A 288358-nucleotide genomic window follows, 5' to 3' on the forward strand; every position below is an offset into this window, starting at 1 on the left:
GATTCTGGGTAAGGAACCGTTGGGGGATCCACCCAAGCCATACCTCCCTGGATGCCCCCGGGTGTCTAGTTTTCAGAAATGTGTGGGTGTGGTAGTTTTCCCTATGTGATGGCTGCGCTAGGGCCCTAAATCCACAGGTAGTCATATTGCTAAAAACAACTCTGTGCCTACTTGACTTTCTGCCACCCGGGGGGGGCATCGGGGGGGAGGGGAGTGCCCCGATATGCCCCCAAGGGGGGCAGAAACACTGCCCCACACATAAAAAAGGCCAGCGTAATCGTTGGCGTCCAGTGGGCTTTTTGCCCCCCAAGGGGAGCAGATTGAGGGCTACTGCCCCTCTCTGCCCCCCCGGGAGGGCAGAAAGTTCACTAGATGCCAGGGATTTTTTTGGGCAAATTTTATTTAGGATGGGGGCTGTTCAAAACGGACATGCCAATGCCCCCACCCTAATTAAAATTTGCCTAAAAAATCCCTGGCGTCTAGTGGGCTTTTTGCCACCCGGAGGGGCAGATTGGGGACTACTGCCCCATCTGTCCCCCAGGGGCGCAGGAAGGCTGTAATTTTTGCAGGGAGGGGGTGGGGGCATGGGCATGGCCGTTTTGGGCAACCCCCACCCTAATTAAAATTTTCCCCAAAAAACTCCCTGGCGTCTATTGGGTTTTTTTGCCCCTCGGTGGGGCAGATTGGGGGCTAATGCCCCCATCTGCCCGTCAGGGGGGGCAGAAAGTCCACAAGACACCAGGGAGTTTTTTGGGCAAATTTTAATTAGGATGGGGGCTGCCCAAAACGGGCATGCCAATGCCCCCACCCTAATTAAAATTTGGCTAAAAAATCCCTGGTGTCTACTGGGCTTTTTGCCCCCGGGGGGGGCAGATTTGGGGCTAATGCCCCCATCTGGGCAGCCCCCACCACAAATTACAAGAAAAAAATTAATCCCTGGCGTATAGTGGGCTTTCTGCCCCCCGGGGGGGGGCAGATTAGGGCCTACTGCCCCCAACTGCCCCCCAGGGGGGGCAGAAAGGCTGTAATTTATGCGGGGTGGGGGCATGGACATGCCCTTTATGGGCAGCCCCCACCCTAAAAAATGATGTGCGCTAAGTAAATATCCCTGGTGTCTAGTGGGCTTTTGCCCCCCCCCCCCGGGGGGCAGATTGGGGGCTACTGCCCCCATCTGCCCCCCAGGGGGAACAAAAAGACTAAATGACACTAAAAATATTTGGGGGGAGCAAAAGCCCTTGCCTAAGTGGCCGCTCCCCCCTCCCTGGTGTCTAGTGGGGCGATCCCCAAGCAGGGATCAACTGGGGAGGGGTACCATTGGAAAGGGGAGTTTCTCCCCTTTCCAATGATACCTCTCCCGTCTTTCTACGTGCCTGGGGGGCTGAGATAGCCCCCTGAGCACATACAAAGTGAAACTGAATTGAGCCTAAAGGCTCATTTCAGTTTCGTTTTCTGTGCAATGAAGACAGCGCGACCTGCGCGCTGATCTTCATTGCAGAGAAACCAGGGAGGGGGCCTCGGGAGCTGGGGAAGCTCTTCCCCAGCTCCCAAGGTCAAAGGCATGAAATAGAAATCCCTCTGCTGTCTGCAGCAGAGGAATTTCGTGCCCCTGGCCTCATGACGGAATGGTTCCGTCATGAGCACAGGGGCACCGATGCTCATGACGGAACCATTCCGACATGAGCATCGAAGGGGTTAAGAAAAGTTTTCCCTTTGGATGAATCAAGCTTTAATCATTTCTCATTCATACATAACCCACTGTGGACCACATACTTTACACGGACAATTGATAATTGAAGCACTTATAGATCAACCACGCTTTCATAAAAATGTCAATATTTTTTAATCAATATTACAAATACATCCATATACGATACCCATGTGAGTTCAATCACATTTAAAATCATCAAAATTCATGTACAATCAAAAAGCATTAACTGAATTAAAACATATACTACAGGAAAAAAAAATTCAACATATAAAAGGAATATAAAGAAAGACGCGGACGGTTTTTTGGGCAAATTTTATTTAGGATGGGGGCTGTTCAAAACGGACATGCCAATGCCCCCACCCTAATTAAAATTTGCCTAAAAAATCCCTGGCGTCTAGTGGGATTTTTGCCACCCGGAGGGGCAGATTGGGGACTACTGCCCCATCTGTCCCCCAGGGGCGCAGGAAGGCTGTAATTTTTGCAGGGAGGGGGTGGGGGCATGGGCATGGCCGTTTTGGGCAACCCCCACCCTAATTAAAATTTTCCCCAAAAAACTCCCTGGCGTCTAGTGGGCTTTTTGCCCCCCCCCCGGTGGGGCAGATTGGGGGCTAATGCCCCCATCTGCCCCCCAGGGGAGGCAGAAAGTCCACTAGGCGCCAGAGAGTTTTATGGGTAAATTTTAATTAGGGTGTGGGTTGCCTAAAACGGGCATTCCAATGCCCCCACCCTAATTAAAATTTTCCCCGAAAAATCTCTGGAGTCTAGTAGGCTTTTTGCCTACCGGGGGGGCAGATTGGGGGCTACTGCCCTGTCTGTCCCCCATGGGGGGCAGGAAGGCTGTAACTTTTGCAGGGAGGGGGTGGGGGCATGGGCATGTCAGTTTTGGCCAACCCCCAAACTAATTAAAATTTGCCCCAAAATAATCCCTGGCGTCTAGTGGGCTTTTTACCCCTCCAACAGGGCAGATTGGGGGCTGATGCCCCCATCTGACCCCCAGAGGAGGCAGAAAGTCCACTAGACGCCAGGGAGTTTTTGGGGCAAATTTTAATTAGGGTGGGGGCTACCCAAAACGGGTATGCAAATGCCCCCACCCTAATTAAAATTTGCTTAAAAAAATCCCTGGCGTCTAGTGGGCATTTGCCCCCCGGAGGGGCAGATTGGGGACTACTGCCCCATCTGTCCCCCGGGGAGGCAGGAAGGCTGTAATTTTTGCGGGGAGGGGGTGGGGGCATGGGCATGGCCGTTTTGGGCAACCCCCACCCTAATTAAAATTTTCCCCAAAAAACTCCCTGGCGTCTAGTGGGCTTTTTGTGCCCCCGGTGGGGCAGATTGGGGGCTAATGCCCCCATCTGCCCGCCAGGGGAGGCAGAAAGTCCACTTGGCGCCAGAGAGTTTTTTGGGTAAATTTTAATTAGGGTGGGGGTTGCCCAAAACGGGCATGCCAATGCCCCCACCCTAATTAAAATTTCCCCCGAAAAATCTCTGGCATCTAGTAGGCTTTTTGCCCCCCGGGGGGGCAGATTGGGGGCTAATGCCCCATCTGTCCCCCACAGGGGGCAGGAAGGCTGTAACTTTTGCAGGGAGGGGGTGGGGGCATAGGCATGTCAGTTTTGGCCAACCACCAACCTAATTAAAATTTGCCCCAAAATAATCCCTGGCGTCTAGTGGGCTTTTTACCCCTCCAACAGGGCAGATTGGGGGCTGATGCCCCCATATGCCCCCCAGAGATGGCAGAAAGTCCACTAGACGCCAGGGAGTTTTTGGGACAAATTTTAATTAGGGTGGGGGCTGCCCAAAACGGGTATGCCAATGCCCCCACCCTAATTAAAATTTGCCCCAAAAAATCCCTGGCGCCTACTGGGCATTTTGCCCCCCGGGGTGGCAGACTGGGGGCTACTGTCCCATCTACCCCCCAGGGGGGCAGGAAGGCTGTAATTTTTGTGGGGGTGGGGGCATTGACATGCCCTTTTTGGGACCCCCACCCTAATACAAATTTGCCCCCAAAAAATCCCTGGCATCTAGTGGGCTTTTTGCCCCCCCAGTGGGGCAGATGGCGGCTAAAGCCCCCATCTGCCCCCAGGAGGAGCAGAAAGTCCATTAGATGCCAGGGAGGTTTTTGGGCAAATTTTTATTAGGTTGGGGGCTGCCCAAAACGGGCATGCCAATGTCCCCACCCTAATTAAAGTTTGCCTAAAAAATCCCTGGCGTCTAGTGGGCTTTTTGCCCCCCTGGTGGGGCAGATTGGGGGCTACTGCCCCATCTGCCCCACAGGGGAGCAGGAAGGCTGTTACTTTTGCGGGGGAGGTGGGTGGGGGCATGGGCATGCCCGTTTTGGGAGCCCCCACCCTAATTCAAATTTGCCCCCAAAAAACTCCCTGGTGTCTATTGGGTTTTTTTGCCCCTCGGCGGGGCAGATTGGGGGCTAATGCCCCCATCTGCCCGTCAGGGGGGGGCAGAAAGTCCACAAGACACCAGGGAGTTTTTTGGGCAAATTTTAATTAGGGTGGGGGCTGCCCAAAACGGGCATGCCAATGCCCCCACCCTAATTAAAATTTGGCTAAAAAATCCCTGGTGTCTACTGGGCTTTTTGCCCCCCGGGGGGGGGGGCAGATTTGGGGCTAATGCCCCCATCTGGGCAGCCCCCACCACAAATTACAAGAAAAAAATTAATCCCTGGCGTATAGTGGGCTTTCTGCCCCCCGGGGGGGGGGGCAGATTAGGGCCTACTGCCCCCAACTGCCCCCCAGGGGGGGCAGAAAGGCTGTAATTTATGCGGGGTGGGGGCATGGACATGCCCTTTATGGGCAGCCCCCACCCTAAAAAATGATGTGCGCTAAGTAAATATCCCTGGTGTCTAGTGGGCTTTTGCCCCCCCCGGGGGGGCAGATTGGGGGCTACTGCCCCCATCTGCCCCCCAGGGGGAGCAAAAAGACTAAATTACACTAAAAATATTTGGGGGGAGCAAAAGCCCTTGCCTAAGGGGCCGCTCCCCCCTCCCTGGTGTCTAGTGGGGCGATCCCCAAGCAGGGATCAACTGGGGAGGGGTACCATTGGAAAGGGGAGATTCTCCCCTTTCCAATGATACCTCTCCCGTCTTTCTACATGCCTGGGGGGCTGAGATAGCCCCCTGAGCACATACAAAGTGAAACTGAATTGAGCCTAAAGGCTCATTTCAGTTTCGTTTTCTGTGCAATGAAGACAGCGCGACCTGCGCGCTGATCTTCATTGCAGAGAAACCAGGGAGGGGGCCTCGGGAGCTGGGGAAGCTCTTCCCCAGCTCCCAAGGTCAAAGGCATGAAATAGAAATCCCTCTGCTGTCTGTGAGCAGAGGAATTTCGTGCCCCTGGCCTCATGACGGAATGGTTCCGTCATGAGCACCGGGGCACCGATGCTCATGACGGAACCATTCCGACATGAGCATCGAAGGGGTTAAGAAAAGTTTTCCCTTTGGATGAATCAAGCTTTAATCATTTCTCATTCATACATAACCCACTGTGGACCACATACTTTACACGGACAATTGATAATTGAAGCACTTATAGATCAACCACGCTTTCATAAAAATGTCAATATTTTTTAATCAATATTACAAATACATCCATATACGATACCCATGTGAGTTCAATCACATTTAAAATCATCAAAATTCATGTACAATCAAAAAGCATTAACTGAATTAAAACATATACTACAGGAAAAAAAAATTCAACATATAAAAGGAATATAAAGAAAGACGCGGACGGTTTTTTGGGCAAATTTTATTTAGGATGGGGGCTGTTCAAAACGGACATGCCAATGCCCCCACCCTAATTAAAATTTGCCTAAAAAATCCCTGGCGTCTAGTGGGATTTTTGCCACCCGGAGGGGCAGATTGGGGACTACTGCCCCATCTGTCCCCCAGGGGCGCAGGAAGGCTGTAATTTTTGCAGGGAGGGGGTGGGGGCATGGGCATGGCCGTTTTGGGCAACCCCCACCCTAATTAAAATTTTCCCCAAAAAACTCCCTGGCGTCTATTGGGTTTTTTTGCCCCTCGGCGGGGCAGATTGGGGGCTAATGCCCCCATCTGCCCGTCAGGGGGGGCAGAAAGTCCACAAGACACCAGGGAGTTTTTTGGGCAAATTTTAATTAGGATGGGGGCTGCCCAAAACGGGCATGCCAATGCCCCCACCCTAATTAAAATTTGGCTAAAAAATCCCTGGTGTCTACTGGGCTTTTTGCCCCCCGGGGGGGGGCAGATTTGGGGCTAATGCCCCCATCTGGGCAGCCCCCACCACAAATTACAAGAAAAAAATTAATCCCTGGCGTATAGTGGGCTTTCTGCCCCCCGGGGGGGGGCAGATTAGGGCCTACTGCCCCCAACTGCCCCCCAGGGGGGGCAGAAAGGCTGTAATTTATGCGGGGTGGGGGCATGGACATGCCCTTTATGGGCAGCCCCCACCCTAAAAAATGATGTGCGCTAAGTAAATATCCCTGGTGTCTAGTGGGCTTTTGCCCCCCCCCCCGGGGGGCAGATTGGGGGCTACTGCCCCCATCTGCCCCCCAGGGGGAACAAAAAGACTAAATGACACTAAAAATATTTGGGGGGAGCAAAAGCCCTTGCCTAAGTGGCCGCTCCCCCCTCCCTGGTGTCTAGTGGGGCGATCCCCAAGCAGGGATCAACTGGGGAGGGGTACCATTGGAAAGGGGAGTTTCTCCCCTTTCCAATGATACCTCTCCCGTCTTTCTACGTGCCTGGGGGGCTGAGATAGCCCCCTGAGCACATACAAAGTGAAACTGAATTGAGCCTAAAGGCTCATTTCAGTTTCGTTTTCTGTGCAATGAAGACAGCGCGACCTGCGCGCTGATCTTCATTGCAGAGAAACCAGGGAGGGGGCCTCGGGAGCTGGGGAAGCTCTTCCCCAGCTCCCAAGGTCAAAGGCATGAAATAGAAATCCCTCTGCTGTCTGCAGCAGAGGAATTTCGTGCCCCTGGCCTCATGACGGAATGGTTCCGTCATGAGCACAGGGGCACCGATGCTCATGACGGAACCATTCCGACATGAGCATCGAAGGGGTTAAGAAAAGTTTTCCCTTTGGATGAATCAAGCTTTAATCATTTCTCATTCATACATAACCCACTGTGGACCACATACTTTACACGGACAATTGATAATTGAAGCACTTATAGATCAACCACGCTTTCATAAAAATGTCAATATTTTTTAATCAATATTACAAATACATCCATATACGATACCCATGTGAGTTCAATCACATTTAAAATCATCAAAATTCATGTACAATCAAAAAGCATTAACTGAATTAAAACATATACTACAGGAAAAAAAAATTCAACATATAAAAGGAATATAAAGAAAGACGCGGACGGTTTTTTGGGCAAATTTTATTTAGGATGGGGGCTGTTCAAAACGGACATGCCAATGCCCCCACCCTAATTAAAATTTGCCTAAAAAATCCCTGGCGTCTAGTGGGATTTTTGCCACCCGGAGGGGCAGATTGGGGACTACTGCCCCATCTGTCCCCCAGGGGCGCAGGAAGGCTGTAATTTTTGCAGGGAGGGGGTGGGGGCATGGGCATGGCCGTTTTGGGCAACCCCCACCCTAATTAAAATTTTCCCCAAAAAACTCCCTGGCGTCTAGTGGGCTTTTTGCCCCCCCCCGGTGGGGCAGATTGGGGGCTAATGCCCCCATCTGCCCCCCAGGGGAGGCAGAAAGTCCACTAGGCGCCAGAGAGTTTTATGGGTAAATTTTAATTAGGGTGTGGGTTGCCTAAAACGGGCATTCCAATGCCCCCACCCTAATTAAAATTTTCCCCGAAAAATCTCTGGAGTCTAGTAGGCTTTTTGCCTACCGGGGGGGCAGATTGGGGGCTACTGCCCTGTCTGTCCCCCATGGGGGGCAGGAAGGCTGTAACTTTTGCAGGGAGGGGGTGGGGGCATGGGCATGTCAGTTTTGGCCAACCCCCAAACTAATTAAAATTTGCCCCAAAATAATCCCTGGCGTCTAGTGGGCTTTTTACCCCTCCAACAGGGCAGATTGGGGGCTGATGCCCCCATCTGACCCCCAGAGGAGGCAGAAAGTCCACTAGACGCCAGGGAGTTTTTGGGGCAAATTTTAATTAGGGTGGGGGCTACCCAAAACGGGTATGCAAATGCCCCCACCCTAATTAAAATTTGCTTAAAAAAATCCCTGGCGTCTAGTGGGCATTTGCCCCCCGGAGGGGCAGATTGGGGACTACTGCCCCATCTGTCCCCCGGGGAGGCAGGAAGGCTGTAATTTTTGCGGGGAGGGGGTGGGGGCATGGGCATGGCCGTTTTGGGCAACCCCCACCCTAATTAAAATTTTCCCCAAAAAACTCCCTGGCGTCTAGTGGGCTTTTTGTGCCCCCGGTGGGGCAGATTGGGGGCTAATGCCCCCATCTGCCCGCCAGGGGAGGCAGAAAGTCCACTTGGCGCCAGAGAGTTTTTTGGGTAAATTTTAATTAGGGTGGGGGTTGCCCAAAACGGGCATGCCAATGCCCCCACCCTAATTAAAATTTCCCCCGAAAAATCTCTGGCATCTAGTAGGCTTTTTGCCCCCCGGGGGGGCAGATTGGGGGCTAATGCCCCATCTGTCCCCCACAGGGGGCAGGAAGGCTGTAACTTTTGCAGGGAGGGGGTGGGGGCATAGGCATGTCAGTTTTGGCCAACCACCAACCTAATTAAAATTTGCCCCAAAATAATCCCTGGCGTCTAGTGGGCTTTTTACCCCTCCAACAGGGCAGATTGGGGGCTGATGCCCCCATATGCCCCCCAGAGATGGCAGAAAGTCCACTAGACGCCAGGGAGTTTTTGGGACAAATTTTAATTAGGGTGGGGGCTGCCCAAAACGGGTATGCCAATGCCCCCACCCTAATTAAAATTTGCCCCAAAAAATCCCTGGCGCCTACTGGGCATTTTGCCCCCCGGGGTGGCAGACTGGGGGCTACTGTCCCATCTACCCCCCAGGGGGGCAGGAAGGCTGTAATTTTTGTGGGGGTGGGGGCATTGACATGCCCTTTTTGGGGCCCCCACCCTAATACAAATTTGCCCCCAAAAAATCCCTGGCATCTAGTGGGCTTTTTGCCCCCCCAGTGGGGCAGATGGCGGCTAAAGCCCCCATCTGCCCCCAGGAGGAGCAGAAAGTCCATTAGATGCCAGGGAGGTTTTTGGGCAAATTTTTATTAGGTTGGGGGCTGCCCAAAACGGGCATGCCAATGTCCCCACCCTAATTAAAGTTTGCCTAAAAAATCCCTGGCGTCTAGTGGGCTTTTTGCCCCCCTGGTGGGGCAGATTGGGGGCTACTGCCCCATCTGCCCCACAGGGGAGCAGGAAGGCTGTTACTTTTGCGGGGGAGGTGGGTGGGGGCATGGGCATGCCCGTTTTGGGAGCCCCCACCCTAATTCAAATTTGCCCCCAAAAAACTCCCTGGTGTCTATTGGGTTTTTTTGCCCCTCGGCGGGGCAGATTGGGGGCTAATGCCCCCATCTGCCCGTCAGGGGGGGGCAGAAAGTCCACAAGACACCAGGGAGTTTTTTGGGCAAATTTTAATTAGGGTGGGGGCTGCCCAAAACGGGCATGCCAATGCCCCCACCCTAATTAAAATTTGGCTAAAAAATCCCTGGTGTCTACTGGGCTTTTTGCCCCCCGGGGGGGGGGGCAGATTTGGGGCTAATGCCCCCATCTGGGCAGCCCCCACCACAAATTACAAGAAAAAAATTAATCCCTGGCGTATAGTGGGCTTTCTGCCCCCCGGGGGGGGGGCAGATTAGGGCCTACTGCCCCCAACTGCCCCCCAGGGGGGGCAGAAAGGCTGTAATTTATGCGGGGTGGGGGCATGGACATGCCCTTTATGGGCAGCCCCCACCCTAAAAAATGATGTGCGCTAAGTAAATATCCCTGGTGTCTAGTGGGCTTTTGCCCCCCCCGGGGGGGCAGATTGGGGGCTACTGCCCCCATCTGCCCCCCAGGGGGAGCAAAAAGACTAAATTACACTAAAAATATTTGGGGGGAGCAAAAGCCCTTGCCTAAGGGGCCGCTCCCCCCTCCCTGGTGTCTAGTGGGGCGATCCCCAAGCAGGGATCAACTGGGGAGGGGTACCATTGGAAAGGGGAGATTCTCCCCTTTCCAATGATACCTCTCCCGTCTTTCTACATGCCTGGGGGGCTGAGATAGCCCCCTGAGCACATACAAAGTGAAACTGAATTGAGCCTAAAGGCTCATTTCAGTTTCGTTTTCTGTGCAATGAAGACAGCGCGACCTGCGCGCTGATCTTCATTGCAGAGAAACCAGGGAGGGGGCCTCGGGAGCTGGGGAAGCTCTTCCCCAGCTCCCAAGGTCAAAGGCATGAAATAGAAATCCCTCTGCTGTCTGTGAGCAGAGGAATTTCGTGCCCCTGGCCTCATGACGGAATGGTTCCGTCATGAGCACCGGGGCACCGATGCTCATGACGGAACCATTCCGACATGAGCATCGAAGGGGTTAAGAAAAGTTTTCCCTTTGGATGAATCAAGCTTTAATCATTTCTCATTCATACATAACCCACTGTGGACCACATACTTTACACGGACAATTGATAATTGAAGCACTTATAGATCAACCACGCTTTCATAAAAATGTCAATATTTTTTAATCAATATTACAAATACATCCATATACGATACCCATGTGAGTTCAATCACATTTAAAATCATCAAAATTCATGTACAATCAAAAAGCATTAACTGAATTAAAACATATACTACAGGAAAAAAAAATTCAACATATAAAAGGAATATAAAGAAAGACGCGGACGGTAGACGCGGCGAACAGTTTGGAAGAGCTTGCCTCGTCGGATAAATAACCACGAGTAAGTGAGCCAACTGAAAAGACCCACCCTTGATACGTCTTATCGTTAAAGGACTGGAAGACGTGATCTAAAATAATTAAACTGCAGTGCGGTTTAAGTTTTGAACTATACGCACAGGCTGCACAGGAAGTGACCTACTGTGAAATTGACACCGATTTTCTGGTACCTATACACAGATTGAAACCATAAGGCCAGTTTGTGATGTGGTCTTTTTAATATTGAGGAAGACAAAAAACATTGTCCTGAAGAAGGTGGTCTTAATTGATATTACACCATCGAAACGCGTCGACGCCTACATATGCGATTAAATTTGGTGAAGTCAGCAAACAGTTTGAGACAGGGAATTTAGGCCCATGCTTGATGCTGCCTATACAAATGTCCAAATTAACGCTGTAAATGACATAGTGTATTGTCTCTTCTTTTGTATTCTTCCTCGTTTTTATATCTTTCTTTATATTTCTTTTATATGTTGAAATTTTTTTTCCTGCAGTATATGTTTTAATTCAGTTAATGCTTTTTGATTGTACATGAATTTTGATGATTTTAAATGTGATTGAACTCACATGAGTATCGTATATGGATGTATTTGTAATATTGATTAAAAAATATTGACATTTTTATGAAAGCGTGGTTGATCTATAAGTGCTTCAATTATCAATTGTCCGTGTAAAGTATGTGGTCCACAGTGGGTTATGTATGAATGAGAAATGAGTAAAGCTTGATTCATCCAAAGGGAAAACTTTTCTTAACTTCTCTGGCTCTAAAGCAGTTCTGCTGACCTGGGTCTCTGGCTCTAGAGCATCTCTGCTGACCTGGGTCTCTGGTTCTAGAGCAGCTCTGCTGACCTGCTTCTTAGGCTCTAGAGCAGCTCTGCTGACCTGGTTCTCTGGCTCTACAACGGCTCTGCTGACCTAGTTTCTCCGGCTCTAGAGCAGCTCTGCTGACCTGGTTCTCTGCACTCACAATGCACGCACCGACTTCGCGAAAATATATTTAAAAATAATATATGTTTATTATAAGTACAGATGTATTATTTTTATGAATATCTTAGATAATCTCTTGCCCTAATATGTATTAAAGACACATACATATCATTTTGGAACATACATTTTTTTTGCGGGAGTCGCGCACTCAGCGCGCACCAGCACATATATGACGTCACGCGGGACCAGCCACTGCGCAAGCATCTCATAGTGTAATGCGCATGTGTCGCAAATGCACGGGAGCAGGAGTCGCGGACAGGTCGCATACCAATCACGCACATCACGTAATATTAAATGTATATGATGTAACTGAAAAACACGCAGCCCTCGCACACCGTACGTGGATCCTTCACGACTTTTCTAAAGTGGCGGCTAGAATCCGCGCAACCTCTGTGATGTGTAGGCTTTGAGTGCGCGACTCCGGAAAAAAAATTGGATTTTTTTTAAAGAAATGATATAAATATATTAAAATAAAAAATGAAAACAAAAAAATTAATCAACATTTCAGTTTGAATTTTTTTTTTGTGTGCAATTTTCAGACAAATATATAATGTTATTTAATGAATAAAATATTTATAAATAAACAGTTTAAAAAACTGTAGAAAATCAGTACAAAAAAATAGGTATAACTACTATCACACTTAAAAATTAGCATTTAAAAAAGCTTTGAAATTCACTAAAAAAAACATAGGTTTCAGAGACGTTATAGTTAGAAATTAGCATTTAAAAAGGCTCAGAAATTCACAGAAAAACCATAGGTTTCAGGGGTGTTATAGTTAGCTGGCCATTTCACTCGTACAAAACCATAGAAATTCCTCCGTTATAGTTAGTTCTGCTAACTATAACTCGCGCGCCCGCAATGCACTGCTGATGATGTCACATATTGCATCATTCATGACATGGTCAGTGACATCACTGATGACATCACTGATGACATCTCAAATGACATCACTGATGACATTACTGATACCATCATCCACGTGACAATCTGATACACCTCATCATACACTAGTATAACCTTTCATCACTCACTGTAAAATACAGAGTACCATATTTGAAACCATTGACACACCAATACCGGTTACTACATACCCACTCACTGATTCCTAAGTCTACACACACAACTACCCATTCAACAACAGAATCATTTATATATGCAGTCACTAATTAATAGAACTCTATCTAATGCACTCATACACATATATAGACATTGACACATCAGCAGTCATCTTAGTGGGTTATGCAGTCATCCTACCCACTCATGAAAAAAATTAATCACAGCTACATTTACTCACTTACACAATTATCCAACAAAACCTCATTTATTCAAACACATAGTAACTCATAGATAATATGTTAAACAATCACCATTACAATTATACACTCATTGATATAGTTACTCTCACAATCACTGACTCTTACACATACCTATTTATATACACCAACTCTCACATACAATGCCTTTTATTTTTTTACTTTGTTGAAGATGTACAACTAAAACATATATTCGCTCACCAACACACAAATAAATACACTCAGTCACCCACACAACTGTTTCCACATGCACTCTTAAACCTATACACCTAGTCAATTAACCATTCACACATCTATGCATAGAGTTACACACACCCCATTCAACCACACACAAACTCAGTGTCCCATACAAATACTCACCCAACTAATCAATAACTAATATACACACTCCTGTAGTTAGTGACCAACTGATGCAGCATATTATACAACAACAGAGACAGTGATGCACACATTCACATAGTTTAGTTACTAATCCGTGTATTAAGTGAGACACTTTTAATTACTCACTTAAACAGACAGTCAGACAGCTACTAAATCCTCCATCCAGACAGTTATATATCCACTCAATGTTCAATACAGATTGGTATAAATATAATATATATTTAAATTTCAAACAAAACCACATTCACTGGATGATGTAATCAGTGATGTCATCAGTGATGTCATTTGAGATGTCATTAGTGATGTCACTGACCATGTCATGAATGATGCAATATGTGACATCATCAGCAGCGCATTGCGGGTGCGTGAGTTATAGTTAGCAGAACCAACTATAACGGAGGAATTTCTATGGTTTTGTACGAGTGAAATGGCCAGCTAACTATAACACCCCTGAAACCTATAGTTTTTCTGTGATATATATATACGCATACACATACACCCACATGCATGCAGGCCCCCTCCCTGAGCCTTGCACATGCCATGGAGACCTGCTGGATTCCTCAGATATTACATCACTTATGACATGTTCTATGACATCATTGGCATCACATGACTGCAACATCTGAAATGCCATCATTGATGAAAACAAGTGGCAAGGGTGCAAGTTATAGTTACTTTAGGGCAGAAACAGTATGTTTGACTAACATTTTCACCTAACTATAAGGTCCCTTTAACCTTTGTTCTTTCATTGTATTTTGAAAGTTTTTCAATGTAAAGTAACATATTATTGTATTTCCTAACCATAATGTCACTATAATATTTTACATATATATATATGAATATATAACGTCACATATTACATCACTCATGACATGTTCAGTGACATCACTTGTCTGCAGCCTCCTCACCGTCAACCAATGCCTTGCAGTAAACGGTCTGTGAAAAGTCACCTCGTATCAATGCGTTTACCTGCCTTATCCCTATGTGACCTCGGTTGAAAAACAAGCTCTGGGGATGAACCAGTCCTGATTAAAGTAAATCCACTTGAGCCAAGTCCAAAATTCAGCAGGCCGTGGTTATCAGTATGATGAAATATAGTAGTGAAAGGCCAACATATTCTGATGCATCTAATCATCTAGCCAGAGGAGGGGGTGATGTTCCAAAAACAGCTCGCTCATGGAAGCTGCGTTCAGTGTTCCGTGTCTGACAGTTCAAGTTGAAATGCAAATTGTTTGCTTCCACTGCTGACCTTGGGACATGCCGTTCTCTTGCTCACTCAATTGAACCATAAGGGGGATTAGCCTTAGAGTGCCGACTAGTGTTGTTGCCAAATTACTACAAATTACCCTTTTCAGTGTATGGAGAGCACTCCACACCACTGAACTCTACCCCACTCGATGCCTCTGCACTCTACGCCAGTCTATACCTCTGCACTCTACCCTGCACACTCCACTCTACCCTGAACCATTCCACTCTATGCCACTTCACTCTACTTCGAAACAGTATATCCTGCAACACTGCACTATACGCCACAGCAATCTACCCTGCACCATTCCACTTTAGGCCTCTGTATTCTATGGCACTCTACTCTACATCACTGCATGTTACCCCAATGCAATCTACACCCATTTACTCAAAACAAATGCACTCTACGCCACTGCGCTCTAAGCCAATCTAGTCTGCACCACTGTACTTTACGCCACCTCACTCTAGGTCACTCTGACACTACACTTGATGATACTCCGCTCTATGATGCTCTATTCTATTAAACTCTACTCCACTCTATCACACTCTACACCACTCTAAAACACTACTCCAAAACACTACTCCACTCTACAACACTCTACGCAACTCCCTCTATGCCACTGCATGCCACTTTACTCCACTTCATTCTATGACATACTACTCCACTCTACGCTTCTCCACTCCACTCTATGACAGTCTATGCCATCCCGCTCTACGCCACTTGACTCTATAACACTCTACTCTACTCGATTCTGCCCTCCTACACTACTCCACTCTATGCCACTCCACTCTACGACAATATACTCCACTCTTTGCCACGCTACTCTACAACAATCTACTCCACTTTACACAACACCCTCTATGCCACTTCACTCTCCTCTACACCACTCTATGACACTCTACTCCACTCTATGCTACTCAACTCTACTCCACCCTACGCCCTTCCACTCTGAGACACTCTACTCACTCCATGCCACTCCATGACACTGCACTTCAATCCACACCACTCAGCTCTACTCTACACTACTCGAACCCATTCCATAACACTCCACTCTATGACACTCCATGCAACTCTCCTTCACCCCGCAAACTTTTAGCCATGCTGAACAGCTACACTGGAGTGTAACTTGGCTAAAACATATTGGAGAAGCCAATAGCTCTTGCATAGGCAAGACCTATTGGCTTTTCCAATGTTTGTTAGTCTATGGTTAACAGAGGAAGGATTCACATGGGAGCAATGTCAAGACAGTGCGTGGTTTGAGGAGAGATACCACTTGTTATGTTATGTTCAGTATATTTTAAAAACCAATCCTATGCCCAGAATGCTTCTTGACACTTACGGAGGACCAGCATGTGCCTTTGCTAGTTGTTATAACCTAACTAGCAAGGACTGAATAGCACAATTTCAATTGTTTTTTAAAACATTCAGAAAAAAAGCGGACCGGTCACTACACAGGAAAAGTTTACCATCCACAGTTCCCTAAAGCGGGGGTCTTAAAGAAGCGGGGAGTTGGAAGCCTATAATTGCAGGGTTTTTTTGTGGGATTTTTTTCAGTTTTATATAGCATGAACTAGACCTGAAGGTATTAAAGTGGTTTACATGAGAACCAGTTACACAACACAAGGGAACTTTCATTTTTGCCCTTTTTAGGCATGGGGAGATTAAATGATTTGCTCAGAATTACAGGATGTTGAGCCATGTGGAGACACAAGCCTGGTTTCACAATTTCAAAATCAGCAGGTCTCGCAGTTACGCCACATCCTCTCCCTGGTTGGGAGAGTAGGAAGGGAGCTCTGTTCCAGGGAACTGTAGTTTGCACATAAAGCCTGACATATTACTGTGCACATGGCTTGAAAATTTCGGGGCATGAACCCCAAGTTCAAATGAACTACAGGTTCAAAGTCCCACCAAGTACAGTGTACAAGCAACTTGAAGCAATTCAAGAGCGGATCAATTTGCTTACTCACTTATGCCTTCTACCCATCTTAAGCTATAGGCCATCAACCAGGACTCTCCAGCCATCTCCGTTTTTTGTTTTTTTTCAAACCAGGTGTAGCCCATGTCTTTGCAGTTAGCCTTCAGACCTCGGCAGCAAGTCTTTCTTGGCCTTCCTCTTTTCCTTTTTTGGAGGGTTCCAGGTCAGGGCTTGCCTGATGGTGTTTGATGCAGGCTTGCAAAGGGTGTGACCTATCCAGCCCCAGAACATTTTTACGATTTCTTCATTGGCAAGGAGTTGGGAAATCTGCTGCCATAGGTTGTTGCTGTAGGTGTTTGGCCAGTGGATTTGGCGGATTTTCCTCAGACAGGTGTTGATGAAGTTCTTGACTTTGTGGACCTCCAGTTCAGTCCAGTCCAGGCCCAGAGCGGGTCAGCCCTCAGCCCAATATGCCAAGCTACCTCTTCTATGAGATTCCAGCAGAAAAAAGGGTTGACTTAAAGCTCTGTCATCCAAGCTGAACGTGCATACCACGGAAGCAGTTTGAGCTGCTCACCTACTCCTGGAAAGATGACTGATGGTTGTTCTGATAGGTGATTTCTTGCTAGAGGCATGGCTCTATTGGTACGACTCCCTTCTACCCCACCACCCAGCAACTGTCAAGTGTGCTAAGAAGCAACGGACACCATACTTTGCCACACAGATATGTGTCCATCAGCAGTTCACTGTAGAGCAGTGTTTTAGGCAATGCACTTTCTAAGTACATATGTGATATATGTTTGTCTGCATCCACCTTAACCTCAGTCAATGCCATCCCACGAATAGCCACTTGGTGGCAGTGTTGCACCATTGTTTGTCTACTTTATTCCCCTGTGTCCTCAGCTGATAAACTCACTTGGTACAAGCGTTGGACATGAGGGAATCCGCCAGAGCAAGTCCAAACCTCAACTGGCAGAGCAGCAGGGCTGGACTGGTCTTTAGCATGTGAGAGCTGCGTCCACGTCCATAGCTCCACCGTGTAGAGGTAGCAGGAGCAGCCTGCAGCAGTCTTCTTCCGACGTGGCTCCAAAGTCTAGTTCATTAGGAATTAAACCTGTGATTTTCAGGTTGCAATCACGTCTGTGTGCTAGAAGCATCAAGCCTTTGGTCATTATCCACAGAAATTTGGAACATAGTTTTACAAGCACTGGCAAAGCCAATAGGTCTTGCCTATGCATGAGCTATTGGCTTTGGCAATGTGTTTTAGCCATGTTGTACACCAGTGTGACTGCTGTTCACCATGGCTAAAGTTAATGGGGTAGGGTGGAGTGCGATAGATGGGGGTTGAATGGAGTGGGGTAGATTGGGGTTCAGTGGGATAGACTAGGGTAGATTGTAGTGGGGTACATTTTAGTGGGGTACATTGAAGTGGAGTAGAGCAGGGTAGATTAGAATTGTGTGGGGTAGATTGGAGCGGATTAAATAAGCAAGAGCTGGATGGTGAAGCTTACCCCTGTGTCGGAGTCCGATTACTGTAGTAGGAGTCGGGAGTGGTTGGAATATATATATATATATATATATATATAGTGCAGCAAACGATTTCGGGTAAGAAATCACACGGACACCCAGGAGATTTGCAGTTCAGAATGGTTTAATGACTGCAAACACAACGCGTTTCGGCTTTCGCCTTATATATAAATATTATCTACTGGCGGTCGCCAGTAGATAGTTATAGTTAGGACCGTGTTTCCATAGGAAATCCGCAACATTCTATTTGGAATAACTTTGGCGCCGGTTGACGAATCCTCGCGAAATTTTCAAAATAGGTGGGGCGCTCCGCTCCGCTCCTACCCTGAAAGTCTCGGGGGGATTCGTCAAGCGGGGGCTGAGAAAAAAGGGGGGTCCCAAAACGCGTTTTCCCCATGCAATTTTCCATAGGGACCTTTAGTCCAAGGTACAGCCCGAACGGCTGAACAGAATTACTTGAAATTTGGCAGAGAGGTAGTCCTCAGCTCAGGGAAGTGCCTTTTGCAGGTCTGGTGTCAATCTGTTCAGTAGTTCCTGAGAAAATCAAAAGTAAAATCATATATATATGTGGGCGGAGCCTAACCACACATCTCATCCTGAGATCTGATTGGCTGTCAGCACTTCATCCAAGAAGTGTTGGCAGCCATCTTGGGACCAATATACATGATAGCACCTCATTAAAAAGCATTGCAGTTAATAGAAGGTTTTAAGACTTTAGTTACATTATAAATCATTTGTTGATGGTACCATACTCATTTTAGGAATTGTGGTATGTTCTAAGGTGATTTCACCATGTGAAAAAGCCTTCTGCTGGGATATCATGATTGAGAGAAAAATATTTTCTCATGCTTTTCCCACAGAGGTTTGGAAGGTGATCTATAATCTAAACTGAGAGTTTATTTTCTGTAAATTCACATTATCTTTCTCAGTCATGTGAGAATGAAGTCTGACATTCTCAGTAAAACATGTACATCCAACAAGGGCAGAGACTGTCAATTGATTCCTTTGTGTTCTACTGCAGCTTCCCAGAGTGTTCCAAAGAACAACTAGAGCGCTAACAGTCCTACTTATGATAAACGTATGGCACACCTGAAGCCATCTTGCTTGGATTAAAGTGGTAGCTCTTAAAACATTTAATTTAAAAAGGAACAAAATGAGGGGGTTCATTTTTCCATAACAAGTATGATTAGTGCTGCAGAAAGAAAAACTAGGGCACATTTTGACTTCTGAAATCCTCTTTTATTTCATTAAAAAATTCTGACATGCAGACTGAAACATGCACTTTCAATACCAGCAGCAGTTTTCCCTGGTGATCAGTAGCTTTACTACAGTGATCTAATGAGCAAAAAGAGTGCTAACATTCTGAATTTATGGCAAATGTGTGACACATCTGAATGCCTTCTTGATGGAATCAAAGTAAAAAACTGAAAGTATTTCCTACTGAGGAGACTGCAGTAAATGAGGAAATTAGGAAACTTCATAACAAATAAGTCTCCCAAGATGGCCACCAGAGACAAAAGAGCCCAAATGTAGCCCAAATATCACCCAGATGTAGCCCAAATATAGCCCAATGACAGAAGTGTGCAAAACACTTATTATTTTGTGTTTTTGCAGTGTTATATAGTGCAGACTTGTCAGGTATTGGAGTGCTTTACATGAGCATTGGTTACATCACACAAGAACAAATTCATTTTGGTTGTAGACATGGGGAGACTAAGTGATTTGACCAGAATCACAGAATGTCGAGCTGAAGCAGAAACTCCAACCTGGTTCCCCAGTTGCAAAGTCTGCAGTTCTGGAAGTAACACCACATCCTCTCCCCTAAGTGCAACATTTAATCAAGTGGTCAACTGGATAAAAAAAATAAAGATAACAAATAATTTAAAAGTGCTTTGTCGCTATTTGAAAACTCAGAAAATATGTCCTTATTTTAGTCTTTTAGAGCACTAACCATAATTTTGATGCCAATAAGACCCTCTCATATATGTAATTTCTAAAGGAAATGCTCTAGGTATTACAGTTTTGATTACATCAAGATGACGTTAGGCGTTCCACACTTTTGTAATAAATATAGAATGTTAGCAATCTAGTTGTTCATTAGGATACTGTTGAGAGGCAGAGGCCAGTGGCACGGACTCTGAAAATTGAAGGCAGGTTGGAGGGTGCAAAGGCAACAATTTAACCACACTGAGCAGGCAGGAAGGGCCGTGGCAGCACAACAGACTATGGAGGGCAGTGGAAAGGGAGGCAGGGGCAACAAACCAACAATACAGGACTTGCAAGAGAGGCTGTGGCAATGTAATAGACCATTGTGGGCAGAAGGAAGAGGCAATGGTAGTACAACCATACATGCCAACAGACCCGATTCAGCCAGGAAACGTCCAATGTTTTTAAGCTCAAATTGGCTTTATTTGATCTGTCTCCTGTCTACAATCTCCTCTTTTTCAATGTAACTCAAAGGGGAAAATCAATACCCCAGTTTTTTTTCAAAATCTCCCTATTACCAAGTTCAAAATGTTCGCAAGTATGGTACATTGGATCATGGAAGGAAATGGGGTAGGGACATGGACTTGGATAACAGAGGACAGGAGGGTCATGGAGAGGTGCACCAAACTGACCCTGCAGGGCAGGCATCAGGGTTTGCAGCAGCACAATACACCACACAGGGCATGCGGGACGGGAGTGCAGCACAACAATCCATAGAAAGCAAGAGGGAGGGGACAGGACCATGCACATGGACAACAGATAACAGAGGGGCAAGAGGCAATGGTAGCTAGCTGACCATAATGGACAGACAGGAGAGAAAGCTGCAGCATAACAGACCATAAAGGGCAGGAGGGACAGATCAGGGGCATTACAATGGAACAGACAAGCCAGGAGAGAGGGAGTAGGGGTCTGCACATGTAAACAGAGGGCTGGGGGCAAGGGGGCAGGGCAGGAGCAGCAAGATAGCCATGGAGGTCAGGCAGGATGGGCACTAGAAGCAAGACACACCATGAAGAGCAACAGTGAGACTGTGATGGCATACACACAGACCATGGAGGGAAGGTGGGAGGGGGTCAGGGGCAGCTAACTGACCACCACACAGGGAAGGTGGGAGGGGCCATGGCAGCACAGAAGACCATGCATGGCAAGTGGGAGGGTTAGTGGCAGCACAATGGCTATGATGGGCAAGAAGGAGGGTGCAGGGGCATGCACAAAGGACGATGGAGGATAGAAGGGAGGGTCAGGACCTGTGCACAGACAAGAAAGTTCAGGGGAAGGGGCCTCACAACAGACCGCACGGGGCAGGCAGGAGGAGCAGTTGCAGCACAACAGACCAGGGAGGGCAGAAGGGTGTGGCAGTACAATGGACCATGTAGGACAGGAGGAAGAGGATAGGGGAATGGCATGAGGACAGGCAGGGTGGAGGTGGCAGGGACAGGTTAGAGTCATCTGACAATGCTAGGCAGGTGGGAGGGGAGTGGCAGCTCAACAGAACACTCAGAGTAGATAGGAGTGGCAGGTCCATGGAACATGGTGGGCAAAAAGGATGGAGCAGGGGCATGCACAAAGACATCGGAGGGCAGGGGGAAGGAGAATAGGGGCAGCAAGCTAAGCACAGAGTTTAAGCTGGAGGTCAATGATGGGGCATAGAATTGGGCAATGGAGGGCAGGAAGAGGGGACTGGTACATCATACTAAATTGAGGGCAGTGGCAGCACATCAGACCATGCATGGCAGGAGGGAGGAGGCTAGTTCATGGATTCACACAACAGAGGATAGGGAGGAGGGGGATGGGGCAGCAAGCTAACTGTTCAGGGAAGGCCGGGCAATTAGGAACTTTATTTTTTTTTAAACGTGTGTCTGTGCGAACTACTTAAAATATGAACAAGTATGCAGCATAATCTCACTTTTATTCAGGAAGAAGAGGACGTTTGTGACTGTGACTCCGGGCTCACTTGGCAGAAACACCCCCTGACCCTCCACCCCCTATCGCAAAATGTAATGCCCGTGAAAAGGGTAGGTGAACACAGTGTTATATAGAACATAGTCCTGAGAGCACGATTGAAAATGAAAACTAGATATAGTGTATGGTATAAACTATGCACCAAAAAGTGTGATATAAGATGAACCGGGCGTGAAATATAATATGCAATACATTGTGCGCAATGACAGATTCATTGGAGAGCGCGAGATAGCACAGGCACTAGCGCGTGCTATGCGATGTGCGCCTTGGAGTGTAATATGCACAGGGCAGTGTTGTGTAACCTAACTAGTTTCTAAAGTTGTAATATAAAATATGTGCTGGGGAGTGTAACGTTGCATATGCACTGTGACAAAGATATGGATCCCAGATTGTAATATGTATGGCATAGCACTGTGCGTTATAACATAGGCATCGAGGAAGGCACGTTAGATGGGGCAATATAACCCGTGCGAAGACAAGTGTGGCATGACATATTCACGGGGTGGTGTTACAGTGCACATGGGCTAGAGAGTGTCATAGCATATGCACTAGCTGGTGGAATACAACACAGAGGTGTGTGGCACTCGGCAGGCAATGGTGGGTGTAACACAGCATTGGGCTCTGCCAGGAGCGCGCTGTGACTCTCAAGTGATGTTCGTCCCCTTTCCAGAGAGTAAAATAAAAAGTATTACACATCCGGCAGTGGATGTGTGTTTTATTAACCGTGAGGGGGGTTTCTTACATAGTTTTGGTCGAATTTTTATTGAATCCCCTTTGAATGGCTTGGTGTGCATGTGTATTAAATGTGCCCGTCAATAGCTACCCATGTTTGCATAAATAAACGACAAGGGTGTCTACCGGGATTAGGCACGGAAGGGCATCAGACATGTCAGAGCTTCACTAGTGGTGTAAATACATTCCACGTGGATTCATTGTATGCATAGTCGCCTTTTAATGAATATCACTCAGATCGTCATGGTGATAGGCACGTACGGTTTGTCCAGCATGTCCTAGGTGTGTCTATAAATATATATTTTTTTAAAATAATAAAAAACAGTGGCCGGCCCGCGGGATTGGGGTCAAAAAAATATAATTAGGAGACAGGCCCTGGGGGATGGGGTCATCAGGGCCAATAAATTAGAATAAGAAGGGGAGCCACACAGCCCCCCTTCTTAAAAAATTTAAATAAATAAAAGACTGGCATCGTGCCGGAGGCCACGCCCCCTCCTTGCAGCACTCTGCAAACGCGCCCCCTGGCGAGTTGTAAGTTGGGGAATTAATTCCTCTTCAATACTGAGGGTCCCTGAGGGCCAACTAGCCCAACAGGCATCTCCAGTATGCGCCAGGGAGCTGCGCTGCAGACAGGTGATCTGAGGCCAAGCCCCTTTTTACACCTCTCTGCAACGCAGCTCTGTGGCGCTTACTGGAGGTACTTAGTGGTCTAGTTTGACCCTAGGGACCCTTAGGATTTAAGGGGACTTAATCTCTCAACTTAGAACAGCCACAGGGCGCGTTTACACAGTGGTGAAGGGAGGGGACGGGGCCTGAGGTGACGTGTGCAAACACGCACTATGGCACGTTTTAAATTGGGGATATAATTTCCCTTCAATACTGAGGGCCCCTGGGGGCTAACTAGCCCACCAAGTGCTTCCAGTAAGCGCCACTGAGCTGCATTGCAGAGAGGTGGTCAAGGCTGTGCCACTTTTTACACCTCTCTGTAACGCAGCTCTGTGGCACTTACTGGAGGTACCTAGTGGGCTAGTTGGACCCTAGGGACCCTCAGGATTCAAATTAACTTAATCTCCCAACTAAAAACGGACACAGGGCGTGCGGGGCCTGAGTTAACGTGTGCAAAAACGCCCTGTGGCCTGTTTTAAGAGGAAGTTTTAATCCCCCTGCCCTATTATATACTAGGGGCTTACAGAGGAGGTCATGCTAATCACAGGGGGACCCCAACGCATAATGTTCCCTAGTGTATGTAGGTGTTTTCACTGTATTCTAAGTGTCTTTTAACATAGCACTGGCTCTAGGACTGGTTAGTCAGACTCAGTTACCACCAGTATCTGTCTGAAAAAGTTGAGGGTACAGGATGATTTTGCAACAAGGATTCTTTCTGCTATTCTTTTTGTTCTTTCTGCACGTTGTCCTTCTTCCTGCACTTTTCTTCGTCTTTGAGGACTTCTGTTGCTTCTTTCTGCACTTTTTCTTTCTGTGCATTTTTTCTTCTTTCTTCACATGTCCTATCTCTGTAGGCATAGTTAGAAATTAGCATTTAAAAAACCTTTGAAATTCACAGAAAAAACCATAGGTTTCAGGCACGTTATAGTTAGGAATTAGCATTTAAAAAACCTCAGAAATTCACTGAAAAAACCATAGGTTTCAGGGGTGTTATAGTTAGCTGGACTTTTCACTTGTACAAAACCATTGAAATTCCCCCGTGATAGTTAGTTCAGCTAACTATAACTCGCGCGACTGCCACTCTATCACAAGGATGATGTCATGAGTGATGTCACTGACCATGTCATGAGTTTTTTAAGTGAATTTGTAAGGTTTCTAAAATGCTAATTTATGTATGTATTATTATATATTTTATATATTTATTTTACAATAAACTACCTATGTATATAGTTATAGATTGATTGTATCCTGTAATATGGAATGGCTCATTTAAAATGTTTGTTTGTTTTTTAAGGGTTTTTTACCGTTTTTTCACACTTCGGGGTCCTTCAGGGACCCCCTGACAAAGGCTAGGGGGTCAGGAACTCTCTACCCTGCCCCCTTTTCACGTTCTCCACCTTTCTTTTTCACTGTCACACAAAAAATGGCGGCCGACACTTCCTGATTTTGACCGATTCGAATGTTGACTGACATGTAACCACCAGAATTACGCTCGCGCACGTTATGGTGCGCGCACCGTGCGCGCACGGTGCGCGCTTATAGATATTTATGTACCTTTAACTGCAATTTTCTCAGGAACTACTGAACAGATTGACACTATATATGCAAAAGGCACATGCCTGACCTGAGGACTACCTCTTTGCCAAATTTCAAGTAATTCTGTTCAGCCGTCCGGGCTGTACCTTCGACTAAAGGTCCTATGGGAAAATGCATGGGGAAAACGCGTTTTGGGACCCCCCTTTTTTCTCAGCCCCCGCTTGACGAATCACCCCGAGACTTTCAGGGTAGGAGCTGAGCGGAGCGCCCCATTAGTTTTGAAAATTTCGCGAGGATTCGTCAGCCGGCGCCAAAGTTATTCAAAATAGAATTTTCAGATTTCCTATGGGAACCCGGTCCTAACTATAACTATCTACTGGCGACCGCCAGTAGATAATATTACCTACTGGCGGTCGCCAGTAGGTAGTTATAGTTAGGACCCCTTTTCCATAGGAAATCCGCAACATTCTATTTTGAATAACTTTGGCGCCGGTCGACGAATCCTCGTGAATTTCTCAAAATAGGTGGGGCGCTACGCTCCGCTCCTACCCTGAAAGTCTCGGGGGGATTCGTCAAGCGGGGGCTGAGATAAAAGGGGGGTCCCAAAACACGTTTTTCCCATGCATTTTTCCATAGGACCTTTAGACAGGGCTACAGCCCGAACGGCTGAACAGAATTACTTGAAATTTGGCAGAGAGGTAGTCCTCAGGTCAAGGAAGTGCCTTTTGTAGGTTTGGTGTAAATCTGTTCAGTAGATTCTGAGAAAATAGCCTTTAAATCAATATATATATCTGAGCCAGCTTACGGTACGCTTACCGTAAGCTTACCGTACGCGTACGGTGGCGTGCGCGAGCGCGATTCTGATTGGCTCTTAGATCTTAGTAAACATTCGAATCGGCCGAAACCAGGAAGCGGCGGCCGCCATTTTCTCTCTCGCACTGAGAGTTAGGTTGTTAAATAAAACCAATACACATGTAAAGGAGCTGTTTTGACAGCTCACACACACATAGCCATGTTGAGGGAGTCCCCCAAGACCCCCCAAGGTCAAAAATGCCATTTTTATTTTTTCGCTAATTTCGCCGATTACGCTTACCGTACGCGTACGGTAAAAAATGTAAAAAAAAAAACACTATCCACACTCTCCCCACCCCCTGTGCTTTTGGTGGCCGCAGGCCCTCAAATGTGCAGGGCTTATCAGTGGTGTGAAAAACCACAATATTTTTAACAAAAATAATAAAAGAAAAAATTATCCACACTCTCTCCACCCCGTGTGCAAATGGTGCCCGATGGGCATCATTTGTGCATGGCTTATAAGCACCGTAAGCACAGTAAGCACCGCGTGCTTACTGTGCGCGCACGCCACGAATGGCGTAAAGTAACTTAGCATTTAAAAAACCGTACAAATTCACTGAAAAAACCATAGGTTTCACACACGTTATAGTTAGGAATTAGCATTTAAAAAACCTTGCAAATTCACTGAAAAAACCATAGGTTTCACACATGTTATAGTTAGCGGAAATTTTACTGATAAAAAACCAGTGAAATTCCCCCGTTATAGTTAGTGCAGGCAACTATAACTCACGCGACCGCAATCTTCTGCTGATGACATATGTGTCTTTATGAAAAAAAAATATTTGTAATATATGTATAGCTAAAAATGTATGGAAGAAGACATGGGCAAATAAGTGTCTAAATACAGTATTAGCATCAGCAGAGGATTGCGGTCGCGTGAGTTATAGTTGCCTGCACTAACTATAACGGGGGAATTTCACTGGTTTTTTTATCAGTAAAATTTCCGCTAACTATAACATGTGTGAAACCTGTGGTTTTTTCAGTGAATATATATATATATATGTATATAGTGCCTTATGCTCAAAAGAGGCTAGCCGCAGAACAGTTTTCTGCACAGCAATGTCACCAGTCCCCCCCTAGATTGGAGTGGAGTAGAGTGGGGTAGATTGGAGTGGGGCAAATTGGATTGGAGTAGAGTGGGGTAGATTGGAGTTATGTGGGGTAGATTGGAGTGGGGTGCCGTGTAGTAGATTGGATTGGGGTAGATTGGGGTGGAGCAGGGTAGACTCAAGTATATTTGAGTGTAGTGGGGTAGATAGTAGTGAATTGGGGATAGATTGGTGTGGGGTAGATTGATAGATTTGAGTGGGGTGGGGTAGATTGGAGTGGCGTGGGTTATAAGAGGCTAGTCGCAGAACAGTTTTTTGCACAGCAATGTCACCAGTCACCCCCCCCCCCTTTCCCCCCCTTGATAGACAGTGAAAGCCCTTGCAGAGACGAGGGACTGTTCGCAAGAAACTCAAAATACACCCTCCTCGTGAATATAAATGAAGCAGTAACCTAGCACAGGCCTCACTCTCAGCACTTGCAGCTATTCATAATATGTCCGCAAATCAATTCTCAGCATTAATGTGGTGGGCAGAGTGGTGTTTTTAGCAAACAATCTTTTTGGGTTGCAAGGGATCTAAACTTATTTCGCTTTGCAAATGAGGACTGGAGTCTGATCACAGTGAAATGCAAACCCCTGTACTGTGGCCAGCCCCTTAGAGCATATGTTAACTATCAGGGGCCTCTCCTCCTAGCTTGCATTTTCCTTACACCTAGTGGAAGTTTTTCAATTGATAACACTTTTTATTAGCGTCGCATTTTTTTGTACATTTCAGTAGTGATTCACAAAAAAGGTTTCAGTACACGCATTCACTAACTTTGCCATGTAAGGCTCATTTTGTTACTGTACACTCCTTTGTATATTGTGAAATGAGAGACTGCATTAGCTATGTCGTTTAAACTGAACCTAAGGAATAGGGCGCCCAAAGGCCTCCGTGTCAGGGGACACCATCTTCCCATTCCTAGACTTTGCTTTTATATATCAGTGCCTTCTAGGAGATTTAGTCTTGGCTCGTTTTAATTGAGCCAATCTGGCCAATACACCTGATAACAATGATATGTAAAAGATAAGTCCAGGAAAAGGACAAATGTGGTTCAGGTGACATGGAGACACCTTGCCATCCTACATATGAATGCAAAATCTTCTATACATCTGTACCTAAGTCAGCGGTAGTTTTTAATTCTGGCCCATTCCCCTCAAATAATTTCAAGCATAACCGTCTGCGCATGCGCCCTGAGTCATGTCAAGCTCCCGCCACATGAAGGGGCATATTTACAAGGCGGCGATAGAAAATTATTGCCGCTCTTGCGGCCGTTTTCGGCCGAAAAGCGGCGATAATTTTATCGTCTAATTAGCAAGGTCACGCTAATGCGTGAAACCTTGCATTAGCGCACCTATTCTTAACGCCCAGCTTTGCATCTCTAATGAGATGCAAAGTGGGTGTTCCTGACGTGACAGGAGAAATGTCGCTAAGCGACATTTCTCCTATCATCAAGCCCCATGCTATGAAGCATAGCGGCAGGAAAAGTAGCGATAACCGCTGTTTTCGCTACTTTCCTTACGCCTGCTTCAGGACTGACTTAGCCATGATATCCTATGGAAGGTGGATATCATGGCTAATTTGTGAGTTCCTATCAACAAGCTAACGCCAAATTTCGTGAGATTATTCCTGGGTTTCCAGCGATAATCTCATGTTAGGCAGTTAGCGCTAGGATTTTTATCGCTTTTGAGATAAGCGTTGCTAATAGCACGCTATATCAGCGATAAAAATCCACGCTAGCCGGCGATAATTATCCTAGCGCTAAGTGCGTTTAGCGATAATTATCGCCGGTTGTTGCTGATATGCCCCTAGAAGAGTTGAAGTGTATTTCGTATGTGCACAGCACGCAGTCAGGGCCCAGCAGGGCCTTTGTCCTCAGACAAGGTCACTGATTCCAGCCCCTGAGATGGGGAGAAACCCAGTGAGAGGACGGAGAAAGAGACCACATCTGGTCTTGGCGCCTTCATTCTTAGTCGAGTGAGTAGTAGGTTGATCAATGGTCTTCACACTATGGTCGTGCGCGGATGCAAACTCACTCGACCAACTGAACCAAATACACTTTTTATCTTGGACTTGTTCTGCAGACAGCGTGGCCAGGGTTTTAAGTGGGCCGGGTCCCGCCCACTGCTGAGCACCGGCAGTTCTAAAAAAGCAGTTGCTGAGACGGGCCTCTGCCAGGCTCTCCATTTTTGCTCTCACCCTTGGGGTGGAAAAAAAAAAGCTTAACTCTGCAGCAGTACCACCCTTCACTGCCTCTGAGGTAGCTGCAAAGAGACTCGCTATATAGGGGCATATTATCAAGCACGGCGTTAAAATTATCGTCGTTTTAGCAGCAGAAAACTGCCTCTAAAGCGGCGATAATGGGCTTGATAATATGCCCTAGAGAATTCCAATAGAAGCCCATGTTCTGGTGTCAACATGGGCCTCAATTGGAATTCTCACCGGCATATTATCAAGCACATTATCGCCACTTTAGCGGCAGTTTTCTGCCGCTAAAGCGGAGATAATTTTAACGCCGTTCCTTGATAATATGCCCCATAGTTCTTTCACTGCCTTATTATTTCAGAACTGAAACATGTTCAACATGCTGTACTGCGAAGCCATAGTTGTTGAATATTTTATCATATACAACTAGCAACCATTAGCAAAGCCGATAGCCCTTACTTTTTTGTAGGTATAATGTTACTTGTATTATATATCTTTATGCAATGACAGAAGCAGCAAAATACCAGTCGGGAGGCACGCTAGGCTAAACACAGATTTTTCGCATGCGTATTTTTAAGCCACGCCCCTAATCAAATCGGCCACGCCCCATTTGATAGACCCCTTAGGTTTTCCATTCCAATTAAAGCCCTGAGGGTAGCGCATTTTTTTCATACCTCTTTACTGGTGCGCGCTCCTCGCCCAGTCCTCTTTCCAACGACTCTGATCTAATCTCCGCCTAGATTCTCAGTGAACCGTTCATAGCTGGTTACGGGAGATGTTTGTTTTTAGCGAAGAAAACGCTCTGGTTTGGCGCAGAGTGCAGACCCCCTCCCTCCCGTCTTATTTGCTTTCTGACTTTTTGTCGTGGTGGAAGCCAGCTGCTGATAAAGGAAAAGGAAAACAAGACTGCACAAGGTTAGGGGGGGCTTTACAAAAACGACTCTTGCTGTGACTGCGCCTCGGGCGAGGTGAAACCAAGTTTGGCACCCTTGCTGCCGACGGCGCATAAAATGAAGCAACAGGAAAGCACTTTCTGCTCGCAGGTCAGTCCTTGTCTGATATCGGAGCAGTGACTAACCTCTCTGAATACAAACATCACCTGAATCACCCTCAGTTAGCCTGCTTCATGCTGGTGCCAAATTGTTGGCAAGGAGGAGGAATGGAAGGCGGGACGTTAAGGAGTGTTAAACTCTGGCGCCTACAGCATGTAGAAAACAAGCACTGGCAAGGCCACATTTCTCTCCTACGAGAGAGCTATTGGTTTCGTCATTTTTTTAGCCATGTGTAGCAGGACTGAAAGTAAAAGAAACAAGCATTGGCATAGCCAATAGGTCTCGCCTTTGGGACCTTATAAGTGTTTAGCCATGCAACAGTTGCATAACTAAATACTTATAAGGTCCCAAAAGTGAGACCTATTGGCTATGCCAAGCGGCCGCGTATCCGCGAAAGTGATTGCAATCGCGATCAAACATCAAAGCGGCCATGCTGGCGCGAAAGTGAAAGTAATTGCGGTCAAGCCCGGCGTGCGCGCCCGCCCACATGCACTGTAGCTCTAGGCTGGCCGGGTAGCACTTTTTGGAGCCCTCTCAAAAAGTCTCGCCAGACCAGCGCATGCGCTGGGTCAGGCGAGACCTAAAAAAATAAGGGGCATACTATCAAGCACGGCGTTAAAATTATCGCCGCTTTAGTGACAGAAAACTGCCGCTAAAGCGGCGATAATGGGTTTGATAATATGTCGCAGATAACTCCAATAGAATCCCATGTTCACACCAGAACATGGGCCTCTATGGAAATGCTAAAGCGGCGATAATTTTAACGTCTTTTCTTGATAATATGCCCTATAGATTCCAGCGGTGACCATATCATAGCAAATTTTAGGTTTCGCCTTAGCACGAATGTTCTGTCAACTAAATCTTTTGTCAACAAAAAAAAGTTTTAAAAAGCACTTGGACCCTTCCCCCCCCCTTTATTTGCCATTACTTACTATTGGTTGGCTTCCATATAACTCTCGTTTTCTTGCATCCTACTGGTCTCTGACTCTTGCTCTCCTACTTCTTGCTGGGTCTTCAAGTGATTGTCCCTGCTGTGGAGCATGGACCAAGAACAGTCACCTCTTTGAGACCAGTATCCTTGTACTAGCCACATGCTCTTGTACTGGCTGGCCACATGCTCCTGCAGGTACATTAAAAATGTCTTTCCAGTCCCTCCCAGCTCTCCCCGTCCATGCTCTTGTCCCCCACCCCTGCCTGCTCTCCATTGTGTTGCTGTTCCCTCCTGTCTTCTCCCACCTCTCTCATGTTGCTTGCCTCTGCATTCCCCTGCCGTCCATTATGTTGCTAGTACCTCCCTCCTCAACGATACCACCCTTGTGTTGCTGGCACCCCCACCACTACCCCACCCTCCATGGTGTTGCTGCTCCCTCCCTCCAACCCCACACCTCCGTCATGTTGCTTTGTCCACTGCCTCCTCACTGTGCCTGTTGTGTTGCTGACCCCTCATACCCCCCCAAAAAACATTAAACAAAGCCAAATAGCTCTTGCAGACACAAGTGCTATTTGGCTTTGTTTAATGTTTTTTAGACATATTGGACAGCAGTGTGGGCTGCTGGGCAATATGACTTAAAGAAAAAAAGCAATATGGCGCAGTCAACAATGACATGTCATAGCGCTTTTGTTTAATTTAAGCCATGTTGTACAGCAACCTGTGCTGCTGTGCAGCATATCCAAAAAACATTAACAAAGTCAATAGCTCTCACATAGACAAAACTGATCAGCTTTGCCAATGCTTGTTTCATTGCTTGTGCAAGACAAAACAGAGTGAATCAGGGCATTTGGTAAAGGCAACACAGGCAAGGAAGGGTTTGATAAAAAGAGATATTACACAGGCACCACTCGGTGTATCATAGCACTTTTTTTGTGTATTGAGGTATGGGAGGCAACAGGGAGCAAGGAGAGGCAGGAAGGCTAGGAGGCACAACAGGGACGTGGGGTGAGGAGGCAATAAGGAGGGCGGAAGGAGTGTAGCATGAGGCAACACAGGGAGGGAGGGGACAGGATGCAACAAGGAGGGGGCCAGGGCACCTCTGTGGCAACAGGAGCAAAGAATGGTAGGAAGGGGATGCTAGGAGCAAGCATATGGACAACGGAGGGAGAGGTTGGTGGCAAGCTAATGATAGAAGGTGGGAGAGATGGGCTGAAGGCACACAGACGGGCAGCAGAGTTGGTGGGTAGTAGGAACTTAGAGGCAGGTAAGTACACAAGGGAGATAGTCTAAAAAGAAGCACTCTTATAGAGACAAATAAAAAAGTAGCACCTAACAAAATGAGCTGTGAAAGGACACAAGTAATGCATCCATGATTCAGAAGAGAGACAAACACACAACGAGGAAGGAAGGCTAAGGTAACTGACCACTAAGAAGCAAGGAAATGAGAGTGACAATGAAGCCAACCAAAGGTAGCAATGGGTGGCAACTGAGCCCAAAGTGAGAGGATTTATGCAACGATCATGCTGGCTACTCGGGGTGTTCTGTACGGTGTTTTTTTTTTCTAGCACAAAACAAAGTGTAAATGTCTGTAAATTAAATGTGCAGATATTTAGATTATGGAAAGTGCAAATGAAGCACATTTTTTGGTAATTCTCTAGGTGTGGTGGAGACAAATAATTTAATACGATCAAAGCAAATCAATACACTATGTGATGACATTTCTACACGTTAGTGTTTGTGCGTCGTATACTTTCATCAGTAAAACTGTATGTCTGGGCAAATGTAATGGTCATTTCAATTGAAGATCTGTTGTATGTAATGGCAGTGCACTACCACACTATGCATAATCCACTTTACCCCACTCCATTTTACTCTGCACCACTCCACACCACTCTGCTTTACTCTGCACCACTCCACACTGCACCACTGCACACTACGCCACTCACTTTACTCCTTACCACTCCACTCTAAGTCACTTCACACAACACCTCTCTCTTCTATACCACTTTACTCTTTGCCAAGGCACTCATTCCCACACTGCTTTACTATGCACCATAGCACTCTTCGCCATGGCACTCTACACCAATCCACTCTAATCTACTCTGCCTCACTGCACTCTACAACACGCTTCGCCACTTCACTCTACTCTGAAAAATCTCCTCTATGCCACTCTATTCCAGTCTGCGCCATTACACTCGACACCACTGCGATCTATCCTGAGTCACTCCATTCCACTCTACCCCACTGCACTATACGCCACTCTATTCTACGCCGCTGCACTCTTTGCTGCTGCACCCTACGCCACTTTACTCTGCACCGCTGCACACTCCGCTTCTGAAATATACACCACTCTGCTCTGTGCCACTGCACTTTACTCTGCACCACCATATGCCTCTCTACTCTACACCACTGCACTCTATGCCACTACAATCTATTCTGCACCACTCAACTCTACGCCTCTCTACTCCACTCTGTGCCAATTAACTCTATGCCACTTTACTCTGCATTACCCCACTCTAAACTACATTAATCTATTCTGCACCACTGCACTCAACACCACTGAACTCTACACCACTCAACCGTATTCCACTGTACTCTATGCTACTCAACTCTACTCCTCTGCACTCTCCCTTGCAACACTCCACTCTACCCGGCACCACTCCAATGTATGCCACTTCACTCTACTCAATCTACTCTATGCTACTGCACTCTATGCCACTCTACTCCACGCCACGTCATTCTACTCTACGCCATTCCACGCCACTGCTCTATGCTCTGCACCACTCTATTCTAATAACTGCACTCTACGCCAATGGGCTCTGCACTACTTTACTCAAAACCAATACACTCTACGCCAATCTACTCTGCACCATTGTGCTTTATGCCATGTCACTGTAGTTCACTCTACTGTACTCCACTCTACAACACTCCACTTGACGACACTACACTCCACGACACTACATTCTACGACACTCCACTCTATGACACCCTACTCCACTCTGTCACTCCACTCTACAACATTCTATGCCACTCTGACACTATTCCTACACAACTCCCTCTACACCACTCCATGCCGCTTTACTCCATTCTATTCTGACACACTACTCTCTGCCATTCCCCTCTCCTACACTACTCTACTCTGTGCCTGCTCTCCACCCAGCTGTCTCAGACAGCTCGGGTTGGAGAGGTGTAAAGTGTGCATGACAGCTGGACAAAGTGACATGCACACTCTGAACTGGAGTAAGCACGAGACTCCCCAGCTGCAGCCAGCAGCAGTGGCCTATGGGAGAGGAGTTGGCCTAATGGCTAGGGCGGTCGACCTCGAATTTGGGGAACCGGGTTCGAGTCTCAGCAATGACACCGAACATCGTGTGATTCTGGGCAAATCACTTAATCTCCCCGTGCCTAACAAAACAAGCATTTGCAATGCATCGGTCTCGCCTTTGGGACTTTAAATGTATTTAGCAATGCAGCATATTAGCATGGGTGCTGAAACATCTACTTATTCTTTAATATGGAGGGAAAGTAAGCACAAAACTACTTGACACACCTGGTATGGGAACATATGGAGAGAAATAAGGTCTGCGAATGTGTGTGTGTAAGTGAAAACCGAGAAAATGGAGAGACAGAGAAGGAAGGAGAAAGAAGGGTGCGCGTTTGTGTGTGAGTGAGAAAGTGTGTGACAGAGAGAAAGCAATAACGAAGGAAAAATAGAGATAGTGTGAGAGTGTGTGTGACAGAGAGAGAAAGCAATAGTGAAAGAGATATAGATGTAGTGTGTGTGTGTTTGTGGAGAGAGAGAAGGGGGTAGAGGCTATGCAGCACATAGGAAGGGACAGACAAGATCCGAAGTCGGACAGCTTCGACGGCTCTTCCTTAAAATGAAATGTTTTTCAGAAAGGTGCAATAGAGAGATGAGCTGCATTGTTGGTGAGTGGTAGTGAGGGAATTCTTGGAAAAGGAGGAAATGGGGCGCCAGAAAAGACAGTTGTAACATGTGCGACCAGTGCTATGGCCCTTGGCTGGGAGTGTTAGCCCCCCCCCAAGAAGTTCTAGTCTAGTTGCGCACCTGGTCTTAGTCATGGGTGCCCCTCAACTCGTGCTTGATAAACCAGTTTAAACCCGGGATTAGATGAAAGGAAGCGGACCTATAGCGGTTCCAATAAGCTGTGGATGCTTTGAAGATTGCTAGTTTTGTGACAGTACAACATTGTGGCTGTTTTCACACACAATATGCTGTTGTCTCTTCACTCTTCGAAAATTCCTTTGCCTTCCTCTGCTGAAAGGCGACTGCAGTGCTTTAAACCATCTACCTTTTGTCTCATGACCTTAACTTTCAACCTGGGAGAATATTATTTGTCGTCTCACAGTGGGTCTGAGCGACGGCAGAGAATGGGAAGTGAAATGTGCGCGGGAAGAAGAGAGGAGAGGGCGCCGCTGGAGGATGTAGTGCTGAAAGGCGCATTGTCAGTCATTGGGAAGTGTCACCATTTCAGAACCACACAATGCCACGTTGTCGCAGCCTCCATCTGCGAGCCGAAGACCGCAAGGCACCTCTGCACCTCACGAAGAAAAGAACCATATCCCAGCCATTAAGTCTTGCCCTAAGAGCAGACACCTACGGTCTCGTTTACAATGAGGCCTCATAGGAGCAGGAGGAGGCGTGACGCGCGTGAACTGCTCTGCACGCCATTGGCTGGATACAGTGACCTCTGGTGTCTCGCCCTCGGGTTACACAGGGCTTACAGAGATGTTACAGTGTCCCCCTCAGCGGGGTAAAAGGTCGAGGTGCAGTGGTCTGAGACGGCTTATAAGGTCTCGCTGAGACAGCGCAAGCTGTCTCTTTGAGACATTTTGTAAGTGGGTTTTCAAAAGTGCTACCCACATGGTTTTGCTGGCCTCGAGCTTGCGTGCACGATGGCGTGCACGTGCACAGCTGCTCCTCTGCTCCTTGCATTCCCCCCTCCCTTTTCACCCAGCCCTTTGATGCCCTGCTCGCATCTCCCTCCTCCCTTCTCCTCCTCTTTTTTCGTCACTTGTATTCAGGCTCCTCGCATTCCCCCCTCCCTTCTCGCCCAGCCCTTCTTGTTTTTACTGCACTTCGACCTCTGGGTAAACATCACAAATCATTTAACGCGGTGTGTCAAAACAAACAGCTCCTTGCTCAATCCAATGAAAAACAAACCAGTAATATGCGCATTTCAAAAGTCCCCGATAAGAAACAATTTGCTTGCAGTTTGTTCTCAAGATGACAGCGTCTGATTGTAATAAAAAGGATCACAAGAAACAGATTTTTTTCGAAATATGGCTTCAAACCTAAGGCGACGCCGAGAGATAGGTTGCCATACTCCGGAAAGTCGAATCCCTCTGTCCGGTGCTGGCGCGCCCAGGGCATCTGTGGGGGCAGGACAGGGACGAACAACTCCTGTGTAGCTGTTTGCCATTTCTGGTGCCTGTTTTGCCACCCTGCTTACGTAATCAGTCTAAGTTAGGGATTGATGGTCATAATGTCTTTAATATTTGCTACTTTGCGTAACTTTTTGATTTTAAGGAGAGGATGTGGCCTAACGGCTAGAGCAGTCGACTTCGATCCTGGGGAACAGGATTAAGTCTCGGCAGGGACGCTCAACGTCATGTGATTCTGCGCAAATCATTAAACCTTCCGTGGCTAACAAAATGAATGTGTCCGTCTGGAACACAACTGGTGCTTATGTAAAGCGCTCAAATACCTTCAGGTCGAGTTCCAATTATATAAAACTCACCCCCCCCCTCCAAAAACAAAATTGCATGATCTTAAGTTAAAATGGCATATTCTCTGACCCAAAGGTCATTGCTGTCACTTCCTGTGTATCCAACAGGGTTCGAACGGCACGTGGTGCTGCTTCCGTAGATTGTATGAAAAAACAAAAAGTATAGTTACAAAATTAAAAGACGATAGTAAAAAAATGATATAAAAGTAGTGTGTTTTCAGAGTGGAATACAAAAATATAGTGATGATTAATAAAACAAATTCTACCACATTTAGTGCTGGACCGTTGTTTAACCCTTAACCTGTGCCACTGGCATGATGCGCTTTTGCGGCCCTGCGTTTCCCACATAATTATGGATTTTCCACATTTGCCACATAATCCATCATCTGCTGCATAATCTGCAGATTTCACCATAAAAAAACTCATTTTGGAACAGCCTCTTATGCTGTGCCTACACCCTCAGCATCCCAAGCAGGCAAACTTCTACAGTAAATAAATGGTCATTCAATCAGGCATACTAATGTCGATAAAACGTCTTGCTGCCGGGGACATAGGGTTTACTCAGTCTCCTGGCAGGTGCCACCACCAACTCACCAGGCACCTTCATGAGTCCACATTTTTCCATCGAGCTGAGTCACACAGTCCAGTTTGTACACTCTGCTTCCTTCATGAAAGGCTTGCCAGTTCAGCGTCTCAGGGAAAACAAAACCAACATGCTCACAAACCCCTCCCCTTTCAAAGCAAACAAATACTTTCTAATTAAGTTTGGGAATAAGATGCCTTTCATTCATGACTCCTGCTCTGCATTTCCAGAAATTTAATTTGTTAGTGTGTTTATGTATATTTTGGGTCCAACCAGAATTAATTAAAATTCAGTAGTTTAAAAAATATATGCCGTTGTTATAAATAATTATTTTAAAGTTCTTCTTTAACCCCTTCAGTGCCCGCCCCTTTCCCCGCCCAGTGCCGGCCGTTGCATTAGCGGGCGGGGTCTATGACGAGCTGGACTCGTCATGGGCACAGCGCCACCGCGGCCCATGACGAGTCCAGCTCGTCATGGGCACTGAAGGGGTTAAATAACTGCTCACCCATTTATTTAAGGCGATTTGGAGGCAATATATGGCTTTTTTGTTTACGTTGTCCCCACTCACCCAAATCCTATTACGTGCCTTCCCTGGGCCAGTTTGTTGTCCCCCTCCCACACGCACTCCTGACGTTTTATTCGCACCCTCCCAACTGTGAAGCATTGGCCGCTTCATAGCGCTTGATTCTTTAGGTCTCGCCTGAGCCAGCGTATGCGTTGCTCGGCGAGACATTTAGTAAGCGGGTTTTTAAAGTCCTACCAAAGGCTTTTGCCGGCCACCAGCTTGCCGTTACGCGCACAATGACGAGCAGAGGCGCCATATGGCTTTCTTCTCTCGTCATGGTATGTGCACATCGCACACCACTCGCCAGCCTACTTTCACTTTTTCCATCGCGCGCGCACCTCTCACATCCACTTTTTGCTTGCGCTTCTTGTTTACCTTTAAGCACGAGGCGCGCACGCTTGTGTTTAACTTGTTGTTTGAGCACGCTATCAACTTAGGCAATTTAAATTAGCAGCAACCTATTGTGGGAATAAAAAGCAAACACCCCCAGAAAGGCCATGGCACGCGGGCTATCAATATGTACATTCGTTAGCTAACAAGCAATTAATGCTGTGAATGAAGACTCTTCCCATTCTATTCTCGTTCCCCGGGCTGCATCTCAAACTGTGAGTGACCTTAGCAGCTTCCATCCCTCCTCCGGGCCGAGGTGGTAGATTTTTTTAAATACTGCCTTCATATTTCATCCCTCCAATGTGCCCCTGACTGAGGCGAAGCCATTCAAACACTGGCTCCATTATAATGCGTTTAGCATCAGCAAGAAGTCCGTGGGGATATCATGCTGATGGTAGCTTCCGTGCAAGACGCTTTTATTGTAAAAGCGTAACTTCTTGGTTTGTTTTATTCACCTCTAAAGATTTTCACATCCTTGCAAGTTGACTGTGTGATGAGCAAAGCTTCAAGACTTAACATAGTTACACAAAGCGGACATTTTTGAACTGTCCGAGGGGAAGGCTTGCATTTTCAGTGAGGTACAGCTGCCGCAAGACAGAAAACTCAGTTTCCATGTCTACCCTCCTTAAAGTGAAATGACATTTGTGGGATATGCTCGGCGTGAAAAAGATAACGATGGGACCTTCGGGGAACGGAGGCAGATTTAACTCGGTGTGGCCATCGCGTTTATCAGTGCTGGAATCGGAGTTCAAAGAAATAGCTTGTCACAAATACTTAAGAGTTTTGCACACTGCTGGCACACCCTTGAGACACGACCTCAGACTGGATGCCGACTGAACTAATCATTAACCCTCCTCTGATGCGGGATATTACTGATGTCTTCATTTTGGAATGCTACACATTACACCGGGATGTACCACGGGGTCGGCGGTAGGGGGTGAATTTATTTTAGTTATCTGTTTCGTATTGTTTATTGCCACCCAAATTGACTTCTTCTAATGATTAGAAGCTGTGGCATTTTTTTAAACCTTAAGGTTCTTTTGCCATTTATTTGCATTGTACTAAGTCCCACCAGCCTTGTGGTGAAGGTGGGTGTATGTGTTTCTTTACAAAATCAAACAAGTATTGGCATAACCAATAGGTCTCGCCTTTGGGACCTTATAAGTGTTTAGCCATGCACCAGTTGTTGTTGCACCAAAGAAATTGTGCGGCATAAATAAATACTTATAAGGTCCCAAAAGCGAGACCTATTGGCTATGCCAATGCTTGTTAAGAGCACAGGCGCATCGAGTCTTAGAGGAGGTGGTAGTGCAGTCAAGCTTGTGTTTGGCAGTTCCAAGTAGTGAGTGCAGACAAGAAAGTAATTAACAGAAATGCACATGGTCGTGAAATGCCATGCTTCAATCGCATTTCTTTATTTCTGGCTGGCATGGCCAGTAATATTGGGTCTGTACGCGTAACCCTTTAGTGTCACAGTCAGAGGAGCTAAACGATGTGCTGGCAGACACAGAGGAGAGCGCACACGCATTTAGTGAGGCTCTTAAAAACATATGATAATGTCAGCTTTTTGGCATTACTGTGTTGACGATCACGCCCTCAGTTTTATATTATTTTAGTTTGTTCCAGTGAAATACTTTGAGTTTTCCACCTGTGCTGCTGGGTTGAGAATTGGAATCTCTTCAGATGCAACAGATTCTGCTGGGAAATGGAAAAGACACCCCGTGACAAGCTACAAGCCCCTCGGTCATTTGCTACAAGGCACAAAATATTTGCTAGGTTTGCACCTCCTGTAAAGAATTCACACGGCCTCGTACTATTTTTCTACTGCAATGTAACGCAGATATTTTCCCCGTTTTCTTAATACGCCCTATAAATAATGTGGAGTTTGTTTATGAATCAGTCTGTTTGTAATAGCTACCCAGAATTAGGCAAAACACGTTTAATATTATTATGCACCAGATTCAATTTTAAGAAACCTTACTTTTCAGTTGAGATACTGAGGCCCAAGTATAAAAAGCGCTCGACATTGCCTTGTCCTCCCCTTGACCCCGTGCGCCTCTGAGCTCCTTGCCTGCTTCACAGCTGTTGTGAAGACTTTTCTTATCTGCTTGTTAAATAAACAGTACAGTAAGGGATGGTCCCAGTAAGCACTATTTGCACAGGAAAATAATACAAAGAGAAACTAACAAAACATCAAAAGACAATACATACAAAGATTTAACTGAGTAGTGTTATTTAATCACACCCTCATTTTCACAATAGTTATACAGAATACACTTATTATTCTTAACAATGTGCCCAGAAAGAAAGGACAGGGGTAGGGGGGGAAAAGGTGAACTGTGTGAGGATATAGTGTTGTGGAAGGACAAAAGAATTGGTGCAATTCAATGATTTAGATTCAACGTACAGGGTGGGCTTATTTATTGAGCCACTGTAACATAAGAAATTACATAGTTAACATTTGGCCATGCTGTTTGGTAAAACACAGTACAGAAATATCTGTTGTTTTAAAGCTGGAGTAAGGAAAAGTGTCGACGTTTCGACCCCAATGATGTGTAGGTAAATGTCCACCTTACAGGGGGGTCTTCCTCGGGACTGTGTAGAGGGATTTGGGCACCTAAGGTACTATTAAAAATGTGTTAGGGATAATAGTCTCCACAGAGACAGAGAGACTTAAAAACATAAAACTAATGGGAAAACGAGTTCCTCTAATTTACCCTAAAGGACCAAATCATGAAGAAAACAGGCACTGTGGCTCATTGAAAGGAGAGCATGGTAACTGCATCTGCAAAAGTAAGATGTTGTTTGTGCATAAGTCTCTGGTATGAATGTACAATGGGTAACATACCTAAAATTAACCAGGCATTATCTAGAGTAATAACACTAGATACATTTATATTCGTAAGAAACAATCTATCATGCATGGTAAATGGACAACACACTTATAATTAAACAGGTATTATCTAAGGTAGGGGCAATTAATACACTTACACTTATCAGAAACAATCTGAACATGTGCCATCAGGGCCATATAAGTCATAACAGCCATGACCATCAGCTGAGGCCAATGTATAAAAAATATACTAATAACAACCGAGGATCAAAATACACCAACCAGAATTTCACATGACCATGTCACAACCCAAAAATCTATCAGTGGTGGAGATATGCCACCTCACATTAAGTCAAACATAGGTACCCAAGTTACCTGGTCTAATCCCAAAACATGTGTCCCACGAGGGCACTCAATCTGGGAAAAGAGGGAAATTGTATGTAAAGAACTGCCGCGATGCGCGGTGCCAAAAAGCCATGATTACAAAGAAACAAACTCACCGCTCCTCGGTGGTCTGGACTGAGTCAAGGAATAAATACGCCGTATGCGACCTGACCTGAAAAAATAACCGCATGCTTCACGTCACAAAACAAAACTAGCATATGCTGTTAAAGAATTTAGCCAAGTCTAACCAAAATAAGGAATACATCGCTCTATGTTCTTACCGCTAAAGAGCTGGCTGTTCACCGGAACGGGAAAATCGGGAGACAAGCAGCTCTCCCGGCTTGTGTTGATGAAGTGGTGCGAGTACTACGTCACCATGTAGGCGTTAGGCTAAAGGGAGCTGCATGCTGGGAACGCCATCATTGCGTGGCCATCAGGGGCACAAAAATAAACGATGGACTAAATGTGTTATAAATAAATCGGGCACTAAGGTTTATTAGAAAGCCGGGAAAGAACAGTAAAATGACTTGTTATATGTGTATGCAGAAATACCACTAAGTGTTTCAAACAAGAGCATTAAAGCTCTAAAATATTTAAAGGGCCATGCCCAGACCCTTACTCATCAATATTAGTGCATAAATGGACTCATGAAATGGGTATGTGAGGGTAACATTAGTGAGTTCAAAACGAGAAAAAGATCGTGGGGAAACATGATAGCTCTAAATAAACAAGCAGATAAGAAAAGTCTTCATGACAGCTGTGAATCAGGCGAGCCCGTCCAGCAAAAAGCCAAAGGGAGGCAACTAAAAACCCTCCTTTCCATTGGGAAGCCAGCGTTTACCATAAACGCTGACGCTACCCAATGGAAAGGAGGGGCGGGGCTTGAGTCCCTTTCTCAAAAGTAACTTGTTTACTATAAGTCTCGAGGCGAGGAGCGCATGCGCGATCCAACGCCAGCCGAGACCTAAAAATGAATGGTGCTCGTGCAAAGCGCTCTGATACCCTCGGGTCAAGTTCACGCTACATAAAACTCCATTAAAAAAAAAAACGGCTCTGGTTGGGAGCAGTAAAAAGTAACAAAGGTAATAAAGCAATTTTATAAGCACATCTTTTTTCACCTTTGCTGCACTTGCAGCAGGGGAGGCAACACTCCTCCGTCCTAATGGAGAGCCTGTCGCCCCTTGAGTTGCATTATAACACTCACAGCTCCCTGTTCAGCAATTAGCGACCCTCTTTCAGAGCTCCCCACCCCTTCAGAGGCCCTCCACTCACAAAGAGCAGACACAGGAGCTTTCTTCCTCCTGTCCTTTGATGGACTGCTGTCCTTTGACGGACTGACTCCAACCTTTGGCCCCCATCTTGTCCAGTGGTTAAATCCTAATGTTAACTAAATCCTAATTTAAGCCCTAACTGCCCTAACGCGTTGCTGAGGCTTCAGCTCACTGCATCTGCGGCCTGCCCCAATGCCAGCGGAGGCTTGTCTTATCTCTGGTGCACTGCCAGAGATCCATAGGCTATGTTTCACGGGCCATGAAGCTTTGACATCCTCCTCCAACTTACCAACAGGACTGTGCATCGATGCGAGCCATCACTGATAACGCTACAACACACACATGGATGAAAAGGACTGACCAGGACTGACCAACCCACGGAAGTCTGAGGGGGAATTAACAGTGGCGGCTGGTGGAACTTGAAAGGGGTGAGGCTGGTGGAACTTGAAAGGGGTGAGGCGCCTCCTGTATGCTTTCAACATGTGGGAGCATTTCACTTTAGTACATCCGTTAATATCACAATAGTGAGTGCCATTTATTAACAGTTATATTAAACGCCTATCAATATAGTGGCGTAGAGTACTAAAGTGAAATACTCCTGCAGGTTAAAAGCATACAAGAGACAAGGACACTTTTAAATATGTCACTTCAGGATGCATGCATCGGAACTCACATTTTTAAAAGTGCGCTCTTGTATACCTTTAACTTGTGGGAGAGCTTCACTTTAGTACATCAGTTTATATCACTATATTGAGAGACAGTTTTAATAAATGCCTCTCAATATAGCGATATAACATGATGCACTAAAGTAAAACACCACACATGATTAAAAAGCACACAATGGGAACACTTTTAAATACATGAGTTTGGGACGTGTGCTTTGCTGTGCCAGCCTACGGTTTGTTTTTATTGTTTAAAAAACTGTAAAACGAACCACAGGCTCGCAGGCATGATTGAAGGCCTCTAACCCCTGTTCCACATAACTGGCAAAATCCTGCTCTGGAACACGCATGTGGCCCGCAACAGGGTGTGCTGCTTCTGTTCCTGTCGAGGGTGGGAGGCTTGAGAGTGCCATGGGTGCAAAAGCATGCATGTGGCTCGAGGTCAGAGAATCTCGTGACTCTGTGACCTTGAGTCACATGCCTGCAATCCTTCCACAGGCTGCAAGCAACACCTTTACCTAACACCTCACAGGTGACGAGTTGGGAAAGGGTGTGGCTTGCAGCCTGGGAAAGTGATTGACCAACAGTTCCGGGAATACAGGGCTTATGCCCTGGACGCACGGGACTGCTTGTAATATGACAATGCTGGCATCATGAATAGGAGGTCTTTTCAGACCCCCAAATACTGCAGGCCCGGGCTGGCACTAGGCAAGCTCTTAGCCTGCAAAGGGATTTTTAGGTCTCGCCTGGCTATCGCGTAAGCGATCGCACAGCGAGACTCTAGTTAGGGGCTCCCAAAAGTGCTCCCAAAAGCGGATTGCATGGGGAGCACGCGCACAATCACGTGCATCGTGCCGCCATGCAATCCGTTTGTCATCGTACTTCAAAGGGTCCGCTCCCCCGCCTGGAATGCGCTCCCCCGCCCCCGCCAAGCGCGCGCGCCGCGCTCCGCCGGGCTTGTCTTGTTTTTCTTATCTCATCCCACAAATCATTCGCTCCGAGCGCCGTATCACTTCCCTTTCATTTTCTTGCTTGACAATTTTCACCAAAATATGCTTCTGTCACTTTGATTTCATCCCATTGTAACACAGTTTAACAAGTGTTAAACATGTCTGCCGTGTCATGCAAAACCGTAGCTCGCAGTCTGAGTAAGGAACGTTGTAGTGTAAAAATACTCTTGCACGCTTACAGCTCCGGAAAAGGAGCATTTGTTTGCCTCTGAGCACAGAATGAAGACTAACATCCTCATCATGGTGAAAACTGTTGTCATGTTCATTCAGTGCAATGCTTATTGCAGTCGGATATGCATTCATGAGGACTCAGGCAGGGGCTCTTCCAGAGGATCTCTCAGAATGCTGAGTGATGTCGTGCATTGATTTCGCCCTTTCAAGGCTAGCGTGTCTGTCCACTCACGCATGTTCAAGCTGTCAGAAAGCATTGACTGCCTGGGTTGCACCCTGAATGTTAAAACATTTTGAGATATGCAGGCTACAGCTGCGGGTCGGTTTTCCGTTCCTCCTTGGCTGTCGTTCGCAGTATGTCAGGCGCGGTTGTGTCAGTTGTGCATCCGTGTGTGCTTGTGCAGAGCAGTTTGAAAAGTTTTTTGGCCCACCAGTGGGGAGGGTGGTTGGGGTTGTGATGGTTTTGCTACAGTTGGCGGTTGGCGCTTTTCCCACCCCTCTTCTTCCCATGCCTCCTGCCTCCCTCCCATAGGTGCTTTATTCCTGCTTCTTCTTGTTTACACTTCTAACTAAAAACGTTTTGAAGGCTCTATGTTTAATAGCAGTCCCAATTTTTACTTTTTTAAAACAGCACTCGCCCTTTGGAGCATGAAAAATTATTTTAAATATAGTAACATATTTGCTAGCCTTTGTCTGCAGCTTATGTGATAATTGGTTGATTCCCTGCCGCAACACCCCTTTTGCCGTCTCTGTAGTTAGGCAGTCCCATTGCCGAGACCGATTGGCTAAGCCTATGCTCGTTATTAGATTGTGTGCGCTTTACTTCCTCTTCATCTGTTTGTCCCTCCTCTGAAGCATGGACGCTTTACTTGCAGCTTTCACTGCTCACTTTTGAAATACTGTTTTCGTTTTACTTAAGCACTCCATAGGGCGGGTGTTAGGCGGCGATTTTCGCCAAAAAAACAACTACATGTATCGACTCTTTGGATGTTATTGTGAGCTTCCCTTGTTCCAAGTTGGCTCGAGCCAACTCTTTTGTCAAAAGTGCTTGTTTCTCCCAAACAAATAGTGTTTCAAAAAGGTTACAGGCCATGTGTGGGATTTGTTTTTGTAGGTTTGCACTGAGCACGGGGTTCCTGGGGTTTCCAGCATAATGTAAAAACAGTTTAGTGCATAACAAATTGTGCTTTATACACTTGCATTCATTATGAACAGCGCACCACAACACTCAATAAACATTTGATGCTGCTCGTAACACAACCAGACAATGCAATGGTGAAGACTTTATTTGCTTCACAACTAACGTTATTCAGAAATCATTTGATGTCATAATTATGTAATACTCGACTGGTGCTTTGAACATATTGGTACTTAGGATTCGCTCAAACTGCAGTAATTATTGCACTGTTTATGCTCTATGACTTAGAGTATCCCTCTTTGATTAATGCAGTGAGTAGATGAGGTAAGTAGGTGCATTTGTTTATTTCAAAAGTGTTGTCTGCATTTAAAAACAAGCACTGTCAAAGCCAGTAGGTCTGACCTTCAAAAATGTGCGGTTTATTTCTTTTTCGCAAACCTATGCAAACAAATGACGAACACATGAAAATTATAAACAAGCATTGGCACAGCCAATAGGTCTCGCCTTTGGGACCTTGTAAGTGTTTAGCCATGCAACAGTTGTTGTTGCACCAAAGAAATTGTGCGGCATAAATAAATACTTATAAGGTCCCAAAAGCGAGACCTATTGGCTATGCCAATGCTTGTTCTTTAAAATGCTGAGGGGCATATTCTCACTAGAGCATGTGTCCCACTCGAAAGTATCTGCTGCCTGACTCTCGTCGAAAGGCAGCCATGCACTTAAGCAGCACCCCACAGGCTTAAACCCCTCATTTAATTAAAAAAAAATTATGTGGATGGTAATTGCTCTTTGCAATTACCATCCACATAACTGGAAAAACGATGTGGCGTCCTCTACAGGCAGACGCTGCTGGGGGGAAAATAACAGCATGGACGTGAAGTGAGATGCACAAAAAAAAAAGAAGGGCATAATCTAGTTGACAATGGCTGCTGCCTCTGTACGGGGGTGGTGGTGTGGGGGCAGGAGGGGGGAGCCATGAAAAAAATAAAAAATAAACATACGTTCTTCGCCGCCGCAAATCTCTCTTCCGTCCTTGCTTTCTGCTACCAGAAGCACCCGGGCACCCGTACTCTCCCAGCCAATCACAATGCTGCAGGAGCAGCAGCGTGATTTGTCTGAGGAGCCTGTTTGGCCGCTCAGGCAGTACCTGGGAGGCTGGGCATGTTCTCCACAGGGCTGTGCAACACAGCCCAGTGGAGAACAGGCCAAGTGTGCATGACTGTTTGGCCGGTCCCAGAGGGCCAGCCAAGCCATCATGCACACTTAGGGAGGGATTGCATACCACTCCTGCTCCCTCTGACAGTGGCGAGGCCAGCCCCACCCCACCTGTCCTGGCTGGAGTCCCGCAAAGAAAAATAAAATAATAACTTATTATTATTATCATTTTATTTTTATTTTGCACTGCTCAACGAGCAGTGGGGTGGTGCTCCTCCGCCGTAGTGGATGAGCGGCCACTGCTAGTTGAACAATCTAAAAGACCTGTTGGTCCCACTTGATAGAGTGCCAATGGTGTAGATAATGCTAAAGTTACTCCCTACTGGGCCCATATGGGTGACTCAGCGGAAGCTAAAAGGGCTTGGCGGCAGCGGGTGACGAGGATGGAAACTGATGATGCTGTTGGTGGCCTCTTTCCCTATCACTGCCATTGCGCTAAGAGAAGGCTGAACTGGCTGAATGGACGTGTGCGGTTTATCTCAGAAGATAGGCATGGTCCCTTGAATATCTAATGCAATTTTATTTCTTTTGGTGGGAGTGGCCAGCAAGGAAACGCAATCCCAAAAATCAAGCCGTAGCTTTGCGCTTGTAAAACATTCTAGGGCAGAATGTGCCTTGTCAAGTAATCATGCCCCTCAAAATGGCACATCCCTCAGTGAAGCTTGGACATTAACGGAAAACCTTGTGGCATGCATCCAAGTATGGGCCGGATGACAACAGTGGTGCCCATTGCCAGAGCAATGCAATCAGTGGTATTCGGGCTGGACTTCAAACATTACTTTGACAAATCCTGGTCATCCTACATCATCTTTGCAAATAAGTTTTGGAAATTCTCACAGACAAAGCTAGAAAAATCTTGCTCACCATGTCCCATCGGGCATGATTGTACTGACCCAAGAGGCACATTGCATTTAAGAATCAGAGCGCCAGGCTACCCCATGAGCAAACTCTTTTTCTCATAGTAAATACTTTTAAAAAATTATTTGTTCGGTGGAGCAGAGGGGAAAGTATTTAGTATGACTGCTCAAAGAGGCCTGAACTGTAAGGCTTTCTGGAGCACGATGCTGTATCAGGAAAGCTGGGTCTCCTGGGGCAAGTCTGTGCTGTCTAGCAGGCAGGCGGCTCACAAGTGGGGTCAAGCAAGGTTTGTTGCAGGCTTCTGTAGAAATTTAACTCAAGTATTCACTGAATGGCAACAAGGGCTCAAAAGTGGAAGTCCCAGGCTGCAAGATGTCTGTAAAAAGTTTGGTCTTAGTCTCCTCTATAGGCAGCTTGAAGTCTAGCACCTCTGCATAACACCACTACAGAAGAAACACCCCCTTTTGTAGGGGACCCTACGGGCAAATCCACATCTGTCTCAGGATAAGAGTCCAAGCCACTGGTGGTGTTCAGGTCAAGATGTAAGTGAGGATCAGTGTAACCACCTGCCCAGTGTATCACTCCTTTCTCCTCATCACTTGCCTCGTGTATCACTCCTTTCTCCTCACCACCTGCCCCGTGAATCACTCCTTTCTCCTCACCACCTGCCCCGTGTATCACTCCTTTCTCCTCAGGAGTTATTGCAGGACTTTCATAATCTACACTGGCACTTGAAGGGACTCACTAAATGAGGAATCTTGGGTCAAAAGTATTAAATGAAAAATAAATATCCTCATTGGTAGGAAAAAACTAAGAAAGCAGTGCTAAGTGGTATCCACAGCAGAAATCTCAAATTTCCCGATTTAATACTTCAGTAGCTCCTCCAATCCAGTTGTCTTTTCTTTGCATTGAAGCAATTATAGTTTTACATTTATAATAGGCTAAACAGGCATACAAGTACCAGAATGCAAAGAAACAATCTAGACCAGATAACATACTGATGCATGAATCCGGAATCATGACAACTCTTGTTCAAGCGTACAAAATGTTTGGAAAAGAGCTTCTTTTATTCTGTCTCCTTCAACACAGAATGTTAAAAGTATTGTTTCAGTAAACCAAGCAAGGGGGATGCAGATACCCAAATTGTTCCATGTGAGTTGTGAATAGCTGAAGAAGTCTTGAGTTTTCTTTGCATTTTGGGTCCCAAATTTCTGCATTTATCATAGGGACAAGAACTACAAGCACAGGACTTAATGAAAAACCCGTGGCTGACAAAAGTCAACGTGAGCTCGTCATGGCTCGTATCCTGTCTCTATGAGTTAGTTTCAGTTTCAGAGATTATTTCATGAGTTCAAAAAGTCTTGAGGCACTCCTTATCTGAAGAGTTCATTGGGATTCTGCAAACTGCTAATCTGATGTGTTCAAGATGATTGAAAAACTGATATACCTGATGAGTTCAGAAGACTTCAATGGTCTGTTGATTTCACGAGTTTAAGAGGATGAGACACTTTGCTGATTGGCCGAATTCAGAAGAATGTGGCCGTCCATTGATCTGAACAGTTTAATATGTTCAGTGTTCCTCCGATTTGATGAGCGCAGGATAATTTCTTGTACTATTAAACTACTGATTTCAGATAAATTAACGTTTTTTTGATTGGGCAAATATGCAAAGAATGTGTTGTTTAATTATTTGTAAGTAAATCAAGGAGGTCAGAACCAATAAACAGTTTATGGATATGAACATTTCAGATAAGTAATAAATCTAGTAATTTGATGAGCAGAGGCGATTCAAGTCTATTCAGTAGGCAATTTCACAAAAAACTGTCTGTCTGTTTGATGAGCTCTGATGAATTAGCACCCTTTTCTATTTCGAGTTCAGACATATCAATTGATTGAAATAATCAGAATAATTTAGACATTTGATTTGATGAGCTCAAGCTAATTTTGAATGGACAGTTAATGTGGTGAGTTCATGAATATTTGACCGTCTATTGATCTAGGTTCAGGATAAATCAATGATCTATTGATTGAAGGAGTTTATGTGAATCAACAATCTAGTCCTTTAGCAAATTCACAAGACTTGATCACTTAGGGAATTCACAAGCTTTAACAACACGCTTTGACAAGTTCAGACCAATCAATGGTCGTTTAATTTAAGGCATTAATCTTGATTTTTTTTAAACCTGCTTTACATGCTCAGGATGAATTGATGCTTTCTGATTCAACGTGTTCATGGCAACTTAGCAGTCAATCAATTTGAAGCTTACCAATGATTTCGTGTTTTTTTTTGGGGGGGGGGGCACTGTCACATCAACTTTCAAAGCAACTCACATTAACCATGACTGTTTATTGATCACTTGCTTTGTATTCCAGAAATATGTCCATCACAAGGAAGCTTGTTGTTGTCATTTGCAAGTTTTAGATAGACGCACTTTGGACAGCACGCACAAGATGTTTCACTTCTGATAGATCTTTACACATGCGGTAATTACACTTTTTGGAGATTATTGTACTACACTGAGGTAACCTTTGGTGTTCAGGTTTGGCTCTTATAGTAGATCAACTGTGGTTTTAGAAGCAGTTACTATTGTGTATTTATTTGGGTTTGTGTTGAATCTCCTCTCATCACCCTACACGCACTTTGGTCATGCAGTTAAGTTCCTCCACACATTATTGTTTTGGTCCTATGCCCTGGCCCTGTTTGTGCCTATTCATTTTTATTGTTTTCCAAGCAAAGTGTGAACTAGCAAATGCTATAGCTCATTGTATGATGTTGATGTTTTCAGAGTTCCCCTGACAAAAGGCCATTGTAGAGCCCGAAAGCATTGGGAGAATTCGTTCACACTGCAGCATCTTTGTTATTATTCACTTTGAATATTCCTATGAACTTTACAGCATCTGCAAATATTTGGAAATAAAGCAGATTGAGCTACATCTTCACTTCACCGCTTGGATTTATGATTGGAAGCAGAGATTTATCTGTTGTTGTTGGGATCTCTCAGGGGTGTTCTCGTGCGCATTCTGTTCTGTGTGTTCCTTGCATGGAACACAGAATGCGTAGCTCCGGCAGTTGCTGCCGGGGAAGCTGTGATACTGGACAGGAATAAAGAAGCTCTACAAACTTACCTGCTGTTGCCTACTTTTCAGTGGCAACGAGTTGTCCAGTCTCCTGCCTCCCTCATTGCATGTTGCTGGACGTGGTTGTTCTCCACTTCGAGGCGACTTCTGGGATCACAACGTTTCGTGAACCCAGTGAAATTGATTCCCAAGTCTTCGGTGTCTTCCATCTGCCCTCTACGGACTGTGCGTGTCTTTCCTGAAAGCTCGTGAATCCTGGTGAGATTATTTTAATTACCTGAATTTCTCGCTTTTTCGCCATTTCCTTGTTGTGGTGCGTGAGGTACTTGACTGTTGAAATCGGCGTGCGTCACCTTGACAACCGGTGCGCGTCACGCTGTGGGGGATTTCATTGTTGTGACTACCGGCGCGCGTCACACTATCTTGCCCTCATGTTTTCTCATCGTTAGACGCATGCGCACACTTCTCTTCCAAGACTAGTGTGCTGCACAGCTTTCTTCAAACTGTGTTTGCCTGACCACGCCAGCACGCAACGTGAATGCCATATTTGTGGTAGATCTCATATGATTTTGCCAGCATCTGTTATTACTGCTAAGTGGTGATTCAACGGTGACACGCACACCTGCACTATTTCACTTGCATTCTACAATATTGTTGCTACGGTGACACGCACACCACGCGTGTCATCAAGGTTTATCAACTTTGTTCACAGTGACATGCTCAAGTTGATCATTTTCTGGTTGGGACTTTTTTATTTTATTTTATTTAATTTATTGAATATACTATCACGTATTGCTGAAAAACGCCCGAGTATCTTCACCACCTTATCCACAGAACCATCATTACTGCGGCTCCGGTCCCTTCTGAGTCAGTGTACAGCTATCCTTTTCCCGCAAGCACTATCCAGGCTATTTTTATTGATTCAGGCTTGCACTTTAACTGTCCTGATGATGATCCTATTATTGTTTTTAAAGGATCGAAACGTCGTCGACTAATGTAAACAGTTTGCACATTAATCGCACATGATAAAAAAAGTGCAGTTACTGTTTCTCTAAGCTTGTTAGAAATTGTGCTCAATATTCCACAAGCTACCCCGTCTTGCCTGAAATGTTTTTGTTCTAAATGTATTTGTCATGTGTTCATGTAGGATGCAGGATTGTGTCCCATGTAATTGCTACGTTTGTATTTTTGTTCTTTGACATTTTGGATTTATTAAATTGATTGTCCGGCTGGAAACTCGCATTATAGTACTGATTCAAGTCTATAATTATCCTATTTACTTACCTATTACATTTAAGGACCACTGTTCTAATACTAAACTGTTATCCAAGGTCCTTATCTACCTTCTGGGTTCCCTTGTTTTTGTAAAAGTATGTTTGCGCAATCGCCGGATTGCAAGGGAGAAATTCCCTATTCTCCACCTTGTGAGTGGGCCACTCCTGCCTCTGTTTGTCTCTATTCTCCTTTTACTTCCACCTAATTCCTGTCCCAATACACCGTTTAACACAACTGCTATGTCAGACCACGCACCTCTTTACTCTGACGAATATATTAAGAAAATACTCGAGGGTCCTTCCCTTTTTACTGACTCACTTGACACACCTACTAACACAAATATATCCCTCTCCAATCAACTAGAGAAGTGTAAGAAAAAGCAGGTTCACCTTCATCTGATGATCAGCATGCTAACTGAATATTTAAAAGCTGATATAATTCCGGTTAGACTGCAAGTAAGGAACATACCAAGTGACTTATTGGGGCAGCAACTTGCCCACGCACGGCCACCAAATGGATCATGTAATTGCACCACCTCCCTTTTTACAGTCACCTGGTACTCCTCCTGTTATTTGGCAACAGTGGAAGGAGACATTCGAGGCCTACATTGAGGCGATAGATGGAGACACTTTCACCTCGAAAATGAAAAAAGCTTTACTTGTTTATAATTTGGGTGCTGAGGGGAGGAATATTTTAAAGACTTTACCCCTCGAACTTGTGAGAACATGTATTAGTGGAGGTGATGATGGTGATTCGCTAATTGTTGATGACTATGCTTCACTTGTTAAAACCTTGGACAAAAGATTTAATCCCAAGCGAAATATAGTATTGGAGCGTCACAAATTTTTGCAACGTGCGCAGGTTCCTGGCGAATCGATAGACGATTTTGTTGCTGCTCTCAGAATCTTAGCTGTCACTTGCAATTATAGGGAGTTCAGGGATGAGATAATCCGTGATCAGCTAATTGAACGCACATGCAACAAGGAGATTCAAGAGAAACTTTTATCTTCTGAGGTTCCTGACTTAGAGACTGCTCTCATCTCAGCGAGAAGTTCAATACATTCTCAATTTTGCATGAAAGAGTTGTGTGTCTGCGCCATCTGCGCCATCCAATGAAATCAAATTAGTTAGCACAAAACCTACTACCAAACCCACCAAGGGAACCAACACGAATGTCACGGAAAGAAGAGGGGATCGAAGTACACGAACCCGCACCAGTCTAAACGTCTCAAAGAAATTTTTTAAAACAGCAACCAAGGTGCAAGAGAGCCTGGGACACAATCCCCTATGTCCCAAAACTAGGTAAACCAGGAGGAGATCAACTGGATACACTAGAAACATACAGCAAGAAGTGGCCCTGCACACTTGTAAATATTTGATATTTAACAACCCACAAATAGGTACAGTTATCATGAAATTGTATGCTTATACAAAAGAAATAACGTTATTTAGTTGGAGTTGGTTTTTTCATCTTTATTCATTTATGCAACCGCCAACGCGTTTCGTCCAAACATGGACTTCTTCAGGGCTACAAAAATACATAAGAAAAATGCTATTTACGAACAATATACACATACATTAAAAACAGTTTATACAAATATATACAATGTCTTTTTGGATTTGTTATAAATTTCTTTTCTTAAGCATACAAAAATAAGTACACAGCACTGTAAACCAAGTGTACATATACCATCCCAAAAGGGATCGTATATATGAAAGACAATAATATAGAAGAGAGCAATGGAGGAGCAAATTTCTAACGAAAGATCTTTTTAAGAAAGACACAATATATTAGCTTAAGTCATAAAAGAGCAGTTAAGTGCCTCCTCAAGAACCAAATTTAAAAGCACACATACCTCAACAATACTCTTTTATCTCTATTATCAGATGTTCATGGTAGAACATATTTAACACAGTCCGTTAATGAGCGAAAATATTCAGACATCGTCCATCTTATATTTCTTTTGAGGCAGTAAGTGAGTCCTGGAGAGGTATAAAGATTGACGATGCAAAGATAAGGAATATATATACAACAGTCCTGTATTGTACAAAAAATATATATATATCAAAGTTCTATTACATGGGAATAAGATTCATCTAAATGATGCATACATATATTATAACTCAAGTAACTGGCATTTATTTTTGCCTCCATGAGTGAAAATTATTTACGTTTTCTCATTTTGTACGGTATAATAGATACATGTAACGTACAGAGTCAAGTAAATATTCCTACCTGATTATGGGTATTTTATTAATATTGCCACAACTAAGTCTGTACGAATTCATTTACTACAGTCATTACAAACTAATAAAAAATGACTATAGGTAGTGCCTAAGCGAACATATTCTCATTAATATTAAATTAGAATCTAAGAAGGTATGTATGTAATGCTTTTCAATTTTAAGAAAAAGGATTGCACCGAGAAGATATTGTTTTTAAGCGATAAAGTATTTCCGCTTCACTATGTATGCACATACATTGTGCCATAGCAAAGCCTGTACTAGCGATATTATGGAGTAGCCATTTTGAAATGGTTTAGAGCTCCCAATAAGTAGAGCCCGAACTCGCATATTCCTAATAATATCTTAGTCCGATTCAAGTTAAGGCAAGAAAATTGTAATTGGGAAAAACCCATAAAACAAATCTCACGATAACTTTCTGCAAAAGAAGAAGAGTTCCAAAATAACACTTACGGTCTCGGTATCCTTCCGTCTCACGCGCCCGTCCGATTCGGTTAGTGGGTTGACAAGTCTGTTTTCAGGCCGTATATTTATACGTAGTATAATTGATAGATTGGTTAGTATAATTATACAATTAATCTAATTAATGCCTCTATTTCGCGCCATGAAAATATAGACAAAGTAAAAAGCCAGGAAAAGACGCAAAAATACGCGCCATTTTGGAACGGGTTAGTGAAATAGAGTAAGAACCTATTTGTAGATTTATGAAAGAGCCAAGTTATATAATCTATCTAATACCGAAATGTTAGCCAAGTAGGTGTTACAGATTTTGATTTAATAGTGGCTATAGTGCATAACCAAATGAATTTAGTATTAATTAACGAATCGATATTTAATCAGTCCAGTACTTGTAAAGTATATTTAGTCGCCATCTTGTAATGGTGCTAAAAAGAGTGAAGGACAAAACCAGTAAAGGACATAAACATACGCGTCATTTTGAAATGGGTTAAAGATATATTAGGGCACCATCTTGTAAAGGTGCAGGTTACGCAAAAAAGTAAAGGACAAAACCAGTAAAGGACCTAAACAAACGCGTCATTTTAAAACGGGTTAGGTGCATAGGAAAAGAACCATATATAAAATAAATATATAGGCGATCAACCATATGATCTGGCAAGTGTAAAGTTATTTAACACGAATGTGCCTCGTATTTCTCCACCTGCACTTAGTTTGCCTAAATCCAAACCTGAAGGACAAGACCTTTCTTGTTACCATTGTGGAAGTAGATCTCATTTGGGCAATTTTAAGTTTTGTTTTGCCATAGATCAAACTTGCTTCAAGTGTGGGAAGAAAGGACATTCGGCACGCATGTGCAAGGCTACAGTGCCTCACAAGGGACCATTGCAAACTGTGAAAGCTATTGAAGAGGACTGTGTCGACTATGGGGGAAGATAATGAAAGTTATGAATTATTAATGTTGCCTTCTTCCTCTGTTCAATCAGATGGTGTAGTAGAAATTGCTTCCATTATAGAACCTCATAGAAGGAAATCACCTGCATGTGCCATAAGTTTGAACGGCAAGAACATAATGTTTCTTGCTGATTCTGGTTCTCCTTTTACTCTCATTAATGCCAAGGATTTTGAGGGATTGGGTGACATTTCTGTTGACCAGTCCAACATAAAGATCTTTGCTTATGGTGGTAAAAGAGTTGAGGTTCTTGGCAAATTTATGAGCAACATGGAATTCAAAGTGGATTTTGCACGAGGGACTATATTCATTGTAAAGGAAGGTGTAAATTTGTTGGGTTGGGAAGAACAGGGTGAGCTTGGAATCATTCTTGATCCCAATCATCCTGATATGGTCTTATCGAAACACAAAGCTAAACAATTTTCTTCTAGCCTCCCTGCTGTTACCTCTGTGCACACAGTTACAGCCAGGTCGTCATCTAATGGTGATTGGAGCTCAAGGGTTTTCAGCACCGCATCGTTCTTAAGGAGGGTGCAAGGGCTGTTGCACATGAAGTGCGCAGAGTACTGCTTAGCATGCGTAGAGAACTTAGACAGGAACTTGAGCGGTTGTGTACCATGGGAGTAATTGAGCCCATTGAGGGGTCTGAATGGTTGTCACCCATTGTTTTGGCGCGCAAGGCAGACAAATCTCTTAGAATGTGTGTGGACTTGCGCGACCTTAATGCTTGCATATGGGTGGACCACCAACCCTTGCCCAACATCAATGAGATGTTGTCAACTTTGGAGGGTGCAAAATATTTCTCCTCACTTGACATATCTTCTGCTTACCATCAAGTCGAATTGTGCAAGGACTCGAGACACCTCACATCCTTTGTGACTCCTGCGGGGCGTTTTGTTACTTACGCATGCCGTTTGGTTTAGCGTCGGCTTCTGCAGTGTTCCAGCGTCCTATGGGGAACCTGTTGAAGAACACTGCAGGGGTCGTGTTTTTCCAAGACGACATCCTGATTCATGGAAAAACTGTCTTATTAGAGTACATTGCCAGAGTCAGGCAAGTATTGGAGATTGTTAAATCTAGCGGGTTAACATTAAGGAAGAACAAATGCACATTTCTTCAAGATGGTGTAGACTATCTGGGTCCCCATATTTCCGCAAGTGGTGTGGAACCCAAGATTAAGCTCCTTGATACCATCCAAAATGCAACCGAACTGCAGAATAAGGACCATCTGCGTTCTTTTCTTGGGCTGGTTGAGTACTACTCTAAATTTGTGGCCAATTTCTCTGACAGGACGGTGTGTTTGCGTGGTCTTCTAAAAAAGAATGCAAAGCACGTATGGTCAGACCAGTGTGCTTGTGATTTCAAGTTATTGAAAGAGGCAATTATTCAGGCACGTCCACTCAAATTATTTAATATTAATGATTGCTGCATTGTTACTACTTATGCAAGCAATGTGGGTCTCAGGGCTGTTCTTATGCAGAAAAGATCTGACAATAGGGAGGAGATCATTTGTTTTGCTTCTAGAGCCCTCCAGGGTGCCGAGGGCACCTACTCTACAATTGAAAAGGAAGCCTTGGCTTTATGTTGGGGTGTACAGTATTTTCGAAACTTTTTATGGGCAATGATTTTATTCTCAGGACTGACTATAAACCATTGGTAGATCTTTTTACCACCAAGGGTGGTGGAAGGGCCACCCCTCGCATTGCCAAATAGCAGTACAGACTTAATGAATTCAATTACCGTCTGGAGTATGTGGCTGGTGTGAAAAATCGCGTAGCCAATTGCCTGTCTAGGTTACCCCTTTCTGACTCTGTCTTTGAGCCTGAGGGTGAGCATTTGGAATTGGTGTGTGCTGTTAGTACGGTAGCTGATACTGGAGCTGCTTTGTTGGAAGTTGATTGGAAGCTGGCTCTGTCTGAGGACGTTGAGATCAGCAAGGTGATGGATTTTGTCGCTCACGGCTGTCCCTATAATACTGTGATTACTTCTGAACTAATTCCTGTTAGGAGGGATTGTGACGAGTTGTCTCTTGTTGATGGGATTCTGCGTAGAGGTGGATTACTGGTTATTTCTGTGACCTTACTTAAAAAGGTTTTAGATCTGTCCCACAAAGGTCATCTGGGCATCCGTACCATGAAGCGGAGGGTTAGTGAAGATTTCTGGTGGCCGGGTGTTGATAGGTCCATTGAACACTGTGTTCGTGATTGTGGTGCATGTGTTTTGAGTGACAAAACTCAAGTGACCTATCCATCTTCCATCAGTCCCATTCCTGTCAAGGACTCACCTTGGTGCAAGTTGGCTTTTGATGTGGCTGGTCCGTTTCGTGGTCCGGGCAGTTCTCCCAAATCCGCTTTGGTATTGATTGACTATTTGTCCAAATGGCCAGAAGTTAGGTTTGTGGATGGAATCAATTCTGCCACTGTCATCAATTTCTTCAAAGATGTTTTTCTTCGCGAAGGGTTTTTGGAAGAATTGTTGACTGATAACGTCACACTGTTGGTGTTTGTAGAGATGCAGGAATTCCTCAAGGTACATGGCATTAAACATATTTTCACCTCCCTTTCTCATCCCCGTAGTAATGGTCTGGTTGAACGCCTGAACCATGTGATCAAGGATCAATTACAGTTGGCCTCCATTAATGGCTTGCACTGGAAGGTGGTGATTTCTGACATGTTGTGGGCAATGAGAATTACCCCTCATGCAAGTACTGGTATGTCTGCTTTCACCTTGCTTAGGGGTAGGGTGGCTGGTTCCAAGCTGAATAAAGACTGGATGTCAAGGAAGGAGGTGGATCTGCAGAAGCTGGGCAGAGTGGTGGACGACAGGGCTGCTGCCCAAGCCAAGTATGCATCTGATTGTGTCAGAGTGTCTCTGGTATGTCAAGGATACTGGGTGAGGATAAAGAAACCTGTGCTTGTTCGTAAGGGATCCTCTCGGTTTCTTGTTCCTGTTAGAGTCAGAGAAGTGAGAGACCATGTTGTTGTACTGGAGAATGGGAAAATCTGGAACAAGTGTGCTGTCTCAGTAGTGCCGGAGTCAAAAGTTGAGTTTGTGAGAGGTACATTTGGGGTAGACACTTCTTGAACGACTTTGCCTCCTGTGGTGGTGAGTCCGATGATTCCTGTATCTACCAAGGACACTGTTCCCCGACAAAGCCTTCCTAGAACTAGGGCTCCTCCCACCAAATTCCAGGATTATATTAGATTTTAGTTTTGCTTTCTCTCTTTTGTTTTCCTTTGTTAGATAAGTTTCTATTCTTTGTTTTTATGTGAAGGGAAGGGGTGGGTTGGGATCTCTCGGGGTTTTCTCGTGCGCATTCTGTTCTGTGTGTTCCTACCATGGAACACAGAATGCGTAGCTTCGGCAGTTGCTGCCGGGGAAGCTGTGATACTGGACAGGAATAAAGAAGCTCTACAAACTTACCTGCTCTCGCCTTTTTTCAGTTGTCTTATCCATGAACTGATTGACTCATCAAAAAGCGTTGAATATTGTGTTTCTAACGTGTGTATACTTCCATAGAACATTACAGTAGTCCACTTAGTACATACTTCCTGGTTTCTTTTTTCCTTTTAGATAAGGTGGCTGGAAGAGCCCCCAACAAGGTGCACACTTGATTTTGATTAGTGTTCAAAATTGTGATTAGGTTGATTATTATTTGTTGAAGCGAGTGCATTTCAGCTGTATATATTGTGTTTTGCATCACAAGGAAGCAGCATTTAAAGCTAAATCATAGGAACACATTTAGAAGCCTTCTCGAACCCTGATTAACTGTGGAGGTCCTCCTTCAGTGCACGCATTGCCCAACTGCACAGATAACCTGGAATGTGGCCAAACTGTGAAGACTTCATTCAGAGATACCAGTTCAAATATTGCCACACTGTAGGGCCATTCCTGAGCACTGCCTGGATCGTACACTTCACTCGCCAACGATTACGTCTTCCCATCGAGTAGAGCACTTCTAGTTTTTCTCACAGAGGCGTGCAAGCATTGCCGACCCATAAAGACATAATTGAGTTTTGAACAGTTTGAAAAATATCCTTATGCGCTGCGCAACTGAACAGCCTTCACCAGAGATCGACCACCAACCACACCTTCCACCTGGTTCACAGTTATTCATTTGTAAGACCAATTTCTAGACTTCACCTGGTACCTCTCCCACACTCTACACCCTTCCGCCAGAGAACACGTGCAAAATGACCAGGCTTGCCACTCTTTTTTTTAAAGTGCAGTTACATGCATCACAACCAGTGCTGTTAGACAAATAACACAAATGTCCTCATCTGTAAAACTTTAACTTGGAGTCTTTTGAACAATTATTCTTTGATTCACCACCACCCATTCTTTGCACACCTGCCCTTCAATCTTCAGGATTAGTCTTAGGCCTAACCACCTCATTGATTGTCTCATCACTCACCATAACAAATCCTCCCCTCTCACCCACGCTGTAGGATGTGCCATTCCTTCTACAATGTCAATTCCTTCCCTCAGAGAAGGATATTTTGCTGGGAGCTTTTTCTGCACTCTTGAGTTATTAGTGCAGCGCACCAGTTGGTCTCCTATAAGGAGTCTGTAATATCCCAAAAACACAGGTGCAAGAAAGACTTTTCAGTGTTGCAACACACCTTCATACTTTCTCTGAAGTGACTTGTACTCTGGTGAAATATGTGGATCTATAAACCTACATTGATCTTTGATACAAAATTGTTCTCTTGTGTTCTTACTGACATCTCAAATATGTCATAAGATTCACCATTACCAAGTCGAATAGGTAGTCATTCAAGCCCTCATGGATATTACACCCATCAATGCCTAGGTTATGGAGTAGTACAGCTTACTTCCTGGCCGGTGAAAATGGTTCCCCATCAAATGCTATCAAACTGTTTTTTAAATCTTTCAAGGGTAGCAACGGTTCTCCGGCTTCTGACCAAAATAATGTTTTTGGAGACATACTTGCTGCTACCATGTGCGTGCAGGAAAAAAACCTGAAACAAAATTTGGATATAATAAATATAATAAATTAACTTTAATCTCCTCACACTGTGGCTGCTCCTTGATCGTTGCTGAACCTAGCTTCAGGCACCCGCTGTTGCTGCTCCATTATGGTTGCTGAACGCAGAATAAAACGCATGCTATTTGTCTTAGTCTGTGGTCATACACTCTTGCAACTGATGCTTCTCTAAGGCTGCTGACACAGGGTGAGGGCCGTGGTTATGTGACCTTGAATTTTATACGGGTTTACGGATTCCAACCAGTGCGTCCCTGTCACAAGATGCTTGTAGGTTACTCCTCTATGGTCTTGTGGGTTTTAGGGTTTTAAAGATTCTTTTAATGAATGTAACGCAGACAGCACGAGCCTGGCGCATCGGCTGAGAAGGAAAACTTGTATATAAATGTACGTTGTAATACTGTTAACATCACAGTTTTTAAATTCTCAGATGTAGTTTGAGGTATAGATGAAGGTTCAAAATGTCCAAAGTAGATATTTTGCTGGCCGATCAGCAGGTATCACTCCTTACGATGGATCGAGGATTTGGTGGTGCTAAATTGTCCCACATCTGACATGGCTGCATGTCGCCATTGTTGAATCCTGTCTCCCAAGACCTCTGATGTTTTCCCTGGTTTCAAGGGTTTTGTACTGTACAGGAGCATCACCAAGACACAGGTCAGGCAGAAATCTGTAGTCAAATGAAAAAGAATGCCACAGTGACAACCTCACCCTACCCCCCCCCCAATCAGTGTGAGCATCCCACAGTCCCTCCCGCCGTTCTATTCTACCATCAATTATGGATACCCTGACATTTTGTGTTGTTAGAACGGCCGTAGTTTATTCACATCATCAGCTGGTGCCCTTGAGTGTCCCTGTTGTGAGGCATCCCAAGGACCTAGTTTGGGCAATTGTCCTTTCATGTCCTCGAGTGAATATATGTTTTGTTGCACCTTGTAGCTACCCACCCCTTGGCTTTTCTGCAGCTGTGATGCGAGAGTTACCTGGTGTGGGTTGGTGGGATCAGCTTCACAACAGCCCCCAAACACTACAAAGGAATGCCACCTGCTTCGTTAGGTCGCCGTTTTGGCCATCTTCATGACCACCCCCTCTCCCTGATTGGGGGTTTCAGATATCAACTTGTTTGGGCCACTTCTCTGCCACCTTGTGTTTTGGCATGCTCTTTTAGCACCATCCTCTGCCGTGCCCATCGGGTGGCACCCACGATGGGGGTTAGATGCAATTCCTCTAGGGACAGCTGCACCTCCTGTTCTGGCAGGACAACCTTCCAGCTATGCGAGCATCCCACTGGCCCTCCAGCCATTCCATTCACTAATCAATAATGGACACCGAGACCTTTGTGGTGTTAGAACGGCTGCAGTTTATTCACATTGTCAGCTGGTACATAAGTTATCACAATTGCATCGGTCATTAATATGTTAAGCTATGTACAGCATGCAGTTCACAATTGGTCCACAGTATAATCTTATTTTGCTTGCATATCAAAACAGAACACGCATAATCCGCAATGTATTATCCTGTAAATCAAAAATCTCTTGACTGGGTGTCATAAATCACTGTTTGTCAGCTGCTAGGACAGTCCACCTTATTATTGGCACAGCGAGCTGCGGCTTCAAGGCTTCTCTTGTTACTGAATGTCTGGCATTCTTGGTCCCAATGGCCATGCCTGGGCTGCAAGTGTCATGTCCACCCAGCGCTGTCCATTCCTTACCCCTTTTACGTGCCCTCAAGGGTCCCTGTCGTGAGGCATCCCAGGGATCATGTCTGGGCAATTGTCCTTTATGTTTTCTTTGTTTGCCCTCGAGTGTCCATGCCATGAGGCATCCCAAGGACCTCGTTTGGGCAATTGTCCTTTTATGTCCTCGAGGAAATATATGTTTTGTTGCACCTTGTAGGTACCCACCATGCTGGAGGTGGTTTTTCGATCTCTGATAGCTCCCCCCAAACTAAGAGAAAATCAGCAACTCTAACGCCCCCACAATGTTTAGGAGCAACATATCAGTCCCTACGCTAGACAGGTGGACCTTGTCGCCTGCATAGTAGCCCGGCATCCTTAGGTTGATGAGGCCATGTCTCACATACTCCCAAACCATGATCCTGCATAACTTGCTCATTGTTATGTTCAGCTTCCTCCTTGATTCCTCCAAATCTCCCTGGCACACCGCACCCCGCCACTCCTATCGTGCAATGATCACTGACTAGAGTATGTCGGCTGAGTGCACCAACCTTGACAGGGTTGTCAAATCCGCGTGAATGGCTTCCAACAGGGCTCTCCGCGCCACTTCCGCGAGGTCGTTGCCCCGCAAATGGACCACCACTGCATCGGGGTTTGCGTGTGCCCTCTGCGCCTTCCATGCTGCAAAGAGCAGCTGTTCCTATTTCAAGCCTGGCTTGCTCAGCCATATAACTTTGGTGTTGAGTAGCCATATGTCGCCATACCTCTCCCTGGCACTGGCCTACCATTGTGCCCTTGTGCTGTAAGAATGTCCCACTATCCACACTGTCCGTTCCATTGCTCTGTCGCCTGTGGTGAAAGATTAGCCCTGTATTATTATGAGGATGGCCTAATGTACCTTTTAAATGCTGAGGATTTCCCCCTCCCTATGCGCCTAATCCCTTTGTCTGGAATCCTTAAAAAGTTTCAAGTTAACACAATACATACATCAAAGAATATTAATCAAAAACGAAAAAATCACAAACCTAAAAGAAAACAAAGACATTAAAAAATACAGAATATAAAAAATATAAAGAAGGAAAGTAAGAACCCATGTATAAGTAAATACAATTCATAGAAAATGTATTAACAAGGATAAATAATGAAACCCTGAAACATATAAGACAATGGCGCTCAACACGGTACACAAACAACAAAATAAACAATACAGTGTGTAGTCAAACAAGTGGCTGAGGAGAAAATATATTAAAAAATAAGAAGTTCAGGAGAAAACTGAAACAACACAAAGCAAACAATGCGTCCTCTTCAATTTCAGCCACATATATGCGCTGACGGCGTTTCGACCATAATAGAACTAAATGGTCATCATCAGGACAGGACAATGATTATATGAGCATCCAAAACAGTTCAGTAAAACATCTATTCATGTAGTAGACCCAACTAAAAGTACAACAATCGTATGGAATCCACCAGATGACTGACTCAGGAGTATTACCCTGGCTCAGGTTTTCAGGGCTGCCCCTGTTGTTGATAACTAATCCCTTTGTCTGCAGCGCCATGTGCCGCCATTGTGGTGCCTGCCCAGATGTGGAAGGAAAGTGACACAAAGCACGCTGGCAGGAGACCCACCTTTGCCATGGTCTGGCACATCACCGCTGTGAATTGGAGCCTGCTAAGGTAGATGCCGTCCTCATGTATAAATAGAGGGACGGCACTTCCTGCCCTGACCTGCATGTAACTGCGGGCTAAGCAGACTGGGCAGTGCTCACTTGCCGCGAGGAACTCCAGTTGTGTGTGCTTCCCTTTCCCTTCCTGGTCAGTTTTTGACCTTCTCAGGTACACTATCAAATACATGTCAACTAGGTCCTTCACCCGTAGGCAACCCGGGCCTGGATTGGTCCCTGCTGGTGCCACCAGTTCACTCACCCTGAATGCTACAAAGAATGCCATGAAAATACTGCTTTGAACAAATGTGTCTCCTCGAGGATCCATATATGCCCGGGTGGGTCAATAAGATTGCCTTCATCCTTTCAAAGTCGATTGGTAGTCTGGTGTTGAGGTTCTTCAGTTGCATTCTTCCCCAGTTCTTCACAGAGGCCCCCAAACAATCCAAATGAATGCCACCCACTTCCTTTCGTCGCCCGTTTGGCCACGGCCCTCTCCCTGATTGGAGGGTTCAAATATCAACTTGTTTGGGCCTCCTCTCTGCCCCTTGTTTTTTTCCTTGTTCGCACTTTTGGAGCTCAGATTCCTCCAGTGGGACAAGGCTGCAGGATTAGATAAAGATGGCTCCACGAGGTTGGATACCTTCTCTGCAAGGTCCAGGTAAACTAGATGTATTATTGCGGAAAAGCTCCAAATGAGAGAAACCTGAATCTTCAGCGCCGAGGCAACACACTTTAGTCAGAGCGTACTGCCAGAGGAACACAAACAGCTCCCCACACCCAGGCCTTTGTCAACTGCTCTGAGAGCAGTTTTCATACCTCATTCAGGGTGCAACACTCAGAGGGCTGCAGCTGAAGGCTAATGCAAAGTAGTTTCCAAAGCCTTTAGGCAAGGAAAAAAGGAAAAGGCAACTTTCTGAACTTACCTTTTCCTTAATATTTATTAAACATCCGACATTACTAGTGAATTTTGCCTTTAATAAATATTTCAAAGAGTCCAAGAATGAAATTCCCAGCTGTTTCCTAGTTGGAGATAGCATTTGAAATGTAATATTGCATCCCAGTGTTTTCCTATGGAACATCCAGGCTTGCTACAGTGAAACTAGCTTTTGAGGCCTTTTCACTGTAAGGACGTTTAACATTACATTTCTATGTGTCCTGTTTTTAAATACCATGCACCCTGCCTTGTGGGAAGTAAGGCTCACATAGGGGTCCTTATTACTATTTAAAAATAAAGTGTTATCCTTGCAAAAGAGGTTATTTTGACAGTTTGAATTATAGTATTTAAACTGCTGCATTTAAGCTAAAATGGTAGACCTGAAGCCTTATTTTACACTGTCACTGTAGCGAATGGCAAAATGGCTGCTGCAGTCCACTTGTTACATTTAATGTACAAGCCCTGGGTACACTTCATACCATATACTAGGGGCTTATAAGTAAGTAAAATATGCCATTTAGTGGTTTACCCATTTCATCATTTGAAAGGAGGAGCACAATCACTTTAACACTGCTTAGCAGGGATAAAGTGCACAGAGTTTTGCAACTAGCATAAACATATTGGGCACAAATGTGTAGGTACACCACAGAAAAGATGGTAATTTCCAACAGCAACACTGGTGGAACCACTTTAGTATCATAAACGAGTACGGTGATGTATTGGTTTTACAAAAGCCATTGTAGAAATTGCTTTTATTTTGAATGATGCCAATTTCTAGGTGGGCCTTGAAATGTTTTTCTCTGCTAAATATCAATAAAATGTGTGTTATATTAGAAAAACAAGAGAGAACTGTGGTGGTGTGATTTCCATTGTCATAGGCAGAGTACTTCGCTGCATAGATCTATGTTGCTGTGGCTGATCAGATGGATTTTTGAAAGGTCCCAATTTACTTGGCTTCTGGCATTAAGTAGCACCCAGTGAATTGAACAATATATCAATAATGTTCTTTAACCGCAAATAAGGGGCTTGTGTGAAAATGATGAATGCCCCATAAAAGAACATCATAATATCGATGCCATGACTGCAGGAGTATTCCTTCTGCTTTATGGCCCTGAACGTCTTGGGGGATCAGCACTCTCTATAGTCAGACCAATGATATGCCAGGGAGAGGCTCCCTAAAGAAACATGTGGTCACTGATGAGAAGTCCATTTTGTGCCAGTAGGTGAGGGTCTGTTCAAGAGAACTGGGAATGTACTGGGCAAACTGTGTGAGGGACCTGGGTTTGTATGATGCCTGGAGGATCTGGAATCCGGGCAACCAAGGGGTACATGCACCCGACAGCAGACCACAGATCACTTTCTCACACAGATGTGTTGCTACTTCCGGCACCCAAGCTACAGAGGGGCATTTCGACCATGCTCCTGTCACGATTCACTTTGGTGAAGAGATGACGGGAGAGACAACAATGGGGTACCTCAATGCTGGTTTTCTCTCTGATGCTCCCCCATTCCTGCTTGGTCACTTGTAGGCATTTTTAGAGATTACTCAGGGGACAGTAGAATTGCTTGGCACACTGTGGGAGGCTTGCACAGCCAATAGGAAAATTGCCTAGTCTTACATCAGGGGCAAACCGAGAGAGAAATATGCTCAGATCACAGACCTTGAGACCACTATTCTTAAATTAGAACATAGTAACCAGGGACTCCTAACACAGTAAGTGAGCTGCCACCTAGCGGTGGATGGGGCCTCCTCACGCCAGTGGTTCTTGGACTAGGCCCGTCAGTGTTGGTATGTGTCGGCAAGATAAGCATATGAATGGGGAGATAACTCGAGCAAACTCCTCCACTGGTTAGCCCATCATAGACATGGAATCCATAGTAGTTCCACATATTATTTTGGGGTTCGGAACGGTAACGACGATGGCACCGAAGATAGCCTCCGCCTTTGCTGAATACTATGGTTCTATGTATGCTGAGAGTAGATGACCGGCACAAGAGGGTTAATCTCTGTTCATCGTGGACCTACTAATGACCAGCCTGTTTCTGAACGAGACAATCTAGATGAACCCCTAACACTGGAGGAAACAGGTGACGCGCTCACTGATGTTAACCCTGGTATGATCCCAGGACTGGATGCGTTTTCATTTGAATACTATTGTAAACCCCACCCAGTTATCCTACTACCTATGATGGAAATGTACCTGGAGTTCATCGCCAAGGGTCAGTTCCCCCCAGAAATAGACCTGGCATCTCTAGTGGCAGGCCTCTGGACCAATGTGCCTGCGAAATGCCTCCTCTTCATACTGAACTGCCAGGTACACCCAGACCAGTGTGGCTTCATTCCTCATCGAAGCGAAAGACACTGTATCCAAAGGGTCCATTTGGCGTTGGCTTTGTTTCAGTACCTTCAATGCTCTACAGGCACTTTGAAAAAGCCTGTGACACTGGATTGGGCATTCCTGGAGGTGGTGCCCCTGGCCTTCCTGGAGGTGGCGCTCCTCAAAATTGGATCTGGATTTCGTTTTAGATCATGTTTGCATTCTCTACGAAACACTACAGGCCCAAGTGCAGGTAAAGGGGGAATGTCTTCCAGATTCCCAATCTGTCGGGGAACCAGACAGGTGTGCCCAGTCTCCTTGTTCCTTCTAGCTTTGGCCATGGAGCTGCTGGCGGTATTGGTGCACTCTGGCACCCAGGTCTGGGAGTTTAACTGGGGAGTGGTGACGAAGGACAGACTAGCCTTCACTTCCTGTACCACAGACTGCAGAGGTCATGAAAACCTCGAGTACCTGGATCTTGAACCTTCAACTGCTCCACCGAAGGGCTGAGGGAGATATAGATAAATGGATCAAACTGTCCCTCACCCTCCTGGACAGGGTGGCATTATATAAGATGATGATCCTTCCGTAATTGCTATACATACTTCGGAACATCGCATTTCTTATGGCCAAACAAGCCTCCCAGAATTGCATTCGGCAAATGCGTATCGTCTACATACAATGGTGGGCTTGCCCTGGCCGACCTACACCTCTATTACTGGGTGACAAAGACTTTAGTGGTGAATGACTGGCTGGGGAGGTCCCTGCAATCAGGAGGGAGATAGCATTATTCAACCCAGACAACATCATGGGTATCTGTTCTGCTTGGGTTTTCGGATCAGATAGAACCCGCTCAGCAGAGCCTCTCTAACCCAAACCAGAACGTTACCCCCTCCCTAGGGCCTATTCACACCTAAATAACCACATATATGTACCACCTAAGGACAGGGAATTCCTACTATATATACCAAGACCTACAAGTCACAGCCTCGCGGTCCCAAACGGACCCAGGACTTCCTGCCCAGACGGCAGCCACAGACTTCCTGCCCAGACGGCAGTCACAGCCTCGCGGTCCCAAATGGACCCAGGACTTCCTGCCCAGACGGCAGCCACAGCCTCGCGGTCCCAAATGGACCCAGGACTTCCTGCCCAGACGGCAGCCACAGCCTCGCGGTCCCAAACGGACCCAGGACTTCCTGCCCAGACGGCAGCCACAGCCTCGCGGTCCCAAACGGACCCAGGACTTCCTGCCCAGACGGCAGCCACAGCCTCGCGGTCCCAAACGGACCCAGGACTTCCTGCCCAGACGGCAGCCTTAGACAAGTCACAGCCTCGCGGTCCCAAACGGACCCAGGACTTCCTGCCCAGACGGCAGCCACAGACTTCCTGCCCAGACGGCAGTCACAGCCTCGCGGTCCCAAACGGACCCAGGACTTCCTGCCCAGACGGCAGCCTTAACACGAGTTCATCCTATAATTACCACGACATACAACAAGGGAATCAGTGTTACTATATATCAGATCACACAAAGACAGCTAGTTGAGCACAACTTGTTCCCCAGTTCGAAGGGCTCCTTTCTCCCTTATTCAGTTACCACCTACCTGATCAGGATTAACATCTGTCCATGTCAAGTCACAGCTGACTAGAAGAATAGGTTACCCTCTTACACAAGAACACGTAGCACATATTGCTTTACTACTTTATTTAGTTATTACATACACACTCACGGAACATAATACATATCACATAACCTGCAAAGAAAAGTGAAAGATTGAGTTGTACACTCTAATAGTAAGGGGTTGACATCACCTTGGTCGTATGTAGCCTGCACTCAATGGTCATCTAGGTTCCCTTCTCGTCTGCGCCTCGGCTTCGCCTGGAAGTCACACCTCCGCAATCACGGGTTTACTCCCGTCTCCCTCTCCGAGTCACTGGGACCTCTTCCTCATCGGCTACTCTCTTCTCTTTGGAATATCTATTTCTCGGTTTTTCTCCACCTCCAAGTTTGTCATCTGTCTTCCCTGGAATAAGTAGCAGCTTTACTACTAATGGCCAGGTGCCGCCCATGGACTAGAAGCAAGTGCCAGTATCTGCCTCAAACTTTTACTAATATAGACGTGCATTTCCTCATGGAAAATTCCAGCCCGTAACCTGCCGCCCACCAAATTCTTGTACCTCCCCGTGCCAAGGACACGTTCCCAGCCGGCCGGCCTGATGTAGTGTCTTCGGCATGAAGAAAAATACAATCCTTCGATAAGGGCCGGCCTGAACCGGTTCTCTCCAAGCGAATAACACCTCCTAACTAAAACACTGCCTATGACCTAGAAACATCCCGAGCTGCCAGAGCAGGAGGAAAGATGGAGTCTCTCCCGTTTAAGGCCTACCAGGCCTGAATTCAGCACGGCTCCATGAAATACCCTCACTACAGAACAGATTACCCCTAATGCTAACGAATCTATCCCCTAGGATGTATATGCAAACCCTGATCTATGGGGAAGAACACAGGATCATGTCGAAGTGCCTAATAAATAGGCTCTATACACTACTCTAACCCTTAGACTTGAATGGGAAGAGACTGAAGTCACCTAAATCACCCTTCAACACAATAAGACCGGAAAAATCGAGCAGTACATTTCACCCTTGACTTCAGTCTATTATACATTCATTAAATGGAGCTAACATCTGTGGAAGAATAATATGAAACAAAGCTAACTGATCTATGTCTAGTACCAAGTGTGCAGAATTGAAATAATGAAGGAATACACTGAATAAAGCAACAGATAGAAATCAAAACAACAACAGCAATCAAAATACCACCTAATATTTGGCGTAGCACGTGTATATCAGGTAACCAATTAAAGAGCCAGTCAAACCAGCCCTGGTCAATGTGTTTTCTAACTTCTTCTGTTAAGTCACGCAACTTGTCGATGTGAGCACGAATGGATTGTGTATGGTCAGACAAGTTAAAACAACAGAGACCTTCGAAGTCCGAGCAATCATGTCCATGTTTAAGCAAAAGATAATCAATAGCTGCTCTATTTTGCAAAATGGCCCTACGTTCACCCTGGGCGTCTAATAGCATGTCAGACAAAATTGTAGAAGTATGATTAATAGATTTCACCATCCAGCAGGCCATTTTCCCAATAGATTTGGCATTATAAACCGCCAAAGCAGGAACACCAATAATTGAAACAGCTAAGCTAAGGTATTCAGACTTGGAATATAAATGCAAAGATGGGTCACAATCCTCCTGTAACATTACAGTATCTCGAAGCACACGAGAGTTGGCATTCGGATGCGATGCGAACATCAACAAACTGAGTCTCGTAATGGCACAAGGGCCTCCGGAAATGTTTGCAGGGACAAATGGCCAGGAAGTATTACCACATGAGAAAAGCCATCCGGCAGGTAGTAACATCGTGCGATAGTGACTGGGGGTAACTACCAAACTATTACAAGTCATATTGTTCTGAACTGAAACACATGTGGTCGGTGTCCTTTGAAAGCACAAAGTCCGTTCGTGAGTTGTAAACAAAGTGGCGCCTTTTAGTTTTAGGCGCAGACATTCAGAGATCGCACTAGGATTACACGTAAGAAAGAAGCACAAATCACCTTGTGTGATATTATAAGTAAGTATTTGGGACTGGATGGGGGGTTGCTCGTTCGGCAATTCAATACATAGGGGGCAATATACATGGGTAGCAAAATCACCCAGGAGAATATTGGGACGGGCCTTCGAGACATTAAAAATATGAGTTAAAGTTTCCAATGAGGCGGGGACAGCAACCAGGCAGGTCGCCAGAATATCATGTACAGATCTCATCGGTGTCAAACAGAAGTGAGGGGCGTCAGTCACCCTCTTAGCAAGTGCGGTCCAAAAGTTCGATGATGAATCCCATGCGGCGAAGGAACGCAACACTCGGGTTCCCAGTTCATCCCGGGTTGATAGGATCCCTCCTTTCTCGTCGTACCAGTCCGAAAACAGTCCGGCTCCGACACATCCTGCAGCAACAATCCAAAGAATGATCTGAAAGAGAACCAAATACAGGCATTAATCATTCTCGTAAATAACATTTATCAGCCGGGACCGCTTCCCAGCTATCTTTCCCTGGTCTCATAACCAAAATGGTATTATCCTGACCGGTGGCAATGACCTCTGCTTGTTCAGGGGGATTCTTAGGCGACTGCACCCAAACTCTGGCCCCAGGATTATCCGTGGAGCCAAAACCTTTCTGGCCACGTACAGTTAGCAACGTTGGAGCAGTGCCTTTCATTAATACACCACTGAAAACAGGCATTATGAGTAATTGAGCCACTCGGTCAGTGCGATGTATCAGTAAGTCAACCTCACTGCTATTCAGCAGGAGCACCTTAATCTCTCCCTGATAATCACTGTCGATAATTCCTCCAAGCACCTGAATGCCTTTTACAGCCAGCCCCGATCTAGGGGCGATCAATCCGAAATTTCCAGGTGGTATCTGAACACCAACACCTGTCTCTATGATGACTCGATCTCTACTTTTTATAACAATGTCATCCATAGCATGCAAGTCTAAACCTGCCGACCCTGGGGTCGCTCTACATGGAGCCAAAGCTCCGGGAGTAATTTCCCAATACATCACAGTTTCTCTGATTTCATTAGGCATAGCCTCAGCATTCGGGGGAAACAAACGCATGAGTGGAGATTCAGCATTTAAAAAAGGACGATTATTCAAAATCAATAGTGCTTGGGGCAAAAAGTCTCGCCAATTTTTATACTTGTCATCCGTTAACTTACGCAGCTGGTCCTTTAGCAGGCCATTCAATCTCTCCACCAGGCCCGAGGCCTGTGGGTAGTAGGGGATATGGAATATCCATTCAATATTGTTTTCCGCACAGAACTCCTGTACCAATCTTCCACGAAAATGGGATGCATTATCAGATTTAATTTGGAATGGCACACCATAGTACATCATAATTAATTCTAATGTTTTAATGGTATTCAATTGGGTAGCTTGCTTACAGGGAAGGGCTACCAGCAGGCCACTGTATGTATCAACAATAGTGCAAACATATTGACAATTCCTACTCATGGGAAGTGGACCAATGTAATCTATCTGCCAAATTTGAGCGGGCAATTTGCCGCGATGTAAATGACCTTTAACAATTTGGGGCACCTTACGCCGTCTGATATGCTGACAAACGGGGCAGTGTAAAATAACATTTTTGATTAAATCTAAGGGAATATAAATTCCTCGATCAGCAGCCCACCTGCTAGTGGCCTTCTCTCCAAAATGTCCTGCCTTCTGGTGTGCCCATTTCGCCAATCCCGCAATATCAGAATCTTGCCTGTCCACCACTGCCTCAGCAATTTTAGACTTCTCATCTGCAATGTTATGAAAAAATTTGTCAAGAGAATCTATCGGGGTGTGAGCGTCCACATGGAAGATTGTAACAGTACTCTGTGGGAGCATCTCCCAAATTTCTTGCCATAACTCTTTTCCCCATAATTCTTTGGAATGTAACTTCCAATTATGGGAATGCCAAGTTGGCAACCAAACAGCCAGTCCATTGGCAGTAGACCAAGAATCAGTGAAAATATGACATGTACCAGGTAACTCTTGTTTCAAAACTTGGTAAACAGCGTAAAGCTCGGCAAATTGGCTGCTTTTACCTTCACCAGTTGTGCTCAACAATTTCTGTGTGACCGGATTATAGGACACCGCCTTCCAGTGCCGTGTCATCCCTATAAACCTCGCTGAACCATCAGTGAACCAAACATGGTTTCTTTCCGCTGCGGACAAATCATCAAAAGGCTTACCCCACTTGACAGGAGACTCCTGTGCTAAAGGTACGGAACATTCACTCTCAGTCTCAGTCGATGGCACTCGCGCCACCTACTCATGTAAAGAAGCAACTCCTTTCGGGCCCACACGTGCCCTGTCTTGTATGTACCATTTCCATTTAATCACACTCGCCTCTTGAGCGTGTCCAATTCGGTGAGTTTTCGGCGAACTCAGAACCCACTGCATGATAGGAATTTCCGGACGCAGAACTATATCATGTTCCAAAGTCAATTGCTCGGTATCCACCAGAGCCCAATAACAAGCAAGTAACTGTTTCTCAAAGGGTGTGTAACGTTCACCAGCATCAGGTAACTTTTTGGTCCAAAAACCTAACGGTACTTTACTCCTGCCTTGTTTCTGCCACAAACTCCAATTTGCATAAAGGCCCTGTACAGACACATTCAAATCCACGTCACCATCACGTACAGGCCATAAATCCAGAGCATGTTGAATTGCCTCTTTTGCCAGACTAAACGCATCTTGCTGTGGTTTATCCCATTCAAATACATTCTTTTTACGCGTGACCCGGTACAAGGGGGCCAATATTTGACTCAAATGAGGAATATGCTGGCGCCAAAAGCCAAACAGACCAATGAAGCTCTGGGCTTCTTTCCTATTTCTAGGAACTGCAAAATCAAGAATCTTCTGTTTAACCTGAGGGATAACTTCACGGTGCCCTTCATGCCAATTAATACCCAAAAATTTTACAGCCTGGGACGGACCTTGCAATTTATCTGGGTTGATTTCCCAACCTTTCTCACGCAGGCACTCAATGACTCTGTCTAATTGGGTCTGAACTTCCTCTTGTGTTTCGCCTTGGATCAAAACATCATCAATATAATGACATATCTGAATTTGGGGATGAACCGGTACCTCAGCCAAATGCTCTGCCACCAGCCGGTGACATATCGTAGGACTATGCACATAGCCCTGGGGAAGACTTCTAAACGTCATCTGACGCCCGTTCCACGTAAAACTGAATTGTTCCTGACACTCTGGGGCAATCGGAATTGAAAAGAAAGCATTAGCAATATCAATGGACGCGTACCATGTACCTGGATGCTTTTGGATTCTCTCAATAAGTGTAATAACATCCGGTACTGCAACAGTCAAAGAGGGTGTGTGCTTGTTCAATTCTCGATAATCAACGGTCATGCGCCAAGAGTTATCACTCTTACGCACCGGCCAAACAGGATTATTCCAAGCAGAAGTAACTGGGGTTATGACTCCTGCATCCACTAACTCCTGAATAGTGGTACTAATCTCCTCATGACCACCTGGAATACGATACTGCTTCTGACAAACCACTTTTGTCGCATGGGGAACTTGTATGGGGGGCATTCTTAAACGACCAACCCGTATAGGTCTGGACGATATATAATGCGTTGTTCCAAATTGGTAACATCCGTCATCTAGATGCAAAGTCATTCCTCTCAAAATATCAATCCCAATTATGAATTCTAGAAGTGGCACTACTAGTACAGAATACTCTTTTCTGGGAATTCTACCTATTCTCATTTCAAGCAAAGTTTGAACTGCAGGGGTTTCTTTTCCACCTAATCCGGTAATAGTAAAAGGCTGACCTGTAAACTTCTTTGATTTTCCATGAATAAGAGTGGCCTCCGCTCCTGTATCTACCAATGCTCGGGCCCTTTGGATATTACGATGTCTCCAATAAATATCAATATCTACATAGGGTCTATTATCTCTGTGAGCCCATCTGTGTACCGGAGCTTGACCTATTTCCTAGTCATTCTTACTGCATTCTGTGTACCAGGATAAATCAGGATAAAGACTCTCACGTTTCTTAGGTATCGGTACCTCCTGTTCATATCCATTCCCAGTACGGAACGGATTCGTATCTTCTGCATTGTACTGCGGGTTACGATCGACCAAACTGTGACGATCCTCTCTCCTCCTCACCTCAGGGGATTGATCCCTATCATCTCTACGTCTGCTGTAAACATAGTCAGTTCTCCCCCTTTCTCTTTCCCCCTCTCTCTCCCTGTCTCTCTCTCGACGGGGGGACACATCACGTGCAGAACGTCGATCATCACGACGAACAGAGCGCCCACGGCGGTCGTCATCACCGCTACCGTCAGAACCACCACGATCACACTCAGTGGTCCGAACACGCCGGGCACCCTCCTTTCGATCCAAGCCACGTTTGCGAAACAACTCCCACAAACGAGCGGTAGTCTCACCATCAATGTCCTCCCTCCGCACACCATCAGCCAGAAGACCAGAAAAAATATCACGTCTAGTAAGTTTATTTTCACCAGGAGTACGAGTGTCAGGCCGGGACTGACGTTCAGGTTTAAACCACTCACCCAACTCACCGAGTTGGCGCACCGATTCCAAAACCGTAGATAATACGTTACCAGTCTGATTAATCAATAAAGTCATCATGACCTGCTTATAGGCAACAGGGGAAGATCGAATGATACGGTTCCGCACAGAAGATGTCAATGAACCATCAAGCAACCTGTCAGCAGTACCCAGAAAAATTGCCGTTTTCATCACCTCCTCTTTGAGACGTTGAGCAGCATCACGCAAAGTATACCACGGCTTGTCATTCACAGGCCAGTCAGATTCAGTAGGATATTTTAGATTACAACCCTCAGTCGCCAATTGGAGTAAAGAAATCTGACCAACACCATTATAGTTACGAAAATGATCCTGCACAGTAGAATCCAAACTCAAGGAACAGAACTTTAAACAATCGCCAGTATCCAACATAATACCAGCAGCGCCCAGTTCATAAAGGCGCACCATCCATGTGAGCAAGGACTCACCAGCTCGCTGCCGAAATCGCTGCAAAATATCACTAATTTCCTGCTGAGTAAAGTCTTCTAAACAGTCCAAAGAAATACCCTGCGGAGCATTGGGAGACTGCTGCAACTTCCGACGGAAAACTGGATGCGCAGAAACCGCGGGACGAGCATCACAAGGAGCCTGATCAGTACTCGTAGAGGGACAATCAGTGTAAGAAGCATTGATCCCACTCGAAGAACGAGCGTAATCACGGGGTGCACCATCAAAGGTGCGAGAAGCAGACTTACAATCATGGCGGGAGCGAGAAGACTCGCGCTTGGCAGACTCCTCACCCGAGGAACAAGAATCAGTCGAGTTCCAGATATTACCATCCCATTCATCAGGATTCCAATCCAGCCCGGCTGTCGCCACGACCAGACGCACCTTTCGCGTCGAAACCCGACCGCGCCTGTTCTTGTATTTATAACGAGCAATTCGCACAGCCGCCCGTTCGGCAATAGTTTGGTAAGTCTCAAGTTTATCAGCAAGCAACTTATTTTGACACCGCAACAAAGTATGAGAATTCTGAATCTCAACAAAGTGCGCTTCCACATCTTTAAGAGATATCTGTAGCTTCAACAGTCTCTCATGCAGAATCCTGTATGCAGACAAAAGAATCCAACCTCTGCGCCCCAAAATGGGAATCTCCTCACCCTTCGATACGGGTGCCTTCTGCAAACAAGCAATCACATCAGCCGGCTCTGCCAGCTCCAAAGAAGAATTCCAATTCTCACTCAAACCAGTAGAATCAGCCCACTCACGGGCCAAGGCTTCATAAGGCGTTGAATCCCATCCGGGAATATCAACGGGCAACTTAAAAGTAGATTTAGACCTTCTAGAAAACATCGTGAAAAAGGAAAAAGAAGAAAAGAAGAGAAAGAAAAGAAGGAAGAAAAATAAAAACTATACACACAAATATACAAAAATAAAATGCAAACAAAACCACGCACGCGCCGAAAGCAAACACAAGACAACCACAACGCACACAGGTTTCGTAAACGGTTCGTGACGCCAAATGTTCTGCTTGGGTTTTCGGATCAGATAGAACCCGCTCAGCAGAGCCTCTCTAACCCAAACCAGAACGTTACCCCCTCCCTAGGGCCTATTCACACCTAAATAACCACATATATGTACCACCTAAGGACAGGGAATTCCTACTATATATACCAAGACCTACAAGTCACAGCCTCGCGGTCCCAAACGGACCCAGGACTTCCTGCCCAGACGGCAGCCACAGACTTCCTGCCCAGACGGCAGTCACAGCCTCGCGGTCCCAAATGGACCCAGGACTTCCTGCCCAGACGGCAGCCACAGCCTCGCGGTCCCAAATGGACCCAGGACTTCCTGCCCAGACGGCAGCCACAGCCTCGCGGTCCCAAACGGACCCAGGACTTCCTGCCCAGACGGCAGCCACAGCCTCGCGGTCCCAAACGGACCCAGGACTTCCTGCCCAGACGGCAGCCACAGCCTCGCGGTCCCAAACGGACCCAGGACTTCCTGCCCAGACGGCAGCCTTAGACAAGTCACAGCCTCGCGGTCCCAAACGGACCCAGGACTTCCTGCCCAGACGGCAGCCACAGACTTCCTGCCCAGACGGCAGTCACAGCCTCGCGGTCCCAAACGGACCCAGGACTTCCTGCCCAGACGGCAGCCTTAACACAAGTTCATCCTATAATTACCACGACATACAACAAGGGAATCAGTGTTACTATATATCAGATCACACAAAGACAGCTAGTTGAGCACAACTTGTTCCCCAGTTCGAAGGGCTCCTTTCTCCCTTATTCAGTTACCACCTACCTGATCAGGATTAACATCTGTCCATGTCAAGTCACAGCTGACTAGAAGAATAGGTTACCCTCTTACACAAGAACACGTAGCACATATTGCTTTACTACTTTATTTAGTTATTACATACACACTCACGGAACATAATACATATCACATAACCTGCAAAGAAAAGTGAAAGATTGAGTTGTACACTCTAATAGTAAGGGGTTGACATCACCTTGGTTGTATGTAGCCTGCACTCAATGGTCATCTAGGTTCCCTTCTCGTCTGCGCCTCGGCTTCGCCTGGAAGTCACACCTCCGCAATCACGGGTTTACTCCCGTCTCCCTCTCCGAGTCACTGGGACCTCTTCCTCATCGGCTACTCTCTTCTCTTTGGAATATCTATTTCTCGGTTTTTCTCCACCTCCAAGTTTGTCATCTGTCTTCCCTGGAATAAGTAGCAGCTTTACTACTAACGGCCAGGTGCCGCCCATGGACTAGAAGCAAGTGCCAGTATCTGCCTCAAACTTTTACTAATATAGACGTGCATTTCCTCATGGAAAATTCCAGCCCGTAACCTGCCGCCCACCAAATTCTTGTACCTCCCCGTGCCAAGGACACGTTCCCAGCCGGCCGGCCTGATGTAGTGTCTTCGGCATGAAGAAAAATACAATCCTTCGATAAGGGCCGGCCTGAACCGGTTCTCTCCAAGCGAATAACACCTCCTAACTAAAACACTGCCTATGACCTAGAAACATCCCGAGCTGCCAGAGCAGGAGGAAAGATGGAGTCTCTCCCGTTTAAGGCCTACCAGGCCTGAATTCAGCACGGCTCCATGAAATACCCTCACTACAGAACAGATTACCCCTAATGCTAACGAATCTATCCCCTAGGATGTATATGCAAACCCTGATCTATGGGGAAGAACACAGGATCATGTCGAAGTGCCTAATAAATAGGCTCTATACACTACTCTAACCCTTAGACTTGAATGGGAAGAGACTGAAGTCACCTAAATCACCCTTCAACACAATAAGACCGGAAAAATCGAGCAGTACAGTATCCTTTATGGCGCACCTATTCCCCCGGGTTGGTTCCTGAGATAACCATGGCAGTGTTTCTAGGCATGGAGATCAGTGCTGCGAAGGACTGGCCGGGACTGAAGAATGACACTTGAGACTCCCCTCTGGATGGGCCGATGGCCGGAGCAAGTGGCGCAATTAGAGAGATTTGGGAATGGAACTGGATAGGTGTATCATGGGTGGTGGACGTGAGGAGGACACTCACATGAAGTCTTTTCAGTACCTTTAGACTGACTTCTCCTTACATAGATCCCAATTATATCAATATCTTCAGCTGTGGCCCGCCTTGTCAAACTCATGGGATGCACTTGCTAGGGGTCCCCAAATATAATCGATGGGAAGTGCGGCTGTTCCTGCATCCCAAGGGGAAAGGTGGGGTATTCCAGATTTATAAGGCACTCGTAACACATTCCCCCGTCAACATGATGGAGCTGTACATCAAACTTGGAACTATTTTATTATTTTCAAAAAGGAAATCCTAAAGCAGGATATTCTTTTTGAAAACAAAAAAAAACAATGACCCTCTTGTCATGGGAGCATTTTCCTATGGTGTCGGGGTCATTTAAATCTTTTCATTGTCCCTTACTGCCATGTTTTTCATGGTGGCGACAAGCAGTGAAAATTGGTCATGAGTGCGCATAACCCACATACGGCTGGCGGACACCTGGCCAAATCTACAACGCCCTTACAATGTCAAAGGTGTGTGTAGGTGGAAGGAAGGTGTTATGTGCCCGGGAATCAGTATCGGCACCTCACCCAAAGTTTATGTTGTCCAACAAACATGCAGGTCCTACAGATTAGTGGGAACTACATGAAAACGGAACAGCTCAGAATGAGGTGGACGGTCCTTCAGGTTGGTGGAAAGGGTACTCCATAGCTGTTGCAACAAAGTATTCTTTACGTCAACATTTAAATGAGGCCATGAGTTTGTAACTGCCTCCTCGGGCATTGGCAACTGTTTAGCCCTGCAAATTACCACCAACACGTACATGAAATTGAGACATCAACATATTGAGACATCAACATATTTGGGTGTTTTATCAATCTCTTGAATGACTGTGACAACGTTGATTGACTTATACTATGCGGCCAGCGTGAGAGTAGATTGGAATATCTGAGACCAGTGATGAGAGAAATAAGTGACATTCCACTTAAGTGAATAAAGCCAGAGATTTGTGAAATGGGCGATATCTTGGTATAGTGTATAAACTCCTGAGAGCGAATATGTAAGATGTGAGCAAAATAGCCAAATGTCATGCAGAATGTGTAAGTTTGTTGATGCCACTCAGAAGAGATAACGTTATGTTGATTTATGCAGCACACTAATCACCCGAGTGGGTATCCAGACGCTTGGGCAGGTGTTTGATCCCCAAGGTGCTTATACAAAGAGCCAGGTCTTCAGAGTCTTGCAGAACTCTCGAGAATGGAAGCACGAGAAACCCCATAAAAGAACACAAACTTGTAGAACATAGGAATACCTGAACCACAACACTTCCCTCACTCTCTTGTCAGAAGTAGTGTTTATTAAAAATGCACAAACCTTGATAGATGTATTTTAACACTTCAAATTTAGTAGGCTGTTTGTTGGATACATTTATTTTCAGCATTCTCTGTATACACAATTGCAGAAAACTGCTTAATGAAATGCATTAATTAACAAACAGGAGAAACGTTTTACTTTGCACTATTAAAGTGTCATTTTCAAGTCCGAATGTAACCAGCTATATAAGAAATAGAAGAATAGAACTAGGACACCTGATATTCATTGGAAATGGAGGTAGGAGAAAAATTATACAAAGTAGAAAGGGAAAGGATCAATAGTATATAATTGGAAATAGAAACAAGACCATTGTGATATGGAATCATGAAACACCATTGCAGGTTTTCCAAAATTCTGTGAACAAAAATAAGTCAGATTATTTCGGGTTTGAAACAATTAATTAGCCTATTGGACCTTTGGCCCAATAATCACATCACACAAAATCACATGACATCAAGTTCTCTTCCAGCTAAGGATGCTGAAATTCACCTGTTTTACAAATATAATCCACAGCTTGCCCAAAAACAGTAGGAATATATGTAGAATGTGGTTTTTCCCAAAAAGCAGTAGCCTACTGCCTAAATTGGTAGGGCTGGCAAGTATGCATCGCAGGATGATGACAGAATGATTAGAAATCTAAATATTGTGAGCTATGACTGAAATAAGAGCACTGGTGTACAGTTTGTGGGGAGAGGATTGAAACAATAATCTTCCTTCCTTGGCTGAAAACAATAGTTCCAACATTGAAATCAAATCATAAAAAATGGGAGGAAGAAACTGAGAAACCAGTCTCATGTATGAGAGGAAACTGATCAAATTCAAGCGAGGGAGCTGAGATGCAAGATAAACAAGTCATTGTAATGATCATCACCCAAAGAAGAGTTAGACTTCCCAAAGAGGCTGATTTCCAAGTATGATTTGAATAACTGGAGACTTGCACCGAATGAAGAACAGAGACCGGCTAGAACCAATTTCAATTAGTTTCAAGGTGTACATTAACAGGCCAACTCTCTTGGCCAATGTGCGACTTCAGTTTTAATAAATTGGAGGGACCATTGCAGCAAAAGCCAGAAATCTACCCTGTAATTGGCATAGAAGTTGAGTTGTTAAATATACACCATCGTCGTATTTCTACTCTCCTGCTGTTCTGGACAACATTGAAACTGTAGAGATCCTCTTACTTAGAAGCAACCCGCAAATGTCTGCAATGTCCTAAAGTATGACCTAAGGTTTTAGGGTTACATAGTAGTCTTGAATTTGAGTAAACCTGTAATTTTTATCACACAAAAAAATCTGTAGGCTAAATATCCTCTTGGGTCATTCTAATTATAACTAATTATAACTAGAAAAATGGAAATTCACAAAAAGGGTCTTAGGTAAATGGCTGAAGAAGAGAAAGATTGTGGATATTATTAATATTCCCCCAGTATGCTTTGGTATTTTACCCACTGTGTCCATTACATCCTATGTTTAAAACATGAGGTACATGCAGAGGGGGGGGGCATGGCCAGAATTACCATGATGGCAGACACAAACTAGAGTAGCTTCGACCATGCCCCTGGCATCTGACATTATCCTTCTGTGAAATAACGCAGCAATAGCCCTGTTTCCCAGTCCTGGGTAGAGACAACGCTGTGGTGGCCCTCCGTATGTGGGGGAAGTGAATCCGATCAAAGATCGGCTATGAGCGCTGGCCGTGTCGGACTGGGCTTACCTGTGTAACCGGGCCTTGGTGGCTGTCCTGTTTGATGTGGCCCCCTCCCCTGCGAAGGTGACTAGTGGGCTGTGTCCGGTCGCTAGTGGGGCTGTTAGGTTCAGCCTGGCCGGGAGGCGGTAATGGAGAGGAGCAGCGCCCGCTCGACTCTTTGTCTAATGAGCAGATTGCGTCATCCTGGTGTCGCCGATGGAGCCGGCAGCACGAGCTCCCGGAGATTTTGCGACTGCTCTGAGGAATGCCCTGGATGGGGGCCCCTGATTTGTGCATAATCTCAACAAACAGAAAAGAAAACGGGAAGAAAAGGAAGAAAAAAAAGACAGTAAGCAGAGTGAAAATTGGATTGGGGCATCGAACTAAGAACAGCGAGCTTGGCTTGCTGCCAGTGTTTGGTGGAGCTTGCAAACCCGACTGACCCAAGGTAAGCAGTGAGATTGTTGGCACGGCCGCCATCGTACTGAGCGCATCTGGACTGTGTGCAACTGGGTCTGCGGAAAGGGGGGGCTTTCTAAGCCCCGCGTGGTGGGACTCTGAAGCTACGGGAGCTCGAGCCCTCTCCCCCCACGTGCACTGAAGCACCAGCTGTATCGTACAAGGGTGGACGAGAGTAGTGCCTAATCGATGGGGTGTGCTGGAACCCACTGGGGAACACAACTGGCAACATTTGACTGTAACTGGCAGATGGGAAGTGCCTGATGAGCCCCCATATGGACTGTTGCTGCAATACATGCACAACAACATAGCCTAGTGAATAGTATAATTTTTCCTCTGTGGTATTCTAGTACGCAACGGTGTCATCATAGTTAAAGACAAGACCACCAAGCCACCCCAGTCCAATAAAATCGACCATTATACCCAAGTGATCGTACCCATGGGGCAAGTCTCGGAAGTGCATATGGACACAAGCGTGCAGTCACAACACAACAGCCCACCCAAAGAACCTACACTGGCAGATTTACTAATGGCAATACACTCCACACGCTCTGACCTTGTCCAAAAAATAGAGTCAGTCGCCATAGATGTCACTGGGCAGACCTACGTGTGCTAGCGGACCGAGTGACTACCACTGAGACGGTAGTGGCGGACTTAAGATCTGAAGTAAAGTCCCTCTGTGAAACCGTAACCTCACTACAGAAGTTGACCACTCTTTGGAAGATAGAGTGGAGGATGCGGAGGGACGTTCCAGAGAGAAAAACCTCTGCTTCATCAGGTTTTCAGGAAAAACAGAGAGGCAGTCATCAGAATAATTTCTTGAGGAGTGGCTGGGAAAGATCATGCATCCAAAGCCACTATCAAAGTTCTTTACAGTAGAACGGGAGCAAGGATCCTTAGCGCCACCCCCACGGCCTGGGGTACCCCTGATACCCATTATCACCAGGATGTTCAACCACAGAGTCAGAAACGCAATTCTACAACATGTGCCTACGAGAGGTACACCTAACTTCGAGGGGCACCCCATCTCAATATTCCCAGACTATACTTTGAGGGCCCAGGAGCAGCTGCGAACTTTCCTGGTGGTGAAGGCACGTCTACATGAGCGCAATCTGTGCTACAGCCTGGTGTTCCCAGGCAAACTCAGGGTGCAATATCAGGGAAAAACACAGATATTTGCCTCGGCGGCAGAGGCTTCGGCCTGTATTGACGCTCTACCGAGCCCTCCCACTCAATCAACAGGAACAACGAAAACAGCAGCTGAGTCGATGCAGAGACAGCCTTCTTCGTGGCAAAAACGCAGAGCTCTGAGGCCCACACATCTAAAGTCCCAATCGGTGCAAGGGCGCATAGAGGTTTGTTCAGATGGGACACTCCGTGAGTCAGCTGCACAGTCACCGATGCTAGCCTCCCACCGTGATAAACGTAACTCCTCAGACAGCACAGCCGATGGCAAAACGTAATCCTTAACTGTACAGCCAGATTGAAGATTGCTACATGTTAATGGATTTACTGTATACAAACTCTAAGATGTAAAAATTCTCAAACCCAACGGCTCCGGAAATTGGGAGACGGATACTTCTGAATAACATGAGGATTGACACTGGAATTGAAATATATCCTGGGGTAATACCTAATTAAGTGAATTACATATTTTGTTAAAGAAAATTTTCACATTTCCATCGCCAAAAACCCCTACTGTGGGCCTTATTTAAGGTTTGGCGGATAGAGCACAGTCCGTCAGGGTGGAGGAGGACACTTCCGTCACCCTGACAGACTACGTCTGCTAAACGTTGAGATAAACACTGGCCCAGTGGTCAGCTGTATACATTGAAAGGAATTGCTATCAGGGCTATTCCTTTCAACGTTCAAAGGTTTAAAGTTTTTGTCCAGCTGTGGGAGTTTGTTTCTGAAAAACAAAAACCTAATTGTACCCACACTGCTGGAGTTTTCTATAGGGTTTGGGGGTCGTTTCTTTTTTTCCTGTCCCTTACTGTCAGGATTTCCTGGCGAAAGCAGAAAGAGAAAAAAAGACATAACTCCTTTCACCTTAAAGCTGCTAGAGTAGGTATTCAGTTGACGGAGCCAATGGGGGCTTCGTTGATGGAATACTTAAGGTCCACCAATCTCTAAATGAGGCTGGCAGACCAGGGGTTTGATGAGCAAGGTACTCCGCCATATTTGTGACAGAGCACCTTGTTTGATAAACTATAAATTGGGTCCTTTGCGTACGCAGACATAAGAAAGTACCACACCAGGTACATGACTGTAAGACACCACAGCTGATACGAGTCCCCTATGCACTCACAACACATTTCAGGGTAAGCCCTCCTGGCAACCTACACAGACTTTCTCCTTCTGCCATCAGGGGAGTCTATATGGGCTCACACTTTATTCCCCAGGTACCTCTACCAATCCTAACCGTTATGGCTGCAGAAACTAGCAAATGGTATACAACATGTTGCCCAGTCTTCCCATAAACAAACCCACTTAAAAGATAAACTTTGAACTAAAAGCTAAAAATAATACACTTATGCACTATAAATGACAGATCCTGAATTAACTTCTAATGTTATGAAGGAAGAGTGGGTTTCCCATTTCTCTAAAATCTTTGAGTCTGATACTGTATCTAGGGATCCTGGGGATAGGTGGCCGTATATGCCATTGAACATCACCATTCAAGAGGTTTTAGATAGCATAAGGGCAAGTAAAGGAGGAAAAGCCCAGGGACCAGATGGCGTCCCAATCGATGTTTATAAACTGGTCCCTGAAGTCTGGGGGCCTTTGCTTACTAATATCTTTAATGCAGCAGCCTGTAATGAGGTGCCCCCTACTTGGGAAGAATCCATCCTAATACCAATATTTAAGAAAGGAAATCGATGGGACGTTAAGAACTATCGTCCAATCTCCTTGTTGGATTCTTCCGTAAAAGTAATGAGTAGAGTGCTCCTAGTAAGGCTGGAAGAATGGGTGGAGGATAATGGCATTCTAGCAGAGAGCCAGTTTGGGTTTAGGAAGGGCCGAGGTACGATTGAGCAGTGTCTAAATTTAGACCTGCTCATCGGTAAATATACCCTGTCAAAGACTGGCACTATTTATCTCTGCTTTGCGGATTTGAGTAGTGCCTTTGACCTGGTGGACCATGGCATTCTCTGGGCAAAGCTCATTGAAATCGGGGCACCTGAGGGCATTGTGTTTTTCTTAGCACGTCTTTATGCCAAATTACGTGCTTGTGTCCGTTATGGTCCCAACGGGGAATGTACCACTAACTTCGAAATCGGACGCGGAATTAGGCAGGGATGTGTGTTGGCGCCACTGCTATTTACACTTTTTATTAACGAGATTGATCTTTTTCCTAAATCTTTGGCTGTGGACGCCCCCAAAATCAATAAGGACCCAGTCCCAGTGTTATTATACGCGGATGACGCGGTCCTAATTTCACGTACCCCAAATGGCCTTCAGCGATTGATGGATGGCTTTTCTCAATTTATCACAAGTAGAAAGTTAGTGATAAACAAATCCAAAACCTATGTTATGGTATGTGGGCGTAGGAACAGAAAGACCCAGTCTTCCTTCTTTATAGAGGGACAGAAGGTTCAGGCTGTTGATAATTTCTCATACTTGGGGGTCACCTTTTCAAATAAAAAAAATATTTGGGTTAATGAACATAAGAATGTCAGGGCCAAGATGGCGAGGAGTGCTCATGGAATTTTTTCCATGGCCACGAAACTTGGAGACAGGCGGGTTCAGGATATGCTTAAAATCTTTCAGTCCCGCTGTGTTTCGATTGCCTTATACGGAGATGGAATTTGGGGCCATGCCCCGGCGGGATCTCTTCAGGTCGAGGAGAATCTTTTTCTGAAGAGACTTTTGTGTTTGCCAAGCTCTGTTTCCAATGTTCTAGTGCATAACGAATTGGGTATTTACCATCTTGCCGATCTGATCCTCCTTAGGCCTCTGTTGCTATGGCGTTCCATCTGGATAAAAGAAGAGACCTCATTATGTAGAGCTATTATTTCTGATTGCCTCTCTTTGGACCACCATCTGAAGATCCCATGGTTAAAGTATATCGTGAATAGTTTTCATGAGATCTTTAATATTAATATCATGGTGGATCACTGTGGGGCCAATGTGTTGTCTAAAGCAGAGCTTAAGCACTGCTTTTTACAACAGCTCTCCACTAGGAGGTTACAAAACAGTTTGGAACTTTCCTCCTGTGTTCTTTATTATGATCTAAATGAATTTGTAGGTCTCCAACCGTATCTGTTACAAGTGAGCTGGAAGTCACATCGGTTTGTGTTGGCCAGATTTAGAACAGGAATAGCCCACAATCTTGTTGCTTTCCCCTTTCAGTACCTACATCCTGTTGGCCCCTGTCCATGTGACAATACTACCCCCCAAAGTACCGTGCACTTCCTTTTGCTTTGTCAGTTGTATAAACATCTGCGGATTGCTTACCTGAAACCCTTATTTGTTAAATTTGGAGTTAGATCAATACATGACTGTATGAGCTTGCTTTTTAATTTACATCATCCTGATGTTTGTTTTTATACAGCTACCTTTCTTCTTAAATCAATTAATGCAAGGAAAAGTATGCTTTTTTAATTTTTTAATATTGTCGTATATTTTGCCCATGACTCTGTTTTATATTTTATGCTGTGCTTTTATGGTCTTGTTAAATGTACCGAATAAAGCCTTATGAAATGAAATGAAATGACAGATCCTTTCTTTGTCCTCTAAGATTTAGACCAGTTTCAATTTACCACACTCACTAGTGCACCTTTTAGGACCACTTAACTCATGCACCAGTTATTTGTTACAGAATGTGCAGTGTTATGGGGTTATGTGCTACAAATACCACGTGTGAACACCATTTTAAATATTAGAATTTCAGTGTGTTATGATATATATAATCTTTATTTTAACAATGTAATTGCACCCTTCATAAATCCCTGTGCGCCATTATCAAGAGGTCGAAACATCCGGTCGGCTGAAGTCTCTGTTGATATTGTCCTGAAATAATGAAACCAGGATAAAACAACAGTTTTTTTAAAGACAAGAATTGTGGAAAAAGGTCAACTTGCACAGAAGGTCAGTGTCTAGATGGAGTTACTACTTAACCACGAAAACTTAAGAAAACTGCAGCAAGAACATTATGGTATTATGAACTGTTCTACATGCATTCATATATTAATAAAGTGTGCAATATTATTGCAATAGAGAATTGAATATTGTCTAAATATGGAATTCACTTGATTTTGGGGTATCCCCGGATATATTACGATGTCCCTTGTACTAAGGCGCAACAAAAAAGTGGATAGATTTTTTCGAGAATTGGATAAGCGCATACTCATTAGGACAATCCTAGTACCACTGATTATTAAACCGTTTATGTACAGGTAAGCCCCACACACTTAAATCCTTACTCTAAATACTGAACAAAGAAAAGGACAATTAACAAAAGGAACTTAGTCAATAAAAGAGGAGAGTTGTGTTATGACAAACAAGGCTTGATGAACGTAAATTGGACTGGTAGAACAAAGAGGAAGGCTGCTAGCAAATAGAATTCAATGTACAAAAAAGGTTCTAACAATAAGAAAGACGATTCGTAGAACAAAGAAAAGGCTGTCTAACAAAGAGAAGGCTGGTAAATCAATGATACGAATTGTTCATATAAAGACTTAAAATTGTTGATCAAATTGTGGCTGGTTGATGGAAGAGAAAGTGATCCAACAGAACCATAGTTGGTCAAAGGGAGGCTCCTACGGCAGATCAAAGTGGTGACAGAAGACTAGCGGTTTCTACAAATAAAAAGGTTTAGCTGACCAAAGAGAATATGGTTTGAACAAAAAGAGGAAAGTGGTTGGTGAAAGGGAAGACTGTGTAAAAGAAGAGAGGAATGGTTGATACAGAGAAGATTGGTTACCCAAACAACGTAGTGGTAAATGAGCCTCATCTTGGATAAAGCCTAGGAATTCAGAAGACAGTAAGAAAAAGAGGTTGCCTAACAAGAAGAGTTTCCAGAAAAGGAGAATAGATGTCACCAAAAGTATAGCGCAAGGTCACAAAAAGAGAAAAATAGTCAACTGTACAGATGTCACTTAAAAAAAAATGAGAACCAAGTAAAGGAGATCATCTCGGACAAGAGATAGGGCACTCAAGAAAGCCCTGTATCGGGTATCACTTCATTGAAATGTGAGCGAATAATGCAGGCAATGTTACTGTGTGCTATGCAGGTGTTCACTAAGGGGACCCTGTGCTGGTACCATCTTTGGGGAGAAGGTCATACATAATGCAATGAAACTCAGAAGGTGTACTTAATACAGTGACAGCCAACCCCGCAACGGGGTAAGGTCGGCACTAAAGCTGTAATCCAATCAAGCAAGATCCTTCTGTGGTCCCTCCACGACCTCATGCTTGTTGGTTTGCAAAGTCGTCTTAAAGCTTAGTGATCACATAATCTGTCAAGATTGTTGGACAGTACGACAGCGGTATGTAGAATAGCTTGGCATCCCAGCCGGCAGCGTAGCGGGTTCGCGGGTACACAGCGGTCAACCCGTGCTCCATGCTATCTGTGACCGGTGACAGGTTGGTCTTCATCGTATCGAGCATTCCGTCTAAACTCTTGTAAACTGCATGCATGAAAAAAAGAAACATGGGACAAGTGAGATTAGAAAAATACTTTTGGTTTACATTTTACAATCCAGGTTTTTACCTTATAATACATTTTACCTACATTTGTGGACACTGGGAGACCTCCATCAAAAAACAGGAAGCAGAGAATGGATTTAAATAAATTTGCAGGCAATGGTGGTGTGTTGAAGTTGGGAAGGTTATGCGAGTGCTTGCCTGGAAGAGAGGCTGCACAAGTAAGTCCAGCAATGCGTCCGTTTGAGACTGTGACAGGTTGAACTGAAGCACACACATGAAAAGAATGGTGATCCCTCTCCCCATGTGAATGGTTCACCGTGTGTCTAAAATAGTATTCCATAACAGTCCTCTGTAGTAGCCATAGTAGAAGTAGTGATGTACCCCCTTATCAACCAGCAACAAGTTATTCACCCAGTAGTACAGGTTCCCTCCAGGGATGAGGTCATGGTTAGATCCAAGGCATGGAGCGATCAATGAGTAAGTTGAGGAAGCAACTATTGACAATTTCAAGGAGTGCCCTTCAGCAATTTAGAATTCAGGATCAGCAAATCGTACCTGTTATTAGGTGTCATTGACTCAACTATTTCCTTGTAATCTATACACAACATCAGATCACGCTCATTGGGTTACCAAGTAGGTAGGGCATTGTGCCAGCAGGATGATTCTGGTTCGCCTATTTCTGACCACGTCCCAATCTATGGAAAACGGCGCTTGTTGTTTACCAATTCTCACAAGTCAATACTACAAGAGCTTTAAATGCACTTTCCTGCATGACAGTTTTCTGTAGCATGCTACCGGACTGACCTGGTGATAGACAGTCCTTCATGTTTAGCAGCCTCACTTTAGATTGGTTCTTCTCAGTCTGGAACTAGCAATATCTGGCCAATCTTCATCTCTGCTGATGGCCACGTAGCTTAACAGGCCTGGAGAGCTCCCACACCACTGCCTATATCTTTATCATGAAGTATGTAATGGCCTTTAATGTTTGCCTTTCGATTAGGGAAGATGATGTTTGAAGGTTAGCGGATAAGTACCCTTGAAGATCCAAGTGCTGTCATGGTGCCAATGCAAGTGGTTATACGAAATTACAACGCGTGTTTTTACCCCACATGCCTTTACCACACATTTTTTTTAAACACATGCCTTTACCATGCACATATCTTTACCACGCAGGTAAGTATAAATAAGGTAAGTGAAATATATATGTGTGTTTATATATAACTTTTGAGGGGGGGAGATCCCGCAAACCACCCTTTCTAAATTACCCTTGCCACTCTATGCCCTTACTCACCCCTAAGCCCTAAAAAGTACCCTTTCCACCCTATACCTCTACACCGTACAAATTCCCTTACCATCCTATACCTCTACCTACCCCTAAACCCTAAAATACCATTACCCACCACTAAACCCTAAAAATACCCTTACCAGCCAGAAGCCTTATCCACTACAAAACCCTAAAAATACCCTTACCACTCTTTACCCCTATCCACACATTAAACCCTTATATAATATATATATGTGTGTGTGTGTGTGTGTGTGTGTGTGTGTGTGTGTGTGTGTGTGTGTATATATGCGATATATTATCTACTGGCGGTCGCCACTAGATAGTTATAGTTAGGACCGTGTTTCCATAGGAAATCTGAAAATTCTATTTTGAATAACTTTGGCGCCGGTTGACGAATCCTCGCGAAATTTTCAAAACTAATGGGGCGCTCCGCTCAGCTCCTACCCTGAAAGTCTCGGGGTGATTCGTCAAGCGGGGGCCGAGAAAAAAGGGGGGTCCCAAAATGCGTTTTCCCCATGCATTTTCCCATAGGACCTTTAGTCGAAGGTACAGCCCGAACGGCTGAACAGAATTACTTGAAATTTGGCAGAGAGGTACTCCTCAGGTCAGGCATGTGCCTTTTGCATGTATGGAGTCAATCTGTTCAGTATTTCCTGAGAAAATTGCAGTTAAAAGTACATCAATATCTCTAGGCGCGCACGGTGCGCGCACCCTAACGTGCGCGAGCGTAATTCTGATTGGTGGTTACATGTCAGTCAACGTTCGAATCGGTCGAAATCAGGAAGTGTCGGCCGCCATTTTGTTTGTTGTGGGTGCGAGAGTGAAAAAGAGAGGTGGTGAACGTGAAAAGGGGGCAGGGTAGAAAGTTCCTGACCCCCTAGCCTTGGTCAGGGGGTACCTAAAGGACCCCGAAGGGTGAAAAAACATTGTATTTTTTTTTTTTTTTAAATCGCGGGTGCACGCACGGTGTGCGCACGGTGAAAAACCTTAAAAAAAAATCATACATAACTTAGCATTTAAAAAACCGTACAAATTCACTTAAAAAACCATAGGTTTCACACACGTTATAGTTCGGAATTAGCATTTAAAAAACCTTGCAAATTCACTTAAAAAACCATAGGTTTCACACATGTTATAGTTAGGTGGACATTTCACTCGTAAAAAACCAATGAAATTCCCCCGTTATAGTTAGTTCAGATAACTATAACTCGCGCGACCGCCACTCTATCACAAGGATGATGTCATCAGTGATGTCATGAGTGATGCCACTGACCATGTCATGAGTGATGTAATATGTGACGTCATGAGCAGTGGATTGCGGGCGCGCGAGTTATAGTTATCTGAACTAACTATAACGGGGGAATTTCATTGGTTTTTTACGAGTGAAATGTCCACCTAACTATAACATGTGTGAAACCTATGGTTTTTTAAGTGAATATATATATGTGTGTGTGTGTGTATGTGTGTGTGTGTATATATATATATATATATATATTTATATTAACTGTAAATGGTAAAGGTATGTGTGGTAAAAGCACCACAAATTGCATGCATGGTAAATGCTGCGTCGTAAAGGCACTGTGTGGTAAAAGATTGCTGTAAAGAATGTAGTCTAATGCAAATTCAGATTGGAGGAGTGCAAGGAGAGAAGGGAAGACACCAGAAGGAATTGGTTACCACGGAGATGGAAGTGAGCCAGAGAATTGCTGACCATCATATCCACTTGCCTGGACCAATGAATGGAAGTGTATTCTCCCAGAGTGAGCATTTGGCTCAAGCAAGACTCTGCAAATAACATAGATCTTAGCATGGTTGAGAACACAGGTGACAGAAGTGCAGGACAGCATTCAGGAGGAGATACTAGGGCAGACAGGAGGGCATTATAGACCAGAATGCAAAGCATTTGCATCAGGCAGCCCAGTGGATGATCAGGACCAAGATAGAAGGCTTTAATTAACCCTTTTACTGAGGAGCTTGAATAGCTGAGAGACGAGCAGAGGCACCCTCAGAGCTACAGTGATGAGTGGGAGGCTCCCCAGAGACACACAGCATGCCATACCTATCTGTGTGAATATTGGACTCCCACATCCCTTCAAAGGATGAAATTAAAAGTCACAAACCCAAAGTGGAATCTGGAGGTAACCTACTGATTAAAAAGGACAAGGCAGGAAGGAACTCAGGACCTGATGTGGATCTTGGCGGATGGGCTACTCTGTCACAACGGTGACCGCTATCCCATCTGCCAAAATATAAATCCCATAGGATATAATGCAACTTATATTTCGGCGGAAAGGATATCCATCACCGTTGTAACAAAGTAACTCATACACCAAGATCTAAATCAAGCCCTCTGTCCACTTTCTACAATCACCATCTAGTGCTGTAGCTCCAGAGGAACGAGTTCAAAGGGTGGCTTGGAGAGCAGAGATATCCTCTCAGGCAGCTGCATCGGTTCCACAAGACAGCACCTAGTATTGAGTAAGGTTTGCCCAGGGATTAACAATGTAGCAATAAAGCTAGAGAAACAGGGCTTCTTGAAGACATGCATTTCTAAACAAAATAATAAAGCCCCTTCAATAGGACAAGGTGTTTTTTAGTCCTTCTGCTGCTCCTGTCAATTAAGACTATCTCCAGAAGCCACACAGGGACACAGGAAATTGTAATGAAAGAAAAAGCAAGACAGTTTCTTCATTTCCACAGAACTCCTCCTGAAGTTTCCATACTGTATCCCAAGTGAGAAATATGGGCTCAATATCACTCAGGAGCATTTACTAAATTACAAGTGGGACAATGTTTTGGAGTGGAGGCAGATCGAGCCGGAAATGCCAAGATAATACTAAATAACCTCTGGTTTCTTCCAGCGGATCTCTCTGGCAATAATGATTCCTCTTACCCTATTGGTCTAAGTCAGAATCTGCCAATACATATATCCTCTCAATATAGAAATAAGAACCAAGCACTCATTACGCCTTATGCCTCACGCTTTCATATACAGAGAAACTTGCATTAACTGCTTCACTCCAAAGGTTGGTCAGGTGGGAAGTAGTCAGTCTAATGGATTATTAATATAGCATGTTTAATCTGCACTGGATGAGCCCTCATATCAGCTCTAAATTCACATACCAAGCTGAACTGTTCGGCCACACGTTGGTTCATGTAATTAAAATGGTCTTCTATGTCTATTTCACAGAGAGGGTGGATCTTTAAAATCACAGGATGGATGGTGGCAGCAAAATGATGCAGGTGTCAAATGGCATATCCCCATTCATGGTTCCAGCATAATAAATCCATACCAAAGGTATTAGGCAAATAGCAAGAAATACCGCTAACAAAGGGCAGGTTGCTGTCAGTCATGGAGATACATATACCTGGGATGGCATAGCAGACTTGGATGGGAGCCAATAGTCTAAATATTTTGTATTATTTTAGCAATTCATCACGTAGCGTTGACATATCGTATCCAGGCAGACGGCTATCAGCAGTGACTGGAATAAACCTATACTGATCTAGCATCGGGAAACCCTAATGGGGTATCTGAGCACTTTATAAAACCTCTATAATAATATTATAATAAGAACAGAAACTTCCAACTTACTTTCTGAAGAGGTTTAGAATCCAACTCCTGACTCAGTGAAGCCAAGATGTTTACTGAGACTGTGAAAGAGAGTCTAGAGCCTAGAGGTAATAGACAATGCCAGAGGAAGGCAGAAAACGAAGAAAGTAGATGGTCTGAGAGAGAAGGGCGTGCCAGAGAGCAGGGAGTTGAGAGAGAAAAAGGAACCAGAGCAGGACGGTTAGTGCTGCCACTTGGACAGGGCATCCTCAATATAAATATCATGAGCTCCCAAGCTGCCTCATATTGTAGCCGACAAGGACAAACAGAGAACTCACCGTTCTGGTAAGAGTCTTCTCCATAGGCCTCCTTCACTTCTGAGGGGACCTGGCACCAGATCCTCTCCATAGACTTCCTCATCAGCTCCTTGTCGCCAAGTCCAGTTTTGAAGCTTCCTGGCTCAATGATGGAGACTTTAACCCCAAAAGGAGAGAGGTCACGCCTGCAATAAAACAATCAACATCAGACATCTCTCATCCAGAACATCCCATAGTTGATAGTTTTTTGTGCAGTAAAGAAATTTCAAGCACAGTTTTTAATCTCCTCACATTATCTTCAGAGGGAGATTTAAGTCCATTCAAACGTCCACACAGTGACACTACCTTTTCAGATGAAGTGGAGCAGATTTGCTCAAACCTTTTATTGACTGGCTTTCGATCTCGTTGAATGGCCCTTTCTTTTTGCAGATTTACAACACTTTGGCCCCAAATTCTGTGCCTGGATGCAACTCCTGTACACACAGCCTCTGGCGCATGTGGTAGTCAATGGACGAGTCTCCGCCGACTTTCCTCTAGGTCGCGGGTCAAGACAGGGTTGTCCGTTGTCTCCCCTCCTGTTTGCTCTCATACTGGAGCCGCTGGTGGCGTGGATAAGGAGGGATCCAATGATACGCGGGCTCACGTGGACGGAGGGATGGGAGGATCGCATCTCCCTGTATGCTGATGACATCTTACTTTATATGGCATCCCCCAGACCAGGGGTCTCCAACCAGTCGATCGCGAGCTACCGGTAGCTCGCTGACCCCCTGGTAGTAGCTCGTGCTGGCATCTGATAATCAAGGCTTCGTTCAGAGCCCCAGTGTTTATTTATTTGCCCTTCATTGTCTTTTTAGGTTTTTTATCCTGTTTTCCTTGTTTGCCCGCCCTAAAATAGCTGCTCAGATTGGCTGAGCTGAGTTTAGCTGGGGCGGGGCAAGCCGAAGAACATGACGTTCTTTCTGAAGTCTGGCACAAGCGGGAACCACACTACCTGCCTTTTCCAGGCTTGCGGCATGATTAGAGATCTGCCTTTTGATCCTACGCCTAGCAGAGCAGCAGATCGGTATGTGAACTACTGGTCTCATAGCTGTATATTTTGTAAATCGGCTCCACGCATGCAAGGTGCTTGATTTTATCTGCCTTCCATAGTAAAACGCGGTTGCAGCCGACATTAAAATCAAAAGGCCTTGTGTGCACTGAGCCGCTTTACATCTCTAGTAACCTGCAGTCAGTGAAAGCATTTCAGTGCACGTAAGGCCCTTTGATTTTAACGCTGGTTGCCACTGTGCTATACTAGATTTAAAGCACAGTTTCTAGAGATATAAAGCAGCTCCGTGGTTGCAAAGTCCTTCGATTTTAACGGACTGGCACCATGCTTTATATCTGCATTTCAATGTAAACAGCAGTGTCAGAAGACGTTAAAATGAAAGGGCATTGCGTGCCCTGTGCCATTTTCACTGACCACGCTTTGAATGCGCAGTTAGTGAAAGCGGCTCAGTGCATACAAAGCCCTTTTGATTTTAACTTCAGCTGCCACCATGCTTTATTAGAATAAAGCGTGGTTACCAGACATGTAAAGCGGCATGGCCCTCAGTGCAAGCATCTCAGTCCCAGCATTGCCAGATGTAAAACGCGGTGGCAGCAGACTTTAAAATCAATGGGCCTTGCATGCACCGAGCCGCTTCCACTAACTATACTGCACTTTTTATCTGCCTTCATGTAGTAGTCATTGAAAGCGGCTCGGTGCAGGCAATGCCATTTGATTTTTGAGTCTGCTGCCACTACGCTTTACTAAATGTAAAGCTCGGTGTTCACTATCCTCATTTCCAAATTTAAGAATAGTGAGTGGGCTAAAGCTGGGCCTGTCAAATCTCTTTTATTTGTGAGATTGAAAAGAGTAGGAGAAACTCTTCTAAATGCACTGTCTGGCCATGTGAAAGAGGCAGAAAAGTCTTTTTTTTTTCTTCTAAGAATTGGTTTATTAGTGGGGGGTGGGTGGGATTTTACTTAGAAATAATTTTGATAGTTTTATTTAAAGTGGCAGATGAATTTTAGCAGAGCGTTTTCTTTAATCAAAAAGGTGACTCAGTGCTTGCCAACTTGAAGCCAAGGTAGTGCTTTATTCTGTAGATGTGAGAGCAGAAGTGACTAAGTCTCAAAGGAATAAAAAAAAAACACTTGCATACCAATTAACTAAGGATACACTTTCAAAGTATCTTTTGTGGTACCAGGCTGAAGTTTCACACTTCTGGCACAGGTTGAAGGAATCAGCACCATATAAAAAAGATGAAACCCGGCTCTGTGTCTAAATTTGGCCACTGCAAGCCCTTTGAATAAATGACATTTATTACACATTTTCCAGTATACAGATGCCTGAATGAATACATGATGACACTCATTAGGCAGAACTACCTTTGAACTTGCTGAAATTTTTTGCAGTTGGACCTATATCAAGGCGACCAGGGAGACGCACCAGAAAAGAAATATGTAGACGGGTGGGACTGACTCATTATTCTACCTTGGGAATTATTTTTGCCCCTCTATACGCTGAGAACGATTTACTATAATACGTGGATTATTAGGACTCTAAAAGGAAACAGACTGACAGGATTTCCTGTATAAAGATTGTACTAAAAGCCCTGACGAAGTTCCGTAGGAACGAAACGCGTTGGCTGTGCCTTATTTTTAAGATTGAAAACGAATAAAAGACTTTTCTTCCCAAGACTGGAATCTCCATGAATTGTGTTACATGGTGCACCGTCCTTGTCCTTCAACAGTTTTGTATCTGTTTCTACAGTGGAGTATAAGTGTGGCGTGCTCCGGACGTTTCGTGCACAAACCAAGGACTTACAAAGTGACTCTGAAATTGATGTGCTTAACCATGGTCAGCTACACTTTCCTTTCCTTTTAATACCTTAGGATAAGATCCCTGACGAAGAAGAGGCACTTATTAAGCACATTTATTTATGCTGTCTCTGCATTCTGTTTTGCTCCCCTTTAGTTGCCCACACCAGCTTTAATTTTGTGAGGCCAAAAGGTAATTGGAGCTACAATGAGTATTTTGTTCAAATCACAGTATGAGCTCCAAAGAAATTAGGCTTAAAGTCAATAAAGCTGGGCATGGGAGAATCTCTTTTGAAAATACGCAAGTTGCTCGGCCTTAAGTAGCTCACGACGATTTTCATTGATCAGAAGTAGATCTCACTACAGAAAAGGTTGGAGACCCCTGCTCCAGACGATCAATAATTGTACTACTAGATATCTTCGCATCCTATGGTAGAGTTTCGGGCCATACTATTAACTGGGCCAAGTCAGTCCTTTACGTGCTGAGGGGCCCTCCTCCATGGCTACCTCCAGGTTGGCTGATACAGATAGCGGGCGGGGGGTTTAGGTATCTTGGAATATATATTTCTTCCCAACCCGCCCACTTCATTGAGAGAAACCTTTTAGAACCCCTGAAAAGACTCCACCAAGACGTGAAACACTGGCACTCCCTGCCCCGACGCTCCTGGGTCGCGCAGCCTTGTTCAAAATGATGGCACTCCCCAGGTTTCTATATCCCCTGCAGAATACCCCATTCCAGGTTCCTCACTTCTACTTTAAAGCGATTGATGCAGCTGTAAGCCACCTTCTCTGGGACGGGAAGCCGGCTCAAATAGCCATGCACAAATTGGTAAGGGGCTGGTATGATGCCAGGATTGCCCTACCCAATATTAAAACATACTATTGGGCCTCACAGCTCATTGTGGTGAACCAGTGGTTACATGCCCCTCAAGACGAACCAGCCCTTCGCATGGATAGACATACTCTTGCAGCAGGAGGCGTTCTGGGTGCCCTCTACAATAAATCTCGTAAAAACACAGTAATGGGGCCGACTGCGCATACGGTACACATTTGGTTCACTACGCTCCGAGCGCTGTGTTGGGGAGGGGTCTTAACGCAACACACACCACTTTGGGACACCCTTCGTCTAGGTAGGCTCAGAAATAGCAAAGGTTTCGCCCGATGGGACCTCATAGGTATATCAAAGATAAGGGACCTCTGGCGAAAAGGTGGGGTCATCTCATTTTCCCAACTTCTAGAGACATATGAGATGGCATCGTCAGAACACTACCGATATCTACAGATTAAACATGCGCTCATGAAAGATATTCCACCAGGCACTGATCTCCCCGAGTCCTCGCTACTTGAGTACTGATTGTTGACGGACTACATGACCAAAAAAGCCATCTCCCTGAAGTATTGCAAAATTGTAAATAACCAGCGGGATCCCACGGCCGCCCTTAGTGAGAAATGGCAGACTGAGCTGGGGGAGCTGGACGACACGGACTGGCAGGAGGCGCTAGTACATACTTTTATTCAAGTGTGTTAATCTCAGAGTGAAGACTAAATTCAGGTTTTCATAAAGATAAAGTGTGGCGCCTTGTGCAGCCCCTGTGCGCTGGTATCGCTTCAAGTATCGCTGGTATCGCTTCAAGGATGCAGAGATGATGCACAGAAGTGCAACTGTATAGACTTTTCACAGTTCCCTTTTGAAGTTTTCACTTCTTACATCTGTGGGCAAGTCTCTTATCAGTATCCACCTGTCACTGCCCATCCCCACAATCGCCGCCTGCCCTGTCCATCAGTGCTCACATTTACTATCACTCTCCACCCCCTCTATCGCGCCTATCTAGTCAGTCAGGGCCTATGCCTCCTATCAATGTCCATCTCTTCTGCCCACATCCTTGTGTCATTGCTAGAGGCTCTTGTCAAAGCTCACCTCTCTTATGAAGCCCTCTACACCATCATTTCACTTTTCCTCCTATGGCAGTACATCCCAATTACCTCTTCTGTCTCTATAATCGCTGCTTACCTCCGCATTTTAACCCTCTCACCTACCAGTTTTTGTGAGTTTTTTTTACAGAGTTTTATATAGCGCGAACATTGACCCGAATCGGGTATCAGAGCGCTTTACATAGCACCAGTTTCATTACATGAGGACACATTCATTTTTTGTTAGGCACGGGGAGATTAAGTGATTTGCCCAGAATCACAGGATGTTTGGCGTCATTGCCGAGACTCGAACCCAGTTCCCCAGATTCGAGGTCGACCGCCCTAGCCGTTAGGCCCACTCATCTCCCCAGTCCTGCGCACTGTCATTGACTCCCCACTGCTAATTTAACTCCCTATTCCCGTCACAGCCCCTTCTGCCGACACCTCCCATCAGATGGTGTCTCTGAAAGCTTGGAGTCCAAGACAGAAGTGATCTAGCAATTTTATGGCTGTAGAGTGGCACGTAATGACGTGTGTGCGTACAGCCCATAAGAAGTTACAATTATATTTACTATCTGCACGGAGACCTTTTTTGGTGCCAAAATAGTAAATATTGCCTTCATCGCGCTAGTCAGCTGATATCGCAATTTTTTTTTGTGATTCACAAAATCACAAAACGCTGGTGGGTTTGCCTAAGCACCTGATTGAGATGATAGTGAAAGGGTTACTCCATCGCAACGGTGACAGATATCCTGTCCGCCGAAATATAAATCTTATAGGCTATGACAGTGCTTAATTTGTAAAATATTAAGTGCCAGGGCTCTGCCCAGGAGGCCACTGCAGCTTGCACTACCCATCGCCCTTGTCATCGCTGCCAAAACAGCTACTAACCATCTCGCTCCCATGTAAATGCAACAGTTCAGATTATTCCAGGTCCCCAAAGCTAAAGGAATGGCTAGGGAGGCAGGTATTAGCAATTTTAATGTATACTGTATTTCTAAACTACCGTTGTTCTGCTCATCTCTAAATTAGATGAGCAGCACCACCATGTGGTGGACTGTTCTAAGTATGGTGTTGACAATTAGGTGCCGATGCCGAGCACCTGAAACAAATTAAGTGCCGTTGCTTAGCACCGGAAATCTCCGGCTCAAATTAAGCACTGGGCTATGATGGGATTTATATTTTGGTGAATGGTATATCTGTCACAGTTGTGACGGAGTGACCCGTCCACCAACATCTAAATAGGGCCCAGAAGGTCCTTGCCCTAGCAGCTCCCCCCATTCAGAGACATGCTAGGTAAGGCCACGGTTTACTATTTTGTAGAAAATTAGGAGTCAGCTGGAGATGGGACAGCAGAATGGGATGCTTTTAACGTGGTTGGTGTGTGGGACCGTATAAAGACCATTCATGGGGTCAGAATAAGGCTTATCAAAGACATCCTGGCTACAGAAGGGGAAATGCGCAATGAGGGACTTGGACTCATTCAAGGACTTGTAGATATCCAGGGTCAAACAGACCTCCGGAAGAAGCATAGGGACCTGATTAACAGGGTGGGAAGAGTTGACTACAAGGAATACATGGCACACCAGCACGCTGATAGGGATAGGGCCATGCGGCTATTGCCTTGTTACTAATAGCAAGGTCAGTCAGGAAACTGATCTGAACCATTAGATCACCCAGTAACTCCTGGTGGATAACTGCCAAGCTGAAATAAGCTCAGTATTTGCAGACTATCACCTCATGCTGTGTGAGGTACCACTGGACCATAACCAAGATAGATTGTGAGCGACCTGGACGGTATAGATACTTTGGGCCTTGACCCACTGCAGTGTCATTTTCTGAAGGTACCTTTGACTACATTCGAAGTCAGGGAGGTGGTAGACCAGATGGCAAGGAATAAGACTCCGGAGAAGGATGGCCTCCCTGCCAAAGTGTACCTAACGTACAAAACCAAAGCTCCTAACTGTGGTAACCTCTATTGCATCCATGTGGTGGATAGAAGCAAGTTTCTTAATTTATGCCCCTTATTCAGTTTAATAGGTAATGCTCAACCATAGGGCTCAAGACCCATCACACTCTCCCTTGATATGGAAAAGGCCTTTAATACTCTTGCATGAAATTACCTAATGCTGGTCCTATAAACCCCGGGGTTCGTTTCTAACTTACACAAATGGCTTCAGTTACTGTACACTCAACCAGTAGCGAGGGTGTACACAAGCCTGGTGATATTGGTACAGTTTCCAATAACCTGAGGCTCCAGACAGCGTTGTCCTCTGTCTCCTCTTTTCTTAGCCATTCCCATGGACCAACTGGCATATCTTCAGCACAGATAAGAGGCAGATTGGGGAACACACCTGGGTGATCAATGGCAGGTCATTTTGCAATATGCCGACTATAAGAAGTTGGGTTACTGGTTGAGGGGGGTGGCACTCTACTAAAGCAGCAACGCCAATCCTTGTCACGATGAAGACACAGGCAAACCCTAATTAAGCCTGTGCTAAACCATCTGGTAATTTAGCAGCTATCTGGCCGTGCGAGACCGGGTGCGAGTCGCAAGTTCAGGCCGACCACAATGGAGCTTGGTTCAGATACAAGGCCCATGTTAGTCCAGCTGAAAGTTACCTTATCAGTCCAGCGCAAAAAGCCCTATTCGCTGTGGAGGGGGCTGTGAGAGCAGGGAAGCATCGTGGACAATCGTCAATGGAGAGCAACGAGCAGGCCTGACATTGCAGATGGTCATCACTTTTGCGCGAAGATCCTGTTGACATCGCAAGCGGTTGAGCTGGAGCTTCCTCGTGGGGTACCCGCTAGTGATCAATGCTTTAGCACGAAGAGTCAGGTTGATGGAACTTCTTGTTGGCGGGCAGTGCGAGCGACAAGGTTTTGGCACCAACAGGCCCATTTGCAGTAGCAAAGAACCCAAAAACATCAATTCAGCCTCTTTTGAGGCAACACCAACGGTCCAGGACATGTGAGGCATCACTTGGAAGTGGTCAAGCGGATCTGGGTGCTGGTTCAGGTGGTTGGGAGCCTGCTATGTCCCTGTGACACTGAACAAGAAGCCAGCAGGTTAGCATTTGGAGTCATTCCGTGAGTCGTGGGTTCAGGTGCAGGTCCTAATCCTTCTGACTCAGGCAGGAGGGCAGCAGGCAGCATGCCAACAATCCAGCATTACAACAAGGCGGTAGTCCGGCAAGGCAGTAATCCAGCAGGATAACAGTCCAGCAGAGCAGCAGTCTTTTGAGCAGCACAGCAGTCCTTCTTCCTGGCAGAGGCTCCACAGGTCCAGAAGTGTGCTAAAGGGTTGGTGTGTGAGGTCACATTTTTATACCAGGTGCCTCCTTTGAAGTGGGAGAAACATCTAGAGGTTTCCCTTTGTAGTGCACATGTTTCCTGACTCACCTGCCTTGGCTCCTGACTAACTATAGGGGCAAGAAAAGCAGTGACTACACTCTATGTTTCATTACTAGCATGCAAGCCCACCATTATTTTTAAAAGACAGATGGGTGCAGGACATGCAGATGAACGTAATGGACAAGAACTGGACCCTCAGACCACAGTTTGTTAACAGAGAATCGCCTAACATGCTCCTGAAATATATCCAAAATCAACTACCTTCATCGACCTGGGAAACGGCCACTACAACGTGGCCGTTTCCACTCATAACATTAACCACGCATGCATTACAACGCATGCGTGGTTACCACGAATAGCCTTTACCACGCATACCTTTACTACGAGATACGTAGTAAAGGCATGTGTGGTAAAGGTAAGGGGGCTGGGGGGGGTTTCCCCCCCCCAAAAAAATAAACGGGCGATAAAAAGGGGGGTTGGGGGGGTCTCCCCCCCCCAAAAAAAACTCACCAATTGAAGTCGCGATGTGGAGGCAATCGGCGTCGTTTGAGGAACCGGAAAGACACTTCCGGTTCCTCTTTACGACGTGCGACATGACATCGGAAGAGCTTGGAGATGAGAGCTTGGAGAAGTAAGGGGGATAATAGTATTTTTTTAAAAAAATAAGGGATGAGGGGGTTGTGTAGAGAAGGGGTAAAATATTAGGGTTAAAGGAAGGGGTATTTAATAAAAGGGTTTGTGGGTGGAAATCGGAACAGTATATGGAAATGGGGAAGGGATCAGAGATAACCTTTAGCAAGAACATGCAAGTAACATGCATGGTTTAACAACGAAAAACGTTGTGAAAGCATGCGTGGTAATGGCATTTTCGTGGTAAAGGTTATGCGTACTAATGGCATTCTCGTTGTAACGCATGCGTGGTAAAGGCATGCGTTGCAACGGAATGCGTTGTAACATCATACAACCCATCGACCTATCTCAACACCAGGGTGCAAGTCGGGGGTACACGCGGGTAGACGGTGTCCACCTACTTTTTTTCACAGGATGAACACTGTCCACCCTGCATAGAAGTTGGGCCCCACTGAAATATGCCGAATTTGTCCCGGTGTGATTACACTGGGACGCCATCAGCAGCACCAACACGTTGTCTGCTTTGGAGTTGGGGACAAAAAAAGGCCAAAGTCAAAGGCCGAAGTTAAGGGGCCACCAGGCCTCCTTTTGTTCTATCCTTGTTAGGAGCTATAGTTGCAAAAGGGGAAACAAAGGCAAGCAGCTTGTTATTACTTCACAAGTACTTAAGAGAGTCATGGTTTTGACTTGCATGCACTGGAAGAATGTCAGATGAGTTGATCTGTCCCAGTATTTACACACATAACAATTTAAATTTCACTATTTTGTTTTATGTCTTATATAGTACTACTCATTCCAATGGAGAGTGTCAAAGTGCTTTACATTGACAATAAGTCATATGATTGTAAATTAATGTACACAATGTGTTACATAAGGTAGTGAGGGTTATATGGTGTGATCTTCACGTCCTTCATAACACACTGTGCTATATTAGGAGTATTACAATTTATGAATTACAAATAACAAAAGGAGCTCTGTGTTAAAAGCAGTAATCCCCTTACCTAGCTACATAAAATAAAAATCTGTCATGTGCCTGTTAGATGATGTGCTTTGTTGGAGACAAAATTCATCCTCTTTGCTGATTTGATTCAAAACTGGGACTAGACAAAACACAGATCTATCTACCAAATACGTTAACCTCCAGAGTTATCTTACCATTATTATTCCCTGAGACAGTGGTGGCTCCTCCGCTAATACGGAGGAGCGTCGACCCACTGCTTTGTAGCAGTGAAATGAAAGGAAAAATAAAATGATACTAACTCAAGGTTATTATCATTTTATCTTGTCCCACTGCGGCAGCTTTGCATGGTGGGGTGCTCTGACGACAGAAGCAGGGGGAGTGGTGCGCACACTTTGTAAGTGCGCATGAATGTTTGGCCAGCCGTCTTGGGCAGGTAAAACAGTCATGCGCACTTTCCCTATTCTCCATGTAGGCTGCATTACAGCCTGGGTGGACAACATGCACATGCTCCCATTCCCTGGCTGAGCGCCGATCCACGGCGCTCAAATCAATCCCAACTCTTCATTGCAGCGTTGGGATTGGCTATGGGGAGCCTGGATGTGCCTCCTGTTCCAGCGGTGCGGAGGGACAAGGAAGAGAGACAGAGGAGAGATGCTGCAGAAAAGTTAGTTTTTTTTCTTATTTTCGATCCCCTTACCCTCCTATTTCTGGAACTTTGGTGGATTTGCATGGCATCGCATTGCAACATTTAACCAGATCTATGAACTTACTAACATACTTTTCCCTGATCTGGGCATAAAGCCCAGATTGCACACTGTAGGCCCTGTGGACACGGTTATCCCTATTAACACTGCCAATAGCTTAATTGAATGCACCCAGAACTGCGATATTACGGAACAATTGCCAAACGATGTGGTAGAAACTCCCTTCAGAATATTGGTAGCTAGTGCCTATTGACTCGGCTTCCTCATATATGCGGACTATACATTTGGTTGTGAACAAGGTACGAGTCCTAAAAAACAGAAGTCGGGGGACTAACCAAATTAGGCAGTACGCAATTAAGATCATGGTGCTGCATCACAGAAAGTGACATCTCAGGAAGCGACATCACAACCCATAACCTCACACAGGAAGTGACATCACAAGAAGTAACATTAGATCTTAATTCCTCACACCTATGCTTACGTCTATCATGAATATATTTGAGCACATTACAAGATTTTAAAAAGGAGGTGTTGTGTTGTGGTTGTGTCAAAACAGTGACGGAACCATGACACATAATCTGGGCTTCAATTTACACTTTCATGTTTTTTTAAACCCTGCATTAAAAAATTGGCACCAAGGAGCAACCTGGCAGTAAATCTGTTCTGCCTAATTGGTTGCAATGTCTGCATTTTAAAATATCTTATGGGATCAAGGCACATGTGCTGGAGCAGGGTTTTCTATTGAAAATGTATTGAGATTTAAACTACAGTTTATGTTTATATGTCATCATTAAAATGACTGATTATTAATTATTAATTATTAATTTGTTGAAGTATTCTGATTAACCAACATTACTAATGAAAGAATTACACGCGGGAATGCATTTATGTTGCTTTATTAATACGTGAATTAAGTTGGTGAGCAAATTAATTAAATAGGTTTTGCAAAAGTGTTATTTGTCTTGTGTTTGCGCTATTAAATAACGTGCTTTAATGCTTCTTTATGTCGCAGATGGCTAGATAATTACATACACATAAGGGTATTAGTGGGAATTAACACTGTATAATAATTACAATGTAGTAACGTTGTTTTGTGTTTCTTTAAATTAAGATTGTCCATTCTGGCCTAGAAAAAGATGGCCGACATTTACAGCCTGCATTTGAGTTGCTGAAATACGAGGAGAGGCCTCGCTGAATATGGTTGGAAACCACCTGACTTCGGCCTCTGACTGTATTAAAAGTTTCCGTGAGGACAGCAGCTCCAGGCATGCTGCCAGTTGCCCTTGGAGAAGAATAAAGCCACAATGAACTCTGATAAAATTGCGGTGGCTTCACTATGATTCCGAGGAAGAGCATTCATGGATGTAACATTTTTAGTTTGAGCTTCCTTCTTCCGTGTTTTTATTTTTGTGATTTTTGTGAGCGGAGGTTTTTTCTAAATGTTGCGAGTCAACATCCTTTCCTGCTCGCTCTGCTCAACGGCTCAACGGACGTTTAGAGTTTATTTGTTACTTTCAATTTGTTAGTTTCCCTATAAATATTGTTAGACTAGAGAGGGTCTAAGGCCACTTCTTCCCGAACCTATGCTCGTGAGGATCGACGCTGATTGAGAGGACAGCGACTCGGGAGACTTTACTGAGAGACCTGTCCTGACCCAAATGACACTTAGCTAGAATAGGTAACTATGAGAATAATGATTTTGCTATTGATTGACTTCCTTTGAACTAATTTAGATAAAGATGACCTTTGTTTGAATTGCAGTGTCGGGTGGTTATTTCTTAGTCATTCATTGAGTTTCAAATGTATTTCTCATGCTTAAAAATCATGACTCAAGACAGTTTCTTTAGGTTGCATTGACCTCGTATTAGGCGCAGATTGTTTAGGATTTCACCTATATATTCAGTGTGGATAGAGTAATAGAATGAATGTTGTGTGATGGGCCCTAGTGTATGATGAGTGTATGTGCGTATGACTGTGGAATTACTCTGTCCGTGGAATTAGGGAGAATTTATATGTTCCGATCTGCAGCAGTTTCCTGGTAGCAGTATGATGGTTAGATTATTGTCTTGATCTGATAGATTGCTTGTACATAGGCTTTTGGATTTATTGATTTATAGATTGATGTTGATATATGTACTAATACCATATGTTGAAGTCGTCGTATTGAGTTATATGTAGTGTGTACGGCTTCTGGAACGTAGGGAGCTGGTGACGGTTCCGTAGTAGGACAGAGGGAAGTGAGTGCTGCTCTCGGGAAAAACGGGATTGTTGGCCCTGTATGTATGCGGGGAAAAACGTGTGACAATTGAAGTTGCGCGTCACATTGTCTGGGTTCGGAATCGGTGACATCGTCATGTGTTACTATTAGAGACATATTTTCGGTATAAACGGAGTGTGTATGGTAGCAAAGGTTGTCTGTGAAACTCTGGTCTTAAGTCCCAGGGATCCGTAAGGTTTGCCGTTAAAGCTTACTGCTGGAGAAGTAATAGGTATTCTCTGAGCTTGTTTGAAGGACTGGGCAGAGGTAAGCGCTGCTTGGTTAACGTGTGTTATAATTCTGTAGTGGGACAGACTGTTTGCTGTTCTCGGGAAAGGCAGGATTCTGTGTGGGTGTACTACATTTTCTGGTGTGAAAGTGTGTGAATGTATGAGCATTTATTTGATTGTGAGACTCTTTGGGAGCATTCTTGGAGGAAACAGTTAATGGATGCATGTTAGAAGGGCAGAGTAGAGGGATGTGCTACTGTGTCAACGAAAGTAATAATTCCGTGGTAGAGCAGAGGTAAGCGCTGTTCTAGAGTGAAGCGGGATTCTTGTGAAAAAGACTTTCCTTTACTATTCTGTAGTTAGCGAAGCAGACAATGGAGATGTTTATATGTTGTAACTAATAGATTTTGTAGAATCTGAAACGAAGTCTACTGAGAAGCCCTTGTAAAGGAGGGGTAGACGAGTGACAGGAGACAGAGTAGAAGCACTGCAGCGACTACTGACGTCAGAGACAAACCGTGCTGTGATTGGACAGTGGATTAGAACAGTGCTCGCGCTGGGATTGGTGCGTTGGTGTGAGCCGCGCAGGGATTGGAAGGAGTACAGGGTGACGTAGACGCTCCAGGATTGGTGCGTTAGTGTGAGTCGCGCTGTTATTGGACAAAAGATCGTACAGTTGCGGAAAGGACTAGAGAATAGTGGTAAACGCAAAAATGTATTATCAACCGGAGGAAAAGAAGAAGAAATCCTTATTCGGTAAAATTAAAAGATGGTTCGACAAGGATAAGGACATAATAACTAGAGAAGGTGAATTGCTACCTCCGACAAGAACTCCTGCATCCTTCATGGTTGCGAAATATGGGTATCATACCTGTATTTGGTTAGACAACTGGGCTAAGTACGCTAAGGACGATGGCGTTTTAGCGTTCCCGGAACATGGTTCATTTAATCTGGCCGTGTTGAGAAATTTACGGGAAAAGATGATGTGTCTAGAGCCTAGACCAAGGCCGACACAGTTTGAGGCGTTGGTGGAATGGGAAGATGAGGTGCATGAGCGAGAAAAGCAGAGGAGTGGAGGCAATTATAGGTATATTTTTGGGAGAAAATATGACCGTGAAACTCATCATGATCGAATGAGGAGATGGCGAGATGCTAGTATGTTAGAGGGATTATATCCTATGAGAACTGTTGAGGAAGCAGAAGGGAGGAAAGGTGCGGAAAAGGTACCTGATGCAGAAGTGAGAAGGTATGGGGCTAATGATTATGAGGATGAGGTCTTGGATGACATGATTTATAAGAGACCACCTCCATATAGACCAGAACCAGAAGAGAGAACGCCGGTTGCTACTCCCATAAGAGATACTTTACGAATTGTTAGAACTGAGATTGTGACACCTGATTTGAAAAGTGGTAGCTCTTTCACAGAAAGGGAGAGAGAGAGAGAGCGAGAGAGATAGAATCAAATCGGTGATGAGAAAACAAGAGAATTAGCCAGAACCACATCTGAGCTGACTGAGAAAATTAGAGAGCTGACGAAAAATCTAGAAGCTGTTACAGTGCCTGTAACCATAGGTCCGGTTATGCCTATTTTTGATAAGCAAAGAATGGGTGAAAATGGTTTGACGGTTCCCTATGTAGGAAATGGTTTGGTTGGTTCTTGTTCTTTGGAGGAATCAGGAATGAGGACGGGGGAAAATAATTTGAGACAGCTGAGACATGATACATGTAGTGGAGGATCAGATGTACAGCCTAGTTCAGGATTGAATACTGGTTGTATGGGAGGAACGATTTTGGAACCACAGAGGATGGCAGAACAAGTGGGTGCGGTAAAAAGGTCTACAGAAATAACAGCTGAGGATTTGAATGACTGGTTGAAAGTTCTCCAAAAGAAGGATAAAGATTCACAGGCAGTGGATGTAGCCAGGTTACGCATAGAACTGGAGGAACTCATAGCAGGAACAATTCCTACAGAAATGTTGAAAAATCATCATGATGGAGAGTTGTTATTCATGTGCAAGAGTATCACCTGGAGGGCTAAGAGTACACATGACAGGCTAAAAGGAATAGCGAGTGAACTAGGAGCTGACATGGATAAAGTGAAAGCTTTGCAGAAGCCTTACAGGGTGGATTTCTCTGATAAGGACATTGAGAATCTAAATGATGTTGGCAGAACAGGGCAGATTAAGGAAATGATTTCCTTATTGCGAAAATGGGGTGATGTGGAAAAATGGAAGGATAGGTGGTACAAGAAAAGGGAAGATTCAGTGGACAGGACTTATTCAGCTTTCCCTATGAGAGAAAAAGAAAAAACTGTGGATGCTTATCCTATGAGAGAGATTCCTGGAGGAGGATATGTACATGTCCCATGGACTAGACAGGATATTTTATCATTCACGAATGATTTCCCTCGATTGAGAGAAAAGCCCGTCGAGTGGTATAGGCAGGTAGATAGGTTTGTGAAATTGTCAAAAGTGCTGTGGATTGACCTGAATAGTCTGTTTGATATAATTGTTCCAGCAGACTTGTGGGCAGAGTGTAAGATAGTTGTAGATTGGCCTGCTAAGGAGTACCCAAGAGATCCGAAAACGGGAGCACCAGATCCAGAGGTAATGAAGAAGTATGAGCAGGTTATTGTGTTCCTGAAGAATAAGGTACCCCCTAAAGAGACAGACTGGGTTAAAATAGATCGAACACATCAGGAAGCAAAAGAATCAGTTCATGCTTTTTATGAAAGGCTGATACTGGCTTTTAAACAGTTCAGTGGAGACGAACACCTGGGTGATAAGGATTTGAGTCATTTTGTATACAGATTTGAATATGGCTTGAGACCTGAAATCAGTGAAAGGATTCGAGAGCATACAGTTGATTGGCAGAGTAAAAAGATTGATGAAATCTTGAGACATGCGAAGTACTTCAGTGATGAGATTGAGGCAAAACAAAGAAAGCTGAAAGAGAAAGCAATGTGGGCACAGGTGATGGTTGCTGAAAGATAAGAAGCACAGATGGTGGAACAAGCAAATAATCCAGGAAATAGGCCCAGATATGGTGCAGGAAAAGGAAAGGGGAATTTAGAGGAGGCCAAGAAGAAGTTCCCATGTCACGACTGTGGACAATTGGGGCATTGGAGATCCGAGTGTACCAATCCACCATTAGTGAGTAATGAGAATAAATCATTGAATCAACAGGTGCAGAATGAGGGGTGTAATCATCAGCAGCAACAGCAGAAGGTTGTCAGACAGCAGAGTCAAGAGCCAAAACCGCCCTTGCCGCAGAATAGAGGGTCTCAAAAGTATAACCAGGACTCAGGATTCTACAATGATGAGCAGGTAAATAAACCGAGACGTACTAACCCGGTACAGCAGTACTGGTTAAAGAATGAGGGGAGTGAGTCTGAAGGGGACTACTGACGGTGCCGAAGAGAGGAGGAAGAGTGCATACTTGGTGCAACTCTAGAAATAGACCAGGCACGACCATTTGTAGATGGGAAAATAAATGGGGAAAGTGTTACTTTTTTGGTAGACACAGGAGCGACGAGATCAACTGTCAGGTCAGCAGATATAAGAAATCTTCCTCTCTCGGATGAAGCAATCCAGGTGGTTGGTGTAGCTAATACACAGATTAAGACTCGTCTTACTGAACCAGTAAGGGTAAGAATAGGGAAATTTTCAGATATGCACAGATTTGTGGTCTGCGACACTAGTCCAGTGAACCTGTTAGGTAGGGACTTATTGTGTAAAATGAACTGCACAATTTTTTGTACTCCGGATGGAATAGCTTTTGAGACACAAGATGAGGATGTCTTGTACAGGATGACTCTAGATAATAGAGAAAGTGAGATTGTTGGGACATATGCTGTATTTAATCCAGATGACTTGCCTCAGGAGCTGAGGAATACAGTAAAAACAGTGGTTTGGGATTTTACTGGAGAAGATGTGGGATTGATGAATAATGTAGATCCAGTCAAGATTTCAGTGAAAGAGGGAATCACTTACCCTAATATCCCACAGTACAGATTGACACCAGAGATAATTGAGGGAATAACTCCTATAATTGATAAGATGATTCAACAAGGTGTTTTGAGAGAGTTACTGAGTAGCCCGTGTAATTCACCAATAATGGGGCTAAAGAAACCTAATGGAAAGTTCAGGATTGTACAAGATTTGAGAAAAGTTAACAAAATTGTGGTAGCATGTTGTCCCATTGTGCCAAATCCGTCAGTGATTTTGTATCAGATTCCTCATGATGCTGAATGGTACACGGTAATTGATTTGTGTCATGCTTTCTTTTCAATTCCATTACATCATGACAGCCAGCCGATTTTTGCATTTCGGTTTGGACAGCGTATTTTGGCATGGTGTCGTATCCCACAGGGGTATACAGAGAGTCCTTCGATATTCAATCAGTTGTTGAAGAAATTATTGGAGAGTTTGATCATGCCTGAAAGTTCAGTACTAGTACAGTACATCGATGACCTACTTGTGGCATCGAAGACACGTGAAGCTTGTGAAGTAGATACCATAGCTTTACTGAATCATCTGGCAGATGGAGGGTTAAAGGTATCTCCAGCCAAATTGCAATTTTGCAAGAAAGAGGTGCATTATCTTGGACACAATATTGAAAAGGGTCTGAGAAAGGTGACCGATGACAGGATCAAAATTATCAGAGGAATGAGAGCCCCAATGACCCAGAGAGAAGTGAGGATGTTTCTGGGAATGGTGGGTTATTGTTGTCAGTGGATAAGTAATTTCTCCCTGATAGCAAAGCCATTGATTAAATTGACCAAAAGTGAAGTGAAAGACCCATTGGAACTGAATGCAGAACAAATGGCAGCATTTGAAGAATTAAAGAGCAGAATGTGTGAAGCTCCTGCTTTAGGAATGCCAGACTATGAGAAGGAGTTTGAGTTGTACTGCAGTGAGAGAAATGGATGTGCACTTTCAGTGTTAATTCAGAAACATGGACAACTGAGAAGGCCAATTGCGTATTTCTCATCAACACTTGACCCCGTAGCTGTGGGTTTGCCAGGTTGCCTGAAAGCAGTAGCTGCTACATGCAGAAGCTTGGAACAGAGTGAGGGCATAATAATGGGATATCCTGTACGGGTATTCGTACCTCATGATGTGGCAATTCTTTTGACAAGAAGCAGGACTCAATATATGTCACATAGTCGGTTGACTAAATATGAGAAAATCATTCTGGGAGCATCAAATGTGACTCTTGAGAGATGTGTGAATGTGAATCCAGCAACATTCTTGCCAGATGCTGAAAATGTGAGTGTGGGAGATGATGTTGATCATGATTGTTTGGATGTGCTTGATTACTGCACAAAACCTAGACCAGACATAAGAGATCTGCCACTACCTGAAAGTGATCATGTGCTGTTTGTGGATGGATCATGTCTGAGAACTGATGATGGTGTGCTGAGTGCAGCATATGCGGTGTGCAAAGTTTCAGAGGTTATGGAAGCTTCGTCTTTGAAAGGAGTAAGGTCTGCTCAAGTGGCTGAATTGGTGGCATTGACAAAAGCTTGCAAGATTGGGAAGAATCTGAGAGTGACTGTGATGACTGATAGTCAGTATGGATTTGGAGTGGTTCATGATTTTGGCCAACTTTGGCTTCAGAGAGGTTTCTTGACGTCGAGTGGGACTCCAATAAAGAATGCTGAAGTGATTGGGAAGTTGCTTGAGGCGATACAGCTGCCTAAAGAATTAGCAGTTGTGAAATGTGCTGTTCATGGACAAGGAGATGATTTTGTTACTCTTGGTAATCGTTTTGCTAATGACATAGCACAGTATTGTGCAAAGAACAATCATTCGATTAATAGGGGACGAGAGAGGGAAATGTCTTTTTGTTCTGTGATGTTTACTAATGTCCTGGAAACATGGGATGAGGTGAAACAGTTGCAGGATGAAGCAGGAGATGAGGAAATGAGAGATTGGATCAAGGCAGGTTGTGCCCCAAGAAAGACAGATCATGTTTGGATCTATAGAGATGGAAGACCAGTCATGCCTAACTCGATGCTATCAACAATGGCAAGAATGTATCATGGCCATGGACATCTGGGGAGGGACGCAATGATTAGGTCCTTTAAGCAAACCTGGTACAATGCAAAATTCAGGCTGATTGCAGAGAGCATCTGTCAAAGATGTTTGATTTGTCAGCAGTTCAATACAGGAAAGAAGACAGTGGTAAGCCTAGGAACAATAGGCAGAGAAGGAGGTCCTTTTACCAGAATGCAAATAGATTTCATTGAAATGCCCCAAGTGAATAGATTGAGGTATGTCCTAGTGGTAGTCTGTTTGTTCTCAAGATGGATGGAGGCCTATCCGACTAGAAGGAATGATGGAATAACGGTGGCAAAGTTACTGTTAAGAGAGTTGATTTCTAGGTACGGGCTCCCAGTGACAATTGAGTCAGACAGAGGTGGACACTTCTACAATGAGCTGATGGGTTTAATTTGTGAAGCATTGAGCCTACAGCAGAAGCTACATTGTGCATACAGACCAGAGCTTTCTGGTGTTGTTGAACAGATGAATGGCACAATCAAAAACACAATTGGTAAGATGTGTTTAGCCACTGGAATGAAATGGCCTGATGTCTTGCCTCTAGTGCTAATGACTATTAGGTCTACTCCAGATAGAACTACAGGGTTGAGTCCACATGAAATATTGATGGGACGAGCAATGAGACATGCATTTGTGCCTGTCAACAAATTGATGACAATAACTGATGACATGATTTTGGATTACTGTAAAGGCCTGGCTGACGCAGTTCATTCTGTGTTTCACCAGGTTGGAGGAGACGCCACCACACTTGAAAAGAAGCAAGCCCATGATCTGAGTCCAGGGGACTGGGTGAGGATAAAGGTGCACAGAAGAAGAAATTGTTTGGTTCCAAGGTGGGGAAGGCCAAGACAAGTCATTCTGACTACGACAACAGCAGTGAAGTGTGCTGGTGTGAAGAACTGGGTTCATGCGAGTCATACTCTGAGGGTTCCAAATCCAAAGGATGGGACTGGGAAAGAGTATTTTGAAGAGTCAGATTCCAGTGATGATGCGGAGACTGAACCAGTGAGAAGAAAAAAGAATCCTGAAAGGGGGGAAGGAGAAAGAGAGTCAGAGTCAGGAGATTCTTTTTTCTTACCAAGAGAAGCTTCAAGAGAGACATTGAGTGCTTCAGAGGAGAGTTCAGATTCTGTAAGGGTGCCTGAAGTTGTTCCAACAAGCAGTGGAGAAAATAAAGGAGGAAAAAGGAAAGAAAAGAGCAATTCCACAGAGACTACACCTGAATCAGATGAAGAGGTTGAAGATCTACCTGAGATTATTTCTGAAGAAGTAGGGTCAGAAGAAGATAGAGAGGGACAGATTGCGGAAGACCCCCGAGGAGGTGTAGGGAACATTCCTGATAAGCTAGGTGAAGGGACAAGTAGACAGCAAGAAGATTGCGTGTCGGAGACCCGAGGAGGGACAGTAGTAGGGAAGTCTCAAACGGTGGAAAGGAAGAAGTCTGTGGAGCAAAAGAGAATTGTTGATGAACAAGAGGCGAATGAGACAGAATCGGATGAGAGTGAGAATGGAAAATCAGAGGGTCGAGTTCTGAGAAAGAGAACTTGGATCGGAGAAAGAAATAATAAAGAGGTGAGACCGAAAAAGAGTGTAAGAGGAGATCTTTGGCCTAACAAGATAAAGAGGCTGAGGTACAGACTGACACGAGCAAGTGCAAGTTCAAGTTCATCGAAAGCTGAACAGGTGAACGAGGTGTCGAGTCAGAATCAAGCAAAGGGTGAGAAACAAGAAGAATCAAAAGAACCAGAGGAGATCAAGAGAATCAGAAAACCTAACCAGAAGTATAGGTCACCGGAATGGACGTACGTGGCACTGTCTGAAGGTGAAGAGGCAGAGAGTCAAGGAAATCCAGAGGGGACCTTACGAGAAGTGGTTGAGGAGGAGAAAACTGTTGGAATCCTGAAAGTTATCTTGACTGACATTGGAGAAGAGTCAGATGCTCAGGAAGTTGAAGATCTGATACAATTTGATGTTGCTGAAGAAGAAGTGAAAAGTGATGAAAATCCAAATTGAGTGAACTGAAAGAGTCACTTGGAGAAAAGTGATAAGAAGAAAATCTAAAATTAACAGATTGAAATAACTAGTGTTTTAGTGTTTCAGTAGTGGAGTAGTAGAGGCTAAGTCAAAAGACACTGCCAAAGTAGTAAAATGGCTAACACAGAAAATAATCAAAGTAGATGTGCCTTCTTGAAAAGATGGTGTAGAATGTGCTGCTGCTGTACAGGATTATTAATGCTACTATGGAGTGTACTTGCTTTACTAGTTACTTTTAGAGTTACAGTAGACACTTTTGGAATACATACTGAGAATGTGACTAACATAGAGAAGAGTTCACAGAAAGTAGTTCCAACTAAAAGTAGTAATATTTACATACATAAAGATAGATCGATTAATGATTTTTCTAGCAATGTTTTTTCAAAGTTGTTGTACGAATACGTAAAGACAATGGAAGTTAGGGATTGCTACGTTTGTATGCAATTGCCTGCATCCGTTTCAGAGGGTGTTACTTATCATCATTTACCAGCTACGTATGGGATTTCATGTAGTGTGCTAAGTAGTGTTTTTTATTTACTAGGGAAAATAGATTATGAGATGTCTAACAAGGATAACATTTTTGGGCAATTACCTATGGATAAGAAACTAAATCCTGCAAAAGAAGCTAACATTTTTGGTGAGATTTTTATTGAGACAGAAGAATTAACATTAGATTACATTTTTAGAAACAATTTAACTTGCAGTTTGAAAGAAGAAGAAAAGGCTTTCCTAGACATGGTAGAGCAAAGGAGAGTGAGCATGCATGAAAAGGCAGGGAAATATGAAGTGAGTGAGACAATATGGGATATTGAGATGGGAAAGGAGTTGAAGAATGGGGCCAGTCCAACTTTGGCTTTAGATGCACCACAGAAGGGTAAACTTTGTATTACTAGAAGGAAATCCCAATATGATAATTATTTTGTTGGGACTAGTGAGTGTCATGATACATACTTTATTGCAACAGGATGGGGATTTAAAGGTGGAGAAGATCCAGTTTTCCCGGGAGTGTATTATATTTGTGGGAATAAGGCTTATTACAGGTTGCCTGACCATTGGTATGGCACGTGTTATGTTGGCCTGGTCTTTCCAAAGATTTTTCATATAGATAAGATAGAAGATGTAGAACACATTAATTTACTAACACGCTTTAAGAGGGAAACTTGGTCAGAAATTGTAGGAGATATTTTTGGAGCTTTGATTCCAGCAGTGGGAATTTCATTAAATGCATATGGAATTCGGAAGCTGTCTATTGGCCAAAGAGGGTGGAGTCTGTGGAATGCTGAAAGTTCAACATTGTTGCACTTACATTCCTGATGAAAGCATTAGAAATACAGTTTCTTTAGGTTGCATTGACCTCGTATTAGACGCAGATTGTTTAGGATTTCACCTATATATTCAGTGTGGATAGAGTAATAGAATGAATGTTGTGTGATGGGCCCTAGCGTATGATGAGTGTATGTGCGTATGACTGTGGAATTACTCTGTCCGTGGAAGTAGGGAGAATTTATATGTTCCGATCTGCAGCAGTAATCTCTGTAAATCCAGTAAATCTCGGGGAATAATAAAGGTAGATAACTCTATCCCAGCAATGTATTAACGTTTTTCTGTAATTTGCCCAGATACTAAACGAGTCGTGAGTTAAAGGCTTTAGAATCATATGCTCTGCACTTATTTGGATCTTGAAGGCATTAGGTTATGTGATAAACGGTGGTTCGATGAGTTAAAGCAAGGAGAAAGAATGGTAGATTCTTCATGTGTCAGAAGTGTGAGGACCACTTAAGATACTATAACGGTACTCTGTAGATTCCAGCCTGCATATCACCACAGGTACGTCACTTTTTATGATGTTCCTGTGGCGATGAGCCCTTCGCCTTATTTACAAGGCAGCGTTAAGCAATTTAACGTGGCTTAACCCTGCCTTGTGAATAAGGCCCCCTTTCACGCAGCACTGGGTGTTGTGGTGGGCATTCAGCCGAAACACCTATGCTTTTTGACGCTGCCCACTCTTTAGATAGGAGGCAGCGGCAAAAATAAGACCGGGGAAATCATAGTCTTAACCTGGCAAAACAAGGAGAATTGATTCAATTCTCCTCGTTTTTGTAGTTTCTATGTGTGCTGTATTCCGCAGCATGCATAGAATCAGCAAATCGCCACTAGTGATACTAGTGATTGTTCATGTGCAGGAAGGTGTCCCTTCCTGCCCATAAACAATCATTAAAAAATGACAAGTTGCAACTTTTATATGGGCTGCATAAAGCAGCACACATAAAAATTACAAGTCAACATTACTGATTGTTAATGTGCATGAAGGGGCACCTTCCTGCACATAAACAATCATTTCCCTCAAGGCAGGCAGCCTTGCACTATGGTGCAAGGGTGCCTGAGTTGGTGCTAGACAGCTAAATTTAGCGCCAGTGCTAGGGGAAACGAAGGGGTGTGCCACATTTTTTTAAATACGGCGCATCCCTGCGTTTTGAGAATGGCGGAGTGCGGCTTTAGTATTTTTAGCTTAACGCCGCACCCCGCCATTCTTTTGTAAATATGCCCTAAGATAGTTTTGAGCCAGTGCCTTGCAGTTAGCATACATCACTTTGATGCCGGTTCATGCCTAATTGTACTTTATTTGAAGAATTGGAAAGAATTGTGACTAGGAAAAGCAAGTAACAGAAGGATGTTTGTCTGTGGCAGGGATGGTGACCCACTGAGCTGTTTACTCGGACTACAGATCTGTGATCTGCACGTTGTACTTAGCAGCAGGCATGTTGACCCTCTGTGCTACTTTGTGATGGGTCGGGATTGCGTTTGGAAGGAATATTAATCTCTCCAGAGGGTCCGTTGTGCACTAGAGTTGTCTTGCTATGGTTTTTACACCCTCAAGGTAACTGGACACACGGAGATCTCAGGGGCAGGCACCTTATGACATATATGCAGCTTGGCTCCTGGTGTGGGGGAACCGGCCATGCCACCCTAAAGCTGGTACTACTCGCGTCTCTTGCATTGTTTCAGCCTCTGGCCTTATCTTCTAATCATACAGCAATCTTCGACAGCCTGCGCGCGTCATCAGTGAGCACAAGGTGTCAAACCTTGTGGTATAGTGAGTTCAAAGCATTGGCTGTTTGATAAGGATGAGGCCTAAGCACCTGCATGTATTAATAAATATGTAACATATATGTATATATGTAACATACATGTATATATATGTGTGTATATATATGTATATATACATCATTCTTCACCTTATGACAATTCCACAGGCATCAGACAAGATCCAGAAACTTCAAAGCAGTACTCCTGCGTGGCAGTAGGTGATGTCGAGCGGAGATGCATATAAGCACCACCAATGAGCTGATGTCATTTCCTTTCTTTCCATGCCTTCAGAAAGAGATCCGGAGCTATTCCTTTGTCTTTTCAGGACCCTCCTTTTGCAAACATTTTCCAGTGTGCAATGAAAAATGTCATCTTCTAAGACAACCGGGTTCAAGTCATTGAAGGACATAAATGTAAACATATTTCTGCAACAGACCCTCATAACATATATCTATGGTGCGTGCAGTCGCTGCACGATTTCATGGCCTATGATGACTGGTCCCAGATGAACCTTAATGACATACTGGAAAGCAAGGTGTACCGCCAGATATCAGAGGAATCCACTCTATGACCGGTCGAAGTCAAAAGGAAGGTCCAGTTCCCGAAGTTGTTCCCGTGGCAGATCATTGTCGTAGTCGTTGGGTAAGTCCATGAAGAAGCATATGAAATTAAAGTGTAAAATGGCCATTCCCCACCACTCTCGTACACAAAAGAGGGCGCAAAGGCGTCAACATGCCACCTGGTTTTGCTCCTGATCTCCTTTGGATCTGGTCCAGAGTCTAGTCCTTATGCCCCCAAATATTCAGGTCAATTGGAGATGGCGCAGCAAGTGGAGGCCTGCAGGGAGGCTAAGCTGTGCATTTTAGGCACTTTACCAGTTCACATTGGCATGCCTTTACACCCCAATGATTGCAAAATCGGGTTCCCTTTACATCAACGCCGGTGCTGATGCTGCTGATGTCAGAGTAGGATTTGCAGCCCATTGTGCATTCTGACTTCAGGCAGACTCCACCACAACCTGGAACGAGGTCGCGCCTGGCTCCCAATGGAGCACAGCCAGACAGAAACCCTTCTGATTCTGATAATTTCCCCTTGCTACGTGTTAGGGCCCAGGCTTTGCACTATAAAGGTTAAGTCTAATTTTCTGAAAGAGGTACTCCAGCCTGGTCAATCGCCTACAGAATCTCGATAACATTGTAATAAGGTGTCACGGATACTCTCTTGGGTACTTTTGGCCTACCAGTGCCCCTGCGAGTGTTTACAAAAATTATCAAGATGGTTGCAGCACAGCTTTGGAGGTTGGGGGTACCATTCATCCCCTACCTCGAGGACTGGTGGTTAAAGGCAGGTTCGTCTCACCCAGTCATCAACCACCTGAAGACACTTGCGTATGTACTCAAATTTTTGGGATTCACTATCAACACTTGACTCATTCACAGTGAAGTTACTGCGGCAATTAATTTAAGTTTGGGTGGCAAGGCCCCCGGGCCCGATGGCATTCCTGTTGATCTTTTTTAAATCAAATGTAGTTTTATGGGGACCACTTTTAACACAGGTTTTTAATGCATGTAGTATATGTGGTTTCCTACCAACTTGGTACGAATCTGTTATCGTGCCAATTTTTAACAAGCATTGGCATAGCCAATAGGTCTCGCCTTTGGGACCTTATAAGTGTTTAGCCATGCAACAGTTCATGTTGTTGCACCAAGGATATTGTGCTGCATAACTAAATACTTATAAGGTCCCAAAAGCGAGACCTATTGGCTATGCCAGTGCTTGTTGAAAGTTGTCACCAGCTCTGAGTTTTTCTGTTTACAATGCAAAGTGAAGAGTTTGATATGCATGAGTTTGATGTGTGCCTTGTTTAACGCAGCTTTAGTACAGACTTGTGGACACCAGTAGCATTGGGGAGAGGATGTGGCGTTACGCCAGAGTTTCCGACTTTGGAACTGAATGAAAACATTTGTTGGAGATTACTTAAAGTCATTGCAATTTCCCACATGTGTACAAAACACTTAAAATCATTACAATTTCGCAAATGTATAAAAACATGTTGAAATTAAAATACAATTTACCCTGTACTGGTCCGTACATTTTTAGTCTTCATCTGCACAGCGCATGCGCTGTGCTTGTGAAATCTATTGATTAAATATAAATCTTAAAAAGAGCTTCCATCCTGCCCTTGCTTTTCATTGGTTCCTGTGCTCGCCACTTACTTTACCTCCATTTCTATTGGCTGTAACCTGTTCCTCATGTGCTTCTCGTACAAGTTACTTTTGTTACATGAAATTTCATGGATTATTTGAAATTATTATAAAAATGTATTCCGCTGCACAACACTTACATACCTTTCACCTACTCTGAGATACCGCTCACCCTGCACAGTCACCCACCATTTACTCTGCAGTCACGATGACATTGCGCTGGGCAGTCAGATGCTGCTCAACCACCACTCACACAGTGCTGACACTGAGCTCCCATACCTCTCACCCACGCCTCTCATCCTGAACTCAAACCGCTCATCCTGCACTTCTATTACCATACAGCTCATCCTATAATCTCACACTTTATAACGGTTTTGGCATTCAGAACGGCCACATGACATGTAAGCAAAACCGAAACTTTCCAAGAAAATCTTTACATTACACCCCAACGAGAGCAAGAGCTTACAATTTTGGAGCAGGACGCAAACGTTCACAAACAAAGTTATTGCACCAAACTACTTTTTTGCCAACGAAGTCTGGTATGAGCAAAGAGTTTCACAGCAGAACTATGCTAAATCACAGACTACAATAACAGAAATAGAGGCATACTAACTAATAAGAAAAAGATGAAGGACCGTTGACACACAAAAGACGAGTATTTTAGGGTCGAGATTGCTTCACATATTTACCCCCCTTAGCCTTTAACAATTGCATTTTCAGTTTATTATTAGTTTAAGGTGTTAACTCTTTTAATACCCCACCCCTCTCTAAACATTATTCTTATTCACTGCTCAGATTGCATGACTCCTGACCAGGCTTAGCAAACATGCTTATTCCAGGTCTGAGCAATTAAAAGAAGGCGGGGTGCTATTCTACAAACCCAATAGAAGAAATGTCAGTTGAACATTTCTCAAACCACTTTAAAACGATAATCATTTCAGCGCACGTTTCTTCACCGGCATCAGCAAGAGCTGCAGAATTAAGGTTGTCAAATCGTGGCTGTGTTTCTTTGTCTCTCTTTCTATTGTACCTATCACTGCTTTTTTCATTCAATACCTACATACCCATTCCAAGACTTTCGCTGACTGAACAGCTAAAAAAAATGAGCTAAATAAATAGATAAATAAATGCAAACACATACACTGTTCAATTAAACATCTTAATTTGCGGAATTGCATTACTGAAAACCACTTACACGTACAGCGCCCTAACATGAGGGAGATCAATTCTGTAAATCCCCATGATAGAACACCGCCTCCCTGCCAAAAATCCATCCAAATGTCATTCATAATAATATAGCACATTGGTATGCCCCCTCGCCTCCCTACACAAACCATGCAGCCCTTTACCCTTGCAGAAGTTTAAGAATTGGGTTTTCCCTAACGCTAAAGGCGCTTACTCTCGCCTAAGACCCTGCGACTTTTGCAAACCCCTTTCACCTTGAGTACCTGAGACATGGTGGATGTTTTACTGCCGACAGGTGCCGTAAAGCCTTCAGTGATGGAATACGAACGAAGTGGAGCAGCTGACGAAGAAAGACCAGCACGGTCCGCTTTCACTTTTGTCCGTTGTGAAAGCTTTCTTGTCTTTATGGGGCCATGTGTTTGAAACACATGGCCCCATAAAGATGAGAAAGCTTTCACGACGCACAGAAAGCAGACGAGCCCGTCCAAATGGGATGGCTCAAAAAGCCAAACAAAAACGTCACAAGCAGCTCTTTTCCAATGGCTGGCCACCGTTTAGCATAAACGGTGACGCCAGCAAATGGAAAAGAGGGGTGGGGCTTAATGCCCTTTACCGAAAATACCCCAAATCATTAAATCTCGCCAGCGAGACTGCGCATGTGCGCAGCCCACGCCAGGCGAGAAATAAAAAGGGAGACAGGACGAACCCTGCTTGTTACCGCCCGATCTCACTGCTGGATTCAACAGTTAAGATCATAGGGTGGGTTTTACTAGATAGAATGCAGGTATGGGCAGAGCAACAGGATGTTATAAGCGATCTTCAGTATGGGTTCCGTAAGGGCCTGGGTACAGTCGAGCAGGGCCTTAATTTACACATTTTATTGGACAAATATAGAAGGACAAAAAAGGGAAGATTATTTATGATTTTTGTTGACTTAACGGCAGCGTTTGACTGCGTTATTCACGATAAGCTGTGGTCAATTTCAGAAGGTCTAGGAGTGGATGTTTTAATAATTGCATTTTTAAGGCAGCTTTATTCAGGGGCAAAGGCTAAGGTCCGATATGGGTTGGGTGGAAAATGCACTAGTCACTTTAGAGTGAGGAGAGGTGTGAGGCAAGGCTGCGTCCTTGCCCCATTTCTCTTCACTCTATGTATAAATAATTTAGAAACCACTTTAGTCAAGGAGTGCAGGAATCTACCAAAGGCAGAGCAGCGCCCCATCCCTGCCCTCCTATATGGAGATGATGCAGTTTTAATGGCCCGTACATCGCTCGGTCTCCAAAGGGTCGTTAATTATTTCTCTAACTTTATGTTGAACTTGGGGCTCACGATTAATTGCTCCAAAACGTATACAGTGAACTGCGGGGCTGGGTCAAATAAGAGGATTAAATCTCTCTATATAGACTCAAGGCCGATAGAGTGCACAAAAACATTTTCATACTTAGGGATACTATTCGATAGGACATGATCTTGGTCTGAGGCAGTCAAAACTAGATGCCTGTTGTTTATTAAGTCACTAATGGCACAATCCAATTTTAGCCGTAAACTAGGAAGACGCCCGCCGGTACAACTCCTACACATTTATAGGGCTAAATGTGTGGCAATAGCTACTTATGGAGCAGGCATATGGGGCTACGCAGATGTAAACACACTGCAGACTGCGGAAAATACATTTTTTAAGTTTCTTCTGGCTTTACCAGAAAGTACCTCAAATTACATCTGTCACCAGGAAATTGGTATGCCATATTTGGAGGACACAATTAAGATTCAGCCTGTCCTCCTCTGGCATAGAATGTGGACGTCAGATGAAACTGGCTTTAATCGCTATATATTGGCAGATGCGCTAGGGACAGATGGTGTTCAACAAATAAGATGGTTGGAATATGTGAAAATGTTCCTCTCTAAATTAGGATATCCAGAATATTTTACTGAGCCTCAGTCTATGCGCAGAGTATCAAGAAAAGCTCTTAAAGCAATCTGTATGTGTCTTTTGGGTGAGCCCCTACTGAAATGAGAAAACCTACTGTACAAGCTCACCATTTAACTTTGCTGACTCCAACAATACAGTCGTATATACTTTTAATAGATAGCAACTTTGACCGTTTCCTGTTGACGCGTTTTAGACAGAATACTTTATATAGATCCCTGAGTTTCCCCGAAGTAAATGATTGGACTAGAGTTCTGTGTAAGTGTCAGTGTGACGACATCTCTGTACAATCAACTATCCATATCATGTTTTTTTGTAAATATTATGTCACACCAAGAAGGAGATGGATTATCCCTGTTTTAAAGAATTTAGGACTAAAACAGTGTCGACCTGCATTTTTAGCATTACAATTCTTAGAAAACGAATTTGTTATTGCATCTGTTACTGCCTTTAAAAAAAATAGTTTTAACTTTCGGAAATCGATTATAATGTGATCTGTAATTATATATTCAAGTGGCACAGAAATTATCTTTTAATTATGAATCGTAAAGTGCTTTTATGGTTATTTTATAGTAACCGAATAAAGATATTTGACTTGACTTGACTCCTTTGCATACACTTTCTTGTGTCAGAGCCTTTCTAGATATGGTATGATTTCTTGCCTTTCTCTCAGAGTGGATTCAGTGTGGATTGCTCTGAGACTGCTGGGACTGTACAGCACCTGAAAAATCTGTCAGATTGTAGACAGATGTTGGAGAAAACTGCAAAAGACCTGCAGTGGTGGCCGATGGAATGCAATTGGGTCAAGGGCAGACCCCTCTCCTAAGTCACCCAGATTTGACAGTGGTGACGGATGCATCCCTTCTGGGTTGGGAGCCCATCTGAGAGAAGTGGAGATCAGAGGCCTCTGGTCTCAGACAGAAGCTTGACTCCACATCAACTTTTTGGAGTTGAGAGCGATTCACTTGGGGCTGAAGGACTTCATCCCTATGATCAGACGAAGGCTGGTGCTGGTGCTGATGGATGCTACTGCCATGGGGTACCTCAACAAGCAGGGTGGGGTAGGGTCTTGGGAACTGTGCCAGGAAGCTCAACGTCTCTGGAAAATGCTGGACCGCCATGCAATTTCTTTGGTGGTTAACAAGCTGGTGGGCTCTCTAAAGGCCGGGCTGGAAAAACTCACCTGATAATGTTTAGTGGATAACGAATGGCAGTTAAACCTGCAGGTGGAGCAGGGCATCTTCCACTAACAGGAAGAACCCTGGCTCTATTTTTCTGCCACTGCCAATCCTAAAAACGTGCAATATCAGCACTTTTGGGCATTGGAGTTTCCAAGAAGGCTCTCTCTCTGAGACACAATTCATGTAGCGTGGAGTTCAGGACTCCTGCCTCACCTGCCCCAGTTCTGAAGAAGATCTGGAATTACCTGGCCCAAGTCATCCTAGTGGCACCGGACTGTGCCAGGAAAGTGTGGCACCCGGAACTCCTGGGCATGAGCATCTGTTCTTCAATCAAGCAGCCACTTTGGGAGCATTTTCTGGTGTAACAGTACGACAGAGTGCTACACCTGGGATTGTGCAATTTGAAGTCTAGTCTTGATGCACCCCAAATATTTAGGTCCATCAGAGACAGTGCAGCTAGTGAAAGCCTGCAGGTGGGCCAAGCTGTGCATTTTTCCTTGCTTGGAGATTGAGCGGTGGCAGTTGACCACTTTTGACCTTCTTTCTGAGGTCATTACTGTCATGTTGGTGACCAGGGGCCCGTCTACAAAAATCGGTGTACACTAGTCGCTGGGACAAATTTGTCGCTTAGTGCATCACCCGACAAATTGATCCACTGCGGTCCAAGTTATCTGAGGTTTTGTTGTTTGTTTTGTCCCTGTCCCAGTAAGGACTTGCTCCGGGGACTGTTAAAAGCTATTTGTCTTCCCTTTTGGCATTTTTTGTGGTTGCTGGATAACCCCTCTATATTTAAATAACACAAGATTTTTTTTAGTTTACATTTATTTTATTTGATGTGCACTTCTTTTGACCTTCAGTAGTTGTCCATTAAGAGTTTTGATGCTGTAGACGCTGTTTCTCATTGTCATAACATTGGCTAGGTAGGTGAGTGAGCGGCTTGCTCTTTTTGCCAACCCACCGTATACAACATTCTTCCCAGATAAGTTGGTGAAGAGGATCCAAGCTTCCTTTCTGCCAAAAATTGTTCACTTCATTTCATGTTGGGGAGACTACGCCCTCTCGGCATTCTTTGCTACACCTCATCTCTCTAAGGAGGAAGGAGGACTTCATCATTTGGACCCTAACAGGGCACTCAGATTTTATACAGATTGCACCAAAACCATTGAGCGAATGATCAGCTCTTTGTGGGGTTCTCTGGGGGCAAAGAAGGGCAAGGCAGTACAAAAGCAGATAATTTCACAATATATTGCTCCCTGCATAAATATCTGCTACCTACTGGCTAAGAAGTAGCCTCTAGAAGTATTATGAGCTTGTTCCATCAGGTGCAAAGCTGCTACCACTACCCTGGCAGGCAGGGTGTCTGTCCTAAATATTTGTCAGGCAGCTACATGGGTTACGGTACAAACGTTCACAACACACTACTTTCTCGACAGTCAGGTCTGTCAAGATGGGTATTTTGCCGGCTTTGTCCTGCATGACTTTTTGGTTTGAGCCAGTTCACAGACTGACCACCTTTGGAGGTACTGCTATGGTATCTATCCACAGGTGTACTATTTGTTGTTAGAAGTATCCATCAGAAGAACAAGACACTTACCTTTGGTAACTCTTTGTGGGGTTCAGAGGGACAAAGAAAGGCAAGGCTGTGCAGAAGAGAATGATTTCAAGGTGTAAGTTCTCTGCATCGAAATGTGTTATGCACTAGCTAAGAAGCAGGCTCTGAAGGGCTTGAGGGCTCATTCCACCAGAAACAAGACTGCTATCACTGCACTGGAACTCAGAGCGCCTGTCTTGAACATCTGTCAGGTTGCAGCATGGGCATCAGGTCAGTTCATGAAGCACTACTGCTTTGATAACCTTGCCGGGTGCACATTGTCCTATCGGTCCTATAGGATTTTTTTGTTGACCCATTCCATGGACCCACTACCTTCGGATATACTGCTTTGGTATATATTCTTGAAGTGAGAAATCTGTGGTTAGTAGTATCCATCAAAAGGAAACGTGACTTAACTTTGGTAAATATCTCTCTGATGGATACTGTATCTAACTGCAGATTTCTAATCAATCCTCTTACCTCCCCTTTCTGTGAACTTGACTTTTTCCCATCTAAAAAGATCCCAATTTAGTGATTTGCCCAGTGTTCATGTCAATCTGGTGATAGGCTCTGTGTATGACATCCTAAGAAAGCAATTGATATCAATAGTGAATGGGTGTCGCTTATATGTGGTGCTGTTCATCTCTTCCAGAGCAGAATTACGTAGACATGGAGTAACATGACACTACTTAGCAGCACACAGGAGTACTGCTTTGAAGTTTCCACAACCAGTCTGATGCCTAGAGAATATTCACAAAGTGAGGAATCTGTGATTAGATAGAGTATCCACCACAAAGCAGACCTCGAAAAATCATAAAAATGTTACTAGACCTGTAGGTCGAGTAACTTCACTAATCTACTCGACCTAACTGCAATGTACTTGCCCATAAACTGGTCTCCAATTGTGTGATCAATGGCAAATATTTATTTTACAGAGTCGCCTTTTTCTTCATTCTCACATATGAGTGCACCTTCACATATATGAAATCAGAATTTCTGCTGTACAAAACAAATCTCTATTGTTTGATTAAATAGACGTGTGCTCCATGTTTAATAAGAATCTAGCCCACATTTAGTGTACACATGATCCCGGACATGCCTCTCAGTTTACTAACAGCATTGTCATCAGCGCAGGGGTAGGAGTGTTTCTCAGTACATGTTCAAACACTCCCTTTTAACAAATCTATTACTGAGGCATGATGTTGTAGCACACTGTCATTTACAGACAGCAAATTCCAAGAAATGAACAAAAACCTCCCCAATACCTTGCAGCTTTACTGACAAAACTATATAGTATATTAACAATAATCTGTGAAAATTGGGTTTCAGAAAACATAATTTGCACATCACCAAGTAAAGTGTTGATTTGTTTTTCATCCTATTAAAATATTTTTACATCACACAGAAGTACAAAAATGGGCTTTCACAACTACTGATATATATTTTGAAATGTTTGTACAGTTGACTTAGTAACTATTTAATAGTGTGTTAGGAAAACAGCCTTTGATTTCACACTTTGTACAGCAGGTCAGACAGTTCACTTTACAAAATCCTGGATCTCTGCAGTTCAAGAAGAAAAAGTAATTGTAATTGACTTCTGACCTCTGCCTCTGAATACAGTGCAAATGTGACAAGATAAAAACAAGATTTAAAGGCATCTTTATTGCTCCTTCACTATCTGACTGAACAGAACACCTGTTCTTTGTCAACTCTAAATATAACTCGACCTGATAAAATCTGACTCGCCATAGTAGTTGAGGGAGCGGATTTTTCGAGGCCTGCAAAGATAAGTAATTTGTTCAGTTAGGGCAGTTAGCTAAAAAGTCAGGATTAGCTGAACATGTCACATTATGACAGTGGGACATATTGCATATATGAATTTTTGATGTGTAATAATCTCTTTGAGTATTAGCAAAACTCTATTTGCTAATACTCAAAAAGATTATTACTCATCAATCATGGCGAAAACATGCTTCACCTCTTCATGATGATCTTGAATACGAGAAATTCAAAAATGTGCCAGAAGGACTTTCAGGTACCCCAGAAGGCATTATCTTAAAGGGGTTGAAAATTGTCATACCTCAGAGTCTGAGACCACAAGTCAATGAACTTGCTCATGAGGGACATTGTGGAATTGTTGCTACTAAATGAGCCCTACAGGACCAAGTGTGGTTCCCCTGTCTTGATGAAAGAGTTGAAAAGGAATTAAGAGCATGTAATTTGTGCAACTTCTTGTCATCCAAAACAACCCTGCACCCATTAAACATGTCTGATCCTCCAAACCATTGATTTCTTTGGACTTCTTGACAATGGACATCAACTACTGGTAATTGTTCATGAATACTCATGTTTTCACCTTGTGGAAGATAGTGGTCACCTACCCATGACAGAGTTATTAAAAGATTAGAAAGTATTTTTGCAACATAGGGTGTTCCTTCGATTTTGAAACCTGACAATGGCTCGCCTTTCAATAGCTGAGAATTTCAAGATTATTCAAGCATCAGAAAAGCCCACTTCTCTTGCCCCAGGGAAATGGGGTTGTTGAGCCCCGTAGAAGACAGTTCAGCGTGATACGCTGGAAAAGCTTGAACTCAAATCAGTTCTTCATTCTACTCTTTGTGCATGCAGGTCAACTCCCCATTTTACCTCCGGTGAAAGAATGGCCGCCTTAATGTTTGGGAACCAAATTGCCACAATGGACCACTGAAAGATCTATTGACCATGATACACATCACACTTTCTGATTCGTTACACAAACGCAAAATGAAGATCTATGGGACAGACGCCGCTGTGCTCGGAGCATGGTATTAAAAAAATTAGACCAAGTCATTGTCAAGTAGAAATGGAAACATACATCTGATCCTCCTTTTGATGCTGACTCACTGAGGGTTGTGACTTGTAAAGGACACATGGTGACTGCTTATGGTCTGGAAAGTCCGTCACAAGAGATTCTTCTTATTTTAAACACCTGCCTCTAGATTTGTTGACTCCAGACATTCAGAGTGAGACCCTCCCATCTGGGTGTCAAGAGAGCCCATAGGCTGCACATGTGTCTGTGTCACCGGTGCCTACTACGGATGCTTCTCTTATGTCTCCTCAACCTCACACAATGAGATCTGGAAGACTGAATCAAGTACCTCGATGACTCTTTGAAGAGTTATAGACTTATTATGTATACATATATTTTTGGTGGGTACTTTTTATTTAACAAGGTGGGAGATGTAGTGTTGTGTTTGTTGGAGATAGCGGAAACCCTCTGAGCCCTGTTGGACTTCATAAAATAGTGAACTAAGTGATTGGGTGTGGTTAAGTAACTTCATGACGTAGTATGGGCAGTTAACAATTACACTCCGAAGAATAAAGACGTGCAATACCGAGCTCCCTGTGTGGCAATATCATTTGCATGTACCCGGGCTGGGGAGGACGCTACATAAGGCAATTTGGAAAGATATTTTGTTGGCATTCATGTCCCGTATTGTGCAATGGGCGCACCTTTCCTGGTTGCACTTGGGCGCACCATTAACAGATGCAGGGGGCACAAACAGAGATAGTGGACCATATTACAATCAATGCACCGTCCCCAGTTAAGCTGCGAACCTGCACCTGCCCATGGGGCAGCGCATTAGTGAGAGATGGAGTGGCAGCTTGTAGAAGCTAATCTGTCTTTTACTATACAGGCGGCCCAGGCATACACTTGAAAGGCCTGCAGGTGGCTTCAGTGAGTGACTGTCTCCACTTCGAGAAATGTCTGGGGGGTCCATGGGACCCCCTTACCCAGCTTCAGAGGTCTGCTCTGAGGAGTGCACTGTCAGTGCACCCCCTCTTTGTGATGCACAGTCAGTGCACACTTATCCATAATATGGCCTGGGCGCAGAGACAAAATGTTTCCCTCATATGCATAGGGTCACGCTCCTATGCAAATGAGAGGATGCCCTCTTAAGGTAGAACTGAAGCTGTATATGCACTGGCGCTATCAGTATTACAGAAGGGGCTACACAATCATCTGCAGTCCTTCTGTAGTACTGCAGTGCCCCAGGAGAGCAGGATAGAGGCACACACTCCCATTGTGCCCCATGGCACGGTATGTAATACTGACCCATATGCTCTATATTAGGTTAGTTTGAAGTGTATGAAATGTGTAGCCATGACATGAACACTGCTTATCACTGTAAATTTCAGATACTCAAAACAAACACATTTTTGCTCAGTGAGCGATAAACAAGCTGCACACATTGATAACATGAACAAAGTCATAATATATCTAGACTTATCCTGTACATAAGGAAAGTGGTTAGGTACAGTCAGTATTTTATGCTGCCTCTATCTATAACATAGAAGCCAATTGCTACCTGAAGTAATTTGAACCCAGAGAAAAGATAAAAAGAAGCGAACAACAATAATGAATTAAGTGCTAAATGAAATTGCAGATAAAAGCAAAACAGGACACGTAGTAATGCCTGGGCATCATATTGAATTCTTAACGCATTGGTACACAACTAAATCCGGCTTTGAATTAATGATGAGACCTTAATGATATAATTATAAATAAGGAAAGTGTGCCAGTGGTCTGGTGAACATATGCAATATTAAACATTAAATGGTTAACTGGTCTTGACTGCTGTAGTGGGCAGTAAAGGCTAAATAGGCCGCAAGCTGAATTGTAATTAAATAATTTAGACACCCTAGCGAATACATATTTGTCTGAAAAGTTGTAAATGCCCCAAAAAAAGCCATAAACTCGAATAGATATTATGTTACAAAAAATATTACTTTATGGGACTTAATATACAAAATGATACTTTTCTAAGCAATCTTTTAATAAATATATTTTGTTTATACTTTTTAGGTCTCGCCTGAGCCATCGCACGTGCGCTGCTCTGCGAGGCTTCTAGTAAGGACTTAACTCTGAACACACGCTCGTGCGTGTGCTTTTTTTTGTCTCACACGCTATTGACCTTTGCGTGCGTCTTTCTAAGAAAGCCAGCACGCAATTGGCCAAAGGCAGGTGCATGTCCCGCCTTCTCTCTCCCCTGGCCTAGGGAGCGAGCAGCAGTGCAGCCCGGTGCCAGTTGCATACCGAGCATCCCTTGCAGTGCGCGCGCACCGCGCTTGTTTAGACTTTTGGAACATTGTGCCTTTATTTACCCGCAGCCCCCTAGATTTCAGTTGCTTTTTGGGGACAACTGATGTTGAAACCTGTTCCTCCGTGCCATTGGCTTGGTTGGCGTGGCAGGCCGCCACATCAGCTTTTATGTCATCCTGCTGCTACGTAACATTCCGAGGCTTCCTGGTTCAGCAAACCATTGCGCCATACCATGTTGACCCTCGAGTGAGGGGAGGGTGGATTCTTGCTTACGGCCCTTCGGCGGCTTGTGGACTAAAGTATTTTCCGCAACGTCCTCCAAGCATCCGTAAACAAGAGGCTTCTTAATAATTTTTTCGTGGTATGTTTTAAAGAAGGATTACTTTTTAAGTTGTGCAAGCGAGAACAGGTTTTTTATTCGTAACTTTGAATCAGGAACGGTTTCCCTATGTGTGCATAATATAAACGTTTTTTTAAAGTCCAGACCGCGAGGACTAACCTAGAATATGTGTAGTGAGTGTTTTTGTTTTAGTCAATAGTGACAGCAGTTTAAGGACTGCAACGGAGGACGGTGGCAGTGTCTTCCTGGTCCGCTTGGCGTCAGGCTTCACTAATCATGGCTATTATGTGAGAGAGCTGTTCTTTCTGCTTGAATATTGTTCGCTACCCTAAAAATATCGTTATTGATGATTCTTTGCACTTTTGGCATATTTGCACGCTAAACCACTGATCATTTTAAAAATACATTTAAACATCGTAATTACATGTTGCTCATTTAACATTTTATAGGTTTTTACTTACTTACCATTTTATTGACCTTCTTGATCTGCGGGGGCTCTGGGGGCTTAATTGCGGTCTGTGCTCGATATTCAAGCTTGCCCGCCCGGGTCCGACTCGGTATCTTTACCATTGAGCGGAGGGCGGGGCAGGTGAGAGCCAGACACGCCCACCAACACAGAGGCAGTCGAGCGGTTAGCGCTCTAGCAGCAGCACTGACGAAGGACTATTTAGGCGGGAGGAGGCCTGGGCTCTTTGCGGTAGAGGAGGACGGTGGCAGTGTCTTCCTGGTCCGCTTGGCGTCAGGCTTCACTAATCATGGCTATTATGTGAGAGAGCTGTTGTTTCTGCTTGAATATTGTTCGCTACCCTAAAAATATCGTTATTGATGATTCTTTGCACTTTTGGCATATTTGCACGCTAAACCACTGATCATTTTAAAAATACATTTAAACATCGTAATTACATGTTGCTCATTTAACATTTTATAGGTTTTTACTTACTTACCATTTTATTGACCTTCTTGATCTGCGGGGGCTCTGGGGGCTTAATTGCGGTCTGTGCTCGATATTCAAGCTTGCCCGCCCGGGTCCGACTTGGTATCTTTACCGTTGAGCGGAGGGCGGGGCAGGTGAGAGCCAGACACGCCCACCAACACAGAGGCAGTCGAGCGGTTAGCGCTCTAGGAGCAGCACTGACGAAGGACTATTTAGCCAGTCGTCGGCCCTAGCGCGCAGCGGTTGCGCGCAGAGGGGCGCCTTCGACGGCGCCAAAGACTAGCCTAAGACCAGCCCGTCTGCGCCCGTCCGCGACAGGACGGGGCAAGGGGCAATGGTACCTAGAACGACCAACCCACTACCGTCCCCTACAGCAAGGATAATTTACTCCGGTCCGGCACTACGACAACTTGCCGGGAATGTAACGCGGCCATGCAGCCTGGGAGGAAACGTGGAATTGGAGGGTCCGTTTTCATGCCGTTACTGTCGTGCCCAGTTCACTACAGGTCTTCATGAAGCCTATACTCATGAGGGTACTACTGCTTATACACCCACCACTAATATCACTCAGAATACTAGCAAAATCCACACAGGGAGGAAAAATGTACTGTGTAATATAAGGTCGCTACCTAAACATACTTCTGAGGTATGGGACCTAATTTCCTCTAGCAATCTGGATTTATGTTTCCTCACGGAAACGTGGCTTAAACCACACTCTACTCCAGCTATTGCACCAGCAATTCCCGCCGGCTTTAAAATAATCAGATTAGACCGTCCCTCAAAAACAGGAGGGGGGATTGCCATTGTTTACAAACAAGAACTTAATTGTACTATGGTAACTGAGCTAACCACACCGGATATTGAAATATTAATTTTCAAAATCTTTTCTTCATCAAAGGATATACAGATGGGTGCTCTAGTATATCGCCCCCCGGGTCCATGTACGAACTTCTCTAACATACTACTTGAGACCCTTGCTCCATTTATTAGCAATGATAGAGATTTTCTTTTAATAGGAGATTTTAATATACACAGTGAACAAAAAAACTGCAAAGAAGCACAGTCTGTACTACACGATCTTTCCCTACTTGGGCTGACACAATTTAATTCAGGGCCAACGCATCAGGCAGGACATACTTTAGATCTAATATTAGCTAATTTTCCTACAGTGTCCTGTCTACCCCCTCTTCAAACCAGCTGGACTGATCATTTCATTATTGAATTTTATACCTCTCAGTATAAACATACTGGCCATGGGCCTATCTCTCTTCCTTGCATACGACGTCCTTGGCATAAAGTCAATGAAGTAACCTTTAAAGACAATTTTATTGAACCTCCTTATATTGCCTAAGAGAACTTTGACAATGCCTTAAGGAGATACGAATTAGCAACTAGGCTGACGATAGACACTATAGCTCCTTTGAAAAAATTTAAACCTCGGCATGTTAACAGACAAGAAGTTTGGTTCTCTGAAGATCTCAGGGCATTAAAACAGGCCGCTAGGAAATTGGAGAAAAAATGGAGAACCTCCCACCAGGAGAATGATAGGAAGCAATATTGGGATTCCTTGTCTAACTATCATAAAGCCATTCGTGGGGCAAGGAAAACCCATATAGCTACCCAAATTGCTGCTGCAGAGAACTCCCCGAGGGTACTTTATCAGGTATTACAGTCCTTTGTTAAACCGGCTGCCTGTGAAAGCGCTGAGTTGGCGTCTCAACAGCTTTGTGACCAAATATCTTCTTTTTTTTCAAATAAGATAGACACGATTTATGAAAAAATAGTCGGTTGTAACAAGGCGAATATTTCTGATTCTACTCTTGTCTTTCAAGACACGGAACATGTGCACAATGTACACTCTTTAGACATCTTTCCTCCCATCACCATTAAGGATCTACTAGCATTAATCACACAGATTAAAAGCGGTAGTCCAGATGACATTATACCTGCTAGACTTATGCCTATGCTATCTGAACAACTAGGTCCTATAATTGGGAAATTTGTTAATATGTCTCTTTATTCAGGTTCCGTCCCCAGAGAATGGAAGCGCGCGTTGGTAAGGCCCATTAGGAAAAACACCACTATCCCTTGGACTGAACTAACCAACTTAAGGCCTATCTCACTGCTACCTTTTCTGGGGAAGTTGACAGAAAAATATGTCAATAGACTTTTATCCGACTACATTGAATCTGTGGGTGGCCTGGATTACTCTCAATCGGGGTTTAGGCCAAAACATAGCACTGAGTCCACTCTTATGTCTGTGGTTGACGACCTTCACATGTTTCAAGACAAAGGCTATTCGGTAATCTTAGTGCTACTTGACTTGTCAGCAGCGTTTGACACCGTGTCACATAACATTCTTATCAACCGGTTGTCGAACGTAGGAGTTAAGAACAAAGCCCTTGCCTGGCTGAGGAGTTTTCTTACTGATCATACCCAGACTGTCACCATGGGCACGTACCGTTCTAGGGAGGTTGAAATTACGAAAGGGGTGCCACAGGGCTCTTGTTTAAGCCCGACGCTTTTTAACATCTATGTGGCACCCCTGGCAAGAGTGATGCGCAAATTTGGTTTCATCCCCGTGTCATATGCCGATGACACACAGCTCCTCTTTCCTTTCAAAACCCTTACTACGGAAATAAAGAACTCCTTTTCAGCAGGCATGAAGGCTGTAGGACAATGGATGTCCACTAATTACCTGCAATGCAATGTCAGTAAAACCGAGATTATGTTGTTCGGGGAAGCCAGAATACTGTGGTCCCCTGACTGGTGGCCTTTTGATCTTGGCACTGCTCCAGAACCTAAACAGGTTGTCAAAAATTTAGGGGTCCGCCTCGATCAGGATCTAGTGTTAAAACAGCATTCACACTACATTGCAGGCGTATGTTTTCACACTATCAGCCTGCTACGTAAGGTCTTCCCTTTGTTGCCGGATTCTTTCAGAAGAACCTTAGTGCAGGCTCTTGTTCTGAGTCGGCTCGACTACTGTAATGGCCTGCTCCTCTCAGCTAATGAGGGAGTGTTGGCCAAATTACAGGTAATTCAAAACACTGCGGCTCGACTGGTCCTTAATGCCCCGCCAAGAACAGCATCAAAGCCACTCTTAGAAAAATTGCATTGGCTTTCAATCCGTCAACGGATAAAATTTAAAACATGCTGTCTGATTCACAAAAGCATAAATGGGCAAGGCCCCCTTTATCTGGAAAGGAAATTCATTCCTTACACCCCGACTAGGACCCTTAGATCTAGCAATAGTCATCTGCTGGCAGTACCACGGGCCAAGAAAGCTAGACATGATGGTAAAGCCCTATCAGTGATGGGACCAATTTTGTGGAATAATCTCCCGTTAACACTACGATTATGTCCCGATCATCTGAAATTAAGGAAACAGCTCAAAACTCTGTTGTTTAAAAATGAGATCTAGTGCAGCTCTCCCTTATTCTGAATTGAACAGTCGAACAACCTGGCCCAAAGCACAGAGATACTCCTTTGGAGTCGATTCTAGCGCTATACAAACCCATAAATAAATAAATAAATAAATAAAACCAAAAGTCAATTTAAGATACGACCACAACTAGCACTCATGACACCTGCTCTCGGCATCAGGCCTGGACCGCTTACTTGGGAAATCCTGCGAGAACCCACTGACTGGGGCTGCTTTCAAGGGCGGATGGCGGAAGCTTCTTCGCCCATCCAGACCAGGAAGCAGCTTAGATTCCACCCGATTTTCTTAGAGGCACACAGGGCACAAGTCCTAAAACAAGCATTTGCAATGCAATAGGTCTCGCATTTACGAGACTTTGAGCTATTGACATTGCAAATAACGATGCATTTTATTTTTGTTTTCGTATTTAAAACATAAATAAAAGGCATTGTCAGTTACAATGCCCAATAGCTTAAACTCGCGTAAATGCGAGACCGATTGCATTGCAAATGCTTGTTCTATTTGTCCACGTTTTCCTTATCTAGACTATAAAACATCCTCCATCTACCTACCCCCTTACTTTCTTACATTTGTGCATGCATTCCCTACTTTCACATACCACATGTGCTTTTTTTTTGGCACCTATTCTTTCATGGAACCCAGCCAGTGGTGTAGCTAGACGCAGTGGCGGCTAGTAGGGAATGAGGGGGAGTTGAAAATATTTTTTTCAATTCGCTCTTACCTTTTGTCCGCCGGCCACATCACTCCTCCGCTTCTCTGGTCTTCCTGACTCCAGTCCAGAAGAAGCTACAGAAGCTCCCGGGCACACAGGCTCCCCAGAGTGGATTGGCGCTCAGATCAGGACAGGGAGCCTGTGCATATTCCCTACCAGCTGTCCATTACTGCCTGCTAGAGGAATATGCAAAGTGCGCATGACTGCTTGGCTGGCCAAAGCGGGCAGCCAATCAGTCATGCTCACTTATTGTGCATAGTCCACTCCTCCTCCCACCCTGAGCCACCAGTCCCGCCCCCCCAACCCAGCCTTCAGCAACCAAAAATAAAACGATAATAACCTAGTTATTATCGTTTTATTTTACCCATTTTCACTGCTCTAAAAGCAGTGGGGCGATGCTCCTCTGCCTTAGCGGAGGAGCCGCCACTGCAGGCAACTTGTTCCGGGGGCGCAACGGTTAATTGACAAATTGCTCTTGAAGTCAGGGGTGGCAGACGACTTGCTCACCTCCGCCGCCCTCAAAAACAGTGCTGCCCGGGGCTGACCCCCTCCCTGCTACGCCACTGGGACCACCTAAATATACCATTCTCTTGTAATATCCCTCTTCGCTAGCACAGGTCCTAATACATTGAACAGATGTTTGCTTTTTGGCCACGTCATTCAGTGTTCCCAGTATTACAAACTAGGGGGATTTCAGTATCTTGCATTCAAGTATCACAGGCAGTTCCCCTAGTATTCCCTACCAGTACTGCTATATCTTGTTACAGCACCAGATTATTAGTCAGAGGTTAACCTCTCCTCTACAGTACTTTATACTTATTGATGTTTGCACATTATCCATCTTATGCATCCTGCTCCTGTTAGAGGATGTTCTGTGAATGATGTTGGCTTCTATAAGTCTCAATCATGCTTTAACTGCAACTTCCCTTGGGTGCATGAGTGCTGCCTCCCAATGTATGTACCCCATTGCCCCCAGACCCTTTTCCTGGTTTCTCTTAGGCTTTTTAAACAGTCCGGTCTTTTGTTACTAAGGGTTTTATACATGGTGAAAACAGCTCTCTTACTTAATTTTGCCGTTAAAACTCTACTTTCTAGTGGTGTATCTTCTGGTATTTCCTTCCACCCTAGGTTCTCTCTTGTGGGAGCATTTTGCATTTGGGGGGTATCTAAATGCCTGATTTTACGTCAGCCCATATTCCTCTTGTAGGTGTCAGAATGATTTGACCCTTGATATCCCTATCAGTTGCCATTACTTGAAACATTCAAGCTTGGTTGTCTCCCTCAACATACCTCCTGACCGAAGTGGCATTTCTCTAGAAAGTGCGTCTAGGTAAGGAGGGCCTTAGTTTTTATATGTTCATCAAAAAAGTGGTTCTATTATATACTATTCTATTCCACTGTATACGTCAATGTGTTGCCCTAAGGGGAACAGGTATGCCCAGACGTGGGTTCTGTGCATACTGTTTCACTGGATCCAAGTAATACCTGGCTGATGGGCTCTAACTAGGGTGAAACCAGCCCCCGGTCGCTTGTGTTTGCATATGGTTTGGTCCAACCTGAGGTGGCACGATGTGCAAAATAATGCCAGACTGGTATGTGGTCTGAGTAGTTACTGGTGGCTAAGATTCATTCAAGCATTCCATTTATCACGTTTTTGTTTACTTTAGTTTGTCGCCCTAAGTGGGGCGGGTATGTGCACACTATGTCACTACAACCAAGCTATACCTATTTGATGTGCTAGGGCAAAACTAGTCCCTGACTGATTGTGTTCTGGTTCAGGGAGGACCTGGCTTGGCAGTGTGGACTGGACAGTTCCTATTGGTGCAGGGTCAAGACTGATTTTCATTATAGCTGGGTCCAAAGTGAGGCGGCATAGTGTGCAAAATAAAGATGCACTGGTGTGCGGCTGGAGTAATTGCCAGTGGCTAAGATTAATTCTAGCATTCCATCCATCACTTTTTTGTATACTGTAGAGCACATACTCAGCTTGTAAGGCTGACCCTGCATCTTTGAGCCTTCATCCCGAGTCTGCTGACAGTAGAAACCCTGGAATCAGTGAGTTACAATTTTACTGGCTCCAACCGAAAGCCTAGGTCATTTTACCCCTGAGGGCCACCATATCCATTCAAAGGAAACAAATCTCTGCAATTTCTGAGATATAGGACTTTATATGTTCTACAGTGCCCCAACTCTTGACATATAAGTACCTGGGCCACCAGTGTCCAGTGAATTCTATGGTGTGGCCACTGGTTCGATTAACAATTAACACAAGCTTCCAGAAACTCTACCATGAGTAAAGACTTTACTCCTGCCGGCCCGCAGAGACTACTAAAGAGTGAAGGAAACTGCATACTTTTGTCAATCCTTTACAGTGAGTGACCCGGGGGCAAAACGGGCATTTGCGGTTGCTTTGCGCACCCCCTGGGGCTCTTTGGTATTACAGAAGGGGCCTCAGATGCTTGTGCATTCCCTTCTGTAATACCGATAGTGCTGGCGCACATAAAGCGCCAGCGCTATCGACGGGGGTGTTTCCTCATTTGCATGGGGGTGTGCCGCATGCAAATGAGGGAATTGCGCCGGCTCAAGAGCAAAGAAGCCCTCGGGAGGCGCCCTGACAATACGCCACCTTTTAGGTGGCACACTGTCAATGCCTCCTGATGGCAGCCCTCTGGCGGGGGAAAGGGGGTCTCATGGACCCCCCAGGCATCCCCTTGCAGGTGGGTGCAGTCACTCACTGCACTCACTGACTGCACCCGCCTGCTTGGGGTTCTCTAATCCCCTTCCAAAGTGCAGGCGGGTGCCGTCTGCACTGTGAAAACATTGAGCGGCTTGAAAGCAGCTGCTCCGGTTTTCAATGTGCAGCCCGAGTTCACGGTTACCCTGGGGGCAGCGCATGTATGGTAATAGAGCACATTTACACTGTTTGCTCCAGGCGCACCTTTTTAAAGGTGTGCCTGGCACAAACAATGAAAATATGCTTTTACCATAATTCGGCCCGTAGTGTCTAGAGCAGAGGTTTGTAACCTGGGGGCCTCAGATACCAGAGGGTCCACATCATCTACTCAGGAGTCTGAGACTGATTCGAAAAATAAATAAGATTAGCAGATTAACAAAGTACATATACATAAATAAGCAAAATTGAAAATGTGAAGGAATTTGCAATTGGGCGTTAAAAGTTACGTTGGTATCCTCAGTTTGATTTGTACGAGCAGCGCAAGTACAGCAAACAGAATCTAGAGCTTGCATTGGGAGCAAAAAATACAAAGTGATATGCTAGAATCTAGCGTGTTGCTTCGTCTTCTGCAAATACAGACACATTTCGAAAAACTCCAACCTTCCCATTAAATTAAAATTTCGACTATGGTATTGTTTTGCTAGTGAATCAAACAACATATTTCATAATTTGTGTATCTGACGTATACTTGTTTCTTTATTGACTCTGTATTTTTGACTATTATTTTGAGATTGATATTGCCTAGGCCAGGGTCCTCAGCTTCCAGTGGTCATGCATGGGGGGGGGAGGGTTCACAGAAGTCAAAACCTTAACAACAACCGCTGGTCTAAAGCCGCAGGCCAGAAAGGAGAACAGGCAGTTTTACATTTGACAATGCATAGTTCACCATACAAGTGAATCTGGAGAACAGAGACCCCAACACCTAATGGCCCTCCTAATGCCCAGCAACTAATGGTCAAGGTAGTTTATCTGTGTTGAACCTGGCTCTTTGTTATTATCAGTCGAATGCTGAGCACACACAGGAGGGACATGTTTTGGACTCCTCTGGAGAATCTTGCTTTTGGAAGGACAGTCACCTCTTAATGCGTACATTTTGGAAGACCTTGTTTTTGGTAAAGAGAACGATCAGGAGAGGATAAGCTCTGGTAATAAAAAGCACAGAATAAATTGCAGCCTTCACGAAACACTTACCTGAGGCTATCGGAGAAAGCTTCCACTCCATATTTGGAAATGCTGTATCCGCCTCCAAATAAGGACAGCCTTCCCAATATACTGGCCACGTTGACGATCCTACCACGAGCCTTCCTCACAAGGGGGAGTAGGGCCAGAGTCACATCAATCATCCCAATCAAGTTCACCTTCATTACAGACATGAAGTCGTCCAGGCTCAGCCACTCGTTGAGACCGAAAGGATATCCAACCCCGGCATTGTTCACCAGGCCCCAGAGCCCTCGAAAAAAAAGATTAATAAAGATTAGCTTGTAGAATTTAATGGTGTTTGAGGCTAGGAGCGAGAGTCTGCCAGATCAAACAGTGGAATCGCCTTGGGTATATGACACATACAACAAAATGTTGCTACATTCTAGTGGGTTTAAAGGTAAATGCCAACTCTGGCAATGATAGAGAAACCTATGCTGTTCTCACCTCTGTCTCCCACTTTTACCTTCACCCACTGTGCCATGGCAGCCACGCTCTCTCTGTTGGTGACGTCCAAGATGACTGTCTGCAGCCTATTGGAGGTGGCCTCTTTCAGCTGCTCCGCCCCCTTCTGCGTCAGGCACGCGGCAAGCACGCGCATCCCGCGCTGGTCCAGCTGGCGTGCCACCTTGTTCCCAAAGCCAGAGTCGCAGCCGGTGATCAACACATATTTATCTGGGAGACTTGGGACCGTCTGACTCTCTCTGTACCAGCGGAAAAGAAAGTAGAGGCCCAGCAGGGCCGCCAGGCACAGCCACATCACGGAGTCTTCCACTGGGGCTGTAGGCAATCGAGAAGGGAAGAGCGAGTGAATGACTGCAGCAGTTTAGGAACCCCAATACACATCAAAAATACAACAGCTACAACTCAGAGAAATAACAAACTTCCCTGCAATACATGGCAAGACACATGAGATAGAATAAAGTGTGTATGCATCTATTTGACCCTCACTGCATGTGTGTTAGAATTTGAAATCTGTCCCAGCAAGTCTACGTTTTATTCATATGTATCCAGGATTCTACTGCTCTTAGAAGCAGTCCATAGTCCAAGTGTATACCCAGACCAGACCATACTCACTGTAAAAGTATGGGGCCCCATTGTGTAAACAGGATCATACAAACTTTAAATACTATTTAGTTCTTATACAGTAATATGTCGAGCTGCCACCTTCTCACACTGACATGACTAACTGATGCAATGTTCCTAAAAACAGGACCCTCACTTTGCAGAAGAAACTGCACTGTCTTCCAGTGAAAGCAGGGGCGTAGGAGACACTAAAATTCTGGAGGGGACAGGGACAACCTTGTGCACTTTCCAGTGACCCTATACAAATCACCGCCCGTTAAACAAATACAATCGCATACTTTCGAAGTGAAATATTGAGAAAAGCAGGCATGTAGTCACAGTTTGCATGTATGCTTTATTGTTATTTACATTCATATATTAATGAGACCAAATGTTTAAAAAAAACATATATATGAATCTTGCATCTTAATGCACAAAGCAAACAAAGGCCGCTGACTTAGGGTGGGGGCGTGGTGTTTGCAAGTGCATTGAAAAGTACCTGCTGCTGCATTCCTGGTCTCCAGCAATTTTCAGGCAACAATAAAAATGTGAAAATAACTTTGGTGATTAATGTTCTTTTTTTGAGCGAGATCGAAGGCTTGTCTAGTGAAAGTTTTAATTCAATAGGTCAGTGAGTTACTGCTTTTGTCTGAGATATTCTTTTGGTATTTGAAGTTTATAAGTTAAAATCCTAACATTGAACAGTGAGCTATTAACCGTCATCAAAGAGCTGCATAAAAACTTCAATGTATAGATTAGAACGTTATGATTTTTCCCCAGTCTTTCCCTATCCTAATGTTGGAAAATGGGTTCATTAGGATAGAAATCAATTCTGATTATTGAAGAGAACCCCCCAACCATGGTGTTATGTTTTACATTCTGAGTTTGTGTTTCTCTAGTGTTGCAAAGCCGCCCTGGGCACTCCCCAACTTGTTGCTGACTGGTACTGGTGGTACCTGACTGACTGACCCTGGCCTCTGCCTAAACAGCCAGTGCTATTCTGAAAGAGGCACTTAAAAATACAGTGAAAACACCTACATACACTAGGGTGCACTATGGGTTAGGGTACCCCTATGATTGGCATGACCTCTCCTATAATGCCCTAGTACATAATAGGGCAGGGGGATTAGAACTACTTTTAAGTCCCTAGAATATAATAAGGCATGGCAGTTTAGAGGCCAGCAGCCCTTTCTGCGCTTGCATGTGTGCACTGCTGAAGCCTGAGATCAGTTTAAAAGTAGCCCTGTGTTATAGGGCTGCTTTTAAAATGCAAATTGTACCCAAACTCGACTTTTGGGTTTGGGGAACTTACAAATTGATCAACTACAATGTTGGGGCAAAATTAAGTGGAAAAATGTTTTCCACTTAACTATGGCTGTATCATATTTGCCACATAATACATCATCTGCTGCATAATCTAAAGATTTCCTCCAAAACAATTTTGTAGCTCAAACGGATCCCAAATTACTAAAAGAAATGTGACTTGTGTTGCTGTGAAGTTTAGGGCCCTTTGCAAAGGTAAGTAAAGAAAACAATTCCTAAGAAAACAATTGGTCCCAGACACTCCTAATAACACTCAAATTAATACCTGTAGGAGAGTGTAGTATGCAATCAATTCATACAACCCAAAATGTATAATGTAAAGGCACATTCAACAGGAAAATCTCATAGATAAGAGGCCAACCAAAGTCAATTAAATTGCAAACATCAATTTATTTCCCGCTGAATCATATTCATAAAATGCAAACTTAGGGGCTGACTACGATGGCAGGCGGACTTCAGTACCACCGCCATCGAATCGGGGAATGGGACCGCTGGCCTTCAAGGTGGAGGCCCCATGATAGGCATTACAATGTGACTGCCACTACGGTGTTCGCAGTGCCTATCTTTTACATTGCAGCAGGTGCTGCTGGCTGCATCATCCGCTGCAAAGTAAAAAAAAAAGGAACATGTTAAATATATCGGTGCCTGCCACATGGTGCATTGATCTGTTGTGGGGCATCATAGATGCCCCCCAGGACCCATGTCTGAGGGCCAGGGGTAAAGGGGCCTGCTACGGGCCTCCAATGTCCCTTTCGCCAGCATTTCCATGGCAGGTGAACCGCCATTGATAAGCTGGCGGGTAAGGGACATCGTAATCCCTGCTGCGGTGCATGGTAGGCACCACCAGCATTGTAGGAACCACGAGCCCCTCCACCACACCGGCGGGCTCAAGAAGCCCGTCGGGTGCGTGGTGGTTGGTCTTTCCGACCGCCAGGTAACCACCCGCCATTGTAATATGGCGGGCTGTGATGCAGTCACCAATGGCGGTGGGACCGCCACCGACGGGGTGACGTGGCGGTCCCACTGCCATTATAATCACCCCCTAAGTTTGGTGTGCATGCAAATCCTACATTGCCAACCCCTGGCAAGTTGCACTGCTAGTGCTGGAAAAAGGCCAATGGAGGTACCAATGGGTGAGGTGGACTGGCCTCAAGGGTCTTGTGACCTCAGTGACAGATTCACTGTTGATCTAGGATGTGCTTCTTCATATGCCTGCCCGTAAGACTGGAAGTGAACTGCAGTATGGATTGTGGTGGACAGGTCCACCTGCGGGTGCTAAGACACCTGGGCTTCTAAGGTCTATCGGGCCTTCTAAGGTGTAGCATCGGAATAAGCTCTGTCAGGAGTGTGGTATGGTGAACTGGTCATGAAGGTCTGAACATGGTTCTCCAGTTCCAAATTCAGCAGCTCTGGCCAGAGTGCCACATTCTCTCCCACACTGAACACCATACTGCCCCACTGAGAGAAACTCGCACTGCCTTCAGCACAACTCAATTGTGCTGCGACTAAATTCAAATTATGCACTAGACAACAGTAAAATGCTGCCTGAAAAAAAATGAATAACACCCTGGAAAAAGCAAACACTCATAGGGAATGCAAGAATAAGCAAAGCATGTGAACTGTAATCAGAAAAAAACATGGTTACCTTAACGGTTTTAAACTCATTATTCAGAAATCAGTAAGTGATTTTGCCTGAAAAGTTCAAGACATGGCTACAGGACCAGGAAGGGACCCCTTTCAATGTCCATTGCTTATATCCTTTCAAAATGTATGCAGTTTGGTTTAAAAAAGACCACATCCCCAAACACAGAGCCGCATTTTATAAGCTAAAATAATTAAAAAGTTGAAAACGATCATATTAAACGTTTCCACTCTACCCATCAACCACGTATTGCAGTCCCACCCTGGGAAAACAATGTTGTTCAAAGAGAGAAGATAAAAAGAAAGTAGCGCTTTCACTGGCAAACTCTGTAAAGTGGCGCTAATGTGTGTGGGTGTAAATAACAGTCTGGCCTGTCTGCTGTCCACTCTGTATTGCTTTATTTAGGTATTTAATTATTTTTTCTCTCCATTCCGAGGTTTTTCTTTTCAATAGAAAACGGTCAGAAAATGAGGACATTTACAGCCAAAGTGTTCAGCCTTTTTTGGATCAATTTCACAGGGGAACAAATAAAGAAAAGGAGAGGCAAGAGAGAGTACCTTGAGCTGCCTCTTGAAATTAGCAAGTAAGCAGGAGCGAGACAGAGACAGAAAGAGATGGAGGAATAAAGAGAGGAGGGCAGCCGCCAGAGGCAGATCAGGAGTAGTGGACACGGTCCTTGCCATGAAGGAAAAGAGACAGCGTTTATTTTTTCTCCGTTCTCTGCCCTTCCCAGAACGGCTGAGCCTTCCTGCAGCATAACAAAAGGCAGAGGGCGGGTGGCCTCTGACTCCAGGCAGGTCAAGTGCAGGGCCATTAGGTAGCGCTTTCGCGTGCTAATGGCCCTGCGATAACAGAAGGGAGAAGGGAAATTCCTTTGTCCCCTCGTCCCCCCCACCCTTGTCCCCCGTGTCCCCCCCACTCCAAAATCTGGGGGGGATATATCCCCCGCGTCCCCCACACTTCCTACGCCCATGAGTGAAAGGTCAAATTGAATTTCCTATACGAAACACTCCATGATGTTAAATGGTAGAGTCGGGGCACAAGTTCTGGGTGGGTGGATGGATGGATTCCTCTACTATATTTAGAGAGGGGAGCTGAAGGAGGCGGACTACTGCTTTTGGTGCCACCGAGTGCCCCAAACACCAGGTTCGCTCTCATTTCCCTTCAGTGTGTAGGATTAAAAACACTCGTGTGTCTATCTGTGAGGATGTCCCAGCAGCAGGATGTCTCTTGATCGCTTAACTGCACACCAATTAACCCTTTCTTGGCCTGTAGAAGTAGAGTCCATGCAGGAAATAAACACTTTAAAAGCAAGTGGCTAAGTTTTTTTTAAAAATCCACCCTGCTCATGTTATTCAAAGAGGGATTACCAAAATCCGGATGTCCATTTAAAATGTTGCACGTTCTGCCATTTCTAAGCTCAATTACACATACCGTTGAATGGAAAGCATAGATGTGATTTATAAAAAAGTAATGCTGTTATCAATTCCCCCCCACACATTTCTGTATCTCTACATTCGTTTGTTGTTTTTCTTAAGCACACATGCAGCCAGGAGACCACTTCAGATAAAAGGACCTTGTGCGCAGTCTACTTCTTTTTAATTTATCACAAATAGTTGAATTTAACTTCATGTATCATCTTTGATCGCAACTACATTAGTCCCAAATACTAACTGTACATCAAGTATACAAGTTTGTCCATTATGTCATCCCTTGCAAATCATTGCTTATATATGCGTGGATTATGCTTCAAATTTTGACTCAAGAATTACCTAAAACATTCCCTGCTTCACGTTCACAAACAACAAATCAATCTCACTTAATTTTTTTAGGTCGGCCTGGGGAGCGCATGCGCTGCTCTGCGAGGCATGCTGTATTTGAGTATGGACTTAAAGCTCCGCCCACTCTACGCCCATATTTTTCATTGGCTTGTGTCATTGTCCTTTGTAAATGCTAGCTTCTGATTCATTAATAAGCTTGTGAGTCCCTCCCTGTACCGCCTGGTCTTCATTTGTAACCTCCCATGAGGACTGGCCCTTTTACTTCTGTTGTCAGATGGTATGTCTTATTTAATCTTTAAGCACTATTTTCTTTGACGAGTTTCTCCTACTGCAGGCACGACATGCTTTCCTGCAACATTCAGCGCTCCAAGCGCGCTTTTCACTTTCCAAGCAGGCTGGTACAATGGTGGCTGCTTCTTTCAAATGAAATAGGTTTCACATTTACACGAGTTTGAGCCAGTGGCATTGTAAATGACATTGCCTTTTATTTATGTGTTATTATCAAAACAGATAAATAAAATGCATTGACATTCACAATGCCAATAGCTTAATGCGAGACCTATTGCATTGCAAAGGCTTGTTATTCTGTGTGCTATGTGTAGTGTCCCCGATCTTTGTTATACATTGCTGGAAATGTCTGCCAGCTCACTGTCCCTGGCACTGGGTGTTAACTTTATCACAGTGAACAGTGTTCAGTCAAATGTTAACGCATGGATCTCTTACTGCCCTGTTTTCTTCTTAGACATTGCCAGGCATGAAACTTGTTGCCAATTGTGTGGGTTAAGCACACTTCGTGCCCCCACCGTACCTAAAGCTTAGTTTGTAAAATAAATACAAATAAAACAAAAAAAGGCACAAAACATAAACGTTTGCTTAGGAGCTCACCGCAGTTGATGTTGAATGCCAAATACCAATGGTGGTTAGTCGTAATTCCATCTCATGCCTGTTTCCTGCCACACTACAGCCTTTCTCTTGATCTGTGTTAAAAAAAAAATGAGTGGCATTGCCCACCACCTGCAACTACCGGCACAAACTGAGAACTTCCGCAACCAACCAGGCAAAGCAATCCCTGTCCACTCACTAAAACAAAACATCTACGTGCAGGGTCGCTACTAGACCCACACTTAAGGGGTCTAACTAACACTTTGAACTGTGGGGGTGGAGCCATCTTCAGAAACCGAGTGAAAATGATTGCGGGTGCTCCTTCCACTCTTGTACCACAATGCATAATAAGGGAGGTTCTTCTCTGGGCAGTATTTGGTCATTGATGCGCTGCAGGCCACTAACATTGGTGTGAGCTGTACATTCTGTACAGGGGTTTAGGGTTTTCCTGACGGGGTTATAATAGAATGGATGGAAAATGCTTAATTTTGAACACATTGGGACAGAAGACCGAGCAGAATTTGAAAATTCAGATTCTTGTGTCAGGGACAATCAATGGCGCACTCAAATACACTAAGCAAGTTGCATTGGTCTCAACTGCAAAAAACAGCTTTTATAAAATATTGAGGCATTCTCTCCAAAACAATATTGTGGAAAATCGATAGCAAATAATGTAGTGTGCACACATTTGTTTAAGTATTTTTTTGATTATGCTGCATTATGTAACAGAGAATACCTTTACATTGTTTGGAAGATAAGATGTTAGTACAGAAGACAACTTTCTTGCTGTCAGGACGAAAATCCTTCGTAATCACATAGATTTGTGAAGATGTGTACTATGGTACTACATGACAACCCTTAGTTCAGTCTCCCATCACATATTCATGATTTTGGTTTGCTTGTTCTACCCCAGCCTGAAATGCAACCTACATTTGGAAAGATTTTGGTAGTAGGAACACTAGAATCAAAGAAACTGGCCAAGTGCGACCATCTATGGTGCCCTCACAACCCACATTGGCCTGGATCAGAGGTAAACACATTGACCTGGATCAGAGGTAACCAGCAGTAGAAGCTGCTAAAACTGGCTTGCCAGTTGACACCCTTGGCACTGCCATTGCTAGCCCTGGTCTCAGGGTTCACAAAGGCATTGGCAGCATATTAAGGTAAACACAGCCCTAAAAGTCCAGTTTTCTTTCTTTATTTACACTTTGTTGCCTCCAGCTAGGCTCTTGGTAGTAAATAGCAGGTTCTGGAATGGTTAGGGGTGGATCAAGTATGTATGATGAGATTGGTGGTCAAATGGTGTGTGATGTCACCTCCGGTCAAATAGTGTGATGTCACTTCTGCTCTTGTTGGCATTTTACTAAAGTACCGCGCAGACCAATACTCAAACTTGCACCACACTCCTGAACACTAGTACAGAAAAATAATAAACAGTAATAACCTTTGTTATAATATTTGGCAACTCTGCATAAAGATTAACTAGCACAATTTAAATACCGAAGATTTTTTACATATGTAGTAGAGTTTTATGTGAGGCAAATGAATTGAATCATGTATTAAGAATAATTGGGGGAATGCTAAGCAGTAGTGTAGCAAAGTACTTCCAGAAGGAATGGCAACTATATCAAACTGACATTTAACATTAGTAATGTGGCTAAACCAGAATCAATAAAACATACTTTGGTTAACCTGGACTAATCATAGTGTGAGAAAAAGGCTGAGTTGCAAACATACTAGTATCTACTGGTTAGCAGATGGAAGGAAATTGATTTAATAGATGGGTAATGCATTATTGTTTCTGATAATTTGGGGATATTACATTCCCAACCCAAAATTACAGATTTGAACAAATGATAAACCTAGATTAGCCCTGAATACTGTTATGCTGTACTTCTTTCAGAATACATTCTCCTAGTAAAACAAAACCCAGAGAGAACACTGAGTCAACCTTTGCTCCTCTATCTCAGCATTCCTCTCCTTCGGATGTGGGTTTACTCGAGGTTGGGTGTTGTCACCCATTTCCCTTAAATATCTCTATCAGGCCCATAACAGAATTTTAGCCATAAAGGCGTCATTTAACTTCCTAGGTTGATATCGTTGAATTTAATATTTAAGTAAATGTAATAATCTCAAACCAAGCGAAAGGATGCAGGGTTTTTGTGGGTTCTAAACATGTATTTACCTCTGCACTCTGACAAGAAATGCCAGCTATACTGGGAGTGCCACCAAACTAAAGGACAGTGTTAAAAACTTTAATTTTGTTTGGAACTTGGACTTGAGTCAGGTCCCTGTGCCAACTGCACAAAACACTTCACTTCAGGATGAGAGAATGCATGAGGTATGGGGTGGACACGCAGTAGAGACTAGTATAGCTTGTGGCAACACCCTTTATGGAGGTTTTCAATTTACTAAAGTATATACAAGAGGTCTCGAATGCTCGACCTAAAAAGGAAGCACCTATCGCTTGCCAACCACTGACTAATGGTGGCTGCCATTTTGATGTCAACTGGACCTGCAAGTAGAGGGGTTCATACTAAATTATTTTAGTCTTCATTATAGCATGGCCCTTGCTATCAGGAGCAGGGAAGTGCTAGAAAAGATTTCTTGTATCAAAACCATCTGAAACATGAGGAGTTGCACATAGAATTGCACAGGTTGAGTAGTCTGGTTGAGACCAAATCAAAGAAAATGGATGCTGGTGGGAACAGTGCATCCTTTTCTTACATTTTTTTTATCACAGATATTTGGAGTTGTAGTATCCCCGTGGACAAAGGAGACACGGACAAAGGGTTCTTGCTGGTCAGCTCCTTTATTGCGTCTATCCTCTTCCAGGGCTAACGGCTAACTGCCGTCCCTAGCTCTCCGCTCCTCCCTTTCCGCCCGCCCTGTTCCCCACTCAGGCCGGTCCTAGTGCCTGACCTGTTTGGTCATCGTGCACTGTTACATCGGCGTCATTACATCTCCCCCCTCTGTAAATAAGAAAAACAGAATATGACCAACACAGCAGCTGTCTCTTTAAAGTTCCTCAATAAGGCGAGACGGTTTTGTGATGACCCGTCTGGGGCGTGCCTGGAGTTCAGGATTGTCACGCTCGTTCTCGTCGGCCATTTCAATCAATGCCTGACTGTGATGCGGCAGTGTCTCTGGTTCTCTCTTCTCTATTTTCAGTTCAGTCAGTAGTTCCTTAATGTTGGGTCCGCACTTTTTAAAATACGTCACGTTCCTGGTGAGTCTTCTTCCGTCGGTCTCTGCAGTGATCATAGTTCCTTTTTGTTGTATCACTTTCAGCGGAACCTCATGATACTTGCTATCAGTCTTCCGGGGCTGCACTTGTCGTGCCAGCACCCAGTCTCCTTCTTGTATTTGAGGGGACGTGGCACGTCGCCGTTCATCCGCATAGTCCTTCATCTTTTCTTTCTTTATCTTGTCTCTGGCTGCCATCTCCTCATGGTCAGAGTCTGGATACTGTTCGTTCGCTGCCATCGTCATCATCGGTAGTCTGGTGCGCACTGGGCGTCTCAGCATGAGAGTGGCAGGACATTTGCCTGTGGTGGAATGAGGCGTGTTTCGGTATGCTCGCAGGACCTCGTTGAGTGCCATCTGAAAGCTCTTTCCGGTGAGTTCTGCTTGCTGAATGGCTTTCTTGATTGTGGACATGAAGCGTTCAACCATTCCGTTGGCCTGAAGCCATAATGGTGTGATCTTGCGGTGCTTGAAGTTGAGGTGTTGGGCAAAAGCGGCAAAGTCGTGGCTGTTGAATGGTGGCCCGTTGTCTGACTTCACCACTAGGGGAATGCCCCATGCGGCAAAGACCTCCTCTAGTATCGGTATGGTACTCGATGCTTTCGTGGATGAGCACAGTTGTGCGATGGGGAATCTGGAGTACTCGTCCATGATGACCAGGACATATTGGCCCGATTTTATTGGCCCAAAGAAGTCAATGGCAATGTGTTGCCAGACACCCTCCGGTAGTGGAGACATTTATAGCGGGGCAGGAGGATCCGGACGGCTCACCAGTTGACATTGCGGGCAATCTTTCAGGGTTGTCTCTACCATCAGGTCTAGTGTTGGAAACCAGACTCTTTCACGGAGTGCTCTTTTTGTGGCTACTATGCCCCGGTGCCCTTCATGCGCTAAATTGATGACCCCTTGTCTGAGTTGTCGTGGGACCACTATTCTGGTGTCTCGTAAGATGAGACCATTTGTTGCTATTGACAGTTCGTCGTGGACATGTTTGAATGCCGCCATTTCTTGGTCGTTTTGTTCACTGCTTTGCGTGTGTCTCCAGCTGTTGGTTTGAATCCGACGTTTCACCTCTTGCAGGGTGGCAGCATCTGTTTGCGTCGCTTCACAAATGGCTTCCAGTGGAACAGCCGGAGGTCTCGCTTGGTCTACTACGAAGTGAATGTATTCGTCCGCGATTGATTGTTCTGATTTGCTGGATCTGATGGGGTGCCGGGACATGTATTCTGCAGGGTTTGCAGCTTTTACTGGCTTGTGAATGATGGTGTAGGTGTATTCCTGGAGTCGGAGGCCCCATCGCTCTATTCTTGGTGGTATTTTTGCTCGCGGGTTTCCAAAAATTGTGGTCAAGGCTTGATGGTCAGTCACTAGTGTAAAGTGTTTCCCAAAGATGAAGATGTGAAAGTGTTCACACGCCCAGACAACGGGCAGGCTCTCTTTTTCTGGCTGTGAATATGCTCTCTCCGTGTCTGTTAGACTTCTGCTGGCGTACGCTACTATGTGTCGCTGATCTTCTTCTCTCTCATATTGTGCTAGGATGGCTCCTAGTCCTACGGGGCAGCGTCCACTGTTATCTCTGTTTTCTTTTTCGGGTTGAAGTAAGCCAAATTTTTGGCCGACTCTACAGTTCTTTTGATCTCTCTAAACGCCCCTTCACATTGGGTGGACCATTGAAAAGGTTGTCCTTGCTTGGTGAGCATCCTCAGAGGGTAACTTAACGTGGCGTAGTCAGGTATATATCTGGAGCAGTAGCTGACCAAGCCTAGGAATGATCGTGCATCGCCCACGTCGTCTGGGCTTGGTGTGTCGTTTAGCGCTGCTACCTTGTCTGGGTCTGGTTTCATGCCACTTCCAGAGAATATGTGGCCGAAAAATTTCAGCGTCGGTTTGTGAAATTCACACTTGTTTCTGTTGAGTGTGAGATTGGCTTCCATGAGTGCATGACAGACCTGATCTAGTGCTTTGTCGTGTTCTTGAGTCATTGCTCCATATACGGGGATGTCATCGCTGTAGTTTAGGACATGTGGAATGTGATGTATTGTTCTCCTGATTGCCTCTTGGAATATTTCCGCTGCTGATGACACTCCGAAACTTAGTCTTTTATACCTGAATAGCCCGAGGTGTGTTGAGAATGTCGTGATATATCTTGACCTTTCATGCAATTCTAGCTGGTGGTATCCTTTGTTGAGGTCTAGTTTTGAAAATATCTTGGCTCCGTTGAGTGACGTGATCATGTCACTGATGTGAGGGCCTGGATGTCTCTCTCTCTCTATCGCCATGTTGGGCGCCCTCATATCCACACATAGGCGGACTCGGCTGGTTTCCCCTTTCTTCGGGACTACCACCACCGGGGAGACCCATGGCGTTGGTCCATCTGTTCTTTCTATGATATCTGCTTCCAGTAGATCTTGGAGCTCCTTCTCAACGGCTTCTTGCAGGTGAAACGGGATTTTCCGGTGATGCTGTGCCACCGGTGTGACTTGTTCGTTTATGTGTAGTCTTATTTGGCAGTCCTTCATTTTTAAACAACAAAAGAGTGTGCGCATAGAATACCAGTGGTAAAATTAAATATATATGTACATATAAGCATACAAAAGTATACACACATGTATATGCATATGTAAATTAACAAAGTGCTGCTGAAAAAATCAATCAGATATTTGCGTAGAACCCTCACTCACCGACCTAGTAGGTGACATGCTTCATCATAGGGTTCCACCAGGGGTGCCTACTGCACCTCTGGTGTGCTTCAACGCTTGGGTTATAGCGGAGCGCAGATATCAGACATACGGAATTCTCGAGTGTGATAGGGAATGTGAAGTTTAAAAATGCCCAGAAGATTCGCCAAAAACAATTTTAATAATGACGAGTCAGGCACTGGTTAAAAACAGTGTAGGATGACTAATACTGATAATTATTGATCAGATACATCCTAATAGGTATCTAAACAAATGGTCGACATGTTTCAGCTTGTTATTGTTAGTCACAAAGCTTTCTTCAGGACCTAGTAGACAATACCAAAAAATTACCTTGGCGGTATAAGCTCTCTAAGGCTTACCCTAACCTAAGGTTCAAAGAACCGGATACACTCACGGTTTCATACGGGGCCTCGAAAAATCCACAAAGGCCTCAGGATATCTGGAAAAAAACAGAGTACAAGCTAGAGTACTTCTATTATTTGTACTACTTAAGCGCAACATCATCTAACCGCTATTAGTACATTTCAAAATGAAAAAATCAACAGCACGTAGACACATGATGTGCTAATATCGGAGAGTTACTTTTGTACATTGACAACATCTCTCGTTAATCAGTTTGGCAGAATCGTGAAGGAATTCAAAATCTTTTAAAGAGAAGACATTCCGATCCATCATGCATAAAACGAGTGAATTTCCTCAATTATGCCCATTACCAGACACTTAAATTGCGGCACAAGAAGTAAAATGAAGAACAAACAAGGCTTACGTTTTAAAATGAAAAACTTTGCTCCTTAGGCAAGAAGGTGGGTGGCGGGACTACAGAACAGCTGAAGTCGGGAGAGAAGAAAACAGGGAAATCACATGACATTACTATCCCCGTAACTTCACAACCCGGCATAAATCACTGTATAGCGAGTGAAACAATGTACTCACTTCATCCAAGTCCTCGGCCAGGCAGATCAACCTCATTAGTACCACCGAGCCCGGAGACAACGGACGATGAAAAGTCCGAGTTTATGTAGTGTAAAGAAATGCCGAGACGATGCTACTCGACTTCCTGGAACCGGCCCACAAGTCACGTGACCAGCGCGGAAGACGTCTGCATCGGCATAGAAGATGGACAACGCCATTTAGAGGGCTAGAATGTAAACTCCTCTTAGTGCAATCGAAAGGATGGCACAAAACGTAATATGAATCGCAACCCCAGCGCAGACAACATGGTATTAAAAATAGGAGGTTCACAGAGCCAAAGAGAGTTGCATATCAACCCGGTTTAAAGATAAAATTAATTAATTCCCAAGTTGAATTTAAGAGCCAGTAGATCTACCCAAATTGTGATGCAACCAAACAATGTTCATTGTAAAGGTGTAAAAAAAGGGGTGTAAAAAAAGTTGCATATCAGCCACATGCCATGTAAAGTTCAATGCTTCACAACTATAGCTACGGGTGATAAAAATCAAAACCGATAGAGGTTTAACAAATGAACCTCGTTAGTTGGATGGAAGGACAGTCCCACAGACCTCAGCAAAGTGGCAAATCTCGCCAAAGAGTGTTACTACAGGCATTCAGTTGCTGCGTTTCATGACCGATCCCCAGGGGATATTATCGTTTAACCCAACAAGATGTGTGGACATACGATAAATCCAACGCTGTTCTTTTTCGAACAGTAACTTCGATGAGTTGGACCCTGTTTTAACTTGCTCTATTATGGTCCAATGTAGATCATCCACAGTGTGGTTCAAACGTCCAAAATGCTCAGTCAGTTTTGTAGTGTTTTTTTACAGCGGATGTTGCTGCGATGTTCCCCAATCCGCTGTTTGACCTTCCTGGTGGTCATCCCCACATAGTTAAGCTTACAGGGGCAGGTGATTAGATAGACCACATCAGTGGTATTACAATTAGTGTGTTCGCGTTGTGTCCATAACTTCCCATTTTCCAAGCTCAGTGTCTTAGTGGCTGAGGTCAAATAACAAACACTACACGAACCGCAGGGAAAATGCCCCGAGACTGGTGGTAAACCCCATGTACTAAGAACAGAGGATGCAGTGGAACTCCTCATATTTCTAGGTCTAGTGTGGACCAAGGAATCTTTTAAACTTCTGGCCTTTTTATACGAGAACAGAGGTTTCTCCCATTGGATGTTATTGCTCTCTAGTATCCGCCAGTGTTTTTTGATGGACTTCGAAATTGCATTTGATGCAACATTAAAGGTAGTTACACATGTCAGTGGAATGCTAGTTGCCTGTTTGGGTAAGTCTTGCAGAAGAATATCTCGAGGTTGGTTCCTAGCCCTCTTGTAACTATTGGAAAGGATCCTGTCAGGATAACCTCTCTCTCGTAGCTTCTGTGTCATCTCTTTTGACTGGGCTCGATAGTCATCCACCACACTACAATTACGACGAATTCGTAAAAATTGCCCATAAGGCAGATTCTCTTTAAGAGGTCGTGGGTGAAAGCTAGAGAAGGTCAAAAGGTTGTTATTTGCAGTGGGCTTATAATGAGTTCTGGTCAGTAATCTCCCTTCTGTCAAGGTAACTACCACATCCAGAAAAGCCATCTCATCCTTACTATGAGAATGAGTAAAGAGCAAATTAGGATCACAGGTATTGATCCAAAGGAAATATTCCAACAAGATATCTTCAGGGTCTTGCCAAATGATAAAAACGTCGTCTATATACCTCTTCCAAAATGAAAGATAAGAGGAAAAGGGGTTAGACGCACTCAGAATGTGTTTACATTCGAAATCATAGACATACATCCCAGCCACACTCGGTGCAAAAGTGCTGCCCATCGAAGTGCCGGTGGACTGGAGATATAATGTTCCCTGGTATTCAAAGAAGTTTTTCTTAAGTGCCAAAGTAGCGCAGTCAATAATGAATTGTCTGGGTGTTTGAAAAGTCCAAGGGACCGAGTCCAAAGCTTCCCCAATGACCTTGATGGTATCGTCCTGGGGAATGTTCGTATAAAGACTCTCAATGTCCAATGATACGAGGATGGTAGTATCCTCATTTACCCTAAGATTTTGTAAAGATGCCCAAAAACTTTTTGTATCTTTTAAATAAGTCGAGGTGTTCTGAATGATGGGTTTCAAAAAGAAGTCACAATAGATTGAAAGGGGTTCTAGCAGGGACCCTATACCCGAAACTATCGGACGACCTGGAGGTGGTAACTTGTTTTTATGTGTTTTTGGCAGAGTATAAAAGTATGGAATTTTCTCTGCCCCTTTCGTAAGGAAATCTGCCTCATGTTTGGTAATGAACCCACTGGACTCTGCATGTTCAACAAGGTTGTGGATTGCAGCCTTTAGATGTGAAGAGGGGTCACTAGGTAGCACCTGGTAATTTCTAGGGTCATCCAGAAGGCGTCTACATTCTTGATCGTAATCAGTAGCGTTCTGAATCACAATACCACCCCCCTTGTCGGCTGGTTTTATCACAATAGAGGGGTTGGATTGTAGGGACTGTAGGGCTTGGAATTCCACTGAGCTCATGTTCTTAAAAGTGCCTTGGTACTGAAATGCCTCCACGTCATTAAAAACCGCTTGCTCAAAAGCAGTCCTTCATTTTTCCCAGGCCTTGAAAGAGCTTGGGGAATTTTTGGATGATAGCTGGTTTGTCAGCCACTCGGTATAAGATGTCAACTAGTTTCAGTCGTTCTGCGGTGGCCAGGCTCAGGAGACAGTCGGCCTCAGGCCCCTCGATGACATGGATGTAGGCTGATATTGTGCGATCTTGGTACGACAGTTCGGTTGCAAATTTCCCAAGACACGTTAGTGGCTTTTTGGACATCCACATGTATACTCGTACATGTGCGTTATCCAGCTTGGGAGGTGACTTCATTCGTTGGTATTCCGTTACGGGCAAGTAGTTTAGTGATGCCCCACTGTCTAGCACGAACTTTGTGGGGTGAGTACCAATTCTGATGTCCAATCGTGGGACCGATAAGGGTCGGCTACACAATAGATATATTCCTTTCGACCTTGAGAGATGGGTGATGTGGATCGGGATTCTCTTGATGACGACCGTCGAGATTGATATGTCCTGCAAGAGTGGCAGCTGGATTGTGACGACCCAGTGGATGAGTCTCGTCTATCCTGGACTGCTCTGACATGGTGACGACGGCTTGAGGGCTGATGTTGCCGGTGCCTCCCCTGTTGATCACCTTTGGGTATCGCCCCGCACATGCTTTCAAAGTGGTTGTCTCTACCACACTTCCGGCATTGTTGTCCTAGTGCTGGGCATGCGTCGGCATGTGGGAAGTCGTAGCCGCATCTGTAGCATTTGAGTTGTCTGTCTGATCGTTCCCTGGTGTGGGTTCTGCCTTTGTGTCCTTTGTTTGACTGGTGGTGATGTTTCTTGGATCTGGAGGAACGCACCTGTGGTGGGGATCTTCCATGCATTTGCCGAGACTGCGTCCTGAATGCTTGTTCCCGTCTCTCACCCTTCCCGGCTTCTATTTTCTTCGCATGTTCATCGGCTTGTTCATCTACTCTCGTCATCTCTTCAATCTCTTCTAGCGAGTAGCTTCTCTTGAGCAATTTGCGTCTCAGTGGTTCCGAGAGGCAACCTTCTATGACTCTCAGCCGAAGGGCGTCTTCGGTTGAAAACTTGTCAAAATCACAGTATCTCGCCAGTCGTCTCAGACGTGTGACGAACACCCCCATTTGCTCACCTTTCTCCTGCGCGGCCAGGTTGAATGTGTACCGCTCGTAGTCAACGTTCCTTTTGTGTAGGAACTTGCGATTTAGTGCTTCGCAGACTTTGTCATAGTCACCAGAGGACTCAGCAGGCAGTTCCTTTATGATTCGTCCAACTTCCTTGCCAATCAGGTTCTTGAGAGCAAACAGTCGTTCTTCAAGGTCCGTCACCGTGGACGCTTTCATGAAGTCCTCGAAATCTTCTATCCATTCTTGCCATCGCGGACCCATGCCCCCACCAGATTCAAGAACAAGGGGCTCGGGGCAGCGCAGGAATGAGGCTCCAAACATGCTTTTGGGAGCTGGGTCGGGCATTGTTCGATTGTTATTGCTGATTGCTTTTACAGACTTTGTTTGCTCTCCGTTACACTCGCCAGTGTTTGTTTGTTAGATTTGTTGTACTGGCCAGTGCTTGTTTGTTACTCATGTTGCATTCGCCAATGCTTGTTTGCGACTTCTATTGCATTTACCAATGCTTGTTTGTTGCTTCTGTTGCATTTACCAATGTTTGTTTGTTGCTTCTGTTTCCTTTGCCAATGCTTATTTGTTACTTCTGTTGCATTTACCAATGCTGGTTTGTTGCCTCTATTGCATTTACCAATGCTTGTTTGTTACTTCCGTGTCCTCTATCAATGTTTGTTTGCTGTTTTGCTCAGCTGCCTGACTTAAAAATGGCCGCCGATGGTTCTTGACAGATCGACAAATCTCGCGCCTGACCTCAAAATGGCCGCCACGAGAATCTCATGGGCAGCGAGATTTTGCCTCTTGAATCGCCGGAGACACCGCGCTAATCAGCGCTTGATTTCACTCACCGGGGCTCTGCTTTTGGGCACCGCTACCACGCCAGGTGAGGTTATTTTCTTCTTTCTTGGGCACTTTTCACTATTGCCGCCGGGGTGGGCTCCTGGTAGGCTCTTCAGATATCGCGCTCCAGCCCCACTCGCAGGGCGAGCAGCTCCGGGCCAGTCGCCGCCGGGGTGGGCTCCCGGTAGGCTCTTCAGTTATCGCGCTCCAGCCCCACACGCAGGGCGAGCAGCTCCGGGCCAGTCGCCGCCGGGGTGGGCTCCCGGTTGGCTCTTTGGGCTTCACGCTCTAGCCTCGACACGAGGGGCGAGCTCCGGATTTGTTGCCGCCGGGGTGGACTCCCGGTGGGCACTTCTGTCGTCGCGCTCCCAGCCCCACACGCGGGGCGAGCTGACGTGTTTCGTGTATAGCTTCACGCACACGTGGAAAGCTCGAAACCTTCGTCGCCAGTTGTAGTATCCCCGTGGACAAAGGAGACACGGACACAGGGTTCTTGCTGGTCAGCTCCTTTATTGCGTCTATCCTCTTCCAGGGTTAACGGCTAACTGCCGTCCCTAGCCCTCCGCTCCTCCCTTTCCGCCCGCCCTGTTCCCCACTCAGGCCGGTCCTAGTGCCTGACCTGTTTGGTCATCGTGCACTGTTACATCGGCGTCATTACAGGAATGTTTTGCACAAGGGCCACTATTTTATCAGATTCACACTACTCTTTAGTGTCAACGTGTCAAAGCTGGTGTTAGAACTTAGTTCTCGGGGTGCCAAGTTCAGTTAGGTAGCTGCTTAACAAGATCACACTTACATACATACATTGCACGTTTCCTGGTGCAGATTTTAGGGTGTGGAACTTAGTGGGCTCCGAGTCCTCCCCCTCACCAATGTTAGAGACTGAAGGAGCCCCAAAAACCCGATTCCTCGGGGTTTCAGCAGACAGGGCTTGGTATTGTGTAACGTGCTAATTCTTCCAGCAATAGTCAGAGTGGCGACAGGGGCTCTAGAAGGGGTGAACAACCAACAAAGCCCCATTAACAAGTGAATGGTCTTTTAAGGACCTGTGAAGGACTCTGGGGCGGCTGTGTTTGTGCCCGGGCTGCCACACAGGTGGGGGGGAGGGTGGAAGGGGGGGGGTTGGTATATGCACTGCCAGCAACCTGCCAGGCCAGTGAGTGCAGAACACTTGCATAACTCTCTCTCTGCCTGCCATTGCGCTCCATGCTTCTGAATTGTAAGAAAAAAATGTGCATTTGCGTTTCAAATGTCCGTTCCTGCAGCAGCACACTTCCAAAGCCCATACATGACAGTAACCCGATTCAAGGCCACATTCTCCAGATTTTTTTTAAAGAATCTCCCACTTTGGTCTTCTGAAATGTTGGCATGTATGCAAATGTAGCACACTACGTAATGCAGAAGCACCTGTTTGGCCTATAAAAATGTACCATGCATCTGTGCAAAATAAAGAGCAAGAATTTTAACAGACTGAACACCTGAGAGGAGCATCAATGGAAATGTGCCACCCCACCCACAAATAAGAAACAAAGATCACAAGGATTGTACGTGTACTCTCTTCACAATTTGATACCTGTTGATTAGACAATGGTGCTGAAAGATCCCTGATCAGAGCAAGTGCATTTGATATGAAAGAGCAGGCTGGATAAAAAGAGGCATGAGGGGGTTTAATAAAGCATTCACGCTAAGTCGCCTTCTTAAGGGTTTTAAATCCTCGCGGTTAAAGAATGTATGGCGCACTGCTAACATGAACCTTTAGGAACATATCAAAGAAACATATTCACAACTGTGCCAAACTAGCATTGAGTTTCAAATGGTTAAGAATGTCTCTGAAAAGTTTAACACTGCCCTTTAAAGAGACGTGATATCCCCATGTAACCGAGTCCGCAACAGCTGCACGAACACAGTGAGTTGTATCTCCAGATATGTTGTGACTGAGCTCCCATGCACTGCTACGGCAGGGGTAATGAGTGCAGCCCCGACTCCAGGGCACTTGCTGAAAGGTTCACTAATTCCTCAGGAAAAGTGGGTTTTGTGTCCATTCGGCGAGATGCTGCTGGGCCAAATAAAAAACAAGTCCACAGATGTTGAAATGTTCGAAATGAAATATGGTGCGCAATACTTCAATTCACGACCTCACCCTGTAAGGACTGAGGATGTGGTAACCGCCAGAGCTGCCGATTTTGGATTCGCGCTGTATAAAACTGCGGGGAAAAAAAAACGTTCCAGGGAGCAGCCGAAAATTATAAATACAACTGCTCCTCTCGACCCAGGTAGAGAGGGCATGTCTGTGAGGGTGCTCGTGTCCAATGAGGGAAGAGAGGGGCGTTTGTGCGCCACTTTTCCAAAAAACAACCATGCGGAAAAAGCTGTCTGTCGGCCAGTATGACCCTCCCTGTTATTTGGTGGCTTCAGCCGACAGAGACTGGTGTCTTCCATCTCAGAGAGGGTGCACAGTCAGTGACCTGCTGGTACAGGGCACAACCCCTGTGTCACCTTCTCTGCCTGCCAGAGTACGCATTGCCTTGGTAGGTAGGTTTTAGAATTTGTTTTTATACAATACTGTCAAAACTCGCCGACCAGAGTTTGGACAGGTTACCCGCATCTACCTCGTAAAGGAACCGATCGGGAAGAAAGGCAGTCAAAGGCCCAGGCGAGGAAGAAAAGGCGGGGGGGGGACCACACGGAAGGGGAGAGAAAAAGACACGGTGTCTGCCAAGCCAGATAAACAAGCACTTGAGAAGAAAAAAAAAAAGACGCGAGTAAGAAAAAAACCAAGCATTGGCCGCGTGCGTGCCTCGCTTAATGAGCATGACGAGGAAAGCCATATGGCGCCTCTGCTCGTAAGCGTGCGCCCGCGCACATGCACGCAAGCTGTAGGCCGGCCATTGTAGCATTTTTTGAAGCCCTTACTAAAAGTCTCGCCAGAGCAACGTATGCACTGGGTCAGGCGAGACCTAAAAAACGCATAAAAGGGGCAAACAAAGAGGAAGAGACGGTTAGGAAAACATTGACAAAGGAAATCAGGGTTGGAAAAAACCTGTATGAGTGAGATGAAGAGACGAGAAGCATAGAGCGGTGAAGAAAGAGGCCTACAATGGAATCAAGGCTGGAAGGCATTGGTTTTCCACAACTCCGGCATTCGTTAGCGCCAGGGTCCTAAGATAAACTTTGGGCCACCTCCCTTTTCTTTCTTAACACATTAGATGCAGGCAGTGACTTTATAGATGAGCTGGTCCGGGCACTCAACTTGATGATGCTGGAGTTACTGCTGTAGACATGAGGCGGACACCTGCAAGAGAATGGGGTTATCGCTTCAGGTGTCTAACAGTCATGATCAAGACACCAGAGTTACAGCTCCAAGTATCAGACAGGGGGCTTTAGAGTATGAGGTTACTGCTTCAGTTGTGAGGCCACCATTTTGAAAGTGGCTGTAGTTAATCTTCAGTGTGTTAGGAGTCAGTGAACCATAAGAGGCGGTTGTTCCTACTCTACTTTTCAGACATATATAAAGGCTTTAGTTAATGCTGTCTGTCAGGCAGCCCTAAGTGACAGGCAGTAAATCTGAAGCAGCTACAATTCCTCCTTGGACTGTCAGGCAGTCATTTTGAAGTGGCCGTAGAGATAAAGTGACAATGTAGTGAAGTAGGCTTCGATCTAAAAAGGAACAAATGGGGAAAAGGAAGGAGAGAATGAAGGAAAGAAACACAGAAACAAACAAGGAAAGAAGAGAAAGAGACAGGAGACCGAGAAAGGAGGAGTGAGAAAGAAACAAATAAAGGAAAAGAAAGAGACACAAACAAAACAGAGAAACAAAGCAAGAAATAGAAAGGCAGGAACAGTGAAAGACGTAAAGTAGAAAAAAGGACTTAAAAAGGCAGAGAAATAAAGAAGAGAAAAACAGAACAGAGTGTGCTCCGATACATTTATTTGTTGTCCGGCTTCTTACCAGGCAGCAGCTCGACATTATTTATTTAACAAGAGAGTGGGAAGCATGCTGCTATTGAAAAGCCTGCAAGCTACTGGTTAGCCGTGGTCGACCTGTTGGAGATCCCTGGCCTAGAGATAGCGAAAGATAGGACAATTCATTCCTTGAGTACCCGAAGAGAAGAAATTGTCACAACAACACTGGAACTCTGCAATTTAAAAGGACAATCACTGCTATGAGGAGTGCACCTGCACTGCTATAGCAGCCAGGAAACTCCTCTTCCTGCCATCACTCCTCCATGCACAAGGATTTGTAATCTACATAGCTCAATGGAATGGTAAAATTACTTCATCTATTTCAGAAAACATATTACATGTATTCAAGACTTACCTATGCTGTGGGTAATAAAAAAAAACGAATGTTCGGTCATTTTCCAAAAACATGAATCATGCAGTACTGCATAAAATCATTATCGCTACTAGTTCTCCATGGTAGGATAAAGAAATGTATGTTCTACAGTATTCACACATCACATTTAAAGAAGACAACTAAACACATACAAAACACACGGCCCACCCCACCGAAAAAGCATATTTATTTAGAGAACATTTAGCCTATTCAAGAGATAAATGGGTTTGTAAATGTAATTTTACAACTAAATTTGCCTTACTTATACCTGCCAGGAATACAGAAAGGGATTATTAGCAATTTATAATGAGCACAGCTACTGTGAGACGTTGCCCTGGTATATGCTGTCCACTAGTTATAGTGGACACCTTGCACCAGTCCAAATGACCCTTATTGATGATTAGGTTGAAGACAACCTTTATTGAAAGCTATCCTAGTGGTAGCTAAGTCTTGAAGGAATGTAAACCAGCTTTGTTTACCAGATTATAATCTCCTAAATAACCAAATGAAAGGAGAACCACACAAGGTATATATAAAATATAGGTATTTATTTCTAAACACCCTCTACTAACCTCTTCATGAGATTAGAGAGCAAGGCACACAATATTACAGTATTAAAACGACAGTAAATAGCACAATACACAGTGGGCCCCAGGGGGAGACCAAACCATATATTAAGAAAGTGGTATAAGAACCACGACTTGACTAGACACAGTGCCTAGAGCACGTAGAATCGCTGGGACCCCAAGGAACCACCCAAGGTGGTGACACAGGGGACCCACGGGGACACGTGCAGTGTGAGAACACAGCCGCGAGCTCCGTACAATCCTATGGGAAAGTCGCGGTTGGAATTTTAAAGATTAAGGACACTTAGGAGAGGACTTTGAGCAAACCCTTTCAAACTTAGAAGGTTCTAAGGCCCGCACCCATGTGAGCACCGGAGTACTCGCGTTACCTAACCCGGGAAGCCGGGTGCATAGGTGTCAAATGGTGTCGGGAATCTTCGCTGTTGCTGCAAAGTGCTGCTGCCGGGAAGATGAGAAGTATCCAGTGTGATCCAAGCCGGATCGAAGATGAGACGAACCTGAAAGCAGAGGAGACAGATTCTGGGTCACTTGCCAGTGGCCAGGGGCACCATAGACGAATGCCCACCGATGTCAGGTGTTTCAGGTGCGATGAGGTGAAGCTTGACTCTGCAGCAGGCGCGATGCGTCCATTGGGGCGTTGGGGCGTTGCCCCCCTGCCCGCAGCTCCCTCGGCGTCTCTGAAATTAGTTTACTTAAGTTCGGAGACGCCGAGGGAGAACTGACAATGCATGTCAGTCAGCATGACGTCGGACCGTGGGCGGTCCGGTGTCATGTTGACTGACATGCATTGTCAGACCAGGCAGGGACAGGCAGCACTGCAGCACAAGTGCGCATGAGTGGGGACGGTGCGCACATTTTTCGCCCGTGCCCAGTCATGAGCACTTGTGTTTTCACTGACTTGCGCATGCCCATTAGGAGCCCCTCGGTCTCCTAATGGGCAGGCGACGGGCGAAGAGTAAGCAGCGCCAGGATTGGCTGAGGGTTTGCCACTCCAGTGCTGTTGAACTCAAGAGGCGCCATTGCCAATGCGGAGCAGAGGCGGTCAGGTACGTTTTTGTCTTAATTTTACTCTCCCTCGGCCCCACCCCCCGGCGCGACCCCCCCGCGCGAGATGTGCTCTGTCATAAGTCACTGCTTGAGTCCGTGCCTCTACTTTCTTAAACATGCCTTCCCCATGGCGGAATTTGCCAAGGGGCAAGGCCGATGGTTAAGGCTCGGCCTTTGGGGACGGGCGAAACGGGCAGAGAAGGAAAAGGACTCTGCCTTTTCCTTCGCGCCCAAAGAAGACAAGGACAGTGTCCAGTTCTCCCGCTGCTGATAGCTGGTCCCCCCTCCTTTGTTCCCCCTCTTCCCTCTCTGTCTCGCTCCTCCTCATGTAGTAACAAGCATTGGCATAGCCAATAGGTCTCGCCTTTGGGACCTTATAAGTGTTTAGCTATGCAACAGTTGCATAACTAAATATTTATAAGGTCCCAAAAGCGAGACCTATTGGCTATGCAAAGCGGCCGCGATCAAACATCAAAGCGGCCGCGAAAATGAAAGTAATCATGGTAAAGCGTGGCGCGCGCGCCCGCGGACATGCACCGTAGCTCTAGGCTTGCCCGGTAGCACTTTTTTGGAGCCCTCTCAATAAGTCTCGCCAGACCAGCGCATGCGCTGGGTCAGGTGAGACCTAAAAACTGGTCCGAGACTTCAAGAAACGGGTATTACCTTCTCTTTCCTCCTTTCGTTTATTTGCTTCCTTGTGACATGGATCCAAAAAAGAAAAACACTTGCTGGAAACGTAGTCTTTTGCTGACATTTTTCAAATTCTAAGTGCAGCCTCAGGGTAGAGAGAAATAAAACATTCAAAATATGAAAAATAACTAACTAACTAAAGCAAGGTGGCCATATTGATTTATTCACACCTAACCACATTAGCGCCACATTACAGTGTTTGCCAGTGAAGCCCTACTTTTGTCGCCTCCTCGCTCTTTGAACAACCATGCTTTTCCTGGGTGGGAAAGCACACTATTCCTGGAGATACTGAAATATGCTTGTTGGGTGCGTGCATTGGAAAACAAAATGCATACTGCGGCTCTGTATTCAGAAACGTGGTCTTTTGAAACCATTCTGCTTTCGTTTTGTAATGATATAAGCAATGGGCATTAGGTCAGCTCAGTTACTCTCACACGTTCCTTTCTGCACCCTCGTTCCCTTATGTCACTGTTTCCTTCTCTTTCTATTCCCCGGTTAACTGACTTTTCTCTCTTGCTCTGGGGGTGAAGGCCGATGATGAGAAATACGCCCTGGACAGGACGCCGGACCTTAAAAGAGTGGCAGCGCTAAGCGCCCACCACCTGCAATCACTGGTACATATTAGGCGATATAGTAGAGTCTAGAGATAGTTCATCCGATTCTTGTGTGAGATGTGCTCTGTCGTAACTACTTGTCATTTGCTATGACGGGGGAATGGAGGTGCGGAGACAGAGAAAGAGACGAGGGAGGAAGGAAGGGATACTGCGATGTAGGGAGGTATAGCAAGCAAGATGGATGTGACAGCAACAAGATAGGAAGAGATAGCAAGATAGGAAGAGGAGAGCATTGGGGGTTACGAGACAATGGAAGGGGCAGCAAGAGACAGTCACCGGGCAGTGTCAGCAGCACCCAGCCAGTGACAGAGGAGGGGAGATGCTGAGATAGCGAAGAGATAAGGTAGGAAGGGATACTTAGATGATGGGAATGTGAGAGTCTCACTGGAAGAGAGTGACGCCGATAGAGCAGCTCACAGCCACTTATAGGTGAAGGTGGTGAATTCTGGGAGAGAGATAGGTAAAGAGAAAAGTGACAGTTCACAGAGGCACTTTCACAACTGCTTTATTAACCTTCCTGCTTTCTCAAATTTGCTTGAAAATGCACCATTTTTCTTCTTTTTTTTTCAAAATTGTCACTGGAAGAGAATCGCAACGAACCTCACTTATGGTGGTTCGGGCTCGCTCGCTACGCTTGCTCGCAACGGTGCAGTATGCCAATCATTTTACGCCCACCACTTTCAAATGTCACCAGCCGCCCCTGCTCTGCAGCCACGAGGACCAGGAGACATCGAGGATGACCAAAGTCCGCAAGCGAGCTGTCCAACGAAGGATGTCAAGTGCTGGGGTGCAGTGTCCGGATTGGAGACCAACAAGCCTTGGCAACTGCAACCCACGCGGTCAGAGTAAAGATGCTTCGGTGTGGACCAGGAAGGTCCTGGGGACTCCCCAAGCGATGGAGAGTCAGGGCACGTCTGGAGCAACCAGGTAAGCCCACTTAAAGTAACAGTTCCCTCCTCAGGGACCCACAGGTCGACAGACCAGGGATCGCGAAGGGACTGTTGTATTCCTCTTTAGGTGTCCGTATATAGGTTTTCCTGAATCATGTCCTTATATTGGCACAACTTGCATTGCCCTTATATAGGCATAAGATCCCAGTCCTTATTTAGGCATTAGCCATGCTATCCAAATACAGGCATGGTCACCTACATCCGTCCACCCCAACGTCACAACGAGTTCTTAGAAACCAGACCCTTAAGCTGTTGGGAGTTTCCCTAGCACAGGATTATTGATTTCTCCAAGAACTCATTTATTATGCATGAACCACTATTCCTTAAGGGTTCATTCATGACGTCTTCTTCTGCCCGACTTTACGTCAATGCAAACATTCCTAAGCACCTTCCAGGTATAAATATATCTTCCCTTGCCACGGCAAGTGCGGCAAGTATGGAGGAGAGCACGTCTTTAGAGGAGGTCGTGTCCCGGCCTGACGCACTGACAAGAGACGCTGTCATCCCTGCTCGCAGAGAGTCCAGCTTCCAGTGTTCTGACTCCCTTCGCGGGGTGTTAGAGTTTGAGACCCGGAAAGAGATTCCCACCTCTCTCATTCTCAAGTTATGGAGCTGACTAGAACCTAGAGCAGAGGTCTTCAAACTTTTGTAGGTTGAGCACCCCCTGCTGAATTTTTTGAAATGTCGGGCCCCTCCACCACCTGACAGAAATTTGTGGAATCTGGTACACTACATGATTGACCGCCACCCGCATATCCCGGGCCATATCCGGCAAATAATGTTCAACACAATAAGAGTTTAGTTAATTGTAGGTTTGTGAGTGGGTGTGGTTAAATGACAGAGGCTTATTACACAGCTCAAAACAAGATTTTCCAAGATACAATGTGCGCAAATTGTTTTTACTAGGATGCTTTGTTTTACACATGACAGATTGATAATAACACCACCGACATTAATGTGACGGGTGTGCCTGTTTTTCGCCACAGAGCCGGTCAATCTGTGGATGGATTTTTGCTGCTGCCATCCTCAGGTTGTGCTCCACATCCAGTCTTGAACGGTACTTAGTCTTTAGTACCGCAAGTGCTGAGAACCCAATCTCACATAAATAGGACGAGCTGAAAGGCAAGAGAGTTTTGATAGCAGTTTCTCTCAAAGCTGAATATTCTGCAGACATTTTCAGCCAAAACTCTCCCAATGAGACTTTGCTGAAATGTATCTACAGAGTGCGGTCACTTTGGAGATCAATCAGTTCTTCCTGCATACGGATTGGGAGATGGCATGCCACCTCTGCCAGAAATGGTTGAAAGACCCAGTCATTGAAGTGATCGTTGTCCTCAGGAAAATACTTTTGCAAACTGTCCCTGAGAGAAGTCAGATGATTTTTTATTACCTCAGCAACACTTGGAAGTTCATATTCAGTCTCCGAAAGAGCATCTACTAAACACGGAAACTGCTCAAACAGGCCATCTTCAACTAGTCTTCTCCATAATTCAAGCTTCTTCTTGAATGCAGTTATTCTTTTATTCATGGTAAAAGAAGTCATGTCAGCTCCTTGCAGTGACAGATTCAGGGAATTAAATTTCTCAAAAATGTCAGCAAGGTATGCTAGAAGTACAAGCCAGCGGGGATTGCATAGTTGTTCTGCTTTGCAGGGGTCCAAACACAGAAGAAACTGCCGTACTTCATTCCTTAATTCAAAGATGCAAGACAGCACTTTCCCCCGGGATCACCACCACACAGTGGTGTGGAAACAGCAAGCCATCATGCTCAGCTCCCATTTCTGCACATAAAATTGCAAATAGACGAGCTCTTGTGGGATGGGTCTTTATAAAATTGACAATGTTTTATAGCAGAATTCAGCACATCCTCTAGTTCGCTGTCCATGTTTTGAACAGCAAGGGCTTCCCGGGGTATCCTACAGTGGGTCCACAAAATATGTGGAGCCACTTTCAATACGTTAGCTTTTAGGCCCTAGCACCACACAATGAAGGAGCACCATCTGTGCAGATTACAACACAGTTTTCCCATTTTAAGCCATGGATATTCAGGAAGTCATTGATCATGGCAAACAAATCGGATCCTGTTGCCCGCCCCTTGATTGGCTTGCAAAATAAAAAATCTTCTAATACTAGCGTTTCATAACAGTAACAAACATAAGCAATTAAATGGGCATCCTTTGACACATCAGTTGCTTCATCCAGCCGTAAAGCAAACAAACTTGATTTCAACCTGGCTATGAGCTGTCCCTGGATATCTTCTGACATGTCAGCGATGCGGCGGCAAACTGTTGTGTCTGAGATGGGTATACTTTTGAACTTCTCTGCTGCTTTTTCACCAAGCATTGTCCTAGCTACGTCGAGCAATGCTGGGAGAATCACCTTTTCTCCATCTACAAAGGGCCTTTTGTTTTTGGCAATGTGATATGCTACTTGGTATGATGCTTTTAATGCAGTTGCAGGAGTATTTGCCACATGTTTCACCACTTCTTTCTGCTGAGTTATCTCTGTCAACTTCCTGGCAAAAAAATCTCTGCTTTTTCCTGCTAGAGACCCATGTTTCGTTTCAAAGTGACGCCTTAGTTTGGTTGACTTCAAGCTGTCGTTAGCTAAGATCACGCCACAAACCACACACTGTGGTCTACTTTCTCTACTAACAACAATGCAGGTGAAACCAATGTCCAAATAGGAGGAATCATATTTCCTTGTTTTTGCAGCTTTTCTCTCTCCGTCGCTTTCTGTTTCAACCTTTCGCTTGAGCACTCTACCATCTTTGGGAGCAGAAAACGATCCATATCAAATGCTTGCTTAACCTAAGATACAAAATTTGAAGCTGCATGTTAACGAATAGTACATGGGTGCAATTTTACAGATGCATGAGGTACAGGAGGTTTTTAACTTTGTAGTTTCAAAAAAAATCTTTAAAAAAAATCTTCTTAAATAAAATAAATTTGGATTAAAGAATCATTCTGTGGTAAGTGGATAAAAAGTAATTTCAGCCCATCCAGGCTTTAAGTAGGTGCTCCCAAAAATACTGCAGTATGTATATGCTGTATACCACTGATGAGGCTCTGCAAGTTACTTGTTCAAAGGTTAGTGAGGGCAAACCTCAGCACTGCCCCTTCACCCATCACTCAAAAACAAATGTGTACCTTCTTATTCACTTCCTCAGATGTTTCTCGTGCTTGAATAGGAGTCCTCGGCCTAGCGATCAAGTAGCTTTTTCCCTTGCAATGAAGAGAAAATGTTTAAGAAATATTACTTGCATGTTCTCCGTATGATTTGCATAAGACACTCCCGAGATCAGAATCATAGTGATGGGCACGGGACTGAATGACATGCCTAGAAGTTACTTGCTGCCTTATCTTAAGGGCAAATAAAATACACCATGATCTGCAAGTTATTAGTTGAAGTCCTGATAGCTAGTAAGATGGCCATGATCTGCAAGTTAAACATTTGATTTCTGGCAGGGCCACATTAGCTTTCCATTTTTTCAGGTTTGTTAAATTGATTGCATGTACTTCCTTGAGGCTCCTTCACTTCAATATCCCCCCATACACAATACACCCACTGTCCTGTAAGCACAAAGTTTATTTTACTTGTGCCATGTTAATATTTCAACACCTGTGCAGTTCCTTCGTGCACCTTTGTACAGAATCACAACTGGTACATGTGACTAATGTAATGTGCACTCTGCAGAGAAGCGCAGGATTGGATGAACATGCATTTTGGGACAACTATGGGACCCAGTGACAGGCACTGTGAGAAACTTGCACTGTCTTTGAATCTCACTTTCAGAGGTCTTAATTGTGTTTTTTTGACTGTTTAAGTATGGACGCATCATTTTCATGGAGCCCTGGGAAAAATCACTTTTACTACTACTTTACTTCTACTGCATCGAAAAGGGTTCATACAACATGTGCAGCTGAATGGCATCTGGAACAGAACAAGGAGGGCTCCTGGGATACTCCGTACCGCCACTCTGTACCTTTTTTGAAATGTGTATTAAAAATATAAAGCTTTCCTATGCCAAATCTATGACTCCATTGGTTAAGACACCACCTTGATATATTGGGAAAAATTTGGGCCAATTTCTTTATAAATAATATCTTTTCACAGTTTTACATTGTGCAAACTCAGTTCCCGGGCACTGGAACACTTTAAATGACCATCAGTTACATTACACAGGGTCAGATTTATTACATTACGCACGGATAAATTACATTATTTTGTCTTAGATCACAGGATGTAGCGCCAAGGCCAGGATTCAAACCAGACTCCCCAATTACAAAGTCAGCAGCTCTGAGTATAAAACCACATTCTCTCCACTTCGATTTTACAGACATCCAGGGTGAGCGGGTGAATGGTGTGAGTGCATGGGGAACAGTGTGATGGCATTGTGGTCGCTGTGAGTGCAGAAGTGAAGGGCAAAAATGAGGAGTTTGTTGTCTGAATGTAGGGTGCATTTCCAGACACTTGAAGTATGTCAGCATGTTATTGGCGGCGACGTAGGATTTCACATATAAGGTAACCTATTGCTATTATGGCATTAACCAGGGTTCGAGGGTGGAGGAAATAAATGATGTGCTGATCCCGTAACAAACTTCCAGTTTTATGATTAGGGTTGCCAGGCGGTACAAAAATAAGCAGTCACCTAAAGCTGTATTTTCAGCACTTATCTGTGCATACTTCGAAACAGCAAATATTAATAGAAAGCACTTTAAATTGTGTTCTAGGGCTGCCTGAAAGATCCATGACTGAAAGGGAACAAAGACAGAAAAGTCACATTACAAATGAATACATAATTCTTTATTTGTAACCCATATTTAGTGCCAAGACAAGCAATTTGCAAGGTGCTTATACAACACATGGCTGGCATTTTTCTTTTGGCAACTTGAAGCCCTTCTAGTCCAGTGGGTGTGGTTGCCTGCCTGTATAATTCTAAAAGAAACTATGTTTTTTCCAGCTTGGCTGCTGTGCTCTTCTAAATGCAGCCCAAGTGCAACATTCACACAATTGCCTGGGAGGCCTATGTAATTGTTGAACTCCAGTACGGGAATATTTTAGAGAAAGTTAAACATTCCCCAAATATTTACAAACAGGTTTGAAATGGTGTAATTTAGCTTCTCTGTGCAGACCCAGGGGCTGCTGCCCTAAAGGTACCTCTGAAGGCATCCCCCTGGGATGGTGCCCCCCCCTTGATTGAAGAACTCTGACTTAAGTGTACCCTAACACCTCATTCCACATTGTAAACGTCACACCATTGCCCCCAAATCTTTTGGGATTTCCATGTCTGGGACTCTTAAAGTCAACGGGTCTCCCGAGAAGTGCAGTGCAAGGTTTCAGATTGCTATGTGTGACATTTTCATAATGTTAGTGTCTTATGAGTGACAATTCAATGATTATATGAGTAACACTTTCTCGCAAGCAAAATCAAGCAGAGAAGGTGAGGGAAACATAAATATCAGAAATCACACCCAGTTGAGCAATGAGAAACTCTTAAGAAGTCACTGACCTAAAGTGTGTGACAGGACTCAATACTTCATGACTAGGTAAAGCACTTGGTACTTGTTTCATTGAGACTTAGATGTGGTCCTAAAATCTTACCAAATAAAAACAAAATAACACTTCAATTTTTTGTTTTATTCTTGAACAGCCTGCACTTAATGAGATATGTGTGCTCTCCCACCATATATTTTTACAAGCTCCTTTGTGAAGCATATGCTGCAAAAAGTACGTTATTTTTCCCATAGACCCGTTTGGGTACCTGGCCTAATGAAGAACAATCAGGGTTGAAACCCAGTGTGAAAAGCAGTGAAACATGTGTAACAGGCGTTTAAACCGGCTGTGAGGCTGTGCAAGAAAAGAGAGAGGAATAAACCAAAGACCCTGTGCGACTGCATGAATACTGATTGGCTGGTGGGAAAAAGACAGGTTCAAACTCAATGTTAGGACAGAGTGCTCAAAGAAAGAAAAACGAGTGCAAAACATTCCAATGTTGCGACAGATACATGGGTAAAAGTGCTTGAAAACATGCTGGCGCTGTTGTCACGCGAAATGCTGAAAATGCATAATTATGCGGAGAAAGTTATGTGCATACAAATAACCAATGGAACACCTGTGGACCTAGCAGACAAGACTAGCCATTTTACTAGATCTGAACAGAAGTGTCACTCACTTTTCTATGTCATCCCACTACTGTTGACAAATGTGGTCAGGACAGCCATGATTACAGAAAAAGAAGAATGAATGGATCACCCTCATGGAGACCAAAGATGCTGACTTTACACATTATTACTTGGAAACAGACATTCTAATCCGGCATCTGATCAAAGATTATTAGTGTATTCAAGACCCTCATCCTCTGTAATTTGGATTTTATTGATACACTGAAGTGCTCAGATCCCCCCCATCTGTTAAACCTCATTTTTCCTTTTGAAATTAGGATTGTTCTCGACATTACAAAAAAAATCATCATATTTGGACATTGATTTAGCACTCGTGCTTCCAAATGATGACTTTACTAAGTACGTAACTGTATACGACTTTAACAAAAGCCATCACACTTGGACATAATTTCTTCAATGACTGACTTAATTCCATTCCAGAACTTTGGTTACAAGAACATACCAACTACCTAGGAGCTGAACTGCTACCCCCCAGTTTCTGCATGATTAGAATGGAACCACAATGATAAAACGTTTGGCTGAGTAACCAACCTTCCCAAAAATAATTTAGAAATAAAGAAGGTGCCACTTGCGAACTCATACTCAGGTGAGTTACTAGGATGCTGATCCTAAATATGCTCTTTATTAAATAAACCTCATTTTTCCTTTTGAAATTAGGATTGTTCTCGACATTACAAAAAAAATCATCATATTTGGACATTGATTTAGCACTCGTGCTTCCAAATGATGACTTTACTGTACCGTAACTGTATACGACTTTAACAAAAGCCATCACACTTGGACATAATTTCTTCAATGACTGACTTAATTCCATTCCAGAACTTTGGTTACAAGAACATACCAACTACCTAGGAGCTGAACTGCTACCCCCCAGTTTCTGCATGATTAGAATGGAACCACAATGGTAAAACGTTTGGCTGAGTAACCAACCTTCCCAAAAATAATTTAGAAATAAAGAAGGTGCCACTTGCGAACTCATACTCAGGTGAGTTACTAGGATGCTGATCCTAAATATGCTCTTTATTAAATAAATCTTAATTACCGCTCGCAAAAGCGGATGTCCTTAACACTGGTAGATTAGCCAAAAACATATTCTGTTTAAGAAACAGACACTAAATCACATGAAAAACGAACAAATGCTGTGATATGAAGTACCGTGAATGCGTCACACGCAATCAAACATGAATTCTGCTGTGCTTTTAGGTGCGCACTGTGATCAAAACATCCAATACGGCCGAACATCAGCCCAACACCCCCCCACCACTTCGAGAAAGCCCTCTTACCTGTGCAGAGTTCAGCAGTCCTTTGCGAGGCGACTGGCAAACGTAGATTTCAGCAGTCCTTCACCACGACGGGAAAACGCAGATTTCAGCAGCCCTTCACGACGACGGGAAAACGCAGATTTCAGCAGCCCTTCACGACGACGGGAAAACGCAGATTTCAGCAGCCCTTCACGACGACGGGAAAACACAGATTCAGCGCGGCGACGAGAAAGCCTTCAGATGAAACCAGGAAGAAAAGGCAGCAAAAGTGGCATGCAGGGGCTTTATGGCCGCAAATTTCGCGGCACTTCCTGCAATCTCAGCTGCTGCCCCACTCATTGGTGGAACGTCACTAGTGACGTTCTTGCGTGCTGATTGGAGAAAGCGGGAGCAGCAGGCCAATGAAAAATCCCAATTCGAAATGGCTGATAACTTGCGACGTTGGAAGGAAGAAAAACAAACAAGAAAGGTAAGATTCTCGGTGGAGTGCGCCCCCCTCGGGATGGTGGCGCGCCCCCGGGGGCGCCCCACAGATTGAAGAACACTGACCTAGAGGGACTCTTGGCATACTATAATAAACTATAGAATAACATCCTATAGAATACGGCACCTACTTCTTACATTGTACTACACTTAGGTTAGGTACACTGGGGTAGAACTAGTTAGAGAAGCATCTTATGAGTACTCGCATTTTTAGCCTATGTTATTTATGTATATGAATATATGTGTCATAGCTAAAAGATAATGCTAGCGCAGTATTATTTCTTTCTACTGCTTACGCTATACATAATATATCTCGCATACTGTCTTGTGATTGTAACAGCTCATATCTCTGACACAAGAAACAAGACTGTTCAATAAATCATTTTATTGAAACGCCCATCTATTCTTTTTGTAACTCTGAAGAAATTAAGCATGCACGATTAGCTGAGTGAAACTGATATTTATTGTTTCCACGATTCTGTGACGTGTTCCGATTCTAAAGGGAAACAAAGTTGTCATGTTTATGCAGTTGCCAGAAACTGATCCCTTCTTGCATACAAGGAGTTTCTAGTGGTCTCTGAGTTAGCTGGTACAAATTAATTAAGTTTAATATACTCGATAGGGGCATACTGACCTCAGTCCTATGCCAAACCTATTGGGTATATTATTCCAATGCGCAGAGCCTACTAGGGAAATAGGAACTACACTACAGGACCTCGAGAGGAATCACTAAATACCAGCCCACGGAACACTCGTGGAGTGTAGGCCAGTAATCTTCGGTGGAATCACTGCTCGGGGTCTTGACTACAAGTAGCCCAAAGCACAGTCTCAGGGGTCGCCAAAAAGCATATGCGGCTGCGAATGTGCACGGTGTCCAGGGGTTCAGGTTGCACGGTCCCCACGAGGGCTGCGGATCTCAGGTTTGCTGAGAGCACTGGTTGGCCTCGGGGAAGCTTAGGAACCCACCGCCGAAGTATTGCAAAATCTTCGGAGTCCGTCATGAGCTGCATAGATACAAACCAGTCAGATGCGTTTTAGGTGCCTGCCTTGCAGGGGAGTAACTCCTTTACTCAAAGGGAGATTCTTCGGTCATCCAGCGTAGTGTGGATAGTTGAAGTACTTGGTTTCTGTAGCAGAGTTCCGTCCAGGTAAATCTAAAGTCCTGTAGCCAGGAGTTCCTACTTTATACCCAAGGAAGGGGTGGGACAAACTCTGGGGACTCACCTATGGGAGGGTCAGGACAGAGGGGTGACTACACCCATGTCCTTTTTCCAGTTTCACTCCAGAGCAGGGGCTGGTAGCCCCTACAACCGGTTTGAGCTGGACTATGCACAGGGACACCAAATGTGCCCCTAGTGCAGACATCAAAGCACTCTCAGAGTGCACCCACACAGCCCCAATACACTAAAGCCTGTCTCGGAGGTGGTCACACCTCCCTGTGACAGGAAACCTATTGTCCAGCCGTCCCCTGCCAGAGTTTTGTCCAGTAGCAGGAGGACAGACTTGTGTCTGTGGCTGGCAGCATCCATTTTGTGATGCCAGGGCTTGCAAAGCTGGTACCGGGTGTACCAGTGATGTCATATTTATACCTCTAGTAGGGTGGAATCATACCTCCAGTTACTGGTGTGGAGGTATGATTCCAAGGTGTTTGAATCCAAACACAGCATGTTTCCATGCAGCCGTTTTAAAGTTAGCATTTACCGCAAGGTTATAATGCACTTAAGTATATATGGTATGGCTGCATCACAAACAACCCCGGAATAGAGGTTCCGAAGGCTGCAGAGGGGCTCTGCTCATGCATGGGCACCCTCTCACATGAAACCCAGCACCCTGCCTTCAGGATTGATAAGGCCTGCCATAGGGGTGACTGATAGGTTTATATATGCAGTGATATGGATAGATATAGTGAACCTATATCTAAGTAAGGTGTGTATGCACTGTAGCAGACCTGTTGTGTCATTTTGAATGGTCTCCCGGGGTGGCATAATACATGCTGCAGCCCCTCAGAGGCCTCTGGGGTACCTATGCCCTGGGTATATAGTATACCATATACTAGGGACTTATAAGGGTACCCCAGAATCCAATCTGGAGTGTACCTACGGTACTGGTAATCAATTTAGAGAGAAAGCAGATAGACAGGAGTCCTGATTAGCAGGATCCCAGTCAGACCAAGTCAAAAAACAGTGAAAAATCAGCAAAACGTGGGGGTAACTATAAGAAGCAGATCCTACTCTCCTACGGCTACCCCAAAAGCTTTCTCAGTGCAGGGGAGTAGCAGATCTACTATCCCACAGTCATGACTCAGAATAGCCACATCTTCAACATCTTGCGAAAAGTAAGAAGTGACTCACAGTTCCATAGAGCATCCGGCAAAGAATTCCAAAGCTTAGGACTAAGGTAGGCTAAAGAATGGCTTTTTATACTGGTTAAGCAAAACCTAGGAACACCTAACAGAGCTTGGGTTGAAGATCTCAAAAGCCGAGTGGGCTGATAGGGCGATACTAGTTCCTGATTGTAACATGGTCCCAGGCCAGATTTGGCCTTAAACATATAGCACAGTGCTTTAAATTCAATATGTTTGGCAACCTTCAGCCAATGAAATTCTTTAGGCAAATGAGAGACTGAAACATATTTGTGTACTGTAGGTAGTAAAGCAGCCTAGCATGCGGCATTCTGAACAACTTGCGTGCAATGTGTGGACATCTTATCTGTGCCTAAATACAGCACATTGCCGTAGTCCAATGTGGAAAAGACCAGAGACTGTATGGCGGTCCTCTGTGCCGCTAAAGGAATTAGCCACAGGATCTTTTTCAGCTATTTAAGGACTGCAAAGCAGGTGGCAGTTACTTAATCTGTCTACGGCTTCATGGGAGCTTTGCATCAATAAGTAAGCCCAAGTTTTTTACCTTAGTAACCGGTGTGGGCGGAGTCCCTAATAATTCAAGCCAATGACTCACACCCCAAAGGGAGATGTTGTTGCCCAGAACCAAAACCTCAGTCTTATCACTGTTAAGTTTGAGTGAGTTTTGATTCAGTCAAGACGCAATTTTCACCGTACCCAGGTGCAGCAAGGATGGGTAATGGCCTTGTGCCGAAGACAAGAAAAAGATTATCTGAGTATCATCAGCATAAGAGAAAATGGTGAATCCACAGCTCTCTATTAGGTCCACAAGGGGGCGTACATAGATGTTGAACACTAAGGGGCTTAGAATGGATTCCTGCGGGACACTAGAAGTCAAAGACTTCCGCTCATCTCCGAAGTCGAGCAAGACATGCAGCGTTATCGCTTTGTGATGAACATATATTCAGGACTCCTGACATTACTCCCGCCCATTGGCTTTGTTCACACCACCAAGAGCGCCGTGTGTTTCGGGGCTCCAACCAGGAGGGACACCCCTTCGTTCCTTTCAATGTGTCCACATACCTCCGGACCATTTTATTATCTTCAAGAAGCACCTTTTCTCAGACCAGCCGGGACGGAATTACAACCGGCGGAGAGATCGATTACCTTCTCACAATTTTGCTTGCAAGCCCTGAAGAAGTCTTGGGTTACTACCCAGACGAAACACGTGTTGGCTGGGCAATCGATCTGAATATAAACAGAGAGAACATACTGATACTCTTGAGTGTTCCTCTTGATATATACAACATTGTCTATTGTTTGTTTTTCTACATGTTCTAAAGTACTAAATACACAGATACTTTTCTGCATACACCGGTGTCCTGTGCACAAGCCGTTTGTAAATTTGTTTACCTTGTGTCTTTGCTTGGGGGTTCAGGTTTATCCTCCCCGTAGCATCGTCAGTACCTGATTACACACACCATACTCACGCATACAAGAGTTGGCGCCATCGCATACCGCATACACCTCAGCCCTTCTCTGTGTGACTCTAGAAGTCAAAGACTGTGTTTGAGAACTCACGTTGTATGAAAAAACCTGGAGCACATGATCCTTCAAGAAGGAGACAAGCCACCCTAGGGCTAAACTTTTCAGGCCTATTGACTAAAGCCTATTAACCAGTATAGAGTGGTACACTGTATCAAATGCCGCGTTCAAGTCCAGCAAGACGAGAGCGGCTGTGCCTCCCTCTTCCAGGTATTGTCTAAGATGTTCCATCATGCCAAGAAGGACAGACTCAGTGCTGTACCTAGCCCTGAAACCCAACTGGGAAGGGTGGAGAGGACAGTAAGCATCCACAATTTTAGTGAGCCATTAGGTCTTTTATGGGTGAAGAGTTCCCCACACTCATAAATCACACTAGAGCGTGGGATTTAGAGCCTTTGCAGGCATTTCAAGGCGTAGTTAGCCTTGTCTGTGCATATTCACAAACTTATCACATTTCACATTTTCCTTTATAGCTTGGATAGGGTTGTATTTTACTTCAGCCAACAGCTGACATAAATCCCGTTCCGCGGTGGAAAGGGAAATGTATGACCCAAAGATTTGGTGGGGGTGTAAAGGAAGGGTTGTATCCACAGAGAAAAAATATTCCCCATGGAGAAACACAAATGCATTTCATAGGGATTCAATTTTCCCCTGTGCGGAGTGCTCCGCCAAGGAAAACTCTGTGCAGAGGTAAAAGGATCTAGACAGTGGCGGCTCCTCTGCTAAGGTGGAGGAGCATTGCCTCACTGCTTGCGGAGTCGTGTTAGAAAAATAAAATGATAACAGAAGTTATTTCTGTTATTATCATTTATTTATTTTCGGCCTGGTTCGGCGGGGCTGGGACTCCTGTGACGTCCATGAGGTAGAGTAGTTGCTGCACTCCAAAGTGTGCATGACTGCTTGGCTGGCCATCTCGGGCTGGCCAAGCAGTCATGCGCACTTTGCATATTCCCCACCAGGCTGCATTATACAGTTTGGTGGTGAAAATTCCCAGCCTCCCATTCCTCGTCTGAGTGCAGAGCCATGACATTCAGACCAATCACAACGCTGCATTGCAGGGTTGTGATTAGCTTAGAGGAGGGAGGCTGTGTGCTTTCTAGTTCTGGCAAAGAGAGGACGAGGGACGACGTAGGAGAAACGGCATTGGACTCAAGGCACAGCGAGGAGGTGTTTTTTATTTATTTTGCAATCCCCACCCGCCCTCTCTCTGCCAGGCACTACTGGATCTAGATTTGAAAATCACATGATTTTCAAAAGACTCCGTAATCAAACCTGCTCCAGATGCACCTTTCTTTGTGGATTCCATGCTGAATTTATGAATTCTTGAAGGTCGAAATATATACACATGGACATAGATGTAAATATCTCAGTGTAGATTTACTAGTATCTCTGTGAATTAGCCCCAATATTCCATGCGCATGCACTTTACCAGACAAACATGGAACGAGAAAACGACTGCTCGCTACATATTTGTTTTTGGCCAGTGTCATTAAGAAACACAAAGTTTTCAAGAAGGCGTCAAAAGGCGCAATGGGTATAGAATTCAACACTTCTACATCAGTTAAAGTACTCTTTACTAATGAATGAATCTTTATTGTTCAATTATTTAAAATTGTTACAATATTCTATCAATGAACAAAAGCTTGTTTAAAATCTCACACAGTTAGATAAGAATGAAAAGACGTTTAAAACTATTAAAATAGTAAAAAGGACTATTACTGGAACTATTGTCCTATCTAGCAGTAAGGTGCTGTACATGGGACTTGAGGGAAAGTTTTATCATAGTCTCTCTTGCTTGACGGCCGACTGAGTGCTTTTATGTCCCAGTTTTCAGTTTCAGTGCTAGTCGGGCCGCAATTTGAGGTGTTTTAGTGGAGAATCACAGGTCTGAAACTTTCCTGCAACTTTGTAGGCCAAGCAACCTACAGATAGGGAGAACCAAGCGCTGCCGCTCACTGACTAAATTTGCGCAGCAGCACAACAGATGGAGCCACAATTCACGGTGGTAGTTGCAGTCGGCATGCCACTGAATTGTCCTGCCGAGCCCAAGTTGAGTTAAAATCCGTGATAGGCAGAGTGAGAAGTCTCATGTAGGTGATTCTTCCTCGAGCCAGGACTGTCACAGCTTGCTCAAGGTAGGGCTGGGGTTTTCCCATGATGTATGAGGAGTCCAGTGAGGAAAGATTGAATTGGTGATGCAGGCTTTCCAGGTCCCTTTCAAAAGATATTCTCTTTGCCTGAGTATTCACTGTTTTCCTCCAGGCTGTTATTGGGATGACAGGGTTGTGCAGATTTTGGACATCAATGTCCAGAAATCTGGTGGCTGCTGCCAAGTGCACCTGCCATAGGGAACCCTCCCCTTTGAAGAGCGTTTTAATTTGTCTTTTTAATGACAATTCTGGAGCTCGCGTAGTCCTGATATAGTATTTTATTAAATCACCTGAGCAAGTAATGTCCGGACTGGTGAGACCCAACTCCAGCCTTACTCTTGCTCTCCTGGCCTGTCTATGGAGTGCTAGGACCTTTTTGTAAGCCAAGATTTGATGGTTCGCGAGGAACTTATTGAAGGCACCGGGAAAAATTAAATGGCCATAATTAAGAGAGGGCACTAATTTTGTCTTAAGAACTTTCAAAATGGGTTCAGCAGTTGGACTGTGAAGTCGCTGGTTAAGGCTTTTTAAGGAAAAATGATGCCTGACGCTTTCCTTCCCAGATGTTTCAGGTGGACTGTAGGTTTTGCCCCTTCCGATAGCCAGAAGCCCAAATAGTTGTAGCTCATACTTGCTTTGATTTGCAGGGCCCCAAGTCGCCAATGTATGGTCTTCTTTTGTGGGTACTTCCCAAATATAAGTAACCTGGTTTTCTCCTGATTCACCAGGAGTTTATTCTGTTGATTATATCCATGCAAAGCCTTTCGGGCCTTCTGTAAGCCGGTTCTCGTGTGGTCCATTATTACGATGTCGTCCGCATTTGATTACCAAGAGACGAATTGGGTTATTGTTAATTTTCAGTCCGCTAACTAGGACCGCTTGCATTTCTAGGATGTTGGTTGCAATAAAAGTGGTCTCTAGTCTGCGTGCTTGGTTTATGTAGATTCACAGCCCACCAGAAGCTCTCCCGAAGATGTTGCGTTTAATAGCTGTAGTATGTAATTCGTAGAAGCCTTGAAGAATTAATGGTTCAGTGGCCCAGGTCTCTTGTAGGCGCAAGATGTAATTTCCACGAAAATAGTTACTCACTAAACTGTACTCAAGCAGTCTTTTTAAGCCAGCTACATTCCAGGAGATCATGGACAGCTGAATGTTATTTCCCGGAGTTCTGGTGCTGAACAGATGGCGTGCAGGGTTTTTGATGTTAGAGGTGCCGTCGTAGTTGCTGCTCTGCTGGACGAGACCTAATGCCCACCCCAGGGGAATGGCATGGCCTACTAGCGTGCACTGTCCTATATTCAGAGGTACTTGTGATCCTGAAAGTATTGTACAGACTTGGCTCTGCGGCTAATTTTTTCGCATGTGGGTTGCACACTGTCTCCTTTAGGACTGAGTAAACTTCCTTAGTAGGTGATGGTGCCGCTAACACGTGCGGATATTTCTCTGGGACAGGAAAAGCAATATCAATGCCCTAGTCTGCCATTTTCGCGATATTTTGTCTGGAGTTAACCCCACACTGGTGTGACGACTCAGCCCTATTGGGGTTGATTCCCCATGGGTGTCACTGGTAAGGCGAAGGAACTTAACCCAGACTAATTCATCCGAGTATGTTCCTGACAGAGTCGGAATGTGTTTAAATAGACGAAGTATATTGCCCCTATTTAAGATTTCATGTTGGCCTTTGATGAGATGTCTAGGAGTGAGGATTACCTCATGTTTTTTTTTGCAGATTTTACTTAGATTACTGACTTGCTCTGTTTTGTGATAGACGTTTAAACCGGTGTATAAGGTACTTTGATTGCTGCTTAGGCCTATGTCACTCTGACAGGACTATGAGCTGGTCCTAGGATTTTGTATTGGTAGACTGGTCCTCAAAGGAGCCGATGGAGGAGGGCCCTGGGGGGCGCAGATCCCAAAATTAGATCTTTGTTCATTGGGTGAACTTAGTTGAACTTTGTGCTCCGACTTCTTGATGTTGATGTTTGGTGGGGGAACTGGTTGAGTATTTGTTGCCGGGTCTAGTAAGCTGTGCGAACCTCCCGTTCGGGGAATTTACTGTAATGATCTTTCAGTCGCTTGTTTTGCTTTTGATGGAATTGATACTGTAGATCTTTCATCACTCAAAGCGCGTTTAATAGTGAAAATTGGAAAATTCTGGATTTTCCCATTGTCGGCTTGTGATATTTGATTGCAGGTTGTCACGGAGCAGGCAACTTTTTTAATAGCCTTTGTTTTTTTCTCTAATTTCCTTAGCTTTTTTTGGCCCTCCTTGAGAGAGGTACGTCCATTCTTCCCTGGGTGGGATCGTTGCTCTCAAGCTCTTTGGCTAGGTGTATAGGTCCAGAGCTGGAGTTGAGACCTGGTGAGCTGACGTGAACTTTGGAGGATGTGGATAAAACTTGGTTGTTAAGCTTTATTATAGGATTACTCGGGGAAATTGTGACCAAATTGGCTTGATGCTATTCACTGTTTGTCGTGGATGCCGTGCCACTGTTATTTAATTGGCAAGTAGTTCCTTCTGTTTGTTCCTTCAATGAGGCTACCAAAGCTGTTAGGATTTTAGGGAGTGTCGCCCATTTATCGATGAGTTCAGCGCATGTGCAAGTACAGTGTTGATTGTCCTGCGTGTCACTAAGCTTGTTTTCTATAAAATCCACCTTGGTGTTTAGCTCCACCAAGCGTTGTGCGATTGTAGATAGCAAATCAATTTGCAGCTCCATTTTATTAGACTACCAAAGTAGTGCCCTTGCAGTTGATTGGTTCGTTTCGCCAGTTAAGGTAGGACCAGGGTCATTTATGAAGCTGCTACTATGTAGACTTTGGCTTTGAAGGCTTTGGGTTGGTGAAGAAGAGAGCCGAGTGTTGTTGGCCATTCTGAGGAGTTTTGGGGTAAGCGCCAAAGTTCTTTGTATCTTTGTTTCCAAATTCTGTAGAAATATTGGTGATAGGAACCCGCAGTTTCTTTGTTGTGCTGGTGTTTCAGTCTTAATTGAGCCAAGTCCTGATGGCTCTAAGGAGGACATCAGAATGGGGGACTGCAAAGTTGCTTGTTGGTGGTAGTGTATTTGACCTGGGACAACCTGCTCATGTTTTCCAGGGATTGGAGCAGAGGTTGTCCCAGGTAAATCGGGTAGATCAGTAGCTGGATTATATTCATTTCCCGTGCAGGATTGGCACCGGCGTCTCCCAGTTTGAGTGCTGTGGCCTAATATTACAGAGGGTTGAATGTTGTGAGATCTCTCCAGGAGGGGGTTCATGACATTGCTGGATTTAGTCCTTACTGGTAAATCGATCGGGAAGGGGAGATTCTTATCATTAAAATGACGTTTGTGAAAAAATTGAGTGATAACGCCTGCTTTTGGTGACTTTAAAAATGACTTTGGGTCAGGGACTGTGTTCCTTGAACTCCTTAAGTTTCTGGGTGAGACTTGAATCGAGGGGTTTGATTTTACAAGGACGTTTCCTTGACGATGGGAAGCTGTTTGTTTTTTAGGCATCCTGTGGTTGAGGCCCAGCTGCCAATGTCTGTGTTTTACCCCGGTAAACTTTACCCTCCTCTGGGGGTAGCTGATCACCGGAAAGAAAGGCTTCAGAAAATCAGCAAGTCACCTTTCACCCAGGGGGCCAAAGGAAGTCACCCCTCTGTGCCTCAGGCATACCTTCCTGCAGCCTCCCTGAGCCTCTGCTGCACACGGGGCACCGGCGAGGCACTTCACTTCACTTCCTTCGGCGGTGAGTCGCACGACCAGAGAGAGCCTCAACAACTAGCAGCGACTGCCGCTATGCCAATTCCCCCTCTGTTGCTGCGCCAACCGGGGCAACCGATGTCCACGACTCCCTCCAACAGACAACGCCGTGCACTGCCTCCCGCCCAGGTCCCGGTTCAGGTGAGGGAATGCGGGGGGAGGGCTGACTGGGCGACCGGCTCGCAGACTGCGGCTCTCTAACTTCCCGCTTTCTGCTTTCCAGCGGCCCCCAGCGGCATCGGCGCCAAGCCACAGCTCAGCCGCAGGTCCTCGCAGTCTGGCACTCTCTTGTGACAGTGCCCAGTCACTCGGAAATCCCGCCTCACACCTTGCAGAGGTGGAAATCAGCGGACTCGCGACAGTTTGAGCTCCTAGTCAGATGCAGATGAAAGAGGTTAGACCCAGCCCGGCCCGGGCGTCCCTCTTTTACAGCGCGTCCACGCTAAGGATGATGGTACTGGTAGTCCTCCTGGACCAGCTAGAAGGAGGCAGGAGCAATGGCAGGAGCCCCAAGCAGTGACCGCCGGTAACCACTATTCACTTTGTCACTGCCTTCCCGTTTCCACCCACACAGGCAACGAGGGCCCTGCAGCTTTTCTATAATGGGGATCTCTGGCTCACCACACGTGTTGCCCCCCGCCTGGCACTTCTCTGTGCGTGGAGACCATGCCCAGTGCAGCCGGAGCAAGGATTGCGGGTCTCCAATGGTAGGCGGGAGCTCCCGCTGCTTCCGCTGGACCCTTCCAGGCCGGGGCTCACTGCTTACCGCTACCGGCAGAGTGCTGCTGTCAGTTCACCGGCACTTTTTGCTGCCCCCCCCACAGGTCCAAGCTCAGCGGCGGTGGCCGTGTCTCACTCCAGATGCTGTGTGTTGCAACCAACTCGGCGATCGTCACCAGCCGACTCGCGGCTGGGATGTGTGGGCCGCAGCCCACTGCCGCTGGTTCCACTGGATTCGTGCGGTTCCTCCGCTTCGGCCAGGTTTCAGTGGCTATCGCGGCTGCTTAGGAAACGGCCTCCTCGTTTACCCAGGTGAGTTCCCCTTTCCTGTTTACACTCACTCCTGTCGTCACTGTGCAAGCCTGAATTCAGCCTCGGAGTACTCTTCACTAGAAACAATAATATTCCTGCATAAAATCATCAATGAACTCTGACTGCCTGCCATTACTCCACATCTCACCTGTGCATTATTCTTGTCTAGCGCTGTGATTTGTTTAAATTTAAATAAAAGCACCTGGACTGATACATTTTGATACTTTTTGTAGGTGTTTTATTTAGGCAGGAGTCAAAGTGCATTAAAAAAATTATGGGCACTGCAATGCTTTGCACAATAGGGGCAGGGTCGAGTGAGCAGGGGGCGGAGTCAAGGCCCAAAAAATATTGTTACTTTTTTCGGTCTTTCACCTTCAAGTAAGTACATATATAATAATGCAGTATCGTACATTATGAAACCTCTATTAGTTAATGCACTGCAGAGGTCTGTGTGTAACCAGAGTACCACAGATTTGAAACCTGGGTGGTGGTGTACAGAATAATGATTTCTCTGTGTTTAATGCTACAAGGTCAGTCTGTGACAGAAAGCACTGTGCAGAGATAAATCAATATTTTAAGCCTGCATTACACACATTGTAAGATAGACTGCTATAAAATGTGCAAAAAGGTTTTATGTAAAAAAGTGCTTCCAATACATATATTTTAGTAATACCCAGATTGTATGTAGTGTATTTTTTTTATAACAGTCTTTTAAAAGCACACACTTCACAGCTCAGATGGTAAGTCCCTTGCAATACCACTCTAAAAGAATAAAAATGTCTCATGAGGAAGCTTTAAGAGATTCTGTTAATTGAAGCCAATACCGACTTCCAAGCACCCTTTACATCTGCAGATTGACCAGGTGCGCACATATACATTCTTTCAGGCAGCAGACACCCTAGCAAGGCAGCATGTTTGGCTGTCTGCGTCTCCCTTGTGCTCTCCATGCCACTGGAATCAAGCTATCCTGGCTGAAGACGTGCTCTCCATGCCACTGGAATCAAGCTATCCTGGCCGAAGAGGGGTGAAACCCCCAAACCGGTCCTAGGATGCTTGTTTCGAGTCCAGGAAGGACCTGGCCTGGCAGTTCGGGCTGGACTATTCCCATGGGGCACAGGGTCAAGACTGATTTTCCTATAGCTGGGTCCAAACTGGAACGGCATGGTGAGCAAAAAAACCATGGATTTAGGCCCAGATCTCTGTACTGGGGCGAATGTATGACATTGTTCTGCATTCTGTCCATCAATAGTTCTTTTTGCATTTGTCTCCCTCGGTTTCACAGCAAAGGAGACTCCGCTGAAACATTACAATTGTCGGCATTAAACGTCCTGGGAAGGTTGTATTACTCTTACCACAAAAAGTAAGGGAACAGTTTTTCTTTAATAAAAAATGATGCCCACGTCGCGTCCTTCAGATCCCGCCCAGTTCGACCGCTGGTTTTAGGCTCCATCAGGTTAATAATTACGTTTCATTAAACTTTTGTTTCCCGACAGTCTGCTATGCCGTGTAAATTCATTAAAAATACATACAGCATGCGACCAGGCCCTTGACGAAACCCCTATCCCCGGCACAGGCGACCAATGCGAGCCCCGTGCAGAGAAAATGGAAGGGAAGAGCCGACGGGGGGAGCTATGGGCGTTGCATGCATGATCACCGGTAACTGGAGGCAGGTCACAAGTGCAGGGCCATTATACATAGCGCTTTCGCGCTAATGGCCCTGCGATTATCACACGAGGGAGAGGGGACAGTCTTTTGTCCCCTCGTCCCCACACCCTTGTCCCCCATGTCCCCCCACTCCAAAATCTGGGGGGATATATCCCCCGCGTCCCCCACAGCTTCCTACGCCCATGCTTACCCGAGCGGGTCTCGCGCTGGCGCGCGGCTCAAACAAACTACTAGTTAGTGTAACACAAACTGAATGTTGGTCCGAAACTGCAGCGACGACAGGGGTTGCGCGCGCTTTTAATGGCAATACCTCTTCAGAGGCGCTCGCTTCGTCAAGCAGTCCTGTCTCCCTCCGACGGCTCGGATCTCTCTCCCAGAACACGCTGCCTGCGGGTGATATTTACAGGGCGATGTACTTTGCTCAGGCTTGGAGGTGCTCCAGGTTGGCGCCGATTCTAGAGGGCCGGCCTTATTGCTCTCTGCCTTTTGGAACCCTGGTGGAGGCCAACACTTGATGAAAGAAAACATCAAACCTATAAAATCAATGTTTTCAAATGGTTATTGGGGATTTTTTGCAACAAAACAGAGCAGTTTCGAAATACATGAAGATGTAAGACAATCCCATATGCAAGGTGCAGAGACTCAGTATTGTAAATCATCAAAGCCATGGGGTCGGTAATGCTGCAGTTAAGTCTGCTGGGCTTCCAAAGTCAATTACATTAATGTAAGGGGTGTGGAAGGTAAGGAGGCCTCAAAGAACCTCACATCATAATTCAGGGGAGAAGAGTTGGCCTAACGGCTAGGGCGGTTGACCTCGAAGCTGGGGAACCGGGTTGGAGGCTTGGCAAGGCCACTCAAGATCCTGTGGTTCTGGGCAAATCACTTAATCTCCCCATGCTTAAAAAAAAATGCATGTAAAGCAGCTGGTGCATGCATGTAAAGCAACTGGTGCTCATGTAAAGTGCTCTGATACCTGATACCCTCGGGTCAAGTTCGCGCTATATAAAACTCTGTAAAAAAAATAACATTAATTCAAAATAATATTAATTCAAAACTATATCCAGTAAGGCTCAATGCAACATCATGATAATTCATGACCTCGGTGATGCCAAACAATAAGAAATGATATGTTAACCTTTAACAGGTGCACACAACAGTCAAAATTCCTTAAGATCACACTGGGTAGAGAGACAGAGTCAAGGGTAGAGGTTTAGAGAGAGAGAAATAGAATGCCAAGCGCGACCATCGGGAAGCGCGCTCTTAGGACCCGGCTCCCCCCGCCCCTGAGACACACCCCCTTGGGGGCGTCGGCTTGGCCGGGAACCTGATTGGTTGCCGGTCAGCAGTGTCCTTCCGGGTCACACAACGTTGGGGGAACGTGCACTTCCGGCAGGGATGAGTGGAGGTGGGGCATAGGGGCTATTTAGGCCCGCTTCTCTCCTCCACTCATCCTCTCTTCCTGCTCGGACGACGACTACTTTAGGAATCTCCCACCCACCCGTCCCTTGAGTTTAGGGTTTCGGCCTGTTAGTTGGGGCTAGGGGGTTTGCGGAATAGAGGTCACAGGGTTGTGATTTTAAGACAACGGGAGGCCTGCTGGCATACTCCTGAGGCCAGCACTGAGGGGAGAGATGGTAAGCTCTCTGCAGGGAGAATGGGGACACCGGCTGCTGGGGAGGCAAGGGCGACAGGTCACACGAGCCTCCTTGAACAGCCTGGTGGCGAGGGGTGGGCCCCCCGGAAATACACGGACAAGGACCAAGGGCTTGGGGGCTCACCACTCATGGACGCAGGTGGGTTGCGCCTTGCGTGGTTCTCAAACGGCGGGGATGCGAGCCTGGAGGCCCCTTGGTGCTGGAGGGTATTATGGTCAAGAAGAATAATTAGGCTGTGAATTCTGAACACTAGGATTTAAATGTGTGATGCTTTAAATTCATGGCCTAAAAATTGTCAAATGATATTTTGATTGTCATGTTTGTGAAGATTTTGTTGTATTAAACATGGCCTGTTTTTCCCACACCTTGAGTGGGGTTGCTTTGTGGGTACATTGGGTGGAGCAGGGGCGAGATGGGGGGGGTCCGGGTTCTAATAGACTAGACAGAGGTGAAATACTGAGAAACTTCACTTTCACAAGAGGCCCTCTTGAAAGATGGGGGCACTGGGCAATTTCCTATGCCGTAAAATGTCTACCATGCTTGGATGTGTTAGTTTGTAATTTAACAAATGTGTCAGAAGGCTGTTGCGTCCTTAATCGAGTCTTGTGTTTTGGGCCTCCTCAGGGTAGTAAGCACTAAAGACCGCACTTCACAGATCAGTTGTTATCTCTTTGCGCTACGACTCAAAAAGAGAAAAATCTTTGTCTTCACTAAGATTCCAGTGATTCGATCAATTAAACCAGTACTGGCTCCCAAACCTCCTTTACATTTGCAGATTAACGCATAGTGCTCATTTACATTTCTGTCAGGCAAGCAGGCACCCTGGCAGGAAAGCTGATTAAGGCTGTCTGCCCTACTTTGGATTCACAGCACAGGGCACTCATTGAATGGCTCTTCAGCCAAAGCATTCAGACTATCAGGATTAACTGTCCCGGGACGGTTGACTGTTTACAAAAAGTAGGACAACGGTTTTGCACACATCAAAAAAGTAGGGGCACATCTTGCTCCTCCGATTCTGCCCACTCCAATCTCTGACATGGGGGCATCTCCAGGCCACATACAGGAAATCACTGGCGTGATCCACGTACCTGGGACAGCAGGATGGTCTAGACTAGAGCCCTGATACTCAAAGTAAGGCCCGGGGGTCGCATGCGGCCCCCTGGTCAACAGGAGCACTGGGCTGCTGTTTACTCCACTCAGCACTAACAATAAAAAAAAATTAAATAGACAGTCAAGCTTTTATTTCAAGGTTAACTGGCGTTCAAGAAAGGATGTAAATAGGGAGTTATGCACCGCTTTAATTTAGAAACACCTTCCTTTTTAAACACATCTTCACCAAAAGAGTAAAAACATGATAGTCTCTTCAAAATTCAAAAAGTGTATTTAGTTAACACATAGAACATTTTCACCTTAGTTCAATTCATTATATCAGTGCATTGAGAAGTATTATTTTAAAACAGATAGTTTTCAAACATGACTTTAGAAACATTAATTCTTCTCCATACCCTGACAACAACGCCAATAGTGAACTAAAGAGTCAAGTCAGTTGTTATGTGCACTCTTTGGGTGGCCTGGGTTCCTATCATACATCAACAACTGCGGTAGGGATGGGCAGGAAAAGAAACAAGGAGACTTAATGGGCTTCTCAATTTTGACGTACTTTATTTGGGGGACGGGGGTGGACACATAGTCGTTGTCAACAAGAGTATAGGTATTTTTCCCTTAGGGTAATTCTTCCCTTCTTCTTTTCTTTTAGGTCGTCTTCTTCTTCCAGAAGGGTGTTACCATGGAGGCTCAGGAAAAAGAAGAAGGTGGCGGTAAGTATCTTGTTTTTTTCTAGCTAGCTTTAGGATAATATCCTTCACCACACTCTGGAGTGATTGAAAGAGATCAAAACCCGAGCTTAGGGTTTGTGAAATAGATCCAATCCAATCCAAAATTTCTTTATTTCGGCCGATTAGGCCATAAAAGATAGAATCACACAATACATTTAAAACATCACTAAAAATACAAGCATGATAAAAGCAGTAAAATCAATGTACAAATGTTACGGGCATCTAGAAAATGGAATTCATTAAACAACACAGTTCTTATTTATGTTAGACCTTATATGCCACATAGCCGTTAAAAATTTTGCAACTGCAAACACTATATGCGGATCAGTGTTCGTTTTCAGTATTCTGTACACCTGCTGATGACTCCTAATGCCCAGATTTCTGCATAGTGGGACTAGCCAGTATCTTCTTGGTCTATTGTAAGCTGGGCAAAAGAACAAAATGTGGGTTTCTACCTCATCATGGTTGCAGCACCCTGGACAAATTTTATCATTCTTTATTGTCCAGTTGTGGGTAAAAGTTTTAATAGGGAGAGTCCCTAGCCTCCATTGTATAAACAATTTTCTAGATAGGATGGGAAAAATAATGTCCATAAATCCCTCAAACTGATAATGGTCCTTGAAAGTCAAAAATCGGTCAGTCAAGGACCCTTTGTTAGATGCCGAGACCAGGGAGGCATAACGTTGTTCCCTATATATACCCACAAGGCGTTTGCGGGAGACCCCAAGGCAACCTTGCTCTGGCGAGTCCCATAGTTCGGGGAGTCCCAGCCTATAGAGTTCTTTCTTTATCGAGGCTAGCCAGGTAATTTTGTCGCAGGAGTTCAGATTCATAACATGTACAAGCTCTTGCCTATAGTGTAGAAGCTCAACAGTGGACCAGAGCCTATGCCAGAACCTTAATGGCATAAGTTCCAGGTCCTCTTTTATAGAGGGTAAACCCATATCCATTCTTAGAGGAAGAAGGGGTGTGCCTCGGGGGAGGGCCAGGAGACGCCTTAAAAAATTGTTTTCTGCATTAATAATTCCTGTACCCGCCTTGTAGCCCCAGAGTTCTCCACCGTAGGATGCGGCTGCTTTAGCTTGTGACTTGTACATTACAACTGCCGGGCTAATTGGTTTGTAGGTGGAGGAATTTGCTACCTTCAAAATTCCCCCAGACAGTTGTGCAAGTTTCATACGACTGATTGCTACGTGAGGTTCCCATGATAGGTTCTCATGCAGCGTTACCCCTAGGTACTGAAAGGTTTTTACTCTCTCCAGTGTAACTGAGCTCAGGGATGGGTTAGGTCTAGTTTTGGCTGAGGGGTTGAATATCATAAATTTGGTCTTCCCTGTGTTTATTTCCAAGCCATGTTGGCTACAGAAAAGGCCAAAGCCATCTAAAATCCGTTGTATCCCCATCGGGGATTTGGACAGCAGGAGGGTATCGTCCGCGAACATAATGGCCGGTACCCTCCTGCCGGCCAAAGACGGGGCGTCATTATCATGAACCTTGTCAAGATATGCAATTACATTGTTAACGTAGAGGCAGAACAGGGTCGGGGCAAGGACACAACCCTGTCTGACCCCTCTACGAACTGGGAATTTAGATGTCAGCGCACCCGTCCTTCCATACCTGACCTGTGCAAAGTTGTTTTCATGGAGCCTAGTAATGGCATTTAAAAGATGGGGTGGAAGTCCCAGCCCCGTTAGTGTCTCCCATAGTTTCTTCCTGGGGACCAGGTCAAAAGCTGACTTCAGGTCCACGAACACCATGTACAGCCTTCCCCTCTCAATGGTCACAGTTTTCCAATATAGGAGTACGAGGCGGAAGATCTGATCCATGGTGGAAGTGTTTTTCCGGAAGCCAGCTTGTAGAGGGCTGAGAATTTTGTTTTCCTCCATCCACTCCATAAGGTGGTTTAGGAGTAGGCGCGAGTAAATTTTCTGGGGGACATCTATGAGGCTTATTGGCCTGTAGTTGGCTGGGAGCAGAGGCGAACCCTTTTTGAAAATGGGCACTATCTCAGCCCCCAGCCAAGTACAAGGAATCTCCATCCCACCCAAAATAGCGTTAAAGAGTGTAAGGAGATAAGGACCCCATATGTCTGCGTATGAGCGAAAAAGATCGCCAGGCAACCTGTCAAGACCAGGGGCCTTCCCCCTCGAAAGGGCTAGAATGACATTGACCACCTCGGAAGGAGTAAATTCTAGGGCTGGTACTAAGGCAGGAGCAACAGTAGAGACCATGTCCCTCCCACCATCAGTTTGGGGTGGTTCCTGGTATAATTGGCCGAAATGGGCCTCCCATATAGATGCTGCAATATTTGGCTCAATTGCAGCTTTGGGGTCTGGCATACCAGTATTTACCAGGGACCAAAATTTCCTCAGATCTTTCGCTTCCAGTGCTGATGTTAGATCCTGCCATTTATTCCAATCCCATTCGGCTCGTGCCGCTGCCATTGTTTTCTTGTAGATTCGTCTTAGCTCAGCAAGTTTGCTCTTGTCCGATCCTTTTTTGACGCCCTTCAGGAGTTCGGACTTAGCCTTTTTACAAGATGCATTGTACCAGGTTGAAGTTCGAGTTGTATTTTTCCTTAGGGGTAACACTGGGTAAAAGACCTCACCTAAAAGGGCCACCAGTTCCTCATGTATGTGGGCTAATTTCTTGTTGAATTCCAAATTTCTTGGCTGTGAAATTAAATTGTCCGTTTCTATTAGCTTCGGGAGTGCTAGCCGAAAAATCTTGCTTAGGGACTCTTCGGAGCTCGCCAATTTCCCCCATTTGATCCTGCGTCTATTGGAACTAATTGTCAAGTTCCCGGGGTCTTTGCTGGGCTTAGCGGCAAGTGATCGATCAGCACCTTTAGGGTGCGCCATAAACATTACAAGTGCGTTATGATCACTGTCCGTTCTTGGTATTATTCTAAAATCCTGAACCATAGGCCAAAGACTAATATCTACAAAGATGTAGTCTAACCTAGATTCTTGGTTCACCCTGTTAAAAGTACATGCAGAGGGTGTATCTGAGGTACTGCGGCCATTGCATGCCCTTAAAGAAAAATTTAGCGTTAAGGACAGAATTTGTACTACTAGGGGCGACCAGATTTTGACGTATGGCGATTGACAACGCGGTACGCCCCAGAGGTCGTCTTCCGCAACGAGGGCTCCTTCCTTAAGGCCTTCTAAGGGCTCAAAGTGGCAATTCAAGTCGCCTCCCAGGACTATCTTAGAGTCATTAGGGAGGGTGGCCAGGAAGCTGGTAAGATCGTCAAGTGTGGGAGATTCCATGGCCAGCTTGGTGGGACGGGAGTATACATTGATTATTGCTAGGCTCGAAGCGTTAGGCCACCTGAGTAGAACGCACTGGATGTCCTGCGAATGCGTCGGTAAACACTCCGCATTACACCCAATGTGACTAGCCACCCAGATCGCCAACCCTCCGGAGGGCCTCCCTCTTCCTGACCAAGTCGCGTTGATTTCGAACACAGCATACCCCACTCTAGATAGTGGCTCCCTTGCCCAAGTCTCTTGAAAGAGGCAAATGTCGCTGTTAGCTATCAGGGACTCCCAGTCGCTCGTGTCAAGTTTATTTGCAATGCCAGCGACATTCCAGGAGAGAACCTTTAAAGGGATGTCAAGCGGGTCAGGGACACTTCCAGCACTTTTGAGCGGAGCAACATCCAATAGTACAGTCGTAAGACTGGGCAGGAATGTTTCCACAGTAGATGGTTCCTTCGGGTCTGATTTATGCTGCGTTGGAACTGGCAATTTTAACTTATTATTAGTACCACCCAAGACAAATTTAGTTTTAGATGATTCAGTTTCTTCACCGTGGGGGTTAATAGATGTCAAATTCACCCGTTGGGGGGCGCCATATTCTTGAATGGCGATATCTATTTCACATACGCCATGCCCCTGACCCTTAGAGAGTCAATCCGTCTGTTCAAGACAGCTGTATCTATTGGGATGAAAAAGGTTACCAAAGTTTGTGCATGAAGCATTACGGGTGGACCTGACTCTGCAGCCATCCGTGGACGGTCCAACCCGGGTCCAACCATTGTCAATGGTCAAAATTGGCTTAAAAGTATTGGGATAAAAATATGACAGGGGGACCACTTCAATAGATGTAGACCCTTTGTTCCCGGTCCAATTGCAAATATAGGACACAATTTTGGGGTTCCTAAAATTTACAATTATACAATCACCGACACATTTCTTATCGGTGTGGCCGATCCAAGGGACTCTTCTGACCATGAGAATTTCTCCCCTAATATTGGGTGGAAGTGGCCTGTGAGTGTTAAGCCAACTAATAACCTTGTTATGTAAAGCGTCGTATGGTTCCAGCGCGGTTCCCTCAAACGGGGGTACTCCCTTCAAGACAACAGAATAGGCAGCAGCCTCGGGAGGCAAATTAACCACTTTGCGCCGATCTTGTAGACTGTCTTGCCTATCTTTGGGGTTCCTTACGTCATTTGGTGATTTTACCTGATTAATGCCAGAGGCCGTACCAGATAAATTCAGCCTATTGGAAGATCCTGTGACGGGTAGTGCAGAGGCAGGTTTTAGCAAAGGAGCCGGCTGCACATTTTCCAATAAGGTGGCTGTCGGAGGTAGGGGGGACGCGATGATGGAATCTGAAGGTAAGTTAGGTACATTGGGAACCCCTCTAGAGTGCCCACCTACTGCATGCATACCTGCTCTTTGGTCTGATACTAAACCTAATAGTCCCTTGCGCAAGTCTGTTAGGCAGATTTCAATGTTGGCCAGACGGTCTTCTAGGGGATTAAGCAGTTCCCTCAGAAGAGTGCGTAAATCAGAGAACATACTATCAAACATCCCTGCAGCGTTTTGTTTGCTAGGAGGATTTTTTTCCGGGGTGTGTTGATGGATGGCTTCGTGTTTGCGGGATGAGGCCGGCCCTTTGCTAGCTATGTCCTGTTTAGTTCCCCTAACTCTAGGGTTAACTTTAGTAGCTTTAGAAATACCCCCCCTAGTTTTGTTGGCCCTTTTATCCGTTTTCGGGATTGCTCCCTCCTTCTCCCGGTGTGTGGGCTGGGTCTTGCTTGTAGACTGCTCAGTGACAGCTGCCTCAGCAGTGGTGTGTGTTAAGGGGCCCTTGCAGTTTGGGAGAGGTAGGATGCTAAGCTCTGCATGCTCAGAATTTTCACAGTCAATGGAGGAGGTAATGGAGCAGTTAGTATCAGATAGGTCTAGAAGAGCAGGCAGCCCCGCTTCACCCCCTGCCGGAAGTGTTACGAGACTTGGTGGCTTGGCGGGGGTGGCAGCATGTGCGATGGGTCCCAGGGAGGATCTCCTCACCCAATCTATTTCTTGGGAGATACGTCTTTCAAGAATGGAAATCTCATCCACAAGAAGGGACCCAGCTTTAGCAAAGTACGTATCCAATGTACCTGTTGGCCTTCCCGTCGCCATAGCACTCTTGCTCCTGGTTTCTCTCGTGGTCATAATGTCACCGACAGCACCTGGTATGTAGTGGATTACAGGCAGACTGAGGTGCCCCACGCCCTCCCTCGTCCGTACTCGAACGGCCTCAAACGGCCCGCTCTTTGCCCGGTCTTCGCCCCGGACTGCGACCCGCGCGCGTCCCGCTCGCGCGATGGAGGGCGTGGCTTTAGTAGGAGGAGAAGGAGGGGCCGGGAAGAGGCGCCAGGTGCGATGTCCACGAGCACCCTGGGCCTCGCAGTCCCAGCGTCGGGTGACAGCCTTTCAGGCAAGGAAGCGCGAAAAGTCCCGATACCCCCACAGCTCCTCCAAGGATCAGAGAACTCCACAGCAGCAAACAGGTGACTATGTCCTCGCCTGCGAACGGCTCCCGCGAAGCGGGGGCCGTGAGGCGCTTTCAAAGAGAGTTAATGAGGGGAGGGGCCGGGAAGAGGCGCCAGGTGCGATGTCCACGAGCACCCTGGGCCTCGCAGTCCCAGCGTCGGGTGACAGCCTTTCAGGCAAGGAAGCGCGAAAAGTCCCGATACCCCCACAGCTCCTCCAAGGATCAGAGAACTCCACAGCAGCAAACAGGTGACTATGTCCTCGCCTGCGAACGGTGAAATAGAGGTATGAGGTCCCCACCAGTTGGGTTGGTAGCTTTAGTACCTGTGTTTCCTTAGGTTTCTCTTTCTTCCCCCCCCTCTCCCAAAGGAAACGAGGTAAAGCGAAAATGAAAATATAAGAAAAAAGATTGTGATCAAATTATAATTGTGGCCAGACTTTTTCACTTCTTAAGACTGTTTCTTGTCCCTCTGTTTGCTATTGCTTATAACATTTTCAGTCACCAGTCAAGGATAATGTGTTACCCTATTCTCTGGGTACTAATGAATAGGCATGCCGCAAAAACTAAGGACTCAGAATACAGCATATAAGAATAGCCCCAAAAAACAAGTAAACTTCTTCAAATCAACTGCGCTCTCACCGCACTCCTTATTGCGACATACACCACGTAATCAGACCCACATTCAACCTGACCCTCACTTTGACTCCATCCCCGTCCGGAGTACGTACCGCAAATGCTGCAACTCTCCTGAGTTGCGGTGGCATATATGCATCCCCCATGGGCGTCCACTACTCCTCACTCCAGTTCTCTGGATCTTGGGCGTCTTCCTCCTCTGCTTCATTCGGGCAGGCTTCTCCAGTCAGTTTTTCCTCCATTTCCACCAGCATCTCCATCGATCTGCATCTTCCAGGATTCTCCAACTCCGCCCTCTGCTTTCGTGAGTCCCTTGTGGGTTGGTGACGTCATTTTCTCCTCGGTTTAGGCTCCCGGATTGGTCCCAGGTCAAGGTAAGCCCGCCTTCTTCCTATGCAGGGCAAGGAGAGTCCATTTTTGTATGATTAACCCTTTGTCTTTCTTCTTTCTAGGGGTGGTGTCGTCGGCATTCAGAGTCGGAGCTGGGGAACTGCGGGGAAAAAGGTAAGTCAGAGGTTCCCTTCCGCGGGGTCCCTAGCTCTTTCTTACAACAATATTATAGTTTATTAAATCAAACACAGGAGAACGTTTTCTGCAAGTCTCAGTTTCTGCCTATCTTCATTCATTGTTTCATTGAACCATGGATTTTTATCTTTCTCTAATATTCTTTTCAGTTTTAGTTGCATGGTGGCGTTGACTATATTCGTCATTGACTTAGTGTAGTGCTCAGTGAGTTCTATAAGGAGTTCAAAGAGCTTCTTGTCCCCCACTTGATCACCCTGTTCGAGGAAATGGGAAAGAGAGGAAGGAGTGATGCCCCCGTCTATGCGGGAAGCTCTGCTAGTCACCCTCCTGAAGCCGTGCAAGCCTCCCGATGAATGCTCATCATATAGACTATTGTCATTGCTGAATGTCGACACCAAATTATTTGCCAAAGTCTTAGCCTACTGCTTAGCCCCATTGGTGCTGACACTGGTCAGTCCTGAACAGGCAGGATTTGTGCCAGGGTGCACCCTGACACATAACCTGTGTACAGTATTTGGCGCTATCCAACACACTAAACCAGAGATTAAGGCCGCAGTGATATTTTTAGATGCCAAAAAGGCCTTTGATTCGGTAGAGTGGAGATTAATGATGCTGGTTTTAAGGCAGATGGATGTTGGCGACCTCTTTTCCCAGCTGGTGTCTGTCCTATATAATTCCCTGACTGCTAGGGTCAGGGTGGGTAACCTGATCACCTCTCCTTTTAAAATCTCCAGAGGTACCCGTCAAGGGGGCCCGCTATCGCCACTCCTTCACGCCATCGTGGCCGAGCCCTTGGCAAGCTCCCTCAGGGCATATCACAGCTATAGAGGATACTTTTCCCCAGGTTCAACTTAATAATTTCTACTTATGCTGACGACACTCTCCTATACATAAGAGATCCAGAGATCAACCTATCCCCAGTTTTGAGGGAAGTGGTGCGATATGGCGAATTCTCTGGTCTCCGTATCAACTGCTCCACCATTTTTCCCCTTACCGCGGCCATGAAGCTGATTGAGCTAGAATTTCCCTAGCACTGGTCCATTGACTCTGTGCGCTACTTGATCATTCAGATACACCCGAATTCCAAAACAGTATTCAACGCGAATTATGGCAGGTGCAGTCACCAAGCTAGAAGATGATGTCAATAAATGGGTGCCCCTCTTATTATCCCTTCTTGGTCGTATCTCCTTAATGAAAATGGTGGTCTTAGCTAGGTTCCTGTTCTTGTTTTTAAACATATCGATGATCCTCCCAGCTTCTTTTTTTATATGTATCAAGTCCCTCCTGGTTCGATTGGCCTGGGCCGGTAAACAGCCCCAGGTCAAGTGAGATATTCTCACACTCCCCTACTCAATGAATGGACTTGATGCCCCAGATCTGGAACTCTATTATCGAGCGGCGCAGTGCTTGCATGCCTTCTACTGGCTGCATCAACAATCCCCTCCTCCACATTTACATATAGAGAGGGTCCCTGCTGTGAACCCCCCCCCCGTCTGCACTCCTCTTCCGTGTGCCATCTAGGTGTGCAGGTACCCTAGACTCTATAAATGCCACCACACATGCATGGCATAATTTACTGAAACGGCAGGCGGCCTCTATTTTGTATTCCCCCCCACACACCTATTGAATGTTGTCTATGGTTGCCGGTGATCAGACATGCGCTCCGCGACATCCTTGGAGAAGAAATGTTGGAACCGCCAGAAGTTGCCCCTTTCTCCTTACTGCTGCGAGCGGAGTCCCCCCGTAAGGTAGTCTCCAATATTTACAATCTAGTCAAGATTACCGGAATAATTATTTCATTAAAGCCAGGCTGGAGTGGCAAACTGATTTAGGGGTCACATTGGTTGATGATATTTGGCGTTATTGTTGCGAAGCCACACAACATGTCTCCCTGAACGGACATCATCGACATACATTTTAAATTTCTCAATAGGGTATATTACACCCCGCTCAGTTTACACAGATATGGACTCAGGGACACAGCAAGATGTGAAAGATGTGGCGCGGATCCTACAGGTTTCAGTCACCTGGCATGGCTGTGTCTCGACATAGCCAACTACTGGATAGCAATATTCCAAAAACTTAGCGATATCACAGGTGAGTCTCTGAATCCAGACCCCTTGCTGGCTCTGCTAGGTTATTCTAAGCGTTTACGGAAAAAGACACTTGATTGATATGGGATTACTAATAGCAAAACGTGGGGTATCTATGCGCTGGGCTAGAGGGCCACCTCCTACCACGACGCAATGGATTCTCAGGGAGGAGCTAGCTCCATCATGGCTGCTCGGAGCTTATGCTCTGTGGAAGCCTCCCGCTCAACAACCTAGCGTGGTGCTTCAATCCCCACAAAACCAGCAGAAAGGGCCAACTCCTGACATCGGAAGATTGGGAGCGTCTGCCGCTGTGGGCGCCGTCGCACCTGGCTGCTGCATTGCCGTGTTATCGGCTTTATTCTCCCCAGGTGATCGCGCCTCGAGATGGCGCCTGGTGACTGAGGGAGCTCGCTCTTGGTCGTAGCAGAGCGGGGGCCGCGACATCTGGAACGGGCCCCCGGGAAACCACTCCGGACCGTGTGGCAATCGACCCTCTGCCGCCGAGACAAAAATCAAACATCCGGACTCCTGGACTGTGGAAATATGGATTTTTCTGATCAGTTATGTCCCCTATCTTGGACCCCAACGGTTTCATGTATGAATCACAAGTACATGTATGTTCCCTCCAGTTCCAGTTATGAAGACGCAAACACATGTGCGTCCACCGTCAACATGTCCTCTTTCAGATCCGCCATGAATAGGCCGGATATTCCATTCCCAAGTATGAAAGGCCACCGGCTTTATATGGTTCACTTATGCCATTTTACAGTCCCGGCAAGTAGGCCCTGATTCTGTCATCAAGCTTCTCTTGCCTTCTGCCTCTGAAAGCTCCAGTCTGAGCCTGCATCTGTGACCATGAACTTTGTCTCATTCCCTGCGCGGCTCACGAAGCCTGACATCAGCCTGTTCCCTGCCAAAAACTGTATTTCACCTTCGAAATTATCTGCTCCGTTCCCTGCCCAATGCATTCCTGTCTAGTAGCTCAAGTAAACATTCTTCCAGCTACCGAGCAAAGGCTCGGCTTCTCTGTCTTTATGCAAGTAATTCATAGCCCTATTACTATGGAAGATTTCTACCCACGCATCTAGTGTAGACACTTAGACGCTTGTACACGCACTAACAGTCAGTATAGTCAGTATAGAATAAGATTCTACTCTAAGAGACCTCTCTTTTGGATAACATAGTTCTTTAAACATAGGATGTTAGATATGATTTGGGATTAGGTTGACTTGACCCTCCAGACTTCTGTCGCCACATGTAGAGCTAAATGTCAAGTCCCCTTCACCCCCTAGTTACACGTCAATCACACGTCATGCGGCTGCGCGCGCATTTCTGCCAAGTATTTCTGCTGACATTGCGAAATTCTTTCATGTAACCACCCTATTATGATATCACATCTGATGACGTTCTTTAATCACACCCAGTTACGCCTATTTTTGGCTACGCATGAATGTATTATCCACACTATCAATTGTTACGCCTCTCGCATTTGCTTCACTGTAATGCCTATTGTATAAAAGTGATTAATTATCAATAATGTATGTACTTCACTTCCTGAACCTTCGTGGTGATGGAACTTGGAGCAACCGATTCGAATCGACCATTGGAATAAAGCCCATTCCGAACCTCTAATACCACGGATTCTGCCTCTTATTTACTGAGCTATTTTTTATTATGTTTCTGTATCAAATTAAGTCCCGGTAATTAAATTATTTACCACATGAATGGCGCCCGAATAGGGACACTTTCTCATCTCACGCGCCGGCGGTGCGTTGCAGGCCCGGTCTCCTGCCACAGCTGGACGGACAATAACGCGTACCAGCAGGATTTCCTGTATCTCCCTCCGGTCAAGCGGGGGCGACTGAGGCTGCGATCAACACCCAGACGAGGCGGTGAGAAGTGCGAAGTATCCCGACCAGAGCCTAGCTGAGAGAGCAAGATCCGAGGTATACAGAGGCCCACCGGTTTCCGAAGTCCCGAGTCGAGTCCAGTTTCCGAAGTCCCGAGTCGAGTCCAGTCCAGTCCGGTCCAGTTCAGTTCCGTTCCGAGGCCTTCCGTTCCGAGCTACCCGGTGAGTACCATTACTGGGGAGGCGTTCTGACGTGCACATAGGTTGTGCCGGTCAAGACGGGTTTGGGTACACAAATCCGGTCTGCACTGTTTCAGCAGTGTATCTGTACTGTTTAGCAGTATATCTAGTATATCAAGTATATAAATTCAGAATAATTCAGATAATGTCGAGTATTATGTTTAGTGATTAAGTTTTCTTTAGATCGTCATCATCATTGTTGCTCAGTTAAATGTTAAATGTTAAATGTTTTAAAAACGTTCTGCATATTGTGGTATGAATGACTGTTCATTATTGTGTTTATTTGTATTAAGTTTGTTCAAGATCAAGTATCAGATCAGTTCTCAATATGCCGCTCTTTTCGAAATTAAGACAGATCACAACTAGAAAAGGGGTACTCGAAGAAGCCGTTCCTATTCCTCCTAGGGACACTCCAGGGTACTTCATGTATCATAAACATGGCTTAGACGCTATATTGTTTCTTGATTTATGGGTAGACTACACCAAGGAATTACCAGAAAGTCAGAGGTGGCCCGCAGCTGGGACCTGGGATGCAGAGTGCATCATGAAAGTAGAGGAAGAGTTATGGAAAAGGAAAGTCAGACAGTCACAGAAAGACGCCGTTGAGTTATGGCGTAAAGAATCTCATAGACGTACAGAAAAAGCACTCCGACAGGAAGAGAAAAATAAAGAGAATTCAAATAGAGTCCGAGAAAATCTATTAATTGAAGAAGGTACACGAGTGAAATCAGAACAAATAGACAGACAAAGAAATGCCCTTATGAATGGTATGTATCCCCTCCTGGCCGAGGGATTACCTAAGGCTACTCCGGAAATACCAAAAGACTTGCCACCCCCATTGTTTCCAATAAAAATACATCCTAAGGGGCATCCTAGAACAGCAGAAGATGTTTTTCTTTCCTCATATTTAGATGATGCCGCTCCCGAGTATGCTATCCCGCCCCACATAGACCGCCTGCCAGGGAGGTTCAACGCCAAGATCCAGTAATTAGGCCAAGATAGAACATTTTTACTCGATACAGGGGCAAGTCGAACAACCATAAAACGTAGTGAAGTTCCAGGGGCACCCCTCTCAGGCTCACAGAATATTTCCCTTGGTTTTTCAGGAAAACCTATTGTTAATGAAGTATCACAGCCTCTTCCACTTACGATAGGACCTTTGACCCGAACTACGGATTTATTGCTTACTAAATCATGTCCAGAAAACTTGTTAGGTATAAAAACACTGAAAGCTCTAGGAGCTATAATATGTTGTTCTCCGGAAGGAGTAAGATTGTTTTTACGTGATTTTAAAGGTCACTATGTGTCTAGAGACATGGATCCCCGATTGCAGACTTTACCTACACATCTATGGGCACAAGGCCCTACTGATGTTGGTTGCATGAATATTACACCATATCGAGTTACACTAAAGGCAGGAGTGGTACTACCACGAATGCGACAATACAAGTTACCACCAGATGCTGTAGTGGCTTTACTGCAAATCATTGACGAGCTCATTGCCCAGGGAGTGGTTGTGGAAACAGACTCCAATGTATGTAATTCCCCGATAATTCCGATTCTTAAACGAACAGATCCTAAGGCCCCGCCAGTATATCGATTGGTTATTGATCTGCGCGAATTAAACAAATGCATTGTGCCACAATTCCCTGTGGTCCCAGATATCTCGTCATTACTGACAGCTATTGATTCCGAAGCAACATTCTTTACTGTAATTGATCTCAAGAATGCCTTTTTCAGCGTCCCAATAGATCCGGAAAGCCAATACTTGTTCGGATTTAGTTTAAATGGACGTAGCTTTAAATTCTCACGCGCACCTCAAGGATTTACAGAAAGCCCCAGCATCTATAGCCAAGCACTGAAACGAGAACTCGACAGTATCCACATGCCAGTTAACACTGCCTTGCTTCAATATGTCGATGATCTGCTGATCACCGCTAGAAGCGAACCCGAATGTGAGAAAGCATCACTGACAGTTTTACAATTTCTAGCCGAAAAGGGGCACAAGGTGTCCCCTTCTAAGCTGCAATTCTGTGTCCAGCGAGTTGTTTATCTTGGACACTCGCTGTCCAAGGAGGGAAGGCAGCTTACACCCGACCGCATTCAGTTAATAGCTAACATGCCAATACCCAAGACACAAAAGGAGGTGCGGGCTTTCATAGGCCTCACTTCATATTGTAGGCAGTGGATCCCTCAGTATGCATTTCTAGCAAAACCACTCATTCAGTTGACAACGCAGGAGGCAGCCACATCGACTGTTCTCCCTTGGACTCAGGAACATACACAAGCTTTTGAAAGCTTAAAGAAAGCCTTATGCCAAGCACCTGTTTTAGCAACACCATGTTACAATAAACAGTTTACACTCTTTGTTACAGAACGCGAAGGTACTGCCTTGTCAGTACTCACACAGGAACAAGCAGGATCACACAAACCATGTGCTTATTTTTCTAGTACATTAGATCCCGTAGCCCAGGCTTTGCCTGCATGCCTGAAATCAGTGGCAGCAACAGCTTTAGCAATCAGACAAAGCGATGCCATAGTGTTAGGACATCCATTGACAGTTCAAGTACCACATGCAGTAGAGGTTCTTGTAAATAGAACGCAAACACAACACTTGACTATAGCGCGACTTACAGGGTATGAATTAACATTGTTTCAGCCACATATAGAAATCAGACGTTGTAACACATTGAATCCTGCCACACTTTTACCTGTAATCGGAACAGACCCACTAGCTCATGATTGTATTGAAGTTATTACAATCACGACGAAACCCAGACAAGACTTAACCGATGTCCCATTGTCAGACACAGACCTGACGTTGTATGTAGATGGTTCATGTATGAGAACAAGTACAGGAGAGTTAGTGGCCGCTTACGCCGTCACAACAGACACTGAAATCATTGAAACAAATTGCATAAATACCTTGTCAGCTCAAGCCGCAGAGCTCATCGCTCTGACACAAGCCTGTATTCAAGCCAAAAATAAAAAAGTCAACATATACACTGATTCATGTTATGCATTCGGAGTTGTACATGACTTCGGCGTGCTGTGGCGAGAGAGAGGTTATTTAACTTCTCACGGTGCCCACATTCAGCACGGACCCCTCATTCATGCCTTATTAGATGCAATACATCTACCCACTGCAATATCAATTATGAAATGTAAAGCTCATACGAAAGTTACTGATATCATTTCCCAAGGCAATGATCTAGCTGACAGAACAGCTAAACAGACTGCTCAAACTCAAACATCCGACATGACAAAGACAATAGTCCCGACGCCAACACATTGTATGACGATTAAAGATCCTACTCTTGACGTAATTGATATACAGACACATGCTACACCAGACGAAATAAAGAAATGGACTGAATTAGGAGGGATCCAAACGGATCAGGGATGGATGACGAAGGAAAAATCTGTGTGGTTCCTTCCTGATTCAATGGTCCAAGTTATAATTAACACTATACATAGTCCAGCGCATCTAGGAGAAAAAGCTATGCTAGATAGCATTCAACACATTTGGTTCAATAAACATTTACGAGCAGCAGCTAAACAAAAAGTTCGTACCTGTATGATCTGTTGTCAGTTCAACCCAGGAAAAAGCGTACCTGTAGAACAGGGTGGATTTCAGCCTCCTGATCACCCTTTTGAAGTCCTCCAGATGGATTATATCCAGATGGAACGATGTCGAGGATTCAAATATGTTCTCGTAGTTGTCTGTGCTCTTTCCCGTTGGACGGAGGCATACCCGGTTTCAGATTACACTGCCCCGACTACTGCCAAACAGTTGGTTCGAGAATTCTTCCCACGATACGGTTTACCACGTGTTGTCTACTCAGATAACGGCCAGCCGTTCTCATCCGAATTAATGAAACACGTTTCACTTTTGTTAGGCTATCAGTGGAAATTCCACTGTGTCCGACACCCCGAGGCAGCAGGTCTCGTAGAAAGACATAATCAGATCCTGAAAATCAGATTGTCCAAAATATGCAGAGAGAAAGGTGTCGACTGGGTAGTAGCGTTACCCGTTGCACTCTTTTACATGAGAATGGTAGCACACTCTCGAACAGGGCTATCCCCGTATGAGGTGATCTTTGGCAGACCACCAAATATGTGGGGGACGCCCATACCACGCAAAATAACTGATATTGACTGTAATATGCTGACAGATTACTTGGCTTCCTTGATGTCTGCACTACAATCTTGTCGTTCACAGGTAGCTGCAGCTTTTCCCGACAACACTGAGGTGAAACCCCATGACGTAATTCCAGGCGACCTGGTCCTAGTGAGGAACTTTGATCGAAAGACTCAGCTGGATCCTAGGTGGAAGTCACCGCAACTGGTCTTGCTCACCACAAGGACAGCCGTGAAGATCGAAGGCAGGAAAGGCTGGGTTCATTCAAGTCATATCAAGAAATTCCATGGACTACCATCGGATGTGAATACCACACCTCGTGTGTCTTCACCCATTGACTCAAAACTTCCTTTGGTTGAAACGAGTAATTCCGAACATTATAAACTAAAACTTAGGTCTAATCAGTCAAGCAATTTGATTGTTTAAGTCCTCTCCGAGGTGAAGCGGTTGAATTGTCTCTGACATGTATCCCTTAGACCTGAATAGAGAACACACCCGAAAAATGTTGAAACGACAGGCGTACTGTAAATCACTGCGTAGTCATTGCACAGTGACGTTATTAATTTTGTTTTTCTTATGTCTTTTAATAATTACTGCAAGTATATTGTTGCACATATATTATCCTATTTCTAGACATGTTTATAATATTACTGCTGAACATTCTTTTAGTGAATTACCTCCGCTTGAGTTGTCTTATAGATTTGCGCTGCGCAATAACACGTTTATTAGTATGTTACATCATTCCCATCAGGTTAGCAATGCTACAAATTGTTGGATATGTGGCCGACTCCCTCCCTATCAGAATTATAAAGGAATTCTACCTCTCTTTCCATACCCGTTCACACACAACGGCTCCTGTGGAGCATGGTTTAGTTTAATTAATTCCCTAGATTCGAATTCTGCAGTTTATCAAGATAACTGGGTATGGGGAAATTTGAACTTAGTTTTACTTAAGGTCTGCTATCCTAACAAGGAGGGACTTCCCCAGAGAACAGGAACTGATCTAGAAAATGAAGTGTATGGATTAGGTAATTTTACGCTTAATCTTATGATCCTAAATGTCGAATCCGAAGCTACTCCAATTTTGCCCGCTATGTCAATATTTCCAGTAAAAGGTGAATTATGTGTAAGAAAGAATGGTTCCATACATATGGGCCATAGTAGATGCACCACTGTAGTAGAATTTAGTGATCAAGGCAAGTCTACATTTAGAGCTTCCCGCCATTCCTATTTTATATGTGGTCAGACGGCATATGTACGTTTGCCTCTAGACTGGGATGGTACTTGCTACATTGGATTCCTTTTGCCACCTGTTTTCCTAGCTCCTCCTGATTATCACAGAAATACTCATTTAGTATATAATAGAGTAAGGAGAGATCTCCCAATAGTTGATTACGCTGAAACAGCATGGGAAAAATACACAGATTTCAATAAAGGTCTCTTTCCCTATATAGGTACCGTTACTAATAGTAAGCTGATACGTAGATTAACTAGAACCCTTGAAGCAGTAGTGAACAAAACTATTTCCGCCTTAGGCAATTTAACAGAAGAGCAGTCTGCTATGCGGATTGTTGTGCTTCAAAATCGTCTTGTCCTTGACGTCATCCTGGCCGATAGGGGCGGAGCTTGTAGGGTCATCGGATCAAGTTGTTGCATTTTCATACCAGAAAATTCGCCGTCAGTATATAAAGCCATAACCCGCCTTCATAAGATTGTAAGCCAGATACACCAGAATCCAGGCACCTGGACTTGGTCCGGTTGGTTTTGGAGTGTATTATCTACCTTTGGATGGAAGGTCCTATCCTTCCTAGGTATTGGCCTTCTCGTACTATTCAGTTGCTGTCTATGTCTACAATGTGGACCAGCGATCTGTGGTCTGTGTGCCACATCGTGTATTCCACCACCAAGATTTCATTCATCCCGGAGGAAGAAAGAAGAACAAATGATGCTATATGAACAGATCAACGGATTGATGAAGATTGATATCTCTTAACGGGCAAGTAGGGGACAAGGAGGGAATGTGGAAATATGGATTTTTCTGATCAGTTATGTCCCCTATCTTGGACCCCAACGGTTTCATGTATGAATCACAAGTACATGTATGTTCCCTCCAGTTCCAGTTATGAAGACGCAAACACATGTGCGTCCACCGTCAACATGTCCTCTTTCAGATCCGCCATGAATAGGCCGGATATTCCATTCCCAAGTATGAAAGGCCACCGGCTTTATATGGTTCACTTATGCCATTTTACAGTCCAGGCAAGTAGGCCCTGATTCTGTCATCAAGCTTCTCTTGCCTTCTGCCTCTGAAAGCTCCAGTCTGAGCCTGCATCTGTGACCATGAACTTTGTCTCATTCCCTGCGCGGCTCACGAAGCCTGACATCAGCCTGTTCCCTGCCAAAAACTGTATTTCACCTTCGAAATTATCTGCTCCGTTCCCTGCCCAATGCATTCCTGTCTAGTAGCTCAAGTAAACATTCTTCCAGCTACCGAGCAAAGGCTCGGCTTCTCTGTCTTTATGCAAGTAATTCATAGCCCTATTACTATGGAAGATTTCTACCCACGCATCTAGTGTAGACACTTAGACGCTTGTACACGCACTAACAGTCAGTATAGTCAGTATAGAATAAGATTCTACTCTAAGAGACCTCTCTTTTGGATAACATAGTTCTTTAAACATAGGATGTTAGATATGATTTGGGATTAGGTTGACTTGACCCTCCAGACTTCTGTCGCCACATGTAGAGCTAAATGTCAAGTCCCCTTCACCCCCTAGTTACACGTCAATCACACGTCATGCGGCTGCGCGCGCATTTCTGCCAAGTATTTCTGCTGACATTGCGAAATTCTTTCATGTAACCACCCTATTATGATATCACATCTGATGACGTTCTTTAATCACACCCAGTTACGCCTATTTTTGGCTACGCATGAATGTATTATCCACACTATCAATTGTTACGCCTCTCGCATTTGCTTCACTGTAATGCCTATTGTATAAAAGTGATTAATTATCAATAATGTATGTACTTCACTTCCTGAACCTTCGTGGTGATGGAACTTGGAGCAACCGATTCGAATCGACCATTGGAATAAAGCCCATTCCGAACCTCTAATACCACGGATTCTGCCTCTTATTTACTGAGCTATTTTTTATTATGTTTCTGTATCAAATTAAGTCCCGGTAATTAAATTATTTACCACAGGACCCTAACCTTCTCAGCGCTGCTCCCACACCTACCGTGCGCTGTTCAGCAAAATCCCCGACGCCAAGGCCTTGTTCGGGTCCCCAGGGCAGGCAATCCCGTTTTTAATTGGATTCTTGTGGTAAGGAAAAATGTATCTCCTTTACGGCAGTTTCGAATGAAGCATGAATGTTCCGAGGGAAATTATTTATGCAGCCTGACCTTAAGATGGCCATTCGTCGGGATACGGAGAACGCCCCAACCTTCGCCTAGGTGAGCGACAGGGGTCTTGGATGCGCGACGGGGAGCAGCATCCACTGTCCCAGACTTTAGCCTACAAAACGGGGCACCTCTACCCCAGCGAGTCCCACAGAAAGAAACCTCTCCGGAGCGGGTAGCCTGACTCCAACATGGCAACCGCTTTTGAACAATAATAGCTGACAACTCCAGCAATCGTAATGCGGTGTAACAGGAACCTCTGATCTTGTACCCGGCCTTTGGAAACCGGCCTCTCACTGCTGTTTAGGCCTTAGGGAGTACCCAAGCCTGCCTGACATCAGGATGGTGCCTGGTGCTGATTTCCAAGGGGGAGACAACAGCTTTAGGTCAGTAGGAGAGATGAGTAGTGATGGATGATGCCCATGCCACACAGAGGGTATAAATACTACAACAAGTGGAGTGGTCATCGACCAGACCTTGTGCATTTCTCCCATCCCCCCACCCGTATCCGGCTCACCCTTCTGGACATTGAATCTGTGAGCTTGCCACCGACAGCGGAGACCAAGCACTTTGACCAATGGAGCTACCTCAATAGCTGCAGAGGACATGGACTGAGGAATTCCCCCTCAGCCGTCACCTACCCCCGAACATTGGGCAGACAATTTCCTTCGGCTCCCCACCGTATTTCCCTCCTATTTCCCTTTTACCCTTACTCTCCTTACCCTCCCTCGCGCCATTAATCTTGTCTTATGTGCTAGTTAAATGTGTCGAGCAACCGATGTTACCTGTATCTAATGTAACCTAGAGACCTAGCCATCTGACCGATGCCCGATGGAGCTACCCTGTGAGCTAAAGGGGAGACTGTCTGTGGATTCCCTCCTCGACCGTCGCCTACCCAGTCGGTCATTGGGCAGACTTTCCCTTCGTCTCTTCATAACGTCTACCCCCTTTTCCTCTCCCTTCTCAATCCCCCTCTCCCCCTATCCGCTCTATTTCTCTCCCCTTCTAGCTCTTTAATGTGTTGCATATATTTATCTATACCCCCTTACCCTTCTTAGATCCATTTATTTCATCTTCTATTCTCTTGAAAGGTCCTTCTAGTATCTGATGTAATCGTGTAACTGAAGTAATTTTGTTGTTTCTTTGGAACCTTATGTAAAGCATTCCCCTCCCCCCGTCTGCTGTACAGGTCCTCCCCCACCACCCAACTGTCCCTTATCGGCCTCCATGATTGTGCCCCTTGCCAAAGCACTCCCTCGCCCCTTGTTGGGGAGGGTTCCAGCATTATTGCCTCCAAGTCTCGGATTCCCCTCCGAGAGAGTCTACTGTGTTAGGGGTCTCACACATAACGGAAAAAGGCCTTAATTGGCCACCTTGAATTTGCTCTTTCCCAAAGCACTCCTTCTCCCCTTGTTGGGGATGGATCCTAGCATTCCTGTCCTGGAGTCTCAGATACCCATCTGAGAGAGTCCACAGTGTTAAGGGATTCTTCACTTAGCGGAGGTCTGGGATAGTTCCCATTATCTCTGGGGACCCAGCACCTTACACCGTGGAAGGCGCTCTCCTTGAAACCTTTTGATGATCTCCTCCAGGCTGATACTTTTACGCTCTGAGGTACTTCGGTGACCGAGCAACCTTGAGCTGATGACCGGTGGAGTTGCCCTACACAGCTACTGAGGAGCTGGCTCTGGTCCCCCCCTTGGCCGTCACCTACCCATCCGATCATCTGACACTGTTTCCTCTCTGATTGCCCGTGGTGTTCTCCTACCACCGCCCTCTCTGCTGTCCTCCTTCTCTCTTTATCTTCCTCTTCTATTCCCTCCCTCTCTTCCCCGAATCTCTCTCCCCTACCGGCCTTCCTTCCCCATACCTGAGCCATCCCTTTGTAACTCTTGTATCTTCAGTATCTACGTTCCTGAAACTGTTGTAACTATGTAACTATGTTTTGAATGCAATTGTACCTCCCCATGTAAAGCACTCTGATACCTCCGGGTGTAGCCGGCGCTATATAAAACTTTTCAAATAAAATAAATAAATAAATAAATAATGGTCAAAAGATATGATGTATTACAACACGCAAACAGAATTATATAGTGATCTGCTCCCTCCCAGGAGTCGCCCTAAGAACTTCTGGAGCTTGTACCAGAGCTATCTAGTCAGTAAAGAGTAAGAAGGTATCTGGAAACCCGCTTCTCCCTTGCTGTAGGGGTTGTGCTGAAAGTTGTGCTATGGAATTAAAGACTTTCCTTTTGGGCTCTTTTTCCAGGTGCTAACTATACGAATAAATATCTGCAGGCTGTTTCAGGGGTATCGTCTATGCACTGTCTCCATAGACAATACCCACATTTGACGTAATGTAACCTAAGATACGTTTGTATAGGAAATGCATGAGGATGCTTTGGTCCCAGCAATGCATAGCCCTGTGGATCCATGTTCTGATATCTGTTATGCCTTCGGATCTGTGCGTATGTACACTGTGACTGATTTAATTTAATTATTTTCTTTGTATGGTCTGTTATGTTCTTTTGTTTGCAAAATTCAATAAATAAATTTAAAAAAAAATATATATATATATATATGGTATGAGGCACTATACCAACAGCAAATTAGTATTATGATTAAAAGTCAAATGCGTAGGCAAACTCAATAGTTTGCCTTTCATACTGCACATGTTTGGAAGCTGTACAGATTGTGGGTTTGAGTGTTATGATGGCTATAATTATGGTGACTTTGTGACTTTGTGAGTGAGACATAACTTGTTGAGCAAAGAACTCTTTGGTGTATTAATTTGTATGTGCTGTACCCATGGGTTTAAGGGGGCAGGTTCCTGTTAGCTCTCAGCACTGTCAATATAATAATTGATGTATGTAACCATACTTTATTAACATTGAAAATAAAATGTCAATATAAATCTGGTATCTGTAAAGCACAAACTACTCACCCCTAAGGGTCTCAAGGAGCTGGGGGCCGTAGGGGAAATTATGCTAGCTATTGCCCAGAGCCACATGGTGCTGAGCTGAGCTGCCGCCGGTGCCAGGGATCGAACCGTGAGCCCTGCGCTCTGGAGTCAGCTGCGCTGGTCGCTGTGCCACACCTCTTACAAGGCATGTAGGAAAGTGTCCTTTTTCTACGGTCACCCCCACACTTTTTGCCCCAATGCTGATGGCTATGACTCTGAAAGTGGACTGGAGCCTGCTAACCAGGCACCAGAGTCAGTGCTCTCCCCCTAAATGCTGTCAAAAAGGAGGGTGGCTATAGGATGGATGAGTGCGAGGATGCCCTCCATTGACCTATGGCGCAAGGTTGTGTTAGAGTGGGCACGAGTGGAGGAAATATATATGAAAAAGACCCATAGGGACGAGAAACTGGAGAAAGACATAATGGAATGGGAAGCTTTTATGGGCAGCATGTCTGGGGGAAAGGTACATGACATGGGGACATCCAGGAGACGCAGCCAATTCAGGGCTAACATGGGTAAGGTATAGCAGAGGCAATTCTCATGCGTTAGATGCAGGACCATAGGAGGGTGGGAAGTACAGGTAGTGAGCTGTACGTGGGGTTCTGTCCAAAGAATGTGTCGCTCCACATCGGAGAAAAGCCATTGGGAGGAAGGAAACTGCACAATACTGGGGGGGGGGAATGAAGTTAGGGCTGGGGGGAACGGTTACCACATAGTTCTTCGTTTGATGATATTATGTAAATGTATATGTGTATAAATGTGATGAACAGATGGACACAAGCTTGACCAATGTTATTCAAACAACATGCAAAATCTGTGTGATATAAAGGTCAATAAAAAGATGTTTTTTTCAAAAGGTGGTGAGCTACAGAGCTTACATTGCCTCTGATATGTATCTAGGCTGCGTCTCAAAGGAGGTAACAGCCATCCCCCTGCCCCAGGGCACATTTGTTCCCGGGCAGGTGAGAAAATAAGGTAGTCGGGAGGTGTACACCCCAAGAAGGCTAGCCACACCCTTAGGGTGGGCTACTTGGTCTGAACAGCCAAGGAAGGCTTCGGCCATTTTTTAAAGTGACAGAATAGAGAGTTCTGGTTAGCAAAGATGGCAACCCCCACCCCACGTCTGGATGTGGTTATCTCAGGGTTGGATTAGATGCTGGGTGCTAATAGCCCTTGGCTACTTGCATCCACACCCCTAATACCTTATATCTAGGATTTAGAGGGCACCCCTGGCACCAGAACCTCAGATCTGAATCGACTTGCAACGAAGAACAAAGAGGAGACCCGAGTCTGCAACTTCAGAACCTGCAAAAAGAAAAGGTACAATAGCCTGCACCTGTGGCAACCACCCTGCAACTGCATGACTGCAACACGTCCTGGATGAGAGACCGGTTCCAAAGGCAAGAGGAACCCCTCTGAGATCCAAAGGTAACTCCAGAACTCCCTTGGACTAGAGCTACTAGTCCCCTGCAGCCCACAGGTAAAGCATGCTCCTGGAACCAAGGAATCACTGGCCATCGGTCCTGCCGAGGGATAGCCCTAAAGTAAATGGTCTAGTACATTATGGGAAACGTAGTCCTGACCTCCATCAATTTTCAGACGGCTATTGTTTTCCCCCGGACTCTAGGACATCGAAATAACCCAAGGCTGAGCTTGCTGCTGCCAAGCGATGTATGTGAATTCATAGAAAAACGAAAAAATAGAAAGCATATTGGAGGAAACAAAGTCATGGAAATCCTAATGTAAGGAAAGTCACTTATAATGAAACACCAAAAAATTGAAAATGAGTGGAAACATTTTAATGGAAATGCATTTAAATCGAAAAACGTAAAGGAGCAAATAAATAACAACACAATTTAACTCAAACTACAGTACAAACAGTATTTAGTGCCATTAGTGATTTATTGAATTTTAAACAATGAAGCAACAGTTGTAAAATGTTTATTTCTAAATAATGGCGCTAGAAATAGAACTCCGGAACAGTTTATTATTAAACCGGCGCAAAGGTTAAAGTTCACATGCACCACCTGCAATTTTAGAAGACAGTGCAGCAGGCATGTCCCCAACAGTTTGCCCTTTAGGTATTGAGTTCATTTCCAAAAATCATTCTCTTCCTAAGCTTTCTCTGTGCTGTAGATGTAACCTCCTGTGGTGAACAACAGTCTACCACGATGGAAGTTAATATATTTTACTTCCATTTCTTTTCAAAGTTATTGGCAATGGAATAGAACACAAAAGATATATAGGGTCTGTTCTGTTTCATGCAACAAAAAAGAATGCTAGATTTACAGCAGATTTGTGTCAGCAAATGGTAAGCCTTACCTTTTGTGTGACTGACCAAGCTAACAGCATTCTTGTGGTGCTGCTCCCTCTGCTGCCTTCATGTTAGAATGACAGTTGATCTGACGAAAGATCAACATTGGGAGATTAAGGGGGGAGAGGGGGGCAAGCCGACACCAGACCACTTTATTGTGTGTGAAAAAGGCCGCTTTATTGAAACAGGTGCATATCACAATTTAAATTTCTTGGCCACTGCCTTACAAAACTAACGCCTCGCTATACAATAACCTCCTGACCCCTTGTGTTTTCCCCCCACCCCTACGATCCCCACATCATTTCCCCCATCCCCCAAAATACAACATAACATTCCATAACCAACATATAACCCAATCCTACACCATGTAGCCTTTCCCAACTCCCAAACTCCCCTGACCGTAACCCCTACCTGCCTTCAGTGCAACTGTAACTATCCAACCTCTAATCTAAACTTATCCAACCTGGATACCCTTTACCTGTCCCTGGACCCAAATTACCAAACCTCTAACAACAAACTCTAGCCAATCCCGGCCAACTGTCAACCACCCCGCCACCCAGGAAAAAGGGGGAAGTGTCGGCGGCTACGCCTCTTCCTCCCTTTTTTCTGCCCCCCCCCAAGCGCCGTGACCCCGCACGACTTAACGCCTGTAAACTCCCAGCAATTGCGCCAACACCTCTCTCAACTCCAAAAGGTACAGGTCCATTCCCATCCGAGACAAGTGCACCCCATCGTCCCTGAACATTTCCCGCGCATCGTAGCGAATGTCCCCATGTGCCAAGCGGCCAATCCCCAAATGCCGGCAAAACCTCACCATCTCTGTATTAAGCTTTCGCCGCGCCTTATCCACCGCACCTGGGTTAACAGCCCCCCTCCAACTCCTCCGGGGGACAAATTCCATCCACACAATGGAACAACCCGCCCATCTCTCCTTAATCAAAACCAAGTCCTTCTTCATTGCACGCATCAGCGCCAAACCTGTCTCCCTCACCATGTCGTTCTCCCCCAAATGAAGAACCAACACATCTGGGCACAGACCTGCCCTTAAGATCCCGTTCAACACCGGCACCAATTCTTTCCATCGCATCCCCCCCCCCTACCCCTCCACCCCACAGAGAACAAATCTTTATTGAACCCCAAATGTTCCCCAAAATAGCTCTCCTGTGCCTGAATTTGCGCCCTCCTCACGAACGAGTGCCCCACAATCCAAATGGACATTTCTCGGGCCAGGGGTCCCATGACCGAACCTGAAAAGAAAAACAAGAATGAAAACCTAGCCAACACCCCCTTGAAAATTCTGCTGTTCTGATGTCCCCCCCTATTTTTTTTTTTTTGTCACCCCGCCCCCCGTCTCGCTGCGCACATAATACTGGTAGCAATTCGAAGACCACCTACCCAACTTCATGATGTCTTCCCTGTCCCAACCCCTCGCATGTGCCTCTGACGCTGCCCCAATGCGAAAAGAATGCGTGCCAAAACCCTTTTCATCGACCCCCAAGTTCCTAAGTGCTTTCCTCAGCACTGCCAGCAATTGCGAAGCTTTAACACCTCACCCCTGCTGATGGGAAAAGACCAGTCCCCCCAGTCCCCCAGAGCGCGAATTCCACCGCCGTCCCCAGCGGAACGGACAAACCGTCGGGGAGCGCCCTTTCCTCAGAGTAACCCACTTCCCCCGACTTTTCTGGTCTGTTTTCGCCTTCCGCAGCCAAATGCTCACTACCTGCTCCCCAAAGGATACCTCATCCCAGGTCAAACCCCGTTCCCCTTTCGACCCCAGCAATTCCGACACTCGAAACGCACCCTAAAAACATCCAAGACATGAGCGTGGCGAACAACAAGGCCTCCCCACCATCCCAACACACCTCGGGCAGAACCCCCAGCACCCTGCCTAACAAGTCTCAGGACAGTGGCTTCCGCACCCGGGCCAATCTCCCACATTCCCGCGCCCAGCCCTCCAAGATCCGAGCCCCCAGCTCCCCCGCGGATGGCGCATAGCCCCACAAAAATTTTCCGATGAACGCAACCCCTGCCAACTTGCCCACTATCGTCACCCTCGTCAAACCTCTCTCCACCAGGTCCAATATAAATTGCACGACATCCTCCCGTCTCTCCGCCCCGGAAGCCCGCCATTTCGCCCCCGAACGGACAAACTCCTCCCATGCCGCCCTGTATGCCAGTTTCGTCGACCGCGCTAATGAACCTAGAACCAATTGTTGCATCCGGTATTGCCTACTTCCCAGAGTTGGTTCGGCATCCTGGTCGGGTTCACGTCCGCGTCCTTGGCGAGCCCACGGAATCTCCCCCACTGTGAACGAGACAAGGCATCCGCAATGTCATTGTCCACTCCTGGCACATGCACAGCGCGAAACGCAATATCATGTCTCAAACACCCCAGCACAAAAACCCTCAACAGCTTGAGCACCTGCGCATCCCGTGCCGACTGCCTGTTCACCACCTGTACCACCGCCATGTTGTCGATCCTGAACGTGACCTTTTTGTGGGCCAACAAAACCCCCCACAGAGTGACTGCCACCACTAAGGGAAAGAATTCCAAGAACGCAATGCTCCTGCCTCCCTCCAACCATTCCTCGGGCCAGGGCTCCGCACACCACCTCCCCTGCCAATACAGTCCGAATCCCTTGCTCCCCGCTGCATCCGAGAAAATCTGCACATCCCATACCATGTCCACTTCCCTCATCAAAGGCACCCCGTTAAACTGGTGCAGGAAAAACTGCCACATCCTCAAGTCCTCTCTCACCCCGGCTGACAGCCGCACATGATGGTGTGGAGGCCTCTGCCCCTCCAACGCTCGCCCCAGTCGCCTACAGAAAGTCCGCCCTACTCTGACCACCCTACACGCAAAATTGAGATGTCCCAGCAACACCTGGATGTCCCTGACCGTCACCTTCTGTCGTGTCAACACACTGGTCAGCAAGCTCAACATGTTTCGCTTTTTATCCTCCGGGAGGCGCGCCTCCATCCGGACCGAATCCAATTCAATACCGAGGAAAGCCAGTGCCGTACTGGGACCCTGTGTTTTCTCCGGGGCCAGTGGCACGCCCATGTCCCCCATGATCTCATGGAAGCTGTCCAGACCCTTCTGGCAGTCCGCGGAGTCTGAGGTGCCGACAAAAAAGAAGTCATCCAAGTAATGTGTCACGCCTTGGTGACCCGTCCGTTCCGTAAACAGCCATTGTAGGAACGTGCTGAAACATTCAAAAAGTGCGCAAGACATGGAGCAGCCCATCGGCAATGCCTTGTCCACATACCAGTGACCGCCGAATTGTATGCCCAACAGACCCCAGTCATCTGGATGAACTGGCAGCAACCGGAAAGCTGACTTGATGTCGCACTTTGCCATCTGTGCTGCTGCGCCCGTGGTCACCACCAGTGCCATAGCCACGTCAACAGATGAGTAAGACACAGTGGCCGCACTTTCCGCAATAAAGTCATTGACCGACCCACCTTCTGGCCATGACAAATGCTGAATAAGGCGAAACTGGCCCACCTCCTTTTTGGGTACCACTCCAATGGGTGACACAATCAAATTGGGCAACGGCCACTCGCGAAAGGGTCCCGCCATGCGGCCCTCCTGTACCTCCTTGTCCAGTTTCGCCTGCACCACCTGTGGATGCTCCCGCGCCGATCGCAAATTGTCTGCCCATCTCCGGACCCTCGGCCCCTCATACCCCAACCTGAACCCCTCTTGAAACCCCGATCGCAGCTGGTCCGCCGCCGCCCTGTCCGGATAACCCCCCAGCGCCCCTACTAACTGCTCTACCCTAACCGGAGTACGAGCCTTTTGGCCCAGGCCCCCTCGCCCCCCTCCCTCCTCCTCCCTGCTGAGACTGCTGCTGGGCTCCAGCCTTAGGGGCTCCCGACTGCCATTGCTGACTGCTGTGCCCCGGACCTTGCGTCCCCCAACACTTGACCAGCGGATGTCGCTTGCCGCAGCCCGAGCATTCGTGCCGAAACTTACAATACTCTCTCGTGCATAGTCCTTTGTTAAAGTCCCAGCAAGCACCCTTGTCTCCTGTCGTCCCCCTGCCGGCTCCACCCACCCCCCCGCGGGTGGGACCCCCTCGAAAGGGCTGATACACTAGCGGCAGCCCGCTGGCCGTAAAGATAGTCTTCCCGGACCCGGCAAGGCCCATGGTATGCTGCCACAGATCCGTATCCAACTCTCCCCACTTTGCCTTCGTATCCCATGCCATGCGCGCCCGGAATTCCTCATCATACTGAGCCCAGGCATATCCACCCCCTGTAATCTGTGCCTTCCGAATGACGTCCATGTATTTAAACATGGCCACTGACCTCTCCGGAAACTTCTCACAGTACACACTGGCATATATCAGAAAAGCCGCTGTCCAGTTCTCTATTGTCAGCGGTACCTTAGGCCTCTTTGCCAGCTCAAATTCCTCCTCCTTAGAACCCTCTTTCGCCCTGACCTCTCTGTGCAGGAGTTTGAGCATCTCCACATACTCCCCTTTCCAGATCCTTTCTTTTGTTGCCAACATCAAGTGCGCCCCCAAGGGCTTGGTCACTCCCATATATGGTAACCGCTTTATCTTCAATTCCTTACTCTCCAGTTTTGTCTCCCCTGCCTTTGCGTCCCCTGTCCCTTTCTCGTCCGTCCCCTCCTTCTTGGTCTGACCGCTGTCCCCCTTGTCCGTGCCGTCCGTGCCCACAGCCACATCCACCACGTACGTACCTTTGCGCAATCTTTCCCCTACCCCCCCTCCACCCCCGCCCCCCCCACTCCTCTTGACACCATCCTTGGACGCCCGAGCAAATGTGTATTACCTGGCGCCAATGTCTCCGTCTGCCGCTCCTCCCGGCGTCCTGACTTGGGGGCCGAGCTGCTTTCCCACCTCGATGTCCAACCCGTGGGCTGCGCCTGGCGTCGTGACACCTGTAAGAAACTAGCCACAACATTACCCGGCCCCCCGTCCCTACCGTCCCCCACCTCGCGCAACTCTCCTTCCTCCATACTCTCCTCCTCATAGTCCAATTCCTCCTGCCCTGCACCCCCAGCGCTGCCCGCTGGTGGTGCCACCTGCTTCCGCGGTAAAACCACAGTCTCCTCTCCGGTGCTCCTCCGGCGATGCCCCCCGGAGCGCTGTGACCCCGTGGGTTTTGGGGCTGGCGAGCCCGTCACGGGCCTACTTGTGCCAGCCGCGCCGGGATCCCTCGCTGGTTCCGGGCACGCCGCCCGAGGCTCCACCCTCCCTTCTCCTTGGCGTCGCCGGGCCGCTCCCAGCCCTGCCAAGTCCGGTACCCCGCGATGTTCCCGCTGTCGCTCCGCTACCTGCAAAGAAAAGGAATGGTCTGGTGTGCTGGGCCTACCTCCTTTCCTCCTGCCATCCCATCCCCGCTTACCGGCCCCCGACGTCTCCGCGACCCACGCCTGTCCCACCGCGCTCCAATCCCCCACGTCCTCATCCCCCCCATCTCCGTCGTCACCGTCACTCCAATCCCCCTCCCCGCCCCCCCACCCCTTGTCCGCTCGCCCCCACCCCTACCGCGCCCCCCTCCCATCCCCCTCCCCCCCTACTCTCCGTCCCCCCCATCCCGACGCCTCCGTCTCCAGCCCCCGACGCCCCGCCCAACCCCTCCGCCCAGGACTCAAATATGTCCAGGCCTTCCCAGTCCCTCTCACTACCCTCCGATTCAAACAGCACTGGGGATTCCCCCCCTGCTGCTCCCCCTCCAATATCCCCCTCCGCCTGGCCCCTCCCGCCGCCGCCAGGCACCGCCACGCTCCTGTCCCCTGCGTCCCGCTCTATACCGCCAGCGCTACGGCCCCCCCCCACCCCTCCCCCACTCTTCCCTGGACGCCTCTTGTCCCTGCGTGCTCGCCCCCCCGCTGGGACCCGCGCCCCCCCCCTCTCGCTGCCCCCAACTGTCTGCTGCCCCCTCCGGACGCCACCCGTCGCTCCTTGCTCCCGCCCGCCCGCCCCCGCTTCCCGCAGTCCCTGTCCCCCTACCCCCTCTCCGCCGACCCCACACAGCGAGGCAGCGCTGCGCCACTCCGCGCCGCCCCATGACACTTCCGCCGGCAATATCCCCCACTCGGGCACTTCCTTGAGCCCTTCTACCTCCTCCGGCTGATCCGCCCGCCCCAGCGCTCTCCTCGCGCCTCTACTCGCCACATCTCGGCCCTCCCAGGAGCGTCCCCGCGCCCCCGCCGTTGCCTTGACTACGGCCGCTCCCCTGCCTGAGGAGCGGCCCGCGTAAGATTTAGGCCTCTTGCAGGAGGCACCCGGCGCCTTCCCCCGTCGCGTCGCTCGCCCCCGCCCGCTCGCCGCCTCCCTACCCACCGCGCGCTCCTCCGGCCCCACCTCCGACTCAGGGGCAGCGTTCCTGGTATACGCGCTGCCCCTTCCACTCACCGCTCTGCCCAACGGACTCCCGGGGGGCGAACACGCCGCGATGGCCGCCGCCACCCCCGCGGACGCGCGCCTTACCGGGCGCCTCGTCCAATTCGCATCCTGCACCAGGAGGTCCATCCTCCCCGCCTCACTCAGCAGTCGGATGGCCTCCAGAACCCGAAAATCGCCAGCCGCCATGACCACAGGTAATCTTTCCTACTCGAGGCCTACACCTACAGCAATGAAACTTTAAACTCGCGCACCCAGCCACCAGGTCACCAAGCCTAAAATGGTGGCTGGGCTGGCGCGCGATTTCCCTATATACCCCTTGGGCTCCTATCCCTGGATTTGGGCTACATTTGGGCTATCCCCAAATGTAGCCCATTTATTACAAAATGGCCGTCCGGCCACTCCCCCCCTCCCCCCTCCCAATCTGCCCGAGAGGCAGACCTTGCGGTGCTCGGCTGCCCCCCAGGCTCCCATTCTAAACTGCTTCCTCACAAGTATGAGTAGAAAATAGTTTGAAACGGAATAAAAATAGCCTTTTCGAGAAAAAAGATACTCCTCCGAAATGTTTTGATAAAACTTAGAAACTAATGCTAAAACCAAAATTCTAAAAAAAAGTTTCCATTATATTGTTATGATGACAATGTAGTACGTTTTCCATTATTTCACATACAATCGCTGCCAAGGCTTTTTGGTGGCCAGTCTGGCTACCATTACCTTTGTTCAATGCTGTGACTTGAGGGAATCCAGCAGTATCTTCAACTCGTCACCTCAGTGGCCCCATTATCAAGTTTTTGCATCTGTTTTCTCACCAGCACAGTCTAAGCGGTAAAACCAGCTACCACGCGGCTCACACTTCAGCACCAAGGATAGACAGGACAACTCTGCACCCGGGCCCTACGAGCCAGGTAAAATTCAACTGACTGTTATGGCCTGGTCCTGGGACCCGCGCCACCTTAACCCCCAGTGGTTTCCAGCGGACTCGACCTTCAAGTGACCGATTGTCACTAGTGATTTTCCCCATTGACCGCAACGTCAAAGTTTCCAGTAGTGAATTTCACGGATTTATTTTTCCTTCTAAAATCCATGACTCCGGTTATACTCATCCAATTGTGTTCGTTTTGGTGTCTAAATTTATTCAAAAATAATCTGCTCTAGTTTTATAAATTGGTTTTGGATTTCTTTCGAGTCACATCAATTACTTATCATCCAAGTTGATACTCTGAAATTATTAACACATGTTCCCCCAGTAAAGCCTGACTGCATTGTGCCACTCTACAAGGACTGAGCTGGGGATTTTTTATTGTGAATCCAAATGACTATTTGGGGTATTGTGAGAGTATTGCTTAGTGAAGTCTAACCATCCTCACTCCAAAATACTCCACTTTCCTAAAAGGAACTTGAGATGTTTCAAGTTTTCGAGATAGGCTGAATTGTAAACAATGGAATTAGGAATTGATCAGGACTCATGTGCGTAGGTCTGGTTTTTTAGAATGAGTTTAATACACTTTAAGGTAACCTAAGTGAGCATTGCAATCCTTATTTACATTTCACACGGTTTACTTTATTAATTCTCCGTATTGCATAGTATTTGATTTTCCTAGATGTTGTGTTTCTCTAGTGATGTTTTTCATGTAACATGTGAGTCTTGTGTAGTGAATTTGCAAACGGATTGACCAATAAGTGAGTTCAAAGTGTGAATGGTTTCTTCATGTCAAGGCATGATTGACAGTACCGGTGTTGAGACTGAAGGCCCTGCGAGTGTCTCACAGCACCTGTTACTTGGCCATGATGGTGTTTAGAGTACGTGCTCATCCAATCCTAGGCCTCTCTGCAGAGCGCACAGAGCAATGGTCACACATGTACCAATTGTAAGTATAATTTTATGGTAAAGTATGTGAAGGAGGACTACACAGCTATTGAAATAAATATTGGCAACACCAAGGCATAAGAAAACGGATTATTTAATGGTGAGTGCGTGTGAAATAGAAAGAAGATGGTAAAGTGGAGGAGGTGAGAATAGTACATGCAGTGTAGAGTTAAAAGATAGCAAACCAGATGAAATATATGAAGTATGACACGTGCAGATTGAACAACTTCAAAATGAGTGAAAGTGGAGAAGCAAAACTAGCAAAGCCAATAGGCCTCTCCTTAAAAATGTAAATTGAGTAGACCAGGCACATGCTTGCTCACAGATCTCCAAGGAAGGATAAAAGGTATTAAAGTTCAAATCTGAAAAGTATTATTTTTGTGTTTAAAAAGTGCTTTAGAAAATGAAAGGCGACACAATGCTAAGGGCAGAAAAGCAGCAAATAAGCATTTTACAAGGAAGTCAGAAGAGGAAACGAGCAAACAGCGGTTAGGGAAACATGGGTGAATGTCAACAAAAGGCTTGAAATGAGTGGAGATGCAGATATGATGGCACAAGGAAAACTAAGATTGGTATGTATAGCAAAGTGAAAGTATCTCAGAAGCAGGGTGCAGAAACGTAAAAGTATATGTGAATACAGTGGCCGATTCTCTACCAAAAACAATCATTTTAAATGCAATTGGCATTGTAAATGACAATGCCTTTTATTTATGTGTTTTTTAAAGCAACATAATTATGAAAGGCATTGGGCTAGATAGATGTATGTAGCTAGCATTTTGTGATTCCCTAATTGCGAATCACAAGGATTCGCAATTAAGAAATCGCAAAATACAATGTATGAAGGTGTATAGTACACCTTTTGCGATTCCTAAGGGGTAACAAATGACCTACCTCATTACTATTAATGAGGTAGGTCGCAATTTGCGACCCCCTAGGAATCGCAAAAATCACGGGGATGAGATCAGCAGACCACCATGTCCATGTTTACTTTTCAATAAAGCAATCTTTTTTTTTTGTAAAGCAACCAGTTTTCCTTAAAGGAAAACGAGATGCTTTACAAAACAAAAAATGAAAAGTGCTCCTAAAAATAGTTTTATAAACATTTGCGAATGGGTTACCACCTACTTGAAGTAGGTGGTAAAATACGAATGTTTTGCAACCGCAATTGCGGTCACAAAACATTCATACATACCGATGCGATTCGGTATGAGGAAAGGACGCCCTAAACACGCCCCTTACTAATACCGAATCACAAACCCATTTTGGCGGTATGTAGCTAGCATTTTGTGATTCCCTAAGAAATCGCAAAATACAATGTATGAAGGTGTATAGTACACCTTTTGCGATTCCTAGGGGTAACAAATGACCTACCTCATTACTATTAATGAGGTAGGTCGCAATTTGCGACCCCCTAGGAATCGCAAAAATCACGGGGATGAGATCAGCAGACCACCATGTCCATGTTTACTTTTCAATAAAGCAATCTTTTTTTTTTGTAAAGCAACCAGTTTTCCTTAAAGGAAAACGAGATGCTTTACAAAACAAAAATGAAAAGTGCTCCTAAAAATAGTTTTATAAACACTCACAAAGAGGAAGGGGTCCCTTGGGGACCCCTTCCCATTTGCGAATGGGTTACCACCTACTTGAAGTAGGTGGTAAAATACGAATGTTTTGCAACCGCAATTGCGGTCACAAAACATTCATACATACCGATGCGATTCGGTATGAGGAAAGGACGCCCTAAACACGCCCCTTACTAATACCGAATCACAAACCCATTTTGCGATTCGGTGACAGGTTACCTAATCGCAAAATTAGGTTTGCTGCATCGGAAAATCAATTTTTGCGTATCTGCGAATCTGCCCTTTTGCGAACTCAAAAATGCTTGACACATCTGCCCCATTGTCATTGTTAATGCCAATAGCTCAAACTCTCGCAAATGCGAGACCACTCTAATGGTGGCCACGCCCCTTCCTTTAGACGCTGCTCACCGTATACAGGTTACTGCGGGCAGTGTCTAAAGAAAAGGGCGTGGTCAGCATTAAAGTGAAAACAGTTAAGGTGCGCTTTCACTCAAAGTTTTTAAAAAATATATATATTTGAAAGGTTCTGTAGCAGTGAAACTGCCCCACGCTGTTAATTAAATAAATAAATAAGCGTGGTCGCTAAAGTGAAAGCAGCCCGACTGTTAATTAAATAATTAATTAAGCGCAGTCACTAAACTGAAAGTGGCCCGTGCTGTAAATTAAATAATTAATACGCACAGCCTCTATAGTTAAAGTGGACCACACTATAATTTAAAAACAACTAATATAAAAGCAGGGATGCGCTAGAGGGCGCACATGCAGGATGGCTGCACTTGCGTGAGGCTCTTGTGGCTCAGGACCAACAAACACAATAATCCTGTCCAAATGCCTGAATATTGACAAAAGCGGCATGGGGGCAGAAATCGGAACACCGGCGGCTGCCCAGCATTAAAAAAGGGACGACCGTAACAGCTGAGAAACAGCAAAATACCGCCAGAGACGGCAAGCCCCGGACTGAACTCAAAATGGCAGTTGCACTGTGAGGCCGGCTGCACCCACTACCATGGAGGACAGGGCGGTGCTGCTGAAAAGACAACCGCTGCCGCTGCGGAGGCAGCCTGATGAGAGCGCCACAAGAGAATAGAGAGTACAGCCCAAAAAACTCGACACTCACGGAGCTCCAGAGGCCATGAGCCACCGCTCATGAAAACCACCAACCGTGAGTAAGAGACTGCATGTGGCGGCGGCCGAACTGAGCGGCCCACGCCTCCCTTTGCTGGTGCAAATACCTTAAGGCCCAGAGAGCAGATACCACGTGGGTAGACGAGAGATTGAGAGCAATAAGGCCCTTCTGCGGTGAGCACATCCCTCTGCTTGCGTGGCAGCTTGAGAGCCTTCGAGAGCGGACACTTCGCTAACAGGCTGGGGACTACAACGGACTTAGACCCCATCGCTGAGGGCGCATAGCGGCGGCCTGCACACAGAATGGGGAAAGAGAGGCTGACATAGCAGGCCTGAAACACAATGCACTGGAGGGAAGAAAAGAACCTGATTTGGCTGGAGCGGGGGCCACATCGTGGACCACCAGCGAGACAGTGCTGAACCAGCGCATTAACAAACCCCCAGAAAAGCACAAAATAGGGACGGCCAGCATGGAAAATTAAAGCAGACGCCACAACCACTGCGAGGAGGAAGGTGCAAAAGTGAAACCGTGGCAAGGAAATTACACATAAGGCCTAAGCAAATACCCCCACCAGGACACCGTGCGGGAGCGTAAGTTGAGGGACGAAGGGACAGCAGCATGGAAAAAGCAGATGGTAAACTAACCAAACTGCAATTTGAAACCCGCAAATCCACTTGAGCGCACAGCGGCCCTGAACAAACAATGGCGGAAGGGCCAAGCTCTGGCAACCAAACCTCAATGGAGTACCTTAAAGAACTCCTACTTACTATGAAAAGCAGTCACACCTGAATAGAGACCAAAATGTACGCTATGTGCACACGTGTGGATAATAAAACACACAAAATCGATCAGCACAATGAGCGCATTAAAGAGACGGAACAACGTATTTCTGACTTGGAGGACATGTCTACAGGGTGCCAAGAACAACTGCTCAACATGGAGCATCTGTTAAAAGTGATAGTGGCAAAAAATGAGGACCTAGAATCAAGGTCACGTCAAAATAATATACGGATTTTAGGCATACCGGAGTCCACAAACACTGGCCGAATGGAGGATTATGTAGAACGCCTACTCACAACGGTATTTGAGAAGAACGCCTTTTCTGAGACGCTCATAGTAGAGAAAGCACACCGATCGCTGGATAATCGAACACCGCCTGGAGCTCCCCCAAGACCAATCATCGCAAGATTGTTAAATTACCGAGATCGAGACACTGCCCTATGGCTAGCGCGGGAGAGACAGACACTTTCCTTCTAAGGTATCGAGATGTTAATATAACCAGACTTCACCATGGCGGTTCAAGAGGCTCGCCAAAAATTCATGCCAATCAAAAAGAAACTCCAACAGGTAAACATTACCTATGCCATGCTCTTTCCAGCACGCCTCCGGATCACGCATCAAGGCAAGCAGCATTTTTTCACAATCCCCAGCATGCGGCAGACTTTCTGAAAACTACAGCCAGACGATCGCCCTGAAATGAATCAGCCCCAAGCCCCTCCAGATCCACAGCAGCTCTATCGGATATAGAATAACAAAGGAAAGGAAATTAACCTTTCGCCTAACAATGACAGAAAGAGAAGGCAGAATTGCAGACATGAAACGCAGCTGAGAATATAGCTCAACTAGATATAAGCCACTGATCCCCGGAGAGAAACTAGACACTGGCCACGAGTGGGACATCGGAAAAAAATGCCGCTAGCCCTATCCCCAGGTACACACCTATAATAATCGGACACATGGGACACTGAATCTTGTCCTGAGCACCCTCGCACACATGATGGAGAACTTTTGTGCCCTCCTGCAATTCCCCAGAAGGACATCCCCATTATGACTCGGGTTAACCTCTTCATTGTTCTTCTAATTCAATTTCCTATTTAGGATGAACTTACTTTGTTGAAGGGGAGGGCGGGGGGAAATGTACCACAGTAGAATTGGGCTGCTGATGTGGGAGGTGGGAGGGAGGGGGGAATGTTAAAGACACTCATGATAGCCATGGTTTCAGAATCTGTTATATATTACTGTGACACCCTGCCAAGCCACACTGAGATCTCATTCGCCATACACTCCAAGACATATGAAACAGATGAGTCACCCAGACCTGCTTAGCCATAATTTCATCACATGGAACGTAAGAGGCCTGGGCAACCCCCAGAAGCTTCATCATGTCCTGGCATACTTGGACAGACATAAGATACAATGCGCCATGCTGCAGAAAACACATCTTAGCCCTTCTGCTCCAACTACCTTTACGGCCCGTTTGGCTGTGCATCGAAGTTTCTCTACATACTCAACATAGGCCTGAGACACGGCTTTCCTCATAAAGAACAAGGTACCATATGTAGCCATAGGCTCGACAACAGATCCACAGGGACGCTACTGCCTCATGTGGGGCAAATTGGCATCCCAATCTGTAACATTCATCTGCTGCTACGGCACAAACACTGACGACCCCGAATTCTTTAACATACTTTGGGGGAAAATACCAGATACAGAATCCACCCATGTAGTGTGGGGAGAGGACTTCAATGTCACACTGGACCCGACAATGGACCGCTCGCACCCACAGGCCCACCATTACACGAATGCCCAATGCCAGCTACGAGAAATAGTATTTGACCATAGGCTGTTGTATGCCTGGGGAGACCTGCACCCAGTTGAGAGGGCAGGCACATGTTACTCCACTGCACACTCCTCATGGTCGCGCATAGATTGCTGGCTGATATCAAGAGGACTGAAAACATGGCTGACGAGGTTGAGCCACTTATCACGCACATATTCTGACCACTTACATGTATTAACGACAATCACCCCACTTTGCATAACGACACCTTATCAGTCCTGGAGGCTGCCGACGCACGCCCTGCTAGACATCCTGTTCCGGAAGGAACTAGAGCAGGAAATCACAGAGTTTTTCCCATGAATCATTAATACAGTGCCCCTATTCTCCACAGTTTGGGAGGCTTTCAAAGTCACCATTCGGGGGGGGGGGGTTGTATAGCGAAAGGAGGGATTTTGAGAGATATTTGCAATACACTCCAAAAACTAGAGACTGATCACAAACAGATAGAGACCCAACTACAATCTGCACCCAATACAGACCTGCACAAGCAACTCAGGGAAACGCTGTCAGAATATCAAGAGACGGCAAATAGGGAGTGCCTGTTTCGTGGGAAATATCACCAAGCCCGAAAATATGGGGAGGGGGAGAGACCAGAATAGGCCTAGGCAGAACTGATCTGCAAACCAAGATTCTCAAAAGAGGTCACCGACACAGATGGGAAAATATGCAGGGATACCCCAGACATACTGAAGCCCTTTACTACCTTCTACAGCACCCTCTATACAACACACAGAATGCTGCCTGTAGAGTGCGAATCCTACTTCGAGGACGTAGCACTGGGATGGTTGGGGGATGCCCAAAGAGAATTCCTCTTAGCCGTTTAAAAAAAACAAACTATTTTATTAAATTTTCTACAGTACCGCTCAGGCAAGAGCCCGACATAATCATTTGAATACAAAATATCAAAGAGGTAGCAGCATTGGAAATATCAATGGGTACCGTTTGTATGTAAAACAAAAGAAAACAAACTAAGAACTGTGTGCAGACATCCCCACACCGGATGGTAAGTATAATTCAATACACACATATGGCCGAGAATACCAAGCGGTATAACATACATCTGAGTCCCCAAACCTCTCAGGAGACTGTTGCTATGGGGATTGTGGAGGCAGAGGAGGAAGGTCAATGCCGCGGTAAGAGGCCCACCGCGACCATTTCTTTCTATGCTTTAGAGAGCAACCCCTCGCTTGAAATACGGCCATCTCCTCACCCATACATTTGTCTAGCTCTAGTCGCCACTTCCCGATTGTCGGTGGCGAGGTTCTCTTCCACAACTGGGTTATGTTCCTCTTGGCAAACGTAAGAGCTAAAAACAGTAGGTGTTGCTTATATCGGTTCCCTCCGATGTCCTCCGTACTATGGAGCAAGAACAACCGGGGATCAAATGGCAAGTCCCAGGAAAGCACCTCCCCAAGGCAAGAAAACACCCTGCCCCAAAAAGGCTGTAATGCTGAACAGCTCCACACAGTGTGAAGGAGCGTCCCCTCCTCCCTCTCACAGAGCAGACATATGGGGAATGGTACTACTCCCATCTTCCAAAGCCGAAGACGGGTGTAATAAACTCAATGCACGTATTTGAACTGAATAAGGCGGTATCTGGAGGCTACAGTAGCGCCCCGAGGGCTAGCGATTGCTTCCGTCCAGTCACCGTCCGTCAAGTCAGGTATGTCATCCTGCCATGCCTTCCTCGTGTTATGTAAGGTCGTGGTGGAATGCGTCGTTAATGGCTGATATATTTGTCATATTTTGTGTGCTCCAAGATCGCCCATATGGAGGCGGCCCTCAAGCGGGTGAAAGTCAGGGAGGTCAGCAACATTTACTAGTGCAGGGGCCAAAGCGTGGCGCAATTGCAGATACCTATAGAACTGGGTTTTGTGGAGGTGAAACTCCTCCTGCAGTTGCTGGAATGATTTGAGGACAGTGGCTCGCATGACGCCGCCTAATGTGGAGATACCAATTAGATCCCACTGGCGGAACCCCGTCAGTGCAGCTACCTGTTGTAGATAATTACCATGCCACAGTGGCGTCGCCTGCGTCAGCCCCGTATTTCATCCCATGCGTCGAACGGTGTACCGCCAGAGCCTAATCGTTGTTTGGCTGGTGTGAGGGAGAGAGTCAAGTTTCTGCACACCATAGAGTAGGCACAGAAGGGGAGTACTCTCCATGGCTGCATGTTCCACTGCGATTGCCGGGTCTGCAGGCGAATTGTACCACCAGTCAATTATAATTAGAAGGTGGGCCGCCATGTAATAGGAGGAAACGTCGGCAGCAGCAATGCCCCCACAATAGGTGGATTGTGCACATGTCTGCAGTGCTACTCGCACCGCTCCCCCTCCCCATAAAAACCTATTATGAATGGCGTTGATCTGTGCAAACCACGCCCTCGGGATATGAAAGTGAAAGTTCTGCAGACGGTAGAGCATTCTAGGGAGTGAGACCACTTTGAAAATGGCCGACCGGCCGTAGAGCGAGAGAGGGAGGGGGGACCAAATAGAGGTATCCTCGCGAAGGCTGACGAGGAGCGGGTGGATGTTATGGGCCCATGAGGTCTGTGGACAAGAGGATATAAACACTCCCAAATATTGGAAGCCCTCCGTAACATGTTTTAGTTGGGATGCCCACGTAGTCCTGCCCTGATGACCGCAGACTAGGAATAGCACCGATTTAGCTGGGTTAGTGTGGAGCCCTGTATTCTGACCGAAAACCTGGAGAATTTGTAAAATGCGTGGGCCCGAGATCCAGGGGTCGGTCATAAAAAACAAGACATCGTCTGCGTATAAGTTGATGCGGTCCGGCTGCGACCCTGGCCAATCAAGGCCCCTGAGCACTGGGTCACGACGAACCCATGCCGCGAGAGGCTCCACTACAAGGGCGAAGAGGAGAGGGGATAGGGGGCAGCCCTGTCACGTACCTCTACCAATGGAGAAGAAGGGAGAGCGGTGACCAGCAACGCAGACAGAGGCCATTGGTTCAATATAGGGTAAGCGTGTGTACGCCAGAAAACGTGGCCCAAAATTGATCGCCCCAAGGAGTTGGAATAGGTACTCCCAACTAAGGGAATCGAAGGCTTTATCTATATCGGCTAAGGGCAAGGCCGCAGGGCGGGCCAACTCTGGGGCCATGGCCATAGCATTGTGAACAGGTTGGATGTTATGCTAGGGGCCCGATGAGGCATAAAACCCGACTGGTCCAAGTGGACCAGGTCCTGAATGCAGAACCGCAGGCGGTCCACAAGAATTTTCCCCAACACCTTGGGTTCGAAGTTGATGAGGGAGATAGGTCGATATGAGGAGGGGTCCTCTGGTGGATGGCCGGGCTTTAAGAAGAGGACAATCACAGCCTGACGCCAGTTTCGGGGTAAGATTTGCTGCTCAAGGGCCTCATGAATCATGTCTAATAGGTGCGGGCCCAGTATGGTCACGTAAGAGCGAAGAAACTCCAAGGGCAACCCGTTAGGCCCTGGGGCTCAACCTGGGCGCATCGCAAACTATGCAGCCGATAACTCGTCAGCGGTAATGGGGATATCCAGTTGGTCTCCCATCTGATCAGAGAGTCGCTGGGGGGAATATCCCGCAGGAACTCAGCGATGAGATCGCCCGAGATCTGCTCCTGCTTGGTGTATAGTGTAGAGAAATGGCGAGCGAATTCTTCCATCACTTCTCCTGGGGAGGTATACAGAACATCGTCCCTACCCCTGATGGCTGGGATTGTGGCCGGGGCCTGCCTCGCCTGACATAGTCTATGAAGCATTTTGCAGGATTTATCCCCCCACTGATTAATCCGGTTTTGGGATGCCAACCAGATTTCCTTCGCCTTCTCTGTAAGGCAATGGTTCAACTGCTGTTGTGCTAGGGACAGGTTCCTCCGAAGAGTCGGAGTAGGCTTGTTCGAATATTGTGCTTCTAAGGAGGCGCACTGGGTTTCTAGTCAATCCTCTGAGAGGAGCACTCGAGTTTAGCATGGGTCCTATAGCTAATGTCAACCCCTCGAACAGTGGGTTTCAAGGCCTACCACAGGATCACTTTGGAGGGAGCGGAGTCGTTATTGAACGTGAAATACTCTTGAATTGAGGCGTGGAAACACTCATGATAATCTGGGGCACGCAGATGCCATGGAGACATCCGCCATCTAAGTGGGGGTTTATGACCTCCCAAGAGGAGCCTCACCGAAACTGGGGAGGGATCTGATAATCCTCTCGGAAGATGCGTGGCCTGCGTAAATCTATGGACATAGCTCCGGGGTGTGAACAGGTAGTCCAGGCGGAATACTGAGCCATGTACCGCTGACAGAAATGTGTAACATGACTCGGCCGGGTGATATTCGTGCCATATATCAACCCAACCCAAAGTCCCTGCCAACGACGACAATTTAGAGGGACCGGGAGGAACAGTGGCCCGAGGTAGGTCGTCTGTCTAAAGGTGTCATGACATCATTCCAGTCGCCACACAAGAGAGAGAGGCCATATGGCAGCTCACTCCACAATCTAGTCAGACTTTCAACAAACGTGGCCTCAAGAGGTGGAGGTGCATACACGCTGCCGAGTGTGAGCGACTCACCATAAAGCATACCCGTTAGGAAGACATACCTGCCCCCAGGATCCACCCAATGTTTCTTGTGTAGGAAGGGGACACGACCATGGATGAGGATGGCAGTCCCACGGGATTCCCTTGTGAAACCTGCATGGTATACCTGGCGGAACCCGAACCGTGCTAGACAAGGGGCCTTATTGCCTAGGAGGTGTGTGTCTTGCAAGAGTAGAATGTCAGCTCCTTATCGTTTGACTTGCCGTAAGACGGCCCCCCGCTTAACTACATTAAGAAGCCCCCATACGTTCCACGTCACCACCATCAGTTCGCCCAGACGGGAGACCTGTGTGTGAGAAGCCATAGATCTAGTCGGGGTCTAAACATACTGGTCTGCCTAGTGGGGAATGGGAGATGTGTCTGCGCCTAACAACAACAATTAACATAACTTTGTGTCCCCGAAACCACACCCCCACATCACCACCCCTCCCACCACCCGATACTTCCAACAACAAGGAGCATCTGTCGCCGTGAGGAGTACCCCAGGACCCCAACCCTGGATCCCAGGGACCCCCCCCCCCAATGGATCCCACCCTCCCCGTGTAACATAAACCATGGGGAACCAGTGACAGTGCAAGCAGCCACCGTATATGGCGTCAACCCCAACCCGGAGCAAAATGTTCAGGACGTGTCCAGCCCGAGGGCATATATCAACACACAACTGAGAGTATCACTGACACCCACTGCATCAAGTTGCTTGTTCAGGGCTGGAGGATCGACTGTCCAAACCAGAGCGATGTCGTCTTTTTGATTTCATCCTGCGCAGCCTATTCCGCTGCGAGCCCCTAGAAGAGTCCGATTCCAACGGGGCGAGGAGTGTAGCTTCAGGAGGGCCCTTTCGTCGGTCCAGGCGAAGACGGCTTAAGGCGTGTCAAATAAGAATGTTTTAGAGTTAAAGATCACCCGGAGTCTAGCAGGATACAATAGCATGTAGGAAAGACTGAGCTCACGCAGGCGGCTCTTTGCTGCTGTAAAGGACTGCCTTTTTTGCACCTGGCGGATGTAATCTGAAAAAATCATAATAGGCCTGGAATCATACATTAGTCGGTCCTTGTGCAGCCAAGCATACTGCAGCACAGCATCCCTGTCCGCATAATTTAATAACTTAGCGATGACGGGACGTGGGTTCTCTCTAGGGGGTGGTTTTCTCGTGAGAGCCCGGTGGATCCGTTCGACGACAAAACATGTTGAAATCTTGTCCGCGGGCAGCAGGTCTGTAAGCCAGGAGGTAAGAAAGTGGTTCATGGAGCCTCCCTCGCAGCCCTCCGGGAACCCAACAAAGCAGAGGTTATTGCGCCTCGCGTGACCTTCGACATCCTTGGCGCGGGCAGCAAGTTCATCAGAGATCACAGTCAATTTATTGGCCTGGTGTTGGAAGGTCTGCACGGTATCTTCTAAGGGGGAGGTTACTTCACAAATCTACTTGTCCTGTAACAAAATCCACTTGCCCCTTTTGTGCCATGTAGTACAGCAATAAATTAGGGCAGCAATCTCATTATATAAGAGCTCTGATATAGCCTCTCTGATTATGCCAGGGTTCATACCATAGTAGTGTTTGAATACTTGCGATCCCCTTATGTTGCCACGTTTTCACAGATCCACACACTGGGGCTGAAGGTAGTGGTAAGCTATAGTTCCATGGTAGAATGCCCTTTTGAGTGTGCAAACCTACTAACTTGCATGTTTTAAGGGTTTTCAACAACTCTTCACTAACCTTTTCCTATACAGAGAAATGTAGGAAATTTACACCTGACAATGGCAGACGTGACCCTTCTTCCAGAGTTGGGAAAAAAAGTTGTTGAAGGGAAAGTGAACTTGCAAACACTCAAATTTTCGCATGAGCAAATCTACACTTGTACATTTGCTCATGCTAAAATGCAGTTCACAAATATTTTCTAGGAGTACTATTTCTTGTCCTACTTCTGCAAATTCTTGGGAATTCACAAAAGCCGTATAGCTGCACTTAATGCAAGGACATATACCATGGGTGCACTTTTGAGACTATCTTTAATAATTGAGCCCCTAATTTAGTCTAACGTTGGCTGTGACTTTTTGTGTTTATTAAAATTCTGTCTCTCTCTCTGTATCGGCTGGCTTCACTGTGAGTGACAGCATTCTGCTCTTTCACAAGGAGCATATCGGCAGACAAAGTAGTTTTGTTCAGCCCCACTAACCACTGTGGCAGTGTGGGCTTTTTGAGACCAAACAACTATTTTTGCTTTTGGAAATATTTGTAATAATGGTGAGGGCCCGGCAGCTCCCACACCAATAAGGTTGAACAAAATCCATGCCAAAACAAGTCACACATTGACAAAACTAAAAAGCTGACCACCAATTTTAGACCTACTGGCTTTGCCAATGCTTGTTTATTTTTGTTTCCCATAATCTTATTGAAACCGGTTACACTGATTTCCCATTATGAATATTTTTGGAAAATACAAACATGCATCAACACATGTTACAAAATGATGCTGCAAAGAAATGGTACCTGACAGTTTACAGTAATTTAGCAAAATGTTTTTTTTTCTGCTTTCTTTTTTTGTGAACATTTTCTTTTGAAAGCATAGAATCATCAATCTTGCTTTCAAGCTTCTGCAAATATTTGCAACAAATCAGAGAGCATTCTGGGAGCATTACACATTGCCTCATATTGCTAAACTTTGAAAACGTGTGTCCACATTTTTATACTGAAACCACTGTCAATTGTGCAGTCGGAGCTGACAACATTTACTTAGAGCACTCACCCTAATAGTACAGGCCTTCAATTAATGAACCTATTCAAATTCAAATTCAGCTTTATTCGGTTTTCAAATTTTCGTACACAAAAACCATAAAAGCACAAATTTTACAGTACCATATCGCAAATATTGCACAATAGTCATTACAAATTAAATTAAAAACATGAAAGCAACTTTATAATTTCATATTGCCAATTTTATCCAATAATTATAAAAATAATTTGTTAGAGAAAAGTTAAAAACATGATTTACAGATTTGTGAATATATAAAAGGTAATACCTAAGTACATATTTCATGGAGGGACCAAATTCATAGTTTCATACTGCCAATGTTATACAATAATTATAAAAGTAATTTGATAAAGAAAAGTTAAAACATGGTTTACAAGTTTGTGAATACTTAGAGGATAGGACCAGAGTACATATTTCGTTTAGGGACCAAGGTCAAAGAGATTTCCTACTTCTGATCATGGATTTAGGGGCTAAAGTGACTTGTCTTACAAAACGTTCTTTGTCAAAAATCTTCAATGCAAAGAGGGCCTGACAGCCCTGCCTCATATCTCAAATTTACGAAATGTCCCACAAAAATATTTTAGTAAGAAAATGTTCATAGATGTTTCCTGCATTGAATCGCGAGTTTTAAAAATACAACAATATTTCTTACAAAGCATTCATTTTCTAAAAATTGCAATGCAAGATAAGCCGGACGGCGTTGCCTCATACCCCAAATTTTCAAGATCGGTTTGATCCACCTCATCCTCGGCTCTCGATACAATTTGCAGAATAGTGCTATATGAATTGTTGATTGGGGTGAGACTCCGTTGCAAGGACAATTTGGTAAGGTTTTAGACCAATCATTTATGGTCGGAAAGCTTACCAAACGGTGGAATATGTTGAGTCTGAAACGTGTCAGAACAAATCTTTCATAGCCTCTCATTACATATATTAGATATGGTTGAATAGTGAGGGTGGAGCGCATCAATTGATTCCTTTGAACCGTGGGCTTTGATCCATGACTGGCAAGTCTATTTGCCTCCATGTGATTCATACATTGTTTTTTAAAAGCCTTTCTAGGGATTATACTCATCATAGAGGGATTGTATCAGTATTCAGGCTGGCCTAAATCAGTCAAAGAATCTTTTATGTATTTCAACCACCTGATCTCTAAGACGTGATCTAAATTAAGGCTGTCACTTAACACTTGCCGACTGAATATCCTTTTTGTCGAAGTCCAGATCCGGTACCACAGTAAAACCGGTTGTACCTTTATTATGTCTGTAATAAATGGTAAGCCCAACTCTGTGTGGCAAATATATGTTGATGTAGATCGTGGAACAGCCAATAAATACCTTAAAAACGCGTTCTCAACCCTCTGTATATAGTTTGTCACAATAGCCCCATATTCCCACCCCGTAGATAGCTGTGCTAACGCACTTAGCTTGGTAAATTGTAATCAGCTCTACTGGGGGCCTTTTTCCTAACTTTTGTGCAAGGTTTACTAGGGCGGTCGTTGTTCTCATAAAATGAAGTTTCCTAGTTTTAATGGCCTGGGTCCACGATCCCTTGTGATCGATTAAAATACCTAAATAGGAGTACGTTGTAGTGGTTTCCACTTTTTTGTTCTCTATAAAAATGTCCCTCTGCTTCCTTCCACCCCTCCCACAATTCATTATAAAGGTTTTAGTAGTATTTATTTTTAGGTCTAGGTTTTTCATAAAATCATTATAGCTACTGAGCGCCCGGGCTGAGGAGTTCGGGCCATAATTACAGCGTCATCCACGTAGAGTAGGGCGGGTATCGGACGTTTTTGCAACTGAGGTAGGTCCCGACACCCTTCCAGCATGGCTTTCTCCAGGCCATTTGTAAATAGTGTAAACAGAAAAGGTGCCAGGACACAACCTGATCTAACCCCCGTCTCCACTTGGAACGCCGCTGTGCATTCTCCATTGGGTCCATACCGTATCCACGCTCTTGCATTTGTGTATAATTCTCTTAAAAAATACATTAAAGGTGCCTCAACCCCCATTGCCTCTAAGATAACCCATTATTTTTCATGGGATACACAATCAAAAGCGGCGGTGAGGTCGACAAAAGTCAGGTACAATTTTCCCTTTCTGGCTTTTGTATACTTCCCCATTAACATGGTTAAATTAAGACCCTGTTCTATTGTGCCTACACCCTCCCTAAAACCAAATTGAAGGTCTGATATTATATTATTGTCCTCAGCCCATTGTTGGAACCGATTGAGGACTATACGCCCCGCCACTTTGCCTACCGAGTCCAGCAGAGAAATGGGGCGGTAACATGCCGGATTCTGCCTGTCACCTTTTTTTAAAATTGGTACTATAATGGATTCTGACCATGTTTCTATGAGTCCAATTGTACAGCAGGCAGTCAATACTCGCGTTAACAGTGTACCCCATAATTCTATGTTATATCTAAAGATGTCAACCGGTACTCCATCTGGTCCCGGAGCCTTTTCTTGCTTAATGCAGACTGTACTTCTTCTAATGTGACAGTTAGTTCTATTGGAAAGGGTGAGGGTACATGACTGGAATTTAAGACGCTTGCAGCTACATCAACCTCCTGCCTTCCTTGTCGGAATATTTTGGAAAAATGTTCAACCCAATGACCTTCGTCACTGGCAATTTCTATAGTTGGGGTAGTCTCTGTTGTCAGAAAAGGGGATTTGACCACGCGCCAAAAGGCAGTACTGTCCTTATTAATACTTGCCTTATGCAGCTCGGCCCAGGTATTATTCTTTAGTTCTAATTTACGTATTTTTATTGCCTGATTATATGCCTTCCTACACTGCTTTATTTCAGTGCTATCCCTTTCCTTTTTGTGTAATGGCCGTTTTAATTCTGTTTATGCTTTTGTGCACTTACTATTGAACCACCCTTTATTTTTTCTGTTCCCCTTTTTTATTTCCACTTTCAATGTATTCCTGATTGTTTCTGTTATTTGCGCATATGACTCCAGTACTTCTGCGTGGGATGTGGGTTCATTCAAACACTTCATTATTGATTCCAAGCTTTTCTCGACCACTATCTTAGTGATCTTATGTGGTTCTACCTTATCCCATTTTAGGGAGTACCCATTAATTTGATTGATTACCAGGTTTTGGGCCGCGTTTATCCTCCTAATGTGGGTGCTATGAGTTTTTGATGGGAGTGATATGGTCACACTCGGGGGGAAACGGTGCTTATTGAGTTATTGTGCGTTTTATAACTCTGTAAGTCAGAAGCAAACCTAACCGGAATCAAAATAAAGTTAATAATCAAACTCAGACCTCTCCCATTGAAGGTCTGGGTAAATGGGATTGGTGGTGAGCTTAAAACGTTTGCAAAACTTATGTCCAGAATAAATATTTCATTTAGGGCTTCCCCGTAGGTATTATGCGGGAAGTGGGGCAAGTTAAAGCTATCTTCATCCATAAGTCCGCATATTACATCATTGTTATCCGAACATGGAGCAGTATTAAAATCTCCCCCCCATACAAATAAAACATTCTCTATGTTACCATTCTGAATGTCCTGTAAAGAATTTGAGCTGTTTTAATATGTCGGTCAGGTGGTCCTTTTGTGCATTATTATAAAAATTAAGCAGGACAATAGAGTTTTGTTTATCCATATTCAGAATCACAAGTTGATAGTTCGGCTCTGAGATAGTGAAGGATATTTTGTCTATATTCAGCAAATTTGAGACATATATACTCAACCCTCCCTTTGGACGCCCGTGTGTAGATGGTATGGCTGGTGTGTGATAGGTCTTATAGCCCTCAATATGTATTTCATTCGGAGACCACGTCTCTTGTAAGCAAAAGATATTAAATTCCTAACATAATCATGCAAAAGGTGATTAGTTAATTTGGATTGTAACCCCGCTATATTCCAAAATAAAATCATAATACCGTTCCCATTATCTCTCAGTTTGTTTTGTGTGTCACTATTTGAGTCAGTAGGTGAGATGTTATCTCCTATCTTTAAATGTTGCTAGGCCTATCTCTGGTCTGATGTTTGGCAAGTCTAAAGAACCTGAGAAGTTATCCTCAAGAGCGTCAGCCTGTTTTTGTTGCCTAACCTCCTTTTCTAGGAGGACGCTATTAATAGTTGGATCATTGATGTCTGGCTCATGTAGGTTTTGGGTCAGCGGATTAATAGCAATAGGTTTAGTTGTCTGATAGGGAGGGAAGTAATGCAAAGCGATTTGTTACTGGTACATTGTATGTATGCTGGTTTCTTGTCTCGAAACCCCTACTATTACCTCCTCTCTCTAACGCAAGGGGAGGTTGGTAGAAATAACCGAGGGGTGGTATATTAATCCCCCCGCCATTGTAGTGTTATTCCCTGCCTTCCATAGAATGTTCTCCACTAGCTGGGGTGTTTTGAACGTCAGCACCACACAGTCGACTGATAGAGTTTTCCGATCTTTACCAACCCATTTAATCCTACGGGCCATCTTAAACTACATAAAGAGTGGTTCCGTGAAACCAGCCCTTGAGTTTAACCAATGGAGAGCCTTATTTCTTAGGGTTTCCCAAGTTTCAGTCTCATCAACCCTTAGCCTAGGTACATTTGCAAGTACTACTGTGTAAGGTGTGGCTGCAGGGGGTAAATCTAAAAAATATGGTTCACTAAAAGTGATTTTGCCGGGGGGGCGTGGCTTGCAGCCAAGCGAGATGGCCGCAGCCTAGTTGGGCTCCGGGGAAGAGATCGACTCCCCGCTCATCCGTCATTCATCCGCGCACTGATCCGGTCCCACAGGTCCAGCAACGGAGGCGGACACACAGCGGCGCTCCCGGATCCAACTCCCGGGTCCCTCAGACGTCCGAGACGGAAGTGGCGAGATCCGAAACTTTGCGGCCTGGTGCGGCGTGCACGACCAGGGCCTCGAGTGACGGGGTGACCCCGGGCGCGGCGTGACCGGACCGGCCTGACCCGGGGGCGAAGACGGAGGCTGGGCACCTGCATGCGACTGCTGACGACGGCGCTACCGGAGGCAGCCGGGACGGAGAGGAGGCGAGTGATCCTGTGAGAGAGGCGTAATCGGGTCTGCTGACTCCGATTGGCCCGCAACGACGAACCTGCCCGAGGCGCCGCGGCCGAGGCGTGCACTCCACTACTTCTCCGGAGGGTCCCGCCCGCACTTGGAGGGCTGATATCAGATGCCGAAGGGGCTTCCTCGAGCCTGCGCTGCTTGTGGGGACCGGTGGGACGCACCGAGGACTGTGACCCTGCCCTAGGCCCCCCACTGAGGCGTGCAGCCGGCCCGGCTGATCCGCAGCACCCCTAGGGGGCCGACCTGAACCGAAGTGCGCTCCCTGGGCTGCCTGAGGAATTCGTGTCCGGCCTGAGGAAACCTGGGGTATCGAGGGTCCTTTGAGAGGCAATTTTTATCCGCGCCATGAGCGGGAAGGGAACCAAGGGGCACCATCAAGGCAAGCTGGATAAATTCGCCTATGCCAAAGACCCCGCGGTGTCCGACCGCAGCGGCCGCGAGGAGAGGATGGCGGCGACCACCGAAGCACCGAAGGTGACACTGGAGGACATTATGGCGGCCTTAACACAAGTACAAGCAACGGTGGGGACGATTTCTACGGACGTGTCCCTGCTCCGTGCGGACTACCAGAAAATGTCCGCCAGGGTTGCGGAGGTGGAGCAGGTAACGGAGACTCTGGTAAAGGACTCGAAGGGCCTTCTGCAGAGGGTGTCGCAGTTAGAGTCAGAGAACAAACGTATGGCGGCCCGGCTGGATGACCAGGAAGGGCGTTCTCGACGCAATAATGTGCGCATTATTGGGATTCCCGAAAGTGAGGGGCACCCGGCCATGGATCTATATGTCGAAGAACTGATCAAATCCAAGTTGCAGCCCCGGGGCCTCTCAGCGTTTTTCTCGGTGGAGCGAGCACATAGGGTACCGGGAGGGCGTCCGAAGGTGGGAGCGCCTCCGAGGCCCGTCCTGGCCCGCCTGTTTAATTTCCGAGACAGGGACGCCATTCTGCAGGCGGCGCGGGTGGCACCACCTATCAAACTACAGAACTCCACGGTGTCCTTCTTCCCTGACTATACGGCTGCGGTGGCGGCGCAGCGGCGGAGTTTCGTGGAAGTCAAGAAGAAACTGAGGGCCAGAGAACTGCCATATGCAATGCTCTTCCCGGCCCGTCTTCGTGTGGCGGCGGAGGGCAAGACTCTCTTCTTCGACACACCAGAGGAGGCTCATGACTGGTTGGAGGGGTGGCACCAGGCTGGTGGAACACGGCGCTCCAGCCGGGGGACGAAGCGCCCCGGGAGTGCGGACGATCCTACTGTACAAGATCGGCGCCTTGACGAGGTCGAGGAGGAGCCCACCGGTTGACGTGAGGGCTAATATCGTTCCCGAAATGTGGTTCGGGGCTTTCTCCAGGGGACCGCTGCTGCTGTGGGGCCCACACATTAGATGCTTTGGGACATGAACGTTGGGACCTGGGGATAGGGGACGTCCTGGTCTCCCTCGGACTCCACGCTCCCTAAAGCGCAAGTACTGTTTGGGGTTTGGGGGATTGAGCACTCTGCTGAGTTGGGGTGGCGGGCAGTTCTGAGTCCGTATGGCAGGGAGGCAGGGAGGGGGGCGGGGGGATGGGGTATGTTCTTTAGTTTTGTTCCTTTGTTCTGGTTATATAGGTCACAGCCTTCAGACTTACACCATGCACATGCTCAACACCCGACCCGGGTTGCCCTTTGTGCTATCAGACTCCTGCTTTGTCGCTTCACCCACCCACCGTGAATTTAAACTTGTCTAGTGAGGAGGCCCCTGACACTGACGGGGCCCCGGTGCAGCCCCTCTCATTGCTTACCTGGAATGTTCGGGGTTTAGGAGATAAAATCAAGCGAGGCCTGGTCCTGCATAGTATCAAACGATGTGCCCCGGCACTGGTCTTACTTCAGGAAACCCATCTCACAGGCACTGCTACTAAAGCACTGGACTGCTGGGGGTATAAGATGGTGGTGCACTCTGAGTTCACCTCTGGGTCCCGGGGGGTTGGCATCTTGCTGCGCAGACAGTCCCGCTTAATCGTGCTTGGTACACATACGGATGGGGCCGGGCGTTTCGCCGCGGCCCACATACAATGGGAAGGACATCTCTACAACGTAGTATCGGTCTATATTCCTCCCGGATTACATGCCGCGGCGCTCCCGGCGCTGAGTGAATTTCTCCTCACCCTACCAGAGGGGGAGGTATTACTAGGGGGTGACTTTAATGCAGTAATGAATGACCATGTTGACCGGTCTCCGTCTCGAACGCGCGGCAGTGGCGCGACGCGACTCGCGGGCTTCACGGCGGCGCTGGGGTTCACAGATCTTTGGCGATGGTACCACCCGGAGACGCGCTCGTACACGTTTCACTCCGGGGTCCACGACACTCTCACCCGTATTGATCACTTTCTGGGCTCCCCCGGTTGCCTGCACAACATTGCCAGCATTGACATTAGACCCAGGGGCATCTCTGATCACTCCCCGATCCTCTTGCACTACAATAGTCCTCACCTAATGCGCCGCCGCGCATACCCGATACACCCCAGCTACCTGCGACTCCCGAAGATTGGTAAAACCATCGCACGGGCGTCTAAACTCTATTTTCACGAAAACGCCGCTTCGGTCGACTCCCCTACGATTCTTTGGGAGGCGTATAAGACGGTGCTGCGGGGCCAGGCAATGGCTGCCATCACAGGTTATAAGCGCATGCAGACAGCGGAGCTGCAGTCGCTGGAGCTAGCGCTCCGGACTGCGGAGGCACGCCAGGCCGAAACCCCCTCCCGCGAAACTTCACATGACCTGCGATTGGCTCAGGTACAGCACAGGGAGCACCTAACAGACCGTGTTAGACAACGACTTGAGGCCTCGCGGCACACGGTCTACGACGTAGGCGATAAACCCGGCAGACTATTAGCGTGGCTGGACAGGCGCGACAGCGGAGCCCGATGGATCGCGCAACTTGTCACTGCCGAGGGGTCGAAAACGTCAGACCCTCGAGACATAGTGCACATCCTAGCAGGGCATTTTCGTGACATATATTCCTCTACTTCCTCCATGTCGGTGGAGGAGGCACTGACGTATGTCAAGGACCTACGGATGCCCACGCTCTCCCCTGAGGCTAGAGAGTCCCTGGAGGCCGACCTCACGGTCGAGGAGCTACAGGTGGCCATTGCCGCGTTGCAGCCCGGTAAGGCACTGGGTCCCAATGGCGTCCCGGTTGAGCTCTATCAGCGACTGCCTGAGATGTTGGCCCCACATTTGTTGAATATGTACAAACACAGCCTGGAGGTGGGGGAGCTCCCCGTAGATCAACGAACGGCCCCCATCGTGGTAATACCGAAGCCGGGTAAGCCGACGGACCAATGTGCCTCCTATCGCCCCATATCGCTGCTCAATGCAGAGGCCAAGATCCTGGCGAAACTGCTGGCCCTCCGACTCACGCCTCATTTGACTGACATAGTGCACCCGGACCAGGCGGGCTTCATGCCAGGGAGAAGTACCTCACACAATCTACGACGCTTGCACGGTGTGCTGGCCCGAGTGGACAGGTTGCAAGAACCAGCTGTCATTCTATCTCTTGATGCCCGCATGGCATTTGATATGGTGGAGTGGCCCTTTCTCTTCGCTGTATTATCACATCTGGGGTTTGGGCCGAAATTTTGTGCCTGGATCCGACTCCTCTACACTAAGCCGCTTGCTCATGTCGCGGCCAATGGGCATATGTCGGAGGATTTCCCTCTGGGGCGGGGTACGCGTCAGGGCTGCCCGCTCTCGCCGCTGCTCTTCGCCCTCGTGCTCGAGCCTCTCGCGACTTGGATACGGTGGGAGCCTATGATACGGGGCCTCCGCTGGTCGCCGAGCTGGGAAGACCGCGTCTCCCTCTATGCGGATGACATACTGCTCTACTTAGCTTCCCCTAGGCGCTCGATCCTAACGTTGCTTAACATCTGCGAGGTGTTTGGCCGGGCATCCGGCTATACGATAAACTGGTCGAAGTCGGTCCTCTTGGTGCTGCGGGGCCCCTCCCCTCGACTGCCGGAGGGCTGCCGGATACAGGTGGCGGAAGGGTCGTTTAAATACCTAGGGGTGCACATTACACGGGAGCATCAGGAATTTTACAGGCTTAACTTGGGCCCTCAATTGGACCGCCTCAGGCGAGATGTGCAGCACTGGGGAACGTTGCCCTTGACCCTGGTGGGGAGAGCGGCGCTCTTTAAAATGATGGCCCTGCCGCGGTTTCTTTATGTGCTGGAAAACACTCCATACCCGGTGCCCCCGTCCTACTTCCGTGCGGTGGCGGCGCAGGTCTCCAACCTTCTCTGGGGCAACAAACCGGCACGCATTGCACAAGCAAAACTAGTCTGTGGATGGTACGATGGGGGCATTGCGCTCCCAGATATCCAGCTCTATTATTGGGCGGCGCAGCTTAAGGTGATCAACCACTGGCTCCATGCGCCCCAGTCAGACCCCGCGTTTAAAGCAGATAGGGATATACTGGGTGAAAGGGGTCTGCTAACTCCACTATATGATGCCCGGTTGGCCCCGAAACTGATCGGCCCTCTGCGACAGACTGTGTCTCTCTGGCATGCGGCGCAGGCCAGGCTGGGTTGGCGGGGAGTTCTGACGAGGCTAACACCTCTCTGGGATACAAAACGACTGGGGCGGCTGAGGGACAGCAAGGGCTTCGATGCTTGGGACGCCATCGGGATCTCGGTGGTAGGCGACGTGGTGCATAAGGGGGAGGTGGTCCAATTCGCTCGCTTACAACAACAATACGAGCTGGCTCCCTCAGAATGGTTCCGCTATCTACAGATGAAACATGCCCTGACGACGCAGTTAACCCCAGGTGTGCAGGTTCCGGAGGCCTCCCCACTGGAGGACAGGTTGTTGACCGAATACATGCCTAAGAGGGCCACGTCCGTTACGTACCGTAAATTAGTCAACAATTTGCCGGACTCTATGGGACTATTGAGGGAGAGGTGGGCTGGCGAGGTCGGCGAATTTGATTACCCAGACTGGCGGGAGGCGCTGGCCTCGCCACGTGAGGCGGGCATACCGTCGAGGCTGCGGCTGGTGCAACTTCGTATTTTGCACCACTCATATTTCACCAGGTGCTTGCTACATAAACTGGGTAGAGCGCCGCACCCCTTCTGCCTGCGGGGTTGCGGGGAGGAGGGCACCTTTTATCACCTGATCTGGGACTGTCCCGTTCTCCAACTATTCTGGAGGCGAGTGCTGCGCACGATGTCACAGGTGTGCGGGGTGTCGCTGCTGCCGGAGCCCAGGCGTTGTCTCTTGAATGTGTGGGAGCCCACAGATCTCAATCGTCAGGCGCAGGGCTGGGTGACGCTTGGGAACATGACGGCCAAAAGGAACATAGCCCAAAAATGGGGAGCGGTGGAGACGCCGTTGCTATCAACATGGAAGAGCGAGATGGATAGGGCTATGTTTGCTGAGCGCTCCGTTTTTGTCAGGCGGGGTTGTCCTCGTAAGTGGGTCAGAGTGTGGGGAGCATGGAACAAGTATAGGGGTAACATATGTGATCCACCACCTCTTTCAGATGAGGAATCCTCTGATTCAGATGGCTAGGGAGGCTAAGGGGGTGGAGGGGAGGGTGGGCGGTACTGGTGATTGTCAGGTATCTAACTCGGGACTATCTGAAATAATTTTGGCTACGCACGGTGATTTTTCTAATGTACTATATATACGGTCTGATTCTAAATCTGTTGGTTGTCTTTGTTGCAAAAACAATAAAAACTTTTAAAAAAAACAAACAAAAAAAAAAAAAGTGATTTTGCCTATTCTAGGCGCAATAGGTTGGTAACAAGGGATCTGGTTGGGACGGTGTTCTTGTGTGGGTGGCCTCTTGTTCCCCTTATTCTGCAGAACTTGTGGAGTTTGCCCAGATGTAGTATGTAAGGAATTACCTGCTGGTGGCAGGCAATCTGATTGATAAGATTTAGTAGTTTTAGGCCTGACTAATTCACTATCATGATTAATCTGATGTTGATCATTCCGCAAGTCTGACCTCCTGCATGATTCAAACTCACCATAACCGTCTTGCCTATGATCGCTAGGTGTACATCGAACAGATTTCCCCTTTCTAGAAAGTTTTACAGGTTTACCTCTATCTTATCTACTCTTTCCTCTATCTTGGCTAATGTGTCTCTCAGAAAGAGGTCTAGCTTTTGGACTAACGTTGTTAGATTCTTTAACTCATTGTCCTGCGTGTTGGTTTTTACCTTACTATCTTTCTGTATTATACTTTTCACTGTAGCTTTTTTTACTCCAGGTACTTTTTTACCATATCTCGCAGATTTGACCATGGTTGTCGCGATGTGCTTAGTAGTTGGTGTACTCCCCCCACCCCCTTCTGATACCTCGGATCTCTTATCTGTATGTGTGGTTTTTTTTTGCTGGGGTTGTGTAAACGAGTCATGATCACTAAGTATTATTTGATTTGTCGTAAATTGAATACAACCATTTTGTGGTGCGGTGTCGTATGAGCCCTCATGTAAACCCTCCTCGGGAGGGGTTACTGCCTTTATATTACCCCCAACAGTTGCTTTGTGTGGCCCTTCGCTCGTTCCCACCTTGCTTGACACTAATGACTCTTCTACCGAAGATATCTGCTTCCCTATTGCCCCCATTGCCCCTGTCAGGTAATTCAGCAATGTTGCTTGGTGACGCCCGGTGCCTTTTTCAGATGCGAAGCCTGAGCGGTTACCGCCTTCCTTTTACCCATTCTATCAGTATTATCTTTTCATCTATTTATCAACCCCCAATTTTCTCTGGGACCTGACGCCAGGGGTGTGGTTGTGTGAGAGAGTGGGCGGTATAAAATAGGCTAAATGTGCAAGTTAAGAACCCTATTCATGTATTGCACTCCAACCGTAACAATGGCTACTTATAACAACAGAAATCGTTTTAGAATAAAACAATACCTCAACAGCCTTGATTCGTTAGCACTCTAAATGAGTTTGTTACAGTGTCCGTCTAGTCAGTCCACAGTACCGCAGGGCCAAGAGAGTGCCCAGCCCAGCCTCTTCCGGCCACTGACAGGCTGCGGGAAGCCGGCACAGGTTTTTAAAATACCGCTCGTCGCAGTGGCAGCGTCAGCAAGCTCCGAGGTTGCAAGGGGTCCTGGGATTTATAGTTGGTCGGTGGCCGTTCCCCTCACGGCCTTGGAATTGGGTGTTGGATGTTGGCCATCTCCCTCACGGCACCCAGGTTGCAATGCAATGTTGAAGCGCTATATCAGTCTTATGTGTCCCTCAGCCACTGCGTCTGCTCAGCTGATGCTGGAAGTTAAACCTTACAAGCCTCGATTTGTGAGAGGGCATAGGATTATGGAAGAGAACACTCACACTGACATTCTCTCCCGCTCCACTCCGCGGGTCTCCCCGTGCCAGAATAGATGCGTCGCAGTGCGATTTGGGCAGAAGGAGGAAGAGCAAACTGTTCTCGGGTCAGGCCCTCAATTCAACTTGTCCGCCCAGCTCCAGGCACCGAATACCAGGCACGGAGAACTCTCACCTAGCTAACCTATTGGACACATGTATCGCGGATCCTCCATAGTGACGCAGATGTTTATATGGATGGCCCTCTACACAAGTAAGAATTAGGGGACAGCCGTAGCATGATATCGCTAGTCCACGCAACCCAACAGGCAACACACTGACCTAATTCGCGTTACCCAATACTTACAGAGGTTTGGACGGGTATCGCCAGATGCCCGCCCCAGATGTTACAATGTTCTTACTTTACATATCGTTCTTGTTACAGCATACCGATGTGCGCATGCCGGTCCCTGACCCTCGTGCCCTGGGGCGCGCTTCACCCCTGACCTCCCTGCCGAATCGACTTAGCAGACATGACTCGCACTGACATAATCACCTGGAACATCCGTGGCATGTACACACCCGCGCGCCACTATGCCATATTCGCATACCTCCAAAGGCACTCGGCGTCCATTGCCCTTCTATAGGAAACACACATGACACAGCTGGAATTAGACAGAGTGCGCAGGCGCTGGAGGGGGCAAGTGAACGGCACAACATACTCGACGCATGTGAGGGGCACATTAATCTGGGTCAGGGCGGGCACCCCGTTCACCTGCGCGGACACAGTGACGGACCCAGAAGGCAGATATACTTTGGTGCGGGGAACGCTTAATGGCCAGCAAATCCTACTAGGTTCCATATACGCCCCGAACGCAGATCAACCCTCATTTTTGGCGCAGTTGTCCACGAAGTTGGCCCCCTACGCTGGGCTCCCCTGGATGATGGGTGGATATTTCAACTCGGTACTGGACGTGCAGGTGGACAAATCTTTCCCACCCCTTCGAAAAACAACAGCTGTCTCAAATGCGCAGGCGCTTACAGATTGGCTGTCGCATTGGGCACTGTTACTACTCTGCTGTGCATGATCTACATGTGCGGTTGGACAGGGTGGTGGGTTCCCAGGCACTTACCCAACTGGTTGAAGAGGCGGAATACTTAGGGAGGACACACTCCGATCATAATCCTATGAGGCTACGGCTGAACTGGGAGCCTGGCCGTCCCCCCATACCCACTTGGTGATTGCAGCCAGCTGTGCTGGAAGACCCGGGCTTCCGCGCATCCCTGGGGACAGCTGTCCTGGAGTACTTTAAGCTTAATGAGGGAACGGTTAGTACCGCATTGGTGGAATGGGATGCCCACAAAATAGCTATAAGGGGTCACTGTATTGGTGCTACATGGAATATACGCAGACAACTAAAACGGTCGCTCGCCCGCCTCGAGTCGCAATTGCTCCAATACGAGCGAGAGGGCGAGGGCGGAGGCCGTCACGCCGACTGTCTGTTAAATCTAAAAGCGCAACACACGGAACTCATGGAATGCCTGCGATGTCACAATTATACAGCCCACACGGCACGCACCCATGCTAAGGCGGATAGAGCAGGCCACTTGTTAGCTTGGCTGCTCAGACAGGAGAGCAGTCACGCCCCCATCGGAGCCATGCGCACACCTGAGGGGACCCTGGTGTATACACAGCGAGAGATACATAGGGTGCTGTCTGAGCATTATGCGCAACTGTATCGGTCCAAGGGGCGCGGCTCGGCCCCCGATTTGGAGAGCTTCTTGGAGCCTATTCATTTCCCCACGGTTGCCAAGGACCACCAAGAGGCACTGGACGGTCCCCTCACCTTGGAGGAAATTGGGGAGGCGATTGGGAGCATGGCAACTGGGAAAACCCCGGGTCCCGATGGCCTGCCTGCTGAATACTATAAGGCCTACCGGGAATCCCTGACACAGAGACTGCATGCCCTTTATTCCACAGCCTTGGAAGAGCACACAATGCCCCCCTCGATGCGTGAGGCCTATCTGGTGTCCCTGCTCAAACCGAATAGGGACCCCGCAGACCTGGGATCATAAAGACCCCTAACACTTCTCAATGTGGACTATAAAATATTCGCTAAGGTGCTGGCGGAGCCCCTGGCACCAGTGGTGCCTGCACTGGTTCACAGTGACCAGAATGGCTTTGTACCCAAGCGTAGCACCTCGCTGAACTTGCAAAGGTTTTTTAGAGTGGCGGTAGATAGTGTGCAGGAGTGGCCGAGGGCGGGATGTATTGTGCTGGACCTTGAGAAGGCCTTTGATTGTCTGGAGTGGGGCTATCTTGCGGCAGTGCTGTTGCGGTACGGGGTGGGCTCGGGATTTCTCCAAATGGTTGATCTATTGTACAAAACCCCCACAGTTAGGGTGAGAATGGGGCCATACATCTCTGACGCCATACCAATATGCAGGGGCACCAGGCAGGGGTGCCCGCTTTCGCCCCTCCTGTTTGCGTTGGCGATTGAACCCCTGGCAGCAGCGCTGCGGGCAGTGCTAGGAGATGGAATAACTCTAGGTGATGCAACACACCAGGTGTCCCTGTACGCCGATGACCTATTGATCTTCGTAAGAGACGTGGGAAATATACCGCCTCAACTAGAGAGCACGTTACGTGACTTTGCCTCAGTGTCGGGACTCAAAGTGAATGGCGGCAAGTCTTGCATTTATGCATTCGGGGGTGACACACCTGACCCGGGCTATAGTCTGGGCAGTATAAGGGTGCAGTGGAGAGCTGATACTTTCCGCTATTTAGGAATCCAGATATATCGACAGCCGGTGGATCTTATGGAGGGCAACCTGGGTCGAGCCGTGACAGTCATCAAGTCACAAATGCACTTCTGGAAAACGCTCCCACTAACGATTGCTGGTAGGGTCGCATTAACTAAGATGGTGATCCTGCCCCGCCTACTATACCATTTTGCTAACCTGCCGATATATATTCCGGCGGCCTTCTTTACTACACTCACCAAGCTAATTAGGGACTTCCTCTGGGGCAACGCGCGTCATAGAATGGCGTTGGCTAAGCTGTATTTGCCCACTGATCAAGGAGGCCTTGCGGCCCCTTGTTTTGAACACTACTATTTAGCCGCACAACTACAGTGGATAGCTCGCTGGTTAGCTGACTGGGGCCGTGAAGACACCATGTCCACAGCACCTCCCTTTTCTCTAGACGATCTTACCAAACTCTTTCATCCAGCCTCCAGAGCCCCAAAGCCGACACCGCTCCTCCTAGTGGTGGCATATAGATGCTACCGCCGCAGTCTCTACCTCACCAGACCGCTGATCCCTTATGCACCAGCCATTCCATTGGTGGGTTCCCCCAGCGGGCCCGGGGTACTCACACCTCCTGAACTCATGGAGTGGCACGAGGCTGACATACAGACCATGGGTGACTTGTACCGGGATAGCGCCCTCATACCATATGAATCCCTGGTTGAAGAGATGGGGCTGCCGCCGGGGCAATTCCTAACACACCGCGCATTAATTGCGACACTGACCTCCAGATGGGGGGACATGAAAGAGGAGCCGAGCCCCCATCTCACCATACAGTACCTTTATGTCATGGGGCGGGGCAGGCACTTGGTTCAATGGTTTGCGGCGTCTCTTTGCACGCACGCAGCGGTGAGTCTGCAGCCACTACGCCACAAATGGGAAATAGACCTGGGGCGACCACTAGAGGATAAGGAATGGGGCAGGATACTACAAAGCCCAACACGTATACCCAGAAACATGCGCTTCTGTCAAATACAATTGTTTATAGTCCACAGAGCATACCTTACTCCCGAAAAAATCAATCAGTATCATCACCGCACAGACGCGGTATGCCCTCACTGCGCGGAGCTTGGAGTTGGTTTGGTGCACATGCTGTGGAGCTGTTGTAAACTACACTCCTATTGGTGGGCTGTAGGGGAGGCCCTGTGCATGTGCACGGGCCACATCATACCCTTTGAGTGGCCTGTTTATCTCTTGCATCACTTTCGCAGAACCCCGGCTACTAAAGTTTCCTTTCGCTTTCTTCATTTGGGGTTGGTAGTAGCCAAGCGTTTGCTAACAAAGAGGTGGAAGGCACGCGACCCACCGCACATACAGGCATGGAGGTATTCACTCCTAGCGTGGGCTAAAGCAGAAGGAATAGCAATTCTCCGAGAGGGAACGCTGGGGCTCCGGAAGACACCTATTGCGACACAGTGGGAGGGACTGCTTCAGGCCTTGATGAGCACTGGAGGGGAAGGCGTGGAGGGGCGATCCGGACGGGAGAGTAGCGCCCTACCGGAGAATGCTGGATGGCCTGTTAGTGGGCAACTGTGACACCATATACCAGCATGTATGCCGTCTGACGCTTGGGGAAGGCATGGTTGTGATTGCTGGAGATGGGGGGCAGCTTCGGGAAGACATAAGGAGGGACGTCGGGGTCACGGGGGTAACGGAAGGGGGCATGGTGGAGGAGCATCATCTTACAAAAATTAGAAAAGTCGGACTATGCTGCTGTTACTGGTTTGAAGGTTTGTTTTTTAGCCTTTGTGATTATTCTTTAACATCTGTACATTTCCGTATGCGGTCACACTTGAGAAGACTCTGTATACTACACTAATAGAACCATGTCATAAATGCATGATGGTATCTAACTTGTCGAGGCTCCGCTTGTAACTAGGCCAACAGTGGCACCGACACATGTGTTTGTACTACTTCTATGCAACCAAAGCAACGATGTGCTATTGTTAAATGGTTCCATGTATGGTTGGCTTGATATGATGTATTTAGTCTTTAATGACGTTGAGGACTCTATTGAAAACAATAAAAACAGATTTAAACAAAAAAAATCAATACACTTTGTTACAATACTTATGAAAATGTAGATGTACACAGTGTTTATGCTATTTTGAGGCTACCATGGCCACTCCAGATACGTCAATATTATGTTGTGCTATAAGGTTGAATTAAAGCCTATTAATGTTGGTTCACAGATGTAAAATCAATAAAAAGAGTTAAAAAAACGAATATAAAAGCAGGTGGCCTGCTGCGATGTTGTGGGTTGAATGGGGAAGATCATTTAATAAAATAGTGCTCACCGACTTATAAAGCAGACCGTGTAACAACACAACTAAAACGTCCAATTGTTACGGGAGGTTACAAATGCAGACAAGGCGGTACCAAGGAGAGACTACTAAGCCTATTCACAAATGAAAAGCAACGATTTTGCAAGGACAGTACAAGGAGACAATCGAAAAGATGGGCGGAAAATGGTCGGAGCTTCTATGACGTACCTCAATACAGCATGCCTCGCAGAGTAGCGCATGTGCTGCCCAGGCTGGACCTAAAAACAAAGGGGATCGTGCGTGGGAAGCAATGTGTTAACATAACACTGGAATGTCCGGGGGAGTAAAAGTCATAATGGTGCGAAGATTGGGACCTAAAGAGAGGTAAATGAAAACGTTGTGGAAGTTTGATTGCCAAAAAGCAGTGGAGAGCAGTGTGTGTGAAGCGATTTCTTGAACTGAAACCACGATGTGCAGGAAAGTAAAAGGTACGTAGGAGCAGGGATTGTGAATGGAAAAGGAGTTCATGAAAATACAGTGGAGGCTTGCATATCAAAAAAACATTGGGAGCTGTGAGTGGTGAGCAATTTGACATAAATAAAACAGGGAGGTGCAGGGAAGTACAAGTTTCAGAAGACCAGTAGTCGGTCAAAAAAGAAGTTAATGAAATGATACTACACATTTAGGTGTGACAAAACAATTGTGAGCAGTGAATAAACAGCAATTCCTTCAAATAAATTAATAAACTGTGATGTGTGGGCAAGTAAAACATAAATGAAAGAGGGATGCGCAGTAGATTGAAACTTTTGGAGGAGCAGGGGGATCGGGAAAGGAAGAGAAGAAAATGAAAATACACCACTGGTTTACTTGCTAGAAAAACAATTGGGAACAAACAGTGGTCCTCAAAAATGGTTTAAGGAATAAAGGGAATAAATATAGTACAGAATCGAAACTATATTAAGAATGTCCAGCCGGACATCCAATTTAATTCTTCAGTGAAAATACAACCAATAATCAACAGCAAAGCATATGTGGGACACAGTCCTGTATCCGTTAGGAGAAAAAGACATATACAAAACAAACAGACATTACAGGCAAGGCAAAGGAGCTTAATTACAAAATCCAGTGTTTAAGCTTTTTCCATACAGACAATGCACTTTTTTACGTAATAGGTTAATGTGCACGCTGTATAGATTGGGGTCGACGACGTTTCGATCCTATTACAGAGATACAAGGATCATCATCAGGACGGAAGAATGTACATGCCTGGTATTGAAAGAAATTGCCTGTGGGAGAATGAGAGTGTAAGGAGGGGGAGAAAGAGAAAAAGAGAAATTAGAACTAAGATGAGGCAGCGCGGAATTTCAACCGTGATTGTGCTCAGTGCACATGCCACTTGTTACAACATGCATTTTTGCAGTCTTTAGGAAGCTAACGGGTGAGCTAGTGAGGTAACAGAAGAGGCAAGCATTAGTTTAGCGCCGCAAGTGGAGTTCTACAATTGGTATGTGAAGCCGATGGGTGGCGGGGCGCAAAGTGTGTGACCACAAGGAATTAAGCAAGGAGTAGTGACTACCGGTCTGGATAACGCGGTGTGGAGCAACCAATAGGTTCGCTTACCGTAGAGAATAGATCAGTGAAATAGACGCGGTCAATTGGCGGATAAAAACTCGCGTCTTGTTGTCCAATAAGGGTCTGGTGGTCTGCTCGTAGGTGCGGGTGTGACCGCAACGGTAGCTGGGGAGGGAAGGAAGGCACGTGAGGCAAGGAGCAAGTGAACGGGTGGCGCCGAGGTGGTGGGGGCGAGCAGGGAGGGGTACCTGTTAGAGTTCAAAAACGGGCAATGCGAGTATCTTGCTCCGATCCAGGAACTGGGCGTAAGGTCCGAGCATCCAGAATTAGCAGGCAATTTCGATAAAATTGCAAGGATGAGTGATCCGTGAGTATGCACTGGAAGGGGGAAAGTGCAGATAAGTAAAAGGATCAATGGTGGATGTGTCCATAAGGGGCAAACAAACAGAGCGCTTACCGAGATCAAGTGGCGTCCTCAGTTAACGATGAACGTGTGACGAGGCGGGCCAGGGAAGCGTGCCGGTATACATGCAGCCTGAGCGTGTGGCGCACTAGAACGTGAAAACGCGGCACCATGATGGTAGAGGACAGTTAAGATAGAAGAAAGATTTACCCGGAGGGGAGTCTTGGAAAATTAAAAACAGTACGTCAATAGACGGAGCATTTTTACATGTGGGAATGAAAATACAAATAATTGTAAAACCATCAAAAACTTCACATCAATGCGTCGTATTGACACGACTACAAGCTGGGGGAAGCAAGGAGATGGAAGAGGCATAATTAGAGAATCAGCAAAAGTGAAAACAACAAGAATTGCGACGAGTAATAAGAAAAATACATCAGTGAGGCAACCACATTTACGTTATTCAAGAGTAGAGAGGGGAGTAAGGATTTCTCGATGAGAGGCACAATATGACCAAAGGAAGAGCGTATGCCATATAGGGACATGATATGTCATCACAAGGAGAGAGTTATTATGGGGAGAGGCAATCTGAGTTAGACATAACAATCACAGCAACGGAGTGGATTTTTCAGAGGAGCTGTGAAACAAAATGGCAGAGAGTGGAGTCAATAAAGTGAGGATTAAATGAGATTGGCCCAGTCCTCATTCCGATTCAAACCATCTTTGATGCTGTTCATACGAATGATCATTCTCAGTTCTTCTTTATTTAGGATTTTGGCGATGTCCCCACCCCTTTGATGGTCTTGATAATTGTCCACTTAATGTCATCCTCGGAGTGCCCCATTTCAGAAAAATGTTCGACAAGAGGGGCATTGAGGGTTTTGCAGCGCACTCTGCTCCTGTGCTGGCCAATGCGTAGTTTGACTTTTTGTGTAGTTTGGCCAATGTACACTTTGTTACAAGGACAGGAGATCAAATAAATGACATTGCTGGTGTTACAATTGGAAAACGAAGTCAAAATGATAGAGCCATTGTTAAATACAAAACTTTTTCCTTCTATAGTCATGCTGCATACATTACAATTGCCACATTTAGCATGACCAATAAGGGGTGCAAGCCCCCAGTGTGCATCCAAGGTAGTCATGGGACGAGTCGAGGGTAGGGTGGCCCTTACTAAATGATCCTTGAGATTGCGGCTCTTTCGGAAGGCAAACAAAGGTCGCTCTATGGAAAGATTGCCCGCATTTAACACTGGCCAGTGTTGCAAGATAGATTTACGGATTTGATTAGACGCAGGGGAGAAAGTGGTGACACAAACTATACGGTCGGTATTGGTTTTAGTTTTAGGGGATAGAAGAACTTCCCTAGGGCAATACCATGCTCGTTTTTGAGCGTTACGTACAAGTCTCTTAGGATACCCTCGGTCTCTGAGTTTTTTGCTAAGGGTGGTAGCTTCAAGAAAAAAATCCTCTTTTGAGAAGCAGTTGCGTCTAATGCGCAAAAACTGGGAGTATGGTAGAGAATCTCTTAAGGCTCTGGGGTGATGACTTTCATAGCAAAGTAAAGTGTTTCTCTCAGTACTTTTTCTATAAAGTTTAGTGAGTAGTTCGCCATTGCAATGATATATGGTGAGGTCCAAAAATGGGATGTGTGATCTGTCATATGTGTTAGTAAAATTCAGGCCTGAGCAGTTATTGTTCAACCAATGGTTGAATTGACATAGTGTTGTTTCATTGTGATACCAAATTAGAAAAATATCGTCTATGTAACGACGCCATAGGGTGATGCCAGAAAGGAATGGATTCGTGGGAGAGAGGATGGAAGTCATTTCTAAGTGGTCCATATAAAGAATGGCCAGATTAGGCGCAAAAACTGCTCCCATCGATGTACCCTTCACTTGTTGGTAAAAATCATTCTCAAAGGAAAAGAAATTGCGGGTGAGACAAAGTTCTAATAACTGGATGATGAACAGTGTAGGGACACAGTGAGGGCGTGGTCTGGAGTCTAGAACCTGTTGGATTACAAGGAGTGCTGGGATTTGTGGAATGTTAGTGTAGAGGGATTCTACATCCATGGTGCATAGAAGATCATTGTCAGGATCGAAAGGGTGGTGTTCAATAAGGTTAATCATAGACATGCTGTCTCTGATATAGCACTGGGTGAGGGGGACGAAGTCCTTAATGAAATGGTCTATATATTGACCAAGTGGCTCAAGGATGGAGCCGCAACCCGACACTATCGGGCGTCCTGGTGGGTTACTCTGATTTTTGTGAACTTTTGGGAGAGTGTAAATGACTGGGGTACGAGGAGCCTTAACATTAAGGAAGAGAAATTCCTTGGGACTGAGGAAGCCCTGCATTTTAGCTTCTGTAGTTAGTTGCAGAATTACTGTCTGTAATTCTTTGGTGGGGTTAGTAAGGAGTCTACAATAGTGATCAGTATTGGATAACTGTCTAAGAATTTCTGCTGTATATGTATCCTTTTCTTGTAGCACAATACCCCCGCCTTTGTCCGAAGATTTGATAATTAGGGATTGGTTCAGCTTCAAGGAAGAAATGGCGTTTTTCTCGAGAAGGGTAATGTTGTAGGGGATAAAACGCTTTTTGGATTCCAAAGTAGATAGATCTCTCAAAACCAATTTCTCGAAGGTGGTGATTTCACTAGGTACCATACTAGTAGAAGGGGAGAAGGTAGATGGAGGTCTGAAGGGAGTGTTACCAGTAGGAGGTGTGGAAGGATTCAAAAGAAAAAAGGTGTGTAGACGCAGCCGTCTAAAAAATCTGAGCAATTCTGTATGGAGTTCTAGGAAATTAGGATGAGTTGTAGGGACGAAAGATAACCCTTTACTCAGTAAGGAAACCTCTGGATCAGTGAGTACATGTTGGGACAAATTAAAAATGGGTATGCATTGTAAGTTAACTTCATTTACCATTGGTAAAATATTTGGCGAGTTTGGGGTTCTCCTGGTGGATTGTACCATCTTTGGGGTTGTTTGACACGGCCACGTTTTGGTGGTTCGTTGTGACCTCGGCCTAAAAAATTGCTATTAGGGCCAGAGTGGGGAGGGCCAGACGGGCAGTTAGATCCACTGGTACCCTCACCTGGGTCTGAATTATCTGAAGATTCTGCAGATGTATCGGAAAAACCCACAAGATTGTGACGTCTATTGAAGCGTCCCCAGGGTCTACTGTTTTGTGGATTGGAGTATGCCCTGTTTGTGTAAAAATCCTTCTGAAGATATGGGTAGGTGCGCTCAATATTGTATGTTCTGATATCTTTACGGACTTTCACTGATTTTTTGTTTTGTTCTATTCTTTGAAAGTCATCGACTGTCTTTTGTATTTGTTCAAGTAATTTCTTACTGTCTGTAATTGAGCATGATTCTTTGATTTGTTTCTCAATTTCAGAAATTTCTTCAGCTAATTTCTTAAGTGACTCAATGGCTGTGTCGATACCTAGAACCAACCAGTGTCGAGAGCAGGTGGTACCTATGTAGCTGAAGCTGTTAATGTACTTGGGGATATCAGTTAATATACCGGGAATATTACGCACTTGCAACCCGGTCGGAATAATTTCGGCTTTCAAATATTCAGTGAGCATCCGGACCATAAGTTGAAGACGAACCTATTTCTTTTTACATTTTTCTAGTTGTTCATTGAATGATGCATTGGCCGTGGAGGGGGAATCTGTTGTCTCAGAGAATAGGGAAGGGCCTTCACAGATTTTCTTGATGTACTCGTCAGAATAAAGAGGTACGTGATCAGACATAACAAGGAAAAATTAGGTGGACAGGGGTTTAGACGGACGTGAGAGGAAGGTACCCACTTACTGGTAAGGGGATAGGTATCCTGACCCTTGCAATCCAGCGATTGCGCTTAACATATTTTAACAAAACAAGGGGACCCAATAGGTAGTTGAGGACCTTGGGTAATTGTTAATTTCAAACAAACAGTGGTCCTCAAAAATGGTTTAAGGAATAAAGGGAATAAATATAGTACAGAATCGAAACTATATTAAGAATGTCCAGCCGGACATCCAATTTAATTCTTCAGTGAAAATACAACCAATAATCAACAGCAAAGCATATGTGGGACACAGTCCTGTATCCGTTAGGAGAAAAAGACATATACAAAACAAACAGACATTACAGGCAAGGCAAAGGAGCTTAATTACAAAATCCAGTGTTTAAGCTTTTTCCATACAGACAATGCACTTTTTTACGTAATAGGTTAATGTGCACGCTGTATAGATTGGGGTCGACGACGTTTCGATCCTATTACAGAGATACAAGGATTTGTATATGTCTTTTTCTCCTAACGGATACAGGACTGTGTCCCACATATGCTTTGCTGTTGATTATTGGTTGTATTTTCACTGAAGAATTAAATTGGATGTCCGGCTGGACATTCTTAATATAGTTTCGATTCTGTACTATATTTATTCCCTTTATTCCTTAAACCATTTTTGAGGACCACTGTTTGTTTGAAAGTAACAATTACCCAAGGTCCTCAACTACCTATTGGGTCCCCTTGTTTTGTTAAAATATATAGAAAAACAATTGGGAGCAGTAAATGGAAAACCTTTTTTTTATTAAAAGAGGTGATGTGCAGGCAAGTGAAAGTTATGGCAAACATGAATCAGGGACTAAAGAAAACTGCAATTACACCCCAGGTTTCTGTCCAGTAAAAATTGGAATGTGATGGCGAATAAAAGTAAACAAGAAGGAGAGAGGAAACTTAAAAGAATAAGTAATCACTTTCTCAACCCTTCATGGTCACCATAGGGGTTCCACAGGGCTCAGCACTTTCACCCATTCTTTCTAATCTACTCATGGAACCGCTGGCAAACACACTAAACTCTGCAAACATTCTATATCACCTGTATGCGGACGACACACAACTGTATATGAAAACCTCCTCTCCAGATGACTTCATCTCCCTCAACGCTATTCTACATAATACTCAAAGTTGGCTCACTGGCAACCACCTCATGCTTAACACCAAAAAAAACGAAATTCCTTCTCATCTCTCCCCCCAATCACACACCCAAGATAGACTTATGACTGAAGCATCTAACTTCCTTTGACTGCGCTCCCTACATCATTGACTCAGCAAAATCCTTGGGAGTCACCCTAGACAAACACTTAAATATGCAGGCGCAAATCAATAATGCCACCAAGGGAGATAATCATCAGATGAGTATCCTAAGGAAACTTAAACCCTTCCTCCCACAGACCGACTTACAAATGGCGGTACAAGCCCTAGTGTTACCAAGATTGGACTAAGGAAGCACCACTCTATGCGGTCTTCCCAAATACACACTGGCCCCACTGAGAGCATCTTTTAACGCTGCGGCCAGATTGGGCTAAGGAACTAAAAGAAATAACCACATTTCTCTGATCTTGAAAGTTCTGGACTGGCTACCCTACGAAGCAAGAATACAACTAAAGATCGTCTGCATGCAGTAGCTGCCGGTGGTGGGAGTGCTGCGAGGCAGTGGGGTGCGGTGGGGGTGGAGCAGTGTTGGGGGTAGTAAACTATGGAATACGGCCCAACGGAGGTAAGTAAACAAATAAATAAATAAAACGAATTTTGTTGCGCGCGCTGCATCGCATTTGGCAATGCAGCGCACGCAATGACATTTGTTTTATTTATTTATTTGTTTACTTACCTCTGTTCGGCCGTATGCCGTAGTTTACTACCCCCCACCCTGCTCCACCCCCGCCCCGCCTCACCGCCTCGCAGCACTCCCACCACCGGCCGCTACTGCCTGCATGACCCATAAAGCCCTGCATAGCAGTTCCCCCAGTTACTTAGCACAGAAGCTAGAGCGGTCGGGAGGTTGCAGACAATCGCGAAGTGCGAGTTCACTACTACTGAAACCACAATCCTTCCACAAAAAGAGAACTGGTTGCAGAGCATTCTCAGGGATCGCACCGAAGATTTGGAACTCCTTACCTCCAAATGTACGCAGAATCTCCTCCTTTACCTCCTTCAAAAATGAAGTAAAAATGCTTCTAATGAACAAATTAACATCCTAAGACTTTAATTCTTTAATGACTACTAGCCACCTATGCTATCCATATACCACTGTCTACCTCTTTTGTATTTAATGACGAATTTCGAATGTATGTATATTATCCCACTCATCTAATGTTTAATAACTGTGTATGGTAAAGCGCTCTGATGCCCTCGTGGGTCATGTTCGCGCTATATAAAACTTTATAAATAAAATAAATGTAATGTAGTGCAGAGCTCAAAACTAAATAAGCCTGTAGGACGTTGCACCTAAAAATTGAGGTGAAAACCGAGAGGAACAAGCGTTGAAGGAAATCGTGTTAAAAATATGTCCTAAAACAGTGTGTGATTGCTAAGGAAAAAAGGAAGAAGCAGTGCCAAAAACGATTAAATAAATCATACAAAACAAGAAAATTTGTAAATCTTACAGTGAGCAATTGCGCGTGCCCAAAGGCAACAAACAGGAAAGGATGGAAGAAAATTGGGTATGAAATAATATGTAACAGTTAAGGAAACTCGAAGCATAAAGAAAGAGTAACACAAAATTATGCAAATGATTGCCAATTAGGAGAGGTGCAAGGTGAGGAGCCATGCAAAAAGAGGAAATAAAGCGATTAATGGTGAAATTCAATACTGGAATTAAAAAAGTAGACAGTGGATGGTAGTATGAATCTAAATAAGTAATAGAACGCAAGCCAAAGGCTTGATAGACGCTGGAACGACGTTGTGGTTATAAAGTGAGACAAGCCCCATAAAATGCAAAGCAGCTTGAATTTGTTAAAGGAAAATAACAGTGCACAGGCTTGTGTGTATAGAAAAAAAATGATGTTGTAAATGTTGACTGCAAGAATATAGTTAAAGCAGTGTGAAAATAAATAGATAACATCTGAAACACAACTTGCAGTTAGCGCAGTGTGTCCAATTTAGCAATTTAGGGAAAGGAAAACACACAAGGGAAAGAGATGGGAAACACATGCACTCTCATGGAGTGCACACACAAAACGGAAAAAAGTAGTTCCCTGGCAGCGAGCACAGACACCAGGTAAACAAACAGATGGTACAGAGGAAATGCTCCAAGGGAGGGACAAACAGAAGTTTGACAAGATGGGACACAAATAAGAACTAGGCAAATGAGAGTGTCAGGAAAGCCAACCAATGGTAAGCAGTTGGTGGGTCAAAGCACTACTATGTTCTTAGTAAGCTACAATATTACTTGCATCAGACAGCACATGCACTGTCTTTTAGGTTTGAACTAAAAAGGGCAAGAGTGGCTAATAAAGAGGGAGAGACTGCTAAGAAAGTCATGTGAAAGGAAGAAAGGGAGTGACCGAGAAACTCCAACAATCCCCCACCCATAGACCTTTGTAACATTTAATTCACAATCACATTTTCAGTTCTAATTATTTACAGCAATATTGTTGGGACTTCATTATTTCATACTGAATAGTAATCAGTGCCCACGAGCAGTGGCAAAGCTGTTTTAAGGGTTTAGTTTTGTTATATGTGTGGATGCTCTAAGAGAAAACACACATAGAGGACCCAACTACTGGTCAAGGCGTATGCTGTGTCAAACACACATTTCCAGCTCACCTGTTTTAGGCCACACACACCCTTAATGCATAGGCCAAGCCGCTTGCAAAGTACTAGTAATGCTTCCTTGGCCAGGCTCTTTTTACACCCCCTCTCCCCCACTCCCCGTCTTCATCCCTCTCAAAGTACCTACAGTACCCCTTTATATGGAGGGAACTGAATGCATTGTTGCTATTGGAGGCTGTATGAGGTTCATGGGATGGGGGAGCTATAGGTCCAGGTAGTATGAGGCCTGAGAGCAGGGAGTGCTACAACGACTTGCCAATTGTGACGTCCAGAGCCTGGGAGCTTCAAATGGATTGGTGGTTAGTCGCTGGGAAGACTAATGAGGTGCAAATAGTATCATACAAGCCAGGGAAATGTACATTGTGTGATGCACTAGCGCAGGCGCTGCCAGAGTAGCATAACCTAAGGGTAGGAGGGCCAGAGAGGTGCAGATACTATGATGACTATTAGAGAGGGTGCTCTGAGTGTAGGTCCTGGGACTGTGAGTTGGGAGGAGGTGCCAGCAGTGTGAGGCCTAGGGGCACGGTCTTGACAGCACTAAGGTGTTGGTCAAAAATGCTTGTAGTGCGAACCACCGGTAATTACTCTGGATGCAATCCATCCTTTAGTTTTAGAGCTGCAGGTAGTAGAAGAGGTGAGTATTGAGGGCGCTAGATAGCTGCAGGAAGGGTAAGGCCATGGGGCAGGGATTGTCTTTGCCCACATGGAAAGATTATAGAGGGTCAGTGCATAAGGCCCATGGACAGGAGCGTAATGTCAGTGGTGATAAGGTTAGGGAGTGAGGCCTCCAGAAATGGACTATGACACAGGCGGGAGGGTTAAGGAGGGGAGGGTAGTATGGAGCGGTGACAAATGCTGACGTCTCCTTGGGTCAAAGAGAAGCGCAGTAAGTCCCGTGTATACTGGCTGTCCGCCCATGGGTTGTAGGATTCTAAAGGTGCAGACAGTCCAGCCTTTGAGCGTTTCCTGGCAGTGAGTCCAGAGATGGGACCTTTTAGCCACAGATTGAAAGAGTTGAGCGGTGCTGTCAATGAGGGGCATCTGCAACCACAATGGAGGGGTTGGAGAAGTCCAGTGTGAGAGGTACATGCCCAGAAAGCTTTTTACACCAGGGCCCAGACGTACTATGGTCTTGCATCAGAGTTGTGTCACTTTTGTGGTGCAGACCGACACCAAATCTTTCTTGGCATTTACTAAGTCACGCAAGGCCACTTTGTGTGGATTCGTAAATACAAAGTAACTCAACGCATCCCATTTGCGTTACTTTGTGTTGGGTAGGCATTACATGGGTGGAGTATGGGCATGCTCATGCATCTACCCATGTATTCTGACACAAACCAAGATTTACAAAAACTTATTAACCTGGTTTTCACCAAAATGGTATGCTTACCTGACAGAGGCATATCGAGGAGAAATTACTTTATATCTCCTGGTTACTTCCTCTTTAAAGGAATATGCCTCCAAGAATTGGTTTTGTGCAGGAACGTATACTTACCTGTACAAAAACAATCCTGCCTGCAACACAGGCACCCATGCACCTTTGGGAAAGGGTGTCTGCATTGGTGCTAGCAGCACACAGTGTGCCATCGGAAGGGGAGAAGAGAAATGCTCCAATTCTCTGCAAATAAGGATCATGTCTGCGCTCTCCGTTTCATGAAACACAGCCTAGCAATTTGTACCAAGTTGCGTGAAATAATTGTAAATGTGCCCCTGCATCCCAGAGTTTTCAGCTATTCCATTCAAAATGAGAAATTACTGGAGAAATTTGACCCAGAATTACACATACCCCTGGTAATTCCTCTTTATTGGTGAACACTCAAGGTCCAGTTCACAGTGGGCCAGATATTGCCCACACTTGCAGTTACTGGTACTCCCGGTATCTGTAACTCTGGGGGTAGGGATATTTGGACCTCTTTCCAAAGCCACTCCTAATAAGGGCTTTGGGGATAGAGTTAGAGATCTTCAGGCAGTGAGGCCCATGGGCTGGGCTATCTGTCTCCAGATAATATTTTTGGGAAAAGTGCAGACAGTGAAGTTCAGAGTCCAAGGCTATCAATCGTGTGAACGTTGTGTGCTCTGGCTTCCAACAGCTAGGGCGCACAAGGACAAGTGGTGTCGGCCTTTAAATTATAGTTTGTTGATATAATCGGAGGCGGGGTAGACATGGTTTTGAAATGCTGACTTTGGCTAAAACCTCATGTTTAGTTCTTTCTAACGCCTCACTGAGACCAGCTCAGTATTGCTCCCAGTAACTCTACAGGGCCAGAATTATCAGCGAATTACAAGTGAGACCCTGAGGGTCGACTTAGAAATCAAGGGATTCAGTAACTCCGGGTCTGATTCCTTGACAGATCTTCATTTCTCATCAGGTTATTTAATCAGAGATTTTAGCTTCTTCCAGATCTGCAGTTTTCCTTCGGATCCCAAAGTTCCAATGGGGCTTGTTACTGCTGTTATCAAGCACTGGCAAAGGCACTGGGTCTGGTGTTGGCTGCTAGGCTTTTGGCTTTGTCATTGCTTGTTTCGTTAAGCTTTTTGTGTCAAAATATATTGCTGGGGGGCCTGCTGGGCCTTTGCCATTATATACAAAACAAGAATTGGCAAATCCAACAGGTCTCGCCTAAGAGAGAGCTATTTGCTTTCTCAATGTTTAGTGTTTTTGTTCAATTTTTACTTTCTACAATTGAGCCGAATCCTTAAAAACGGACTGTAAGGAAGATACTCTCTCAATGGTTGCGGGTGAAACAATCAAATGGTAGTCTACTACCATTTGATAGTTTTCATCCTCGACCATTAAGAGGGAATCTTCGTTACGGTTAGTAAGGATTACAAAACATAAGCACTGGATCTCACTAAGAGATTGAAAGAGAGGATGTACCCAATGCAGATCATTATTAATAAATGTCAGAAACGTGCAAGGAATCGGAACCATGAAAGCCTTTTGGAACCATCTGAGAGACCGGAGAACGATAATATCCTTACTTGTGTTACCACCTACTATACACCTAGGAACTACATCAAAAAATCTATCAACAAGCTTTGGAGCATCATAACATCATTTACCTTGAACTGGCCTAAACCGAGAATTGATCACAAAAGAAGCAAAAACACACAGGATCCTCTCGTCCACACAGAAGACGACCACCACTGTACTTTCCACCTGGGGACTTCAACCTTTAGCAGGCCACTACCCATTTGGGTCATGTACTGTATGCCATCTGAATAAGGCAATTAAAGTTCTACAACTAAGTGAACACCCTAGATGGACTCTGAGAAGGCATACACGTTGTAACTCAACACCTGATCTATATGATCACCTGTCCCCGTCAACTTCGATACATAGGTTTGATGTGAAGGAAAATCAAAATATGTATAGGTGAACACCGCAGTAACATTAGGTGGTAGTAAAGCACATTGAATATGTATAACCACTACCTGTCAGCAAAACATACAGAAAATGAACTTGAGTGGGTAGTGCTAGAAACATTAGACAACACAAAAAAAGATGAATACCACATTCTTTTCCAAAAAGAACAGAGATGGGTCTACCGTTTGAGGACTTTTGACAGGGTACCTAATGACAACATTACATAGTTATTATTTAGTAAAGAATACTTAGAAGGATATATTCGGAGTTTCACCTCTTCCTGTATTAAGGCACTCTACATCTCCACCAAAATTAACCATGTGAGGTCCTTTTAAGGTTACTCTGATTTACTACTTTGTTTGTAATATTGTAGTCTTAATAGGAACTCAAGTACCCCACCAGGAGCGTTCAGAATGTCCAGAGAGTCAATTCATTTTTTACGACTGAGAACAGATTCCTTTCCCTTTGTTTTGAACATAATTTAGAAGGGGGCGCCATACTAGAACACCGATGCAAAGACACACAATTGATGGACGGAATGCAGAACAAATCAAAATATTACCCCCAGTCAAGAGATCTGGGTTAAATCCATCAATCTTTTGCTCACCATGCCACCCCAGTTTAGACCTGGCCATATGCAAATCAGTCTTGACCCTGTGCCTCATGGGAACAGTCCAGCCCGAACTGCCAAGCCAGGTCCTCCCCGGACCGGAAACAAGCATCCTAGGACCGGTTTCGGGGATTCACCCCTCATCAGTCAGGATAGCTTGATTCCAGTGGCACAGTGAGCCCAGGACCCACGTCTGGGCAAACATGGCGCACTTAGGGCGAGAATGCAAAAGACACACAATTGATGGACGGAATGCAGAACAAATCAAAACATTCACCCCCAGTCAAGAGATCTGGGTTAAATCCATCATTCCTTTGCTCACCATGATTCCAGTGGCACAGTGAGCCCAGGACCCACTTCTGGGCATACCTGGCGCACTTACGTACAGTGAGCCGAGTACTTACATCTGGCCATACCTGGCGCACTTAGTGGGACGGGTATGCCCAGACGTGGGTCTAGTGCTCACCATGCCACTAGAGTCAAACTATCCTGGCTGAGGAGGTCTGAAAGCCCGAAACCGGTCCTAGGATGCTGGTTTCCAGTCTAGGGAGGACCAGGCCTGGCAGTTCGATCTGGACTGTTCCCAATGGGCGCAGGATCAAGACTGATTTGCATACAGCTGGGTCCAAACTGGAATGGCATGGTGAGCAAAAAAAGGATGGATTTAGGCCCAGATCTCTGTACTGGGGTGAATGTATGACATTGTGCTGCATTCTGTCCATCGATTGTTCTTTTTGCATACTAGAACACTGAGGGACACAGGATTTAGGAATGGAAGGCAGACCCCAACTTTTTTTGAAGTTCGAACTTAAGAGATGCAATCCAATAATGACCATACAAACATTACCCCTCCATTTCCAATAACACTCGAGAAAGGTACTAAATGAGACACTGCCATCCAGAATGGCACCACAGCAATAGCGCTCAAAAACGAGATTATTTACGATTTCTTTACAGTTATATCCTTCTTTCCTCCTTCATAGTTTCTTTTTTTTTAAACAGACTTTATTGAGATTTCAAGAGACATAGTCAAACAAATCTCAGGAAGTATTAGCAGTATATGGGAACCCCCACTTCTTTCCTCCTTTATGATGGTAACTCTGTCCTCGATTAATTTTGAACAGTTTTTTGGAACTATCTGTTTAATGAAGTAAAGTCTGTTGTCCTTTTTCATTCATTTTAAGTAATACCCCCGAACAGTCAACATTGTTTTCTTTAAAAATACATTCAGCCTTTTTTCTTGGACATTCCCGGCGCAGTCCATACGGCAACACTATTGCCCACAACACACCTGGGTTCACTTCCTACTAATTAAGACTTGTGCGCCCGTATTTATGCACCAACTACCCCATCACCTTTCAACATTTGGGACAGGAGAGAAAGGGAGTACTACATTGGACGGCTCGTTTCTTAAGTGAGTGGGACTTTGCTTTGTACGGAAGCCTAGGGCTCCGCAAGCATTTAAAACCACTCGTTTCTGAATTTGGGCTTCGCTCTTTACTATTCATGGACTTACTATTTGTCTATCCAGGTGTAGGCGGGCAGTCCCAGGTCTACCCGAACCCCATGAAGCATTATTTTGCCTCTTAAAAAAGGTATCTGTGGAGTTTCTTCACAGTTTTTACCTACCTCAGACTATTGTTATGTTGATGAGGTTGGTGAGCTCAACAACCATGTTAACAAGTAAAGGGGTGTTCGTAAATTGGTCCCTTCCCGCCCGGTCGGAATAGTTGCGACCATGACGTGGGGACCAAGCGGAATAAATAGCCTTGTGGGTCATGACCCAAGGCAGTGAAAACGTAGCACCTCGCGTTGGAGTTGTTAATAAAAGCGTACTCTATGCCCATCTTGGAACTACAGACTGTGTTACACTAGGTGTGCGCGCAACAACGATGTCAACATGACCCCTTTCTTTGATCTGTATCTACCAGTATGCGAAGACTTACTTCTATACTGATTAGAAATGATGCTGGGAATTTTCCTTCTTACTGTTTTGCATACCCTTGGGTATTGATTAGCATTTGGGCTACCTATGTTTTCTTTTACATTTTGCACACAAAAAGAAATCACCAGTAAATCCTCGGCAAAATAGGTGTCTTTATCTATATACGTGGGCACATAGATAAGGTGTACTTCTTATAGCATTATCACTGAGCATTAAGGAGGACAACTAAAATAAGAGGATGATAAGCACTTGCTCTGCAAGGCATGCTGTATTCGAGTATGTACTTGAAGCCCCACCCACTCTCCGTCATTTGTCATTGGCTTGTATCATCGTCCTTTGTAAATGCTGGCTTCTGATTCGTTAATAGGCTTGTTAGTCCCTCCTTAGTACATCCTTGTCTTTATTTGTAACCCCCCATGAGGACTGGCCCTTTTACTTCTGTTGTTACACAGTAGGTCTTATTTAGTCTGTAAGCACTATTTTCTTTAATAATGTTTTCCTACTGCAGGCACAACATGCTTTCCTGCAACATTCAGCATGCCATGCGCACTTTCACTTCTTCTTTGAAACTTAATAGGTCTCGCATTTACAAGAGTTTGAACTATTGGCATTGTAACTGACAATGCCTTTTATTAATTTGTTAATTATCAAAACATAAATAAAAAGCATTGTCATTTATAATGCCAATAGCTTAAATTCTCGCTAGTGCGAGACCTATTGCATTGCAAATGCTTGTTTGTTTTAGGCTACAGACTGTGCCTTTAAATTCAACAGATCTAGAGAGTCAGTGTAACCTAGACGAAGATTCATAAGTTAATATACTTACAAGGATCACCTTGAATGTGTAGGTGGTCCGTTTCACACTGTTGTGTAGTTTCCACAAATCAATAGGAACTGCGAATTTGCGGACGACATAAACTTAGGATGGTGCCAGACGGATTCCATGCACCCCCACAGGATATGTTGCCCCTTGGACCATCTACCTCACAGTGTCACCGTTAGCCCTTCTGAACCTAGACAGGGAGCAAACAGTTCTGGCAACTACTGGAAATGACACCCATGTTCCCTCAGGAATTTTGGTGACAGACCTAGAACTTTTTGCTCAGTCACTCGTGCTGTATTTCGCTCAGAGAAATATACAAAGAATACACTAAGGGAGGTTTTCAATATTTATTGAACCTTGGTGATTCTTGTATAGAAGATATGTGCTGCAATGATTAATAGACAGAAGCAGACAAAAGTTATGAGTGTCAAAACAGTGAATAAAACAAAGAGTTCCACCATATTGTTGAGACAGCTTATCTATGCATACATATACAATATTATAACAATCTAGCATACTCCTACGATCCAAACCCTAACCAGCGTATCTAGGGTATGAATGTATGGTCTGCCAAAAAAAAACCTTCTGGATGATCTGCCACTTTACCTGGTGGGTAAGAATGTAGGACCCTGTCTTGGTTGCGAACTGGACACCCCTCACGGAGATGTCAGTCAGCTGCTGGGCGAAAGCTCCAGGATGCAGGGACACCTCAAAGTCAGCAGAAGTGTCTCTTCTGATTGTATTCAGAAACAAAAGGATATATATAGAAAGGGGCATTCTTGCTTCGGGCCGAGATTGTGATCAGGTTCCCTATTGTTTGTATTCCACAGACAGCTGCATCGCTATATGGACGTAATAACAAAACACTTTTGTATTACACACGTGAAGGCCTGGCACGCAGTGCCAAGGCAGTGTGACAGTATTTATATTAAGTTCTTTTGTGTCAGCAAGGTCAGCGTTTCTTAGAAATTAGCCCCTGCGTCGTAAATGCAAATGTGTGTCAAAAGTCGATGTGACAAAGGGAAGGCAACGTTAGGAGAGTAAATTGGCATTGTTTCCTACCAGGCCTAACACGGACACACCACCCACTCCTCGCACATAGGTCAGTTAAAAGCTATCTAAAGCAAACTAATCCCATCATGAAGAATACATCAGCATATAAGAGGTAAAATGCTAAAATACTTAAAGGTGTATATGATAAAAATCCTCTTAAAATCGCATTAAAATCAGGCACTCGTACTGGTTGGAGTCCCAAAGTTTTAAGAAATCCAAACGTATATATAAAAATATGAAAGCAGTAAAAATGGTAGGCAATTTAAAACAAATTTGGTAGGTTAAAAAACAGTTCTCATAAAAATTTCCCACCACACGGAGAGCCAGATGTTTACATGTTCCAACTGGTAGATGAAACATTACTGTTCTCTGTGTCCGCAGACGATGTTTCCAGGGGCACACCTCGGAGCAAATTGATAGAGCAAATATTTTTCCATCCACCCCCACAGCAGCTGCTGAGGGAGCAAATACAGCCAGTCAGTGTTCTGGTGATACACAGCCTACAAACCACAAGGTGCGGAGGCAACCCAGGGAAGCTCATAGAATGCGGCCAGGATCAGAGGTATCTGCAGAGGACAGCTGCACAGATGGGGCTTCAGCAGGTACACCAGTACGTGTTTGTCCGCAGAGTCAGCCAATTGGGACCCCAAGCACAATTCTAGGGCACACGCATAGATAGCGGAACATAGGCTGTACACAATGAGGCCATAAAGGCCGGAAAGACAGGAACCAGTACTCATCCAGTTCTCGCAACAAAGGTGTGCCAAAGAAACACACTATGCGTTCACGGCACAACATGACTTGAGGCAGTGCCATCTCCATTTGTTCTCGGACTGGGACATCGATTGCGGAGCAGAAATAATAAAAGCAATATCACTGCAATTAGGATCAGGACCAGTGGAAGACCTCCAAAGATGCTTCAGCGGACAGGGTGGATGAAAGATGGAACAACTCCAAACACCATCTGGAAGGTGCTGACCAACCCAGAGCCAATGTTCCTGGAAAACCACGCAATTCCATTCAGACTAGACATGTTAAAAAATCAATGTACCAACTCCCCAACATGTTGTGGGAAGTTAGTATGGAGAAGCGCCTATATCTTCAAAGAGGAATGCGCCACCTGAAGATCAAACGTCTCCTTGGTCGATGTTAAGGCCAAATCTATTTGAAACAATAAGGCTTTGTTTGCTTATGGTGTCACAATGCACGTTGGTAAGATTAATTGAAGGCCACAGCATATCCTTACTAACTACACATGCAGGAGGAAACAGGACTTTTTTTGCAAAATGTTACAATGGAAGATAAAGTCACCAAATAGGCAATCCCTGGTTTAATTCCACAGCAACCCTAACTGTTCAGCATCGGGTTGATCCCATTCAAGAGTAATCTGAAAGTCAGACGTATCGTGGTCGTCGGAGACCTTTTCAAGTAGCAAGGCAGGTCTGCGACCGACGCATTACATGCCTCATGCAACGAAACATTCTGGCATACAGGGACCCACTTAAAGTATTCCTGCAGCCTGAGCGGCTGAGAAACAAAGTATCCTTCTTCCGACACTGGAACGTGAAGGAAGATCCCATTATTCATGTATGAACCCTTCACCTAATGCTTCATATGCGCTCACTTGATTGTGTTGTAGACCGTACTGAAAGTGGAAAGTCAAGCTTGGTAGTGTAATGTACCCATGGATTATCCAATCCGAGGATGCTATCTCAGGAACAGTAAAAGGTATTTTCTCAAGCTTTTCAATGTGTAACACTGTATAGTTTGCATCTTTTCATGCCATAGCTATCTGCTGTTCTGAAAGGTGGTATGGTGAAAACAGATCAGTGATGTTGATGTGTCGCCATTGCACATGGCCAGAACCTAATGTCTGTAGTGTCCAGCTTAACAATAGAATTGACCAAAGTTGGGACTGCCCATGTTGTAATGCAGACACGTCCTGCTGAAACACATCTAATGTAGATGAGACAATGTTACCTAAAGAATACATTCTAGACAATAGAGTGGCCATACCCTTATCCACTACTGCAAGAGCCTGTTCTAAGTTGGCCCTGTCATCCTCACGCAGCCTTTCAGCAGTTTTTTGTTGAGATATTTTCCACATCTCATTATAGACAGCACAAAGGAATTACTTTTGACATTGTTTCCGCGGACCCACCTAAAAGTCTCATAAATCCAGGTCATCAGATACAAGTGATAAGTGCTGTTGTACCTGAGACTGTGTTGAGGTGGTTAGCCAATCAAGGCACAACTTCCCAACACTGTAAATAGTTACCACCCCAAATGTTCACTCTGCACATATCGTATGTCAGGCCAGTTCACTGTAAATCCCTTGATGTTACCCAAGAATCTATCCTGACACTTGTTAGAGTCTGGTGCCCACACTAACCATCCCTTCCAATTGGGATCTGATGAGTTATGTCTACTCTTACCAGGCGCGCAACACCCATAGGGATCAAAGGACTTCAGCCCCGCCATCGTGTGGGTCAGCCCGGGCTGAGTCAGCTTCCCGGACACACACGCAGCCCCACCCGTGTACTTCACAGGTCTTTAAAAGACCATTTACTTGTTAATGAGGCTTTGCAGTTTTTCACCCCTTCTTAGAGCCCCTGCATCTCCACTATGACTATGGCTGGAAGAATAAGCCACCTCCCCACCGAAATTTTTTCCTAGCCCCACCCCGCTCCCGAAATTTGACTCTAGTTGCACCTCTGACTCTTATGCAGCATGGTATCAATAGTGTTTTCATCATATGGTGCTAACTGCTGCCAGTTGTCAAATTGTGTGAGAATAGGAACCCTCAGTGTGTTCAAATCTTTTGTCTTGTCTAGGCCAAGACACGTCTGTTGCACAACTTTGTTCAGGAAAATCATATGTTGCGATTTTAAACAGGCTCTGAATAAAGCCCCAGTTCCTTGAACCTGCCAATCCTTAGGCACCCAGATACATTTTATGTCCACTGTGTCCTTCCAAAAGTCGAAACCTTGTACAGAGAGTTGAGAAAGAAAGGAAGCACTGTAAATCAGCTTAGTATCAGCTAACATATTTTTCTTTGCAGGTGAAGATGTAAGCCTATAATAAAATGATGCTGGATCAGATGTGTCACAACCAGAAAAATAGTCAAACTTCTGTGAAAATGCTTTTGAACTAACTCTTGGTGGTGTATGGCAATGCTCCCATTGTGTAAAGTTAAATACTTCAAGAGATATACTAGCCTTGTGTAGAAAATGATGACCATAATGTTGAAACAGAACATCTCATCAAAAGTAGCTGTACCATTCTAAAAGTCATCAGCAGAAAATACAATTGCATGTTCTAGATCTTCTAACATTACATATACCGTATCAATGCCCCAATCATCTGAAAGAGTCCTGGGGTGATAATATAATTCAAAGAAATTTTAAACAAATATGGAATTTGCTGGAGCTCAGTGGGACCATACACATCAAATGATACCCTATCCCATACAATCCCATCCAGACCTGGAACAGCTGAAATGTTCACCAGGGACAAGTCTCTTTTCTCACGGTGTGATGATACATGTGGTTTCACAACCAAGTTCACAGTGTGTACTACAGAGCGTTCTGGGACAAAGTGTCCACTGAAGAGAAGAAAGAACACAGTCACAAAACCAATCCAAAGGACCAGGAAATGTAATACAATTGTAATCCAAAGGTGTAACCATGGAGAAACAAATTATGTTCTTTTCAGCCAGTGATAGAAAACCAGCACCTTCAGATCGAAGGCAGGAGCTGTGGAACCTCCTGTGTGTTGGAGGAAAAGTCATCAAAATCAATGAAGTATCCAGGTGCCATCCAGTCTGTCTTGGGCAGTTCAGAAATCCTGGTTCAAATTAGATGAAGACTTGATCTGTGGTACATTGATGTAGACCTTGTTCTTCTCAGGATTCCGAATTGAAATCTGTGTTTCTGTACTAGTAGACTGCACAGTTGTTGTTGTTTTTGAACCCGGTAGAAGACATACTTCTAACTACTGTTAATTGTTGTCTCTTTTTGAAGAGACCAGGCTTCATTTGTAATTAAAGCTTCCATCTGAACTTCCTGTATGGCAGAGAAAGGAGATTGGGAGCTACCCAGCCATCCACGTGGCTTATTGTTGAGAATGAGCCACATAATGTGGTTTGATGAGATCAATTGAGGCAAACCTTTTGCCTTGGCATCTGGCAAATGGCGGGAGAAGTACAGTTCATGTACCTTCAACAGCCAGGACAGGCACAGGCGCTCTATATGATGGCCCAAACTCTTTTTGTCCACTATCTTTTCTCGGACCAGATCCACAATCTTTGGGATCCAGCCAGTTCTTGCCAGAACAACCCTCACTTCTCCAGTGGAGGTGCATTTTACTTGGACGTTGCTTTGTTTGTCCTGGAAATTGCTAAAATCCTGAGAAGCAGCCAAATGTTCATTGATGTCAAATGGTGCTTTTACCGTCACTGTGCTGGCATTTTCGAGCTCAGGGACCCACATCTTAACAACAAACAGGATCTCAAAAGGAGTCTGACCACCCAGGGATTCTCTTGGCATGTTAGTCAAAGCCCTCTGGACCCCATATATGTGATGGACCCAAGTGCAACCAGAGCCTAATACCCTTGCTGTTAAAGACTTCTTTAAGTCCCGGTTTTTCCTCTTCACGACCACGTTTCACTCGGGATGGTATGGAGATGAGAAATGTAGTGTCACACCCACATTTTCCATTCCCTCTTAGTAAGCCTTAGAATTAAACTCCAGACCCTGGTCAGAATGTAATGTATCAACTGCGTATGTCCCTATAAAGACTCGTGGATCCTTTATAACAGTTCAGGCGTCAGCCGATGCCTGTGGCCATACTAACAAGAATCGAAAGCAGGAATCCACTGCCACCAACATGTACTTGTAAGCCCCGTCAGATGATAGGGGGCCACCATTGCCAAAATACACACAAGCCAGAGGCTTGTTTAAAATTAAACGAGGTGTCTGGGTGGACGTGTCACGGTGGAATCCTTCATCTGTTGACAGATGTCGCATCTCAGGACAAAGTCCTTGGTCTGTTTGTAAAGATTAGGTCACCAATAGAGTTGCTGCAGTATTGAAATTGAAATTGTAGCAGTCCCCTGCATGTGCAGAAGCCAGACCCTCATGCACAGCCAGAATTAATCTCAGCCTGTGATCACTGTTTGTTATTACTCTGTCCCCCACTCCTGGAATCTGAGCATATGGTGTGTTGTGTGCATCTAGCATTTAGGAGTACTTGAGTGGAAAGCCTTTCGGCAAGTGTGTGTCATTGCGTGCAGCATTGATGGCCACCATGAAGTCTCTGTCTATTCTTGTACATGAACAAGTTATCGCAGCAACCGCAGCGGTTCGAACTGTCGCTTTTGCGGCTTCATTAGCCAGTGAATTCTCTACAACATGAACGCCAACACGTTGATGACTCAATGTATGAATGACATGAGCAGGTGGCAAGCATTCTTTCAGCTTTGCCACCTGTTCCCAGAGCAACTTGCGCTTCACTGTGCAGCCTTTCAAGTCCCTGAATCCATTTTGGTTCCAATAATGAACATACTAATTAAATGACTGCACACAATAATACGAATCACACAGTAAGTGTGGGGAATATAGCATACGTATTTTGTAGTGCTAGTACTAGAGCCTTAAGTTCTGCTAGCTCTGCCATGCAATCACCTAGTGACTGCATGTAGGTTTTTTCAGAGTGGAAAATTCCATCGTGCATACAGCTTTTTACCACTATGCATGCAGCTGAATATTGCTGTTTGGTCCCTACAACAGGCTGATCAGAATCATCTGTGTAAATGGTATAGCCATAGCATTTTAGACGCATTATTTCATTTGGAAGAGGATATTCTTGCTCGTACTGGAAAAATGCTTGTGTCTGTAATGTAACGTCAAATCTGTAGTCTACATCTGTTGCAGTGAGGGAGTTTGCCCATTGTATCCATCGTGGATGTAGAGCTTTAGCATTTTAAACCCCCGCTCTGGTAAGCGCCTCTTAAGTCGGTACTGAGGTCACAACAATGATTTGATTTCCTTGAGCCAGGGCACGCTCTCTCACTACAGCATTCTGAACTGCTGTCAGTATTTTTTCAGTAGGTGCAAAACACATTTCAGCATTGGTATATAAGTGCGAATTATATGCAGTCGGGACTCTGTCACCTTCATTGAACGTTACGTATGTATACCCTGATGCTCCCGCGATTACAAGGATCACCAGGTTTGTGCATGCATGTAAGTGTTTGGAAGCGATGGGGGCGGAGTTTGCCCAAGCTTAAGATGGACGCCTAAATCGAGGGCTCCGTCGAGCCGTCTGAATATTCGTCAGGAATCCTACAATTGGGGAAGTATCATTACTTGCAACCCACTGCCCCGAGCTCCGGAACGCTAGCTCTACACGAAGTGCAACCCGAAGTCAGCTAAAGGTGCTTACAACAGCTAAAAATAGACTCTGCAGCGAACACGGGAGCTGCGTCATGGGCCTTCACCAGACGCGGTGAGAGATGCCCCCGCTTGGAGCGGTGGACGTATCGCTGCTGGGAGCCGCGAGCTGGCTGGGTGCAGCTGGTGTCCCGGGGTGGCCCCGAAGCAAATTGGCTGAAGTTGCGTGGGAGAGCCTGCTGCCCCCGTTCCCCGGACCCGTGGCAGGGATACTGGCCATGTGACTCCGCCCTGGGCAATGATGATTGTGAAGTGCGCTGCCCCGGGGTCGGCGCAGAGGGCTGCCTGCTGAGACTCCTGGCTTGACCTCGGGCTGGAGGCATACAAGGGAGGTGACCACTTCGGAGGGGGCCTCGGAGACCAGATCTTCATAAGTGCGCTATGCCGGATCCATTACTGGCAGTCTGTACTGGCTTATACAGGGCGGCGGCCCCCGGACGTGCACAGACACGGTAAGGAGCACTGGCGAGGTACGCTGGGACCCTGATGGCGATGCAGGCCAAAGATAGGGCACAAGCAGCTTTAGCCAGGATACGGACATGCAGAAGGCATTGGCCTACCTTTGCCTGCAATCACTGGGCTCTCTTTGGGTGGGACCACACAATGGGGGCCTTGCTACTGTGCAATTTGGGATAGCAACCACGAGACCGGCCTGCGACCTGAGGTACATCTGAGGAGGGATGTGTCTACCTGCTGGGGAAGCTGCGGAAGTGTGCTGAGGCGCCACCCTGCCATTGCACAATTACATAACATCACCAACGCTGTACATAGAGCTTCCGGAACACTCACTAACGGCTGCGTGGTTGCGTACTGAGCGCTACTAATTGCTGATCGTGTGTGGCGGGTCACTCCCTCAGACGCTCACTCTCATAGTCGCTGGGGATGAATCCCGACAGTGCATTTCGGCACAGCGGTAGGGGGGGGTGCCAAGTGCTGCCCTTACTAGCCCAAGATGGGCAAAGTAGACAAAGCACAGCCAAAGCTCAACTTCGGGCAGCGCAAGCCCAGCACAAGAGAGGCGACCCTGGAGGGGAGTCGTGGCACGCCAGAAAAGGCGCCTCAGCAGGTGGAGGGCGACATTCGCGCTTTGCTAGTAGCCATTCAGAAAAGCCTGTAAGACAGCCTGACCGCCATCGATTCGAAGCTGGATTCGCTGTCGTATAGGATGTCTGAAAGAGTGGATAAACAGGCGGAAAGGATGGATATGGCCGAACATAGGATTACCGAAGTTGAGGAGGCCCAGACGGAAATAGATGACACGCAAAAACAGATGAGCAGAGCGTTGCAAACCCTGCAGGACAAAGTGAAAGACCTCGAGGCCCGCCCTCGCAGATGCAACATCCGGATTACATGCCTATCAGAATCCACGCAGGTCAGAAACATGGAGTTATTTGTGGAAAAGATGCGGGTCACCTTGCTAGTGCCAAAGACTTTTTCAGCAATGTTTGTGGTGGAGAGAGGGCATCGCTCGTTGGGTCCGAAGCCTGCCCCGGGGACCCCACCCAGACAAATTATTGCAAAACTCCTTAACTATAGGGACCATGATGCAGCCTTGAGAGTCGCGCGGGAAAAGCAGACATTACAGTTCAAGGGATCGGCTATTTCGCTCTACTCGGACTTTACGTTCCGAGTGCAGGGAGCCCGTAAACAATTTGCACCACTTAAGCTGCAGATGCGAGAACAAAACACTGACTACGCCATGTTGTATCCTGCAAGTTTGCGTGTTAGCCGGCAGGGTAAATCCAGGATTTTCACAGATCCCAAAGCCCTGCAGAAGGCTTTGAAGGAGTGGTCGAAAGAGCGGTGCAGGGGCCTGGAGCAGAATGGATTGGAGGGTGCGTACGGAGGAAGCCTGGATGACCAAGACTAGACACTGCCTTACAAAGTCTGGCAGATAAGAGGGGACCTGAAGGGGGTGGTCTTGTGCGAGTCTTTAGAGAATATTACGTCCATTGCAGTGGGGCTAGTAACAGGAGGTTACATATCGGTCATATAGGGTTGCAGATACCTTATAGCGAGTATTGTTTATTTGTTTAGAAAATAGCGTCCACTGGGGCTTGCGCGGGACATGGGCTAAGATACTTGAAGACCAGACTAGGTCAGTTTATTTTATTTTATTTCTAATGCGCTAGATAGGTTGGATGGCAGACGGTGGTGGGCGGTTAGCCTAACAGTACTTAGTTACATTACGGCCAGGCAACATCTGCCCACGAGTGTACTCCATGACCTGGGTTTATTCTTTCCTTTTACAGCTGTTATATTGGTAGATGTGAATTTGTTATGATGTTTGGGGGATCTGTGGGGGGATACCGCCATGGCAAAAAAGGGGCCGGCCTGATGTGGGTGGGGGAGGGGGGTATTGAGACTGAAGATGTGTGGCGCTTTCAAAATGTCAACATAACCACTGAAAGACACAAAGCAGCTTATTCCCATATTATGCAGCAGTTCCTATACAAGCACTGCACACCCTCATGACGACTCCCAGCGAGTCTAACAATAGGGTAGCACGCAGTGGGCTCCGAGCCCTTATTTGGAATATACATGGTCTAAATGACCATAGAAAGCTCAGAAAAGTACTGACCTATATGTCCAGGCATGATGTAGATGTCGCATTATTACAGGAGACACACCTCCCCCTTAATAGCTTCATGCTACGCAGCAGGGGGCTGCAGGGAAATTCCCATGCTGCGGGTTTTACCACACATGCACGCGGCGTGCTCACCTGGGTCAATCACAATTCTAGGCTTAAACTCTAAACTATGCGATCTCTAGATGTAGGGGGAAGGGCATGCACTCGTCAATATATATGGACCGAACTACAACAATCCCAAGGTTTACACAGCGGTGTTTGATAAGGTATGCGGTTGTGGGGAGGGGCAACAACTATGGGGAGGTGACTTCAATTTGATAATGAATCCATGATATGATAGGTTTGGAGGCTCAGAGAGGCGCACTACGGCGGCTGCACGCACTGTCGCAGATGTAATGATACAGCTGGACCTGTGCGACGTGAGGCGCCAGAGATATCCAGATAAGGGAGGGTAAACACATTATTTGGCATTTCATGACTTACATACCCGTATAGATTACTGGCTGGTAGCCAGGCCTCTACAGGATACGATCCAGGCTTGTAAGTCACTCCCGTGTACACGATCAGATCACTCTCCGATACTTCTAACTCCAGAAACCCCACAGAAATTAATCCCCCCTTTTACATGGCGATTCCCACCCTATTCTTTGCTTGACACAGTCTTCAAGGCTGAGCTCGCGAAAGCAATAGAAACGTTCTTCGCCTGCAATATTGGGTCGGTAGACCACTTTCACATAGTTTGGGAGACATTCAAAGTATATATTCGGGTTATAACTATGTCTAAGCACTCTCGGGTTCTTAGAACGTTACGCAAGCGACTTGCGGACTTAGAAAGTTCACTGGCCAACCTAGAAGGTCGGCTCTTAGCAGGAGCTGATGACAATATTAAGCAAGAGTTTCAAGCACAGATGGGGGGAGTACCATGAAGCTGCTGATTCCGAAATTAAACATATGGGTAAATATGCTACAGCCCATGTGTATGGTGAGGGAGAGCTGCCTGGCGCGGTGCTGGCTCAGCTCCTAAAAAAGCGGAGTAAAAAAACGGTAGTCGCAGAGATTAAAACAGCTGAGGGAGACACACTGAAGGAAGAAGCGGCTATAGCTGAGATGTTTAGACAATATTATTCAATGCTCTATTCTTCACGTAGAGGGAGTTCTGAGGCGGAGATATTAGACTATCTGACACATATCAAGCTACCTTGGCTTATGCGACTTCTTGAAGTGGAGGAAACATCCACAGCGCTGGCGGGCCTGAAAACGGGTAGTGCGCATGGGGTGGATGGTCTCACGGTCAATTTTTATAAAGTATTCAAGGATTTATTAGTGCCGCACCTGGTCAACCTCTTTGATGAAATGTGCGAAGTGGGAGACATGCCTCTCTCGATGAGAGAGGTGATAATCGTTGCTATTTTGAAACCTGATAAACCTCCGGATGAGTGTGCATCCTATCGTCCACTTTCCCTGATTAACATGGACACGAAGATATTCGTGAAAATCCTAGCGAACGGCTAGCTCCACTGGTGCCGCTACTGGTGGCACCAGAGCAGGCAGGCTTCGTACCTAGTAGAAATCTAACTTACAACCTGCGTATGGTGTTTGGAGTGATACAATACACCCGGCCTCAGGTGCGAGCGGTGGCTGTTTTCCTAGACATGGAGAAAGCCTTCGACTCTGTCGAATGGCCATTCATGCGGCAAGTCATGACGCGAATGGGGCTGGGGAGTTTCTTCCTTCAGATGTTGGGGGTTTTATACAAATCGCCCACGGCCAGGGTTAAAATAGGTAATTTGGTAAGAGATACCTTCCGTGTATCGAGAGGCACGAGGCAGGGTTGTCCTCGGTCACCGATATTGTATGCGCTGGTGGCAGAACCTTTGGCGTGCGCACTACGCGAATACCATAGATATCAAGGTATACGATTCCCAGGCTATGAGCTGATTGTCTCCACCTACGCCGATGACACGCTTCTTTATGTGCACGATCCCGATCGCAATCTGTCGCCTGTATTGAGGGAGGTAGTGAAGTTTGGAGCGTTGTCTGGCCTAGGGGTAAATTGGCCAAAATTCATTATATTTCCCCTTACACCAGCAACAGCCCCATTTGAGCCTGACTACCCATTGAAGTGGTCATCGGAACCAGTAGGGGTTGCAATCAGTAGATTAGATGAAGAGATCGACAAATGGATCCGCCTGCCACTGTCGCTACTAGGCAGGGTCTCAATTATGAAAATGGTGATATTACCTTGTTTTTTGTTTCGCTTCACGAATCTCCCACTGGTTCTCCCTGGCTCCTTTTTTCGTACGCTCACTGCGTTGATGTTGAAGTTGGCTTGGGCGGGCAAGCAAGCGCGGGTCCGTTGGAACGTCCTCACATTATCCTACGGCATGGGAGGCCTGGGTGCCCCTGACCTAGACCTATATTACAGAGCGGCACTAAGCGCACAAGGTTATCTCTGGATGCATAGCCCTCTGGATACGCCTCATTTACAAATAGAGAAGGTGGTAGCATCCCCTCTCCCACTGCCGGCACTGATGTTTACGGCTGCAGTTCGCAGAACTGGGATCCTAGACTCTGTAAACGCCACCAAACATGCCTGGCACCATCTCCTGAAGCTGCAGGCGGCGCTATATTGTACTCCCCACTCACACCACTGGAGTGGTACCAGTGGCTCCCTCCTCGCAGGGAAAAGGGAGTGCCTCGCTCCCTGAACGCCATCGGGGTGCAGACGATAGGGGACTTGTTCAATGGGAACACAGCAAAGACATGGGATGAGATTGCAGTTGCGGCCCCGGAGGTAACTCCCCTTACCAAATTTCATTTTCACAGAACACAGCAGGCACTACTAAATATCCTGGGTAGTGGATTGTCGGAGTCGCTGGATCTGGCTCCCCTCACGTATGTTATAAAAACTCAGTCACCGACCCGGATAGTGTCTAATATATACAAGCGGTCCATGAGATATAGGGAAAATCATTATACCAAAGCCCGTCTGGCTTGGCAGAGAGACCTGGGCAGGGAAATTGACGACAGCATGTGGAAGTTCTGCTGTGAAAGCACGAAACGTATTTCTTCAAATGGCAGACACAGATTGATTCATTTTAAATACCTAAACAGGGTTTACTACACCCCAGAGCGACTATGTAGGCACGGACTGAGGGAGGCTGCAGACTGCGACCGCTGCAGTGTGCAGCAGGCTGATTTTTTCCACTTAGCCTGGTGCTACCCCGGGATCTCTGGTTTTTGGGACCTAGTTGTTAAGGAACTGGGGCAGGTGACGAATTTAACGCTGACTCCAGAGCCTGCGTTGACACTGCTAGGATATTCTGAAATGAGCCAGGAGATTAGTGGATATGGGTTTGCTACTTGCTAGGCGTAGAGTAGCGATGGGTTGGTCGCGTGGCCCTCTTCCTACGATAGCGCAGTGGTCGAGAGACATGATGTATTGCAGCACACAAACTGAGAACTCCAGTGAGATCCTCCCACCCCGTAGCAGACCTAAGAACTTCTGGGCGCTATACAAGACATACATAGCAACTAGGGCAAGTGGTAATGTGCCAAGAGACACTGCTGTACCAGCGGCGGAGTTGAGTGGTCTTGAAGAATCGACTCACATGGTTCAGCTTGATCACTTTTCCTTGCAATAGATGACGTGTATTGATGCTGCGGTGGTAGTACTTGTTGAGCCGCCTTGAGGCCTCACTGCAGTGTCATATAGGTTCGGGAGGTCGGGGGGTGTGCGGTGGAGGGGGTACAGTGAATGGGATGTTAAATGTCATACAATACCTGATGTGCTGTAGTAATGTGCAAAGTGCTGTATGTTTTTCATATACTATTGCAACTGTTATATGGAATGGGATCGCAGTCTCTGGGTTACTATGTAAAAGTTAATAAAGTATTTTTTTTTAAAAGTGTTTGGAAGCGATCATGTCTGCTTGAACGGAATGTAAAATTTCCATATGTTCCTGTGTCCAGTGTGTATTTGAAAAGTCTGGGTGAATAAGGTCTCACAATGGTGTTACCCATTCTGTGTAATAAGGAATGTATGTTCTGCCAAAATTTTGAAATCCTAATATGGATTGTAATCTTTTCAGAGTCGTTAGAGGTTGGAGCAATGCACATTTTTCTAAAAAATGCATTGCAGGGTGTGGCCAGGATGGCGACGGTGTGAGACGTTTCTCTTTGTCTCTCCGCTCATGCGAGGGCTGGCCCTAATTAATATCCAGATTAACAAGGGGCTATCACTGCTTTCAACTTGCGACTGATCCCCCCCTTCACACTGGAGAGAGCGGAGGTTGTGGGAGAGATGGCACTCGTGGCTCTGCCGGCGGCGACGGGCCAAACGGAGCGTTTGGCGGTTGCCTGGGTGTGGTGCACTGAGACTAGCGCCACAACGGAGCGCCCCCACCAGCCATGGATTGGGCTAAGAACAAAGCCAAAAGCGGCTTCCAAGAGCACGCTGTGAGGAGAAGGGGTTAAGCACTGCCAGATCGTCATCCGAGCAGCGGCCTGGTCTCAAGAACCACTCAGGCCTGACTGGACTCTCAGAGCCAGCAGCATCTCCGATCAAGTCAGAGGGACCCTTTGAAGTCAACCCTCTCGGGAGAACCCCCGACGCAGTAGCGGTGCTCCTGCCACAGAGCAAGGGGAGCCGGGTCAATGGAACTGGAACGGCCCAAGAAGCTGATCCGCGCCTGAGGGCGAAGGTGAAGAGGGTGGCACTGGGGACAGATGAGAGCCCGTGGTTAGGGCCCGCCCCACCTCCGGCGTCGGAGGCATTGCCGAAGAGGTGGAGGCCCGGTGAGGAGTATATATAAGAGTCCTAGAGAAGTGCCCATTTGCCCCCAACTCATCGAACCAGGGAGGAGTGGCTGGCCCCCCGGGCTATGGCAGTGGGACACGGGGATTCCGCCTTGAATGTCAAGGGCCTGAACAACCCCATTAAGAGGCGGGCCATCCAGTCCTACCTAAAACACTCCGGTGCCCAGGTCTGTCTTCTACAGGAAGCTCACCTTCTGGCCGGGGACACACATAGACTTCGGTTGAAGGCTTTTCCACACCAGTACTGTTCCTCAAGCACAACCAAGATGCCAAGGGTTGCAATACTAATATCTCACTCCTTTAAAGGGAAGTTGGGCCCTAACCTGGCTGAATTTAAGGGAAGACTTTTAGCTTATTCTGTCACTATAGGTACACACACTATCATTTTTGGATCAGTTTACGCACCAAATGAGGGGCAGGAGGCCTTCCTCTGCCGAGCAGTGTCGGGACTGGCTGGCTCACCAGACCAGCAGGCCCTGATAGGTGGGGATATTAACATGGTCTTTGATAATCAGCTAGAGCGTTTGGCCCACCAGCAGGGGCAAACTGGGGCCCTGTCGCTGGATGTATTGGAGTGGCTAAGAGGTATGGGACTGGTTGATATCAGGCGGACATTTCACCCCCACCATACAGACCATACATTTTACTCACACAAATATAAGACACGCCAGAATGGATTACTTCATAGGGTCCCGGGATCTGCTCCCTCTTGTTACATCTTCAGAGACTGAACCTCGCTTGCTTTCAGATCACACAGCGGTGACCCTCACGTTAGATACCATTCCCGTGGGCAGCCCATCACACACATGGTGGCTATACGATACATTACTACACCGCCCTGCCGTGGTACAGCAGCTCACTAAGACACTAGCCTTCAACGACACCCCAACACTTCCATCACCACTTTATACAAAACACTAAAATTAGTCATGAGAGGGGCCCTCATCGCAATCTCCTCGGGAGGTAACAAGATGCGTAGGGACAAGAGAGAGGGACTCGCTAAGCAGGTACATAAGCTGAAGCGCAATCATAAGAGAACGGGTGCGCCGCAGGTCTAGCAGCAGCTGGAAGCAGCGTGCTCACAAATCACAGGCCTGAATCTGGATAGGGCGGGATATGCCGCCCTGTGCTTGCGGCATTCCTTTTATGTGGGGTAGGCAGATGCAGATGTCTCTTAGCCAACAAACTGCAAGCGCAACGCCAGGCGTCTACCGTTCAGGCAGTACTAGATGCGACTGGCTCCGAATGCAAGGTCGACCCACACATAGCACAGGCATTCTGCAATTTCTTTGCCGACCTATACACTGCACAACAACTTCCCGAAGGAACCACCCATGCCAGACTGACCCCAGACTAAGCGTCCAGCTTGGACAGCCCGATCCACATAGGAGAGGTAATTTATGCTGTTATATGGCCCTTAGGTTCATTGTCGACATTGCTAAGTTAGCATTACCTTTGCTGCAATGATGCTGCTTTTGCGCACGTTACTACATGACTTTATTTTGCAAGACAGTTTGTGCCTTTCACATGAGAACTGTCTGCTTTCTGCATTCTCTGAGTTTAGTCTGAACACGATGTGCAAGGTTGATAAAAAAGGCCCCTCGTTATTCCGTTCTGGGCAGTCCCTAGCACCTAGACAAAACATGCTAACACAGCTGCGCTGCTGGAAATTCGTGCTTTGATATTACGGGGAGGCATGTTGTTCTAAATACACACTTGGAGAGGGACCTTTCCAGGGAGAAGACCTACGCTGTTCCTATGATGTAGAAATACCATCTAGGCACTAAGGTATGGGGACTGCTGACAAAGCCCAGAGATCTTCCTTTATAAAATAAAACTTCTTACCAAGGGGCGGGTGGTTAGGCCTTATAGTCCTTAATCCGCTGTCTTTATACGATGACATCCTCCTTTATACTCTATGGAATTGTAACAATGCTAACTGTTTTAGGTTTATGCATTTTGCTGCTGGTAGTGGCTTGTATACTGCATTATAGAGCACTGTAGTTAAAATACACATTTTGATCTATAGCAGTAACTCTGTCAATTCTTATTGTGGACAGGGAAGAGTGAGTGAGCGAAAGGGTGTGTCTTGCTACCGCGATTCCTGAGAGACTCGGGAGTGTTGTGTTCTGGGTTGTAATTTGTAGCTTCATGATTATGTAGAACGAATGAGACACTATAGCTAGTCGGTTTTGGGATTTTGGGTACTGAGGTGGTAGGAAGGTTCTGCCCATATACACGAGGTCCTGTTTTCCTGCTCATAGTTCTGTGTATGTGCAGAATCCCCGCAAAATGGCGCCACCAACGTTTGGTCTGGTACTTATCTGCGAGACTCCTGAGTAGTGCTTGTGCTTGTCCACAATCCCCTCACATCTGATTCCAGGGACAGTTGTGACGGTGTAGCCTCCTATATTGTAAGATTATAGGTTTTTCAAGCTTGGATTCTAAAAGGTCTTTCTCTTTTTCTGACCCAGTATTGCGCTGCCACGAGTAGGTTGTTTAATATTTTTCTTCCATTATGGCTGTCGCCATAGCGCCTCTAAACCGCGCTGCAGTCACCGCTTATTTGACTTAATATGGAGTCCCCAATGGTGGTGCAGGTCTTATTTTTGTAGTTGAGGTGGATGCAGCGCACCGATTCGAGGTGTTTCATTCTTGGGTAACTTTCCCGGCAGCGGATGTCGCAGATAACTTCTTTTACGAGTATACTCCCACCGTGTTACCGCGTGATTATCAACCTTATCGATCTCTTGAAGTTCCGTTAACAGCTTGGCAACACACTATATGGTTTAATGGTGCCGTTCCTCGCCCTATGACAGCGGTCCGTTTAGGCCCCTTATCGATTGATGAGGCCATGTGGCCCGCTTTGGCTGGGTATACCCCTCACCCAAATTGCTACGCGTATTGCATACTTCGTTAATACGTGTACATAGAGCTGTTATACAGTTCATGTTGCACAACATGCAGGTGGGACCACCTGGAGTTGCTGCACAACATCAGTCCTATTATGATTAATTCTATGATGGGCAAGCGTCTGCAGAATAAGGACAAGTTTCCTTATTGGTTTGCTGAAAAATTTGGGCAACTCGAAGCTGTTTTTCCTAACACGACACCTGTGGAAAAGCACAGGATACTGACCATGAGCTTACCAAAAGGCCTTGTACCCGAATTGGCTGATTGTAACACTTGGGGTAGAGTGTTTGCAGCAGTATATGCAATGTGTTTTGGCACTCCCTCAAGGACTGTTCTCCCTTCCGTGATAATACGTGTTCAGGATGAACATGGGACCAAAGCGACCCTGGAGTTGGGGATGAGACTGGTGAGAGTGTTCGATATTGTTTGCGATATGATCCTTGCTAATGTGAAGGGTGAAGCTGTAAGCTTACAAATGGCCCAACGCTTGGAGGCTGTTGCTGACGCAGACAATCAGTGCGAATTGCTGAAGATTATTGCTAAAGCTTAGAAAATTTAGGGCGCAATAGTCTCGTAATTAAGCTTTTTACTCAACCGCAAGCTCAAACTCAACAAAAAGCCCAGACTGATAAGGATGGGCGCCCGTTCTTTCCCAAAAAGAACTGGAGAAATAAGAAACCGGGGCAGCAACAACAGAAGCAAGGTTCG

At 45.8% G+C, this 288358-nt stretch overlaps 2 protein-coding genes and 1 long non-coding RNA gene across 5 annotated transcripts; 1 reads left to right on the forward strand and 2 right to left on the reverse strand.

The window, feature by feature from the left end:
* Positions 1-80377: 80377 nt before the first annotated feature.
* LOC146856394 (retinol dehydrogenase 7-like) lies at positions 80378-188131 on the reverse strand. Of its 3 annotated transcripts, XM_085654521.1 has the most exons (6): positions 188057-188121; positions 154009-154053; positions 141424-141756; positions 140971-141229; positions 94388-94551; positions 80378-89192 (listed from the first exon to the last, which is right to left on the reverse strand). In XM_085654521.1, the coding sequence occupies exons 3-6, from the start codon at positions 141734-141736 to the stop codon at positions 88999-89001; spliced, it is 930 nt and encodes a 309-aa protein (XP_085510647.1). In that variant the 5' UTR covers positions 141737-141756; positions 154009-154053; positions 188057-188121; the 3' UTR covers positions 80378-88998. The 3 variants fall into 3 exon arrangements, with proteins under 3 accessions (XP_085510647.1, XP_085510645.1, XP_085510646.1); XM_085654519.1 differs by lacking the exon at positions 154009-154053 and having other exon boundaries at positions 188057-188131; XM_085654520.1 differs by lacking the exons at positions 154009-154053; positions 188057-188121 and adding an exon at positions 174806-175037.
* LOC146856395 (zinc finger BED domain-containing protein 5-like) lies at positions 169303-182103 on the reverse strand. Its single transcript, XM_085651247.1, has 2 exons — positions 181935-182103; positions 169303-170105 (listed from the first exon to the last, which is right to left on the reverse strand). The coding sequence occupies exons 1-2, from the start codon at positions 182101-182103 to the stop codon at positions 169303-169305; spliced, it is 972 nt and encodes a 323-aa protein (XP_085507373.1).
* A 3042-nt stretch (positions 188132-191173) lies between the features above and the next one.
* Positions 191174-222467, forward strand: LOC146856396 (uncharacterized). The gene is made up of 3 exons (XR_014981475.1): positions 191174-191218; positions 198094-198145; positions 222360-222467. It is a non-coding gene; the product is annotated as an uncharacterized LOC146856396 (long non-coding RNA).
* The last annotated feature ends 65891 nt before the right edge of the window (positions 222468-288358 follow it).

The sequence above is a fragment of the Triturus cristatus genome, chromosome 4_1, assembly GCF_964204655.1.
Source record: "Triturus cristatus chromosome 4_1, aTriCri1.1, whole genome shotgun sequence".
NCBI classification, from domain to species: domain Eukaryota; kingdom Metazoa; phylum Chordata; class Amphibia; order Caudata; family Salamandridae; genus Triturus; species Triturus cristatus.

Coding starts and splice junctions, on each gene's coding strand:
- LOC146856394 (XM_085654519.1), bottom strand. CDS start 141,736: ATGTGGCTGTGCCTGGCGGCCCTGCTGGGCCTCTACTTTCTTTTCCGC. Junction 141,230..141,423: donor GGTAAAAGTGGGAGACAGAG/GTGAGAACAGCA, acceptor TTTTTTTTCGAG/GGCTCTGGGGCCTGGTGAAC. Junction 94,552..140,970: donor GCTTTCTCCGATAGCCTCAG/GTAAGTGTTTCG, acceptor GTTTTATTGCAG/GCGTGACCTCTCTCCTTTTG.
- LOC146856395 (XM_085651247.1), bottom strand. CDS start 182,103: ATGGACCACACGAGAACCGGCTTACAGAAGGCCCGAAAGGCTTTGCAT. Junction 170,106..181,934: donor GGCCCTGCAAATCAAAGCAA/GTATGAGCTACA, acceptor CTGCTCCCAAAG/ATGGTAGAGTGCTCAAGCGA.